The 276894-nt window shown below is 38.7% G+C and overlaps 4 protein-coding genes and 1 long non-coding RNA gene across 14 annotated transcripts; 3 read left to right on the top strand and 2 right to left on the bottom strand.

Annotated features, from left to right (window-relative positions):
- Window positions 1–30196: 30196 nt before the first annotated feature.
- On the bottom strand, window positions 30197–55171 carry BRD9 (bromodomain containing 9). 4 transcript variants are annotated; one of them, XM_005525228.2, is made up of 17 exons: window positions 55041–55171; window positions 53902–54122; window positions 52180–52312; window positions 50474–50534; window positions 49411–49555; window positions 47411–47521; window positions 46477–46652; window positions 43359–43491; window positions 41218–41293; window positions 39821–39916; window positions 38938–39070; window positions 38035–38146; window positions 36385–36423; window positions 35872–35943; window positions 34499–34601; window positions 32602–32769; window positions 30197–31841 (listed from the first exon to the last, which is right to left on the bottom strand). In XM_005525228.2, exons 1-17 carry the CDS (start codon window positions 55111–55113, stop codon window positions 31741–31743), a joined length of 1953 nt encoding a protein of 650 aa, XP_005525285.1. In that variant the 5' UTR covers window positions 55114–55171; the 3' UTR covers window positions 30197–31740. The 4 variants fall into 4 exon arrangements, with proteins under 4 accessions (XP_005525285.1, XP_087908529.1, XP_014110034.1 ...); XM_088052403.1 differs by having other exon boundaries at window positions 46477–46592; XM_014254559.2 differs by having other exon boundaries at window positions 46477–46589.
- A 31-nt stretch (window positions 55172–55202) lies between these two features.
- Window positions 55203–67551, top strand: TRIP13 (thyroid hormone receptor interactor 13). 3 transcript variants are annotated; one of them, XM_005525230.3, is made up of 14 exons: window positions 55203–55328; window positions 55592–55694; window positions 57242–57407; window positions 57735–57864; window positions 59080–59135; window positions 60832–60922; window positions 62178–62250; window positions 63196–63259; window positions 63508–63594; window positions 64364–64470; window positions 65114–65267; window positions 65450–65562; window positions 66707–66776; window positions 67343–67551. In XM_005525230.3, exons 2-14 carry the CDS (start codon window positions 55603–55605, stop codon window positions 67436–67438), a joined length of 1299 nt encoding a protein of 432 aa, XP_005525287.1. In that variant the 5' UTR covers window positions 55203–55328; window positions 55592–55602; the 3' UTR covers window positions 67439–67551. The 3 variants fall into 3 exon arrangements, with proteins under 3 accessions (XP_005525287.1, XP_087908553.1, XP_087908556.1); XM_088052427.1 differs by having other exon boundaries at window positions 55207–55244; XM_088052430.1 differs by lacking the exon at window positions 55203–55328 and adding an exon at window positions 55351–55486.
- Window positions 67552–92963: 25412 nt separating this feature from the next.
- COL15A1 (collagen type XV alpha 1 chain) lies at window positions 92964–208266 on the top strand. 4 transcript variants are annotated; one of them, XM_014254533.2, is made up of 43 exons: window positions 92964–93221; window positions 93345–93427; window positions 130533–131080; window positions 133935–134009; window positions 134422–134514; window positions 136642–136768; window positions 138034–138152; window positions 140911–141039; window positions 141633–141659; window positions 144021–144083; window positions 147631–147708; window positions 149034–149102; window positions 151185–151310; window positions 155049–155111; window positions 157116–157151; window positions 158374–158526; window positions 162357–162425; window positions 164771–164815; window positions 167101–167136; window positions 169770–169832; window positions 170730–170765; window positions 170859–170942; window positions 177031–177096; window positions 178421–178456; window positions 180990–181052; window positions 183041–183118; window positions 183239–183274; window positions 185522–185575; window positions 185656–185715; window positions 187580–187648; window positions 188003–188044; window positions 190399–190444; window positions 191323–191412; window positions 194321–194370; window positions 196131–196241; window positions 197624–197768; window positions 201210–201274; window positions 202243–202371; window positions 202532–202591; window positions 203770–203829; window positions 204742–204927; window positions 205932–206047; window positions 206387–208266. In XM_014254533.2, the coding sequence occupies exons 1-43, from the start codon at window positions 93211–93213 to the stop codon at window positions 206601–206603; spliced, it is 3912 nt and encodes a 1303-aa protein (XP_014110008.2). In that variant the 5' UTR covers window positions 92964–93210; the 3' UTR covers window positions 206604–208266. The 4 variants fall into 4 exon arrangements, with proteins under 4 accessions (XP_014110008.2, XP_014110009.2, XP_005525288.3 ...); XM_014254534.2 differs by lacking the exon at window positions 141633–141659; XM_088062277.1 differs by lacking the exons at window positions 92964–93221; window positions 93345–93427 and adding an exon at window positions 124228–124344.
- Window positions 206661–209091, bottom strand: LOC106628295 (uncharacterized). The gene is made up of 2 exons (XR_001331618.2): window positions 208260–209091; window positions 206661–208012 (listed from the first exon to the last, which is right to left on the bottom strand). It is a non-coding gene; the product is annotated as an uncharacterized LOC106628295 (long non-coding RNA).
- A 14341-nt stretch (window positions 209092–223432) lies between these two features.
- On the top strand, window positions 223433–257539 carry TGFBR1 (transforming growth factor beta receptor 1). Of its 2 annotated transcripts, none has more exons than XM_014254536.2 (9): window positions 223433–223544; window positions 230669–230920; window positions 231309–231530; window positions 237472–237702; window positions 243385–243552; window positions 244064–244220; window positions 250895–251019; window positions 251690–251820; window positions 253186–257539. In XM_014254536.2, exons 1-9 carry the CDS (start codon window positions 223457–223459, stop codon window positions 253309–253311), a joined length of 1500 nt encoding a protein of 499 aa, XP_014110011.2. In that variant the 5' UTR covers window positions 223433–223456; the 3' UTR covers window positions 253312–257539. The 2 variants fall into 2 exon arrangements, with proteins under 2 accessions (XP_014110011.2, XP_014110010.2); XM_014254535.2 differs by having other exon boundaries at window positions 231288–231530.
- The last annotated feature ends 19355 nt before the right edge of the window (window positions 257540–276894 follow it).

The following is a 276894-nucleotide window of genomic DNA, read 5'->3' as shown; positions in this document are numbered from 1 at the left end:
CTAAAATACTTGCTGAAACCTTATTAATTCTCTGATTTCTTTCTTCCTCAGTTAATAATTGAAAAACATTTTGTTGTCCCTTTTTGGTAGTTTATTCAATGAATCATGTATAGTCCCCATTTCACTCCATCTTTGTTAGCACAGAGCTTTGAATTTCAGAGCCCTAAAATACTTTTAGGCGGAGATATAAATCACACTTCTCTTTTTGACAGGAGGGGAAATGGCCAGGAGGTGGACATCAGAACTGCAGAGAGGATAAGCTTCAGTGAAGCCTAATACCTAAGATTCAGCATCGCATTTAAGACGGTAAAAAAGCTTGATGGAAATGGCCATGCCATGCTATTACCTTAGCACAAGGCTTTTTCAGCACTGCTTTGCCTTAGGTGACCCACATTCTCAAATGCTTCAGGGAGAGCTGGGAAAGTCAAAATGAAAGAGGAAACCTTTAGTAAGACTGACCACAGAACAGAAGCTTGCTGAAGAGGTACTTGAAGCAGTTAGCTGCTGGACTCGGAGATGCTGGGTATTTTTTTGTTGCATTTAGCTTTAATCACTTTGTGTCAGCAAATAACAAAATATATTAAACATTGCTCAAAGTCACCTATTTGTTCATCTCAAATGTTGCTGACTCCCCCTGGCACTAGATTTCACAAGTATTTTCTTTGTGTGAAAGTAAGAATTCTTTTACTGTGACATTTTTTAACAGACATCTGTTAACAAGTGTTCATTGATTGGGAAATGAATTGATAAGAGACGTAGATTTGTGTTAAAACTAAGTGATTGTTATCCAGGCAGCTACCACATGTCATCTTATTTCTTGTCTAGAGAAAATAACATGAGCCTATCCAACAGACTTAGTTGCTATACTTTTTTTTTTCTACTGGTGTTAAGACAAACAGATCTTTGTCAGAGCTCATCTGATCAGTGTGAATATGTACTGGCACCATACATGGATTTATTAAGTTTCAACCTAAAATCAACATGTGAAGTTCTAGCCCCGCTAAATTTAAGACCTTCATCATCAGCATAAAAAGAGGTAGCGTTTGATTTGCAATCCCCTTACTTTTTCAGTTACTATTATTAAAAAAAAGAAAAATAGAAAACTCAGATTAAAGCCCGAATAAATGAAACCAAACCAAAGCACATCAAAATATAATCTGTTTAGTACTGCTTAGGACTGTGGTTCAACATGAAGCAAAGGGTCAAATATAAAAAGGGTTCTCAAATTCTGAGCTGCTTTTGATTTAGGTCTAATGTCATATTTGGGCACCTGGTGTTTATACCTTAGAAGTGTGTGAATAGCTGAGTCCCACTCTTAGTTTAGTTCTTCAGCTATTGCAAATAAAAGCCAAGCAACTAGAAAACATGAAGTAAACAGTCAACTAGAGTAAAATCAGAATATTTTCTGGTCAATAATTAGAATTAATACAACAAGGTTTTCTATTAATCAATGGAGTTGGAGACTGTTCTTTCCATACTAAAAAACACAGGCACATGCTCTTTTAAATTTTGCTGAAGCTGATCAAGTTATCCTCATATTCAGGTGTTTAGATTAGACTTCTTCCACTTCTATCACCACTGTAACAGGATGTCCGAGTAGGGTATTTGTCCACATGTCAAATGTGTCAAATCTACCTGCTACAGGTAGATTATTTTGTGTCAGGATATGAATGTAAATCCCTGAGGATAGGAAAATGCTATTTCTGCTCTAGGAATGTAAAACTCTTGCAGTGAACAAGAGCAAGTTAGTGTAAGGAGGAAAAGAACTTGGGCATTAAAATGGGGTTAAATCAGGCATGCATTGCTAGAGGACATTCAAAGTCTCAAATGCTGAGGTCCTTGGTGGTTTTTTTTGGTGGGGGGCAGGGGGAGGCTGCTTTGCTTTTGTTTGTATTTTGTGTGTGTGTGCACATGGAGCAGCCATACAAGTCATGTCAGACAAAAAACAAAGATAAACTGGAGATCAGGCTTCTCTTAGAATAGTCTCAGACCACATTTAAATGCTCATGGTTGAATAATCACTAAAATGATGTCAGTTGAGTTACTCAGAGCAAACATGATGTATTTTGTCAGCTTTGTACTTTTATATTGGATGTGTATCCTATTTAGGAGAACAGTAACTAGTTCTCTGACTGCATCACAGACGTGCAGAAGGAAAATACTTGATGTGCCACAAGGGTAAAAAAACTCACAAACATCAACAGAAACCCAACCATCAGTACATTATCAAACAAAAAACCTTTCAATGTTGGAATTTCATTCAATATGCTCCTACACTCTTTTGTTACAGCAAAAGAACTTCTAATATGAGCCAGAAGAATTAATTTGTCTCATACAGCAAAGAGATGTGAAAATAACTGGAATCAAAGGGGCTACTTCTTCAGGTTTCTAAGGACATCAAAGACCCTAAGGCAGTTGACAACCATGTATTCAAAGCTGCAGTTTAGCAGCTATCCTCTCAACTGAGCTCTATAACTCAGTTTCCAAAGCTCTGGTTCTGTGAATTGTTACATTCCCCTGTAAGCTAATGATTCATAAATACTTGGCTTAAAATAATACTGATTTGTTTTATTAAGTAAAAATGGAAAATACTTTTTCAAAGCATTATTGGTCTACCAGTTTGGTAAAACAAAATAGTGCTGAGCAAAAAACCAAAATTAAATGTAAGGGTTAAAAACAAAGCATCATGCACAATAGAGAGAAATCTCTGAAAATTATTTGGCAAAATTTTACAGTATGTAACATGGTCTACCTTTTTTCCCAACAAAAGAAATCTGCAATAAAGCCACTAAATTTTGCCCTGCCATTCTTCATATATTGAACTACACCCAGAAGAGACTAAAAAAATCTCAAGTTACATAATGACTGTCTCAGAACACCTCTGTCAGTTCATGTCCAGAGTAGTATTTTGTAAAATAAATCAGAGTACTGTGTTTCATGTCCACCAGTCTGATAACCCAGTCTTGTGCTTCCTCTGATAGCAAAAAGGAAAGATGAGAATGCTGATTGATACAGCTTCTTATTTTGGATACTAGTGATTTTTAATTTAATGTAGAACTAGTTTCACAAATAGGTATTTTTTAAAGTAAAGCACTTCAGCAGCTAAACTCATGATCTTTTACCTTTTTTTGAGTCGAAGGGGGAAAAAAACAGTGAGTGAAAGAGACAGAATTTTCTACTGTACTTCTGGGAGCAACATACAAAAGTAGCATTGCAGAGAAACAGAAACATTGGGACTAGTATGAATCAAGTATGAATGCAAATATGTGAGTGAATGCAGAGGGAAAAACAAACAAGTGCTGGTAACACCTAGATCCGTGGACATGTTTATCCTGCCTGGGAAACCACTTGCTTTAGGTAGAGGAGCTGGTGATGCACATTGCAGCCTGCATGAGCAGGCACAGAGCTGCACTGTGCTGTGCTGCACGCCCACCAAGGCCTGCAGGCTGTGCAGTGCTGTGCCCACAGACAGCTCCTGCTCCACCTGCACATCCTTGCCCATGTCCAGCCCTGCCAAAGGAAGTTCTCACTTCAATAACCTTCAGAGGCAGAGTTGCTTACTTGTAAGAACATTATTAAGTATCTTGAAGGACCAAAGAGGAGGAACTTCTGCCCACAGATCTCCATAATATACTGTGCCAAAGTCCACCCAGGGTCCACCTGATGCTGCCTGCATGTGTGCTTCTCAGTGTCTGAAAGGAGAAAAAGTTTACTCCCTACCTATATTCCTGTTTTTATTCTGTCTTATTTTTTCTCTCTTCTTAAAGCAGCTAATTTATTAAGCCATTTGTTGTCAGGTCTTTCATACTGAGCTGCAGAAAGTGCCCTGCACCTCCTTTCTCACTTCACCCACACTCCAGACCTTGGTGCAGAACAGCAGGTCATCACAGTCTCAGCACACAAACATGCATTTTATCGAGATATCTAATTAGGCAAAAAAAGAACACACTATTGTTAAAAAAGGAGGATAAAGGATAATTAATAAAATAGTAATGCTAGTAACACTCAGATGTAGGACTTGATGAAAAAAATGGAAGATAACAATCACTGTGAACTTAGAAATGTACCAAAAGCATATTCAGGAGAACCAGGATATAGTTACTGATAATGAATAACCCACGACATGTACCAAGGACTTAGTACAAGCAGCCCCTTGTTCTGCTACCTCATGGTTTAACCCCAGCTGGCAACTGAGCATCAAGCAGCCAATCACTCACTCCTCCTCCCCTTGCCCCCACACCATGATGGGGAGGAGAATTAAAAAAAGATAAAACCCATATGGTATGAACAGTTTAATAATCAAAATAAATTTAAGTGTAACAGTAATCTATAATAATAATGAAAAGCAAGATAGCAAAAAGAGAGAGAAGAAAATCCAAGAGAAACATGTGATGCACAGTACCATTCCTCTCCATCCTGATGTCCAGCCCACCTTCCAGGAGTGACCAGCCCCTCCCAGCCAACTTCCCCCAGTTTAGAAACTGCACATGATGTTTTATAATCTGGAATATCCCTTTGGCCTGTTTGGGTCAGCTGTCCTGGCAACACTCCGTCCCAGGTCCTTGTGCAGCTCCTCACTGGCAGAGCACAGGAAGCTGGAAAGCCCCTGGCTCAGGATAAGCACTGCTGAGCAATGACTGAGCCATCGGTGTGTTATCAACATCAGTCTCATACTGAATTCAAAACACAGTCCTGTACCAGATACTAGGAAAAGAATTAACCATATCCCAGCACAAACCAGGACATGTTGCCAGAAGTAATCCTAGCCACACCACTTGAATATACACACCTTGGTTCTTCTGACAGAATGAGTGAAATGTAAGTGGGTGAGCTAAATGACATGAGCTTAAAAATAAAAGTCTCCATCCCATTCTGTATGGTTGTACACAGAGTTTTCTTACATTATATGCCACATTAATTGGTCCTCCACTGAAATTTGCCAGTTTAGACATAACAGGATATAACAAAAAAACTAGCACATATCTCCAGCCATGGAGACAGGAAAGGAGAACAGATCTAATTGTACTATGCATGAGGGAGTGTCACAATTAAAAAAACCCAAAACCACCAGTTTAAAGTCATGGACCAAAACTCAGCAATAACGGTTACACCATCCTCTGCGGGCCAGGAGTGTGTCTGGCCATTCTAGTGAACAGGAATAGATTGGAAATCCCAGGCAATTATTGCATGATACCAGCCACAGTGCCTTCACAGATCTGCTTGAACAAGAAATATAAATATCTCAAGCCATTTCAGATTTACTTCTTTTTTAAATACATAGAAAACCCTTGATAGCACAAGGGAAAGCTGCATTTACAAGAGGCTAGATGCTGCCTGGTATGTATTCCCAAATTAATTTTCTCATTTAACTTACTATTGAATTTCATTCCTAGTGTACTGGTCAGCTTCCCAATAACCTCCAAGAAGTTCCCTCCTTTGGATCAAATGGGAATACATTAGGGTACAAAGGAGTATCAGATCTCTAAATTGAATTTCGGAGGGAAGGCAAAGCTGCAGTCAGCAAACCAAGGCAATAGAGGACCAGAAATCCTGTCTTGAAATGAGAATGAAAAATGGCATGGAAATTAGCACTTTTACAAGAGCTTTTTAGCTTCATGTGAGGACACAGAATGACTAAAAGCTCTGTTCTGGAAAACACTGCCTCCCAGTGCCATATTATCTGCCATTGGAAAAATCTATGCTACTTTCTCCTATGAAACTATATCAGAGGTTATGCTGAGTTGAAAGATACACACAAGGATCATGGAGTTCAACTCCTGGTTGGTATATTTAGCTGATTATACTAATTATTTAACATAATTGTTCTAATAAAAAATTATTATATACAGTCAAAGCTTAGCAATAAAGTCAAAAGCTGTTTTACAGAAGAATTTGCAAAATGCAAAGCACCACCTCATCATTTCTTAGAGGAGCTTGATTTCCACAAGTCTTTCACTTTAAAAATCACAAGAAATTAATTTATAGACATTGTGTTAATAGTTGCTACATTATTTACAGAGGAATTATGTAATGTCTAGTAGAGTTTCTCAGGTGCTCTCCCGCACTAGAATTATTCACAAGACTAAGCTTAAAAATAAAGTAAAGTGAAGTTTTAGGTGAGAACAGACAGGGTTATGGAGCCTGTTCTAGAACCACTGCCAAAGTGCTCTTTAAATTGGAAGTGGAATCCCCTCTTCAAATGTTTTTGTACTACTGGAAAGAAAAAGCCACAGTCCCACTTATATCTAGGTCAGAGCCCCGCAGCAACCTGACAGCAGGCAAATCCTCTCTTTGTGGTCAATTCTGTGGGCTTTTTTTTCCTTTGACCCAACTCAGAAGTGATTCGAAAGCACATTATGTCATACTCTAAAGCTGCTGTTACAACAAACTGTTTGGCTGCCAGTCTGTGACAGTCTGAGTCCTTCCCAAAGGCAACAAAGCAGAGAATATCATCTGCTTCATCATGCCCTCAGCATACTAATGTTCAGTAATAAAATAAACATACAAACCCATGCTTATTGCTTCCCCACAGAACTCATGAAAAAACACCCACTAAACCCACTAAACAAAGACAGCGCTGACTGCAAAGAGAAGGCAACATTTTTCTCTCACATGTTGACTTGAAGGGGGTTGACAGAGCTCAGCAAAGTTTTTCTGTCATTTCTAAGAACAAAGAACTTGCAGCATAACACAAATCATAATAATTTTGTCAAAGGTAGTGTGAACAAGAATTTTCAGTAAAAAGTGGAGTTGGGAAGTGAAGAAGTATCTCACATGGAAAAAAATAGAATGTGCTTTACCACAACACTATCTCTTCAGTTAGACCCACTTGAGGCTTCAGACTCTTGTACATGATTTATACAGTTCTTTCTAGAATAACCCTTTATCAGTGGACATTGTTGTAATAATGTTCTTACAGAAGTCTGCATAATCTTTCCAACCAGTCCTAGAAGGATGCCTATGAATGTGTCTGAAAAATCCTGGAAAAAAAGGCAGCAGGTGTGGAGGGTAGGAGAAAAGAAAGTAAATTACCATTTTCAGGATTGCTGGATTTTCACCACAAGAAACTAGAAAAAATAATGTGATATATTCACTTTTCAACCTGGTACAAGTTCCTTCCTGGTTTAGCTGGATAAATGTTGGTGTGAAATAAGACCAATTTCTTCCCCTTTAAAATATGGATAGCTAAAGTTTTAGACTTCATTTGAAGAAAGATGTCTTGCTTTTTTAGAACTGTGAGCTTGTTCCAAGATGAAGTACACAGGTCCTGCTTTATAATTTTTGTGCTGGATGTCAGAACAAGCTTGCCATAGGAGGGGTTGCATAGCCAGATTGCCAGAGATATGTGATATCTCTAGCCCTGAAAGTTTTCAAGACTCAGCTAGGCAAAGCTGCAGCCAACCAAGGTGGTAAATATTCTGGATCATCCAGACATCTAGTATATTTATAACCTTTTGAAAACAGAACATTACAAGCAGCAGTTAAAAAAGGAAGAAAATTATGGTGCAGGCATGGGAAGAGAAAATCCCACAAACCAGGGAATTTCACAGAACTGCTGTGTTGGTGCTATGAGCATACAGGAACATCTATGAATACTCTCACATCTAGGGTGTAGTTTGACAAACAATTCCTGATAAGACTAAGAACTGGTAATGTCAGCTAATTTTAGCCACATTTGTACAGACAGGAGCTCTTTTGGAATTGAATTTGGTAATTTAACCCCTCTGTTGCCGTATGATTTGCCACAGAACTGGTTGCAAGCAATTAGACCATTTTAAAGTTAAGAATTTTAAGGAAATTATAGGAACTTAAAACTTCAGTCGCCTTCTGACAGAACTGCTTAGTTTTTGATGGTGGTTCTTTCAACTCTGTTTTTTCAGATGATTATTTTTTAAAAGACCATGAATACTGGAACTTTAAGAGTGGTTAGAACATCCTTCTGGTAGAATAGTCAATTTGGTGTTCCTTGATACTCTTCATGTAATTTCTGTCAAGCCAGAGAATGATCCTCCTGGACAAATATTCTGCCTCCTCAAAACTGGTCACTTAAATTTTAAATTTACCTTTGTATTGCACACATAGAACTAAGAGAATGTGTGAAGCTCATTTACAGGCATTTTATGTTTATCTAAAACAGGAGATTGATAAGTTACTGATAGTGGTGGAAGTTGGACCCTGTACTAATCCATTAAAGGGTTTTTCTTTCAAGTCCCCACTAAAACAGGGACCATGCTGTTTGGTCATTCATACGTAGGTCGCATTATGACTGTAGCCTGTTATTCATCTATTCAAATAGGTTTTAGTTGCCCAAACAAATGGAAAACCAAGATGTGCTTTGTATGGCAGATGCACAACTACAAACTTAATAACAAGTCTGATATTTTCTGTTCTTTATAGGAGAGTGATCATTTGGAGGCAAGAAACCATCTTAATTCAAGCGAAGAAAGTCACTTCTTGTAAAGAGACTAGCAGATGACAAGCTGCCCCTCAGTTTTTCATTCCTGCCCCCATGCTTGGACACAAGCAGAAAGAAGAAGGACAGCCAAAGAGGCATAACAAACAAATCATTCTTAACAGCCATTTCTACAACACTTACTACTCATGTAAAAACAGAAAAATAACCCTGAGGTTGTCTTATCACAAATGATGAATTTGGGGCCAGTATGCTCCCAGAACAGAGGAGCCATGGCAAGGTACCTGTATATTATTCAAAATCGCCTTTTAAGATAGTATCTTTCAAAGAATTATAATTTACTGATGGAAATGCTTTATGGCAAGGCATCAATGCAATGAAAACTTGAGAAACTCACTAAAGCATTTTTAATCAAAGTATCCTCTCCTAAAAAGGCTGACTGCATGTGTGTTTCTCAACTTTATAACAGCCTCAGTCTTGGCACTTCAAAGTTTCAAGTACTGTGCATGTCACTGCACTGAGGGATTATATAACAAGCCAGGGGATTTACAGCCCAGACTAACAGCAGTCGGATTTCTCTGGGAGTTTAAAGCCCTGTGAGCTGTTCTGGTCCTGACTGGTGGAAGGAAAAGAAAGAATAGCATGTCAGATGCAACTATATATGTAGCAACATAGCTTAGAGTACAGACAACAGCTGGACTAATGAGGTCAGGGAAGGATTGATTCAGCTTATGAATGGTAAACAAGGCTTACCATTGAAGACAATGGGACATAATTACCAATTAGAGAAATCTAGAAGCCCAAAGGGGTATTTTGGTAACTTGTGAAAAAACTCAAAATATTTTCTCAGACCTCTGGGTTTTTTTTCCTCCAGAAACAGGTGTTAATATGTTACTTTCTTCCTTTTTGTTGTTTTATTTTTTTAGAGCACAAAGCATTGGATTTTTGCAAGAAAAACGCTTGCTTGCTTTCTGCAGTTCCTACAACACATTTTGACACTGGTTAATCAGTATCAAGATGTTTGAGTGAACTGAGAAGGAGCAATCTTCTACAACCTACTAGCATAGGTAAGGGCAATGAGATGTATGATCCAGTTGTCCAGTGGCTACATGGTTAAATGGTCAAAGATGCAAGCAGCCAGCCTCGTTCTAAAGAGCAAAAGCTTCCCTTTTCTGCAAAGACATTGTTCTTACAGCAGGAGGTTATCACACTGAAGGACATGTTTCCCCTAATTAAAGTCAATAAAATGAATGCAAGCAAGGCAGGTTTTCATGTCCACCTCTCCAATGAGTCATTCACAGGTTTAGCAGTTCATTAATGAAATCCAACATCCTGATGATTACATGAGCTTCATAACATATTTTTCTCTTAGCATTAATTTTCTGAGCTGGTTTTAATCAGATAAGTAATGAGGGTATAGTCTTTAACCTTGTTGTCAAGAAAAGCAAAGATAGGCAGACCGTAACCATGGGACAGGGTTATACCCTGTGATATCAAGCACCCTAGCAACAGCAATCTACAAACAGCAGCTGGAAAACACATTTTCCTTGCTATTTCACTGAATTATTGCGGGGTTTTATACTGAGACCACTGCATTCATTTAGAAGGATTTTTCTCCTCCCCTCCCCCATGTAAACAAGCCTCATTACAAAGCTCAAAAAACAAATATTTCAGATATAGATGAACAATTTGCACTTGGACAGCTGCCCTGTAACGATGCAACAGGACACAAGGCCTTATCTCTCTTGGATAGGGAGTGATGTCAACAGTAGCTATGTTAACAAAGAGGTCAATAATGACTAGTAAACATAACCCAAACAATTGAGTAAGTGAAGGGTAACCCGTCAGGGGCTGGTGCAGAAGAGAGGCTAGTGCTTTTACAAGGCCTTTTAAAAATTCCTCTTTTATTTGTAACAGGAACACACAAAGCAGGGGCAGACAGTTTGCTGGACCCTTTTTATTAATTATCATAGAGAAAATTTCATTATCTTTGCATGCATTCCACAGCAATCCAGTTCCAGACACTGCTCAGTAGAAAACCCCAACCATTCAGTAGAAAAGATTGTCAAACTGGTCTCTTGGAAGAATAATATATCCAGAAGCATTTTGTGAGAGACAGTATGTGCATACACAAGAGAAAATTAGCATTTCTACTGAACCAGTAAAGGGCAGCTATGTAGAAACATACTACGAGCTAAATAGGTCACAATACAACGCACCAATAAACAGTTCATTAAAAAATCCAACAGAGCTGCAAGCAATTATCTGTTTGTTTTGAGGTCTCCCTTGAAAAAATTTGTGAAAAAATTTGTTGGCTCACAAATTTTACTTCATGCTTTTGATAAATAATTCTTCTTTCTATGGACATTGAAACTACGTATGTTCCCAGAGGTTACGGGGCAAGGGCTACTTTTAAGAAAAATGCTAAGAAAAATGTCAAGGCTCCTCATTGTTGCTCTGATTACAGACTGCACCTGAAGCCTATGAGAACCATTCATAACAAACAACTTGACGAGTCTCTATTTAAACAAGTATCAACACACGTCACAACTGAAAATAACACATCTTCATTTTCAGATTTATCTCTGTCCTCTTTAACACTTTGTCAATTAAATTGTCAATTGTCAGTTGCACTTGCCAGGTGCCTTTACTTATAAAGAAGAAACAACTTCTAACAGTTGCCACACAAAGATGTTTCAACATCCATATGATACATAGCTTCAAATTGCTGAGCACACCTTAATTCAGCTTTTTGTTGGGTGGGTGTGGTTTAAACTCCTTCTGGAATGATAAAATCTACACTTCAGTGCCTCCATGTTTTTTTACAAGCCATTCTGCTTTTATCTAGTTTTTAGGCAATACTTTCAAAGTACAAGTAAGTATACTATGACAAGAATCCTGTGAACTAGCTGAAACAAAAAAAAACCAGCTTTTAAAACCAGTACCTACTCCGTCTCAGGATTCTTTAACAAAATTCTTTAAAGGTGCTCATTCACTTCTTGGGTTGTAGAAAACATGAGTTCTATTAGTTGAACAACAAACAGATGATTCCATGATGTATTTACTTGAGATACTGCCAGAAATCCATACCTTGCACTAACAGATCCAACTCACACAGTACATAGGGGAAAAAAATCAAATAAGAAAAATGAATGCATGAAAAAAATTATTGAATAAAATTTCATTCTAGATGTTGAAAACAAAGACATTAGTAATTTCTAGAAAAGTAATGAAAAGGGAAAGACATTAGAAAATGAAGTTACGCAGGTTTGTTTGTTGTCTTTGTTGTTAATTTTTTTTAAAAAGTTCTTTCCAGCGTAAACTGTGTCTTTAATCTTAGCAGATCCTGCATGAAGTGCTACAGTTAACCAATCATCACAGGTGCTTACAGCAAATACTTGCATATGTAAACAAACATCGACAGGAATTTTCAGTTCAGTGAATATTCCAGCCACTTAGAGCTTGGCAGAAAGCCCTGTCAAAGCAGATACAAAGGCTACAAAAAGCAGGGCAACACAGAAAGTACAATTTTTGCTTACGCTCTTATGGTTGTTACAAGACATGAGTTGTGTAGTAATGGTGTAAATATATAAATAGATATCAAAATGGTGACGAAATTAATTAAACTCCAGACCCTTATCCAATCAAAATGGCTTGAACTGAGAATAGTCAAAGCAGTCTGTAACCTACTGACAAATTCTGTGCACATTGCAGCACAAAATGTGCAAGTGACTTCTGCACTGTTTGTTCCTCAAAATAGCATTTAACGGGGCCTAATCAGGACTTGCAGATCTTATAGGTTTTGGAAAGCCATCAACATCAAGAATTAAAGAACATCAAGGAATTAAATGTAAAGACCCTGCAAAGCAACCTCTTACTACCTTATTATTAGTTTGATACCTCCAGATCTTTCTCACTGAAATATCCACTCGCTTCACCCCGTTCCACTCAGCCAGCAGTTCTTGCCCATGTATGTGGCAAAAGTGACTGATGACAGGTAAAGTGTTGCAAAACCCACTAAAACTTTTAATGCTACAAGGTAATTTCAGTCAACAGTTGGATTTGTTCAAAGGAGGACAATTGTTAAGGAGAATTCCCTGTCTGACCATCCAGGAACCACTCTGGTATTGCCTAAGCTGGAGCTAAGACCGTTCTGCAATTGCATCCCCCATATTCCCAGTCAGATCAGGTTTCCTTATGGGCTCAAGCCCAGGTTTCCCTTAGCAGAGTCTCTGATTTCTAGATCTTTAAAATAGTTAAATCTTGATGCAGTAACAAATAACAGTTCAAGATGAGTGCCTCCAAGGAGGAACCCTGAACAAAGGAACCCCTGGGCTTTTATGCCCTCCAACTCTAAGCATGGGAAAGTCAGAAGTCATCCTGAAGTGTCTCTGAATGTCCAGTCACCTGGCTGGGCCACAGGTCCCTGGGCAGATCATGGCCTCTTGCCTGGATCTTGGGCTTCCACAAAGCTCTAAATGCACTCCTCACTGCTATGAGCATGCATGAGCACTAAATGTACTCCTGACCGATAACAACTCCCCATCTTTTAGGCATACTCAACAAAGCAAACTCTGCTACCCATTTGGTGGTGGTCTGGCTGCAGATAACAGCCTTTAACGTGAGACACAGATGTACAAATCCATTCTTTCATTCCCACAGCAGTTACTTCCCCAGTTAAAGATCCTGGAACAAATCCCACATGAGTCCCCATTAAGAACAAGCAAACACAAATATCCACTTCTGGTCCCACCAATTTTTCATCATGGAAAGAGCATCACTTATTAAGGTAACAAAGCTTATATAGCTATGTGATTATCCCCTCTGTTTTACATGAGGTTTTAATGAGACTCAGGAGAGGCTGAAATGGCTCTTCTGGTACTTGAAGTTAAGCAGAGAAACCCAGTATGTATCTTCATAACACAGAAAATTGTTCTCCTTAGTTCCATCACCATAAATAGGACCAGTTGCTCCCTGGCCATCCTTTCTACTATTCAAGCTGTCAATTAATTAAGTGCTCTAATTTAAAGGTGCATTTGTACCTGCTCAAAGTTCTTAGTTATTAGTAATATCAATCATCAAAGTGCACTTTCATTTCAATGTGGGCTAAAACACGTTTAGTTTAGGTAAGTGTGCACAAACCCACAGTGTATCCCAACACCCTCCAGGCAAAACTGGAGACAGCAAAGACAATTCTTATCTTTTACAGCAACCCAGGTTATAAGAAACAAGTTTGGCCACTTCTTTACACAAACTTTTCTGATCTCTTGGGGGAACAATGCCCCACTCCCCACAAGCCACATGGAATTTATATGTGAACAAAACAACACTGAACCAGATTGCAGACTACAAAAGGAATTTTTTCCTCTCAGAATTCTGTTTTCACTACAGAAAAATACCTATGCAAGGACTTGCTGCAACTTCAAAGTTAAAATAGCATGGTCTAGATTGAAAGGACATTTACAAAACTTTATGTGTGGGGTCTCCAGAATGAAGACCATTTCCCGCATTAAGATTTTAATCTTGAATCAAAGATCTGGAAAGAAGAAAGTTTACTTGCTGCTTTGTAGGAAGAATATGCAGAACCTGTTATAGTTCCACTTTAAATATGTATTTTTAAATACTATCAGGAAAGCAGAGAGCTCAGGTACTCATATGCCAGTGTTTTGATACCTTTACGCAAAAAAACTTCTTTGTGGCTGTTTACTTCTCATTTTAAAACAATTGTTCAATTCTGTATGTCTTGGACTAGGCAAAGTAGGAAAAAATTGACATAAGATACAATTTCTCTTTCTGAAAAAAAGTAAAAATTGTGAAACATTCCTTCAATTTAACAAAGGAAATTTCAAACATTTGCCAATAACCAGGAGCAAAATAAAGAACTAACAAATAAAGATGGTCTTCTGAGATTAGAAAGATTTTGTTTTGTTGGAATACCTTTGTCATGAAACAGTCACAATAGATCTAAGAACAGTGTTTTGGAAAATACTCCTGTAGTTAAATTGCTTGCCAAAGCTTATCAATGCCTTTCATTTTCTGTGGTATAGCATGATTTCTTTAGGCTGAGAGGCCCACAGAAATCTCTTGCATAGGCTAAAAAGTGTTTCCAGCCTGTGCTGTACTCAAGTATTGTCTAAATCTTTTCTGCAACACCAAAAAATACACCTGTTACTTTCCCTGCAGTGCTGCTACTGTTCTTTCTAGCAAGAATAACACGAAACCGAATCTAAATTTTGAACACACTTTCTGAATTTTATTCCCATTCTCTTTTACCAGGGTGCAAGAATGCTTTCACATTTTGCCTTCTTCCTCCTGCACTGCAGTTATTGGGACAAGCATCTTTCTAAGCACTGCTACCCACAAGGCCAGTGTTCGGCTTCAAGGCAGCCAAGAACAAGATTTACTCCTGTGTCAAATCATCTTGGTACTGTAGGTACAAGGGGAAAAAACAGACTTAAGCCACTTAATTTTGTGACTGATATGTTTAGCTTCAAGTTCTTTGAAGATGGATTTAACACCCTTCTAACACTTCTCTTGATACCCAGGTGATTTTCCATGCTTCTCTTACCCTTTACAGAGGGTATTTAATTGAAGATATGAGTATAGTTCAACAGTTTCAAAACCAGTTTTTTAACACAGAAAATGACTAGACTGCAGGTTTCCTTTTTAGCTGTAGACTTCTAGAAATTATTTCTCAGACAACACCTAAGCTTTTGAAAAGTAAATCTGTTCTTTTCACCAAAATATGGGCATGTCTCTCATAAAAATAAAGTAATTCTCAGTTTGCCAGAGAACCAGTAACATAAAAACTGCCTATCCATGATGTCAATTCTATTACTGCATCCTCATTAAATTGCCTCCAAACTGGCTTGAGGTTTCTTAATGGCCCAGGCAAAGCTGAAGGCAGCTGTTCTAAGGATGAGCAGAATGGGTCTAAATTGCTCCCACAAACAGCAAAAGGAGATGGTGTAATATGAGGCAAACATGTGGCTAAGACCTGGGGTGCTTGGTTTAGTTTTCCTGCTGCTGTTTGGGGGACAAGGATATGAGGACAGGTGGCAACAACTTGCTTTTTCCTTACCCTTTCCTTGCCATGTTGTATTCCTGTGCCACTCATCTCTGCTGTTCTCTCAGCAGCAGGCAAAAGGACAAAGATCAGGAGAGACAAGGAATGCAAAAAAGGTCAGTAATGTTCATTACAAAAAGATATTCAGAGACTGCATTTTTCTTTAAGTTATTGAAGAGGAGTGTAATTGTCTCATGCCTTTTTAACATACAGGAAAAACGGTTGCCCACTAAATATCTTGCCAAATTAGAATTTTCAGTGGAAGACCTGGACACTTTCCCTCCAGAATACACTTACCTGGTCTCTCCTCACTAGACAAGAAGCTGCAGCATTCTAGGACTAGAACTAGGAAAGTTAATTTACTAAGACATGTATGCTGAGTGATAACAATCCAGGACATCACGTCCAGTCTGTAGGAGGCTTTTGTTCTGATTTTTGGATTGCTTCCATGGCAGGAAGTTGCTTCAGTTGTTGCATTGGAGTTTTGTCAGAATCACTATAGCAACAGAAATAAAATCTTAAAGCAATTAAGGTTTCTGGTCTTATTAAAAATTTTCATTGCGTTATTGTTTTGTGCAATGATCACAAAGTTATAATGAGGTCATGCACATGTTTCCTACTAGTTTCATTTCAAAATGCTGCATCATTTTAAGGAAAGAAAATACAGATTGGTTATTTCTCTATGCTACGTAAGGTTTTCCTGTAGCACATATCTGAGAGCAAAAGATAAAGCTAAGCTTCATAACTTTTGTCATAACTTTCATAACTTTTTGTGTTGAAAATAGTTATTTTCTTCCTCAAGCCTAATGTAAACCATATTTACAAAAACAGAGTGCTAGACTCTCGAAATTAAAAAAAATGACAACTTTCAAAAAAATTCTACCATCCCTATCAGGAAAAGAAGTATTTTACCCACTCTGCCTTCAGGTTTTAACAAAGTTAAACCTTTGGAAAACTGGAATTTGAAAGGGATGTAAGGGAGTAGATTTAAGAGTGAAATTTCATTCATTCTGTTTAATGGAAAATAGAGTACCAGGTCAATTCATAGAATTGGAATTTTGCTTTATATTTACATTTCTATTTAAATATCAACATCAAACCTTGATGTTGTTTATATCAAATAACATAGCAACGTAAACTTACAGTTAATTGAAGATCTTGCTTTTTCCTTTTTCCATAAAAAATAAAAACTAAAAAATAAAAATAAAAATAAAAACTCCCTAAACCCCATTCTTTTTCAGTTTGAAATTTCAAAATTTCTCCTTCTTCTAATTAATGAAGATTAATGAAACACTAACAGATAAAAAGAAAAAAAAAGATATTGCCATATATATAACTTTTCATTAAAAGTTTTATTTTAAAACATACATTTATATGCTGTCTTAGACACATATTTGTATGGAATTCTTAGCTTGCATCTTGAATTTTCCTACCAAGTTTGAGTGTTGAGTTTTATTGTTTTGCCATACTGCAGCTGAAGATTTTCCTGAAAATTTGTCTTACCAGCCCCAGATTCAGGTAGCAGTTCAGCAAAGAAGCCTTAAAGAGCCTCTGATGCTGCTGTACTTCAAAATAAACAAAATTAGGATGTGCTGATGATCTCCATCAGCTTTCAAGAGCTCTAAAACTCTGATTTCTAGAAGGAAATGCAAAATGACAGGGTATTTTTAAAATTATTGCTTAATGACAAAAAAATCTTGAATTGATGACATGAAAACTTCACAACACAGTGAAAGTCACAACAATTAGGTTTAAAAAGATCATTTAATAGTAATAAGTTAAACTTGGAAAACAAATTCTTATAATTAAAAAGTAATGCCTTTATGGTTTCACGGTTTATTTTTTTCATGTCCTCAACTGAACATTTTACTGCAAAAAGTTCTTTTTAGTTCTGATTTGGTCTAGAAATGCAAAAAACAAAATCTTGCTTTCTGCTGAGTTTTCATGTAAGTGTGTGGGACATATATAAATCTCATGTTAAATAACTTAATTTTTATCTTCTTCTTCTTACTCTCTTGCCACAGCCTACATCCCACTACCACCCCACTTCCTTTAAAAAATAAGCATTGTCTGAAATGAAACTTCTTTCTTCATGTTCATAGATCAGGAATTGAACAAATACAATTATTTTGATTATGTTTGCTATAAAACAGAAATTTATACCAATTTATGTAATCTAATAGACAGCCAGTGATTCTGTCCATTTGGGGAAAATATTAGCAGTGCTTAGTTTTAAACGTCAAACGTCCCCATATCCCATGTCTAAAATACATTTGTTGCATATTTTCAAATAGAATATTTTTCCCAATTTTGAGTATACAAGACCATAAAAATTCAGAGCTCATTAAGACAAATTAGAAGTTCATAAATTAGGATAAAATTTTAAAATAAAGTACTGAGGAGAGTAAATTGCTCAGAACATGGCAAAAGAATCTGGTAGTAAAGCAGCAAAGTGACACAGGAGGTGTGACATTCTGCAGCTGCAGCTTTCAAGATACATATCTGCAGGATGAAATATTTTACTCCACCTGAATCTTAATGAAAATTAGCTTATCTATCTTCAAGACCTAACATTTTACTCAGTGCCCAACTATTCTTCCTTGCTGTTTAGTTTCTCTGATCTTCAACCACTGTAACTGACCCAAACCCTTGGGCAACAGAAGAAAGATCAGAGGAGATGACCAAAAGAATAGTTATCTCAGGGAGTATATAAGAAATGTCCACCAATTATTGTAAAATATAAAAAAGCTTATCTCGACACGAAGGGCACTGAGGGACATTCTTAGTGTGAACACATGAGTGGGTCACTGTGTTGTATGTCCTGAGGTGATTAGTGGAGAGAAAAGCCTTCCGTGGCAGCCAGACCAGCACCAGGGAAGCGAGTACATGGTTCAGTCCAACAGGGAGTATGAAACCTGAGCGAGTGATAAAACATGTCTTAATTTGTGCCCATTTTCTCTGGTCCTGTCAGTAGGGTGAGAAGAATTTGGCTCCCTCTTCTTAACTCCCTCCTGTCAGATGTTTACACACATTGATGAGACTTCTCCAGGCCAAAGAATCCCATGTCTCCCAACCTCTGCTTATATGAGAGGTGCTCCTATCCCCTCACCATCCTTGTCAGCCTGTGCTAGAACTGCTCCTGGAAGCCCCTATCTCACTTGTTCTAGGGGAGACCAGAACTGGACATGGTGTTCCAGATGTGTTTCACCAGTGCTGACAAAGATGTTTTATGCAGCCTGGAACACGGATGGCTGCTTTAGACATGAGGATGTTTCACTGGCTTGTGGGCAACTTGTAGGCTGCCCAGGATGCCAGTGTCCCTCTCTGCAGAGCAGCTTTCCATCCAGTGGGCTTCCAGCATGGGGTCATTCCTCCCCAGGCTGCAGGACTTTGCTTTTCCCCTTGTTGAACCTCATTAAGCTCCCCTCTACCCAGTTCTCCTGGCTGCCAAGTTCCCTCTGAACTGCAGCATATCTGTCTGGTACATAACCCACTCCTCAGAGCTTTGTATCATCTGCAACATTACTGAGCTTCTCACTCTGCCCCATCATCCAGACCTCTAATGGAGATATTTTGCAGGACTGCTTCCAGATGGACTTTGTGCCACTGACCACAAGCCTGTCCAGCCCTTCAGAACCTTGCTGTCCACTTCCTTTCTCCGCACCTCGTCAGTTTGTCTACAAGGATATCACGTGATACGAGTTGAAAGAGAAGGTGAGCAAAGGTATCCTGAATTATTGCAGAAAATTGGCAATTTTAATTGAAAGCCAAAAATTTACTTGTAGAGCAGGCTTGTTCTTAGCTTAATAAAGCTCAGAGCTGAAGAACGTCAGTTTCATCTCATGAGAAATTTTTAATAAAATACAGCAGCTTGGCATATAAATATTACTTGAGTGAATTTCTTGAGAACTTGGAGAGAAACTGGTAAAGCAAGCAATGACTTTTCTGAAGTTTTGGTACAGCTGACACTTGATCTTTAATTTGGAACTGGCTCAATCATTGAACATTAAAAACTTTCAAGAAACATCACATTTCAGCCTCATTTCATACAACACCCCTAATGGCACATTGGTTTCCCTTAGCTTTCTGCTTAAGGCTATAAGATTGCATTTCTAGATGGAAAATATTTTTACATAGAAAGCACCATAGCAGTATTAGTTTTTAAGTGAGGAGTGGTCCCAGTATAATAATAAATACACTATTTGCACAGGCAATTAATTTATGCCATGTCGCAGCCCAAGAGTGAGTAAATGCCTTTGAAGGATACAACAGCCTTTCTTGATTTTTTAATGATGATCTCAGGGGCTCTGGTCTGCAGGTAGAAGACTGAACATTTATCTGTTTGCTTTACTGCAACTACCATGACCTGCACTGTAGAGGTCATACTCTTAAGAGACACTAATCAACAAAATTTTTAGGGCCAGAAAACATTAAATATGGCAACAAGAGAAAAAAACCCAACTGTTACATTTACCAGAGCATTGATAGAGTTCCTAAATTGGAGCTGCAAAACATAAACTGAAATCTAGTTCAGAACCTGCACTAGCCTTGTTTATTTTCAGATAGTCAGAGTACCAGCCAAGGGCAGTCACATGAGGCTGCTTGGCAAAGCAAATTTGCCATTTGCAAATTGCAATTTGCAAAGCCCAGAGTAGTTGGGCCTCTAGAAATACCTGAAGTAAACAGACAATAATTACATACTATGAAGTGTAAATAGGTCCAGCATTAGGAAGCTTGTGTTGTTACTATTCCCATCTTTTCCTTTACTTTGTCACTGGATAGAGCAGTCAACTTAATCAGTGCTACGTTCTTGCCACAGAAGTGCCAACCCACTTCTGGAGAGGAATAAAGAAAAAGGCTTTCCTTCAAGAGCAGTATTAATCAAACTCTACCTTTTACTGTTCTGCAAGCACACTGTTGTGCTGGCTTCCTCTGAGAATTATCCTAGGAAATCTTTAGCAGCAAACTACAAACCATCATATTCAGAAAAAAAGAAGTGTCACAAATTATCCTTCAAAACTGGATATTGCAAATGAAATAAATCCCCAGCTAACCACAATCATGTGTTTTTTCACAACTGCTATAATTGTTGTAGGTTTTTCTAGTGCACTAGATATTGCTTGATTGTGTAACGGTGCAAAATTATTTTAAATTAGTGCACTACACTCTACAAAACACAACTCAAGTTTACCAAGATACTGATACCTACCTCCTAGGCATAGGGGTAAAAAAAAATAAAATAAATCTTGTGAGCTTTTAATTAGAAAACAGAATGTGTTTCTCTGATTAATCTGTATAAAAGATAAAAAGAAAGTATGCCTATATTTTTCCATCAACTAAAAAAGCATTAGTGGAATACACTCCTCTCACGAGACACCATCTTGTGCACTACATCCAGCTCCGGTGTCCCCAGCAGAGGAAGGCCATGGAGCTGTTGGGGTGAATCCAGAGGAGACCACCAAGATGACTAGAAGGATGGAGCACCTCTCCTGTGAGGAAAGGCTGAGTTGGGATTGTCTGAGAGAGAAGGCTCCAGGGATACCTAATTCAGGCTTTTCAGCACCTAAAGGGAGCCTGCAAGAAAGATGGAGGAACTTTTTGCAAGGCCAGGTAGTTATGGGAAAGGGGGAATGGCTTCAAAGTGGAAGAAAGTAGGATTGGATTCTTTGCTGTGAGGGAGGTGAAGCATAGATTGCTCAGAGAAGCTGTGGATGCTACATCCCTGGCAGTGTTCAAGGCCAGGATGGATGGAGCTCTGAGCAACCTGGTCTAAAGGACGGTGTCTCTGCCCCTGGCAGGGGGTTTGGAACTAGATTATTTTTAAACTCTCTTCCAACACAAGTCTTTCTAGCAATCAATGATTCTATGAAATTATAGACATATCTAGTTTCTTTAAAAAAAAACCAACAAAAAAACAACCAAACAAAACCCCCAATACACAAAACACAAGAGTAGCAAAAGAAGCACTTTAAAATGGAGAATCATTTGCATCATTCTTTGCCTGAAGTACCCACATGTACTTACATATACTGACATAAGACACATGTGTACATTGCAGGGTTTCATTTAAAGCATGAAGATCCACTAACTCAGACTGCCAGAAAATTATGTCTGCAGCTTTATGGTTTAGTGCAAAGATCAATGAGCCTTTCTATGCCCATCACACCCACAGTGTTGTAACTTCATCAGTTAGTTTCATTCTTAAGTTACAAGGATGTCTGAATCACAACAGGAATACTACTGCACAGCATCACAAGTCACTGCAAGCCAGTTGGTTTAGTAGTAAACTTCAAAAATGTTGTAGTCCCAGTGCACCATTGGCTGCAAGATGATTTTTTCTGAAGCCTTTCATAGCATTTCTGGCAGCAGAATAGTGTGGTAAGAACAGAATGCTAGAGATAACCTCCTCTGTTATCTCAGTTGCTAAGCTATTGCTTGAGTCAGTTAACAATTCAAAGGCAAGTATAAATATTTATATTTTATTAACATTGGCCAAGCCCTTAGACAAAGGAAGCACCTTAAAACAGAGGACCTAGAGATGCAAATAGTTTGAAACAGAAGCTCCACATTACTGCTTAAGAAAGCTTGTGCACACGTGAACTGTTCATTCATTCATTGTCATCACCCAGAGGATTTTGACTTTGTTTTAAAGGCAGAAGGGAAATGTTAGCCCTTCAAAAGTTATTCAGTAATTTCATCAATCAAGAACGGTGTTACAAGTTTGCTGTATGTCTTATGTCAGAAGCAGTTTAACCCGTATTGTGTGAGCTCAGTGGGACAGGTTTCACACTGTAGTTTAATGACCAGGAGATAAGAGAACAAAACCCTCAGAACTTCGGCTCTGAGGCAGCAGTAGAAGAACAAGAAAATGGAAAACAACCCAAAAATCTTCAAAATGTTAAAATCTTCTTATTGATTGTGCTCAAACCACAGAATAGCCTTTTTTAGGGCTTCATTTAGTATATAATGGAATGGAAAAGTATTTGGAAGATCTGCCACTACTTTCAAAATGTAGAACTTCTTTGTGCCTGATAAACAGAGTGCAGTGGTTTTTGTTCAGAGATTTCAAAATGTAACTGTACATATTCCCATTTGCACACAATTAAGGGTGCAAATGTTTAACTTTGGGGCTATTTACCTGGATAAACCAAAGTGACGAACAGGTGACCTAGAACCAGCTTTCTCTACCCTCAGTGGTGCCCACTCAGCTGGGCTAAATGTATATATGCAGCAAAAGGCACACACCCAAAGGGTAGAGGCCCAAACGTGTCCAAGGAAATATACAAATCCACATGATCTCAAACAAATTTGAAGAGCTATCATTTGACTTCCAGGTGTCACAATGCAAATTCCAATAAAATAAATTTGGCTCTGCCTTTGCAAGGCATGGCAGAAAAGGGTGACTGTTCACTGTTATTTTACCAAAATACTTACTTTTTTTTCTCTTCTCTCTCCCTTGTTCCTACGTTTTTTTATAACAGCATAAATTGCTTTCCACAGTTTTACTCTTTGTTTAGTTTTTCAAACATCGATCCTTTAAATAATGGCCAACCTATAGATTTTTAGTATTTTGGCCACTGCTACTCTACTTAGATGGAGGATGGGCAGCAAGAGAGAAACACCATCTGGTTGTTCACAAGAAAAATGACTCAGACTCTTCTGAAGAGAAGACCAAGCCATATCCTGACCTGATTTCCATATTGGAGGTTCCTAGTACAGCATCTTTCCCCCCTCTCTCTTGTAAATATTTTCAAATTCTTCTGACCAGTACCTTCATACTTTTCATAGTTTGGTGATAGGTAGAACAGAAAAGAGCATTCTAGATACCTGCAGCAAATTTTGCCTCCACTTAAGTCAAATCATCTTCACTGTGATCAAGATTTTGGCCACCATGTTGTTACAGAAAAAAGATCAAACGAAGTACAGAATACATAAGATACCATTTTCAACTGTTTTGCTGTTCAAACAAATCTTGCCTGTGGACATTTAACAGAATATTATACTTTTTCTGTATTAGATTAGCATCCTTCAGTTAAGTGGAAAAAAAGACAAACATGTCTTCAAAAAATATTTGCATAAGATATACAACAGATATTTCAATCAAATTAATATTTTAAAGAATGAGCCCTGTAAGCAGAATTTTTTAGATCCAAAAATCATGCATACTATCAGTATGGAATACAGAAAATTTTCCGGTTTTCTCTGTATAAACCAAATAAATGCATGGAGTTACAGGCAGCCAGTTTTAGCTTTGTTGCATTACATCCATTCAAAACTCAACTCACCTAACCTTAGAAATTCAAATGATTCTTCTGCAACTGTGCTAAAGGCAGGATTGAAAGGCATGTAAAAATTTATACTTGAAGATGGCTCAAGGACTGCTATTTTTATTACTATTATTATTTAAAAAAATACTTCCGTATGTGTTGAAGAAAATGAGACAGAACAAGTATTGTATAGTGCAAGAAAAATTCTGAGTGGGTGAAGGAGGTACATCCCAACATGTGCCTAGTCAGTGCATTTCATACCATTGTGATTAAAGCACACTCTTCAGAGCTGGGCTGGGGTGACTGTCACCTCCTGGAGCACAAACCCAGTGGCTTGTGCTAGTCCATGTGTTTTCACAAGGTACTGAGCTCTCCTTAGCAGGGTAAGTGTCAACCCATGCTAGATAGAAATACAAAACCTAATCCTACTTGCAGGACTAGGAGGACCAGGGAAAAGACAAGGTTTTGAATTAAATATTTACCTAAGAGAACCAATTCCATCAGATCACTTTTCTTGTGCTTTCAAGCCAGTTCTGTAGTCCCTGCTTTTCAGAACAATTAACTCCAAATCCTAGTGATGAGTTAACATTATTCTAAAACAAATCAAAGCTATTGGTACCTAACTTAAAGATATTTATAGAGAGACTAGAAACAAACTGGAATCACAGTAAGAGCTGGAAATTCCTGAAGTTTATGAAGAAGGGAAGCAAAAATTTCAAAGCTGATTTCTTTATAAACTGCTGAAAAAAGCCGCTTGTGAATTTGGCCCTAGTTTAACAAGAATGATAAAAACATGACTAAATTTGAGTCAGTTTCAAGGCAGCTACTGATACTGCAATGGCCTAATTCTACACATAAGAGAGTGAGACAGACTTCTAAAAAAAAAAATTGTAGAGCTCCATAAAATAGATAGAAGCAGCACTTTAATCAATTTTATATCTTGAAACAACATTATTTTTAGAAAAGAAACTTCTAACCATTTAAGAGCAGAATATTTTCTCTCTGCTTGTGAGTATACAAGTTGTAGTAAAAGGTTGCTTCAATAGAAGGTATGGGATTTTACATATATAATGACAGTACATGTATGAACAATTAGAATGATTTATAAAGTTTCATTAATATGAAAAAAAATAATAAAAATCAGAATATCCCTAAAATCTGGAACTTGTTTCCTTAATCTAATAATTTATACATCATCTTTGCAGAGATAAGTGTTGATTCTTGATGATATGTTCATGTTTATTTCTGTCAAAGCCTGGAGCAGAATCATTCAAGTTTTTCTTAGCACATCTTTCCCTGCTTGGTCAATTGTAGCAGCAACAGGGTAAGAAAATAAGGTGATGACTATATGTTTTAATATGTTAAAACAAGTTAAGAAGGCATCAAGTGTATTAATGACAAAATTGCTCAATGAAGAACAAACTGTGACCAAGTATGTGCCCCTTTTAAAAGTTTTGTACCAAATGACTTAAAATGTCTTTTTTATTGCTAAGAGCTTCAGTATAGTAAGAGAAAATTAAAAAAATTATCCAGCATAGCCTATCTTCCTCTTGTGCAAGTTAGACCTATGTTCATTTTGCACCTTTCCCTCTCATTGCAACAACATATTTTCAATATTAAGAAGGGAGAATATATTTTTTTCAGATTTTCTTATGCATACTGATTGAAAGATGAATATCACTCTACACCCTTTCTCAAATTTTAGGTAGCCTGTGACATGCCACAGAACCACATGGGTTGAAAATCAAATTATTAGGATCAGGAATTAATTAATCCTCCATTACAATCTTCTTTCTTCCACATTTTTGAATCCTCCTTCCTGGAATCAAACCCAAATACAGCAAGCTCAGCATGCATTCTTCAAAAGAGAAAGTAAATCTACACTCTAAAAGCACCCTCAAGCTCCATTTTCTTCCCCAACTCAGTAGAATTACATCCTAAGACAATAATTTAGTATTAAATGCTCCCAAATATTCAGAAGTAGATTAAATGCCTTCCTCAGGGTTGGACATTTCTGGTGCTCTTTACAATTCTTACAAGTCATTAGCTGGTGCAAAGAAGGAAGAGAAAAAGAAGAAAATATGCATGAAACACTTTACATTTTTGCAATAAATTGTTACTGCAAAAGCCCAAAATGAAAGCTGTTCACTCTTGGTTCATAATTCACCTCCATTCCTCCAAAAGTGTTTCCTCCCCACCAGTTTATCTCATCCTCCTTCCCGCTGTTTTCTTGGCTGTTTTGCTACAGCCATCTGAGAAACCTTTTTTCCCTAGAAGTTGCAACATGACCACAGCTTCCTGTGAAGCTCCTGTGGTCATTTTTGCTCGGTTTGTCTTGTGCTTAAGAACACAGGGGCTGGTATTGCCAGAACCACAAGAATTCCAGTGCCAACCCCATCTGAGCTGCAGAGGTGTTCACCAGTACTGTAAATAGCTGCCAGGAATAAGCTGATCACTTTGCAGTGGTTGTCCTGTAATTCCTTCCTACCTCTAAGCCTTCTGCCCATCTGCCTGAAAAAACCCGACATAGCAAAACAAAACAAAACACTATAAACCCCCACATACACCTGGACTATTGTTCAGAAAAAAATTATCCGTGCCAGGCTTAAACTAGAGGACACCTCTTGTCCTGGTTAAAAACTGAAGTGTTTCACAGCCAGGAGAGATAACACGTGCAAAGCTGAAAATAGTTGCCACACCATGTTTTTGTTTTGTTACCATGACAGCAATTACCAATATTTTGAAGAGAATGACTGCTCACTGACACAACACAAGGACAATGGGAAGGTGTGTTTTCTTCACCAGTCCAGGAAGTCTCATTGTGTGCCCAAATGCAATTATTTCCTATGATGTCTAGGCAAAGTTATTCATCAGAAACAGAACTGCAGATAAGCTGGAGAAAAAAAAAATCTGATTCAGAAAGGACCAGTGCAGAGATACAGAAGTTTTAGGATTTTGCCTCCTCAAATATTTCTTACAAGAGGCAGAAATGTAAAGGAAGAAAAGCCTCGGTATTTCTCGTATTTAAATTCTCTGTCAGCTAGAACATAGAAACACTTTGGCAAATAGGTGAGAAATGCCTGTTTTTGCTGCCTTTTATACCTATGTCAGTGTCAGAATCAAAACCTCTTACTACACTCTACATAAGGTATAGACCAATTATATTTTGAAAAAAAGCATCAAAATGAAGCTCCACAGCAGTTGGTAGAATTCTTCATATCTTCCTAGCTTAGACCTATCTCCTACTCCAGAGAAAGAGATTATGGGAAGACCTCTGAATGGGATAACCTCATTTGTCATCTCTTCCAAGAACTGCCAAGCAAGAAATGCAGCATGCTGCTGGATTTAGAGGTCTCTGTCTTCCTTTCCTGGATGTCTCCAGCACTGTAAATGGTTATGGGACACAAGACAGCTGACACACAACTCCTCAGCTGATAATACAGAGAATGCAAATGACAGAAAACACACAACTGCAGGCACATCAGAGTTTCAGCAAGGCTGTTACTCATCTATAAAGGCATGATAATCATCAGCAACCTCGTTTTTCCAGGGTATGCTCAAAAGAAGCAAAAGCAGGGACACAATTAAGATTGTTTTCTTAAACACATTGCAAAAGACCTTAGGCATTAGATCTACAGCTGTGCTGACTGCTCAACCTCTGTTTCAACAAGAATTACAGTGCTGTCATAAGAGTGCTCCATTGACACTGTACCATTTCCTAGCAACAATCTATGTTTTGTACATAAAAAGTGAATGAACTACTGCCTATCAGTGTTTTCTTTCTCATTATGCTGTTAAACCTTTCTCCCTCTCCCATGTTAAATGAAAAGAGTCTTATTTGGACATTATGCAGAACTGTGCTCTGCAATGTAATGAACTTCCAAAGAAGAAAACCTAACATAAAACAAGGTATTTACTGTTATCCAATTTGACCCCTCTGAAAATAAAGTTGGTGCTAGTTCATAATTCCATGACAGATTCACAAAGTTTTAATTCTGCAACGATGGACTCAATGCCCCATAAGCAAATGGAGAGCTGTGCTCTCACAGGGCTGTTTCTGAGGGGTCTTTCCTTGCAGAAACAACATCCAATCTTACTTTCTGAGATTTATAGTAATTTCTGAATCAGTCTGGGAAAAATCATTCAACTGCAAAGCATTGCCCCCTGGCTTTCAAACATTTGTGGCTCTTCTCGCTCTCCCATCCCCTGCCCCTTTACTTGCAGCCACCATTTAAAGGATCTTTAAACACATAATTGACACTTCCAGTTACATACACACATACCCTCCTGCAACACAAACCTGACTCAGCCACATAAACTGAGTTCTGCAATAGGCAAGTGAGAGTTTAAACACACTAGCAATAAATGCCATCCCTTGGAGACGCCCTAGCCATCCTTATGAGGTGGATTGGCTTCTTATCCCCTCCCCATATCAGCACACAGATCAGCATTTATAATAACACGTATTCCAAGAAGGATGGTAGAAGGGTAGGAAAAACCAAACCAGAAAAAGCAGTGTGCTTCCATCCATACGGATGTAATGGTGTGCAGACTCCAAATCCTACTGTGGCCAGGTAGATAAACAACAGCAAAGCAACAAAGACAAAAATGAGTGGCATGGTAAGAGCCAGCCCTTCACTCTGGAATGTAGGGGTAGAGAAATCTGGTTATTTCTGATGGTCAGCTGTTCAGGTCTCATCTGCATAAATCTCTCATGAGAGCAATGCATCTGCCAGAAAGCAAAAGAACTACATGGCTTAAAAAATGTCTTTGTGCTTTTTCTTTTTTCTTTTAATAAAGAGCAAGGGAGGAACATTAGAAAGATTTTTTTATTTTTCACCTAATATTTTCAGGTAAATTCTGTCCCTGTACTTGTGTATCTCAGAATGTGGACTAAAATTGCTCCATGCTGAATCCTTGTTTACAAAGATGCTTGCTCTGTGTACAATACATTCTCAACATTCCCTTTGCTGCCACTGAAGATGACTGTGCTAAAACATGAGACTGATGACAGGCATACAAAAGAGAAAGGAATAACCACAGTTATTTAGACCATTTTAAATTTTCATTGATGTATTTCTACCCTGTGGAAGAACAGATCTAGGATTTCTCTTAACATTGCTTACATCCTTAGTGCAATACACTTTTTGATACAGCAGTTATTAGAGGAAAAAATAGAAAAAAATGCATTTTATTTTCTCAATTTTTTATAGAAACCCTGGGTTGATTTTACAAAACATCCCTATTTCAGTGATAGCATTTTCCAACTGATGGGAACTCACATAAAGTTTATTGACATATGGTGCCACCTAGCTAGATGTTACATGTTACACACAGATTTGAACGGGGTGCCATGGACGCAGAGTTGTCTCCCAAATAAGCTGAACAGGAAATGTCTACCAACACAACAAAGGAAAGGTGCTCATCTCAGATTAAATAAATAATGATATATGTTAAATGAACTCACAGAACTAAATCAAGTTTTTCAAATTCTTAGTATTTAAATAAGACCATAAGATTAGAGGCCTTTACTGGTTAGTTCAAAGCTTTTCTGTGTATATGAACCTAAAACCTGCAGACACAAGAGCAAATAAGGTTTGGCTTACGGAATTTTTACCCTTCAAATAAGGAAAGGACCAGCAAATTTCTTCTTAAGGCTTTTTTTCAAATAAACCAGAATAATTTGGAAAATGCAACAGTCTGCATACATCTGGTACAACCATAGGCACATACACCAACAAGGAAGAGGAGCAAGAGATTCTCTTTCAGCTCGAGAATCAGTAAAAATACATTGTGACAAACAAGTGACTTAAAGACATTACTTCAACCACTTACTTTAAAATTTTAGCATTTTTTTACCAGAGGCTGCAAACTCAAGAGTCCAATCTTTCCATAAAATTTAGGAGAATGAGATTTCTCAAAGAAAAATGAAAGCTTTTCTTGTGGCATTTAGCGAGCCCCATCACGTGTCTCAGTACATTCAGCACACAGGTTACAAGTCAATGTCTGCCACTTACGAAAAGGCACCACAGCAAAAACATTTCTATTTGCTTCTGAGAAGAAGTTTTGCCCTAGAAACATTTTTTCCCCTGGGAAATGCAGGCAGTAGGCCTAGTGAAGGGATTGTCCAGCACCCATAGAACAGCAGTCAGAGATTGCTGTGCATAACTGATATTGCTTAGGGGCCAGAGAGGCTGAATAAATAAGCAAACCTTCCTCAGGCACAAAGTGCTCTCTGGTACACTAATGATGCAAACAACATCCAGCCTTTTATACAACCCAGCTCACAGAGCCCATAAGGGCTGATGTGCAGAATTTCACAGAGTTTGAATGCATTCTGCCTGAAATCCAAGGTGAAGGTATCAAATAAGATACTGCATATTATTTCAGTTTTCAGTAGTAAACACTGCTTAGTTCAAACAAAAACCAAAACAAACCAGCACATTCCTCTAGAGGGGTATTTTAAACATTCTCCTGTGGAATTTTATTCAAGAGCTAAGGCAGGCAATTCAACAGCAAGTGTTCCAATAAAGATTTCCTCACCAACTGCAACTATAATTTAGAGTCTATAACACCAATCAATTTATATCTACTGTATGAGAAATCATACTTTACTAGAGATCAAAAGCACATTAGTTTTAAAGACACTTTTCAAATGAAATTGTTTTGGGAAGCTGCAGGCCGACACAAGGCTGTGGGTCCATGCCAACAACTCTGTCACAGTGCAGCAGATCATCCATGTCACTTCCAAGAAGTCACAGTCATCATGAGTCAGAATGCAGGAGCAGCAGTGGAGCCCAAGCACACTGCGACACACATTTCTAACAACTCCCAGACAGAAAAACCTCACCATGTGCTTTCTTCAGGACTCCTGCTTGGAATGAAACAATCTTCCTACTTAGACTTTATCAAGACTTTACTAGCAGTTATCTGACTTCCCTGATGGCTCCTAAAAACAGACAGATGTTTTTGTTTACAGCTTCATGCAGCATGATGAAATTCATCTTTTGAAGCAGCACATGAATTCAACCCAAAAGTATTTCAGACTTAGTATAAGGAAGCAAACTTTTCTGTGGCAAGAACAACAGATTTGCTATACATCAAAACTGCTTTTCTACTTTTATTAATATTTACAAAATAACGTAAATTCATAACTGTCTGCTTGCACATAGCAATAGTACAAAACCCCTCAGTTTCAGTACTGATGTATTATAAAAGTTTTATTTTGAAATTATTGAAAAGCACACCTTATCCAGGTTTTCCATCCTATGAGATATACACATCATATTAAAAAATACAAGTATTATCTTTGCTTTCTGTTTCAAGATACAAGGGATCACAAAAACATTCATCTTTTTTAAATCCAGGGTAGAAGTTTTGTAAATGAGCACTTTACTGGAACCACCAAGCACTGTTACTCTCAAATTAGGTGCTCTCTACAGTGATTAAAAAAAGATTTAAGAATATGGGGAAATGTTTAAAAACCATTTCTATAGATTATTAGCATTAGGAGATGGAAAATATAACTATGATCCAAATTCATGCAGTTCTTTTTTCCTCTTTGGAGATACTCTTGTCTTAACCTGAACAGTAGATAACAGAACAATTATCTACACAACTAGTTGATAATTGTACTGCAAGCATTTAATGAGTGCTGCCATGATTCTGGGAAAATTATCACTTTTCAGTGTCTGTAAAATACAGATTTTTCTAACACATTTGCAGTTTTTCAGTCAAGATTCACACACCAGTTGATAACACTCTCCCTTAACAAACAAAATGAAAGCAGCTCTCGATACAATGCTAATGACATTACGCACTAATTAGTTTGGGGATCGGGTTTTTTTATATGTTTGCTTGTTTAATCCTGTATACATGATATTATACAGCAATCCTCATAGAAAAGAGGACAAAAATGCAGTTTCTGTCATAGACAAAAACTTTATAAAAACATAATACAATTAAAATACAAAATAAATATAGTACATGTCAGATTAGTTACTAGTAGCATTTGAGGTTTCTGGAGACTGAAGAAATTCATAGGGATCATGAACCATGTCTTGCTGTTCTCCAACACTCAGATGAGAGGGGCTTCCTGTGGAACATTGGAAAAAAAAAATCAAAACTTTAGAAGTACAGAATAAAAATTAACAATATTTATACATATAAACAGCACGGTTATTTCACATGTTCCTTTTAGACTTTTAAAATAAGACATCCAAATGATATTTAAACAGGAGATTATGAAAAAGAAATCACAAGACTCTTAGTAATTTAGATAATTTTTGGAAAAGTAATTATTATGCTATTACTCTGAGTTGAATAATTATACAAAATGCAACTAAGTATCATCCATCCAACATCTTCTGCCTTCTCAGAAATGGCACCAAGTTCTTAAGCAGTATGTTATACTATCATCCCATCTTACCACTGAATTTTACAGTTGACAATGAAAAGCTCTAGTAGAATCCCACTTGTTACTTGCTGCACACAACTATACTGAAGTAAAATAATCATTATATACTCTTTAATGTAACTAAGGGCATCAAATGCAAAGTGCTTATGGGAATTTTACAGTGAGTTGTCAATTTACTCCGCCAATACTTCAATTACTTCAATCACATCTAATCAAAAAATAGGAAATTACAACTAGTGGTCTTAGTTCTGGAGGTCAAAAGTATGTCTTGTTAGTTACCCCTGCCAGGAGGCACATTTAAAAATTAAAACATGATCAGTCAGCACACTGCTTTATCAGAGTAGTTTCCCACAAAGATTTATGTAAATTACAATGTAAGTTTAAACCAATTTCAAATAGAGCACAAGTACTGCAACTTCTGTGACACAGCTAACTTTACCAAGATGATGTTGGTCTCTTTCAGAGGTATTGGAAAGGGAGCTCAAATTGGATGATGGCCGGGATCCCACTCTGTCAGCCTGAGCTTCATGAAGGTCCTGAAGCAGTTTAGTTGTTTCATCCAGATGTAGATGGTTATCATCATGATCAAGCTCCTTCTTCACTTTTCCTAAGAGCCAACAACCAAAACCCATAATTAGCACATGTACACTGACCCATGAATTACCAAGTCACTATAAAAAAAGTTCTAAACTTAGTTAACACAAGCATTGTCTACACACAAATTACCTCAATCTTGCATTTTCCCTTGCACTTCTGAAAAGCAACAACTGCAGACCTGGGCAGTATTGGAAGATGAAGGAAATGCCACATGGAAATGGCTGAAACTGAACTGACTCCCAGTATTTGAACAGCTGTAAGAGCTTAATTTGTCTCCCCTAGCTGTTAAATGCCAGACATGGACAGACTGGCCTGGATTGGAAGGGACCTTAAAGGCCATCTTGTTCCAACTCCCCTGCCATGGGCAGAGATAGCTTTCACCAGTCCAGGTTGCTCAAAGCCCAATCCAACCTGATCTTGAGCACAGGGATGGGGAACCCACAACATCCCTGGACAACCTGTGCCAGTGCCTCACCATCCTCCCGGTAAATAACACATTTAGTTTGTGGTAAAAGAGAGCCAGCAAGATCACTTAGATATCTAACTCAAAATACAATTAAAACAGAACATTAAATGTATGGAGGCAAAGATATCCCCATCACAGAAAGTTCCAAGAACAGTATCTTCTCCAGCTACACTGATTTTGCAGTAAGCCAAATTAAACTGTGAAACTGCAAAGAACTGGACATATGTGCCGTTGGACACATATGCCAAAATATGGTACTATTTCATACAAAGACCTAAAAAAAAATTCCCTCAACTTTAAACAAGAAGATAAACTCCTTCCCTTCTCTTTCTGAGATGTTAATTTTGCAAGAATTATGAAAAGAAGTAATGTCATAAGCTCTCTCTTGAAGCCAACTAATCTAGCAGTATGATTATTTACAGAAAGGCCAAAGAAGAAAATGTAAGTAGCTTTCATTGGGGCATGAAATTCAAAGTAAGACTGATATGTCTAAACATTATCTATAAAATGGATATTTATTAATTTTTTATTGAATTGCAATAAAATTAGAGTGAGACAACATAAACTGCACCCATGTGAGAAATTTGTAGAAATCTTTTTTTCCTTTAAGCCTTTGATTAGTTTGGTTGTGTTTTATAATTGATAGCTTGACCTCTTTCACATTCAGAATTAAAAGTACTTTAAAACATAAGCAAGTTGTTTGCTTGGATAACATTTCTGAAGACATTTGTCCAGCTCAGCTGCCTGCAGAAATGGCAGCAGTAATTCTTGTGGTATTAAAAGGATAACTATCAAAGGCATGTATTTGAAACAGCATCCAAATTCTTTTACACCACTGAAGATACCAGCACCAAAAGTTTCTTCCAATTTCTGCTCTGGGATATTTCGAGCGGCACAATGATCAGGATTCACATACTTAGGTACCTAATTCCCAAGTTATTTTAAAAGACATCATATTTCTGAGTGAAAGCTTCACACTGATTCTTAAAATCTATGTTACTGTGAACACAATAAATACAAGCAAAGCTATCAAAATAGTGAGGTGCAAATACTGTTTTCTTCAGTTAACAGGAAAAGTTAGCTTGGATAACACATGCATATCTCGAAGGAAAACCAGCAAGGTTTCATTTATAAGCCCTAGACTTTTACCTCTGTCAGATGTACACTTACTACTAGTTTTCAAACACTTTTTATTCTTAGAAAATCCAGCTCTTGTTTAGTCTAAATGGTACAACTAAGCCATAACTGATGTCTTGTATATTTAGTTACTTACCTAATGAACTTAACATAGAAATATCGAGAGATACATCTGAATATGGCTTCATAGAGAGGAAGTCCAAGTCAGAAGTGTTACTGTCTCCAGCAGATTCTCCAACCTATTAAAATACAACAAACAGAAAGATTAGCAAGAGTAACAAGCTGTCATGTTAACTTTACAAAGTTTAAGGCACAGACCCATTCTCTCAGAAGCCTTAATTTAACACCTGAAACTAGAGCATCCCTGACCATCTTGGCTAACCTAAAATTGAGAGACAGCTCAAAATGGTTCCTGGACAGACCAGTCACATGAATGGCCAAGGCTTTTATCTCACAATTCAGGACTGCTGAAACTCAATTACACATTCAACTCATCCGTGTCTCATGGCAGAACCCCAGCAGCTGGAAGTATTACCAGCATCCCTCATCTTCTCCATATGTGAACATTGGATTTACTGAAATTTTTTGTACAGTTGGCCACCTTCTCCACAGTATCAGCTGGAACTGGCCTTTCTAGTATTTTTCCTATACATTTGGAAAATGAAATACAGCCTGCAGTCTCCAATTCTCTTTTCTTTCCACACCCATTGCAATATTGCTAGTGTAATAGCAGAAAGGAAGAAATCAGAGTCACTAAGCTTCAAAACCCATTCTAAGGGAAATCTCTAAGGATGCCTGATCCAGCAGGAGAAATGAGACACTCAGGTAAACACACAACCAGATATTATCTTTTAGAAATATGAAAATGAAACCTAGCACTTAAATGAAATAACTTAACCAGTCACATTCTACAGAAATCTACACCTTTCCACGAAACATAAGGAATATTTATAAAATTATGATTTATCTTTTTTTCAGTTGATATAATGTGATCCATATAATTTTTATGTGAATTGCCATGGAATGCAGTGTACATCTTCTGTTGTCACAAATAACTTGCAAGATAAAGCCAGTACCACTTAAAAGAAAGATTTGATTTGTAGCTGTAAAAACATAAGATATGCATTATTTACCCATACTTTGTAATAGACATTTTCAATGGATGTGGTAAAACTGATTAATATTAATGAGGTTCTTCCAATTTTACAGCAGGCCAAACCTCAAATATCAATCTTCAGATCAAGTATCTTTTTCAGATTCCTATGGGATCTTTCTGCCACTGAGACTTAGCTATGCATGCTGAAATAAGCTGAAGAACAATAAAGCCACAAACAAAAACAGACTGAATATCAGAGTATTCATCTTCAGTACTGCAACCTTATTCTAGAAAATGTAATTTTCATATTCTACCTCAGATTGTGGACTGAAACAAAGTAATGTCTCAATACTATGTTTTTGTTTATGTTATTTTTCCTGCTGTTTTCCTCCCCTATCCCCCAACCATCTTACCATAATCTGTTTGGAAGAATCCAGACAGGTATTACGCAACTTGTGTTCTTCTTTTATAAGAACTGGCAGAACCTAAAGAACAAAGAAATACTTTAGATCTTAGCATTTCATAGAATATACTTAGTAAGAAGGTTCCCTGAGAATGTTTGTGCAATTTAGTGGTTTTCCACAGTGAGGTCCTGGGCCATCACAGAAACCTGCCACATTCTGTGATGTTTGAGTAGAACCTTCTCAAAAAGATGCTCTTCTCTAGGGCAATCATGGACAGTTATGCCAACAATTCGGAACTAACCAGGACAGCCTCTCTAGGAATAACCTAAAGCTTCTCCTTTCTCATATACTCCACTTACCAATCTTTTCTGTATTACTATACAGAACAGAGGGATATTAAATAAAATAAAAAAAATTGAATGTTGCAAGCTCAGAGAACCTAACTTTCTCTACTTTAAATGCCAAAACACTTTCCCCATTAAAAATCCCCAAATAAACAGACTGAATATTAGCATAACTTACTTTAACTTCTTCCAGTGGTTTTACTGAGATGTTTCGCCTCTGGAAAGAAAGAATACCAGTAACTGCTTACATTCAACACATGAGAAAGATGTCTTTCTTACACCATTTCAAGTATATTCAAACAACACACAAAAGGAGGCAAAAGACAGCCAACTTTTTCACACATCTGTAATGCAAATAGAATGCAACAGTTGTTGTTAAATATTTTAGTATTATGCATTTTAACTAATCTTTGAGTCCCCTTACACTATTTCCTCTGCTCACAAACTTTATATTCAAATGCAGTATCTTTGTCATTACTTCAGTAACTTCTCACAAATCATTCAAGGTTGTACCTTCAGAGATACTAATTCTTACTCAAACGCAGCAGTACAAAATGCTCAAGCATTAAAACACCATGTATATAATCACTGAAACACACTTAATTGTGTAAAATCAATGTATATCCATGTATGTCACAACTGAACAGCATTTTCAAATAGTAAATAGCCATTGACCATTTGAGAGGTCTTCAGAAATTCTCACCTGGAACGACATTCATAGAAAAACGTGGTAAAAGGCAAAGCCACATTTTATTTTAAAGCTAAGTTGACTATGTTACATACACATATTTATATATGTGGAAGAGTATTCAAAATATTGGGTTTTTCTTGAACTAATCCTTTACATTTGTTCCTGTTACATGCACCATCTTTTCCCCTAGGGAAAAAACACCCAGAAAATTCTAAAGGACCATTGGTGTTTTCCATTCTATTGTCTCCTTATATCCAACCACCACCCACCCTTATTTCATAAACATCACCTTACGCTTCTAAGTCTGCAAAGATGTAGCATAATCTCATTTCCACCACATCAGGAAGCCTAAGTACTTCCCATCTTCCCACCCTGCCTCCCTTTCTTTATTCTTCATTTTTTCAGTGTCAGCATTTTAAACAGCAATTATTGCAAACTAAGAGTGGTTTTCAAAGTGAAGATAACATGAAATTTATCTTCAGAGATTTTGCGATTTTTTTAGCTTATTCTGTCTTGGGAATGCAAGCTTTCTCACTAGAATCATACTCATTTCTGAGAAAACTCTCTTCTCCAATATTAGTATGAATCTCATCAGGAAAGTGCTTTTGTAAATAAGTTAAAACCTTTCCCTGTAGATGCACTACATGAATGTAGAAGGTAGCACTGGGGGCTAACAGACACGTGGTACAGTGATAATTAATCTGTTTTTAAACTTTACTTCCATGTTCCAAATAATTAATCCTTCCATGCGAAACACATTTTTTCAATTAAGAAAAAACTCAAAACCTGAACAAAAGCATTGCAATAAACTCAGAAGTCTGTATGTAAGTCATGACATTGAGTGATGAGGCTGCCCAACCTCCATCCAGTTGGTTGGTCCCTGCTATGCTGCATCTCCTGCCTCCTCCTTTCTTGCAGTCACATAATGAGCCACACTGGAGAACTGACCAAGCCAGAGAAAAGGATTCCTCCTTTCTTGATTAATTCAGTCTCTAATTTGGTTTATAGTTGCTTGAACTAAGCTTGCACTACTTAAACTGACAGTGGAAAACAAAGCATCTCACACAGTATAAAAAAGCCAGTATGTTCATTCTTATTCTGATGAATTTATGACACTTCAGTGCACCCAGGACACACCTGCTTTAGCTGATAAATGGTTTTGGAATGGTCACCACTAGTGATCTGGTCCAGAAGATCATCAACTATTTTCTTGCTGTAACTTCCAGCATCCTTCACGAATTCTTGTAAGCTAGCAGGAATGGAGATAAGCATTACAGAAAACATTTACTTTTGTAAAAACTACTTAAACTTAAAATATGTTTTCCCAAATACACTGCACTACACCTACATTTTCTTTTTTCTTTAACTCTTTTATGCTTCTTCAGAAAAGCAATTAAGGCTGTCAGGACATAGGGATTTTTCTTTTATTTTTAATAGTAACGTAGATTTGCAACTTGTCTTTCACAAGGTCCAACTACCATTGATGGCATGTTAGTGGGGTAAAAAACAAAACACAAGCAATAAAAAGCTTGATATTATTTCTTTCCCTCCAAGATCAACAATTTAATGATAAGTGGTATTTTTCTTTTCAAGTAGCTTTAACTCTTCTGAAACCTCTTGAAAAACATCATTGTTTTAAAGCCACTGAAATATATTACTTGCCTTTTAAAATTATTTACAGCTGGGTTTAAAGCAAAACACCAAATCCATGGCAATCTATAACATGCTGTGGTTGAAGACCCTAATAACAAGATCTATATAACAACCTTGCAATAAAATAGAATAGCTTAAAAGGACAAATGGAAAAGCCCCCCCAAAACTTTCACCACCGCCAAAAATCCAAAAGCAAGCAAACAAAAACTAAACAAACAAAATAAAAACCAAGTATGAAAGTTAACTTCAAATTTTATAGTGATGTTTTAAAAAAATAAGTCCTAGAAAAAAAATCAGGATTTGGAGGCTCTTAGTTGAGCTCTAGTTTAAATTACTTTGCAAAAAATTGTTATGAGAAGTTAGCCTTCCTAATAAGGAAGCCCTTACCTTAAGGCACACTGGATCCCAGTTTCATCACCATATGCTGAGTATAGGAGCTCCATCTCATCTGGTTTCAAATCATGAAATATAGAGTTGTTTTGCAAGGAAGGTGCTGTATTGGCACTGGTAAGAAAGGTTACTGCACAGGTAAAAGACACAACAAATGATTAGCACAAGTGTCAAAGATCACTTGGGGGAAAAAAGAGATTGTGTTTTCTAAAACAGACACAGAAAGTGCCATGTATTTTCTCCTCCAACTGGAAGCAAGACCAGTATCTCAAGGACACTTCCCAATTCTAGAATCAGCACAACTATTTTAACATATAAACAAACATACTACTGAAAAATCAAGAACTAAGTTATCCACCCCACGCCAAGAAGAAAAAGGTTCATGGCCACATTCCCTTTTATATTTCTACATTTTGTGTCCATCTATTTTATTGTTGGTTGCCAGTCAGTTTCTGGACAGCAGAGTAGAAACTATTAAAAACTGTCAATAATACCAGGAAAAAAAATCCAGTCTGCAAAATCTTGGTCATATGTTGCAAAAATGCAAATTACTGGAAGCTGTTTTTCAACTAAGTGCAATTACTATGGCAAAACTATTTCCCCCAGAAGAAATGGACAACCATTATTTGAAATCTTCTAGTGTGGCTATAATACCAAGGTAAAATATTAATCCATAAAGTGCTACTTAAATTATGTTTAATAAGAAAAAAATTCAATTTAATAAAAACTGCATTCTGCTACTAACGGAATCATTATATGTTATAAACATAACCAAGCAATCTTTCATATGGAGACAGGTATAAATTGGTATTATTTAATATCAAGTAATTGCCTGAACATTTAATAAACACAAAGTTAAAACATGGTCTTTGGTATTTACCTTTATTTCTTCGCTCATCTTTGAAGCCCAGTGTAGTAAAGCCAGGTAATAATTTGCTTGACAGTGAACTCAGATCCACTGGGTGAGTTTCTTCCTCTAATAATTTGATTTAAAAGAAGGATTAGAAAAGCATTTCATGCTTACAATTTGTGACAAATAATTAGAATTTGCTATTTTAGAGCTGTAATTAACATAAAGACTAAATGTCTTTTAAAATATACATTAATGGTAGGTACTGTAATTCAGGTGCTCCCTTTAAATTTCAAGCCATAAATATGCTTCCATGCCATATTCACAAGATCTATGGCTTATTTAAGTTATTTCACTTTTAAAGTATACAGCAGCACCTGTAATTATTTTAGCAGCTGATTCACAAACTTTCAAGATCCAGGTATCACTGAAATGATAAAAGCAGTCTCTTATGTTGACTAAATGGTTGCTTGTTCATAGAAATCCATTACCATCACTCTGTAAATTTTCAGTGGCATAGTTTTAGAGGCATTAAATCATTTCTATTTTTTTTTTTCTCAGAAATAGTTAATAGGCATAGTAGCAGCCAAAATGCTCAATTTCATTTCAGAAAAATTCACTTCCAAATGACAAATAATTTAGCAGGCTTGCATCTCTCAATGTGATTAGTCAAAAGCATTCATATATTCATCAGTGAAACAAGAGGAAAGCTGTGAAAAAATTCTAATCTCAAAATGTGCTAGAGAAGGAAGTGCTAAATCAACATGACACCCAGCACCAAAACATTACGGCATTTCATTCATTAGAAATTTTCAATACATGTGCATCTTGAGCTTGAAATTAAAGCAAAGGAAAAACATAAAACAGTATAAATAGCATAACAGCAACAGAACAAAAAAACACCAGAAGATTAAGAAACTAAAAAAATTGAGTAAAACCCCATAAATTTAAAACAGAAATTTAGCTAATGATTTAAATTAGGTAAAAAAGAGGTAAAAGATCATTCTCAATTTGCATCCATGCACTGCACATTTACATAGGATTGCAGGATTTTCATTCACCTTTTTTCATTAGATATTAACACTACAGTGTACATGCAGTAAAAGCTTGTCTTCCAAGCTCATTATAAAGCTGTAGCAATGTTTAAGTGCTTATAAGGACATATTATTTTATCTTCTCACTGTTAGCATCAGCAAAATAAAGCATCTGAAAGAGTGAAAAAAAGGAAGGCAAACAGAAACACCTCTGTGGTGTTTGAGGAAATGGTTTGGGAAATAATTAATGAAAATAATAAAAAATGTTTAAAAATTAAAAACAATTTTAAAACTTATCTATATTACACAGGATCTGTATCTACAATTAATACTTCCAAATGTGTTAGAACATGCAAGACTAGAAATGTTTGCTTTAAAGAGTACGGCTTTTACCTTCTGCTTCTGGATCAGATGAATTTACTACACTAAATAATAAAGTTCCATCTCCATTTTTTTTCAGATAACCAATCTGTGAATAGAACCAGAAAGATACAGAAGGAATCATTCAAAACTGTTCACACTCAAAGAAGGAGTTGCCCATTTACAGGAAACTTTAAAAAGCAGTTTTAGCTGTATTGAGATACTGCACTTTGGTATTCCCTTTTTCATACAGAGAACCTTGGGTCACAACTATTTAACACCACTTAGCAAGTGTTTCAGAACAGAAGACTTAGAAGCAGAAGTTCATAAATCATATATACAACACCTTATTCATCTTTCTAAATCAGATCTAAAGTTCTCACCCAAGACAAACACAATTCCATTATCATTAGCATGGAGCCAGCCTTTCTGACTGCGAAGTCTAGAACATATGTTCCTTTTAAAAGCAGAACTGTAAGTCCTATTCACAAAGTCACTGTTTATTTTCAAATGTAGATTGAACTGCTTGTTCTCATGTCGCACCCACAACTTTCTCTACTTAGAATTACTTTTATGAACACACTGCTGATTTCTTCAAGAGGAAGAAGTGCTGTGACAGACCTATTGAGGCAGACAAGCACAATGCTAAAGGCAGATGTGAAAGTCAACAAAGCACACCAGGATCTGTACAGTCCGAGCCAGATCTGATGCAACAAGCAAAGCTAATGTCAGACAGAAACCTAAACTGAGGTGCCCCCCACCCAGGGAGGCAAAGCCCGTCTTGTTGGAGTCCCATGTCCCACTGGCAACTGTAGCTTCCCTGGACATGATCCTGCAGTCCCAGAAGGCAACAACCGACTATACATCAATTGAGAAAAAAAAAACCACTGTAACCTCTCAGTATAAAGAGAAAATGAAAACTGTTCTCTTCCTACAAAAATATTAGTAAGTACTTCCAAGGAAATCAATAACAAATCTCTGCTATTTTGTTTTTTATCCCTCTCCATCTGAAAAAGTTTAAAACTCTCTCCATACAGGAGGCCAAATCTAATATTGGCATACAGTAAAAACAGAGGTCAGAGATGCTTGAAAGAAATACATTGCAGCTTCACCCACTATTCTTCGCAGTTTTACTTAATAATTCAGTTGAGCCTAAACTGACACCATGATCAGGACCACTGCCCAAGAAATGGACATTTAGCTTGAAAACATAACACCACGTCTGCTTCTAAGTAAAGTTTCTTTTGCAATAGTTTTTAAAGAGGTGGAAAATTCAGGATGTGGACACATCCTGATTCTTTTCTCAACTGCAGTGGCCACTAGAGTGACAGATGAGAAATGGGAGCAAAGGTGGGAATAATTGTCCATAAAAGGCAAGGGAAAGAAAGTAAACGTGTCTCAGTACAGATGTGGAGCGAATGCCTGGAGCATTCACTCCAATCCTAGCAAAAGGAAATGAAAGAATCCATCACCATCATCACAGAGCTAAAAAGCCCAGTTAAAAAACTGATCTTTAAGAGAAAACTGCACCAACAGCACCACCAAGCTTCTAACCCTTCTAACCCTTGGAAGAGCACAAAACCCAAATACATGGAACATCAGAATCGCATTCAGGACTGTCAAACTTGCTATCTAAACCTAATCAATAAAAGATCCTTGTATTTGATATTCATGCTACAGCTGACAGCTACTACTTGTAAATACAAAACTACAAGAGTTTACAGACTCTCCTTACTAAAAACAGTAATTTAACACTACAGATATGTTAATTACTGGGGGGGGGTAAGAGAGGGAAATTCTAATAGCCCTTCAACCTATGCCATAGTTTGCTTTTTCTGAGGTTGTAACAGTATTTGTGTGTGTAATGTTATTTTAATCACTTTCAATGCTAAGGGCTGAAATTCAAGATTGAGTAACATTTTACGGTTTCCTGCAAGTGAATTTCCACAGATGTTCAATAGAAGCTGAGATCCACTTAGGATCCTCCTACAGTGGCTTTCAGTAGAAACTAAATGATAGACAACAGCAGTATCTGTTCTGTGGTATTCGACAAACACACATCCCACATGTTCCAGTCTCAGAAAGCCTAACAGTAAAGCCTGTTTCCTCAGGTGAAACAAAGCATTCAGCAGACAGGCACAAACTGGAACTGCAAACTGCCACGTGCAGTAGACCTTGCTGTTGGGTAGATATCGATTGATCCTATCCCGAGCTTCATCTGCTGCATGTTCCACTAGTGCCAGGACATGTTCTTCAGCAGTGCTGTCTGTCAGGCTGCATGCATTCCCCTCAGGCTCAAAAATGCAGCTAAAAAAGAGAAGAAGAGGAGCTGTAGAAATTAAAAGCTAAAACTAAACAAAGGGCTGAATTCTGGCTTTGCTTAATAGAACAATCAGTCCCACTGTTCTCCCAGTGTCAGTCTACTTCAGCATTTAAGTGGAATTATCATCACATTATGAAGTTTTGCAGCAGAAGCTGCAAACTACCAAACTACTTAACTTCAAAAATTTAATTGTTTCTGTACCTTGATGAAGATGAAGTATAAAATGAAGTACAAAACAGAGATTGGGAGTAAAACTGGCATTAATACAAGGTGAATGCTGTATGCATCCTTAGTCTCACACATGCATGAATATGCTATTTTCAAAAATTCCCAAAAGGAAGATGCAGGAAAAGAATTATGTAATGAGGGATAGAAACTGTTGCTTATCAGAGAAAAAAACCCAACAGGCTGCATTTATGATGATTAAATCATACAGCTGCTTACAGAAGTAGGCTACAAGTCCCAGTCTAACACGGAGTCCTTTAATTCCTATGTTTTTTAGTATTGGCAATTAGCATTCCTAATCTGAATCACACAATTGCTTGTAATTGAAACTACAGAATTTAACATTTATCTTTCAGTAGGTCCCTTTTCATTAAAGTTCTAAACCAATAAAATCATAGAAAATAAGCATACCCAAGGATGGAACAGGAACATGGCTATCACATAAAATCAGAAAAAGGTAGTATCATAACGAGAAGTGTGAAGATATCATAGAATATGGCAGTCTTCATTATATTTTATATATATAAAATAAATGTTGTACATCAAAGTATTTCAGGGCATTATATGGACATTAGACACTAGGGCCAAACACCTTAGGTACTGGGTAGAGCATCTCCTCACACCAAATCCATTTCTCTCTCCTGGGTTATCTTCTTCCATTTGCTTAGCTAAGAATTTCTCTCTGTATAGAGTTTCAGATCCGATACACAAGTAAGTTTTGCTATTAAAGACAATAAAAAGATCACAGGATCATACTATTATGAGACAAATGTGTTATACTACTTTGTGTCATTGAAACTTTCAGAAAGGGTGTACACAGCAGTAAACTCCTCAACAACTGGCACTTTTTCTATCACACACGACAGAATAATTAAAGGACAAGAATTTTGAGAGAATGTTCAGAAGATTGCAACATCCTAAACAAAGTTTTCAAAAACTATTTAAACATTAGGATGTCCAAGTGATCAAGTCACTTCTTCCTCCATATAGAGGTCTAAGCTGCTTTAACACTTTGCAAACATTCAACTCCTTCTCTGTCTGTAGCCATGAAATATGAAGGCAAAAATATCTGCTATTAGGTTTTGTTTTCCCCTCTAAAGGTCTTACTGTTCACCAAAAAACACAGTATCAATCCTACAAATGCAAAAATACAAGTATTTAAAAATCCACATTAATTAGAAAAAAAAAATTCATTCCAACTACTAAAGTTATATAAATATTGAGAAGAGCAGAAAAGTAGATTTGTACCACAACTGATTGCTGAGAAACTGGTACTAGGATAAAATTAAAGGTAATTTTTAACTATCTGAACTGTATGATAAGGTAGATATTAAAGACAGAGCCACACTGTATAGTTTGGCAGTCTCAATTTCTTGCTCTGTGACAAAGAACGAAGTTACTCCTGTGGTAGAGTTTATGCAAGAATTAATGCTGGACACCACACAAATTATGGTGTCTTCTAAAAAAAATACAACCAAAAACCAAAGCACCTTCTCCTGAAGACTTCTTTACAAAGAGGTGCTTTCAGTTGATTTCTATCCACAGTCCATTAAACAAAGAACAAATTATACTTTCTTAATTCTCTGATACAGCAACAGGTTAGTTTCTATATGTTATCATTAGAATAGCTTCCACCACAGATAATTACTGTTTAAAAATTATTTTTAAAGATACATGTTGCAGTCTTCTATTTCAAAAAACCCTAAGTTAGAATACTACTTCTTCTGTCAGCATTAAGGATTACAAAAATGCTGAAAGTGCAAAAAATGAAAAGTGGCTGATGAGAATTCTAAAGTTCACTTTTTAAAAACATGTAACAAGGTATATTTCACTTTTTTAACTTTGAAGATTTAAAAAAAAACACACAAACTGCAGAACATATCTACATGATCAGATTATTTACAACACGACTAGTGATGCTCTGTTGCAGTATTTTTTCCAGAAAATTCCACTTGATACAATGCTCTATAATTTAAATTCACAGTCTACCTTTGGATGCCTATGCAAGAACACTGAACAACCTAAGTTGCTTGTGTGTCATGGTTTCTGCTAAAATCTCATAAAATAAATTGACTAAAATCAGACTCAAAAAAAAAAAATTACTAGCATTAGATTTTAGCTATAAAAATATGAATTTGGGACATGGGGGTACCTATTAGCTAGAGGATTACAACTGCACTAGCAATGTAATACCCATGTATTTTACCAAGGAGCTTAATAAGATTTCACTGGAGAGATGCTATCATATGCTCCAGAAATAATGTCCTGTACCTTCATAACCTGCCAGACACGGTTTAAGTTAAATAAAATCACTCACTGATCTGGGGCCACTTTGACCTCCTGGAAAGAACCTCTTACATTTAGATGAGACTACTTTAGGAAAGGAAAAAAAGGGACAAAATGCAAAAGCTATTTGTAGCTATATCCAATATAAAATAACATTCTAAACCATTATGGGAAGAAACCATTCATTATTTAATACAGACATAAAGAAGAATGAAAATATCTCAATAGATATTAATTTCAATTGTTTGAAAGAATATGCAGTGACCTTTTGAATTGTTTGCCTCAAGTTAGGAATCACTAGGTTATTAAACAAGTTCTGTAAGAAAAATACAATAAAACTGTCCATTTATCCTATGGACCTCAAAGAAAATGCTGAGTTTTTTTCCTCAGCTTTTTGCTGCTATGTAATACTACAAAAGCTGCACCAAGCCAGTAAGCATGCCCATTAAGACCTTTACCTAATAACTTCTTTATTTTGCTTTTTGGATTTCTTGGTAGTCTCTGCTTGTACAGGAACAACTTCAGGAACAGGTTCTTCAACTGCTGTATCTTCATCACCCAAAAGAGCTGCCTGCTGAGAAAAATCCATGTCCTGCATAAACGACATGCTGCGCTTCAAAGCTAACAGCCGTTCCTAGAATCAGAAAGGACAGAGCGGCAGGGACTTAACCTTTCCCTCATAGCCAAGATGCTATGATAATGGGATGGGATGGGATGGGAATGGCCATGGCCTTATTTTGTTCTTAATGTCTCGTTTCCAATGGCGATGCAACATGATTTGGTCATGGTAGCATGGCATCAGAATTTCTGCAGCCCAACTATCAAGAGAGAAACAAACAAACAAACAAACTGCATATGCAAAAACAACTATTTTACACAAAACTTACCATCATGGTAACACATGCACACACACACACACACACACACAGACACACACAGCAGCTCGCAAATAAACCTTCATTTGACAAGCCAACAACTGTATTTGAGTAAAAATATTTGTGACACCTCTGCAAACTCCTCTACATCCAGCACCTTTAAAAAAGTAGTGCTTTCTGGTTTATGCAGAAATAAAACTTAAATGACATCTTGTTTTCGAAGTGTCTGCCAGAAGTAAGATTTTACAGTAGAGTTTGATATATGTAGATCTTAACTGCTTCCACTAAAAGAAGCTCTTACAGACTTCAGTGGTACAAATAAGGTTAAGAAATAAGTAAAAATTACTGGTTTATAACAAGAATGCCATCAAACCCTGAAATATAGCAGCACTAACTGGCACTGCTATAATTCATCACAGATTGATGAAACATTTACCATTGTTACTTTGTTCCTTTTAAGTATGGTAACATAAAAACCCCCAAAGTTTCCGCTTTTTGTTTTTAATAGGTCTCTTACTTTGCTCATCATCTTAAAGCCTGTGTGCAGTATCTTCTTGGCTAGCTTGTAGTAAACAGTATCTGGTCTGTTGTAAGTCATTGCATTATCACACATCAGTTTAAAATCTGCCTGTAAAATATAAAACAAAAGAACTGTAAACATTTCAAGTCCTTTGTTAAATGACTGGAAGATACCACTCCATCTTGGCAGCTCTCTGAAGAACACAGTAATATTCTAGCAGCAGGCTCATGAATGCAAGCCGAAAGCAGAATTGCAAAGGTTTGAGCCTCTTCTCCTCACCTTCTACATTCTGCTCAATTTCTTTTGGAACTGGCTTTTGGTTATAAAAAACACACTCTTTCCTAAATGCCAGAAATAACATCGTCTCCTTAACCAAAAGGACCAAAAATTGGACCAAGCACCAAGGTAACTTTTTACAGCATTTAATACCTCTGCCTCCAATTATCAAGACTTTCACAAAGACAGAAATTAAGAAGATGACATAGAGGAGGCAAACTGGGCAGACAAAGAAGTGCATGTAAACTACACTTCTAGTGATAGCCCTTTAAGTGCTGCAGAAAAAGCCAGTCTTTTGCTTGCCCACTTTGAAGTAGACCCTTTTCTTCTGAAGTGAAATGAATGAGTTTGCTGCAGCAATTGCTCCTCTTCTAAACGCAGGAGAGAGTTCTTGCAGACTCTACTCTTAGATTATTTATTGTCTTGTGACTAGCCTCAGCTAGTTATATTAGACAGGTACCTTTTAAGCAGACCTTGTTTCAGAGGTTAAAAATCTGCAAAATTCATTTCTGTATTAAGTTTATGGCTTTGTAGTTCTGTGTAACCTCATGTATCTAGAAAGGGAGTCCAATTCCTTTTTCACTATAACATGGGCAGACTTTTGGCAAACTTTTATTACTCCTCCAACTACCAGTAGAAACTAAGTCCTTGGAAAAAAAAAAAAAGTCAGTCTAAAATATACTGCAATTTTCTTTTTTTTTTTAGGTTTCTATCCACCTGTTTCAATACTGCAACCTTGCCTGTAACTTAACAGTCACAGAGCTCCCACCCAAAATTCCCTTTTAAGCTGTTGAATAACACAATCCAGCATGACAGAATTTGGAGACCTGAAGGCACTCCTGATGGCAATGCTATCATGAATCCTTTTTCACTATTTCCTATACATCTCTATAGCATATTTAACAAAACAGAATAATAATCTTTGGCAAAGCATCTGTAAGAAATGTAAACCATTCTTTGCTCACCTTGTTGGACCTTTCAAAAAAAGAGATTAACCCTGAGAAACAAGCCAATGTTGTCTTGCCATGGCTACCGTCATATCAACATCAGTCTAGGAAAAAGCAATTCCAAAGGCTGCTAATAATTCATGACCTTCATGAATCATTTAAGGAAAACTCCTCTCCTTTAGGAGCTAGTAATACTGTGAAAACATTTTTTACTGCACTGTCTGTAAAACCATGATGGAGCTAATAAATTATTACAGCAATAACAATACACATAATACCAAAGTTAAGTTGCAAATAAACTTGCCATTTAAGTTTCTGACAGAAGACAATTTCAAATGAAGTTCTATGGAAAACAGGATAACTAAAGATAAAAAATAAGTAGTTGTTATTGACTCATATACAAAATGCTTCAGTATATCCACAGGTTTCTTGCAGACAGGTCCAAATTACGTTTAAATCAATCTAACAAAGTCTAGAATAAAAAAAGAAAAAGGACCAAAAAAAGAGCTCAATGGCTTAAGTCTTTGTGATAGTCTTACTCCTATTGAAGTTTAGCAGCATAAATTCCACAGAACTTTGGATGTTCTTGCTTTCCATAGTAATTTATAGAAGACTGTAGTAGACTCTGACAGATTATTTGTAAAACACTTAATATACAAAAGTGCTTAGTTCTGAAAAAAATGAGCATTAATTAATGAAAGAAAGGCTTCTACAGTTAAAAACAATCTTCAGTTTCTTACTAGTTGTGAAATATCTAAACCTTTATTAATTCACCTTGAATTCAGTGACTGATTTGTATTCATTGGCTGCAATTTTTTCCTTCATCGTACCAAAATCCATAGGGTGTTTTATTATCATGGAATATCCAGGAGCAATGGCATCCGTGACTGGAAAAGCAAAAAACCCATGAGGATCTTTCCTAAAAATAAAAACAATACATTTAGATTTACAGAAGCAAACAAAATGATCCTTGCTTTTGTATCACATTAATGACAACAGTACTACTTAAAAAAACAAAAAAACACTAGAAACATTCTCATAGAACAGATGCATGTTTGAAAAATTTCCTGATAAAGGAGAGCATTTTGATTTCACATATGTACTTCTATTCAAAAAGCAATTATTGAAATTTTCCATTAAAAATATCTTTCAATTCAATTCAATGAGCAAATGATCAATTCAAGCTAGTCCTTGTATTTCTTAATTAATGCTTGTATGCTTCCTATGTCTCTACAGTCCAACTCAGTCTTTTGGCTCCATTGAGGTAAAAAATGCCTCTGTTCATAAGGTCCTCAAAAATAAATACAATGTTTAATTTTTTAAAATTAGTTCCAAATTTAGCTTATTGCTACAAAATAAAAAAGGAATGTTTTTTTATGAACATGAGGTGCAGGTTTAAGAAAACAATAAAATAAAAAGTCTCTCCAAATTCAGAAGATTATCAAGTAACCAGGTCTAAATTTGCTTTGTATCTGATATTGGACACTGAATAAAACAAAATTTAACTAAAACAGTTATATTTTAAAATATTGTAGAGTTATAACTGGCTTTTAATACCTAAACTAAGTCATTAATATTTAATATATTTATAATAGCAATGTATCCTCTGCTCAAAACACTTATTTCCCTGCCCAATGCTAGAATTGCAAAGTTGGTAATAATTTTCCTCAACTTATCTTTAAAAACTACCAGGTCTGACATGGTTGCAAAAGTTAACAAATAGATTGCAGTCAGTTTCTAGGCACTACTTTCAAACAGAAAACCAGGGTAAGATGTTGCCAAGTAACAAATATAAATATGCATCAGACATGGCCAACACAGCAATAACGTTTACTACCTTTGAAGCTGGCGAAGGAAGTGTTCCAGTAATTGCTGGATCGGTGTGCTCTCATTTTCAGCTGCATTTTGAGATGAAAACACAGATAAGTGCAATGAAACAGCATATGTGTATATTTGTTTATTTAAAAATATAAGTACCAGAGAGAAAAATCTTACTACAAGTACAGTTTGTACTGATCTGAAGCTGAATGTGTCATGAATTTCAAAGCAGAAGTACATCAGATTTCCAACCACACAGTACCTATTTCTTCTTTTTTTATTTCCTGAGCTTTTTTATCATATCAAAACCTTGTACCCATTAAGTCAGATGTAGTGCTAAGTTTAGTAGCTCTAAGAATATATATTAATAAGATTAAAATAATTACGTTATACATTTTTGCAGAAAAAGTGAAACCTGGTTGCTCAAATACTGCAGTTGGGAAATCCACATTCTTACAAGAAGTTTGCTGTGCAATTTTAATGGTTTCTTCATCATAAAACCCATGCAATTCTCTAAACCTTTCAATCACAGAGTGACAAACAGATGCAGATTTGCTGGCAAGAAAAATAATAATTACAATTTCACTTCCTGTACAGATCACACAAGAGACACTACGTGTTTACTACCTGTTGCTTCAGAAAGACTGGCTTTAGTGAAGTTTGAAACATCCAAGAAGCATCAAGGATTGAAAATCCAACTCTCCATCACAACAGAGGAAACATATTTCCTTTCTTAACCAGAATGGGTCAGGTAATTTATATGCTCTCCAATACCATTTTACAACCAGATGAAAAGAGAGTAATACAGGAATAGTTTTTATCTTGTCAGTTTTTAAGGCTCCTGACTACCTAGAGACATAAAACTCTGACCTGAAAATTTCAGTTACTTTGACACCTATGGCCACCATTCCTCAATTTAATGTGTGGTCACAGTTATAAAATTCCTTGGGATTACTTGACCAGTCAAAAGACAGTATTCCAAAGACAAGACTCACAAAATTCCTAAAGATACCATCCATTTTCAGGCTTATGTGTAACTAAGATCTTGATGTAATTGAACATTCTCTAAAGTAAAGGTTTCCACTGAGTAATGCTGAGTTTTAATTAACAAGCAACAGCTACAGGTAGAAAAAGACTGCCAAAATCTGAAAGGATTAAACATGCAGAAGTTGCCACACACAACTGACAAATATTTTGGCTGCTGATAAGAATTAAAGAATTGTAAATTAAAAACGAGTGGTGTGTGGTGTTTACAGTTGTGATATACATCACAACTTCCTTTCCATGAGAACAGAGATACTAAAACTCCATATAGATTAGAAAACAAAGAAAAAGATCAAAACAACACCTAAGAAGTCTCCACAAGAGTTTTTGCCCTTGAACTAAGTGAAACTTAATTTCAGACATTCTGATGACTGTTGTGTAAATACTAAGGAGAGGGAATTAGAGGAGCTTTTATAATGAAGTTTATTCTGCCAAGGAACAGAAGCCAGAGACAGATGGCAACATCAGTCACCTGAAAACAAACCTACTAAAACATGGAAGCACCAAGAGGAATATTGACTTTTCAGATAGCAGAAAGTTCTGAATGTTGGAAAAAGTAAAGTCCTTGCATTTCAGTAAATCTTCATGAAAATTTTACGTTTTGGTACCTTCAAAAAAAAAAGCTTTGTTTTGTGTGCTTTTAAAAAGAACCAAAATCATTTAAACTTTCACACTGCTCACCTGGCTGAGTTCTGCATGCTCTGATAGGACGATCTGGAGGAGGCTCAACCTCCACCTTTTTCCCAGGATCAAAGTCATCAGCTTCTCCTTCAGTGTCACACTGCTCCTTCTCCCTTTTCCTCTTCTTCTCTTCCTAGGACAGCACAGAGAAGTATTTTAGAGGGACGTACTTGGAATGTGCAATCCCACACATCAAAATATAAGAAACAGTGATGCTTTTAATTTGGAATATTCATTCAATGCCCAAGTCATAATATAGTTTAAACATTACTGCATATATTTTCACTTTTACTTTTTCAATTTTCTTCTCCAATTAAAACTGAACTGTTCATCATTTGCTACCTTCTATTTAATACAGTATTGTTCTATCGTTCCTGCATGTTTATTGAAAAGACAAATTCTGAAGCTGTTTATATGTAAAACTTCATGATAATAAGCTACACCAGAGAGCAAAGAAAGTTCATTTACTATTGAGTAATGATCAATCTGTGGCTCCGCTCTCATCAATGTATTTTTGTTGTTTGTCACATTAAACAGAAATGAGCAAAACACGTGACAACTCAGCCAATAAAAGAATCATAAGAAACAGTGATGCCAATTAATGATCTCTTTCTGGATTTCAAAGCGAAGGCACACCTAAGCCACTCTTGAAATCCTGCAATTATTAATCCACATTTGCATAGAAAAGCATGCTTTCATCAACCTTCCTTAGACTATGGTTTTGTTATTTAGCTATCCGTTTGCTTATTTTGAATGTATTAATAATGAAGTTCTGGGAAAAAATATCCAAACAACCCCCACCCCACAACTCAGTAAAGGCAACTGATACTGCAAAATCTTGTATGCAGGACAGCTAGTTTTGCTACATTTCGAGTCGCAGCCTGAAACATCTGTACTAAGAAAATTGTGCACTATCTGTGCTGTATTCAAGAACTTCTGAATGATCCTATGAGATCTGTCACTTCCAGTTAATTTTTTGTTAGGCTTGTATTGCTTGGAATTGATAGCTGCTAGCCAAAAACACAGGCAAAGTAGCACCAAAAAAACTGTCACATAAGAATAGTAAAACTACATGACAGGAAAGAATTAAAAAAGCAGAAAGGTCAGAGAACCATTACTACACAAAAGAAATACTATTAAAATTAAATTGTATAAGTAACTGTGCTGTCAATGTCTTACTGCTGCTTTTGATTAAACTCCCCAGCGTTCAACACAACAAGTAAGGTGACTACCTGCTCCTAACAAAGCCACAAAGCCTAGCACACAAGTTATTCCAAGAGCCAACCAAGTAACACAGTACTCAACAGTAACAACTTCAGTGTCCAGTAACTTGGCACACCTCAAAAAGATAAACGCAGCCTGAATTTATTTGAAAAGCTGGAAACGCTCCATAAAATGGTAGCAAAACATGTCTGTGACCCGGCTAAAAAACAAAACATCCTACTGAAAAACAGAAGCATTCATTCAAGACAAATAAATAAGGAAAATAAAGAGTTATAAGAAGGAAGCTTTTACTATGTTCACAGAATCATCAGTTTTAGATGACTTTAAATGGCAGTACACCAACTGACGCACAAGGGTTTTCCACACATCTGAAGTGCTATCTCCAAAACAATAAACTTCTTGCAAGTGATTTAAACAAACAAAGTTCTGCACCAGATTTTAGACCTCACAAGCAAGCATGAAGGCTGGTGTGTCTGAATTCTAAATAACACAGCTTACCTTCCTCTTTCTTCTTTCCTCATCATCTAGATGCTTTTCTTTATCCTTCTCTGACTTTTTCTTCTTTTTTTTCTTCTTTTCTTTATGCCGTTCTCGCTCATGATCTGATCTATCATCATAGTAACTAGAATCATGCCCTGACCCAGAAAGTTCAGTGACTTCACTGCCTCCAACCTTAAGAACCAGCTTTAAGGGTTTTTCCAGAGGCTTGTCCACATAATCTAAATTAAAAGAAAAAATAAAAATAAAAATAAATCCACAGGGAGCTAATAGCACAGAGCAATTACAGAATCAGTCTTAACTAGGTCAGAAAAGACCGCTGAGATCGAGTCCAATCTGTGACCAAACACTACCATGTCAACTAGACAATGGCACTAAGTGCCACATTCAGTCTTTTCCTAAGCACCTCCAGGGACAGTAACTCCACCACCGCCCTGGGCAGCTCATTCTAATACATAATCATCCTTTTTGTAAATAAATTCTTTCCCAATATCCAACCCGAAGTTCCCCTAGTGCAGCTTGAGGCCATGTCCTCTCGTCCTGTCACTGGTGGCCTGGGAGAAGAGACAGATCCCCACCTGGCTACACCCTCCTTTCAGGCAGCTGCAGAGCAGTAAGTTCTCCCCTGAGCCTCCCTTTCTCCAGGCTAAACAACCCCAGCTACAAAGCTTCTCCTAGAACTATTATTTATAAGAATTCGCTGCACATCAAAAATATACACAATACGTTCGGAAAGAAAAACAATAGCTAAGACTAACAAATCCAAGCTAACATACAGTGGTGCTGCACGTCTTACGCTGTGATGTCCCACAAACCTCCCAAAACATAAGAAACCGGCTCCTGGGCCCCCCCTGAAAACATCGCAAGGTCCTTGCAGAGCAAGGTGAAATTAAGCATCACTCAAGCACCGCAGTGACCGGATCCCCTCAGGAGCAGCCGTGGGAAGCAGGGAGACGCTCGGGCTCACACCCCACGGCCCGCCCCGCGTTCCTCGGGCCGCCCCCACCGCCGGCAGCTCCGGCGCTCGGAGCAGGGTCTCTGCCCAGGCCCCCAGCCCGCGCAGGGACGCCGGGCCCCGCCGGCAGCCGGGGGAAGGGGCGGACGCATCCCGGCTACAAAAGGGCCCCCCGTGCCCTTACCGCTGTAGGAGGTGGCGGAGGTCGAGCGCCATTCTGCCTTCTCGGCTTTGTGCTTCTTGTGCTTCTTGCCCATGGCGGAGCCGCAGCCGGCCCCGCCGGAAGCGCTGGGGAGGGCGGACCCTCCCGCCCGCTGCGGAGGAAGATCCGGGTGAGGGGCCGGCCCTGCCTCGCCCAGCGCGCCCTTTACAAACAGCGGCTGCCGCGGTGGGTGCCCTGTGCCTCAGGCTCGCCCGCGCTCGCGATTCCCGTCGCTCCGGCGCGTCGCTCCCGCGGCCGTGCCTGCCTGAGGTGATTCCCTGTCCCCAGCGCTGCGGCGGGAGCGGCGCGCCCGCCCGTCCGTACGCGAGACTGCGCTCGCGGCGTGTCCCGAGGCTGCCGTCGCCATCTCCTGAGGGAGGGAAGTGCCGGTCCCGATCCTGGTCCCGATCACGGACCCGGCTTTTGCGGTGGGCGGCGTGCACCTGGACGGGGCACCGGGAAAGGGCCGTCCGTGCCGTGCGTGCGTAGCAGCTGCTGGAAGTCGCTTCTCTTTGGTATCGCTTTTCCCCTAGGAGCGAGAGAGATGGATGACGCCGCTGGAGATTTGAAGCAAGCGCTCCCAAACGTGTGTGACAGCGTTCAGATCCACGTGGAAGTTGTCCAGAAGTCGAGCAGGTCTCTGATCAGAGCATTGCTTGCTGCCACTTGCGCCTGTTTTGGCCTCGTTCTATGCGCCTGCAAGAGCCCGCAGGACCCAGCTCTGCTTTCTCTGTGCTCTCCCGGGAGCTTCCTCACCTGTGTCTTCCTAAGATTGAACAAATACACTTCTCTCGGTTTCACCTTGTGGGTCATGTCATCCAGTCTCATAATCGAGTTGTTGGCCGCGTTTTGGGTTTGCCCCAGTTTATCCTTGTCTCTTTTGTGTCGGTGCTCACAACTGCCACAGTATTACAGATGCGGTCTTACAAAGTCAGAGGATGGAAACAGCTGCTTTCCCTAACATCTGCAGTCTTGGTAGCACAGCCTCAAATAAGGTTGTCCTCATTTGTAACAGAGGACACACTGCTGACCTATTGCCAACTTGTCTACCAGTACCTGTGGGCCCTTTTCTGCAAAACTGCGTGTCATCCAGTTGGCCTCTGATTTGTTTTCTTGTCTGGGTAGTGGATGGGGAGCTAAGATTTCATGTTTACCTTTACTGAATGTCAAAAAGCTTCCAGTCAAACCATATTGCCAATCTGCAGAGGTCTCTCTGAACAGCAGCCCTGCCCTCCAGAATACTGACAGTTCTCCCTGCTTTGGTGTTATCCATAAACTTGATGCAGTTATGTTCCGTCTCATTGTCAAGGATGCAAAAACGGTGCTTGTCTCAATGCTAACAGCACCACACTGCCTTTCCCCTCCCAAGTTACTGCCAACTCTGCTTAATCTTTGTACTAATCACAGCCCTCTGAGCTGGACAGTCCAACCCTCCTTGTCCATTTATCTGGTTCTTATCTTACCACTTTGGATATCTGGAGGATATGGGAGAGCATGATTGAGGTGTAAAATATCCACTGTGGTATTTTTGCTTGGCTTAACAGAGATCTGAGAATTTGCACTGGTTAGAGATTATTTAAATTGCAAAATTAAGTTAAATCTTCAAATGCTATTCTTTTTCCTGTAGTTTTTGTCTTTTCTGGAATTCTTTTTATGTCCCCATCCTGACATTTCAGCTGTTCTGAAAGTATAATGAAGCTTCTAAGCTAAGCTTACCAAATTCAGTCTGTAGCTTGGCTCTGAGTCTTTCTGGGTTTCCTGCTAAACCACAGATTACATAACTGCTTTCCATTCTTGAAGTCTTCTAGTTGTCTCATTCAGTATCCCCTGACAGGATCTCAAACAGAGCCAGTTATGATGTCTTTTAATGCACAAATTAAAAGCAACTATCAAGCTTGTTGCTTTTGCAGACAGACTGAATCTGACAGGTTCTTTTTTCCTGTAGAATCTGACAGGTTCTTTTTTCCATCTGTTGCAGGAGGGTTGAGTGGGTTTGGGGGTTTTTTGTGTTGGTTGTTATTTTAGGATTGAGGTTTTTTTTGCTGGTTGGGTTTTTTGGTGTGTGTGAGATGGAAGCTGTTTTCCATGAAGGCCTCACGTATGAAATAACGCATTCCAACACTTAATTCAGATTTCCTTATGAATGTCAATGCCATAAAGTAATGGTGTTTCTTTCTTGTTAGTGTGGCCAAGAAAGAAGATATTAGGATGAGTGTCTTAAAGCTGTTGAACAGACACAACATCGTGTTTGGTGATTACAAGTGGACAGAGTTTGACGACGCTTTCCTTAACAACAACGTGCAGTCTGTGTCGATTGTGGATACGGAGCTGAAACTGAAGGACAGACAGGTATTCCTGAGGACAGACAGGTATTCCTGGTCAAGAATGTCCAGTTCTGTTTATGTTCAGCCCCTGAACTAGTTGTAGGTAGACTGCTGGTACCCTAAGGACATAAGCAAGACAAGGTCTACGGGATGATGTAGTATCTCTTCTTAGGCTGATTAGTATAACTAGGAGAAAGTGGTAAATTTTTTTTTTTTTACTGCTCAGTAAGGTCTGAAACAGAGGTACTAGGCTTCAGAGATACATGCCAGCTGAGAACTGTAACTTTCTTTTGTTCAACTTGCTTTGAGTGAGAAATATGACACATAAGAAATCTTTTTATGTTCATTCTAGCCTATTGACCTGAGCATGAGCAGTCTTTGTCTTCATATTTTTCATCTGAATGAAGAAGGACCAACCTCTGAAAACCTGGAGGAAGAGAATGAGGATATCACTGCAGCTCACCACTGGGTGCTGCCAGCAGGTACCTGCATGACATTTCTGGAAGCTCTAGAGCAATAAGGAAAATGCTGCAAAGGTTAAAAGTGTTTATAGTTACCTGTTAAAGGTATTATTTGTATTTATTGTTTGTCTATAGAGAAAAACATATTTGGGCTTTTTCCTTTGTAGTTTTGACTGAACTACTGCAGGTGATTCCAAAATACATCATATATTTCTGTAATACTTGTGGATGTGTGGTCTTGTGGTCTAAAATATATAGTCATAATCAGAAGCATGCAATTTTTTAACACTGGTGGTTGCATTCCAAGTTTTATTTAACTTGAAGACCCACAAGAAACTCAGCACTTTAAATATTCATTTTCTGGAGCCCACTGCTGGCTTCCAGCCCCCAAGACAGTACTGCTCTTATACAGGAAACAGACAAAGTAAAGAGATGTAGCCCTTGTCTTCTGGAGAGGAAAAATAAGGCTTGATATAGCCAGACCTGCCTGTTACTGTCTTGTGCTCGGGGAGGTTGGATTCTCTGCCTAGAAGGAGACCACAGGTGTGAGCTTTAGCTCAGAGAGACAATAATTTTGAAACATTTCCTACTCTTTCCATGTTGTGAAGTGCCTAACTATCCATTACATTATTTTTCAGGAAGAGTTAAATCTGATACATTGACATTATTGCCACGATTCTGTGGTCTATAGCTGTTCGGTCTTTTTTGCTTTTCTTTGCTGAAAGTTAGAAGCCAACAGCTAGGAATGACTGATACTCAGATGGCAGCTTTAGTTTTTTACACATTTTTCAGCTACATGTTTTTTTTGATCCTCTACATCTTGATGTTGAAAAAAAAAATGGCTAACTTGAATGATAAAATTTGCCTTAGAACCCTCCTCCTACCACAAGTTTTCATTGCTCCCTTGGTGAAATGTAAGTTCATCCTCTACTAAGGATGGAAGGAATGATATTTTTCATTTTGTGTTAAGAAATTAACATTAATTTCTCATCACAATTATTGAGGGAAATAGAAGCTGGGAAACTGCTCTACTTGTCTGTTAGAAAGTGGTGTTTGAATTTCGAGAAAAATAACTTTTTTTTTTCCCCACAGATGCTTTGCTTGCTTTCATATATCTATTCTTAATTCTTCATTTTAGTTGAGCATAATTTGAAAACTGTTTTATGCTGCAATGATGAGTTACAAGTTTCCAGATTGATTTATCCTAAACAGGTATATAATATATTGCTTTTGCAGCTGAATTCCATGGCCTTTGGGAAAGTCTTATCTATGACACTGAAGTAAAATCAAACGTAAGTTGGAAATGTGTAGCAATTAAGATTACTTGAGGAGAAGTAAGATCTGAAATTAAGCCTGTTTGAAGTTAGCTGCATCCTGTGGAGATATGGGTGTAGGCTGGGCAGAAGGGAATGTGAGTCTAACTTTGTTTCTGGCAGCAGCTAAACAGTTAATGGGCTTGGCAGTAATGTCAGCCAGCACTGTTACTGTTCATCCAAATACGTATTCAATTATTTGACCAGGGTTGAGTGCCCTGCCACTTGAATGCTGGCAAGACATTGGAAAGAAGCAAAACATTTCCATGGGGTCATTTTCTAGCTTGAAGATCCTTTGCTTTCATCAGAGGTTGTTTATAACTGCCAGAGCTTGTGGAACAGTAATACTGTAATCTGAAATTTAGTAATTGTGATGCAAATAAAACCCACAAATAGTTCTATTCAGCTTCTAAATGAAGTTCTTGGACACAAATAATTAATTCATTAGGTTATTTATAATACTATAGATACAGTATTCTCTCTTAAGTCTTTATAATCAAATACAGAAAAGCAAAAAATTCCAGTGATTGTACTTCTTAATTTATAAGGTAAATATCAATTAATATATCCACATTTGTCTAATTTATGGAACAGCTTTCAAAGTCATCTGTGAAATGACAAAACTATTTAATTAGATTTGCTGGTGTACTAAATAACAGCAAGCTGATCACTGTTGAGTGTAAGTGTATATGGGCAGAAAGACATGGTTGCTTTTAATGGCTAAAACTAGAACTTCTGCTGTAAAATTGTGATAAATCTTCATTCTTTAAACCATGGAAATGCCTGAGCTTGGTTAGGTTCTATGGGCTCTGAAATGGTTGCTGTGAATTTTCAAAGTAGCACAGTGTTGATAGAATTTTGAAAAATATGTGGATTAAGTTCAGTTGTTTTTGCTGTTGTGTGATTACTCCATCTCCAGCATGAGATATGCAGGAGCACCATTGTATTGTCCCATCAGTACATAGGGATCAAAAGCTTGTTACAGGTAAGAGCAACAGAAGATAATTTGGTATCAGGTGTTATTATAGGTAAAAGTCATTATAGATTCACACCTGAAGTTCATATTAATTTTACTGAAAGAGTTTTCTACTTCCTAATTCTAGATAATTCTAAAATGAAACCTCAGCATTTTTTAAAGCAAGCATTCCAGAAAGTACAACTTTCCCTTATTTGTAAGACTAAATTAATCTATAAATTCCTTGCAGCAGCTGATATAAATGCTTAAGTAAAAGAAAAGTAAATGTGACAGGAAATGCTTTGTTTGGTGGGCTGACTACAACAAACTAAACAAATGTGTAGCTGTACAACATCTAAATAGGACCCAGAGTTTAAGTCTTTGACTCTGTGCTCAGGCAGCTTGTGTTTTATAGATACACAATATGTGGGACAATGAAAAATGAAATCAATTTCCCTTCCTTAAAGTATTTAATTTATTCATTTAAGAGTTCTGGAACTCCATTTGTGCCAACTACATGCTATTCTTATTCTTGAAGGCAGGACAGAAAGTAATTCCCATCCTTTACAGAAATAAAATTGCCTAGACTAGAAGACATGAGCTCTTTTTTATTGTTATTATTATGAGTACGCAATAGAGGCGTCATTAGAGATTGATTCTATTTGTAGTTGTATTTGTTGTTATGTTTCTAATTTCTGTCTATTTGTCCTCTTCATTTAGTTACTCGATTATGTGACGACAACGTTATTATTTTCTGACAAAAATGTTGACAGCAACCTGATATCATGGAACAGAGTTGTTTTGCTGCATGGTAAAAATGATCTGTTTTAAACCAAGTAGATTCATTGGCCGTCTGTTTATACTTTCCTTCTGGAAAGACTTGTATTGCAGTCCTGTGTAGTGAAATGAGGTGATACAAAAGCAGCACCTCAACAGTACAAATTTGGATGAGTTGTAATGTCAGAGTCAAATCAATGTTCACATGTACTGTGTTTTGCATGAATTTAAATTCTAAAATTTACAGTGCAGAGACAACTACAGATTTCTTAATTTTAACTTTTAAGTGATATTGTTGCATTTTTACATAATGATCAAAGATAATGCAGATATTGAAGATGTTAGGAAGCATATATTAAACTTCTACTGCAGTACTAAATATTTTATTAGTTATAGCTTTATAAAATCTTCTGGGAAACTGGGAAAACAATCTGTGTTGTGCTGTTGACACTGTATTCTGTTGCCAACTCTTGCTAGTTCAGTTACTATTATTTCAGTGAAGCTGAAATCTTCAGTCTGTCTTATCATACTGTGGAGGTTATACCACAAATATTATTTTATATTGAGATTAGCATCAACTGAATCTGTTTCCTTATAAAACACGTATTGTATTGATTTTGTCATCAAGGCTGGTGTTCAAAAATAAATGGTCATAGTGGAAATATTTGTTGATTGTACTTAAGGTACAACAGTCAATTTAGAAGCTTCAGGATGTTTTTGTTTGAAAGACTATTTCAGACTCATACTCTGGTAACTGTGCTTGTACTTGCCTCTTTGGAGTCTTTGTGGCTCTTCCATGGGGTATTAAGCCAGATCCAAGAAGTTTGTCCCAGAGTATAGTTCCCAAGATGATTTGGGTTGCCCCAAGGAAGAAATTTCTGGGAAAGTGGATAGCTGACCAAACTGATCATGATATGTTTCTGTTTTCTATGTTATAAGAGTGTATTTCAGGAAGATGCAAAGTGGAGAATGCTGATGAGCATTAGCCCTGCAGGGGTGATACACTTTGCTTCTGTGGCTGTTGAGTGTTTTAACTTTACAGTGTCTACATACAAAATGTTACACTAATTATACTAATAATTGAAAAGCATATAAAATCAAACATTAGCTCCAGGATTGTAGTCAAGTAAGCAATTTCCTCAAAATACTCTGGTGTGCACAATCATTATCTGCTGTGTTTTTACTGTACAATTAGTGCTGTAATGAAATAGAGTAGTTAAAAATCTATTAGATGTCATTAACAGTCTAATGCAGACTATGTGTAATGTGTGCATCTGATTTCAAACCAGGCCCTCCTGGAACTGGGAAAACTTCTCTCTGTAAAGCATTGGCTCAGAAGCTGACAATTCGACTGTCATACAGGTGATATTTTTTTTTAATTTTCCACTTTAGCTTATTATAATTAGTTGTTCTTTTTCACTAGCCCACATATATTTCATATTTGATTTTAAGTAACTTGTACCTAGTGTTAATGTATCTTCTTTTTTTGTAGTGCACCAAGCTAGCAATAAAATTGATCTGCTAGACTGATTAGGATATTTTAAGGCCTTGTAAAATGTGTAATTATTTGTGCCCAGGTCTGTAAAAGACATTCCAGTGGCAGTACAGTGATTTTTGCTCACTTTGTATGTCAGTGAATATTAAAGAACAAAGGATCGAGGAATATTTTGGGTTTTGTATCTTCATGTTTGATAGAGCCTGGTTTTAATAGGTAGTGATTTTTTTAAACTGATTTCTTTTGTACTTGGGTTGTCTGAATGCCACAATCTGCAGAGATCAGACAGGTAATAAGATAAAGCCTAAAAGTTCATATAACTTAAAAAATTTATATAACTTAACAAATTTATATTAAAAAATGGATGTTACATAAAACACAAGGTTTAGCATAAGTAATGTGTAATTATTGGCATGATCTGACTCTAACCCAAACTGAATGTATGAAAATCACAGGCTGTATAATGTGTGGTTGAGATACTTTGTCAGTTCTTGCTATACTGAAGAAAATCTTACATGAAGAGAGGAATGAAGCAATTATCATGGTAAGAGTTCCTTACCCTCCTCTAATGAAGAAATTCTAATAGCAATTTAATATACGGAATTCTAGTGACATTTTCAGCAACATGAAAAGTTCCAGCAACAAAAGTAACCCATAAAATATATATTCTATTTTGAAAGGTAAGTAATTTAAAGTGTTAATTCACAGTATTCCAGGGTCAAAATGTCAGGAATGAAACTTACAGAAGTTAATGATATCACTGATTTTTATTTAGAATGGAGCTGATACTTCTTTTTATTTTCATATTTTAGGTATAGATATGGACAGTTAATTGAGATAAACAGCCATAGCCTTTTCTCTAAATGGTTTTCTGAGGTATGTATTGATATACCTAATAAAATAACTTCAGATTTTAGAAATTACACTAATTATTCTGTTGAGCCTGTTTCTTAAGTATGCTCACCAGAGACTGCTCAGAATAATTAATGTGTTTGAGAATGCTTAAAGAGAAGTTTTATTAGAAAGTTGTTCTAAAACCCAGGCATTTACATCTTTAAATATGATAAGCCTTAGAAAATTTTATGGTAAGGAAATAGTCAACATATGCATATGTGTCTTTCTAGAGTGGCAAGCTTGTAACCAAGATGTTCCAGAAGATCCAAGAGTTAGTTGATGACAGAGATGCTCTTGTATTTGTACTGATTGATGAGGTATGATTCCAATAGCATTGTTGTACATAAAATACAGCAGAAAGGAAATTGATGGGAAGGAGCTATAATAGTGCTCATTCATAAAGAAGAATAAAAGCACATTTATGCTATTTTTTAAGCTAGATGAGTGAACTTTAGTCTTGACTGATGCAGATTTGAGAAGATTGGAAGGAACTCACTATGACTTAGCAGGCAAAATCCAGCTGAAAATTATTTGAAACCTTTCTTGGTGGAATTTCCCTTGCTGCTGTATGTTTACAAGTGGAATATTGTTTTGAACTTCAAAGTAGCCCAGATCTGTATTATTTGCATTAAAGCTCTAAAAATTTTAAAAACGGTTCAGTTCATTGTCATAAGATTTTCTTCAAACTTGCATACAAAAGCAACTTAGTAAGTATGTATCTTATTAGCTTGTCATATTGGAGTTCTTGTAGGGAAGCTCAACCTAAATTCATCCTATTCATTATTCTGGTGGTATGTCCCATTCCTCCATCTCCAAAATTTAAAATGAAAATCAGCCTCTCTTCTGCTGTCTAAACAGGAATTTCCCTCACTTCACTTTGCTTCCTTGACGTGCCTTTCTTTCTCCCTGGAAATTCCTACCTAAAAAATATTTTGGAGAAGTTTTAGGTAGTAGGCACAGGAATCTGAAGGTGCATTGCATGGGTTACCTGTTTGCTGCCAGGACTCCAAAAGTGCTATCTTTTTGGGTTTTTTTGTGTTTGGTGATTTTGTTGTTGTTTTGGTTGATTGGTTTGGGTTTTTGTAGGTGGAAAGCCTCACAGCAGCCCGCAGTGCCTTCAAGGCAGGCACAGAGCCTTCAGACGCTATTCGTGTGGTCAATGCTGTACTGACACAAATAGATCAGATTAAAAGGTATTGTTTGCATATTATTGCAACAGCAAAAGGTAATTGACAGTTTCAGTATATCTATTCCTGCTAAATTTCAATTCCTACTTGGAATACTAAACCAGATTAGTTAGTGAACTATTCTTTGTTAATGATGCTAATTTTGAAAAGAAATAAGAGTAATCCAGCAGAATATTTTACATGTACCTGGGTGGACAATCAAATCTATGGACAGTATGCTTCCCTTAAAGACCAGGAGAGAAAAAGGACAGATCATCATGATGTCTGCTTGGAGAACAGACATCAAAATTGAAAAGGAAAACCTGTTGATTAAAGGTTCAAATTTAAAATTCTTTTCATAATCTTTTTTGGTGTATGTCAGAAGCCATGCCAGTAGGTTCTAGATTATTAATATTTATCACTTCTGAAATAGAACTAGAGGAACTACAGAAACTTGAGAAGCAGCTGAAGGAAAGAGACTATTGAAATAGCCTGGTGACACCTGGCCAAGAGCTTCAGATCATTTAGTGTAATTCCTGATTGACAAGAACGAAGTGACAGCTTATTGCATAAAATTTTTTGGATCATAGGAAGGAAGGTCTCAACTTGCCAGTCACAAAAGGAGATACATTTTTTACATGTGACCTAAAAATCTGTTTCTGTCTTGAAGGTATCCCAATGTAGTTATCCTGACTACTTCAAATATTACGGAGAAAATTGACATGGCTTTTGTAGACAGGGCTGACATAAAACAATACATTGGACCTCCATCTATAGCAGCAATATTTAGAATATATCTTTCTTGCCTGGAAGAACTGATGAAGGTAATACTTGAAAGCAAAACTGTAAAATGTCATATTTTAGTAGATTTTTACATTTTAATCATACTTCCTAAGTAACAAAAATACATAAATTTCATTCCTTTTCTGTATTTCCACTCTTACTGTAGAATTTAATTTTGAATGCGTTTATTTTTCATACAACAGTGTGTAACTCTCGTTTCTAGTGTCAAATAATATATCCTCGACAGCAGCTTCTGACACTCAGAGAGCTTGAGATGATTGGCTTTGTAGAAAATAATGTGTCAAGGTTAAGTCTTGTACTAAAAGAAATCTCAAGGTAAGATTCTGAAATTCTACTTTTTTGATACATATATACTGAGTTATGGAATGGTGTGTAAAAGTAACCATTTTTTTTCTGGTTGGGGTGGTGCAAAAACCTTCAGGGGACAAAAAGTGGAATCAATTGCAATTTGCTAACATTTCTTAGTCTCAGATCTGGCTTGGCCTAGTACTGCTTCTGGTTTGTGCTTCAAATATTTGAAGTCCTCTTGACAAGTTGCTGGCTGGACTAGCCTTAGGTTTCAGTGGATGTTGAGAATTGTAATGCACTTTAGCAGAAATAGCATGAGCCTTAGGTCCTGCTAAGAAAGTGTCTTGAAATGCCTTGTCATCTGCTAGATAAGTATTTAGCATGGAGATATAAGTGGACAGAAACAAGGGGGAAAGGAGTAAAGTGTAAATGGACAGTGTTGAGGTTTGCTGAGTATCCTGGTAGAGCAAATGGTCTTTCACTGCAGCTTAACAGTTCTTGAAACAATAAAAACTATATTCACAATATCAAACAATGTTTTTTTCCAAAGTGCTGATCCCTATGGAACAAAACAATATTCATAAAAAAGTGTGGAAAGTGTATTTTCTTTCTGTTTCTGAAGTATGCAGTCTTAACCAGTGAGGAGTGAAGTAAAAGCAAGTAAGTTTTTCCAGACACAGAGGTTTGTATTTTACATACACAAAGTAGCACTTGGAGAAGATGCAAGCATCCACCAAGTGGGTGAGGTGAAGGAAACTCTGTGTAAATGGTGGTTAGAAGGAGACAGGCAGTACCCATAATGTCCAGAATTCAAACCAGTTTTTTTCCTAGTCTTTCCAAAAGTGGTTGTGTCTGTACCACGCTGTACAGTGGTGGTAGACATCCCCCCAAATTCATGAGATCAGCGAAACAATGTGAAGGGCCTGATGTAAGCACTGGCAGGCAGCGGCTGTACCTGTGCTGTTGCTGTGTGCTGTGCTGTGTAGCCTCCCATAAGCAGGATTTGTCTGTTCACTCCCTGCTCCTGCTAAAAGAGCTGCAAGTGGCCTGTTGAATTGTCATCTGAGGTTCTTTTAGAGCAATTTAATGGAGAAACATGGAAAAAGGAGAGGCTCTCTTTTAAGAGTAGATATTTAGCATTTAAGCAGCACTTGTCTCTGTTTTACCATAGAAAAAGTGAAGGTCTTGGTGGCCGGGTCCTGAGAAAGCTTCCTTTCCTAGCACATGCACTTTATATTCAAGTAAGTTTATTATGTTCAAGTGAGTTTATTCTGGTCATTATATTTTGGGTTGGTTTTGAGACAGGCAGGAAGATAATCTGAACGCTTCCTGAAGTGAAAGATTGGTCCAAAACTTCCTTTTAATCTAAATTGCACTTGTTTCTGCAGCTTTGTAGACTGAAACGATTATGTGCTGCTCATAATTTAGAATGGGATTGAAGAAGACAGATGGGATCGACTTGCCCAAGAACACTGTACTTTTAATTAAATTAATGAACATTAATATTGGTGCTCTTATAATTTCTTGCTGAAAAAACCCCAAATCTCTACCACTTTATAAATAATAATGTGTTAAAAACCTTTTTCTAAGCGAATATGCAGTATTGTGACCGAAGACTTTGCACAGGTTTACTTTGACTTGCTGTGCTAGCTGATTTTAAATAAACTTGAAGTTTGGTTTATAACATTTTGCAATTTTTGTCACATAAAATTCAATTATTTCTCTTTTAAATACTGTGATTTGTATGTAAAATACTATGTCTGCCTGTTGCTGTGGTGTGTCTAACAAAATGTTCTCTTATTTTCAGTCCCCCAGTGTTACAATGTCAACTTTTCTTCAGGCCCTTTCCCTTGCAGTAGACAAACAATTTGAAGAAAAAAAGAATCTTGCAGACTTCGTGTGATTGTCTACTGTTTTGTACTTGACTGTATTGTTACATTTTTTATACAAGTTGTGCTACTTTTATGCATTTGTAAAATAAAATGTCAGCATCTTAAAAAACTTGGAATGCCTCATTTGGATTTTCAAAATATTCATTAATAAACAACTACGGAAACCTTTATTTCAAATGTAAATAAAAGGATTGTAAAATGTTTTTGTTTTAAGTCAGTTCCCATCTTTTGCCATTACTAAAATTGGGCAGGCTTCTGTTCCCTGTTTCTTAATCACTAATTTTCAGGTGCACTATCCATGCATCTGAAATAATAGGCATGAAACTGGGAAGAATTCAAACTGCTCAGTGACAGACCAGATCTTTCATGCTGATATCTCTTCATCTTGAAATTTAATATCAATTGTTATGGGTTTTAATTACATCAGATTCAAAAATTTAGAAACAGGAGATTGTGTAATTGTGTTTTGTAAAATTGGGGGGGGTTTATGTTTTTGAAAGGATGTGAACCAGTGTGGATCATGTTTTCTCAATGAAGTATAACTACACTTTTATCTTTAAATGCAAAGTAGGTTTTGTTTTGTAAAAAAAGAGGGACAGGGACTTTTTACAGGAGTGTGTAGTGATAGGACAAGGGAGAGCAATTTTAAACTGAAAGAGGGTTTAGATTAGGTATTTGAAAGGAATTTTTTGCTGTAAGGGTGGTGAGGCACTGGCACAGCTGCCCAGAGAAACGGTGGGTTCTCGATCCCTGGAAGTGTTTAAGGCCAGGATGGATGGGGCTCTAAAGAAGCTGTACTAGTGGGAAGGGCCCTGCCCTTTGGAGTGGTGGAAGTTGGAACTAGATGAGCTTTAAGGTTCCCAACCCATTCTATGTTTCTGAATGTTAAGGGAGTTCCATCATAATATTTTTAAGAGAAAATGGAAAGATTCAAGTCAATGATATCCAGTTCAGAGATGCCTCCTAGCTGCTGGTGTTGAAATACTTCAGTGCATTTTATTGCTTCTTTATTTGTATCTTTTAAATCAATGTTATATTATACATTCATAATATGAAATATTTTTACCCTGAGTTACTGTTATTAATGAGCACTACATACCATGGGTTAAAAAATTGCATGGAACTTGTGAAGTTCTATTAATTTTTTATTATGGCATCTATTTGTATGTAAAAAGAGCCTCTCCTTTAAGCCTCTCTGTTCATTATACTATCTTTTGGAAATAACTTGTTAAATATTATTCCTTATCCACCCCCCAAAGTAGATGGGAGGTGGGCAGCAGAAGAGAGTTCTGCTTGGGTTGTCTTATGAATTTGCAGGACTGCTATAAGACACATTGGATATGAGGAGTCTTCTGAGTAACCTCCCTCAGTCAGTGCAACCCCATCCCACACTCCAATGCAGTAACCTCAGCTGTTCTTTTCACAGAGTCTCAGTGGTCACACGTTAATCCTGTTTTCTTTCGGTGTTCATTTAATGGCTTGGTGGAGGGAAGAGTCCTCTTTTCCAGGTATAAACATTTTTTTCAAATATAACCATAAATTAAAGCTGCCATCTTTTATCACAAACAGTTTTAAAATTTGTCATTAGCAAATTTCTTTTAATTCTGCTCAAAGCCACTAGATGGCAAAAATGAATCCTTGAGATTAGCAAGTCATGTGAGAATGGGAATGCTGACTGAAAGTTTTAGAAGCCCTAATGACCAAGGCTTTGCTGCAGTGAAAATCCCTCTTCAAGATGTAATGTCAACTGTAATGTAATGTAACACCATAGAATTTCTCTGCTTGGCCTTACAGAAAAAAATCTGCAATTTAAAATGTTTTGCCTAATGAAAGGAAACTTGCAGAATTTGATCCAAAGACAAAAAGCAGTGAGTTCTCTGTGCTGCAGCAAAAGTTATTTTGTAGTGTACTTTTACCATCTCATCCACTGGCTGGTGTGTTTAGAAAAATATCTGGGATCTAGATCACTATAAGCATAGATGATGAAATATTGAGCCCGTTGAATGCAAAGACTTTCAGCATAAGTACATTTAAGTATGGAGTTTTAGAAGAGTTAAATAATCCTGAAATAGAAAAGTAAATTCTTTTTTCATTTTCTTGGAAAAAGCAAATATAGACTGAGCAAATAAGCTGAGCACAGCTTATTTTTATGAGATGTTTCCATGACTAATGTTTTTCCAAGCAGTGAAAATTGTTCATTTCTGATCCAGATCCTATGACATGATTTAAAAAATTGGGGTAGAGGAGGTTGAAGACGAAAGGATTTTATTACCCAATTTATTCACTGGAAAAGATGCAAAGACAGTGATTTTCTACAATTTATTTTAAAGGTTAAATAACTCTCTGAAACTTTGGACCTGCAAAATACTCATTTCTAATGATCCTACTTCCATGGCTCTCTACCATTGCAGTGTTGCACCTTTTAATTCTCAGTTCAGCAAAGGTTGAGAGCCCAGGGTAGGAGAGGCAAGGCCAGACACTGACAACAATATGATCATTTTAAAGCAAACTTTTGGAAATCAACAGAGGCTTGGTATTGCACTCAGCAATATGCAGCAAGCTAGACTGGGGAGATGCTGGTTTCCAATAAACTTTTCTTTCTCTCAGATTTCTTTTGTTATGGCACAGAAATAAGTTGTAATCATTAGAACCATATGAATATTTGTAATTTGCTCTGCTGTTCCAGCCCTGGGGAAGAAGTGAAGAGCTGTCATGGAAACATCTTGAAGGATTTTTGCTGTTAGAGAGAACAATCTTCAAATTAATCCATCTGAAGTAGTAATTAAACATTAAATAGGGCAGTTTCCTTACTCCAATTGATAATTTTCTAGGAATAATTCTAGGCTGGTGCTCAGCCTTCTAAGAAATCCAGATATGAAGCAAAAATCACTCTGCTCCCAGGGAAGCCCCTCATCCTAAAACTACACAGCTGTGCTTCCATTGAAAAGGGAGAATCATGCTCCTGGATGTCACCCTGGCTTAAGATCATCACAGCAAATGCTGCTTGAGGGACTGTGGGCTGGCACTTTCTCATTCTAACAGAGCTTATCATCTTAAACACCCCTGCAAATATGTGGTCCTGGTGTCAAGCCAGGATTTGGGCCCCACAGCCTGGAGAGGACCAAGAGCAATGCAAAGCAAACCACCAGCCGAGGCCACTGTTACAAGGACTGGTTTTGACCATCTGCTATCAACAAAACTGCAGAACCCCATTTTTTCAAACATCTTGACATCACATAGAGAAAGGAATTTTCTATATTTCCATGTAAAACTGGGCTTATCATTACAGATAGATGCAAATAAACTAATTACAGTAGCTCTGATTTTTATGTGTCTTTCAGATTATTAAAGGCTTACTTACAAAAACTATTAATCAATTTCCCTGCATACTTCAAAGATTAGGATACTCTTTTAAAATAGAGCATTGATGGTGATAAGTGCCAATCAATGTTGTCACTGCTCATTGAGGAAGTTGGGCTGGATGACCTTTGCAGGCCCCTTCCAACCCAAATTGTCTGTGATTCTCCAGTCTGATTGGCAAACTCTGAATACCGCTGTGAGACTTTGGTCCTTCTTTTGATTTCATAAAGCTTTGTGGTAGGGGTGGTCCAGGGAAAGGATTTATGAGCCAGAGGTTGTTTGAAGCTTCCCTGCACCTGTCCACTTCAGTTTCTCAGTCACAGTAACTTGGAAAGGAGAATCCCAGGAAGGAAAGAATATCCATTCAGAGCTCCTTTATGCTGAACAGCACTTGGCTTCTCTCAACAGGGCTTCCAAAAGTGGACGTGCTTAGGTGTTACTCAGTTTTGCTGGAAGAGCTCCTGAATAGGTTGTTCATTGCAGCCTCTTGTGCTGGCAATTTCTAGAGCTGTCCAGTAAGAGATTTTGCTTCCAAAACGTTTGAATTTTTTGCTGATTTTTATTTTTTTATTTGCTTGGGGTTTTTTTGTTTGTTTTTTTTTCCTCCAGAGTCAAGACTAACCCTGGAAGAATAGCCTTTCTTTAGAGGACTGGGAAGTCATCAAAATATTATGTTAAACATTTTGATTAAACTTATTCTAATACATACTAACTGCACAAATACTATTGCTGGGACCTGTCATAAATAGAAGTGCACCCAAAAGGGAACAATGTCCCAGCTGATATTTCTCACGAGAAAAAAAGTGTCTGGGGGACAAAGTTTGTCTTTGCTGTAAGATTATCCTGAATGAAATGTAGAACAGACTTTGAAACTAACTCAAATACTTAGCTGTTTAGTAAGATGTGTTATTGCTAAACCTTTTTGCAACTGTTTCCAGTTCTAGAAACTATTTTCATAAATATATTTTATTGGTATAAAGCTGAGGGGTTGGTTGGGTTTTTGGGGGGTAATGGTGTTAAAATAATATCGCCTTTAAACTCTGTCTAGTCTGTAACTAACCTGCACTAGTAAAGATACTAGACACATACCCAGTGTACTGGTTTATCTTTCAGCTGAAGGACTTAGATAGAATCTGAATTCTATTCAGATAGAGCCTGTGGACTCATGTTTGTCAGATTGCAAGCTGCCTATAGGGTGCTGTTAGAGGCAACCAAGTCTGGTGAAAAATTATCTATGGATTAGAGACTTTTGGTAAATAGCTTCAAAGTAATAAAAGGTTGGTGATGGAAACACCCCAAAAACTTTGACAGGTTCCAGTTCTGAAAAGCATTTGTTTGAAGTACTTCAGTGTTTTGCCTAAGCCACTCAGGGATACAGGAGACTATTTCTCTGCTCAATATTAGGTGCCAAAGTTAGGGTTTTTAAAGGACATTGGTCCAAAGACTGCAGCTGTCTAAAAGAGTTTTCTTGCAGCAAATTTTGTTTAAGCAGCTATTTCATCTATTTAACACATCTTCTTCAAAGCATCTCATCTGAGCTGCTCTGCATGCTTCTCTTGAACTTTAGTTTGAAAGCTGAGTTTCTAGGTTTGAGTTTCTAATGGAACCTAACTAAATGACAAGAAAATTGTCATGCATGCACAGAGAAGCTAAGGTTCCTTTCCAGCTATTAACTTATTTGTGTTGCTTTTTTTGCTTTGTGTTTCTTCAATCACTTCAGTGTATCTCCTGACAATGACATAAAACAAATAAGTTGTATGGGCTTATTTCAGTATTTAAAGATCTGTGGTACCACCATTTGGGTGTCAAATTAAAAATTAATTTCTGTGAATATCAAGGACTGCAGTATTGAAAACATATTTACAAATAAAATATGATAACTTTTCCTCTTTCCAAAGGCTGAAAATGACATGGCTGAATTGAAATCTCAAAAAAAAAAAAATTCAAAAAAATTCTTGAGCATTCTAGGAAGGTTCTTGTTGAGCCCAAGGAATTATGGAAAGCACAGTCAGCTAAGTGGATAAGAAAAATGATATGGCAGTACATCAGAAGCTGTACAACATCATTGGAAAGTGCAGAGGAAAATATTTGCACAAGTGAATAATTCTTTGAAGCAATAAATACTGAGATCATTTTTATGAATAATTACTGACATTGCTGATACAAACCAGTAATTTTCCCATGAAGGTGATAATTAGGCAAAAAATGCATTTACACAAGTATATATATATATATATATATATGAGAGACTTTCTCATTGTAGTAATCATACCATACAAATTAAATTAACGACTCTACAAGGTTTTCCAAAGAGAATTTGAGGCTTAACTATTTTAGTAAAAACTCACCAACTTCAACTTTGCATAATTATAATTATTATCCTTTCTCAATAAAAGAATTTGGAAACTTGACAGAAAAAGCAATTTGACAGCAAGGCTGGAGCCTTAGGGGGAATTATAATATTACTTTGAGAATTTTGTGTGGGAGGTTTAACATTTGTTCTGCTTTCCTCTTTCTCTCAGGAGTATAAAACAAATATTGGGAATGGTGCCATGGGAACTAAAACAGCATTTACTTTTCTGAAAGCCCTCTTTTTTGTATTAAACTGCTGCCAATTATTACTCTAATTTTCAATTATTTGTAGATTGAATATTAAATACAATAAAGACTGACGCTTCTAAAATGTAAGTTATGTCAAGTTTTCATATAACTAAATCACTGAACCTTTGAGGAGTGTAAACTAGCTCTCAATGGAACAGACAATTCATGTTGACTAATGCTCCTTTGACGAGGAAACCAAGAGTCAGATGCAGTTATTCTAAAGTTTTTATACCCTAAATCTGAATTTCATTATCTACATCAGGGCTTAGTCCTTTCTTAAGACACTAACTATGAACAGGTTTCTCATAGGAAAAAAAAAAGTGAATAATTAGAAACAGAATTGGTGAATTTTTCTTGAAGCATTAACTTTTTGCTAATGCTTTGATCAAAGAAATGAGAAGACAAGGGCAACAATCTTTGGCTTGAGAGAGAAAAAAACAACACACAGAAAACAAAACCAGAAAAAAACCAACAAACAAAAAACCCACCATGAATGCAGACACCAATTTTCCTTTTATTTTTCTGGGTAGTACACTAGAAGGTAGACAAATCTTTGCTCTCCTTTTGGGGGAAATCCTGCTGTCCCAACCTGTCAGATGCAAACCTCCCACAGCTGCACATCCCCACATCCAGCCAGTAGCAAGACTGAACCCCCACCCTGGACAGGGGGTGAGGCCCCACATCTGGGGGCTCTGTGCCATTAAGGTGACCCTAGAGCACTCAGAGCCCTGACTCCTGCCTGGTGGCATCAGCCCCTTACAGCTAAATAGGGTAAATGCCACCTCAGATGTCCTTGATAGTGTGGCGTCTACATTTTGAAAAAAATTAGATCTCCAATGAACAAAGGTTTGCCTGCAAACCCGCTCTATAACTGTTGCAACAGTTTAAATACTTGGACCCTCGTCTGATGCAGAATCTTCTCCACATCTTTGGCTGGGTTTGGAACCTTCTGAAGGCAATTAGTCAGATTTATAAACGGGATGTGATCCAGGTTTCATCCCTGAAGGTGCCTGTGGGGTTTAGCCTGTCAAATAAATACAACTTTTTTTTCTTCCCTTTGTTGGCTTTGTCCTCCTTCTACCACTTCAGTCACCGTTCTTTAGTTTGCATTCAGTACTTGTAATAGCATAGTATGATGTGTATAGATTGTCTTTTGCTGTTCCTTTTTTTAATCATCCACATCTGTTAACTGGGAAGCTGGAGTGCTCAGCAAGCATTTATTGAAGAGCTTAACTAAGTTGCATTTTATAGTATTTGAAATATTTTTTATTGATTTACTAAAATAAAACTCTATGTTTACTGTGAATATTTGCACATGGCTTATTATTTTACAGTATTACATTATTGTTCTTCCAGCTTTATTGAACAGAATACTCAGTATTTTTATAAAAAGAAAATCAGAAAATGTGATCAATAAGCTTGAGCCGAATCATTCCAAGTTTTATAATTGCCGATGCCTGGCCTTGTTACTGGCTGTTAAACAGTTTTGAGCAATTTATTTAATCTTTGTCTAAAGCGTGCTGCAGCAGCATTCATGTGAATGCCCCTTCTCACGTCTGCTGATGCCTGTTACAGTCCAGCCTTGGTTTCTGTGTGATAATCTCATTCCAAACATGCAAAGTATACTTCCCAGAAAAGACCCATTTCTCTGTGGCTGTGGGATGGGCCTTGCAAGGACAGTTTCTTGGTCCAAATGCCATCTTCTGAAGGACATGTAAAAGGCAGACTTGGTGTTGGTCTCCTGTTGAGATGTGGTCTCTGCTCATGGACATCAGGACTGCATGTTTGCAATGTGGTGAACAGGTCCTTACAGTCTTCTGCGCCTCCAAAAACCCCAGTGGAATCACTGGCCCTTCCAAGAACTCATACTGTAAAAGATTTCTGGATGTCAACTGGCCCAATCCTTTGCCCAAGGTAGGACCAATTTAGGTCTGATTTCTTATGGAGTATCTCCAAAGGAAGAATTTTTGAAGCAATTAGCCCCAGTACCTGCTGCATTTGCTCACTCACACATACAGAAGAGCAATCCTGGACAAGGTTCTTGTTTTATTCTGAAATACACAGATCCTTCCCAAGCTGAGACTGCTGAGATTTCACACAGTCAACACACAGGAATGGAATCTGAGGCTTCACCACCTTCAGAGTTTGTACCCATGAAGGAGGCAAGTTGTATACAATTCTCATCTCCCTGAAGGAAAAACAGGGAGCTTTATTTCACTCTTCCTTACCACTTTGTATCTGTTCTACCTGAGCTGCAAACTGCTAGGCACAATCTGACTACTGTGTCCTTTTCTGACCTCACTTCCTCGTGAAAAGTCCTTATCTCATATCTATGTTCTGAATGTACACTCTCGTGATTTTATAGAAATTAATTTTCTTATTCAAGGAAAAAGAACACTTTTTCTCCTGGGTAAGCCTGGACTGAAGAAGAAGAAGGAACATGTAATGTCTTCTAATGCTCTTTAAAATGCCATCTCTGTCCCTGTGCAAAGAAAACCCATAATGGACTACTACTTATTCCACTACTTATTTCAAGATGAAGTTCAACTCTTACCATTTAGTTTGGTTTTTTTTTTTCTTATATTAAATCTTTGTCTTTGTCTTAAATAATTAAAAATTAATTCTTATATTAAATCTGACTGGAGTATGACAAAAGAAAGGTACAGGGACATTGTTAACGGTTTAATCAACATATTTATTGATAATAATGAGTATATTCAACAACATCAATCTCTTTGAAAGATTTTTTTAATTATTACAAAAAATTACAAGATTTGTATTCATATATAAAGAATACAAAGATTGCTACTGAACTAAGAAACATTTTTTTTTTCTTTTCCTATTGAGGTTTGTTCTGGAAATTCAGAAAGTCTAGATCCTGAAAGTATATCAAGCCACTGAGAAGGGACAGAATAAACGAATGTTGTGATAACTACAGCGATAGGATATTGCTTCTGTAGATGCCCAGGAAGACCTAGTCTGTAAGAATCACCTTTTTTTATCTCAAGCACATAGACTATACGACTATTGTAATAAATTATGCATGGAGTTGTACATAGGGGTAGTGACTGTGTGCATTTTATACATGGTTAACACATTGTATTGAGCAAACATATAAAACTGCTCTACTCTGTGCACTGCTGACATATTTAGTACAGCTGCACATGTGGTGTTTATTCAGATGAGCCAGTAAATTCTTGTATCCTTAATATTCATATCAAGAAAATGTGAGGCATTAGCTGTAGTGAAAGAAACCTTCTGTTTATCTGCAGGCAAGCAACTCTCACGCACTGCTTTGCTCCTGTGCCTCAAAGTGATCATGGGGAGAACAGATTGTAATAGGAGTGTGTCCATCTGCTGTAACCTGTTTGATTTTTCAGAGATCTTTCCTTTTTCTATCATAGACTGCACACTGCCACAGAGACCTGGCAAGGTGGGACCATCACACTTTTCAAAAAATTTTTTTCCAACTATTTACAGATTTACTGGAAATTAAGAAAATATCCGCAGTTCTTTACACATTTTACTGTGCTTATTCAATTGGTAAATATGCAGTGCAAGATGAAGTACTAGCTTGGAAGAATCTGCTTAAATTGGAATAATTTTTGTGTTGTTTTCTTCATTTTGTCTCATATGTGGGCAGAGTTTTGGGCATGATGGGCTTCTTGTGGTGTTCAAACCTGGTCAGAATAAAGAAAGAAAATAGTCTTTCTGTCCTCCTCCTGCTGCCCTTGTCTGTACATCCATGCAAATTCTTCTTCCTGACCCTGGTTCTTAACTTTCATGCTGTAAGTCAAATATTCTTGCCCAGCAGAAATGAACAGAATAACTCTGCCAGTTTAGTAAGCTCACAGAAGAGTCATGGGCATGAGAATTGATGAAAGACCATGGACTGATTTGTACTGATGGAAAACTTCATTTCTAGACTCTGTCTTTCACGTAGGCTTTGGCTTCAGAGCAATTGAAAACCAAACTTAGGGTTGATTGTCATAGTCTTGCCTATCTACTGCCCCTGGCTGTGAATTACTGTCCTTACCTTCCACCTGACTCTTCAGCTGAAGACTCTGAGTCTTCAGTTGCCTAAGTCTTTGAGAAATGACACACACTGAAATTTTCCTGCTGGCCTGTTCCTAAATCTCAGTGGGGCAACTAATAAATGGAGTGGTAGTGGAAAGGAAATTTTCGGAGACAATAGGCAGAAACTGTGTGCCAGCTTGGTTTTTCCCAGGACACTGGCCCTGTGTGTGCTCATTAAACTTTATGAAATTTTTTGCTATTACCTTCCTTAATCAAAAACACAAAAGTTAGCTAAAAGCCCACAATCACTTTTTTTTCCAGTGGAAAGCACATGAATCCCCTGCAAGTGATTCTTCTGCCAGCACAGAATTTATTTAGAAAGTTTTGTAAAGTTAATTTAACTTCTCCTCTTATTTTAATGAAATAAGCATCTACCAGGGTTCTGAATTCCTCCTTCTGAGGCATGAACCAGATGTCTTGTACATGTCTGTGTACTATTTCTGTGAACAGGTGAAGAAACAGGGTGTCACTGAGCCATGGTCTCTTCCACAGCCACCCTGTGCACAAGAGAAGTCACTGGGGCTGCCTGTACCTCTCACTGATGAGGGTCAGCAGGGGCCCTAGTCCTGACCCAGCATCATCCTTTTGCTTTCATGGTGCTCTCACATGGAGAGATCATAACAAGGCAACTCTGTGTCAAGATCTTACTTTATCTAGAAAATTTTTGCTCACAGTTTATTTTTGGTACAGTTAGAGCTGCCACAAAATTCTGTATTGTGAATATATTTTGGGGAATACTCTTCTGCTGACAGGAAATTAGACTGAAGAGTACTCCTACTTTGATTGATTCTTTAGGCATCAGATACAAGTGTAAAATAAACCCCAAACTGACCTGGATTTATCACTTTGGAACTCCCCCAGGTAAGAAAGAATATAGATTTTCATTCCAGCAATTAATTACTGGTACATTTTCTATGTTATGATTAAAGTGACTAATTTGTTTGCAGGTTTAGTCTTTGGAATGTGCCAGGGGATTTTGGGTAGAGCAGATTCTCTAAGTTTTTTGTATCACCCTTTGCTTTTCAGATCTGAAACAGTAAATTTTCAAGATTAGACAAGAATGGGTTTCTAACTGTTGCAGCACAGCAGTTTCATGAGAGGTAAGGAATTGTTTAGAAATCTGAATTCTTCTTAATAGCAACAACAAAACTATAAAACTACCCAACCCTCCCCCTCCAAAAAAGCCCAAACCAAACCAGAAACAAAAGAAAAAAACCAACAACCCAACCAACCAACCAAAACCACACACACACACACACACACACACCCCTCAAAAAAAATACTGAAGTACTGATTTCTATATCATGGAGAGCACATTCCATCCCTCTCAGGAAGTCCCCTTAGTGTTGAGGGCCCAAGAATGTAGGAACATATAAATATTGGAGTGACAAATGAGTCTTACTCTAGACAAGCGTTCTCATTAGTTCCACACAAGAAGTTTGTTAAAATTATTTTTCCTAAAATGCTAAACAACTTTATGTAGGCGCTCCTAGACCCGTTTAAGTCTGGTTTATATTCGACAGTGTAATGAACTTGCCACTGAGACAGTCACAGCCACACTTTTGAAACATTTTAGTTTGAGTGACTGCAGGCACTGCTTATGCTACATTCAAACTACGTGTCAGTGCAGGAATCCTGGACCAGACATCGTCTACAAAGGAAGCTGCATTTCTGGCACAGCCGTGTAATGCTACCACCAGCCCCCATCTCATACTTCTAGCCTTTGGCTCCTGTCAACCATTCCTTATGAAATGTGCTTTAAGCTGGAGTGGAGGAAGTCACTGCCCAGCAGTGGGACTCATTATTGGGATTGATAAAGGGAAGAACTAAAAGTGGAGGTAGGTGGGGCAGTCACAACAGTTTGGGGAGGAACAATCATGGAAAAATAGCTGCATAAGGGATTAAAAAAGGGACTGGTCATGTTAATAGGTATCTGGTCCATCTGTTTTCCTGGCCATGTATTTCTCCTGGTTAGTGGAGTCAATCTGTGTGGATGAGAGTGTCTGGAGGTTTAGGTGGCAGGAAATGGACTGGAGACTGTTAAGTCTGAGCTGGATGCTGGAGAGACCAGAGGGTGTGTGAGTTGGCTCCTGGAGTGAGCAGAAGGTGGGGCTGGGGATTGGCTGTTGGCAGGGCCACAGGGCTGGACCAGCTGTTGGAGAGAATTGTTTGCATGTGTGTGTCCCTATGTGAGAGGCAGCTGAAAGACCGGAGGATGAAGGGGACAGCAGCTGGACTGGCTGCATGTTAGGGTGGGCTTCCATCCTAATCAGTCACAGGAAGGAACAGGATGGTGCTCTTTGGGAGTGCTTTGTGTTCTGTCTGTGTTGGTCTGTGTGGCCAGCCAGGTGTACTCTGACACTGTGTATGTTTGTCTGCCTCTGGGGAGCACTTGCTCAGCCTCACCACAGGCAGGACCTGGGGAAAAGGCTCTTCTGCCTCTCTTGGACTACTTGATTTGGCAACCCCTGACAGACATTCATTATATTAAACCCCCAGAACGGTCACAGTGTGAAGGGATATTTTTCTCAGTCACTTTTAAAGGAATAGATAGGAGTGTGGGATGCAGGACTCCAGTTATTATTTTCAAGAAAAAAAATGGTAATATAAGGATTGCTTTATGTAAAATGCTTTCCTTTTAGAGTTTCATAAAATCAGGGCTTGGTTAAACTATTTTTAACACAAGGAGAATTAGTAGTTCCTAACTGTGTTTTTCTCCAACTGAATTTCCCCAAAGCAGGCATTTCCCTAAAGTATCCTAACATACACATTTTTTAAATTCTTTGACACTTTTTCAGCTAGTGCTAATGGAGATAGAATTGTGATAAAATAGCACAGGTTTTTTGGAGTCAAGGTAGAAACAGGGACAGGAGCACAGACAGCTACATCTGCAAGACAGCCCAGAGACTGAAACCCCCTGATCTTTGATAGAGCTCCTGGTACAGTGAGAACAAAGGTCCCTAATGAGGCTCTTAGAACAATTAATGCCTATTGGTTCACTCAAGGCTTTGACCATCTGTAACGTTTTTGCAGAATAGCGAAGGGAAAGTTTTCAATTAAAAGGACAACTTGAATGCTAAAGAACTTGGCCATACTGCCTTCTCCTCCATAATCATATTATCATAAGCTACGTACTCATGTTGTGAGTAAAAATAATATATTTGAGAACCTAATGCTTTAAAGAATTGAAAAAAAATCTGAGAAAGCACATTTATATACATTTGTTGTTAAGTGAAAACCTTGTCCATGTCATTTGGTTTATTTCTACTGCTCCATCTCTCTAATTTTCTTATGTAATTATTTGGTTTATTTTTATTTAATAAATGACTTATTACCATTATCATGTCCACTATCAGAAATGATAAAACAAAAGCAGAGATTATTGATTGCACTTAAATCACTTAAATATTGCATTTACTTTTACATAATGTTACTATTTCTTGTAGTTCTTTCATGTGTTTAGCTTGATTTGTCACCATTTTGGGTTTTCACTGTCACATGAAAGGAATGAGCAATTTAAGGGCAGACTAACAAAGGGACAATAAATCCCTGAGAAAATGTTACTGAGGAGAGGAAGTTCATCTAACACAGCTGCCAAGAATGAGGCAAATGAACATCTGCATTGGATTATACTGCTTCAGGAAAGCTAAAACGAGTCTGTGCTAAAAGAACCTTCTGTTAATCTTACTTGTTTTTTCCATTTCTCCTTTGTTTATGCTTTCTTGGAGCCAAGGAAACACAAGTTTCTATATCATCACAAACAAGTGCTTGTAAAATCCCTTTTTATTATATGGTAACATCATGACCAGTTACAAAAATGAAACAATGCAAATCTTCAGGTGTTTTTTGACAAGTCACCTCTGTAAACACAAACTTTGCTTGAAAGATCCCTGTGCTCTCCAGCAGCCGCTGCTCTAGCCAGGAATCAACTGACTCAGTGCTCTCTCTCTTGCTGTTTGTAGCACTTCTAAAGGAAAGAAAGAAAATTCCTCAGCAACAGAGCAGAAGCTCTGGAACCAAAAAAAAGCCTTGATCAGAGTAAGGACTTCATAAACCTGCATAGACTATCAATTTCATATTGGTCACACCTTACTAAATGCACTCAGTTTTAAATTAGAAATTTAGCTTTTCCTGCTACTTGCAGGTTCACCTATGTGCCAAAAATCGAATCAAGATTTTTTTCTTTACTGGTTTATTACCAGGTATCAAAATTTTCTCAAAGTAAATTCTTAACTACTCTTGTCAGTTCCCACTTGTAGTCTGGCCATTTCCCACACTGCTATCATTGCCTTTGCAGGTGTAGCTGGTTGATACATACTGCTCCATTTTTTTGGGCCATACTCAAGAAAACATAAAAGTTGGGCATGGAGGACAGAAGAATGCAAGTCTGGAAAACTAGCAGTTTGTGGTTGTTAAGTAAGTCTTCTGCTTTTGTTGTTTGTCTCGTTTTGTTCTCTTCCAAGAAGCAGAATTACAAATAACTGCCATGCTTCATTTTTGGAAAATACAAAATCTAAGAGCCTCTTCTCCCTGTTTCTCTTACAACTATTATTCAGAAAATTATCTTCAGCTCTTTTTTAAAAAAAAATGTATCTTCTTGGTTTTGTTTGATCAATTGTTACATATGTCACTTTAAACTGCTCTGTATTTTTAAAAAGGTTGAAATTACCTTCAGTCTTGGAAGAGAAAAAAGAAATTTCTCTCTCTATTGCTGCACAGTACAGCATCTCATGCATGATCCTGAGTGATGTAAAAGTAATGTGTGCAAAAATATTTTTTTCCCTCTTTGACTTCCTCTTTGCAAAGCACACAATCAAAAGGCTTTTCATTTGCTTACTTGGTGTTTTTGTGCAACCAGCACACCAAAGAAGTGGGTTTTACGTAGTCATTGAGGAAGATGGGGGATTTGTGGCTGCTCCAGCTGGGCAAAGCAGTTAGAAGAAAACCCTGAAACCCACATAGAAGGTCTGTACATACCCTTCAGGGATGGTAAAGATAGAAGTGTTACCAGCTATTTTGACTAGGCAACAATATGAACAGGTTAGATTATCCTTATAGGCAAGGAACTAATGCTTGACTTCTTGAGGAGTGACTGACACCACTGATACACAAACACCCAATTTACACCAGAGCAGGAGGTATCACAGCGTGGCAGCAGGACCACATTGCCAGGTGTACCTCAGGTGTACCTCAGGCCTGTTTCAGGTGTTCTGTTAATTTTGTCCACATAAACACAAGCAAAAACTTGAAGCATGTTAACTTAAAACTGATGAAAAGAAAACAGTGAAAGGGAATAATAATGATAATGATGTTTTCCCCCCATTTGAGAGCTGACTAGACTTCTAGAAGGGCTTGAGGGATGTGCTATGTGTGTGCTGCAGAGAAGTGCATGTTGGTGCATTCAGCATTCACAATACTGGCTCATGTCCTTAAATTACTTATATTTGTTCAGCTCTGTTTAATTAGCTACTACTATTTCCTACCCAGGTTGTCCTCCCTATGTTCTGTTATACAGAAAGCTAAAATAATTCCACAAGGTCTGATAAGAAAAGGGGTTGTAAGGAATGAATTGGGATAGAAACTGGGCTTACAGCTTGTGAGAACATGGAAAGACAGGCAGGGACTGGGAGCTGAAAGAAAAACATGCTTATAATTAGGTGATACAGTGATGGAATGGGAAAGGCAGGTGAGACTCAGGACTGTGGAGATTAGTACATGCCTGTCTTCACTGCTCAGCTGCTTTCTGAAGCAATGAGGTGCGAACATAGGCGATTCAGAATGGAGTTACTGTTCACGTAATTCATGTTCAGGTATTACAAGAGTCTCTGTTAGCTAGGGATAAAATACAGGGTGAGTGAGTTAGCACATCCTAATTTGTGTGTTAATCAAGGAAAAAAGTAATGATAAAGTATTTTGTAGATAAAAGCCATCATCAATAGAACCAAACAGCCAGAGAATATTGGCACGACACTAATTAATTTACTATTGCTAAGCAATTTTTTAGAGTTTATTATTTAGGAGGCAAACAATGCATCTGGCAAAAAGAATTTGTATCATCAATATGCAAACTAAGCTTTTACAGTTGTTTGTTTTTAACCCATGAATGAAGTGAAGCTCGTTGCATCTCAGCAGCAAAGGGAGAAAAAAGAAAATTAACTTCTAAGCTGATTCATTAACAACAACCACAACAATTAGCAGAAGTAGGAATCTTGATGCACAGGCAAAACAATTTAAATCTCTTTGCCTAACGTCACCCAAAATTAATAAAGTCAAGCTGTCGAAGACAGAAATTTCCTATCCCTGTAGTTGTTCTCATGTCTTATGTGGGAATGAGAGCCTCCATCCCACTAGGCTAGTGCTCCTGCTGTTATGAATGCAGAACTGCACTTGTGTCTCTTCTGAACATAGGTAGGTCCATCAGTGCACCACCACTGCTCAGAGAGCTGCTGCAGCACAGCAGGCCAGGCAGGTGTGCAGGGAAGCAGCATGTGCAGGATGTGAGTTGGTCAGTTAGAGGATATATGATGCAAATCTCCAGGAAATCAGGAGGTTTCATACTCTGCATTTCTCTGAGGACAGTAAGGTAGGAAGCTGTACCCTTATTTGTCCAAATATGTATTTGGGACTACATCATTTACCTGGCTAATGCACAGAACTACTTTGTCACTGGTAATTTCTTCTTCTTAATCTGTGCTTAAACCTTTGGACAGTGACATTTTTTTTCAAGAGGTAGTAGGTGAAAATAACCTTTTAATTTTAAGTTTGGTGGTGATAGCTTAGAGTCTGTGCTGGCAAAGACCCTTAGGAATGATGAACACATCATTATATGAAGCACAGCACATGGATATAGCCAGGCTTCTCTGCTCCCTGGTCTCTTCCTGCTACCTTTCCCAGCCCTGTAGTTACCAGTGCATTGCTGATAGTTGTTCATAAGGACCACCTCTAGTCGTAAACCTTGTCTGTGTGAATACTTCTGGCAGTGCTGGACAATCCTTGCTGCTGTGTCAGAAGTCATATGTTTAACTTGTGGGAGAGGGTCTCTTTTTACTTTTGAGTAGTTTTGTGTAAAGCATCATTGGGTGTGCCTGTGTGCCAATCACCTTTTCCTAAAACAGAAACAATGAAAAAAACCCTCAGATTTACAACATGATGCAAGTCATGTTGTTGCTCAAAGCTTATTTTGCCCACATCCTATTTTTTAAGATCTATAAATAACTGCATTTTAAATTTTGGTAAAAGAGTCAAGCACATGAGTGTTTATTTCTGTCTCTTAAGTGTGGGTGGTAGCTATCCTGTAACAGTCACACACGGCATAAACACACTCTCTGTCCTGCTGGCATTGTTTGCTTCCTTTCTGTGATACTTAAATGCCCAGCTTTTCTCTCCCCTGCTCCCTTAACGAGCAATCTCACTACCTGTGGGCAAGTTTCAGTTTTAACCTCTGCTGCCTTCTCTTGAGCAGGCATTCCAGAGGTCTCAAATAGAAAGTGATCAGAAGGAAAATCTCGATTGGTAACAGCAGGATTGGCAATACGGAAGGCAGAATTAACTTTATTTTGAGAAGAGAGGGAGAACAGTTCACAAAATGACATTAAAATAATCTGCCACTTGGAATGCATTTTCCAAAAACACATGGATGAAGCAGAAACAGACATACTTGGATAAAAGAATGAATTTATCTGTAAAATGGTCATATACTGTCCTTAAAAGTTTTTTGGTAGATGGATATCTCAAATAACACTATTCTTGTAGAAAAACAATTCCATTCTCTAAACTGAAAAGTGAAACTTAAGACATAAAAATTGGTATTTTTATTTAAATTGTGTTTTGCTTTGAACATTTTTTAATGGACCTTTAGTCTTAAGAATGAATAGTATGGACTTTCTAAGCATTTTTTAAAAGTCATTTACCAACAGAATGATTTAAAGATTATTTGAAAATGTTTTGGTATTTTCTGCTTTTGATAATTAGTTCTCCTAATCCTTAAATTTTTTTTCCAATTTTAAGATAATTGGATACCTTAATTTTCTCTATGTAATATAATGGTATCTGAGCTATTGGATAAAGGATATTTGAAGAGGGAAGAGAAATGTCTTTCAAAGATCTTAGTGACATTGTTATGTTGTGTTGGAAAATAAAGCTACCTCCCTGTAACAACGAGCCTTGTCACTTTGAAAGTGAATTTTTGTGTTCATCAGAAATATATTTTCTAGACACAAATATGAATAGATCATCCTGCCAGGAATTGTAGCCATCATATTGAGAGCACCAGCAGCCTTGACTGGCATATTTCCACTGACAGCTGGTGAGATCTGCACCTGTTAAACTTCATGGGATCAGGAACTTCTGTTCTGCCACCTCTATTATTTGGACATTTCATCTCAATATGTGGTGGGATTTTTTCTGAATAGATCTTAGTTTTAATTTATAACTTAGTTACACATAATATCTTATTTTCATCTTTTATGAAAAAAAATAGCTTATTTATGACCTGGATTTTGCTTATAATTTCTAAAATGTCCTAAATTCAAAGCAAATGTATATTAGGTTAGAGGAAGAAGAAGCAATCAGCACAAATATAATATTCCCTCCAGTAAAGGACTCCAGATGTTGAGAACTTGCTCTAAGACCTTGTCCCCATGGCAAACACCAGAATGAAACCACTAAGACTAGGTCCCAGAAGGACAGTGAAAGGATAAGCATAACATCAGAAAAGGGTTAGAAATTGAGAAAATTGTGTGTGTTCAATTTTTAATGGTATCATTGCAATCACTGCATCTTTTCTTGTCTATTAGTACTCTAGCTACTTTATTTTGCATTCCTTTTCTGCAATAATTAGATAAAGACTAATGGTGATCCTTCAATTAGACTGTTTAAGATTCCATTATATTAACAGCCCCAAAAGCACACATGGTTGAGGGGGGAAGGGATCTGGGAAGGAATTGCTTCCTTCAGTCCCTTCACCCTCTTTTTTGCTCTTCGTTAGACTTTCTCAGTGATGGTCACTTTTGCATTGGGGAGCCCAGAACTGGACATGGGACTCCATGTGTGACCTCACCAGAGCAGAGCAGAGGGGAAAGACAACCTCTGCCAACTTGCTGGAAGCAGGAATGGCCTGTAGGCCATCCCAAAATGTCTCCATGATTGCAACAAGATTGTAGCTCTGAAGGTGCACACAGGTCTCTAATTAATCCTGTTAATTCCCTGTGCTGTGTGCATGCACTTCAGAGAGGCATCCTAGAACCCTCAGAAACCCAGCGGCCTGGATTTTTCCAGCAATGTTGCTTTGGTTACAGGGAAATTCTGGAGGTACCCCTATTTAAGGGGCACCTTAATAATAAAGGGGTGCCCCTTGTATTCTGCTTTTGTGACATCACCCCATGCCTTTTGCTAATCAGCCCTATCCACCCCACTCTCACATCAGGACTGCTGGAGATGTCCCACCATTGTCATTCCTAGATTGAATCCTTGAGAGTGCACTCAATCCCACTGTCCATGTCTCTGACCTAGATGTTGAACAGCTCCAGTCCCAACACTGACCCCTGAGGAGTGCTCCTGGTCTCCACCTGGAGACTGAACCACTGACCACAGCTCTTCAAGTGTGACCACCCAGGTAATTCTTCATCCACTGATTTGTCAAATCCATGTCTCTCCGGTTTAGAGACATGGACATCACGCAGGACAAGGTCAGATGCTTTGCACAAGTACAACTAGATGACATCAGCTGCTCTTCACTTAGCCTGTCCATGTTTTTGTGATGATTTGCAAAGCAGAAATTTCAGAAGATAATCTAACATAATTAAAGATTTGACATTTGCATCACCTTGCCATTGGTTTAAAGGTAGGATTTTACTTTTTGGAAAACCCTACTTCACATAAACCAGTGGGAAAAGTTTGCCTCTGCATAGAAGAGCAGGTTTTTTACAGATTTCTCTCAAGGCAGTGTAAAATGTAATCACTAAGGTCACTCATTGGGTCAAACTCTGTAAGTATTTTTATAAGGAAAATATTTGAGTCAAGTTAGTTTGCACAGAAGGGGAGAGGGATTCTGGTGAAGGATTTATTTTCTGTGCCCTGTGACAGGCCATGTGCGCATGTGTGTGGAGAAGAAAATGTTTCTTCAGCTCAGCTGCACATGGAGACAGACAGCAAAAGTGCTGCATATAATTCTTTCTGGGTTTATTCATATAAAAGGAATGTGTGACATTTAGTCTGAATGGAGCCTTTCAGTGCAATGCATGTACTTAATACGGTTAAGACTTATTTTTTTAAATATGCTTTAAAACTATGTACCCTTCTGCTCATGATAAATTAATTTAGTATACTAATAGGATCACTGTTGCCATGTACATAAGTTTAAATTACAAGCAGAACAACTATTTATGCTTGGTTTTACAGTTGTCCCTCATGCTCTATTGAATAATTTCAATTGCTTGTACAGTTTCTAAACACTGACTTAGTGTCTCATGCCAATACCATAAACTTCACCAGAAGCAGTTCTAACATTACAAGTTCCACCAGAAGAACTGAAATATCCTTTTTCACAGCATAAATTGCTTGAAATACTAGTGTATTGCACAAGTCATGCTTTGCCTGTAGGTTTCTTGGATGCTTGCTTATAACAGAAGAATCTCAGAGGTTTTCCTCTTCTTGTCATGCTGCCTGGCAAAAAACTGAGTCAGAGTTTGTAGAGGAGAAATATATATGCCTAAACATTTGTTCTTGGTGTATTTGCTACCTAGTGTCAGGTAACATACCAGCACTTCCCTTTCCTTCTGTTTCCTAACTGGCTTCCATTCACCTTAGCTTTGTCTTCACCTCTTCCCAATTTGTTATTGCAGGTTTTCACTCAGTCTTACTCTCCCTTTTTTTCTGTATTATTCATCCACTTTCTTACCCACCTGCGTGCCAAACAAACACTCTTCTCTTTCAAAAATCAATGATTTAAAAAATCATCTCCCAGTATAAGTATTGATGGGAGATTCCTTCCTTTCTAGGACTTCCATCGCAAGCTTCAGCTCCCTGATTCCTCTTTGCCTTCTTTTCCAATCAGCCCCAGCTATATGAAAGATTTAACATTTTTTTCCAATGACTTTTATAATACTGTGAGGGAGGGATAGAGTGGGCAGAAAATCAAATTAGTTGAAATTAAGTACTAAAGAGCCAGAAAATGCCAGAATTCTTTTGCTGTGTGACCTTTGATTTGTACCCATTTGTAGGGTTTACTGCAGCCCTGTCTTCAGGTACATAAATGTACACTCTTATTCCTTCATAATTATATATTAAAATAAGCATTTATAGATTTTTTTTTTCCTAAGGTGCTTTGTTTAAAGGAGAAAAATGGAGAAAAACAGATACTGAGTCATCTGTTATGCTTCTGAAAGTGTATTACCAAACCACTGTGAAAGTATGCATTTAGCAGCTGATCATATTCAAAGCCAAAATGTCATTCAGAGTTTCTGGGTAAATTTATAGACCCTGCTGTAATCCATCACCTAAATGGATTAGGTGAAGTCCTCAGAAGGACTGGCTTTTCAGGAAGGCAAGGCACAAGAAATGAGTCTGTGAGTGAACTGGTTAAAAGAGAGGACAAAATGTCAGGAATATACAGGTAGCCCTTGTGGTAGAGATTTGTCATCACTGAAATTCTACAGATATTGTACTGCCTGGCTTATCATAGAATCACAGAGTGGTTTGGGTTGGAAAGGACCTTAAAGACCATCTCATTCCACCCCCCTGCCATGGGCAGGGACAACTCTTAGAGCTTCATCCAGCCTGGCCTCAAACACTTCCAGGGATGGGGCATCCACAGCTTCTCTGGCTAACTGTTCCAGTGCCTCACCACCCTCACAGTAAAGAATTTATAATATCTAAATGTACTCTCTGTCGGTGTGGAGCCATTTCTCCTTGCTCTATCATTGAATGCACTTGTAGCATTCTCTCCATCTTTCTTGTGGGATTAAGTGAGGGCAGCCAGTTACATGAGAGCTGTGCAGGGAACTTTGCTGATGAGGGTTTTTTTAAGAAGGATGGGACTGACTGCAAAGAATCTTCTGAGAGGGAATAACCGGGGAATTAAATGGTAGATTACATTAATTTCTACCATTTGTTATCAATTTATTCAGAGGGAAGAGAAATCCTAATTGCACATAAAAATACCTCTTAGGCGTGAATTATTGAGCTTACGAGAGTTCCACAAAGATGTCATCTTGGCTGCAGTCAAGAAAGCACATCAGTTTTCTTCCTCACCAGAAAGAGGACAGAGCACACTTGAGAAAGCTTGTGATTACCTGCATCCTGTGCAGTTATGATCCTCCTGGCTCCACCAGAGACCAAAAATTATGTCCTAGAACACAGAAACTGTGAGAAAGACTAAAAAGATAACTAGAGGTGTGGAATGCAGTACAAGAAACATCCAAGTTGACACTTAGTACAGAAAGAAGATAAGTGGAAAGAATATATAAAAGTGTCTTCCTAAGTCACAAAGGGCATGGAGAAAAAAGAGTGAGCACTGATTTGGTGAACCCTATTCAGTGCAAGAACTCAGAGACATCAAAGAACATCAGCAGGGCCTAATTTGAAAGCAAAGAAGTAGAGACTTCTTTGTGAAATGCATACCTGAGCTGTGGACCTCCTTGCCAGACAATACACTAAATGCCAGCTATTAGTACATGCTCAGGAGAAGTCTAAGCAAAAGATAAATCTTTTGTTCTTTTCTAGTGCAGTTCTTAACTCACTCAGGCCTTGGTCCAGCCTGCTTCTCTAACACTAACTTTGCACAAGAATATTCCTATGAGTCTTACATCCTGCAGTTCTAGAGGATAGAAATGTGCAGCTAAGAAATTGGTGTTGCAGTCAGCAGGAAAGAAAAAAATCCCCTCTGATGAGAAATATAACAGCCAGCCAGACTAACTCAGTGAATGGACAAAAACTGCAACAGCAGAATTGTGGCCTGCCATTTGGAGTCTTAAGGAGTGTAATCAGTTGACAGAACTAGGGGAAGTAAGCAAAACTTCTGCCTGGAAAATGGAGATTTTTAACAAGAAGGGAAACTCTTGTTTAGTTGAAGACAACTGGACACAGCACTGAAGGAAAGCACAGATGTCCTAATTCAAAGGAGTCCTGCTGTGTTTGAAAAAGATGAGACAAACAACAAGGTTAAAATTGAGTGGATGTGTACAAATGTCACTGCCCTTGTGGGGAGCAAGACATGCATGGATAGATGAATATAGCAGACATAGAGAGCCTGCACTTCAGTAATTCTTGGGCCTACAAATGAGCACTAGAAACTCAATAAATCCCAATGACCTACAGGAGTGAGGGTAATAAACTGTTTGTTTTTAGGGATTCCTCCACAATTCCATTCAAAATTTAAGGACTGCAGAGGTCAAGAACATGCTCTGTCTTGTTTTCCTTTATCCAGTATTGGATAAAAATGTTGAGCATTGGCCAGATATCCATGTTAAAATGTCCAGCAGAAGTTAAAGGCACTCTCAGCAGCATTTCATGTAGATCATCTGTATGAATAGTGCATTACTTCCTTCATTCCCATGGGTTTTCTAAACTCAGAGGTGAAATCCATCCAATAATAAAGTCTCTGCTGTGTATTCTGTAAAAATTTGTTACAAGTTTTATAAATCTGGAGGCTGCTTCTATATTTGTCTCTTAAAGATGTTAGTCTACTGTAAGATACGAAAGCACACACATGTTTTGGTCATATATAATGGATGAAAACTCTATTGCAACAGGAAGGATTATACAGATAAGCCGCTGAGATTTTGTGGATAATGAGACAGAAAATTCCTCTTTTCCTATCAAAGGAAGGAACTCAGTTAAAAAATAGTTTAATAGGACTAATAATAGCTCTTGGTAGTCATTGCTAAATATTAATCCTGAAAAAAAAAAATGGAAAAGTGAGCCAGGTTGTATATAAATACGTTTTCCATGAATGCTTAAAAACTCAGTATTTTCTCTTAGGATAATATATATATAGTGTGCAAGATAAAGGCATAAAATATGATAACCAAGTGTTACAAACACTGTTCCTGTAAGCAGTGCAGTTGCTGGTAGCAATTGAGAAATTTCATGGAGAGAGAAAGCAAAGAGATGACAGCCTCAAGTAGAAAAGGTGAAGGATGGGACTTTTTTTCAGCCCTAATATAGTACTATAGAACTGGAAAAAAGGGGTTCTTGGTTCTCTGAAGAAGATAAAACTCTGTGTGTTTATAAAGACACTTGATTAAAAGGAAATTTGATCTCTTTGTTCCTTGTCATTATGGAGAAGGTGGATAGCAAATAATACTTGGTCTGTGGCTGAGTTAAAATATCCCTGGAGAGACCTGACCTGTTGTGGTTTCTAACCAAAAAAGCAGAGTCTGGAGTAGAACCAAGATTCTAGATTTTAAAGCCCTAATCTCTGTATTTCCAAATGTAATAAAATGAAAATAAATAAACCAGCAATCAAAAAACCCAAGAACAGCAACAACAAAAAGCCACTAAAATAACCCAGTAACAAACCTCCCCCAAAACAGCTAACTAAACACCACTACTACCCCCAAACCCAAGCATTTTATTCAGAGTAAAATAATTTTTTTCCTTATTTTGTTTATTGGTTGGGATTGTTCTTTCATTACTGCAAAAAAACTACTCCTGTCTGTCTTCCACTTTCCATCCTAGGTAAATTCATTTTTAGTTTTGACTCTCCTAAGGTGATCTTCAGCGCTTTTCAGCCTAGATCTACCAAAAGCCCACTGGTCTCTTTCCATATGCAGCACTTTCCAAGCTCTCTGCTGCCCCAGTGAAAAAGTAACAATTGCAGCCTTTGTTAAACATCTCACGACTTGAAAATTGTCTCATTACTTTCAAGCATATCCTTGCAGAATTTCTTCCTTGGGCAAGTAATAGCTTTGAAGAGCAACAAGTGGAAAAAAATGCTTTTCATTGAGTTAGGAGGGAAGGGTGAATTAACACTTTTAGTGGAAACTATTAGAAATGCTACAGGATCTCTATAGCAGACACATATATGTACAGCTGCTGAGGTAGAGACACACTCTCAAACTACATGCAGGGTGTAAATCTCTGTAAATATGAGTATTAAACTTGGCTTGTCACAGAGATGGGTGTTATCTCAAAATGTCTCTCTAGCTGACAGAAAATCTGTAAGAGAATGCAGGTGTGAATCCCAGGCATTTGTTGCCATTTAACTGCTCCTCTGTCCTGCTCATATCTTCAAACTTGCTTCTGAAAGAGTTTGGCTAAAATGGCAGGGGAAATGTCCATTCCATCTAAGAATGTGTACCACTGCCTGTGTAACGCTGGATGGAAGGATGTTGGAGGTCACATTTTATTGGATGAGTGGAGGTTGTGAGCAGGAGGGAGAGGCAGGAGGGGAAGCTGGAGAAGCTGTGCTGCCTGTCAGGGTACAGAGCAGTTGAAGACAGGGCTGGATAATGACAGAGCTGGGACGGTGTACAGCAGTCAGGGGTGTCCATCCATAAATACAGTGGGAAGTTTTCGGCAGTGGTCTGACAGGAAAGTCTACACGGAGTCAGATTTCAGAGCTGGAGCAGTGAATTGCAGTGAGTCACACAGAGAGACTGAGTGCTGCCTTTGTTCCACTTGTGTCTGAACGTTGGAGGAGAAAGAGCAGGCTCCAGTTTTTATTAACTTCTTATTTTCATAAGCACAAAACTCATGTGCACTGCACCTTTTCCTCACTTAAGTTCTTTCAACTGACTTTCAGAAAATGCTCTCATGGTAAGAACTCTTGCTTCTAAATTTTACTTTTCTTTTTTTTCCCCGTGTGTTTCTGTTTTACACTCTTTGGTCTCATTCTTCCCCCACCCCCATCCCCTTTTTTTTTTGGCACACCTGCTCCAGGCATGCCTGGTGGACCTGGGAGTTGTTGCTACTGCTCTTTGGCTTGTCAATCCATGCTGGTGCAGCAGCTCAGATCATAGAAGGTAAGGCTTCTCCAAATCATGTTTATAAATTGAGAGTAAGTGTGAATTTTAAGATTTGCTTTCCTAATATGGAAAGAGACTCTACCATTTCAGATCTTCATTTCTCTGCTGCTACTGTTCATCATTTCATATGGGAAAGCTGCTGTGAGTTAGGAGTTTAAATTCCCATTCATTCTGGGTGAGGGTAAATAAATACTGCATTGGTTCTCCAGCTCTAAGGCAGCCTATCATAACTGCTTTCTCAATATATCTTCAGAATGTAATAGTTAACAGAAAGTACTTTAAATAAATTCAGAATATGGAATGTTTTAACAATTAGGATAGATATGTGCGTCACTGTGGGCATGGCAGGAATGTGCCAGGCATGGTGTGAGTGCAAAGACAGATGTGATGCTTGTTCCAGTGCATAGAGATTTCTCCTGGTAAGAGTCTGAACAAACTGAGATTTTCTAATCTCTTGAGTTAAATGTTTAGTTTTACAGTCCAGTCTTCGTGGACATTCAGTGAAAAGTCTTTTTGTAATTTCAGATCATACGTTCTTGTAACAGAGCCAAATTCCTCAGCATCTCTGGAAGGCATAGCCTCACATTTAACTAGTGAGAGAGAACACTGACTTGAAAGTTTACATGTCATTTTAAGAAAAGTGAAAAAGCTTCACATATTACTTTGCTGTTAGAAACAATGACATTTACACCAAAAAACTTTTTTAACTCTCTTATTACAGAGTTAGAATTTGTTATGTAAATGACCTCTAGATAACTGTGTGATAGGAGCATTGGAAAGCATTGATGGGAAGTAGATACCACACATGAAGACTTTCATGTTATTCTGATTGGTTTTTGCCTTTTTAATGGACACTGTCGTAGATCACTGACACTTTGGCATCCAAAAGCCAAAGCCCCAGGCAGTTATTTCAGTAGGAGAAAAAGGCACAGATTAGTTATCACTAAAAAATGCTATAGGTACAGATGAGAAATATGTAATGCTGTATATTACATGTAATTAATTAAGGAAACAAACTGAAACCAGCTCTTAGAATTAAGAAATGTATATCTGAATGGTGACTGATGTATAACATATTATCTACCGATTGGAGGCAGATCTATTGCATCAGGTGAAAATGTTTGTCTTGAGCTGATGAATGACAGTGCATGAGAGAGGTCTGGACAGGAGAGAGACAAATTTTGGGACACACAAGTTAATAAGCAGAAAATCATTAGAACTGCAAGTAAAATGACAAAAGCTGCAAATATTTATTTGACACACAACTTCTTTTTTGGATGTTTTTGGCTTGTTTCTATTACCTGACCACCTGGTTTTTTTTAAATATCCTACCTGTGAAAGTCAGATCAGATGTCAGAAGAAGGAAAGATGATCCCTATTGTTTCTGACAGTTTCTTCCAGCGCAGAATTTTACTGTTGCTGGAAGAGGTCCTAACCTTACCATGAATGAAGATCAAGTGGAGTTAGGGAAGTGTCCTAAAATCACTGGAGACTTGGAGGCTGCGCTGGGAATATGTTCCTTCATGATTGTCTTGGCCTAATATTCCCTACTCATCTGTCTGTTCCCAAATGTTTACTAAATTTTTTCACATCTGATTTTTAAGTGCTTGACATAATGGGGGGGTCTCGTGCTTTGCTTTCCATTACAAAACATATTTTCCTGATGCTTGGTTTAAATTATTTCATCTTCTGAAATCAGGTGTTGAGTGCCAGAGACAGAAATAATATTCCTTTCCTTCTGGTGCTGCAAACACCTGACTAATATAAATTCTACCTGTAACTGGAGAGTAGAGTCTCATACTTTAAATCTTTCAGTCTAACTGTTGGAGAAATAACCTAATTTTCCTTTCTCACAGTTCCTTTTTAGCAGTAGAGTGCACAGAAATAAACTGTGTATTTAAGATGAAAATGTTTGGAGACACAGAGTGATGAATTGGCTCTCTTGCATTCAGGCCTTTTGCTGCTAAACGTATACTACATCCAGTGTCCTTTTTGTCACTGTCTCCTTCTAGGTTACTGCTTTCCAGGATTCTCCTGCCCTGTGAATAGTGCTGAACTGCTTTTCTGAGCCTAGCTCTACTCTATCTACCCATAGCACAGATTTGTATCTCTAAATTCCTTTAAATGAAAGAGAAATTGTGAATGAGTGAATGTGGTTTTGGAGGAACAGCGCAGGTGCCTTCTGCTGAACCATTGTACTGGCCACATGCAAAAGGGAAAAAATACCTTGAGATGTTCTTGAGTTGGTTAAATAATGGCAGGAAAATTGTTCAGGGATTGAACTATTCACTGAGGGATGGGGAAGGTGTAACTTATTTTTTACAAACCTGAAAACAAAGCAGTGACCCTCAGAGTCTAGAAAAATTTGCCATCTTTGCCTTCACCATCTTTGTTTTCTTGTTTTCCCCAGGGAGCATTGAATTGCAGAGCAGGGTTGAGAGTGCTGAATAAAAGAAAAATCTCAGCAGACATCCAGCAGAGGTCTTGATCTCTTCCATGACTTTATGAGAGATACTAGAAGGACAAGTTAGAATATTTTAATCTGTTTCCTATCAGGAACAACGTTTTGAATAAGTCTTGTTTCTCTTGAGGAAATTATCTAGTTATGATTATTTCCTACACAGAAATAGAGGGGGAAAGAAAGAAAGAATGATGGAATGTTGCAGGGGAAAATTCAGATGACAGTCTTTGAAATTGTTTGAGAACTTCTGTGCCCTAGTTTAACTTTTTAGTAAACTTATGAGATGTTGGGTCTTTTATTTTAGTACAAGTGTTGCTTTCATTTCCAAGTCCTAGAATGTCTGGCTACTGCTCTTGTGGTAAAATAAAACAGAAAATTTAAAAAAAGGAAGTACATAAAAAGTTATATTTAAAATCATGAACTACCCATTTTAAAACAAATATTTAAGATTTTGAAATATTTAGTTCAGAACTTTAAAATTCAGTTCCATGGTCTGCAAATTGATGGGATTTGGCCATTATTTCAACAAAACTTTTAAGAAATAATGTGATCTTGCTTCAGAGTGAAACTCAACAGGAGTTCTGAAATCTCAGCAGTTTCTGTGAAGTTAGAATGATGAATTTTCCTATGTCTGTTGAAAAGTTTTAGTCCAGTTCACTGCAGGTAGCATTGCAAATGTGCAAATAGGTAAGGAATAAAATACTTTCCTCCTCTTCACCTAAATGTAGTGTCATTTGAACCATGGACAGCTTTTGCGGTTTTTCTCTTATGTTCACAAAAATTATGCAAATACAGTACCCTACTCTGTTGGGTTTGTGCTGGAGGACTGAAGACATGTTGGTGTCTTAATGAATCACTTCATCACTTCTCTTTTCTTCACTTGACAATTAAGCATGCATCTATCTGTTCATAAAAGCATGCTTTGTCTTATCTGGCACTGCCTTTCAATGCATGTACTCGGCCCTAAATTATGCCTTAAAATGTATCTCAGCTTACACTGATTACCCTGGCTGATTTTAACATGTTTTGCTTCTTCAACAACAAATTAAGTTAGTGAATAGAAGGTGCTCAGAGCACAGCCCTGAACATGCTGGCTCCCAAACTGTGAACAGACCTAAAGTTAGAAAGTCTCAATGCCAACCCTGCTGAGGTTTGAGTGACAGACCCCTCCAAATCACTTGCTCCAGCTTCTTGCAGAAGTGACATTTATTCTTCTAGGCTATTTAGGCAGTTATCGGTGTTTCTCAGTTCATTACAGTCAAATCAGTGCCTGCATTTAAAAAAAATATAGAAAAAAATATTTAAATGTGTGTGGTTCTGCAAGTTTATGTTATGTTTATGACCGCTAAAAGAAGCTTTACAAATTTCTCATTGACATCTGGGTTTTATTATTAGCCAAGCTGAACAGCTCTTTCTTGGCCTAAGTAACATGCTTAGCAGTAGTTTACATAAAGTAAATATTTGTCTCTTTCATTGGCCCTCTGTACACAGAAAGGCTGTCATTAGGCTGTTGACATAAACTTTGCACTCCTGACCTGCTGAATTTAATGGAGGAATCCTGAATTATTGACTTTCATTGGCTGATGATCAACTGGTGTGATTCTTAGAAGCAGCGATCCGGAACTTCTCTTCACAGCGAACTGACATAGCGAGTGTAAACAAACTTGTCTATACATCTAAAATCTTGTTTCCACCAAGTAATTACGGTACATGCTCTAAGTGTCAGATGTGTGCAATCACACGTGCCATGGGGATGGCTCAGCCTGTTCTTTCCAAAGACAGGACACAATTACAGTGATAATAAAGCACAGTCCTCCTTAAAGAGAACTCAGATGGCATTGCAATTCTCTTGTACCAGACTGAGCATTTGGACATCATCAAACTGCAATTGAGTCTAAATTGAATGAGCCCCTGTGATCCTTCAGGCACGTCTTCAAGCTGTTACCAGCTGTTGAGCATGTTTTTAATGTGGAGCCGTGCCTGATTTCATAGTTGATAAAAGGCCTTTCCATGCAAAACATAGTAATTTACAATAGAAAATCAGTTGGTTTCAGATGGGGTCATCTCTTTCAGTAGCTGAAGAGATGGATAACACCAGTAGAACAAACCTGACTTAGAAAATTTGTTCCATTTTGTCACTTTTCTAAATGAATTCTTTTTCTCTGTAACACTCTCTGCATGTTAATTCTCTAGGACAATAAACTACATGCTCTCTAAGCAGCTTCACCAGGCAACAGAAGACGTTTCTTAGCTTTTTTTTTTTTGAGGCTTCAGAAGAGGAAACCAGCTGGGGTGGATATAGTGTTATAATAACTGTCTTCATTTCCTCTCTGGAGGCGTCCTTGGGCACACTGGAAGTCTGGAGTAAGCAGTTGTTTCCATGATCTTGAATAGAACTCAAAATCACATTTGTGCTTGCATTTGCCACTTGCATTTAGAGTTGAAGGATCATTTCAGTAAAGGAGCATCAGGAGGAAAGATTTGACTGCATTACTTATGTTTGGTGTATTCAAAGGGTTCCAAAGAACATATTTCTTCTTCTAACATGTTAATTATGAGATCAAATGCTTGTTTTGGAGGCTGCCTGTCACTTTGGCTGTGATTTCTTCCTCTTTCCTTTGCTGTGTTAGCCATGGATCAGTTTGGTTTTTCTTGTAGTGGTAACTCACATTTGATCAAATTTATGCAGTAGCTTTGCCAATTTATGCAAGTGTGCCTTGGCAAGAAAGACAGTAAATTTTACAGTTTAGTGAAATCTGATTGCTTCATTTTGGCTGTCATTAATAGTAACTATTTAAGAGAATATGTCTTAAATACAGAGAGAGAGAGAGATCTATTTATCATCATTAATTTTAAATCCTCAAACAATCTTTTCCCATTTGGCCAACCCACACAATTACAGCAGGTTCACAAAACAACAAAATCAACCAGCAATTTAGACAGGGGTTGATTCTCTTCATGAATCCTTCCCATCTCTAGCAGCTCCTGCTCCCAAATCTAATAATTCACAGATGTTGCAGAGAGTCAAATGCAGGTAGAATTCTCCCAAAGAATGAGTAAAATGAGAAAACCTCAGTTTTAATGTATTTGCATATGAGCAGCATGAAATGACAGATGTGTAATTCAGGATACTTTCTGGTCAGAAAGCCTTGGAAAAAGCAACTGTCAGAATATGAATACGTCCTGAAAAAGAATTGCAGTATTTTAAATCATTTGTGGCTGACTTGCAGCCCAGACTGAGAAGAACTCAGGTCTGTACCAAGTTTTCCCAAAGGGTTCTGAGAAGAACCAGGGTTTTCTGGAGGCACTCAAATGTGTTTTGTTCCAAACATTCAATTGCCAGAAGCCTAAATCTGATATCAGTGATTCAGCAATGAAATTTGAATATGAACTGTCGCATCTCATGGGTCTTTTGCTTCATCTTTAGTACAGAAGAAAAAATATTAACAAGTAAGGACTTCAGCCAGTTCATTCTATACTTGGGAACCTCTTGGGTCTTATGACTTTGGGTCTACCTCCTCTGCTGCCACTGAATCCACTTGTTGCTGTGAAAAGTTACTGCAATATTTTATAACTGCTTAGGTAGGATTAACTTCCAGCCCTATTTGTGACATGTGTTCCTCTGAACTGTGAAATCAGAGTTCCATACATAGTCATGCTGTCTGGCCCTGATTCTTTGGAAAGCTGAATATAGCTTTTGATTTTCTCTGTATTTTTTTTTGGTGGTTGGTGACTAAGAGGGCATGATAGCATCTGTCATTACTCACTGCGTTTTATAACCACTGCCCTTCTTACAAGTGATGCACATAACCTAACTCAAGGAGAACAGAACCCACCTAGAAATAATTTTAATTTTGTGCTGTCTGCTAAAGAATAAGTTGATGACTCTTGAGAGAAAAGAATAGTGCTCCAAGACATGCTTCAAAATTTCCTATAAGCTGTGGATATTTTGAATAGCCTTTAACTGGGGTTTGCTGAAAAACAGTTTCAGAACATAAACCTGTGTGACATCCAAGCTCTAGTTCATCTCTGGTGATATTTCATATAAGTAAATTCAAACAGTAAAATGAAACATAAGAGAGTTGGAAACAGGGTCAGGTAGCATAGCAAAAATATAGACACTCTGCCTGAGAGTATGGGGATGAGCTCAGGAAAGTCAAAACCCATTTGGAATTAAATTTATCAAGGGAAGAGAAGAGCAACAAGAAAGCCTTTTACAGGTATACCAGCAGCAAAAAGAAGATTAGAGAAAATGTGGATCTGCTGCAAAATGAAATGGGTCAACAAATCTGGTGATGGAGCATGGAAACAGCCCAGGTACTCAATGCCTTCTTTGCCTCACTTTTTACTGGTAAGATTTCCCTCCAGGAAAGTGGAGCCCCTGAGCCCACTGGGAAAGTCTGAAAGCGTGAATAGTCTTGAGGCAGACTGAGGGAAGGGATATTGAAATCAGTTGGATATTTGCAAGTTCACAGGACCTCATGAGACACATCCATGAGGGCTCATCAAACTGGATGATATCATTGAGACAGAACTTTGGAAAACAATCTTTGAAAGATTGTGGTGATCAGAATATGATCCTATGGGTGGGAAGAAATCCAGCATCACTCCTATTTTCAAGAAGAGCAAGGAGCAGGACCTGGGGATCTGCAGGCTGAGCAGCTGACCTCAGCTCCTGGGAAGGTGTGGGAGCACACAGTTGTGGAAGCCATTCTAGTCAGAACGAAGCAATCAGGAGAAGTGAGCACATAATTGGGAAGGGGAAAGTCTTGCCCTAGGAGTCTCATAGCCTTCAGCAATGACATAACCAGCTCAGTGTGTGAGAAAAGGGCTGATATTGGTGGTCTTGTGCAAGACTTTCAGCACTGTCTCCTGTAACATCCACACAGATAAACTCTTGAAGTAAGGCCGAGATGAGTGGGCAGTGATGTGCATTGGCAGCAGCCTGACCTACACGTGCTTGAAGGGGTGCAATCAGTGGTGTGGAGTGCAGATACTGGGGTAATACACTCCATTAGTGTGCTACCCTGTGGTGCATGCTGACACCAACACTCCTGAACGTCTTCATTCACAACATGGGTGATGTGATAGACTGAACCCTGAACATCTCAGGTTCCCATAATCAGGAGCAGTCCCATCAAAAATTTTACAGCTTGAGCTGTGAGCCATGCTCATAGGAAAAACAGGCAGCTAGAAAGAGCAGATCTGTTTGGGGTAGGAGAAGAAATGTGTAGCTTTTCTAAATGTATTCTCTTCTCTTCTCTGACCCTACCAAAGAACCAGGTGACAGTATGAATCAAGCACTTTCTTCCCCATCATAATGCATATACACTGTATCATAGTATGTTTGATGTCTTAATTTGATAACAGCTGTCAAGCACACACTGCAGGTACAACATTTCTTGAAATATATTAAATTAAGGGTTGTTGCTGCTTGTCCCTGTATTTCTTTCTGTCACACAAAAAAACTTGTGGCTCAGCACTGTCGTGTTGCATGAGAAGGTAAATCTTCAGGTGTAAAAGAGTTGTTTAGATAATTGAAACAAATGTGCTGGCAGCTTGAGTAATTATTAGGCATTAATGTGCACATGGTGGTCTACAAAGCAAACTGAGGGGAAAATTATGCAAAACCTAAGGCTTTTCTAGGAATCCTCTCATATTTGGAATTCCTAGCACCAAAATATCCATTGATCAGGAATCCTTCTCGGCAGTGCATTGGCTGCCTCACAGAGGGAGGTGTGAGGGAGCAGCATCTCCCCACAGTAAGGATTTTTACTTCCACCATCCCGCTTTGGTTAACTATGGACTAATTTAATACACTGCGTCACTTTAGAGAATGTGATGCTTTTTTATTCTCAGAGGGCCAAAGTCTCAGCTTTTCTTAGTCCTCAACTTTCCAAAGGCTGTTCCAGCTCCATCTGTTACAACACTCTGTGCCAAACCAGCTCAGCTCCTGACTTGGTAAGGCAGAACCACTGGTCTGTAGTGAATGCTCCTCAGTAGTGCTGCCACTTTGCGGTGCTTGTGGGTATGGGGATACATGACTCGAACCCTTTCATGCTTCTCACAGTAAAAAACAAGCAAACATTTCATCCTGTTCAGGCTAGCCATGAATGTGGTTTAACACACATGGTTTGATTTTCTTTTTTTTTTTTTTTTATTTTCTGTCTTTGGTTTCTTTCACATGCGATTACAGGAAAGGTATAAAACACATACAAGTTTTGAAAGTTTCCTCAGCTGAAAAAATATGGCTCCTGATCAAAATAGCCTGTTAGTTATTGTAGTGAAATGGTATTAATGTAAAAACACTTATCTGAAAGAGTTTTAGTTTTTAGTGTTCTATAGAGGATGTCATCTTAGTGTATAGCTCCATTTGTTTTTACGAAACAATACTTGACTGAACTCAAAGTGTAAGTAAGATGGCCTTATATTATAATTAAGGCTTTGAATCTCCATGTGTATATCTTGTTGGTTTTTTGTATGTTGGGTTTTCAGGGGAGTTTTGGGGGTGTAGGGTTTGTTTTTTTTCTGATGGATTTATAGTGAAATTTATCTCTATCATGAGATGCAAATCTGCCAAATGAGTACCACATGGCAACTTCCTGGTCCAGAGATATGATGAATGGGGGAGTGGGGGTGGTGTTCAGTGCAAGTGCAAACATTCATAAAATTTCAAGGACACTTTCTCAGTGGCAAAATAAACAAACCACTGGTGACCTGAAGTATTGTAGCTCCTTTTTTAAACTCTTATAGAATTTCAAAAGACAGAATGGAATTGTGACAACTCTGTTACTTCTTTGCCCTCATGAGCTTTGACTTGTTCAACAAAGAAGTTTTCATTAAAAATAGAAGTGGGGATAAAACTGCTTCTCCAACTAGGAGTTAATGCAGACACTCCCAAGTATTTACAGTACAAGTGTTAAATGAATACTTGTTTGTGAGCTCTCTGATACACTGGAGCTACTCATATCTTAAGTTCCTATTCCAAGACATATTGTTTCCAGACACACTGCAGAATTTCCATAAAGAGCATTCAAAAGAAGCTACTGTCTCATTTGTCTGCTATACAGTCAGCAGAACAAAACTTCATAGTAAATACATGATTTGGTACAAATGCCTGAAATAACTATGGGGAAAGCAAGACTATCTGCATGAACACCTTGTGCTGTCCTCTGTTCTGTGTGCAATTACAATACCATAGCCATACATTGAAGAATTTTGGAAATATTAACTATCCCTGTGTGATATGTTTATCTGATATGAACAAAAGGTTTTCCTGTGTCTGGAAACTTAGCTGTGTTGTGTTTTCTTCCTGGATAAATCTCTAAACTTAGATCAGTGCAACACAAACAATGCAGACTGAAACCATGAAGGAAAATTCATGTGGAACAGTCTATTAGAATTTCACCATCATCAAAGTAGTTGACAGGTAGTGTTTATTTCCTTCCTGAGGAAGCTGTGGCAACTGCACCTCCAGCTTCCTCTAGCCTTTCCATTTTTGATTCACAGTATGTAGAAGGAGCAAACTTTTCATTTTGAAACCAAAAGAGACAGTGAGATACTCTGCACTTGTCTCCACATTCTCTAGCATCTGCACAAGGATCAGAGAGGAACTTGGTCATAATGCCTGTATCTGTCCTGAAGTGCAAGTGGATCAGTTTGACAGGCTTTAGATGGTTCTCCACCTCTGTAATGGTCATGAAACAAAGAGTTCTCAGCTGCCACTTTACTTAAAATAAATCCTATATCTTGTAAGGGAAACCTAAAGATTGAGCGTCACATTCACCTATCTGGATTTCCCAAAATGTACCTGCCTTGCTGCAGTTAAAAAATTAAGGCATTCTTCATCTGAAGATGAAACTTTTGTTAAGCAGCTAGAATAGCCTGCAGTGTAAAGCACTTATTTTTGATATCCTCTCTCTCACTCTCTCGTTACTGGTATATCCACATTTTGTCAGCTGTTCCTGTACAATATTCTATTATTGTTGACTTGTAGATCCTAGGTGTCTCTCTTAACAACTTCAGCCACCCTGTACCTCAGGAAGTTTCCACTCCTGGGTAAGGTGATGATGTGGTCCTCGTCATCACTATTTGAATGGTGGTAGAGACAACAGAAGCAGACTCTTCTTGGATAATAAAACAGAGCAAAATAATAAGTCAGTCAGAATAAGTAGTCAAAAGGTGCAACAAAGAAAATTTTGATTGAACTCATGGAAAAAAAATCTTAACTATGGCAGCAGTTAAATTCTGGAAGAAGTTGGTGAGAGGGTTTGTGGAATCTCCATTCTTACAAGTATTCTAAACTTTTCTAGGTAAGGCTCTTGGCAATATTATTCCTCAGGACAGGAGCTAGCCCTGCATTGAGCAGGAGATTGGATTAGATTACTTTTGCAGTGCTCTTGTAAACTATTTTTCCCTGTAATTTTTAAAAAGGGAAATTAAAATTGGGCTTTGCATAATTAATTTGATTCTGAGCCTCATTCTCAGAGATGTGATCACAGAAAAAGGCAGTCAAAGATGAGGAAAGTGAATACAGTACTAAAGACATGGATTGTGCTTGGCTGTCTTAATCCCTTGCCGTTCGTGAGCCATGTTAAAATAATGAGAGGCTGTTAATACTAATACCTAATATCCATATGGAATGAAATTATCCTTTTCCACTTTATAGGCTTGTCTAAAGATGGGTCAAAAGACATGCCCTTTTCATTTTCCATTTTTCTCTTTCTCATTTTTCTCTTTTTCCCCTCTTCTCATTTCCCTTTCCTTTTTCCCTTTCTCCGTTTCTATTCTCCATTTCCCTCATTCTCCTCCCTTTCTGTTTCCATTTCTGTTTCTCATTTTGTTTTGTTTTGAAGTTCTGGAGAATGCTTTTGGGAAAATAACCTTGGAACAGAACACAGGAATATGTTACTGTAACCTTATGATTTTCTCATCTCTCCTCATGGTCCTGCTGATCATGAGGCTCTTTAAACAATGCTCTTGTCCTCCCTTTCCAAGCGAGTAGAGGTGAAAGGTTTTTGAAATTTAGGTGCCTTCTTGCTCTCTGACCTTTCAGGGGCTCATGGTCAGGCAGGCTACACTGGCCACAAACTCTGTGGTCCGTCCTTCTCTGCAGCTGTTTGCACCCAGCCTCAGAAGGACCCTGTCACAGTGACTATAGTCACAACCTTCAGCTGTTTGTAACAGAGACTGTACCTCTGCATTAATACAAGCAAACTTCTTATTGTTGTGGCTGTGATGGCATTTGCTCCTGAATTATTGTCCTTCCACTAATGAACAAGGTAAACTCTCAATATAAAAAGGGAAGTCTCTGATTTCAAGAAGTACTTCTCAAAACAAGGAGTATGCTGGAAGATCAAGAAAGCAAACACTTATTTCTTCCCTTAGAGGCCAAAAATTCATAAAATGCAGTAAAACACACAATTGTACAATCATTGTCGATACTGCTTTCTCTTAATTTTAGCTCAGAAACAAATATATGTGTTCTTCCCTAATGGGAAATCAGTCTGCTGAAAGAGACTTGGGCCTGGGTTAGTTGTGATAGAAACCACTAATAAATTCTTATGTGTATTTCTCACTATATAAAGTTTTATAGATGTAACCTTACAAAGAATTAGTTGGCAGAATTCGGTCTTTGAAGACTGCAAATTACTGCACTTAAAAAATTCTTTGTTTCTTCTTCTTAATCTGATTATACATCATATGTTTCTCTAGATACAAGAAAATTTTGACACTATTACATGAATATATATATATATTTATTCATAGTTTTTCTTTTATTTTAAAGCCATGTCATGAATATATGTATGCTCTAAATATAAACTAGGGAAGATGTTACTGTAGCTTTCATTTTCTTGGTAGCAGGTGTAGGCTGTCAGAGAGCACCAAAGGCAGGCTGCTCTGCAGCGGTCAGGGAGCAGGAAGCCAAACATCTGAGTAAGTGACCTCACCAGCAAGGACACAGTTCCACAGAAAGAAAGCAAAATGATCAGAGTAGGTTTGTTGATGGCAGCCAAGTTCAGCCAAGAGTCTGTATCATTGCACAAGTGCAAGCGATGAGGAGGCCAGAAAGCCAAGCCAGAAATCAGGGTTTTGGGTAAAGCTCTGGGTCTGACTCAGCAGGACCCATGGCTGGACATGGACTAGCCAGCTGCAACATAGCACAGGCACGGACCAAAGGCAAGATCCTCAGTTTAAAGGCAACTGCCAAAAGAAGAAGTGAGGGAAAGCCCTGCTTCTTAGAATTGCTTTTTTACAGGAAATATCAAATGCATGAGACCTGCACTGTCACAGAGCGAAGAAGATTCTGTCCCTGCTCTGGAACCTCTCTGTTACTGAGTTGTCTTCAGAGTTTAATATATAGTAGAGAGCACTGTCTTGGTTTCCTGTCTGGACACAGAATAAAAAAAGGACTTCCTGGCTTTTACTGCAGCTGAAATGATTGCGTACTGGATGGTGTCTAAAATTGTCTTGAAGAGAATGGTAGTTACACTGCATGACCTTTTGATCCAGACTTTCAGTTCAGGGTGTTGCCTTATTATCAATCTGTGCAATTATCATAATGATAATTATTATCATTATGTGCCTTTGTTGCAGGGAAGCAATGGTGCCAGCAGCAATTCCTGGCAGATAGAAATGGCAGAATGGTGTGAATCCAACCCATAAGAGATGGTCCTGTGAGATATCCCTGACGCATTTTGAACTTTGTACTGTTGGAACTTTGTCTCACCCGGGGTGTGGAGGAAGGTTTGAGAGGGTTTGTGGTGCAGGGCAGAGCCCCAGAGGCATTGTGTGATTTGGAGATTGAAAAGCTTAGAGATGTCACTATGCAAAATTCCCTCTTTTTCACAGCCAGAAGTTACTCTGTCACAGATGATGATGATGATGATGTTATGAAATCTTTCTGGGTCTTGGGATTCCCTGCTCCATCATACAGGTCTATTTATGCTTACAAACTGAGAAAAAATATGCCTGTTTGCCAAAGCAGAGAACCAGATATTTTTCCGAATTTTCAATGCCATTTTAACTATTGAAATTAATAATTAATGTGGTAACCAATATAATAACTTCCAACAAGAAGACCTAGAGAGACCTGTGTACAGCCCATAATGATTTTGTGGTACCATAACTTACCCTTAGATCCATGATATTTTGTCCAGAGAAAACCACATTGCCTTCTTATTAACAATAATTTGGTTTTAGTTTTGCTGCCTCGTGTCTGCTATTTTAATATGGCAAACAGTAGAAATTTGAGAGATGCAGTGGCATGTGCTCCTTGAGAGCCTCCTTCCTTGGCAGACAAGAAAAGAAAGATGGTTTGAAGTCTTCTTTACTCTGTCTGACAAAACCCAGTGGCCTTGTAACTGCAAAACCTGATGTATTTCAGAGATAAGTTTTGACTGTGCTCATGGTGTCTTTTTTTCATGCCAAGAGTACTGACCAAATCTATTTTAACTGTCATTTTTTAAACTGTACATTAAGAATAGCATATGGGAATGGCCATATTGTTCAGAGAGAAATTGCTATTTATAACTGCTTCCAGCCTTCTCTTTCTCTACATTAAAGCATTTTATGCTACAGCCAACAGTTCAAACATACAGTTCTGTGTACACAGAGCACTGACACTTTGAAGTCTGGATCATTTCAAAAGAAACTGCCCTCTGCTTTCTGAACTCAGTATTGTTGCTGGCTTCTTTTTTGCCTGATTATTTTGAATTTCAGCCAAGTGAAGGCAGTTTTGCAGTAGTTGAATGTAGCTCTTCTCCAGAAAGTCGATTGCAATGTATTGAGTAGAGAAAGTAATTTTGTTTTCTTAAGCATTTCTGTAACAGCTCTGACCCCTGGCCATAAACCAGCACATTTGTGAGGGGAGGTGCTCCATGCACCCAGAGTGAAAATACACAAGCCTGACACAGAGGGCAACCATTGATCCAAAGAGATTAATGAGAGAAAACTGCCTTTGGATATCTGTCAACTTCTAATATTTTTTGGTTGCAGCAGGTGGTCTCCAACTGCTACTAAAGGAAATGAACATTAATTTGGATGAACTAGATGCTAAAACTCATGCAAGGACATGACTTCTTTTTAAAGGATGTTTTTTTAGAACAAGGACTCTTTTATTAAAGCATGGAAGGAATACAGCTCTTGTTCCTCCAGGAACAAGCTGACCAGTAAAAGGTGCAAGGATTTTGCAAGATTTAAAGGATTAATTTTCCCAGTGGGCAGTCTATTCCATAATTACTCATTTTCTTGTACTCTGACTTGGGAACCAGCCTCCACTGAAGACAGAAACAAGCAGATGTCCTGTGAGATAGCAAGAGGGTGCTTTCTTTGTTGCTGACAGACTGTGACTTACGGTGTGCAGAAAAACAGCTGGCACCTGCTGAGGCTGTGCTAAGGATTCTATTTACCTCTTTTGCTTCCACTGTAGACCAAATTTGGTCCAATTGCTGCTGGATATATCCTTGCATTTGAAGCTATGCCAAGGCCAAGGGAAGCCTGTTGTGCTTAAACATAATAAGGGTTTTTAACTTGCACCTTTGCCTTCCTTAAAAAGGTTTATGCTTTCCCCACTTAAAAGTTTCACTACAGAAAGACTGCAGAAATGAGACTGAACTGCAGAATCTGCTTTCTATAGATTTAGCTCTAGATAAAGTCAGCATTTGGTTTTCTTAGGCATTTCTGACACTCTTAAAAATGACAGTAGCAATAATAATTTGTTTCTTTTAATGTGATGTGAAAGTTTGACATTTTCTCAACAAATTTCCCCCACTTACTCACTAAGATATGGAATGTTACTAACCCTTGGAAACATGTTCCAGCATCTCCCAGTTCATTTGTGGTTCCAGAAAGTCCAACTCCTAACACTCAGTCAGTCACAAAATGGGGATTTCTGTATTATGGAACTGTCCTGAAGCCTTGAACTTGAGATATTGAAAAAAACAGTTACAATTTTACACTTGGCATCTGATTTTACATGGTATGCCAGACTCATCAAAAGCAGCATGATTGTATTTTGGCAGTAGTTCATTGGCACTAACATGTTTTCTGAAAATCTTTAATCAGTAAGCTTTTTAAAAAACTCACTTCATTATGAAAATCCTCCTCAGATCAATTAGGAAAAAAAAAAAATCAGTTATGGACCCGAACGACAGAGAGTAGTCTATGTGGTATTTACTGCTGGAGATGAAAATTCAGGATGCTGAAATGAATACAAAAGCAATGGAAAACTGGAACCAAAGGGGTTGAAATCTTTGCTGTTTTCTGCAAGCTTGGATCCTAAACCAGCACATGGTATGATAAAGCCAAAGTAGCATCATGAAGACCCAGCACTGCTCTGAAAACAGAAACTGCACTGAGGAAAGCGTAAGGGCAGATGGAATTTACTGAATGCTGCCAGTTTTATTTCCAAGTTTGCTGATTAGTGACTGGCATATGACCAAACTGTTACAATATATGACTAATGAGTGTTCAGTCATTCTGTGTTTGAGCTGGAAATGTCCAGTAGACACTGGAATAGTGTTGACAAAATTTGTGTCAAGGCACTTTGGAAGATGGCTTCATTGCACGGCAATTAGTGGTTGTCCAACAGAACTCTGAGTGCTTTATAAAAATTGCTATTAATTCCATTGATTAATATGGATTTCCTGCTGTATTGAACACATACAAATTTTTGAACACTTTTCAAAAAAGGCAACTTTTTTTTTAAATTACTGGGAACCTTATGAAAACTGTTGAGATCAAAAGGACTTTCGTAAAAGTTCTAAATCAGAGAAAATATTTTCAACCATCTATATGGAGAGACTGGGAATTTGTTGCAAAATTTTGTTTCCAGAAGTTCTGATAAGAGTTTGAGCCTTGAGGAAGAAAGGAGAAAAAAATTGCTTTAAATGAAAGATTTTATAAATATCAGAGAGGAATTTTATTTGTCTGAATTTTTCTATTTCTATAATCTGCAATGAAAATATTTGTGTTTTATTAATAATAAGCATAAAGATAACCAAAAGTCTGTAAGATGTCATTATCTGTCTCCCTTAGCTGACTTATATGGGAAGTGTGAAATAACTGGAAGAATTAAGAGCTGATTTTTCTTTCTACACTATGTAAAAAGTTGCACAAACAATTTTAATTGCGTTCAAATTAGATAAATCTGCCATGGACTGCAAATTCCTTATCTTTTTCTTCTTTAACACTATAATGGCCACAGAGCTTGATTCAGAAACCCTGGGCAGGATGTTTGAATATTGTTATTGCTGTCTTTGTTAAAAGAAGTTATATAACAAGCAGGTGATCAAAGGGGAAATATTCCTATGATGACTAAAATAAGATAAAAAATACACAGACCAAAGGCATGACGCTCTCAGTGTTTCAGTCATTTCATCACAGTCTATAATCAATCAGAATACTCAAAAGTAGAAAATGGAGCATGAGAAAGACATAGAGCCTCTTGGGTGTGTCCTGAAGTGGGCCATGAGGGTGATCAGAAAGATGGAGCGCTGCTCCTGTGAGGACTGACTGAGAAAATTTGGGCTGTCCAGCCTGGAGAAGAGAGAAGATTTTATGGCACCTTCCAGTACCTTGAGGGGGCTTATAAGAGAGCTGAAGAGTGACTTTTTACAAATGCATTTAGTTTTAGGACATGGGAAAATGGCTTTAAGCTAAAAGAGGGTAAGTTTAGATTACATATTAGGAAGAAATTCTTCTCTGTGGGGGTGGTGAAACACTGGCAGAGGCTGCCCAGAGGAGCTGTGGATGCCCCATCCCTGGAAATGTTTAAGCCCAGGCTGGACAGAGCTTTGAGCAGCCTGGTCTAGTGGAAGGTGTCCTTGCCCATGGCAGGAGATTTGGAGCTAGATGATCTTTAAGGTTCCTTCCAGACCAAACCATTCTATGACTCTATGATATTCTGCCTCTGACCTGTATAAAAATAAATTTTAAAAAATCATACCACAGTCAGACATTGAGACACCTCACAGAGCCCCAGTCTCTCCCTTGCAATGTGCTAAGTTCCATAGTAAATCCTAGTAGCTCAGGGGTGGGTGCTGACATGCAGTCTGGTTTACCTCAAGAAGGTAAATTCTTGCCAAGTAGTTTTGCTATACATTTGCTAGGCTCACTGCTGGCTTTTTAAAAACTACAATATATGCTTAAAATGCAAAAGTAGTCAGAGTATTGTAATATCCAGGCTTGATTGGAATAATACTTTGCAATGTTTTCAGTAAGATTCTTCAGGATTTCTGTGAGTTGTTAGTTTAAGAGCATGTATTTATTTCTGTAATATTTGCCTCATTTGTTTAATTTTCTTCCTCCACATTCTCCATGTGCTTTCTTTAATCCTGTTTTAAGGATTAAAACATCCATAGTTCTTTTAAAAAGTATTTTCTTGGTCACCTGCTCATTTTTATTTTATCTGTTACAGGTGACAGAAGGTGTCTATTCTGGGGCTTTTGAGATCATAGTTCTCCAAGATTATTTCTCATATACCAGCAAAAATCCCCGATCATTTAGTAAATTTAACATTGATGAGTTGGTTTATAGACACATCACTGTTAACAAGACAACAGAAAAAAATTACTCCACAGTCCTTCTAAAATAATAATATTTGTGAAAGAAAAGTTAACATAAATGCTATTAAAGTCTGTCATGATTTGTTTCTGCAAAATGTTCTGGATTGTATCGCTTAGACTGCTGTTAGTATATACAGCCATATCAAGCATGTTAATTATAAAAACACCCTCCCTGCTGCATGGAAAATATTTTCCATTATAAGATCCATTCCACAGTGTGTATGATGAGTGATGAAATGAAAGTCTGACTTCCTACTGGTTGCTGTCACATTAAAGAATTACACAAGGATAAATCAGTTCTGTAAGAAGCACAGTGACAGCTAGGTCTGCTACTACCCAGTATCACAGAGCTGGACAACCTGTCTGTGTCTAAGAAATATCTGTTTAAGTAACTTCTCACACAAAGGTGCTTTTTCTTCCCATTTTATACAAAAAATCCTTTAAAGCCATTAGCTTTATTTTTAAGGGAGTTACTACTGCCTATCAGTAGGACATCTGTTAAGTTTTCACAGTAATTATCTTGCATAGGATGTTTTTGCTCTAGCTCTGAGAACCTTCAGGGGGATGTGAATTTAACATAAATTTAGCCAGAAAATACAAAATTCTTTCCAGGACCAGTGAGAATATCACCGGGTAACAGAGGAAAACATCTTTTTAAAAGCACCAGGATGCTCAGCCTTTTAAATACACCCTTAGTTTTGATTGCCAGAGATTTGTTTTGGAAATTTCACATTACTTTTCTAATAATGAGATGGTCATGAATATAAGAAGACAGCACAGCTACAGCTCAGGAGAGTATTTGAGTATGTCCCTGCTTTTAGAAACATGAGTACTCACATCTGTGGGGTGATGTCCCAAAAGGCACATCCCTAAGTGTCATTCTGATCCAGTCTAAAAAACACCATCCTGCAGCCTACTGAAACTTTGAGAAAAGGCTTGAAAATGTCCAGTATCTTATGAAACTGACAGAAGCAGAACTTGGGAAGCTACACTTTCCGGGATTGTGTTCATATAAATTATTAGGAGGGAAAATACTTGGCAAGCAGAGCCGTATGAATGTTTAGGTATTTGTAGCCTTGGCGTTTACCATGCCTGGATTTTCACAGCACTCCAGGACACTGTGACATCTTCCAGGTTTCAATTTTACTGCAATTCCTATCCACCCCATTTCCTAGCATTTGTTGCTTACAGCTCCCTCTCACCACCACATTTCTCTAGGTTGCTCTATAAAGCTTTTTCTTAAGGTTTCTTCAAAAGAAATGCTGTCTACCACTCTTCTGCTCCACCAGGATTTTTCTGAAGTCTTGTTACTCCCTTAGCAAATCAGTAGAGCAGGTTCAATATGGAGCAATATGATCTCAGCATTCTCATAGTGGAGTTGTTGCCTCCTAGTCCTCTCTAAAATCCCAGTGATATTCACAGTGACCTATTAGTGAGTAATGGCAGTTACAGAAGATTCTTTTCTACCTGTAAAACAAAATAATGGAAATACAGATTGGAAGGAAAGGAACTCTCAAGACCATCTATTCCAATTTTCCATTCAAATTATGATCATTATTAGATCAAACCAGCTTTGGCTTAGCCTGGTTAGCCTTGAACTTCCTAGATGTGATAGAACTGCTTAGAGATAAGTATTTCAACCTTCCTAATGGGTTTATACACATGGCATTCCCTATAACCTGGCACCTGAAAGCAAAACATCATGTTTCTTGGGAAGGTGATCCTGCAAAGCAGCACTGGCAATGTCATCATCCCCTGTGTATGCTGTTACTCCATTCCTCCCTGATATAACACTGGACTCCAGTCTGTGTTAGGAGGGTTTATGCTCAGTGGCCAAGGAGTATCTGGTTTTATTATCTTCAGCAGTTCTGGTATCAGCATTGAAAAGACAAGAATGAAAAACAAACTTACATTTTAGGTACCTGAATGATGTAATTATTTAAAGAGGTTACTTTAATTATTTAATCAAATATTTCTACATTATCTACTCATTTCACTGGCATTAGCAAACAATTTGTTGTAAAATGTGTGCATGGAGAGTATATTAAATAAGCACAGAATTCTGAGTGCTTCTAAATATGATTTGCAACATCTGTGCTTAAAAATCTGAGTTATTAAATGTGATTCTAAAATAAATAGTTTTGCTCCTCACAGCCTCTTACAACCATTAATTAGCATGCTGGGGGCAAATGAAGTGGAGCTTCACAAAAAAATATTTAAAACATTGCAGTGGCTCTTTTTTTTAACAGATCTGCACCTAGAAAAACATCTTTCACAAACTGTGAATCAAGTCTGCTGTAAATTAAACAGTAACTCCATTGATCAATTTAAGGAATGGAAGAAATTCCTATGGAATGTAGGAAACTCTAGAAAGAGAAAGGTAGCTACTGGAGCACTTTGTATAAAGAAAACAGTCAAGCAGTGTGTGCTTTGAAAAGAAATTCTATTTTTATGCAATCTCATTTTAGATGATCTGGTGTGCACTGAGGCATTTAACATTTAGATAATATGTTTAGCAGATGATACTTTGCTGGGCTTCATTTTTTGAGCTAAAACACATTTTGTCATAAGTGAATCTGATTCACAAACTAAATAATAAATTTTCATTCATTTTTATCATCAAAATGAAAACTGAGGAATGAATTTTAAAACTGGTTGTCAAGAGCATGACTATCATAAATCTGTATGATTAAATTACAAAGGCATGAAGAAAAAAGTGAAGCAGGATTATGTTTCAGTGTCCAGTTAACCTGTTTTCTCTTTCAGCTTGGGATCCTCTTGGAAACTAAATAGAAAATTGTGACAAGTATTCAAAAGTAATTTCAATTTACCTTTCCCTGGCTCTAAATTGTTAAAAATTGAAGCTACATGTGTTCTGTAAAACACTGTTTGTTTTTTTTCTGTAGTGAAGAATGTTTAGTTTACTGAAGAGAATGAATTCTGGGAAGTAGAAATAGTGGAGTAATACATGCACTGTACAAATCTCCTGTGGACTTGGCTATATTTCACAGTTTCCAACAGAAAAGAAATTGAAAGAAAAGACTGAAAATCTGTCAGCCAAGTAGAATAATTTTAGCAGTCAAGACCAAATCCTCTGAAAGAGCTGTAGGATTTATAATTTTACCTAGAAGTAGGCCACAGTATTGGGCAACCCAGGACTACACAAATTTCAACATTAAGTTGAAACACATTTGAACATTAAGCTCATTAACTGAGCTCGAGGCTCAATCCCATCATATTGGGTTTACACTACCAACAAGAGACAAACAATTCCTGGAAAATCGTAAAGGCAGACTCTACACAGCTAAACTGGAAATTTCTACCTTAATATTAGGTGACAATGATATTTTTATACAATTGCAGAAACTTTGGAATCTAAATTTATTGTATTGTTAAACTATGCCAGAATTATAATCCAAAGACATTTGGCATGGCTTCATATTTCTTTTTACAATGAGATAATGTATATCAATGCACCTCTTAAAATAATTATCTTTGTATCATAAGAATTGTGTTGTGCTGGTTTCATCAATTAAAAAAGGTTAATTAAAAAAGAAGTTGTAAAACAAACACAAAATGGGTACATGAAAAAAATTACAGTTCACAAAGAATTTCCAATCCCTCTTGAGGGATTTTCTTTGGCCTGAAAAAAGTCTCCTTTTCACTCAAAAAATGGCACAGCCAGGTAATTTCATTGGTGACTACAGTAAGCAAATGCTGCAGTCGTCAGCTGTTAATGACCCAACAGTAAAATCAGTTTTCAAAGGGAAGCATGGTTTTTTTTCTCAGTTCCTGTGCAGGATATGTGCTTTGTTTTTAACTTTTCAGCATATTATTTCTCTGCCTTGTGTCCACTATTTGTGGTTGGGTTGGGGTGTTTTTCAGGAGAGAAAACCACAACCATTCCCACTTGAAGAGCTCTACATCTTCATTCTTGTTGCATTTGGGTGCAGGAAACATGCCAGAGAATTAGGCTTCTGTTTTTATTCTCTTCCACTACTGGACTAAGTACAAACACAAGGGCCCATTTCAGACTTCTCTCAGTGGAAACGAATGAGAAATAAATATCTGATCTTTAGTCTGGAATATCTATAGCTGCCACATAGGCAAAACTGGATCAAGCAGCATAAGGCCCTGCTGTTAGCAAATGCTTCACCAACTGCTTCAAAGCTAGACTGAGCAGCTCTTGTTCCAAAAAAAAAAAAAAATCTGCTACCACATACTGTTTTAATGTTTATGGGAATTCCAGAGTGGTTGCATAATTTGAATTAATTTGTCACACTTCCTTGTTTTGGTTCATGAAGTCTCAGAAAGAAATTTTTTATCATTATATAGTGACAACTGGAGAAGATGATTTTTTAAAAAGTATATTTTTAGGCACAAACTTATCTATACACACATGTACCTCAGCAGCTTTGATCAAGAGGAGAGTTCAGGCTCGTAGGCTTTTGGCACATCACCTGCTATCATGACTAACTACCTGCATAGTCTGGCAGTTTGTGCAGCAAGGAAGATTTATGCAGTCTTTGATTTTTAGAAAATTTCTCCTTAGTGACACATCATGTTGAAAATAAAGAGGGCCCTCCAAGTGGGAAGTCAATCAGTGGCTCTTTTCACTATGAAAAGCATTGAAAGTAAAGGACAAAAAAATTGGGGAAAATAAATACTTTAGAGTCTATTCATTTATAGGTTGAAAGGGATTTCTGGAAGTCATCTGGTCTGGTCTCCCTGCTCACCTGTTGCCCAGGATCATGTCCAGACCATTTTCTAATATCTTCCAAGGGTGAAGATTCCACAAACTCCCTTTGTAACCTGTGCCAGTGCTTAGTCATCCTCAGAATGAGAGAGGGTTCCCTCATGCTCAGAGGGTTTCCCATGGTTCAGTTTGTGCCCATCACCTCTCTTCCAGTCCATGGGCACCACCAAAAAGAGTTTGGCTCCATACTCTTTCCACCCTCCCTTCATGTTTTTATATAAATTAGTAAGAACATAATAATAAGGTCCTGTGTGTCAGATACTGCGAGAAAGTTGCCTCTAATAGCTACAAATATAAGAGACTTCAAAAGATGCAAGGTCTCTTTTCTCCAGCCACATTTCCTCTGGAAAACACGAGTGAGTGTGTGTAAAAATATGTATGTATATATACAGAGAAGCTCTGTCAGGTTCTTTATAGCTTATTCTTCCTTTGCTTACAAGGAATTCTTTGCCACAACATGAAGTCTTTGACACTGCAATCAAACCAATGGATGAGGGTACCACTTTCTCCAAAGTTCTTTATGAAGACAAGGATAAGTCATAAAAGGAAGGACAATGGTGAAAACATCCATTCTTTTATATCTGTATAGATTATGTTGCCATTCAAATACAGCATTACTTCATAAATGGATTGTTTTTTACTAGCAGATCTGCCATTAACTGTGTTTCTAAGTAGATATTACTTCCTGTAATTAATAGCAGTTACTATTAACCACCAAAAATTGCCAAGTAAGACTGATGAAATAAAGATACTGGCAGTATTTCTGCTGGTATTTCTTGCAAACACTATTTCTTCTGCTGATCAGAATGTGTATCTTTCTGTTTGTTTCCTTTCAGTCTGGCATAGAACCTTTACTGCGACACAGTTCTAGATATCTACTAAGTGTTTTTTAAAACCTGTCTTTATTTTCTGGCCTACCAGAATTCACTGGGTTGCTTCAGGTCACTGCAGATGTTCAGATTCCAGATGTGAGAATGTAGCCAAGTACATTAATATCTGTGTGACTTTAGCTATGTGGTCATGTAACAGAACCACAAAATTTCAGCTGCAGAAAGAGACATCCTGTCAGATCCAAGATAAACCTCTTTCCCTGTTGAGTCTGAGGTACTGTAGCTGCATTCTATAAGACAAAATAATTTTGTGATTCTTTTCCTTTCTTTAAAATAACAGAAAAGCCCCTACATATGACCTCACAGGCTGTATCAGCTAGTTCCTTGGTGTTACTCCAAAGCAAGCAGCGCAGCTGCCAGACAAGACCACTGGGAACAGACCTGGCTCACAAGGAAGCTAATCCATATGGAAAAGTTCTTGGGGATGGATACTTTCGATCTCTGTATTGCAAATTTCAATGTTCTGTTTACACCCTCTGCATTCAGCTGCCATGATCACATCAAATTGTAATTTATGTTTCTATGGAACATATTTACATTTAAACAAGAGGGTGATGATTAAATAAGAAAGTGATGAAATAGCTGATGCATACAAGTCTGGGTTTGCCATCAACCATATGTTTCCACACTTGCAGTCTCAGTTTGGGTATTGAGAGTAGCTGCTGTATTATATAAAATTGTCATTGCTGTACTAAAAGCAACAGAACAACCATGATTCACCCCATGTGAAAATTACTTACGCTTCTTTGGTTTTTTTGACTGTGTGTACACAGGCCCTGAGAATCAAAAGAACTATTTAACAGCAATGTCTTCTCTATTTTCATAGCTGTTTCAGGTTTAACCTGCCACAGCATGATTCTGCTGCTCCTTGAATACTATATATTACTGCTGCATTTTGTACTTAGAGTAGCATGTACAGAGAAGGTCAAAGCTCACTGAATGTTGTTGTGGTGAGGCTGCAACAATCCTTAAAACTTTAGGGTCCCCAACACCGGGGCAACCGAGGTACAAATAAAAGGAGAGGGTACAATGGAGTGCCTGAAAAAGAAACACTTTAATAAGGAAAATAAAGTAGGGATGAGGGCCATAAACTGTGTGCAGTGTAGGGACCAGCACCAAAGACCAGGACTAGGGGAGGACGCAGCCTGTATATATATGCACCCGATATAGATACCCAAAAAATTGGGTAGGTCTGAGGGAGGAGTCTGGGGGCATGGGACTGATCACAAACTGGGGTTAGAAATACACAAAATATTGCAATGAATAATGACCAATCAGGGGAGAGAGCTGGGAACATTCTAGAAACACAGCCTTATATGAGGTGACCTGACTAACATATTAGCTGCCATAAACCCTTAAACAAGTGCTTCCCAAGGCTTGAACTTAAAGCCAGGTGCTCCAGGGGTGAAGTCTTTCTGACCCTGTGTCCCAGCAGGGCTGACTCCCACCAATGTAAACTGAAGTCCTAACATTCAGCTTCCAGGGAATGAAGCTGAACATATTGAGGTTTTTTGTCGGCAGGATTTGTGACCTATGCATGCCAGAGGAAAAGATTATGATTCCAGAGCAGTCATGTTAATTGCCACATGCCCAGGAAAGTGTTCATTGGTATTACTATTCAATGACTAGATTAGTTTGCAGGAAAAAAAAAACCAAGAAAATAAAACCAAATGAGATTAATATTCTTTTCAGAAACTGATAAGAGGGGTGATAGTTAGATCCCATTCACCTTAAATTTTCTTGGTAGGCCTGCAAATATAAGTATGGAATGGGAGACAGAGAAGGGAGGTTTGGAGGGTTACTGTGACATTTTTGTTGACAAGAATGCTGACACACTCAGAAGAGACTGAAGACCTTGGTGCCTGTTAGCTTGTACAAGCTCATTACTGCTCACAGGTCTGGAAGTATGTGCAGCACATGCCAGAGAACAAGATTAAGCTGTGATACGTTCTGAGGGAAAAGGGCTACAGCACTGCCTATAAGATTTATCATAAAGCCTGCAGCTTGAAAAATGCCTTCTGCAGCTCAGCACATTGGATGGCATGTCTTTGTCCAGCGGTTCTGGCAAGAAGCTGCTAAACAAAGAACAAAGATGAGGTGGAATTTGACTATATACAGAATGTTGGAGGTGATTCCAGCTGATGGTGGAAGAAAAAGGAGGTGAGAGCAGACAGCTGAAAAGTCTGGAGGACTCACTGCTCGGAACATGGAAGACACGACTTTTAGGCTGCCTGATGCTATCATTTCCACTACCTGGAGACTTCTTTTGGAGTCTGCTTTAATTCAGACCTAATTAAAATTTTATGCAACATAGTTGTCCTATTACTAACACACAGCTGTGCTTATCATGAGTGAAATTGGTGAAACCAGTGTCTTAAAATACAAATAAGGGCTCAGACAGTGAAAATAAAGAGCAAAGCATATAATCAAAGCCAAAAAATGCCGCAAATGCAAAAAATAGCATTGTGGTTTGTTGCCTATTATATGAGTTTCTTTTTCTGACTTTCTGAAACTTCAGTGCAAACAGGCATTAAGAAAAACACATTAAATTTTAAGGACATCACACATTCTCAACAACACTAATGGCCTTGAGAATGTAACCTTTGAAATTTAAGCCAAAAGAACAATATTTTGTGTCAACCAACTTTTTAAAAGCAGAAGACCAATATGCCAACACATTTTAAATGGATTTATAAATATTGGATGCAGATGTAAATCGGCTATATTCTCCAAGTGAGGGACAGCATGTAGTTGAGACTTCTCTGGGAAAGACTTTCAACTGTATATCAAGTATCAAGACCTAAAAATTACTTCTGTATGGTACTTTTATCTTTTTATCTATTTTCAGCTCTTGTCTCAACTAACATTTGAGTGAACTAAAAATATAGTATTTAGCAAAAATAAGAATTCATCTATTCTCTACATACTTGGGAGGAAATTAAATTATCTTTGGCCATGCATATGTAAAAAAATTATAATATATTCTCTGTGTGTTTTAAAAAACCACATTTTTCCCCCTTTGGTCATACAGCTTTAAATCCTGAATAAAATGTAACAGATGTTTCAGTTATTCTAGACAGAAGCTATTGATTAATTCACATTGTATACAAGCAGTGGAGAACTACTCATGAGGGCAATAAGCTGCACAGACATCAGAAGTAGTTCAAAAATTCTAGATGATAGTAGTAGAACTGATAAAATTAATGTGCACCAAGCTGGAAAATGTATTATCTTCACTTCAAGTCAGTGTTCTTATGGTTAATTATGATCTACCTGGCAATCTGGTCTCTCTGATTTCGTCATCAGGCAGTGATCAACGATGTCACAGCTAGATAACTCAAGCTCTGGTACACATGTGTGTACATAGAACATCTTATTTACATGCTGGAGGCTGATTAAAACAGTGAACTGCATTGCTGAAAGGTCTGATCCGTGGGGTTGTTCCAGTGCTGCCACACTGCTCCTGCCATATTTCCTTGGAAATAGCACAGGAGAGATGCAGCTTTGAATCAAGGGTGAAAGGTTGTTTCATTTCTTCCAAGTTTCTCAAGCCTCTGGCTGAGGCTGCATTTTGGGTCACATGATGATAGGTAGACAAGGATGGAGTGAAAAGGAGGAATACATGCCTGAAAATGCAGCTACACTATGAGGAAAGACTTCTGGTCATCAACTATGTAAAATAAAGAATTTCATAGCATGGTCACATTCTGCATGATGCCTTTTTGGAAAAAAATCAGCAGTTTATTGGTGTTCCATGGTAGTAGGTCAGTGAAAATAAAAAAAAAAATAAAATAAAAAATGTAAATCTTGTTTGTAGAACTGATTGAAGCTTTTTAACTATCTGACAGAGACAGCAGTGAGTAGGTCTATATCTGAGGATTTTTTCTGAACTTCTAGCATTTCTGGTTGTGAAGAAAGTCCCAAAAATATGAATAATGTAATGTATGAGTCTGTGTGCTCTTGAAGCCAGGTGAGTAAAGTCACTGTGCTGCATTCTCCATCTGTATGAATGGAGTGAAATACCTATATCCAGCATCTAATTTTTGCTTAAGTTGTCTTCTAAAGAAAACTTCTATATTCTTCTTAATGAAGATAGCAATTCCTCTAGCAGATCCTTAGCAAAATATTTGTTTATGAAATGAGGTAGCTGAAACCAGATTTGCTTAGTTTACTGTTGCACAGGACCATGTGTGAGGTCCCTAGAGGGAAATCTGTGGTTTGTAAGTAGTAAAAGTAGTTACTCCACTGAGCTGAAAAAAAGAGCCCATTATATTGGTGTTTAAGAGGATATTTGTAGGCAGGTATTCCAGTGATGTTTTGGGTTTAACTTGGTTTCACTAGGAAAAAATGCATGTATTATTGCAGCATATGTCTGTGCTATGATTTCTGAGTCAGCTTTGAGTCTGAACTTCTATGTACCAAATTTGACAAAGACACAGAGGCCTGATGGCCATTAAATCCCTACAAACCTCATGGATCAGGAACAGAATAAGGGTGGGAAATGTACTTGTGTCTCCACTTTGAGAGGAACTGTTTGGAGAAACAACATATTTGCATAACATGTCTTAGATGCTGGAAAAGCTTTAGTGAGTGCTTACTCTTTCCTGGCAACAGAATCCAATCATAACACAAAATTCTAGGAATTCATATCAAGTAATCAATTTTAAACCAGAAGGTCTTTCACTTAGGATTTTAGCCAGGATTTTAACCTAGAGCTTTTTGACTAGAGATGACATTTTTATGATATCTTGTTTAAAAACAATTAACTTTTTTTAAAATTCAGTGCATTCACTGGGGAAAGGCAAAAAACCAGGAGCATAATAAAAGCATATGTGATTTATACCAAGATATAAAAGTACTGTAACACAGCTCCTGGGAAATAACATTCTTGGGAAAAAGGAAGATGGAAAAAGAAGGACTATGTTGGCTGGATTTTATTTCTACATTTTTACTGGTGCATTCATGCTATAAAAGCATTTAGCTGTCAGAAATGTTAATGTTCAACACAAGACATACTTTTAGTATTTACTGTTCCCATATCATCTACCTCAATCTTTTTTTCAACTCCTCTGAATCCTGGCCATTTATAAATCAAATCTATTAGCTACTAAATCCAATAGTGTAGAGAATATATGAGAATACACTTAGAAAGATAAAAAGTCATGATAAATATCAGGTGCATAAATTTAAGGACCTTTATGGAAGGGATGCTCCTGGCAGGCAATAGTAGTCCTCCTAAGGACTCGAAAATTAAACATTAGTAACAAAGTATCAGATTCTGTTGCTTAACATGAAAATATGGGTAGCTTAATCATCTGAGAGAGGCACACTGTCCACCAGGTCTCAAAGTGCTGTGGAAGAGTCAAGGATGCATAAAAAATCCTCTATTTTTTGTTACCTTACTGGGTTTATAAACCTTAACTTTTAAAAATAAAAAACAACAATAACAAAGCCCTAAAACAACAAAGACCAAAACAAGAAGTCCAAAACATAACCTCAGTTATTGCAATATTTACATTTTTCTGTTCTCATCTACTCTGAACTGGAATGAAGTGATTTTCTTACTCTCAGCTTAGCTGTGTGAGAAATATCTTACAATGCTTTGCCTAAGGCTCTGGTGATGTGCTATAAATGTATCAACCTCCATCACACAGAGACCAGGACAGACTGTAGAAGCTGCAAAAATATCTATCAGCACTTTGTTCCTTTCATGTTCCACTCAAAAACTCCCTGCAGGCATCCTTTCCAGCCATATTGGAGATAATACTTGTCCTTGGGTGTCCCTGGGTACGGTCTGCTTGCAAGATCCAACTGCACACAGCATGCAAAGTTGGCCTGAAGCTCACTGAACATACAGACTTTCATGTCTGCTGTGATGAAACAGATGTCTTGAAAGCAGTGTGAGCAGGGAGCACGACATCTGTCTTCTTACACAGGCACCGACTATGCACATCACTGTCAGGAGCAGGATTTCCTGACAGGAGAGAGTTTTCTGGGTCATTCACAGTGTCAGAGGAAAAGCAGGAAGGCATGATACTCATGGGAAACACATGGGAGAAGGCAGTGCTCAGGTCATTCAGGTGTGAGGAGCAAAGGAGCATTTCTGGATGAAGGTTGCCAGTTTCCATCGAGCAAATTGTAACTCAGAAATCCCACCTGCCTACATCCTTCTTATGCCCCTGTTCTATGACAGAACCTTGTAGTGGAGACAGGGTCTGGCAAAGACAGCAGAGGCAACTGCAGGAGCTGCTGATTAAGTGCTCTCTACCCTTGATTCCCATTCAACCTCTTTATATGGGATGAGAATTTCTATTCGGGTCAGTGTGCCAGACTATGTCAGTATCTGTTATTCCACATTTGGGCAGAGACACTCTGCTGGCATGTGCAACTGTTAAATCTAGGAGTGTCGGCTGCCTCTGCCAGTATTTTAAAAGTGAGATGGCTTTATTACCCTAGAAACACTTTTTTTTTTTTTTGCAATGAATGTGTTGAGCCTTTTATCCCTTAAAATTCAAGGTAAAAAAAAAGAGAGAAGGACAGAGAGAGAAAACAAGAACAGCAATATTCCCCCCCACCAAGAAAATACACAGAAGACAATGTACTTTGTCTGATTTTCAAGGTCATTGTGAAAGAAGAAGGGTCGCGTGATAATTCACATCTGCTTTGTTGTAGATGGAATGGAAATTAAAACATCCTACCTCAGATGTTATAAAAGAGCTTGCACAGCAGACAGTGACATGTGAATTGGTGATTTACAAGCCATGTTCTCTCCCCACCACAGCTCCCATCTGATTTATGAAGTGCTGTGTTGCTTCCTAGTGGTGAAATGCAAAAGCTCCTGCTCTCCTGCAGTCATTAAAGGCTGCTTGTGTCTCCAGCTGGCAATCAGGCTGCCCATATCACAGCTCCACACGTGCAGCACACACAGACCTGATTTCATAAAGTCAGTGTCCAGCCTGGTCACAGGTGCCTGCTATTGAACAGCTGCAATGTTCAGTGCAGACTCTGTAATTCTTACACAGGTTGGCTTTGTAGGGTTATCTTTAGGAGGATGGATGTCCTAGCAAGCCTGGAAATTTTTTTTTTCCATAAAGGGCATCTGTGCTATTTGCCTTTGTGTTTTCCACTGATGCATCTGGAATATATGGAATATATGCAATTGTAAAGAAAAAAGGTCTGGAACTTGATGGGCCTTGTACATCCCCAAAGGATCAACAGGAAAAAAAGGATCCCTTTCACAGGTAATTAAATGGCTCTAAAGGCCTCATAAGCAGAGTGTGAAGCTGGCATGGCAGGAGTAGAGCAAGTCCTGAGACCTGTCAGGGGGCTGCAGATCCAGAAAGAGAAACGAGACTCTTGAATTTCCAGATAGTGGTTTCAGTCTCTTGACCTGGTTAGCAGCTCAGTTAGCTTTGCCTCACTACTGGAGTTGAGTTGCTAAATATTTCCAACTTTCTCCTCCCATCTGTTTATAAAGAAAGAAAGAAAATTAATATTTAGTGTCTATGCTGTATTTTATATTATCTGCTGCTATGGCTCAAAGAAACCAGTGAGTTTGAAACATAGATTTTTGTCATTAAAGGAGAACATTTCATTGAGTACACATTAAAAAGCTTTGGGTTTATGTATAAAAAAAAAGTTCCCAAAATACATGGGAGATCTTCTAGTAGAACAACTGACAAAACAATAATAAAACAGTACAGTACTGGATCAGGGGGGGAAAAAAAGGAAAAACAGAAAAAAATATTTTATGGAAGACACCATTCTGGTGGTGGTGGTGGTTACTTTGAAAGCATTGTAATGAAATATAGTTTCTCAAACAATATATAACGGGGTGGGGGGTACCCTCGAACAGTATTATATGCAAAATAGATGTCAATTTTATTAACTATATTTAAGCACTTTCGCCCAGTAGAGGGCAGAATGACAATGACATAAAATCAGGAGCTGGCATAAAGCGTTGGGAAGTGATTTCCTCAGAGGAATTCTGGCCCTGCTCCGGCGTGTCAGTGAGTACCCCAACTCCTGCTGGCTGCAGCCTGACTTCCAGGTGTGCAACACCACTAGAAAGCACCTCTGAGGTTTTCAGAGGTATCTGGAAGGAGATGCTGCAGCCTTTAATACCAATATATTCTATCCATGTTTTCCAACAGTGTATTAATGGCAGCTAAAAATGTGTTCAAGCAGAGCCAACGCTGCAGCAATGACGCTGGCCTCTTCCATTTCATGCAACACATCTGGGACTGTGTTACAATATTCCCCTTCTTTTTCTCTCTGCTGTACTTGATTAAATTTTATTTGGTAGATGTGGAAATCCTTCTCTGCTTAGTGGTATTGCTATAAATATTCCTTGTTAATTCAAAATAAAAGCACTTTGGCAGCAGGGAAGAAGTAAGTTTCATACTGTACCTCGTAGCTGCACTCAGTATAAAATAATGTTCTATTGCAGTTACAGCATCTCTTTGAATGCAGAGTAGAGACAGCAGAGGCACTGCACCACTGAGACAGAGATGGTTTATTTATGCTGCTAGAAAGGGAGCTTGCAACCCAGGGTTAAGATTATTTGGACTGGAAGAGGACAGGGAAGCAAGGTCAGCTTGGCCCAAGGTTGCAGAGAAGTGCTTGATCTTCACTGCTCTGAGCCTGGTTTGGCTATGAAAGCCTTCGTAGAATATTGCTTTTATCTCATTTCCTTAAAGAAGATGAAAAGGAGCTGCCAGCAAGGCTCATGCAGCAGTGGGCAGCAGTGAAATGAGGTGTTCTTGCACACAATGAGTGTCAACGACCATGGAGTGAATGGACTTTTACTGGCATGAGCCAGGAGCAGCTCCAATGAAAGTGTCTGAAGAGGGGGAAACACTAGGTGAAGTTAGGCTAAAAATAAAGGGGAAATAATAATTTCATTCAAAAGCCAGCACACATCCCACTCCCACCACTGTGGAGCCAAGCAAGCCCCCCCTTGAGTGAGTTAAAACCAGCTGTCAGTCTTGGCAACAGGGTGGTTGACTTCTATTTAGCAAATAGCAACCACTTGAGCATGTTATTCTGACCCTTATGTACCCATCACAGTTCATTAACCTGGAGCAGAATTGGGCTAAATGCAGCACCTGATTTACCTGAATAATTGTTAACAGGCATTTCTAGCTAAAAACATAATCAAAAACATAAATTGGACAATCCTTAAAATATCAGCTGAATATTCATGCTAAAGTGTAAGTGGTTGGGGTCAAATACAACAAACATTTGTAACTTCAGTCTTTGCATTCATATAGTTGAGATAGGCCAGCTCAAGCATCTTCTCACAGCAATGAGGACAAAAGCAGTGTGTTTATCCTGCAGTACTGCAACTTGGGTTGGTCATCATACCACTGTTGTGGTATGTTCATCATGTTCTTTTGCTCAAAGGACTTGTCAATACTTCTTTTTTTTTTTTTTTTTTTCTCAGACTTGGAACATTGGAACTGTGTATTTTAAAATAAGGCTGAGATGGGTAATTCTATGTCAGAGGTGAGGGCCTTGCCTTTGCACTCTGCTTCTGTTATATTTTCTAGTGGTGAAACCATGGATAAAAGTAGACTGATAAACAATGTCCTTATCTGTAACCCTGTAGCCTTTGACTCTGTTGTAGTAGTTTCCCAAAGCCTGTGTGATAGTATGCTTTTTTTTTTTTGAAGTCAGGTTGCTTCAAAGTGTGGTGTATCAGCTAGGAACAGGGACTGTGGGTATCCCAAGTTTCATATCAGCTCTTGTATACAACAGGAAATACAAATACCCTACTCCCAGTGAATAATCTTGTGTTTTAAATTACAATTTGTAAGAAAATTCTGGATTCTAGTCATATTCCTAATGTATCTTTTATTATAACATCCTGATAGCATCTTGTCTGGAGAAGAGAAAGCTTTCAGGAGAGTTTATAGCAAGTTCCATAAAGGGTCCTGCAAGACAGCTGAAGAGGAACTTTTCCCAAAGGCATGTAGTGGTGGTGGGGCACTGACACAGGTTTCCCAGAGAAGCTGTGGATGCCCCATCCCTGGAAGTGTTCAGGGTCAGGTTGGCTCTGAACAACCTGGTCCAGTGAAAAGTGTCCCTGCCCATGGCAGAGGGGCTGGAACTACTGGTCTTTGAAGGTCCCTTCCAACCTAAAGAATTCTGTGATTTTATTGTGCACCTTGATTATCCAAGGGTTTTGGATCAGGCCTAGCATTGGGACTACTCTGCTCCATGAGGGAAAACATGAGGAGGAGGCAACCAGGATGAGGTAACACATGTGCACAGTACAGAGACAGTGAGTGCTGCAGGTACCAGGAACTGCACCCAAAAGGAGGCTCCTAACCAAAAAGTCATAGTGTAATAACTTATATTAATGTGGACCTTTCTCTGCCTCCATTCCCTTTAATAACATATTAATACTGTGTTTGTGCCTTAATATCTAAAACAAATGTTGTAGGCCTCCAAGCAGGTAGGGGTTTTTTTCTTTCCTCTGTACTACATCCCTTGTAAGCAGTGAAAAAGTATTTTGGATCCCACAGATTTGAAATTCCACTCTGCCTTAGTAATTACATAAAAAAATTGGAAAAAAAAAAAACCCACAAAAATAAAACAACCTAATCCCTACTATTTTCATCTGTGGTCTTGAAACTCTCCATATACTGACTTACAGGATGATTTTTACAACACACTGGTGCTTGTCAAATGGTCCCTGAAGTTACTCAGTGGGAATAGCCAGCTATCAGCAAATTGTACAAAAATTCCGACTCTAACATACAGTAACAAATGCAAAATACAGCACAGCTCATGGCTCTAGGTTATAAAAATGCCATCCCAATTTATGAAGTTATCCTTGTTGAGATAAAATATAGCTAGTATTAAAGCTGCTTCTGTACTACAACTTCCAGTGTCCCAGGTCTAGGAAACATGGATATAAATGGTATGAATTCTGGATGCTCCCCAATATCCAGTGTTTAATAAATGGTAATAATAATAATAATTAGTGTTTGAAACAAAGCTATTATGATGCAACATAGTTCTCTGCTTACAGGTACTTAAAATAGCATAGCATTTACCTATTTATGTTAGGGAATAAGAGAGTATTTTTATTCTGACATAACTGCATTAGGGAGACATTAATTTTGTCAGAGATAATTGAAAACCTGTGGCTGTAGGTCTGTATTCTGCTTTTAACTGGGTCTCTAGGTCCTCATAAATCCATTAAGAGCTGGGTATGAGCTGTAAGTACAGAATTTGGCTAGACACTTCTTGTTTCATTCTGATTTTCTGCAGCGGATAGGTGCAAGCTCCTACCCCAGCCTCACTGAAGTTCAGGCTCTTCCTGGGCCTTCTGACTTATTTTACCCAAATGAAAATCCTGACTCTTTGCTGTCTTTTGCTGCCACCTTTTGCAAGCACGTTTTTTTTTGTCTCAGAGGCCAAATGACCTCATGTCTGGGGCTCTGTGTGTTGCTGTTGGGTGACTGGGAAACTGCAACTAGACTGCAGCTCCACACATTGTATGGGGAGAATGAATGGGCTCTTTTCCAGTCTCCAAATCTTCCCTTGAGAATGGGAAATGTGAAACTACACCTGTATTTATTAATTTCACTCCTGCTGTCCAAGCCTGATTGCTGAACGTCTTAGATGTTGACCATCTCCTTTCTTGGTCACTTTACCATGACTCTTTGTATGTAGCTTTGGTATCTGTGTACAGTTCCTATATTATCCTTCAAGATCACTACTTTCCTTACCTGCTTACCTTTGTGTAATGGCTTATGTACTTTGTTTGTAGTTCAGGATCCTTTACATGTATGTATGTGTGAATAGAAAACATGGCCCAATATTAGACTCCCAATCAAAATATTTTTAGCTGTATTTGGTCCACTTTTAATGGGAAAGAGAAAAAAAAAAACCTATCTGGCAAAGCATTTAAAAGTGCCAAAGGGATTTGATTTTTGGTTGAGGAGCTAGTTTTTCTAAACAAAACATCTATACTTTCAAAAATATTTCAGGGCAATTGTTTTTTGTATGAAGCACATCAGCCTTTCTTTTCAGTTAGTGAGTTCAAATGGTGTGTGGATGTGGCAGCTGGGGTCACAATTTAGTGGTGAGCACCGTGGGGCTGGGTTAACATTTGGACTCAATGATCTTGGGGTTTTTTCCAACTTTTATGATTCTACTATTATAAAGTACAGAGAAGAAGATAGTTTAGGATTTATTTCAACTGTACTACAACATCTTTGGCACAGGAAGAACACTTTACAATTTCTTTGCAAAGCCCCTAGTACAATGGGAGACACTTTGCCACGCGTATTCCAGGCTGGTACTGCATATGAGCAATGAATAACAGAAGTACATTGCAGCTGGATAAGCTCTCTAGCTCTTCATCAGAACCAGCTTGCCAGTTGACAGAGCAAAGAGTAAGATTATTTTATTTTGTCTGATTTTAATCAGGTATTTTAAGCGAAGTATTTCAGTTCATTTTGCTTGTGGTATTCAGATGGACTGTCATACATTTTCCATTACTATTCCATTTGGATTTATTCAGCCTATATAGCCATTACAGTCACAGGTGACTGAATAAGTTTAAAAATTGAAAGAGGATTTCTGTAGAGATTCAGATCTAAATCTGTCATTATGATTAAGAATGTTATTTTTTCTTGCTTGCTTTTACTTCCTAGAAGAAGAAAATTGGTGGTTGTGTTTTTGGTATGCTGCTGGAGTGTGCCTCCCCAAGGTTCTAGTTAAAATTGGGTGCAGATACTTAGCTGCTGTCATTGCTTCTTCATTACCTGGTAGGAGTTGTCTCTCTGGGCATGTTTGGCAGAGATACATCATTCTGCCTGTTTGCCAAAGAGTAAATACTCTCCTTTCAAAACGGAGTTTTGATTGCTGAACAGTATTTGTTATGTACACAGTGCAATTAAGGAAATAAGTGTGGAAATAGGGCATAAATAAAATCTAACCTCTGTTGTAGGCATAGATAACTGCAAAGGCTAAAGCAAACCCACTGTAAATTTTATCCTGTTTTGTGAAACTGTGCCATGCTGTTTGTAGAGAGCTATTGCTGTCTGTGAGAAAAAAGGATCTCAATATATTTAAGATGTTGCTTGTTTTCCACTGAATTCACTGTGCTAGCGCATCTGGCATTTTTGCAGTTTATGGACAGCTGAAGTAAATATATGTTGCAGGAAACACTTGTTGCCATTCAATTTCACCAAATGTTTACATGTGCCTTCCTTTAGCATAGGAGTAACCTTCCTTAGTCAAAGAATGAAGTGTGAACGGAGCTAGATGTGTGTAAGCACAGCCGGGACTGAAGCATCAGAAGTATGTTCCTGCACACTGCATTTCAGTTTTTCAGGCCTTTCTCAAACCATGTAAATCAAACGGGATCTGTACCTCAAGGATAAATAACAGGTTTTCTTCTCTTGCACAGAACGAGGCTCAAAAGGACACCTTGACCTTACGGAGTTAATAGGAGTCCCCCTCCCTCCTTCCATCTACTTTGTCACGGGCTATGGAGGGTTCCCAGCTTACAGCTTTGGCCCAGACTCCAACATCGGCCGGCTGACCAGTGCCATAATTCCGTCGCCCTTCTACAGAGATTTCGCTATCGTGGTCACCGTGAAACCGAACAGTGACCGTGGAGGAGTGCTCTTCGCAATAACAGATGCCTTCCAGAAAACAATCTACCTGGGACTGAGGATTTCACCAGTTGATGACAGCACCCAGAGAATAATCATGTACTACACAGAGCCTGGATCCCACATCTCCCGAGAGGCTGCTTCCTTTAAAGTGCCAGTGATGACTAACAGGTGGAATAAATTTACAGTGACTGTTGAGGGAAATGATATTGCTTTGTTCATGGACTGTGAAGAATATCAGAGGCTTCAGTTTCAAAGGTCTGCTAGAACCTTGGTATTTGAATCTGGCTCTGGGATATTTGTTGGTAATGCAGGAGCCACAGGACTGGAAAAGTTCACAGTAAGTGCTGACTGATAAATTCAGATGCCTCAGTGTTTAATGCATGTACTCTCTACCCAAGAAACCTTGCTTACAGAGGTTATATCCCAAGTGAGGGTCAAATCATATAGCTTGTATTTTCCCTACCTAGCTGGGGTTTGGACAGTGAAGTTATATAACCTCTGGTTTAATATACAAACATTCTGAAAGCCTCACAGTTTTAGTAATAGTCCAGACATTAAGCCTAATCTTCAGTTTGAATATTAGAAATTTCAAAGTTAATATGTCACATAATTTTTTATAGCCTTTCTAAGAAGGGCAGATTTCAGAGAATTCGTTTTCATAATTTCTGAGAATGCCATACTATTAAGCCAGTGTTTAAAATGCTTATTAGTTAGATATTCATATTCAACATCAGAAGAAGAATGATGTAACCAAAGGTAAAGAGAGTTGGAAGATAAGGGTGCATTTTTACAATTTATAAGTTATTTGAAGCTTATCAGGTGCTTTAAGAAATAGAATGCACCAAAACCACAACTAAGAAGGATCTCAAGCCTTCTTAGCTTGAGTGCAAGCACCCTTCCTGCTGCACCCTGACTCCAATTCTCAGCCACTGAGAGCAGCCAGTATGTGTGAGATCAACTCATTGTCAAATGGAAAGGAAAATGTCACACTATATCTGTCCTATTTTTGTATTTCCTCTACTTCAGAACTTGTACTGTGTTTTGTGAGATTAATGTCTCCTCTAAATTAGTCGAGCAGCGGCACAAAACAGAAGGGATCCTTTTCTTTAGGGAATAAAGATGTTCTTTCCAAAGTTCAGGCATACTGGCAGGCTGTGAGCTCCACCTGGTAAGCAGCAAGTCTAAAGTACTTTTATCATTTGTCTGACTATTCTAAGCACCTAGAATCACAGAACTACATGAATTAGCAGGAAATAAAGGGTGGGAAGTCACATGCAGGAAAACTGCGTGTTGGTGTTTCCCTTCTTAGGCAAATAGGAGGACTGGAGTATTGTGAACGCCTGATGCCTAAGTAGGATAGAGAAGAACTCAAGAGAAGGAAAACACTTTGGAAAACACCTGGATAATACATGTGATATCACTTGCTGAGATTATCACCAATGAATCTGTAAATACAATGACAGAAATGCAAGGTGTATGACACTGTAATGCATTTCCATTGAAACAGGCTGCTCTCTATGCTGTATTGAGTACATAAATTTCATCTTCATTAGCACCAATTATGATTTGTACTCTAGGTTCCTGTGCCTTTATTTCTTCATGCATCATATGTCACAATTGCTTTTGAGTAGAAAAACAAAATGCTTGAACCTCGCTCAAACTCTCTTTGTATGCCGAGAACGGTTTACATTAATTGCCCAAAACAGAAACAAATAATAGTAGATTGTGGAAATGAATAGATGTCAGATGCTGGTTTGCTCTGGCTTATGGGAATTCATGTGTCTAAGACTCTGGTTGTCAGACACAAAAGGACACAACCACCATCAGATTTATTGAAATCAAAGGAAAATCTAGTCCTGATGCTTGTAAAGAAAAGTAGAAACCAGAAAGCAACCAAGTATAGCTGAATCAGTCATGGTGCCAGATACTGCAAACTAGCTTTTCCAGGGAAGGTAGCAGCAGCTAAGACCCAGGGAAGGAGTTAAATTACCATCCCTATCACACAGACTGGTCCATGACTTTCCTAGTTGGAGGCATTGGCCTGCAGTAACACTTGGGAAACATCAGAGCTCTCCATTTTGCTTTCTTCACCATCCAGGGCCACAGCTTAGCGCAAGAGGAGAAAAATGTGCTCTCCAAATGTGATTCACTTGTACTGTGAAAACAAAGATCACTTCCAGGGGACTGCTTAAATGGTTGTGCCTCCTTCCATGTATGATTTTTCAGTGAGCTGTTCAGTCAGTCTGACATCATTCAATGTCTGATTTGCCCATTAAGTTTTGAGAGAAATAGGATGTTGAGATTACTGAGCTGTTGCCTCAGAAGACCAGCAAACCCAGGGGGCACCAAGTGCACAAGTTTCACAGTCTTCAGAGGTAGATAAATTAGAGGATTTTTGAGGATAGAATCACAAATTTTATTCCTTTCAAAAATATTCTACTTTGTGTGTTATATGTAAACAGGTTCTTGACTTGAATATCTATCTTTGTGCCCTGTTGTGCATCATGTCTAATTGTGAGACTTGTAATAAGGAAACATCCCCCACATTTTTTAAAGTACTTTGAGTCGTTGCAGAAACAATAGTTCAATGTTTTAAATGAAATTGTTACAGCTCCTTCAGCATGTCAGACTGAGAAGTACAGCTTGTGACTCTGAAAAAAGAAACATTTGTTATCAGAAAATCCATCTCCTGTATTTCCTCTCTGGAAAGTTTTATACTGGTTTCTTCCTGACTCACTTCATCACTTATTAATATTCCCATCCTTTGTCTCCATTTTTAGGGTTTTCACATGCCACTTCTGGAGCTGCAATGCTTAACTAAAAAGAGCAGACAGACAGTGTTTTACAGAGTGCATGACATAATCCAGGACTAGATCTTTCATCTGGGGCACTAACAAATCTAACAATGCAATGTGGTGCTCAAGGTGTCCTTGTGACATGACAGTCATTATAGTAGGGCAGCTTCCATTTGCTCTACATTTTGCATTAGTAAAATTTGTGAGCATATTTATATTTCTGAGTTTTGATTATTATCATGAAATTTTATACTTCAGAACATTTTCCAAGTAAATCAGAACACAGTTTGGGGTATTTTGTTGCTTTGTTTAATTCTCACCCCTCCACCCTCACTCCCCTTTATGAATGCTATTTAAAATATTACTTCCTTGAAATGTTTTTGATGTTCCATGTAGGGCTCGATTCAACATCTGACAATCAAATCTGACCCAAGGGCTACAGAAGATCATTGTGAAGATGATGACCCTTATGTAAGTATTCTTATAAACACTTCCTCAATGCCTCAGAGATTTCAAAGTAAATTTCCATTTGACATCTTTCATAACACTAAATGTAGTATTTTTTTTCTTGGAAACATTGTGTCATACTTAAAACTATCCGTGGGGCAGTTTTTTGTTCTCCTGTACAACCCCCTATTTTTTCAAAAAGTATAATTTTATTTTGTCTAAAACACCTTTCAGGAAATAAACTGTGGCTTTTATTTTTCTAAAGGGTCATTTTCATGGAATTCTGTAAATACTGAAATCAGTTAACATCATAATGACACTGAAGCTTCGCCAGCCAAAAAAAGGGACATTTTTCTGCATTTTAACAGACAATTCCTTGGAAATAATGTTTTTTTCCCTGACTTTTATGAACGTCCAATAATTGGGTTTTGCACAGGCTTCAGGGGACAGCAGTGGCAATGGCAGCACTGAAGAACATGATGTTTCTGAGGCACAAGAAGCCCTTGCACCTTCTCATCTTCCTATAAGGGTAAATTTATTTGATTTATTTACTTTAAAATTCTGATTTGATATTATTTTTAAAGGGTAGGATCTGGATTTGATTTGATTTCATATTTTGGTTGGATTTCATATTTGGCAATTTCCAAAGGCTCCCATGAGAACAACGTGTACCCATCCATGAGAATGATGGCACAGTTCCAGATAAAAAAATCTGGCATGTTCGACAAAAATCAGTAACCAGATCTTGGGGAGAGTATAATAAAAGATTGGGAAAATATGACACTTCCTGGGAACACTCTTTCACTCTGCATCAATTTTTGTCTCAGGAAATGATTGAGCCAAGAGTATATGTGGTTAAGTAGAACTCAGCTGAGTTATCCATCCTTGAATTTCTTGCTTTGTTGTTTGGGATTTTTTTAACACATGAGAATTTTACCACCCTCTGATTCCTGCTGCAGAATTCCTTCATTAACTTAATGACACGTTTTGTGAAGGACGTGCACCTTTTTCTTCCTCTTCTGAACATGCTGACTGTGGCTCTCATGTGATGGTTAATTGGCTGGATGACAGAGTAAACATCTGTTTCTTACCATATTTAGAGCTTTCTAAAACATCATGTCCTCCTCACTTTTTGTACCAGGCTTAAATATTCCAGTCCATTCCTCACAATGAAGCTTTCCATGCTGCTTGTGTTGTACATTCTTTTTTTAATTCAAGTTCTCATTGGTTCCTTTAAAGAAAATCAGTAGGTTTCTGGGAAATGGCTTCACAGAAACCATGTTCACATTTGTCTGATATTGTACATACTTCACCTATTTCACTCTTGAATCTTACAGAACCCATGGACAAGTACTTTTTGGTTGTGATGTCATGTCATTCACTTACTTTGTTTCCTATCTTTTTCATACAAAGACTTCCGTTTCAGTCATACCTACTGCAGAGTTTCCCAAGAATATTCTTCTGCAGGAATTTTAACTCTTCCAGGGTCAACATGAATGGAAGAAAACCTTATTTTTTACTATTATAAACTTCAAATTCTCTGATCACTCTTTTTATAACTTTATTAAGTATTGACCCAGCCTCCTGCTCCTGATGTGTTTGCACAATTTTTTAATTTTTTTTTTTTTGCCTTTTACATCTGTCTCATTAAACTCATTTTGGCCTGACTTGTGCTTTGCACAGAATCACAGACTAGTTAAGTTTGAAAGTGACCTTTGAAAATTGCCCCATCCAATTCCCTTTCCAAAGCAGAGCCAAATACAGCAGGTTGCTCAGTGAGCAGGTTGTTCAGTGCCGGTTGGTTTTGGATTTCCTCAAGAATGGAAACTCCGCAGCCTCTCTGTTCCAATGCAGGTTTTTCCTGACATAGAGCCTGAATTTCTTGTATGTTAATGTGTGTCCACTGTCCCTGGACATGGTACATTTCTGCAGCCAGGTAGGGTTTCTCCAAATGGCAGCAAAATCACCTAGTGTTTGATGACCCCTCTGCATTTTGCCACAAAATTTAATCCATGAAATCTTACTGTGCCCTGACTTTTCCTCATTTGGATAAAACTGCAGCTAGTTCAGGAAAGATGTCTAGCTTCTCTATCCAGAAGAATATAAAGTCTTTTAGCTCTTGTTTTTAACATCTGTTTAATAATCTTTGTAATTACTGCACTGTTCAAAATTACACACAGCAGTAGTAGAATTCTTGGCTTTTATTCCTCCTTCTGAAAGATGTGATTTAATCCCAGCTGGCCACCAAGCACCACACAGCCGCTCCCTCATTGCCCCAAGAGCGGGATGGGCAGAGAACTGGAAGAGAAATCAAAAAACTCATGAGTTGAGATAAAGACACTTTAATAGGTAAAGCAATGCTGAGCTGGAATGAAACAAGCCAAAGGTCCTACTTGGAAATGCAGTCTCTGACAAGTATAGGCTGCTTGTGGTTTCTTCCCTCTCTGTCGGTTTGTCAAGTGTACTTCCCTTGCTTTGGAGGAATGGAGTCCAAAGGTATTTATTACACTAGTTTTTCTCAGAGTTCTGGGTTGCTTCATAGATGTGGTTGTTCTGATTACTGTGCTTTGAGGAAGGTAATCCAGTGATTCTTCCCTCAAAACATTTGATAAGGCTTTACTCTAAACCATTCTTTGGGATTTTTTTCTTTTTTTAGCCTGAAGATACGTTGGCTGAGCCAGTGGAAGCCCCCCCAACCATATTGTCTTATTTGGAAGAGAATAATTTCTCTGGAAATCACAGATCAGAAGAAACCTCAGAAGCATCTAAATTTAAAGAACAAGGCACTGCCTCGGGTTTTTGGGGTTTTTGGGGGGTGGGATCATTTACATTCTCTGGTTTTGAGTCTGTCATTTCCTTGTGTATGGAAAGCCACTGCCATATTTTGGGTGCAGCCAGGAAAGGAAAATCCTATGGTTTTGGATTTCCTGTGTGCTAGAAAAGAATTGGCACATCAAACATTTGGTTTTTGAAAATGCAGTCTGTTAAACTGCAATTTATTAATAGCAGCAAAGGTAAGTGGTAGCAACTACAGCCACTGTTCAACACATCTCTCACTTCTCCCTCCATATAGGGGCTTATCTCAGTGTCATTGTTGTTAAACATGCTGAGAATGGATTTACCCTTCTATAGTGTGGAAGTTTCTGTTAGAGAATTGTAGTTTGTATTTTACATTTTAAAAAAAAATAAGGTGCTTGGATGAAACTAAGAAACTGACCTGAGGAGCTGCTGCTGTGACAACCTACCACACTCCAGTAAAAGTACAAGTGTTAGGCAAAGGGAATGAAAGGAGAAAAGTCCTCTTCATTCTGCTCAGGTCAGTGAGAAGCATGGCACCCCTTGAGTCATACCTCTGCAAGTAGTCCTGCAGGCTCTAAAGCCACATGGAACCTTTAAAAGGCACTTAAGAAGGATATTTGTTTGATGACCTGGTACAGTAAAGCACAGCCTTTCGTGTAAGACTGAATCCTGCCACGGAATAAACAACTATGTACTACTTCTATTGCCTCCAAAGGCTGTGAATGTGCCTAGTGCACCAGTGGGGAGTTTTGGGTGCAAGTGTAGGCAGCAGAGCAAAGACAGCAAGTCATAATGCGGTGAGGAATCCAGTTCTCCACTGCTAGGACAGCTTCAGGGCACTCCTAGAAAACAAAGAGATAGATATATTAATAAGGCCAACGACAATGTTGCTATTTTAACTCCACACATACTTCAGATAATACCTGTTGGAATGAACTCTTACTTTTTTTGTTACATGGATGAGAAATAGGCAACCATTAGGTAGAGGTTGAGGAAAACAAGATGATGCTATACAGTCCTTGACCTTATAAAAGACATATTTTGTAATTTTACTCTCACTTTTCCCTTTTTTTTCTTTTCTTTTAAAATTTTCAGAGTTGTAAAATGACTAATATTAATCTTTGGAATGCATTTTAGTCATAATTTGAATAATTCATTCTTTCATACAACTTGCAGCATCTGTCTCTGATAAATACCTCTAGGCAGTTTTTGTTTTGCTCTCCCATTAATAGGCAATTATTTTATTTAGATTTAGCTGTTGTGGAAACTGAACAAGACAACAGTGAGCCTACCCCTGTCACACAGAAAATGTTAAGAGAAGAAGGTGGCTCTGGTGCTGGTGTTTTGCCAGGAGTAAGCAGAGAGGAGGTCTGTATAATGGGTTTATCACATGTCTAATTGTTTCATCTCAAGAGCAGGAAAATCTAGACTTTAAAACATATTGCATTTGTAAGGTAGTGTGTAACCTGAATTCTGCGTGATTCTACAAATTGGAATTACATAGGTTACCCATTTGGAATCCTGTGAGCTACTGGAATACTTGCCCTACTTGTTGGTATATTTCAAAATAATCATCTGGCAGTACATTTTTTATTGATTAACATTCCTATTCCAACAGCCACCACAGATTCTTCTAAGCAAAAAATAAATAATGGCCTTTCCTTCCTCTTCCCTTGAGACTCCTACACCAAAAATTCCTTCCTTTTATTGCTTGAAACTACAGTCAGCTATGACAGCTTCTTTTTGCCAGAAAACACGCTGTGTCGTGAATGACAGAAATTTAGAATAAAATTTCCACATTGTGTGTGTTTAGTTCAAGTGTTTAAGGTTGTTCCTTGCAGGGTCTTCTTGCATTCCTGTGTTTCCTGTGGTAAAATATAGCAAATAATGAAACATTAAGTTAAGGATCATCCACTGAAGCTGACATACAAGAATTTTTAGTATTTGTTGGAGAACTTCCAAATACGATTCCTCTAACATTTTCATGCCTTCATTCACATATTTTTAAAGCAGCAATTCTAATATAAGTTTATATAAATAAATAGAAAAACTAAATAGCAGATAAACTATTACTGGTTTGGGGTTTTTTTAATTTAATTTTTGTGCCATTTTTCTTAAATAAATTTTGGTCTTGATTTAGGAAGTGTGACACATTAAGCTTAAATCTATTGTAGTTTTGCTTCTTACTTATCTTTACAAGTTTTCCTTAACTTTGTTTCAATTTCTACATATTTTTCACTACTCAAATACCCAAGATGATTATCTATTATAATAATGACCAATCATTTAGAAAATTATAATTTGAAAGGGTTGTTTCTTCCACTTCTCTCTAAGTTTTTGCTTACACCTGGTGTAACTCGTGCCTAGGTGCAGAAGTAACTTGTGCAGTTGTTCTTGTCTAGTTTCATGCTATTAATCACTGATAAATGCTCCAATCTACCCAGATCCCAATCTACCCAAGCCCCCTGTCCTTCAGGAGAGTCAGCTGCACCTCTCAGTTTGGAATCATCAGCAAACTTGCTAATGGTGCATTCAAGCCTGCATCCAGATCACTGAGAGATAGATTGAACAGAACTGGCCCTAGAATGGAGCCCTGAGGAGCACCTCTGGTCACCAGTCACCAGCCAGATGTGGCCCTGCTCACTGCAGCCCTTGAGCTCTGCCCTTTGGCCAGATCTTCACCCAGCACACCACAAACCCACTCATCTCACAGCTGGAAAATTTGCTTCAAATGATGCTGTGATGGACAGCATCAAAAACCTTACAAAAACCTAGGGAAATTACATCCACCTCTGTCTCTTCATCCTTCGTGTGGGTGACCTCACCACAGAAAGATGCCAAATCAGTTAAACAGAACTTTTGTTTTGTGAACCCAGGCTGAGTGTTCTTGCCAAGTGCAGTGTTCTTTAAATGCTTTTCAGTGGTGCTCAGTGTGATCTTCCCCTTGATTTTCCAGGAACTGAGGTTAGGCTAACAGACCTGTAGCTCTGCATCTTCCCTTCCACCCTTTTTGTAGACTGGAATAACACTGATTATCTTCCAGTCAGCAGGAACCTGCCCAGACTCCCAAGATCTTTGGCAGATGATTGAGCAGGATCCTGCCATAGCATCTGCTCTCTCCTTCAGTACTCTAACACTGGATCAACAATCCTATTGTCTCGTTCAGGCTATGATCTCTAAACAGATCTCTTTTAACACTTTTTCAGATAGGAAAAATTTCTGTAATGAGTCCAGAATTTTTTTATTTTTTTTTTTTAATTGCTGGTCTTTGGGACCTTCCCTTTTGGCAAAACCCAGAAAGGTCTTTTAAAAAATCATCTTACAGTTCCTTTGCTGAAAGCTGTCATCCTGTTAACTTTAAAATGCTCTGAGACTTGTTATATTTCGTCCCTCCTAGTTTCATTAGCTGCTAGTGGAACTCAAAATATTTCATTGGTGCTTTAAAATGTGAGTAAATTCTAGTGCCTATTTCAAAATACAATACTGACTTACATGTTCTGTTCTGTATATTGGTTTTTAATTTAAATATGTATTAATGTCCAAGCTTCATTCCTGGAAGATCTTGTTTTGTTCCTGGAATATTTAAATTATTCCTTTTGTTATTATTACTTTCTCCTGATCAAATACTAATGTTTAGCAATATTTTAGTCTTGCTGTTGTCCACTTTACTTTTTGTTATCATTGTTTCATCTTTTGCCACTTTTTAACCAACATGTAACCTTCCTTTGTTAGCGTTGTGGCTCTTGGGGAAGTTGTCTAAAACACTCCTAAGCAGGTCTGTCTTAACTCTCACAATTTTTTCCCTGACAGACTATGTAAAAATTTTATTTTTTCAAACCTACACTATTGACTTAGACTGTGCAGGTTTATGTGGCTATGAAGTAAGACCAAGGTCATTTGCATCTAGGTAACCAGCTCAGAGAGCAACTTGTTTGTAGGTGCATGAATGATCTTTAATATGGATTGTCTTTGCTGAACAGAATGTCCCGTTTGTATGGTGCCTATCAGGTTCTGACTGCCTGGAACAAGGCCAGGGTTGTAGGAGAAAGGGAAGGGGAGGGGGAAGAGAGAAAAATGGGAAAAGTAATACAACACATTTTTCATATTTCATATTTTAATTACTCAGGGCCAGAAAGGTCAGGAAGTAGAGGATGGGTCCACAGAATCTCTGGGAGGGTCAGGAATAGAAGATGTGGAAAATAAAGATCAAGGATCTCCTGGATCTCCAGGGAAACTTGGGCAACTTGGTCAGCCTGTGAGTATTTTCTTTCTGTTGAAAGCAAACTTGTATCTTAGAAAGGGTAATAGCAATCCATCACACATGCATGGAGAGCTGGAAATGCACAGCCTTGCACACTGTCACCAGTTACATTTCTGTGAGATGGGTTTTAGCCCAGCAGCTCAGGAGGATCCTGCCTGCACTGCACACCTCTCAGGGGCAGAGGCCTGGTGAGTGACAACCACCAGAAAGCAAAGGCAAAGAGCTGCTGTGCCGACACACCAATGTTCTCAGAGCAGCAATTCCACCATCTCCTTGGGCAGTACTGCAGCACCCTCCCAGCTGTCAGGCTGGAATGTGTACAGAGGTGCAGAACTCACAGGCCTCCTTCAGTGACTTGCTATATCCAGGATGTTTCACACTTCAAATCCTTGTGAGCCATCAGCAGAGCATGCGTGAGATTGAAGAGAGGTGCAAAACATCCCACTGTGCCATAGTGTTTGATATAGTTCTGGCTTGTCATTTTGTCACTGCATGGCACATCACAATTTATTTAATTGCTTTTCTCTTTTGTTACTTCTATGTTACAGTGTTTTGTTTATCTTTCTGACAAAGATGTTCTATTTTAGGGCATTCCTGGTAAAAAGGGGTTACCTGTAAGTACTCTTTTATGCATATTTTGGTTAACTGAATTAAGAAAGACACAACAGTTTTTATGAGGCTCTGCTACATTGAGGCTTAAGCAGAAAAGTGTTTTCTTCATCTCCTCTTTTTAGAAGACAGTTCTGGTGCTGTAGTTGACATCCTCAGGTTGTCAAGAGAGCAAAATCCAGGTTTATAAGATAAATTTATGATTTATAATTATGAAAGTAAGAGGCATGGCATGGCATAAGCAGCTGTACCAGTAATTCAGCTCTGGTGAGGCTGGCTTTTTTGAAGAGGGGAATTTCAAAAAGGGGACATACTCAGATTCCTTCTATAGGAGTGCTTCTTTGACCCTCCTTACACACATGCTTCCATGTTGCCTGCTCCTAACCACAGCTGCAATTAACTTTGTAGTTAATTGAGAGTACTTTTGAGTTAATTGAATTTTACCTCTTACCCCTTTACTCTTTTGCAGTAATTCAACTGCATCTTCTGTTTCATCGTTCCTGCTTTCCTTTCTCTGAGTTCCTCTTCTTTACCCTTCTCTGTCACATTTGCTGTCCTCTTCCTGGGGTGCTCCTTCCCAGCTTCTCCAGATAACCCTCACCCCTGGGTCAGTCCACCACAAGCTGCACATGCATCCTCTGTGTGAGGTATGGCCCAAAAACCCACCACAACAAACCTGTACCTGTCATATTCCACACACATCTCAGCTGCTGTTCTCCATCTGTCCTCTGCTGAGGTTCTTCTGCCTGGCTTCATTGTTTCCTTTCTCATTTGTTTGTCACTGCCACTTTGTGCATCTTTCCCCTCTCCAGGACCTTACCACCCAGAGGCTGTCACCATTCCCATGCCTGCTCCTCTTTTCCTATACTAACATGTGCAGCAGCTGGCAGCTTCCTGCCCCCTGCAACTGAACCTCAAATGAAACTGGTATGTTTTGAGATATTAGAAAAATAATTCAGTGGTCATTCATGGGGTGCATTATCAAGCTCCTTTCTGAATGCTGCCTTCAGACACTGGTGTCTTCAAAGAAACGTAGCTAGGTTTGCAAATATTTAGCCAAAACTCAGGTTATGTGTCATTAAGGTGTTTTTGGACAATAAGTTTATATTTTACGTATTAACAGAAGCCTGACTACCTTCATCCATCATATCTTCCAAGAAAATTCTATGAAACTGATATGTCTAAGAGAAAATTCTTCAAATGTAATTCAAATTCTTCAAAACCAATTGTCTTGTCCTTATGAAAGCAACCCTATTTTCTATCATAAGCTTCTTGTGACAGTGTCTTGTACTTTTTGTAGTTACTCTTTTCTCCATGTGCATCTGGGTTCCAATCTTATGTATATCCATGCAACTTTACTATTGATTTGATGGGGCTTCATTCAGCAATGAAATGAGTATGTTCTATATTTATGTTGGTCATGTGTTTGCTACTCTTCTATGAACCTGCTAGCAGTAACTATACAGGAAAATCATCATAGGAAAAAGCACCCTTCAGTCTTAGAGCTATGTTTTTCTCCCTTATATTACCCATCTTTGAAATTAGGGCAGTCCTAAAACTTGTCCAGTAGAGTCTATAACCACAGCTGTCCAGATTCCCAAAATGCTGGTGGGATAGTAATATCTATTATTATTTATTTGCCTTCTGAATACTTTCTTGAGTCTCCTGAGGTCATAAGCAGCCCCATTTTATAATAGCACTGACTTTAAAGCTGGAGGGAGTTCTTTCTAGCCAATGACCAAGACTCTATAGGAAAACCATGCGCATACTGCATGTAGGTAATATGAAGATGTAAAGAAGGATAATTTGGGATTCATTTGGCTGGTGAAGTTTAGAATGGTAAATGGGGTGAAATGCTATCTAGTATCCCACATTGCCTGCCAGAGGTATGTCCTCAGGAAGGATCCTAGTTGGCAGAAACTGAATTGATTCAGGTTGGTTAAGATTAAAAAAAAAAAGTTTAGTAGGTGGTGGGAGCATGCTTAAGTTAATGGTGTGATTTTGTGCACTCAGAGCAGCAGCTGGCAGTAGTGTGTTACAAATATTGCAGTTTTAGAAATCCTTACCATCAGTGCTGTGGCAGTCCTGTTGGCACTGTGCCAAATCCAAATGCAGCCTGCGGGTGTTTCCATCTGTATCCCCCAAACAGGCTTCTCTGCCACTTTGTTGTGGGAAGAGTAGATGTGCTGAGAGGCACATTTTGGGCACTGCCAGGGGAATTCTATGCCAAGTCCCATACTTCCTCCCACTGTAAAAACCAAGAGTTAGAATCTAGCACCCTTACATCCAGCCTCTGCTGCTAAGTGTAAAGCCTCTTCAACCTACATGAAAGAGAATGTCTAATTAAGAAAGTTATTTCCTTTCAGGGTAAAAATGGACTTCAGGGGCTGCCAGGACTGAAAGGGAAAGCAGGCCCAAAAGGTGAAAAGGTATGTGTCCTGTTAATACCTAACAATCAACCAGATACTATTTATCCTTGGACATGTATTAATTTGGTACTCTCTGAGAGAGGCATAAAAACAGGGAATCGCAGGAAGGATTTAAACATCCTACTGTTTGTCCATGAATGGCTGGATGGCACCATATCAGAATCGTAATTATTTTTCAAGACCATGAATAACCTTCAGCAGTAGAAAAAGATGGGCTTTCACAGAAGAGCTAAGGAAGATATATTGAACACTTTATAAAGAAAAGTCAATTGTTGTATATAACTGCTCTGGGCAACTTACTCTACTGGCTAAGTGATTTAACAGAGATAGTATAATCATATTACATAATTAATTAATTAATTACATTAGGAAATGAACATAATTGAAATAAGAGTTAAACCATCTGAATTGACAGCTTGTATCTCTTCTGAGATGAAGCGAGATCTAATGGAATAATCTATTAAAGTACATGTTGTATACAAAATTGACATACAGATAGTAACTCTAAGTGTCAAATTAATAATCCCTTTCATCTGTTTAACAAAACAATACAGACTCCATAAATTAACAAACATGACCCATATATATCTCATCTATTGAGATTCATTTGAAATGATCCAGAATCATTGCAATGGTAAAATTAGTCTCCAGTACCAGAATCAGGTCTGATTGCATGGCAACACCCCATCTTTCTGCCCTGCTGTAATGGAAAGACATGTTGAGCAGAGGGTTCTCACAGACTGTAGAGAAGTGAAGGTACATCTCAGGTACATCATGGTGGGAACACTCTTGCTCTCCTCTGGGACCTGTCTTAGGTACTTGTTCACAAAACCAGGCAGTATGGGAGACAAGCAGGAGGATTTACAAGTCCATACAACCCTATCAGTTGTCAACAGGCATTACAAGAGTAAATGTCCTTTGACAATTAGCTTTTTAGGTTTCTTGCAAATCTGCTTTGGTCCTTCTTGCAACCAGAGTTGTTTCTAGGGTACTTGGTACTGAGGTAAATAATTCATGTGTAGGAAACCATAAAACCAGTCAGGATTCTTTTAATGAAAACAGAGCAAATGGAAAAGATTATGATCATTGCCATTTCTTCTGTTTATAAGCAAAGTGCAAATTAGCAAGCTCATTTTATTCTGCATCTGCTACAGCCACAGGTCCTGTTAGGTGACCATTCCAATCTTCAGCAACAAGTGCTACGCCTACACTGCCAAAGGGAACAGGCCCAGGAGCTGACTGATTTGCTGATGATTCAGACTTGCAGACATGGTCCCTGACAGTGTTTTGGGCTGTATCAAAGAGACTTCACTCAGACAATGCCTCCTGGGTAGCATCAGTTGTTAACCGCTCCCAGTGTGCTGCAAGATGAGACTGAGCCAAAGCTGGCTCTGTGCTCCTCCAGTGCCATCCCAGTAAGCTTTTTACTTTCAAATACTCATGCTGATGGATTTCAGTATATGTTTAAAGTAATTTCATGCAAAATCCACCCAAAAAAAACCCCAAAATAGTACTCAAAATACTAGCTTTGAACATGCAGGGCTAAAAGGAGTCCCAGAGTCAAGTACCTAAGGACTGTGGGCCCAGCCAGTCTGTTCTCACTGACCTCACAGCCAAAGGCCATCCAGCCTTGGTTTATTGATCAGAATTGCCTTCAGAAGGACATTCTAGCAGCAGGAGAAGCAGCTTAGCTGTAGAGAGCAAAAGTTATCTTGGAAAAGGAAATACTCCAGCAGTCCATTCCTGATTGCTTTTATGCCTAATTTAGTAAAAACATCTTCAGCTTAGTATTTCATTTAAAAATTGGATTAATATTTTCAAGGGACACTTCAAAGAGAAACTGTGAAGTTAGTAAAAGAGTGCTAAAAATTTTAACAATAGGTTCAAAAGCACTGAGGAAAGCTGACAGCTTCATATACAGAGCTTTGTCTTGGCAATACTTTAAACAGACAATTCCGGCAGTAAAAACAGGACAAACAAGAAGACACTGCTCTGATCCTCTTTTATACATGTGAATTATTTTTAAAAAAACAGGTGTCCAGCAAATTGTTTCAATATCTTAATCAGTGTGATTTCCTAGACCTGGCTGTGTTGGTAGGGTGACTAAAGCTTAAAGAATATACACAAAAATTCAAAACTGTTATGCTGTCTAAAGACAGTCAGCACCTTTTCCAGTATAACAATATCTAAATTTCAGGAACAGTAATAGGATCTTCCTCTTTCTGGTTCTTCTAATTGAAAATGGAAAGCCAGGAATGAATGGGGCACTACATAGCAGTGGAGAATGGGGAGCTGGCTGTCACTTTTCCACCTTGCTCCATGTTCCCTGCAGAGATACAGCTATGAGATGCTCTTTGGGAATGGATACAGTCAGGCTTCCTAAAAATGACCCAAATGTGAGATCTGGGGTTTTTGTCCTCCTCTCAGTGCACACAAAGTGGAAGAAATTGCATGAAAACAAGCACCAAACACTGCCAGGAACTAATGTAATAGTCATTGGAAAAAAGCGAGGATGTGTTAAAATGAATGAAGAGCATCTGTAAATGACCAATCTGGCAGACAGTGAAAATAGCCCCAAATTAATTAAACACATTCTCTGTGGGTATGACTGAAGTATCACTATAGGAACCATTTGACAAAGCCACAGGGAACAAAGAACTGAATGAATACATTTATCTAATGAATTCTCAAGCATAAAGAGCAAGTGACCAGGAGGTGGTTAAAAGTCAGTGTTTCCTGCTATGTAACTGAATATGTGAATTTATAGAGCACAATTAAAATGCTCATAAGCCCAGATAGCAAATTGGCAGGTTAGAGGGTAAAGCACAGATCAGTGGAGGCAGAACCTCAGCTCTTGACTCAAGTGAAAAATACTGGACTTTAGCAGAAAAATTATTAAAAGTCACAAACATCTTCAGCTGAAGCAGTTCAAACTAACCTCAGCAAAATGTCAGAGGCGATGTAAGAAAGAAAAATTATAAGAAATTGTAGTAATTATGAGAGAAAATGACACATATTTGAACAGGGTCTTTTATTGTGTTGGCAGTAGATAAAGGTCAATGCACTGAAGAAAAATCCTGTTGTGGTGGTATTGAAAAAAGCATTACAGAGGGTAGCAATGAAATCAAGACATTTACAAATTGAGTACCATGGTGTGACCACACTGACTACTCTTTTTTTGGCTTGGGTTGGTTTGGTTCAGTTGGTTTGGTTTGGGTTTTTTGGGGGGGTGGAGTGAGGATTCATATCTAATATGCCCTAAAAATGCAAGATCCACAGTTGAAACTTATTCTGGAAAGACGTGCTGCCTAATGCTGTTAATGCTGCTTGTACATTTGCAAATTCATTGCAGAAGTTAGAAGAGTTCTTTCTTCCATTGCCAATGCAAAGATCATGTTCCTTGGGAGCTTGTCTTAGAAATGAACAAAGTCCAATCCTGCTCAAAATATCTAAGCAGCCACTCTTGTGACTGGAAATCCACACAGCTTGTAGCTTATAGTCTTTCTGTGGTTAAATCCTTGCTGATTTATCTTAATTGCCATTTCAGGGTGATCCTGGTGAGGGATTGCCAGGACCCCCTGGACTACCAGGACCCACAGGACCATCTGCTCCTTCCAGAGGATTAGTGAGTATTTGGGGATCTCTGTCAGTGAGCTCAGCTTGCCACAGAGGAATCCAGAACTAAATAGGAGGTTTTCTCTGGGAAAGTAGCCTGACTGCCACAGAGATAATCATGTTTTCTAAAACATTCATGCAGAAATGCAAATAAATGTCTGACTGAAGTGTGTGAATACTGTAACCTACGTTAACAGCCAGTATTCACATTTTAAAATGTCAGTGGTCATGTGTGCTCCCTTGTGCAAAAAGCAGCAAATATATGGGAGAACATAAAACAAAAATTTCCACAGAGGCATTTTAAACCTGAATTATTAATTTCTTCCTGCTGTTGAACAAAGAAATGGTTTGACAGTCAGTTATGTTTGCTGTCATTAAATACTAGAATACATACCAGCATGATGACAATGTTTGTAATTTGAATGCTCAGTGCTCAGGAAACGTTAAAGAATGAGTTTCAGATCCATCATACTGCTGTACTTGGACTTTTCCCACTGTATCCTTGAGGATACATGTGCACACAGCTAAAGAAGGAATCTGGCCTGAATTTTCAGTTCATGGTGTGAGAGCTGATTTTACACTTTGACATAGTTCACCACTGACACCAGTGGAAATCCTGGGGTGGACTTTTAAACAAAACCATCTGTCACACTGGGTATCGTGAGTATTTAACAAGATAGTTTGGAACATATTCCACTGGCCAAAATGGATTGCATGCTCCCCTGATTCTGGGTCTGCTAAATTATGCCAATATATTTCTGGAGCATAAAAACAGATTAACAGTGTTCCACTGCACTGCTGAGCCTGCACTGATGCTGACTTCAAGAGACCAGCAAGGCAGCTCCAGATCCCTAGGACAAGGTGCTCCAGGCCAACAGAATGTTTTAGAAATGTTTCAGAAAAGGCTTCAGTATATTGATTTCTCTCTATAAAAGTAATCTATTTTATTCCAGTTGTAGGAATCTCAGAATTTGGCTTTTTAAATGAGAGGCACATTGTAGGAAACTGGGGTTATCTACGACATCTGAATTTTAGGATATTCTCAATGTTGGCAGGTACCTCTCAAGTTAAATTTTGTCTGAGATATTACTTTAGTTCACTTAAACAGTCACAAGGCATGTGTGTCCTACAGGATAGTTATCACTGTGCTCAGTGACTACAAAGGAAGATGGTATGAAACACCAGAAATATAAGTGTAAGGTTTTTGTTGTATTATAATTTATTTTACTGGTGATTTTTTACTGGAAATAGCTTTATTTCCATTAAATGTCAAGAGATATTTGCATTTCTCATCTTTAGAACCAATAATATAAAATAGAATTCTCCTATTTTCAGAATAGACTGGAACCTGAAGAATCAGGTTCTGGAGATACTGAGGGTACCAGAGACACTGGGATTTTAAGAGTAAGTATATATCGATATTTCTCATAATAAAGAGCTTTATTTTACTCAAGCAGGTTGTAGAAGGTCAATTTCATAATGCAAGTTTTTTACATGCTTAATTTACAGCATCCAGAAAGAATTTGTATGGTTTCATTTCAAGGTCAGAAAAGGCTTAAGTGCTTGTGAGTGGGGAAGAAGCACAAGACAGGAGGCAGCCAAAAAAGAAAAAATGGCAAGAGGACTTTGTAAAATGAGAAAATGCTTTTAATCTGACTATGACAAGACAGTAAAGAGGAGAGAAATGGGAATCATAGATTCATAGAATCATAAAAAGACCTTAAATATCATCTTGTTCCAGCCTCCCTGCCATGGGCAGGGCCACCTTCCAACTAGCCCAGGTTGCTCAGAGCCCCATCCAACCTGGCCTTGAGCATTGCCAAGAATGGGGAATCCACAGCTTTTCCGGGCAGCCTCTTCCAGTGCCTCACCACTCTCATAGTAAAGAATTTCTTCCTAATATCTATTTTAAACCTACTCTCCGTCAGATTGAAGCCATTGCACTTATCCTGTTACTACATACCCTTGTAAAATACCCCTCTCCTTCTCTCTTAAAAGCCCCTTTTAGTCAGTGGAAGGTGTTGTATAACCCTGGTCTTTGATTTTTGCAATTTGGAGTACCTGTTCTAAAAAAATATGTGGGTCTGTATGAAATGCTTTATGGTGCAGCTTTCTGGTGAACTGAACCTCAGTAACACCGCAGCTTTCTGAATTCATTTTGGTTCCTATGAACTCCAGAATGCTACAGCGCACTGGAGTCCTCTGTTTTGCAACACAGCTAGTGATATTTTTCATTCTCTCAGACTGGTTTCTGCCTCAAGACTCCTCTTCTGTTTCTTTCTTTTTCCTCAAAAATGCTTAATACCTTATTCTCAAGGAATTGACTCAAGGAGTCAATTGCCACACATTGAAAGTTAGCTATCTTGCCTAATTTAGGAGCCTCTTCAGATGCCCTTTGTAGGTAACAAGACAGGTGAGTGTCACTAAAGGACACAAAATGGTTCACACAAACACCTTTCAGAGTTAGAACAGGAAAGAAGTAACCTTTATTCTCTGACTCCAGTATTTATAGATTCTTGACAATGGCCGGGGACTGGATAATTAAGTTACCACCTCCCCAAGCACACTCGTCATGCGAAACATCCATCAAAAGACATTTCTTATAAGGAATGTGATAGATAACTTATGTTTATGGAACTTTCATGGGAAAGTAACTAAAACTATGAAAATATTATCAGAAGGTTTTGGTTTTCAGGGCCACAGGTGAGAGCTCTGCAGAGGGCTCTGTTTACTGTACTGAAAATCCAAGATGACCCTCTTCCGGATGGAATCCTGTAGAAGTCAGAATTAAAGGTTTCCTGACTTATAGTGCCATGGCCCAAAACTTCAAGCTCTCCACCTCCTCATGCTAATGCAACCAGTAACACAGACATGGGAGGGAATATTTGAAATGCACTGCTTCTCCTAAGATAACATTTCACTCACTTCATTCAAATCATTCAATTGAAATACTTCTGCTCATGTCTATGCAGGATAGATCTTTAGAGCAGAGGCCAGTTTTACAGCATTAAACAGGTCTTGACCATGAGTAGAGGTTCTCAGTGCTCCAGCAATAACATGAAGAAACACTATGAAATGGTAGAGGAGAAAAAACCAGCCACTTCCCTCTGTACAATGATCCTTTGGCCTCCTTTTGCTCAGGTCTCCTATCATTAGGTCGATCCTTGGGATATGTCTGAGGTCTCTACTGGGTTACAGAAGCTGACACAAGATTTTTTGGTTTTCAATGTCCTGCTTGCTGATGCACGGTGTGAGGTGGCACATTTCAGAGTGCACGGGAGAGGGAGGTCAGTGTGACCCAATGTAAGGGTGTATCTGTGAAACTAGAATTGGTTCTCAGTGAAGCAGAAGTGGTGTGGAAACCCCAGCTGAGTTTTATGAGCCTGAATTATCCATTTGAGCAGTTTTATGAGCTTTTTCCTGTTCCATGTATATAGAAATGAACCTGGCTAGGATAATTTCTAACAGTCCTGCTGATTTATCCAGGGTCTTCCAGGGCCACCAGGCCCTCCAGGACTGCCTGGTCTTCCAGGAAAGCCAGCACCTGATTCAGGTGTAGGACCTCCTGGGTCACCAGGAGAAGATGGAGCTTCTGGGGAACCAGGCCCTGAAGTGAGTACCCTTTTGTGCACAAACTTTGATGTTGCTTCTGTCCTGCAACACTAAGACTTACAGTCTGTATAATTCTTTTAAAAATTGCAGAATATTCTTAATTTAAGAGCTTGAATCTTATGCAAATTTATTTTAAAAAAAAAGTCTTGTTAATCAAAGCACATTACTGCACAGGGTAATGTACGTTTGACAGACAGATACTGGTGAATTGGGACCAGAATAAATAACAATTGTGCTTTTGCCAACACTGAATAAGACTAAGTATCAGTTTTTCTGTGGTGGTGCTTTCAGGAAAATGAAGTTGGCTAAATCATTTATATAAGCTTCAGGAAATTTGTAGAATAAACTGAATTTGCCACTTCCATTATTTTCTTCAGCTAGGTAAAAACACTTATTCCTCTGGACATGTGAAATGTAATTTACCATAAAAAATGTTGCTAAAGTTCAGCTTGCAAATAAATCCTCAGTAAAGTGTTTTTGTCAGTGAAGAACATCAATTTTTTTATCATTGAACAGCTCTGGAACTATGAGATTAGCCCAGTCGATTGGAGCATGGTGCTAATAAAGCCAAGGTTGTGGGTCTGATCTCTGTGTGGGCCATTCATCTAAGAGCTGCACTCATTGATCCTTTCCAATTCAGAATAACCTCTGATTCCATATATTTACCAATAAGGGTCCCTTATTCCCTATCAACAGTCTGCCAGCAGCAGTTGTTCTCAGCACAAGATTTGTCCTGTACATCCCACGACCCTCAAAAGTGAGTCACCATTTCTGTACCTGACAAGGTGTCATTAGCATATATCAAGAAAGTGTCATGGTGACAGGTGTTGGAAAGGAGATCTCACTATATCTGAGCTGTCTTGGAGGGAGGTTTTTTGAGAATAACCAAGATGGGAGTTGATACAAAGTCTAAAATGTGTTTGGCCATCCAGGTGGAAAGCAGCATCTTTTGTGCAGAAAGAAATTAGGCACCTGAAAGACTTTAATATGGGATTCAAGAGCCAAGTGCATGGAAGACAAGGAAATCCATTGTTCTCTGCATCTACTGATGGTAATATGGATGTCAGCATAAAATATAAAAGTCTGAAATTCTGACCAGATTTCATGTAACTGCTAAACAGTAATCCCAACAGTACCTGTTTTCTTTTCTGAATCCAAGACAGATCAAATTGTATTGAGCATTAAAAATGTAATTTTAAGAAAATTCTTTGCAAGTCTTATAAAAAGAGCAGTTACCCTAATGTTTTATTTGCTGCATTTGATAAAGTGTAGTAGAGTTAGATTAAGAGGTTCTCTATAACACCGTTTTCACAATACAAAATATATCTTCAACTTTCCTGAATGTGGCTGTTTCTATATCTTCAGAATATAAAGTAATTCAAACGATCTAGGATATAGTACTACAATTTTCCATGAAAGAATAATGTAAAAAGGAATGTTTTAAAAGATGGAGAAATAAGTATTGATTCATCTTTTATTTTTGAAGATGAGTGTATTCCCTCTTGCTTAATTTGGGATTTCACAGGCAATAACATGAGCTACTTGTAGACAGTTTTCCAATGCAACAGAAATCATTGTTTCAGGATAGTTCCTGGGAAACATATTAGTTTAAAAAGTAGAAGTTAAATGTCAATAAGACTACTAAAGAACATTTTCAGAAGAATTAGTCCAGGACAAACCTGCAGCTGCTGAAGGAAAATTTCAGCTATTAAGAATACAGACCCATGCAGTCCCACAATTTCAGATGACCTGAGAAGCTGTCATCCTGCTTTTCAAAGATTTGCACACATTTTCACACTCTGGATAAATGAAGTGAGATCAATTCCTAGCAGAATTTTTGTGGTTGGGAACCCTCGTTAAGTACCACATTAACACATTTTTGTTATTCAGGGTTTTCAGCTGTGAATTCTAATTCCAGAAGACCAGCCAATCACTTGAAGCTGGGGACAGACTTAAGTCCTTGCTAAATCAGGAACTTTGTGATGTAGCACTTCTTCTCCCAACAAACATGTCTTGGAAATATTTGAGTAAAGGCTGCATTTAGTAATAGGAAACAGCCCAGCACAAACTGCTTCACAGTGCATCTCATACTGATATGATATTGATCTGACTAAATACACATTTCCTAAAAACTACATGAAGCTAAATTGACTCACAGCATTGCATAAGGATATTTTCTATCATATTTTTTTTGTTTGAGGTAGCTCACAAATGCATTAATATACCATGATGAGAGTAACAAATGTCCCAGTGTTGCCTGCTAGCTACATAAGAGAGACTATTCCAAAGCTCTAAAGGAAATCAGCAATTTTAGCACAATGAAGCCTAACATTGATAAGCAGTACAGTGGAAGTTCTTAGTAAACTTTACAACAGTTATTGTTCTTAGCTCAACCTCCTTTCTTATTCTCTTCTGTCTATGTAATCGTGCCAAAACACAATATGAAAATGTTTGAAACATACCGAAAATATTTCTGATTATTCTCAATGTTAAAAATAATTCGTTAGTTACTCTATGACTTGCAGTGCATTCAAAGAGCAAAACCAGGGGTGACAGGGAGGGAGAGAGACAGAAAAATGAGGCTTTGTGATAATTCTGAAAACATCAGGGGGAAACAATGGTTTCTATCTCCTCCGCTAGCCTTTTATATCCCTCCTCAAAAAAGATGAATAAATATTAAAGATCTCCAGAGGCCACAATACACCCCTGTAAGTGCAGTTAAAGGCTTTCAGAGCCCAATTTTAAAAATATAGGCTGTGCAATATGCCTGTTACCTTTCATGCATGTCTAGTTACTGTGGGCTGCACTTCAATACCTGTACTGATTTATTGGTTGACCCTACAAAGCCAGAGTTTCCCAGTCTGCCTGCTCACTCAAATGCATGCAGGATACAAGTCATGGATACAACACCAGAAACTGGGTGGAGAACTTAATATACACTTTTTGAGGCAAAATTAAAGTAAGACGTCATGAACAATATGAGCACCATCAACCAAAGCAAAGTGGCAGTGCCTTTTCTTCTGCAGAAGGACTTTTTAGGGGTACTGCTCTTGAAAGTGTAGGAATGTTCCTTCAGGCTCAGCTGCCCAGGGACATCTGGCAAAGTGAGTCTGAATAAGTCAAGTGCTGCCCCACATGAGGAGCAGAGACCCAGCCTCATTGTTCCCGTGTGAGGATATCACTGGAGTTTTATGAATCAAGACCTCTGGCTTTTCTGTTTTCAGTGACAACACAGAAGACTCCTGTTTCACACCAATCCCTCCCTACCACATGCTTTTAGTGAACCTACCACCCAGGAAACCTGGCCATTGATTTTGTCAATATTAAGGTTTCCTCAGCTGGGTCTCATCTAGCACTGACATTGTCAAAAGTGTGGATAACTGAGGTGTCTGGGGATTTAAACCCCATGGTGTCTTTTACAGTGTTGTCAAAACCTGCTTTGATAGCACCATAATCTCTCATGTTAAGGTTCTATTTACAATATGCTGGTTTTTTTATTTTTGCTTATTTTATGACTGTTGTATATAGTTTTCTATTAAAATATATTTAAATACTGGTTGGATACAAGGCCAAACTCTCAGAAGACAAGAAATAAAAGTGTTAAAACTTAGTGGTGGGAGGTGCTGCACATTAGTCTTTCATAATGCTGTATCCTCAGCTGGTTCCTAATACTTAAACACATGTTCTAGAAATTGAGCTCTCAAGTGGCACCTGCTTTAGATTTACTGTCATCTACAGGGTCCTCAAGGTCCTCCTGGCCGTGATGGAGTGGCTGGCCCACCAGGATGGAAGGGAGAAAAGGTCAGTTAAATGTCTGTCTTGCTCCTGCTTCAGTGGAAAATCTTTGTCAATTCTAGGCTGTAAAAATCATAAACAGTTGTCCCTGCAACACAATAGCATCTGGCTTCAGTAATTTTTAATGGAATCCAGATACTAATGGCTTACTAGAACACATCTCAAAAGGCATATTCAGAAATCCAGAATTTCCTATTGGATGCTGTCTCATTTTCTGCAGCATGCAGTATTCGATATGCAGGATGAACTACTCTGTTGTGATTTGCCACTCAAAAGCCAGTCGTGACTGGCTTAGACAGGTGAGTCTGGAGGGGGAAAGAGAGAACTCCAGTTAGCCCAGCCTGGCACAGCGTGACAGCACATTATATGACAGGGGAGATGAGTCTGAAGGAGCACAAACCATTTAAATTGACAAACAAGAGACAAAGTAATGGCCTATGCTGGCTGGACACCAGGTGCCTGCCAGTGAAAAGCTGATGGGTCAAGATAAGGACAGAAAGATCACTCAGCAATTACTGTCACAGGCAAAACAGACTCAGCTTGGGGAAATGAACCCATTGCTAATCAAAACATCATTTAAGCACCACTTTTTTTACACCCCACTTCAAGAAGGATGTGAAGAAAGCAGAGGCAAAGACTACAAGGCAATGTCACTCTCCAGTGAGCTTCAACAGCACACCTTACACACAAGAACTTGGAAGTAAATTCCCAAGTGTACACTGCAAGATCACACACTGTAAGGGAAATGAAAAGGCAAGTCTTAAATGGCCATGATACTGATTTATTTTTATCTCTGGAGGCTGAGGGTCCTGAGCTGTGGTATCAAAAGCCTGAGGCTGGTAAAAGTGCAGCACTCATGGGAACCAGCAGCCATCCAGGAGGTGCAGTATGTGTGTTACAAAGCAGGCACCTGAAACACGCCTCCACTGCAATCAGCAGTGTGTGTTTTACATGAGGGAGCCTAGGAACAGAAAGAAGTCTAGTAAACCAAACATGAATCAAATGCTATAGGAGTAGATTGATGGGGAAAGAGAAGCAATTAAAGAAAAATTAAAATTTTTTTAAATCTTAATCCTCAAAAAAAAAGAAAAAAAGGACTACAATATTTTGCCTCACTGAGTCTGTTTGCAGCATTGTGTATATAAGTTCAATTAGAATTGAAGCACTGTGTATCTGCACCTGTTCAATACAAGTATTTTTCAATTTTTACTATTTTTTTCTGAAAACCTTGATTTAATTTATATTGCAATATCTGTTTTGTACATTATTTCAAATTAATCCAGAGAAGATAACAGGAAGAAACAACAGGATGCATTGAAAGTAAATTCAGTTTGTTCATTTGTTCATTCCATTTGACATGGAGTTTAGCCATAGCTTTTTGAATATAGCATCATCATTTTACTCCTGGTGCTTACTCGTTTTTTTCAGACTTTATTCAAGAAATATTTCTGCTGAGTGAGTAATGATAGGAGCTTGCTAACATAAAAATTATTCCAGTTGATTCAGAGAAATTTGGAAAATAATTATTTGTGTGCATTCTTATTGTCTGTCTATTCCATGAAATGGAAAAAAACAGTATGCAAGTAAAGTGTATAAAGGCAAATATTGATAAAATCTTGTTTCTTGCAGAGGAACCTTTAAATCTTCCTAGTCATCACAACCTGTGTTTAGAAGGGTGCCCTAGACAACTTGAGTGGGACCAGTTTCCAGTTCTGTTATATCCCATAAGAATTTTGACATTTATACTCAGAAGCATGAGGATGTGGTCTGCAGTGTTCAATTCTGTGTGCTCCAAACCCTTAAAGTCTGCAGCAATAATTGAAATACAAGATTGAGTCCGGTCAGCATACCAGACCAGAGCTATTAATGTGTTACCGTAACTCCTGAATTACAGGTTGCTTTCTTTTTAACTGCGAAGTCTGATGCTTCAGATGAAGAAAAATACTATAAATGTGTTTTTGTTGCCTAATAGTCTTACTCTAAGTACTCAGAATTTATTTTCTTTTACAGGGCGATCAAGGTCTACCTGGCTCTGCTGGTGCAAAGGTAACAAAAAAGACTGTGTCTTTATAGAATGGCAGTATCACTGTGATACAACACATTACTGAAAAGGGCCGAGAAATCCTCAAGATTATTGTTGTGTAACCTAATGAAGATGACAGACCTGGTTTCTCAGATGGCCACCATGCTTCTCCGTGAAGTGTGGTGCAGTCGAGTCACCTTGGCTGGACAAAGCTCCATCACTCCCCTTCCAAGCAGGACTGGGGAAAGAGATGACAAGTTGGAAAACAACATGTAGGTTGAGATAAGACAGTGGTTACTAAAGCAAAAAGAAGGTGAAAGTTTGCATGCATATAAACAAAGAGAAAAAAATTTAATCTCTACTTCTCATCAGTGAGTAATGTTCACTTCCCAGGAAACAGTTGCTCCAGAATACTAGAATACTATAAAATAAATACTATAGTGCTATAAAATAATACTATGTGTATATATATACACTATAAATACCATAATTCTATACTATAAAATATTATATACTAAATACTGTATAGTATATGTACTATAAATACTATAAAATACTATAAAATAACAAATGCCCCCCTGTTCCTCCTCCCTGCCTTAGCTTTTATATCTGAGCTGGCATCATATGGTATGGAATACCCTTTTGGTTAATTTGGGTCAGCCATTTCAGCCTAGTTGTGTCCTCTCCCAGGATATTGCCCACTCCCATCCCACTTGACAGGAGGAGGGGATGAGAGAATTGTTCAAGAGACAGCACCAGTGCTGTGCCAGTGCTGCTCAGCAGCAGACCAAACACTGGTGTGTTACCAACTCCTTTCCAGCTACCAGTGCAAAGCACAGCACTGGGAAGGCTGCTAAGGGAAAATTAACTCCAGCTCAGCCAGACCCAATACACATGACCAGCAGGTTGAAAGAGGTGATGCTCCCTCTCTACTCTGCCCCCATGAGAGCCCACCTGTGCCCAGCTCTGGAACCCCCAGCACAAGAAAGGCATGCACCTGCTGGAACAAGTCCAGGAGAGGGCCATGAACAGGATGGGAGGATGACCTCCTCCTGGAAATGTGCAAGGCCTGATTGGATGTGGTTTTGAGATACCTGGTCTAGTGGAAGGTATCCCTGCCCATGGCAGAGGGATTGAAACTTTGATGAGCTGTCCAACCCAAACCATTCTGTGATCCTATAAATATACTTTCTTACCTCTACTTAGGTATATTCAGTATATCAATAGACTGAATTTTTATTTTAGGGTGATACTGGAGTCACTGGATCAATAGGCCCCAAAGGAGAAATTGGCCCTATTGGGTCTCCTGGAAAACCTGGACCACCAGGACCTCCTGGGCCTCCGGGGCCCCCTGGACCTCCTGGACCACCAGGACTAAGCTATGGCTTGGGATTTGAGGTATTTTGAAGTTTGTTGTAACTATAAATATATTTCCTTCAGAGGAAAGACAATGTGATCACCTGTATATTTCATAGGTATTTAAGTCTGAATTGATGACAGAGTAATTTGTTCTAGACTGAAATTTGCCAAGGAGTGTAAGTACAGACACACGTTGCTCATTTCTGACCTCATGGGCTCTTCTGCTTGGAAGAAAAATGTTCCATTAAAAATAAAAAATTGCAGAAGTTACTTTTTCTACTTCTGAGAATAGTACCTTCATCACTTAGGAAATGAGATTGGGCACGCTCAAGAGAAGTTTTACATATCATTTGAGAACTGCTCATTTGGGTAATGTTGTTGGAACAGAAAGTGGCTTTGCAATAAAGAAAGGCAAGGGAAGAACACCCAGGTTCAAGAATTAAAGCTGCTGCTTTAACATCTTTGTGAAGAGAGATCAAGAAAGTGTCAATATCAATATTCATATTTGTATCTTCCCTTTTATGTTTCCTTTTTTTTTCCATGTACTTTTCCATTCTAATTTAGTTGTTTGGTTCAAGAAAGTATTTCCAAAGTTTTTTGTGTCATAATAAAGTTTGCACAGTAACTCAGGGCAGTCTCATCAGAGAAGTGAGAATGTTTGACCAAAACCACTGTCCGTCTCTAGAAGGGCTGCAGTAAAGTGGTGGTGTTTAAAGATACCAGTTTCCCTACACATATCTCTTAGTATCTACCCCAACTCTTTTGTATTTTTCTTTTCTTTACTCTACAGACACTTCGAGGTGTCACAGACATGACCATTAATGACAGCTTGTTTAGAGACCTAATTTGCTTTCTGATGTCTGACTAAAGAAAGTTGTATTTTATACACTACTGGTTAATAATCTCCCTGATGTCAGTGAATTTCAATGGGCAAAAATCTCTCTAGCAGTTGCTAGCACAGAAATTGTTAACAAGGAACAGCTTGAAGCCTAAGCATACAAACAGTCCTTTGCCTTGTCCTAGGCACACTGCACTGGTACACAGTGAATCAATATCTGCTTGTCTCACAATGAGTTAAGGACCACTGGCAAGTCACATCTTCATCCCATGCCTGGCCTGAGTTTTAGCCCAGAATGATGGCTTCTCTGACTTACAGTCATCTTCTGTGACCTGTGAGGACCCATTCTTTAAGAGATTCTTCACTTTTCCCCATTAGCACTATTTGAGTAGAAGGCAACATGCCCCTATTCAGAACTCACCAAGGAGTTCTGAAATTAGGTGCTTAGGATCAAACTCTGTCACTTTTGATATCTAAGTCTCAGAGAAGCAAACTTAGCAGATGAGCAGGAATTGGGAGTCCCTATTTTATGGATGCAAATTTGCAGAAGGATAAATCTAACTGCAGTAACAGTATCCTGACTGGCTTCATCTTGAACTTTATCTACTCCAAATAAAATTGGCATGATTGTCATTTCCCTGAGAGAAATACTACTTTTAACAGACTTGCTGGCTGTAGCTGATCTTTTGGATGCCCACCCCTGCCATCTGTTGAGGCAACACCGTGGTCTGCCAGTTTGTTAGGGTGACACTACCTTTTGGTTGGCAGCCTGTTTATTGCTGTAAGGCTGTTTCTGCAAAACACTCCTGTTAGCACTTGTTAGCATCTGTGATCAGCTATGTGCAAAAACCAAATGGCATGGTGTTTGCTGGCACTTATGCTTGCCAAAAGAACAGTTTGAGCTGCAGAAGGTACCTGGTAAACCCATTAAAAACATGCAGATGTCAAAAGAGATGATGTGTTGTATCAAGCAGGCATCAAGCACTCTCTTAAAGGGAAAAACAGATTGGCACAGTGCAGTCAAGGGAAAGGGCCCAAAAACACAGTGTGGTTTACCCTAAGCAGTGAGAGTTTGATCCAACAGGCAGAAGAGAATGTGAGAGGACTTTCTGTTGGTATTTGAGACACTGATAGCTGATGGAGGAGCAGAATGGAAAGTCTGAATAACATTAAATCAACCTCAGGTGAAGTCGCACAAAAGGTCTCTCACCTTGGTCCCCCAAAAAGAAGGACCTGATTCCAGCTGTGCTTTCCTTCTGCTTCTCTTACTCTTGTGGAGCTGGCAGAAAAGGTCAGAAGAAGATGTCTCTTTTTCAGTGGAGTCAGGTCAGATGATGTTCTCCATACCTTTGGTGTTAAGCTGTCAAGATGTCATTCAATAGTAGCTGAGGGTCATCTGATTGGCATCTGATCCTTTCCCTTGCACCATCTCCCAAGAGCATCACAGCTGTGCTAAGCTGGGCCATTTCAAGTCACTAACAGGCAGAAAGCTAAGTATGCCACGAGTGTGGGTCTTCTAAACCTGGTAAGCTGACACAAGGGCTCATTGTCACTAGGAGGTGGAGATTCTGCATTGCTCCTGTTCCTTTTCTCCCATCTGCAGATATTCCTAGCACGTGCCTGCCTTTCACATGCACTAACATTCAGTATTCCATCTCTTCTTCCACAAGCAAATTTAATTTGCTAAAATTTTAGAGAACATTCATGCCCCAAAAGTAACATATTTTCTGCCATTTTAGTTATCTAAAGGAAAGTGAGGGGATTCAACACATGATGCTGATGTTGCAAATGAAGGCTGTGTGACTGGGAGCAGGGAAGTGAGACAAAGAAAGATTAAGATTTTCCCTTTTCAGAAACAGGAAACAATTAAGCCAGCACAGCTGCAACTAAGACTGCAGCTAAAAGCAAGTGAACAGTTCCCTGCTGGCATGGTTTCCAGATGTTTTGAAGCACAGTCTGACAAGTTTAGACTAGGCACAAGCCAAGGGATAGGAACGTGACAGGTGCTGGCCCTGGAACAAGTAATTATGGCAGCCTGCAATTTTATTTCTTCACTGCTTTGGAACTGGCAGCTCCTGCCTCTACTATGGATCTGGAATGTCACAGAACAATGAAAGCTGGAGGGAAGTTGCTGCTTTCTGTGTAGTTTCCTTTAAAACTACTAAAAAATCTCCAAAGGCAATAGATAGTCTGCTCTCAAGGACTCCCACTACACAGAGACTTGTTTCTGTAGTTAGCAGAGACCAATGGAAGTGGACAGTGGAGCAGATAACCTATAGTGAAAGTCTCGGTGAACTAAGCTTGCTTAGTCTGGAGAACACTTAACCTTCACCTCTGGAAGGTTCTAAGGCCTGAGTTTCCAGTGACCTAAACAACCTGATTGGAAATCAGTGTTGATGCTGCTTTTGACAGGAAATTGAGCCAGGCAGCCTCTGAGATAATTAATTCTACAATTTGCTGGTGGTACTTTTTTTTCTACTCAATTTCAGAAAGTATTTTAGGCAGGAGTTCAATATTCGACTGTGATAACTAGGAAGAACCTTTATTGGTGAAAAGTGATTGCTGCCCTTAACAAACTGTCTGCAAGTTCTCCCTGCCATAAATCAGTTCTAGTAACCCTTACTAGTCATTAGTGTTTCTGTAGCTGGGTCGTAGGTAAATGCTACGCAGAAAAATACTGCTTAAAAGTGTGCTTAAACACAGTAGATGGTGTCTCACTTCTGCTTGATGCTCTCCTGCCTGGAGTGCCGGAGCAACGGTGTCAAGTTGGCAAAGCAATAAAGACCAGAGTTTCTGTAAGGAAGAACAACATGTTTTTATCACATTTAAGCAAAGCCTATCTCCAGAACATCATCCATTTGTCTCAGAAAAAAAGTTAATGACAAAAGATTAAATTATTTGTGTTCAGTATGTTTCCAGTTTTCACAGAACTTCAGAAAACTGAGCAGTTGAAAAAAAAACCCCAACAAACCAGAAAAAAAACCCAAAAGATAAATTCTTAAATTCTGTAGCATTTTGTCTCTTCCATTAGGATATGGAAGGATCAGGTAGCATCGACCTGTTAAGTGAATCAAGAATTCCCGGATCAAGGGGGCCAAAGGTGAGTGGGTGTTTTGGGGAAGGGGAGAATAATTTGTTTTTGGGTTGTTTGGCTTGTTTTGGGTTTTTTTTTTTCCAAACAGAAGTTTCCTCCACTCTGCTTTTTGGAAACATATAGCCCCGGTCAGCTATAGATTGAGAATCACTGCACTGAAATGTATTCACTTGCCCTAAATGTCATTAAAATAATTGTACCCTCCAAAGAATCTGAATGGTATTTCTCTGATACTTCATTAGCTAATGATTTTTTTTTGATTCTGCTCTGATATATTTTTTGAGATACTAAAAGGTGAAATAAGGGTTTTCATTTTATCTAGCTCTCTATTTCTTCTTTCACCCTAATAGGTTCCTTTCTCGCATATGAAGGTGAATCACACATATGGAGATGAAACTGAAAAGTTATAGTTTGACAATGAAATGTGTGTAATATGGCATGCCACTTTTAAAGGAAAAAAAATGTTCCCAGTAGTGTGGGAGCAATGTCACAGACAAAGGCATGCTTTTTTCTCCACCACTGTGTCTCAGGAGATTTTTTGCTAGTGTGGGCCACTTAAATAATCAAGTAGGGAATAAGGGAATATAATGTATCAGTACCAACCAGACCGTTTGGATTTATTGCCATTCTTAACAATAGAAGGAGCTCCAGTGGTTTAGTCTGGCAACAAAAGGAGACAAAGACATGATCCAGTAGCTACTTAGGAGTCTCTGAGGGGCAACTGCAAGTGTGATGGAGCCCAACTGTTCCTTGTAGTGCCAGATGGTGCAGCAAGGGACAGTGGTCACAATTTGCAGATTATGATGCTCAGGCTAAACTTTAGGAGAAGGCTGTTTCCCTAGAAATTTGGTGCAGGACTGGGGCAATTCACCCAGGGAGGTGGCAGAAGGTCTGGTTTTGGAGTTACCAAGACTTTGCATGACTGACCTGGTCTGAAGCTGGTGATGGTTCTGCTTCAAGGGGGTGATTGGATTAGATGGCCTCCACAGGCCTGTACAACCCTGTGCCTGTGATTCCATGAACCATCAGACACCAACTGAACACTGGAGGCAGGAGTGACCTTGAGCTGTGCTGGTTTAAAGCACTAGTACTTGTGAGTCACTGTAGTTGTAGCTGATAGCTTAGAGAACTTTTCCCCCTCTTATGTCTTTTCCTAGGTACAAACATAGCACAGAAATACAGTTACAAAAATAAGTATTGAATCTGTTAGCTGAAGCAAGGAGGTGTCCACAACCAGGGCCAAAATTGTGCATTCTGACCTGCCTTAGTCACAGCCTTATTCTCACATTTGGTTTTGTAATAGGCCTTGTTTCCAAGTCACTCAGCTATAAATATTCAAAAAATGTCTTGTTGCAGTTGAACAAAATTTTCCTGTTACTGCTTAATTACTCTGCAAAGTTTGAGTCAGTACAGAAGGCAGATGAGAAAAAGAAAATAAGAAAAATAAGAATCTTGCTGTAATTATGAAAATGCTTTTACTAGTACTGCATTATGAGCCATTTACACCTTATCACAACTCCAGAGTACCAAGTGGTATTTAGGTGAAAAGAGAGAATCTGCTTCTAAGGGGGCAGCAACTCAAAACAGCTGCCAGAAAATAAATTACATTTATTGGTGCTGTCTTTGTATCTGTTGAGATTTCTATTAATCTTTTATCAGAAATTAGTGGTTATATTTGAAGTAGAAATATAAAATTAATTTTTCTGACAGCTCAGCTCTCATTTCCAGGGTTTCTATTTCTATCTTCCACAGATCAGTGTAAAGTTTCATTGGTGTTTTCTCATTATTTAGCATTACCATTTATTAGTGTTTTCATATTCCAGATAAAGAAAATTCAATCACTTTGTTGAATTCCTTACTCTTCTGTTCAGCTTTCTACAGTGACCAATAATGAACTGCTGTCCATTTTACCATCAAAGAGCCAGAATTGTTCTTTACAACCCTTGTCACCATATAGAGATGAGAGGAATTTGAATTTCAAAATGTTTTTCCAAACAAACTTTTTGGGAAATTGCTTTTAAACCTAGCAAGACAATGTTACCTCTAAACTGGTAGCAATATCTTAATTTCAGCCAAGAATGCAAATTCAAAAAATTGTAAGCAGTTGAAAGCAATCCATCACAACAAATGCACGTGGATAAATTTATTACTAATATTTTCTAAAAATCTATACAGTGGCAGCACTAGTTGTATTTGTAAGAAAGAGTACATTTTATTGCTCTCTGTTAATACTAGAGGTCCCCAGCACGGTTTTTGTAACATTTGTGGTTGTGAGTCAAATTTCTTTGTGAAAAAAATTTTGTTTTCAAGTGCCATGTGTATTTACCAGTAAATTCAGTATATTTTTATAGGGTTCTGCAGGAAGACCTGGACAGCGTGGACCATTAGGACCAAAGGTAAAAACACTTGAAAGATAACCTATATTGCTTTGGTGTATATTTTTTTATATTTTTTTATTTCTATATTTCCAGAATTTGCCTGAATATAACAGCTTTCATTTCTGATTCATATACTGATTAAGTTGGGACAAATTTTGTTCCCATTTACACGGGATATCTACCAGAATCTGCATTATTAGAATTTTTTCATGTCCAACAGGGACAGTGAGTAAATACTAACTGGGCTATTACATTGCATGGCATCTTTATGAAAAATTTTTTTTGACATTTGGCAATTTCTCTTTGTTGCTCATTTATATGTTACTCTGGTCTCTGAGAGGTTACATGTATGCTGTTGAAAGAGGAATCTGCATGAGGAGGCCTTCTAATCCCAGAAAGTGATAGGAAAGCATTCAGGAAGATGTTGGGGGGAAGAAGGGAAGAGCAATGTCTACATTGCCTTGGTTTTATTTGAGCTTAGAAGTGACTGAATTTTTCCATTTTGATGCTGCTACTGGTTGTGTAACCCATGGGGAAAGAAATGGAGGCATGAAAAATCACAGAAGAAAAGGGCAGATTTGTAGAATGGGTCCTTAGACAGGAAGAATTTTTTCCTATTCCTACATAAAGCTCGAGTACCACTCAGGTTAATAGTACAGCCTGACAACACCTGAAATATGAAGTTAAAGAAATCTTCATTGCCCTGGGAAATAACAGTAGCCTTGAAAGAGCAGGAAATGGAAGATGAGAAGTGGCAGTGCTCATCCTCTCCCCATGAAAGTTTCAGCTGAACTTACACCCAGAACTAATAATCACTGACTGCCATTTGCTGGCAATAACTTCATGGACCTAATTCCTAGCACAACAGCCACCAAAGGTCTGGCCAGCCCCCTCTGTCTGGAGTCTGTAAAGCTCAGCTTCTGGGGCTGAAAAAAGTCCTTCCATTGGGTACTACTCCTGTTACTGCTGGAGCACGTTCCTTAAGAGTGAAAAAATCCCAATTTGCACAGCACGTGTTGGTGAGTGATGCTGCAGTGGACTGGCAAGAATAGATGTGCTCTCACATGATGCTGCTCTGTGCACATGAGTAGGTGCCGAGTCTCCACACTGAAAATGCACTTTTTTTTAAGAACTTATTCTCTGTCCTTAGCTAGAAATTTTGTTTCTAAGAAATGCTGCTTCACAAAGATTTCAGAAATTGAGGTAGCATGATTCTTAGGATTTAGGAAATGGGCTGGAGCAATAGAGATAGTCATAAACCTATGCTGTTGCCTGACATCTTACAAAAACAGGTACACTATGGCAAAATTAATATAAAGTGGTTATAATACCCTATCATTCTCATGGGGATGAATTTTACACCCACTTTTCATGATTATAAATGACTTCACTAGGCAACAGTGGCAAAATACAACAGCCACCCACTTCCCAAAACCAAGAGCTAATGTATCACGAGGAGTTGAAGGTATAGTTCTGTTTCGTGCATCCTTCATCCTTCAAATATCCCAGACGAATACAGCTGTCAGAGAAGACCAGCTATGATCAATTTTCTCTCTTTCCTAGCAAGTAAGCACAGATCCCAATTCTGCTTTCACTTTTATTATTTTGAAAAGCTGCTTTCATAAAAAAACAGCCTACAGTATTCACACACTCTTGAATGTAAGAACTCCCAACAAGCAGTAAGCATAAACATAACATTAGAGGCAGTGTCTGATTTATTCCAGTTTATATTCTCTATCTCCAAAGAAATAAACTAAATTGGATGCTCTCTGTCTGTTACAAAATTGAGTAACCTGTCTACTTAGAGCTGAAGTCCTGCAGAATCAGTCCCAAAGGTGGAACAGTGCAGTGTTCATTATTTCACTCGTGGTTTGACGCAGTGTCTGGGTAGGTGGAGAGAGCAGCAGTGTGGGGACTGCATTAGCTGTTTTGGAGGAAGATGGTGAGTCCTTTGTGGAGGCACGAGGTCATGGCTGCAGTGGTAGATCTGGGCAATGTTACCATGAGCTGATTTCAGACATCAGAATGAGGGTTCAGGCATGTGGCTTGGTCAATGCTCAGCAAAAACAATGAGTTGTGACCACAAGCTCTTCAGATGTGGGTGGCAACTGTGTGGTTAAAATCCCAAAACCAAATCCCAAATGTATGCCCAGCATCACTCTACCAAAAATATGCCATATTTTTACTAATCCTTTTACTCCATTTGATTCCTTTGTTTTTTTTAGGAAAGTAGTGTACATGTTTAAAACCCTTGCAATTACTGCTCACTTTAATACTTAAGCTCTACTGTGTCTCTGTTTCAGGGAGAAAGAGGCAACATAGGTCCACCAGGTTCAAAGGTAGGAAGCTTATTTATTTCATTTATTCAACCTGATCTAAATCCTCAGTTGTTTCTTTCCTCTGTTTCCTTTCATCTCTTAATGCACTTCAAGGATAATGAACATTTCTTGCTCTATCAGCATATTAAAGCCCAGGATGGCTTCACAAACCCCTTTCTCTGGAGAACTGTGAGTATCAGGAGCCAGTATAACCTGGTGCTTAAGACTTCTGCTTAAAATGTGGTTAAAATCGCATCTAAAAGGTGCATGCCTTAGAAGGCACCTTGCGAGGCTCTTTACATTTGCACCAGAAAAAAAGATGAAAATCAGCAAAGCTTAGACAGAAACCTAAGTTCCACATGGCCCCTGTTCCTTCACAGGGTGGGGCGCAGCTATCACCCCACACCAGAGTGCCCCCACCCATGACACAGGTCTGTGCTACAGCGGTGGGCTCATGTCTGTGCTTATCCCTGCCTGTTCTGCTTTGGAACCCACCCCAAAATTCCTGTCTGGGACTCTGCTGCTCCTTGCTGGTCCCTGTCTGACCTGTGCGTCTCTTGCAGGCACAAGCCAGCAGAGAGCGCTGATGCGACCCATAGAATATTAAAAATAAAATAAAATAAAATAAAATAAAATAAAATAAAATAAAATAAAATAAAATAAAATAAAATAAAATAAAATAAAATAAAATAAAATAAAATAAAATAAAATAAAATAAAATAGCCTTCTCCTGTATTTAGGACAGCCCTGAAATCAAAATTTGCTCTAGGAAACAAGATAAATGCAGTTACGCTTGCTGAGTATTTACAAGAGTATTATCACAGTCTTCTAGCAGCATCTGCTTGTTTATTTTAAAAAAATACCAACAGTGTAACAGGACTCTTCCTGCCATAAATTCCATCTGCTGTACATATTTTGAGTGTTGTCATTTCACACAGATATTTGTCAGCATGATAATTAAAGCTGATGCACTGACACACAGGACAGTAGTTTAACTCTTCTTAATCAGTTTGAGACTATAGAATATTTTTTTAATATTATGCCTACAAATCCTTTCTTCTGAGGTCCTTTTTCTAGTAATTATTATTGTTTTATGTGATAGATGCATTTGAAATATATGTATATTTTAAGTAGAGTGACTACAGGGTTATTTAAAAAATAAACCATTTATCTTTTTAACCCTCAAACTAGAAAATATCTTTGTCCTCTTATACCTGAGCAATGAGCTGCATTCTTAAAATGTGGAGTTAGAAATAAGGATGTCTCTGGATACATTAGCTGCAATAAAACATCTTATCTATCCTGGATCTTTTCTCCCCATTTAAATTTTGCTAGGAAAACTAATGGGAGAAATTATTCAGTGTTTGTGATGGTAGGAAGCTGTCCTGCAACTACCAACATGCCTGAAATGACAACATTCTGTTGCAGAAATGCTGTTGGTCCAAGGTTATTTCCTCTGCCCATTTACCTTTGCTGCAGATAGATACTTATGATTTTCCATATGCAATTGAGAGACATCCCAAGTACCATTTTTACTGCTCATGCAGATACCAAAACCTCAGTAGTTGCTTTGATGCCTAAATTCCATTAGCATTCAGACACTCTTTATCCTGTCTATAAAATTGTTCATAAAATGAAGAATAGAGTACTTCAGTAATCATACTTTATTCCTGACCCACACACTTCACTGATCGCTGAAAAAAACAGAAATAGCAGTGAGAATTTTCTTTCTTAATGAAATAGGCACATTAAATCTCTTGTGGTGGTACTATCTACTGTTAAAACCCAAAAATATTTTCTTCAAGCAGAGCAAGAAGTTGGAAACAAAACAGTATTTTCCAAAAATGAAACCAAAACAAAAAAACCCCAAACAAATAAAAAAAAAACCTCAAAGAAAAAATAAAAATAAAAAGCAAAATAAAACCAAAACAAAAAACCAAACCGCATACAAAATAAAGCAAATACCCAAAAAACCCCACCAAAAACCAAGCTAACAGGAGTAATTGGTCTCTTGGATGAATCATTAGGCTGCTCTGTGTCATTTCCTTTGCTCTTTCATATGATGCAGAATAAAACCGATGCAAAACATGTAGCTCGCTGTTTATCTGGTCCTTTAAGAATTTAGGACCTTCTTTTATCCATTTTTCTCAGGGCAAACTGCATTGTCATTACTGCTTCTGTTTTTCCCGTGGAACAGAGCAGCTGTCAGATTCCAGCAGTCATATACAGGCCTGTGTTAGAATACAGCAGGGGGTGTTTTTTGCCCCACTTACTGACTCCTGTCTGCACCCAATGCCAATGTCTACATCCCTTCTCTTCCTCCAGCTTGAGAGTCACTCAACTGAAGGGTGGAAATAACTCATCAGATGTATTTTGGGGGAAAGCAATGAAATTCACCCTTTTGCTAAGCAGGGGTGGAGGCAGAGAAAAACGATTGAAGCTGCAGGGGGGAACAAAAGTCATAAGCCTGCTCTGGAGAAGGGGAAAGAGCAGAAGGAGTGGGGAGAGCAGATGACTAATGAGATAATGAGCCTCCCCCAGACCTGCCCACCAGCCCGTTCAGAACCGTATCGTGTCCCTCCCCAGTGGCAGCCTCCTGCTTGTGTGAAACTGGATGCAGTTTAGAGAGAATAATACTATGGTTTTTGTGGCAGGGGATGCCGGGCACAGATGGAAAATCAGGCTTTCCTGGCATTGCTGGGCATCCCGGAGAAGTGGTGAGTAGGGTTATCATAATCTGTGGCCACCTAACACACACACTGGATCCCAAACCTACCTCTTAAGGATCAGTAGAATCAGCGCTTGCTAGCAGAGTGCAGAGCTGGGGCTGTGTTTGTCCTGCTTAACCTGGAACAGTTACCTCTGACAAAAAACACAGGAGCAGTGTACCTTACCTGTGCCTCCCTCATCAGCCAGAAGAGATACAGGCATCTCTAGAGGCTAATTCTGATTCCTCAATACTCCTTCTGCTTTTAATTATTCAGAAATCAGCTCTGCCTTTAGTCAGAGGAAAGCCAGCAGGCTCATAGGTGAAACGTATTTCTCACACTTAAGACCCCCGAGGATTACAGCGTGCTTTGCTTGGGAAGTCCCACGGCTCATCTTCTTGCACCTTCCTCTCACTTGTGCCAGACAAAGTGTCTGCATTTCCAGCACAGGGAGTTTCTACAGAGGGGCTGATCAAGCTTAGAAATAAGCTGCCTGAAGGATAACAGTTTAGCTCCCCTGTCTTCTCCTATCTGGTCCCCTGGGAAGTCCACAGCTGATGTGGTTGATGCTGGAAAAGGACAGCACAGTCAGGGATGGCTGATTTCAGTGCAGTGAAAGAAAGGTTCACTGGATTAATTCCCAGCTAGTGAAACGTTTTGTGCCCATTTGCTCCTAGTCGTCTGTGAACTCTGTCAAAAGTTCTGGGAAATACTTTTAAATACTTTTAAACATCAAACCCTCAGAAGATCTGAGTTGAAACTAGTTGGCCCCAAGTGTGTTTTGAGAGATTGATCCTTTTGTACATGCAATTCACTGCTGTGCTTTTTATGAAGCAAGGGAGAGCACATTTCATAATTCCCCCTTTTAAATCACTCTAGGCTCATTTTTTCTTTATATCACTGCAGGGTCCAAAAGGAGAGAAGGGTGATCCAGGACCTCGGGTGAGATTGTGTGGATTTTGTTCTTTTTGAAAAACCTATGTGAAATGTGGCACCTAGTATATGGGTTTTCCACATGTAATGCTTTTGAAATAGGGTGAACCAGGACAGGATGGGAACAGTATAGTGGGACCACCTGGACCACCAGGACCACCAGGACCAGTCATAGCAATTCCTGAGGTAAGTGTGTATGTCAAGCACTGAGGTCTGTAACTCCCCTTACAGAGAAGAGGACAGAAGTGGTTAACACACTGGCCCTTCTGCTGCTCACTTTCAGGTCATGAGTCTATTCCTCAAAACAAAAGAATCTCAATATGTCTCTGTATCAAATGGATTTGTTTTGAGAAGATTAGTTTGGAAGAAAGTGGGTAAAGAGCTTACCTACAAGAATTGTGAGGTTATATTGAGTATTTCAGACAAACCCTCTAGGTGATCCTGCGGGGTTGTGAGCATCAAATAAAACTCAACAGAGAAATACAAAACTAGGGATGTTTAACAAAGCAAAGCACCTGGGGCACAGCAGTATGTGGGAGGGAGTCCTGACAGTTTCCTGACAGTTGTCCACTATACAAACCAGAGCATTGACTCTGGAAGCTACAAGGGGTAAAACAGTAGAAGACCATAAAAACTCTCCAGTATGCTTCAGATGCAGGTATATTTTCAGTTAGTTTTGCAGTGTGTACATCAGCCCTTGCAAAAACAGTAGTGTTAGCAGTAATGAAGGCTAGAGATGAGGATGAGTCCCACTTGGAGGTGACAACAAAAATCTTAGTAACCAGCTTGGTATTACATTAAGATCTGGAGGAACTGTGAGTGACTTCAGGAAACTTCACCTCTGAGAGGTGGAGGTGCCTGAAACAGACACGTCCATAGGAATGCATATAAGGGCACTAAGAAGTGCTATATAATTACAAGAGAAAATGCCCAGCTGAGAAATCTGTGTTAAAGGGAGCTTGGTGCCACTTAGGCTTCTGCTAGCAATAGCAAATATAGCATTAATTTGCATCCCATAAGGCACATCACCTGTCCCGGCAGAAGTGGTTTTTCTCTTTACTGAATTTCCTGGGAATCCATGCAGAATACTAGGATCTTGGGTCCTGAGTCTTGGATGAGCAGAATTATAGATTCACAGAAATGTTGGCTGTGTGAAGATCTTGTTCAAAGTCCTGCTCATAGTGGGACTGTCAGCAGCTCTACACTTTATCACAATTCTGTTGGAGTTTCTGGGGAACTGCTCAATAGCTGTGATAGAAATGCTGATGTAAAATTCATGTTCTTTCTCACAGCCCTGCCACAGTGCCACTGTGGGACCTTAACTCTTATCAGTGACTAAACAGCTCTGTTTGCAGTTGAAACAAACCTCAATGTGTTGCTCCATAGCTCATTAATACTTGAAAAAAACACCGTAAGAGCATTAGAGGGAGGACAGTACATACAAAGAACTTAAAAAGATTATTTAAGCTGACATAAACTAATGACACTTGTTTGCTGGAGGCTGCATGGCTCCCTATATGCACTAGTCACAGTCCACACATCTGTCAAACATGTACCTATGTCTGAAGAAACCTAAAGTGAATCCTCTCAATCCTCCAGACCCCCTACATGAACTACTTTTACCATGTACTACAGAAACGTATAGAGCCTGGTACAATCTGTATTGCATTAGGCGTATTACAAATCCATACAGAAACCCATTTCCTTCTCTAAGTACTTTTGGATTTTAGAAGCAAGCTCTTTTTAAAAGTTGGGAGCATTTATGGCTTTTACATACATACATTTTTTTTACATACATTTGTACTACATTTGTAGTATGGGTGTTCTGGGGAGGTACAGCAAGAGCCGTCACATCCTCTGTGTTGTTAATCAGAAGATTTCTCAGAGGAGTTGGTGTACTGGATTTTAATACAGTTAATTAAACATGTGTGGAAGTATTTGTATATATTTGTATGTATGACATTGAATTCTTCCTATCTCACAAGCGTTTGTGTAAGAACGGGACATTTGTTTGCAGTAAGTTTGCTGAGATAGACATTAAATTATCCAAGTGCGTTTTGTTGACTCAGTCTCCCATCTTTCATAGTAAGCTTCAAATACGGAAAAGAACTATTGCAAGCAGACCTATCAATTCAGCTGGAATTGCAGAACTAAAATAAATAGCACTGCCAGCTGTTGTAATGTGGATATTGGCTTGATGTTGGTAGAGATCGGTGATCTGAGTGAACCACAGGGCACTTGGAGAGATTACTCTCCAGGTCAGGGTCATTAATTTAACCATTGTGTAGCCAAAAGAAGTACTTCTTGGGCTACAGAAATCCAATGGACTGATCCATCAGATTTGGAAGGAAGTTTTCCCAAGAAGGGCTGCATGACTACAACTAAGCTGGCTTTATGGTGTTTGACAAAAATAAAAGCAAATAAAGAGTCATTGCAGTTTCAGCACTGTTGAAATATTTAGAGCTGACATGGACAGCTGTGATAGCATATTGATTGAGCAGCACTGAAAAGTGGATTTTGGTGTCCTTCTCATTTCACCTGGTCCCTGCGTGAATGGAGGGGATTTGGTTCCTTCGAGAACCACTTCTCATACCATGAAAATACATGTTAGGGTAAAACTGAGGTCTGCAGTTGAACCTATCCATTTCCAGGCTTCTGCAGTTCCCCCCAACAGTGTGGGTCTCAGAGGCTTCCTGTCCTTTCTGCCTCCTCTGTTGCCTCCTGTGATTGATCAGGAAGCCTGCTCTGACCCATCATGTTTTGAAAAAAACAGTGTCCCTCTGTTTGCTGCTGTTTGGTATTCCAAAACACTAAAATCAATATTTCTCATCCTATATTGGCTACTTCACTCTTTCGGAGCGCAGTCGCTGATACTCAGTGCATTTTCATGAATGGAATCATGACAATCAGGAAACCATATTTGTTGCTTTAATTTTATCACACAAATTTATCTTGGTATTGTACAGAAGTAATTTTGAATAGAGAAATGTTATTTGATTTAAATTTCAAACTTTTAAACCTTTATCTTTGGCTGCCACTACTCACCCATAGTTCAGGTACAAGAAACAAAAGTCACAAAGAAAGATTAATGCTGAGGGTGAAAAGCGGATATCAAGATTTTGTTCACTCAGTTCTTTCTATAATTCTAACAAGGCCATATTCATGCCTTTTGGATTCAAAGCTGAAGGGTTACTTAGAAACCAACCCTTAAAATCATCCTAAAACATAACAGTGAAGAAAATATGGAAAACAATGTTGTCCTCACTATTGAAGTCAGCACTTTCTGAACTAGTTCAATGAGTCAATTGTTTTTATTTAAGCTGTTTGCACACCCAAACCCCAAGATAAACTATATACCTGGAGAAGGTTGTGAAGAAAGCTATCTTTTCCTCTAATCATCACTCTTCTACCTTTTGTTTTCAAATCTTCTTCAGCATTATGTACAGTTTTCTGACTTCCAACCACAATTTCCATTTGCAGATCAACTGTATGCGTAAAATATACAATGTGCCTGATCTCAAACTCAGCAAAGCCTTTGGGATTCTTTTCACAGACTTCAATATAGTTTGGATTGAGCCCAAAAACCATGAATACTGAGTAATTCCACAATGAAAAGACCATGTAAACCCAGAGCTCCTGGATTTCTGCCACCAGATAAAGCAGAACAATTGCAACAGCAGGACTCCTTTATTATTGTCATTAAAGTAGCAGCCCATGTCCTGTTCCTTTTCTGGGCTGTGTAGAACTGGAAATAGAGTGGAACCAAGGGCATCATACTACCCCTGAAGAGTGCAGCAGAGTTCATGCAGCCTGGGAGATGGAGTGCTGCCTGTAGGATCTGAACTCTATTTTTACTTGACGATTTTTTCAGTGGTTTTTGTAGAACATGAGGACAGGGAGCAGAAAGAAGCACCCAGTAAAAGCAGCAAGCTTCAGCTGTATGAATTATTCAACATGACATCAAAGTACAGAAAGGTGACCATATGATATGACATATCATGTCATATCAGATGACAGGACAGGACAGGACAGGACAGGACAGGATAGGATAGGATAGGATAGGATAGGATAGGATAGGATAGGATAGGATAGGATAGGATAGGATAGGATAGGATAGGATAGGATAGGATAGGATAGGATAGGATAGGATAGGATAGGATAGGATAGGATAGGATAGGATAGGATAGGATAGGATAGGATAGGATAGGATAGGATAGGATAGGATAGGATAGGATAGGATAGGATAGGATAGGATAGGATAGGATAGGATAGGAAGTGATCTCTGGAGGGCATATGGTCAAATCTCCTATTCAAAGTAGAGTAGTTTCAAACTCAGTTCCTGGGTACTGTATTCATAACAAACGTTGGAAAATATTGTGATCTGGTAGTGTTGATCTGCACGTGGTTGCAGGTAGAAAAAGAGGCATTCAAATCTCACAAAACCTCAGTGAAAATGTGTTTATTCATGTGCTAAGTAGATTCCTGTCACCTGAAGGCACACCCTGTCCTGGCCTTGTGAAATTCAGATTTTCGTTACATCGAATGGGAATATGATGCTTCACACCAAGCCTTATACTGAAATGGAGGCATGGCTTGCCTGCTAAACAAACAGACCATTTCAAGCTTCCAAGGAGAATCAGGATGTACTTCTGAATCCAAAACAAGGCTAAAGTGTGAAATGGGACAATTGGAATGAAAGAAATGAAACAAAAACTGACTAAGGATATATTCTCACCTGAAATGTTCACATGGAGCAAGCATTACATATTGTCTGTCTTGAGCTGTCCTGTAAGACCATGTGATACAATATTGGGAGCACCTATTTAAGCCAGAAAGTTAGCTACCTGAAACCAAAATGAAAGCCTAATTGTAACATCAGGATAAGAATCTGATGGGGAGCAGCCAACATGGATTTACTAATGGCAGTTTGTTCCTGATCAAAATCACTGCTTCTCTGTGGACAAGGGATGCACACTGAATTTGTAGACCCTGACTTTAGCAAAGCTTCTGATTCAGTCTTCCATAGCCTTGCTGTCACCAAACTGATGAGCTATGAAGTGCATAAGAAAATGAGAAAATAGGTGTAAAATCAGCTCTTCTGATAGACTCAGGGGGTTGTGATTGGCATTCACAAGACTGCTTCTGGAGTACTTTGTCCAGCTGTGAGATCCCCAGGACAAGAAAGATATTAACATAATGGATTGAGCGGCATCCAGGGCTGCCAAGATGTTCAGGGGGCCAGAGCACTGAGAGAACTGGGTCTGATCAGCCTGGCAAAAAGCAGGCTAAGGAGAGTCTTTGTTTCTGTCTACAACTATATAACAAGAGGATACAGAGAACATGGGAGCAGTCTCTTCCTGCAGGTGCATGGAAAAATTATAAGATGCAACAGGCCCAAGTTGGAAAAAGGGAAATTCCAATTAAATATAAGTAATTTTTTTTTTACTCTGACAATGATCAAATACTCTAACTGATTACCCAAAACAATAATGGCATCTCCATCCTTAGAGGTGTTCAAGAACTACCTGGACAAGTGCCTGAGTGATCTGATCCATTCAGACCTGCACTGAGGAGCTCCAAAGGTCCCTGTCCACCTCCATTATTATGACTCTGTAATCAAATTATGCAGAAATGCCTGGGCTAATGGGGAGCTCACCAATTCCAGGACAGGAAGCAGTGTAACAGCAGTGCAGTTACACTGTGCCCTTCAGGTATCTTGAGACCCAGAGCTGGGTAGCACAGGAGGTGCTCCACATCACTGTTCCAAGCAAGTTTCAGGCACAGCAGCATGATCAGTCCTAGTCTTGACTTAGGAATCGCAGTGTGGCTCTGCATGGTGTGATGCAGACATGTCCAGAATAGAATTAAAACTTCAGCTCTGCAACAGAGGATGAGTGTGCTCAGACTGATTCACCATCTTAGAATGCCAATGACATACTGGAGCATAAAACCTCCATTTGATCTTTATCTTGACGATGAGAAATGGCTTCAGGCTGCAAAATTTTGTGTCATACCTTTCAAATTAAAAATGTGAGTCAGTTAATTAAATTTCTGAAAGCATTCTGAGATCTTTACAGAATAAATGTAAAAGAAATTCTAGGTTTTGTTATTCCAGATGTATAAAGAAAATTAGAAGTAGAGAGCCTTTTCTGTGACCTTATTTATGTTGGGGGGGGTTTTCATAGTTATAAGGAGATAAATTTACATTTCTAAAAATATGTGTGTGCCTTAGATAAACTATTTGAAATAACCTGTTTCTAAATCCCTTTTTTAGTTACTTCTCAATGACACAGATGGAATTTTTAATTTTACCGAAATTAAAGGACTGCTTGGGCCTCCAGTGAGTATATGCTGCTTTATTAAATCTTCAGATTTGCTCTATTTTCAACTTCTCCTTTTGAGTACCAGCTAGAGATGAGTTTCCAAGCTATGGAGTCTATTCAAACTTCCCCAAAAGTTTACAACATGTTGCAATTTGCAAAATCTTAACCACCACAAACTAAGCAACTTACTTTACAGTTAGTTTCATTTGTGAATTCTTGTTTGTGTATTTCATTTTATCCCTTTTCTTTTTGGTGAGCACAGTGATCTCCCTCGCATTCAATTCCTGATGAAACAAGGAAAGTCAGAATGTTCATAGCCAATAGCAGAATTTCACTCTACATAGCTTAAGTTTGCAAAAACTTTGTATCTTATTATTACAGCTGTCCCAAAACAAATATTTACTGAATCTGTCATTGAACTGGGAAGGAGGGCATTAGCTCCAGCAGCAGCTTGTAACCTTTTTCTGCTAGTCTAGCATGGCTCTTTCCCACTTGTTACACCATAGGACAATTTCATGTTATTGTGGCTGCATCCAGCCATGCTTGTGGTAAAACAGTTTTCTCGGAAGAGTACTTTCATGTATTTCCCAAAGACCTGCTTCTCCTAATCCCTGGACATAATAGAATGCCCAGATAGAATGTGTCCCCTTGTGTGAGCTCTGCCACAGGTAATTCAAACTTTTGTTTTGTGATAAATGTTAGAGTCACATTCCCACAAAAGAAAAGCAGGTCCTGTAGCTTGAGGAGCAGTTGCAGTGAGAAAGATTTGAACCTCAGCCACAAAGCTCTAACCCTAGTCAGGAAAGAGGTGCAGTCTCATAGTGGGTAGGGAAATAGACATCCTGCTGATCTAAACCAGAATTAAAGTGTCTCTCTGGAGTTACAACATCAGGCCAATCTTAAATGTGTCCAGTACAAATCCCAACCTGTGATTCTATTCACAGCCTATTACATTTGTAATAGGCCTATTATGTCTGTTTTCTATACAAAGACATCCAGGACTAGAATGGGAAAGGTAAGCGGCTACTGTGGCTACTGTGGTATCTGGAAAAGATTCAGAGGAGGCTGAATAATGGTTACATGCCTTTGATATGTTGAAAATGTCACCCTTTTTCAGTCTTTTCTGGATCTCTGTCTCACCAGTTTTTGAAAGTAAATGATAAATTAGAAGCATAGGGCATTGTGGAGGCTTCACACCTTTACCATCAACTGAATGAAGTTCTTAATTCAGCAGCAGATGAGCTGACGTTCACAAATCACACAATACATGAAAAATGCATACTGTGTTTCGGGAGTCTGTAATATGTGTTTGTAAGGGTGTGAGTTTTTTTAATTTTGCAGGGGCCAGATGGCAAGCCAGGTCTACCAGGATTTCCTGTAAGTATTAATTGCCTAGGATTTAAAAGTACTTCCTAGGATTTTTAAATATTTTTCAATATAGTTTAATATTTATTAATATGTATATTGTACACAATTTGAATAAAGTCTAATAAATTTTCATATAGGACACTGCAAGTTTTAGGAAGTTACCAACCAAGTTAGAAATTTATTCTGTCGGAAGCAAAGTATACTCTGTTTATCTCAGTCTCAGTTCTGTAGTTTAAATCGGGGTGTAAGTAATGGAAAATTGCTACCTAAGGAAAGACCAATGCCATATAGGAGAAATAAATTAAACAAATGGACTTCTAAAAGTTATCTGCATGTGTGTATATGTGTGATGGTTTGGTTAACTGTGTTATTCCTCAGGCTTTTTTTCACCACTACAGAATACAAGAAAGCCCTATAAGATGTACCCTTTTTATTTTATCCTTTAGGAAATATTTATGATCTGTTTATAATAACATGCCAAGGCTACCATGTAAGCATTTCACAACCATATCAATAGGTGCCTTTTGCTATGTTACCTACTTGTTGTGCTCAGACTGCCATATAAACATATATAAACAACTTCATTAACAACTTAGACACAGGACTTGGAGGGATACCGAGTTTGCAGATGATACAAAATTGGGAGGAGCTGTTAACTCCCTCCAAGGCAGAAAGAGTCTGCAGATATCGACATAAATCAGAGGGCTGAAGGATGACGTTCAACAAGGGAAAGTGCCAGATTCTGCACCTGGAATGGAGCCACCCTGGTTGTGCTTGTAGAACAAGGAATGAGATGCTGGAGAGCAGTGCCAGGGAAAGAGACCTGGAGGTGCTGGTTGGTGGCAAGTTGCATATGAGTCAGCAGTACCCTGGCAGCCAGGAAGGCCAGGTGTGTCCTGTGGGGCATCAGGTACAGCACTGCCAGCTGGACATGGATGGGGATTGTCCTTCTCTGCTCTGCACTGGGTCAGCTTCACCTCAAGTCCTGTGTGCAGCTTTGGTGACTGCAACATAAGAAAGATGAAACTTTTAGAGAGTGTCCAAAGGAGGGCTGTGAGGATGGTGAAGGCCTTTGAGGGGAAGGCCTGTGTGAGGAGCTGCTGAGGTCACTTGGGCTGTTCAGTCTGGAGGAGACTGAGGGGAGACCTCATTGCAGTCACAGCTTCCTTGTGAGGGGAAGAGGAGGGGCAGGCACTGATCTTCTCTGTTGTTCTCCGTGACAGCACTTGAGGGAATGGCCTGAAGTTGTTTCAGGGGAAGTTTAAGTTTGATATTAGGAAAAGTTCCTTCACCCACAGGTTTGCTGGACATTGGAAGAGGCTCCCCAGGGAAGGGGTCACAGCACCAGCATGACAGAGTTCAAGGAATGTTTGGACAATGCTCTCAGGCACATAGTGTGACTCTTGGGGTGTCCTGGGCAGAGCCAAGAGCTGGACTTTGATGATCCTTGTAGGTCTCTTCTAACTCAGAATATTCTGTGATTCTGTGATTATTTGGCTTATGACTTCAGAAAGTATTGTTCTAATTATTGTATTCATATTCAGTGTAATGTGATGGAATTACTTTCTCTTGTTATAGTTGTTCTACAGTTCAGAACATGCATATGGTCTCAGGATCCTTTGTCTATTGCCTGAGAACAATTAAGGAGAAAGCTGGGAAGGCTCACAAAAGATGTTAACAGAATGCTGGCAAATTACCCAAAATTGTGCAGAAAGTTGCTTGCTAAGCCTTGGGTTCTGTGGACTGCATAGAAAACCAAGGAAAGGGGGGAAAAACACTCCTTAAAAATACATTTCATTTGAAAAAGAGCTGATAACATTTAGAAAATTATACCATGAATTCTTGGTCTCTGTCCTTTATAGAATTTCTACAGACATGAAAATACCATTCTTGTTCCCACCTCATGTCTTTTATTTATCTCTTGACTAATGCAGAAATTATGTAGACCTGAGTTTGGATCTTGCATTCAGAAGCAAAAAAAATTGCTTCCGAATGCTCTTGGAAGTTTGTAAAGTATAATTTAATCTGAGGGGAATGATTTTCCCACAAAACAGATAAAATATCATCTAGTTTTAAAATAGATAAACTCTATTTCATACACTACTTTTATTCTTATTTTTATTTTATTTTTTTACATGCTGTTAAATATATACCTTCAGAAATTCTGTTGAAAATCAGTCTGGCTGAATGATCATGGAGAGAGAGAGGATCAAGTACAGAAGGAATAGAGAATTTTTGGTTGAATTTCCACTTTTATTAATGTTTGCATATTTCCCGTTGTAAATGTGTGTATCATCTACACTGTGATAAACATCAGGGATTTTTTAATTTTGGTCTTTCTAAAAGATTTTTCTTATGTGATATGTGGTTTAGGGAATAACTTGATTGAAAGAACAGTTTAATCTTGTAAGAATTCTTAGATTGCAACCAAAGTGATTTAAGTTCAAGTTTGGCAGTAATTTTAAATTACATTTAGTAAAATGGACTAGATCTATATTCTTCACAAATATCACTATGGATTTATGTACTTGTTTTTGCCTAGGGCCCTCGGGGTCCAAAGGGTGACACTGGTTTGTCTGGATCACAAGGACCCAAAGGACAACAGGTACGAGAAAATGCATAGGGGAGAGTATATGCTGAGAAATGTGTTAGATGACAAGAACTTAGTGATATTAAAAGTTTAATGATTCTAATTTTGTTAGGAATTGTGATCTTAATAAGTTCATGTGAAAAATGTATAGGTGGAACGTGAAAATTCTAAATGACATCCCTTGATATAATGCCACCAAGAACTAATCTTTCTGTCCCGCTCTTGAAATTCATCACTGCAATATGCACTCATCAGGTTAAGTCTCTTTAAACATTAAACATGAAGTGACCTCTCCTTGCCAGCTGATTGCTGTGCTGACACCCTGGGATCCTATCCAAAAGCCCAAATAAAAAAAACCAAAACAATCTTTTCCTCTTCCTGTGCCAGAGAAGACTTTGCCTGCAGAATGAAAACTGCAATTTTGAATTCCGAAAGTATAAGACTTGAGGAACTCTCTTCTTAGGATTCTTTCTCTTGTTTCTTCACAAAAAGTGTGTATTTTATAGCACTGCTGAGAGGTTACTAAAGACTGACTCTGCTCTTTTGTAAATACTGCAGCTCTTCCAGTTTTTTTCCCCTTCTTATCCACCTTCAGGAAGCAGGGGAGAGGAACATCTAATATCTTGGGGATACCAAACAAGAAAAACAAAAACACTTTCTGCTTATTCTTTCTAAGCAGCTGAGCTCACTTTCTCACAAGTAATAGGAAGATTTGGAAATGGTTAATTATGGTTTAAATGGGGTAGCAGATGAACAGCATTGTCATTGCTCAGAAGGAAACCTCTCAGGTCATAAATACCAGTCCCTGTTTCCTGCTCTTTCACAGAATGCATTAAATCAAGCTCAACCTGAAAATCAGTTGGGTGATTTTTGGTTTAGGTTGTGGAGGTTTTTACTTTTGCTTTTTTGGTTGGTGCTTTTTTATCTTGCTTCTGGTGTCCACACTGGCAAGAACTCAAAGCTTTGAAAGCATTTAATTTTGGACCCACCAAAAACATAGTGATGTATCTGATGGTACTTCTGCACTGTGAACACCAGGCTATGCTCAAGAGTGATGAAGATTTGGAACCACAGTGAAGCTGTACAGACACCTAGGAGCATCTTACTTAAAGAATCATGAAATTCAGCCTCAGGTCCATAAATTCTCACAAAAGATAAAGTCAGTGAAGCCAATCAAGCCCCTTAGGGAGGCTCCAAAGTATCTACAGGGAGACTTCAAAGACTCACAAGGGTTTAAGAACCTGTGAGAAGAATTGAGTTACAGCACTTAGAGCTCAATGGAAGGTCTATAACTTGGACTGTCATTTTAATCAGCAGTGCAATTGCTAGCTTCAAGCCAGATTTCTTCCTTGAAGATCTTAGGAAAGATGTTGTAGCAAGCTGCCTGAGGTAGGAAGTGGAAAGTTACAGCTGAAAGATCCAGAGTGGAAACCATGAGCTTAGAACTGAGAAGTGATAATTCGTGGTGGTGGTGGAATAGGAATGCAGAGGGTCACAGTTTGAATGCTGGGACTTGGCCTTCATTAAAGTTAATGAGGTTGCATCATGCCAGGCACACAGAGAGAATGACTCACACTTTCCTGATAGTAAAATCTGAACATTTGCTGCTCTGTCAAGATGGTGCATTTCAAGAATTTGCTAATCATCAAGCTGATGGTACACAAGAAGATACCAATATGCTTCCTACCTTTGGTAGAGACCTTTTGTAAGCACAGCATGTTTCACACAGTTACTCCATGGAGAGCAATTTAAGTATTTTTTTAAAAAAATAAGAACTTACTCATCTCAGGGAGATATTTTTAGTGTACTTTATCATGTTTTAAGAAACATCATCTCTTTTCTTCCCCAGAATCAAGATTCACCCTACTCATACTGATATCGCTTTATGTTTGATATCATAGCATGACTAATCTGTCATGCTTCAAACAAAAGTAATGCTGCTTTGACTTCTTCTGATTCACTGGGAATTACTTTGTAAACAGTAATTACTCTGATAATTGCAGGGTGAAAAGGGAGAACCAGGAGCTATCATTTCTGCTGATGGATCTTTAGCTGAATTATTAGGAAGAAAAGGGGAGAAGGTGAGCTAATACCGTGTTGTGTTCCTTCAGAATCATTTGGTGGCCATGTTACCAGCCACCTCTGCTAGACATTGCAGGAATTCTCTTTGTGATTGCTCTCTCTGTGTCGGTCCTCAACAGGGTGAAGCTGGAATGGTGGGACCAGCAGGACCGATGGTAAGATGATTCCAAAGATGAGTGTTTTCTTGTTTTTCAATTTTGCTTTGGCCTCATAGATATTAGTAAATGTAATGGTAGTTCGGTTTAGCTTTTTGTTCCTTCTGATTAGGGATGATAAGGAGTATTCATGCTTCAGGGTGATCAGTGTCCTTCAGAAAAGAGTGCATTTGTTACATATGAGGTACTGTGAACTACTGACTTGATGCAGAGTTTAAATTCTGGTAGAACAAATGCATCTGTTCCTATCCTAAACCGACAGTGAAATATCATCAGAGCTAGCAACTCACATGACTTATGACTCAGTGAACTGGGTTTGTTTAGCCCTGGAGATAAAAGACTGAGAAGAGCTTTAATTGCTCTCTGCTGCGGCCTGGAAGGGAATCATAAAAAAAGTCAAGTCCTTCTCAGAGGTGCACAGGAAAAAGACAAGTAACAAAGTTCCAGCAAGGGAAATTTCACTTATATATAAAGACAAAAAATCATGTTACAAGTGATTAAGCACAGAAATAGGTGCCTAGAGATATGGTGGATTCTGAAACAAGGTGTTGAGTGGCATGACCTAACCTACAAGTCCAATTTACAAGTTTGTCTTGCAAGCAAGAGGTTGTGCAAGAGGATCTCTCTCTTTCCACCTAAATTATTCTGTTTATATGATTTACATAAAAACAACTACTAACTGCATCAGCTCAATTTCTGTCAATGTCAGTAAATTGCAACTAGGTTGAATTCTGAGAAAGATGAGGACCAGGCAGTAGAGAAAGACCATATACCAAAATCAATCTTTAAAGGCTCAGGTACCAGAGACTGAAATAGGAAAATGTTTCACAACATTTTGGATTGCTCTTTTTTTTTTTAACCTCATTATTTTTAACCTCTTTTTTTTTTTTAACCTCATTATTGGATGTGGTATCATGAAAAGGTGGGTTGAATTTTGAAATATTGAGGCACAATATTGAAATTCACATCTGCCAGTTCACCAGCAATCTCTTGCCTGATTGAGACACATTAACTTTCATCTCATGAGCAGAAATTACCTTCAAACAGGAAATAAAATAGAAGATTAATAAAAGTCTTACCACCTTCAAGCAATTTCAGGTTGTCATCTGAACTTACTGAGCTTTAAATTCTGATTACAATGTTGACATTATAAACTAATATGTTCATATGGTAACTGCTTATGAATTTCAGGTCTAATCCAGTCTTCAGTAGGATAAAAATTACAACAATTATTCCATGAATTTCAGCAAGATGCTAAGAGAAATTATCTTCTTCATCAGATAAATTTTTCATGAATGTACATATCACTTTTCGCTGAAATGATATCATGTGAAGGGCTAAACACACCCACTGTCCCATGTAAGCGGTATCCGTGTGAGATCTACAGACAGATTATTTAACAAGTAATGCAAGAAGGAGTAGCTCAGCATTTCAGCAGACTGAAAAAAAGAAATGAAACCAGAAAGGATGACACATATGTAAAGAGGTTGTCTAGACCCTTGTGGTTTCCATGAGTTTCAGGAAGCTGACAGCAGTTGAAAGTTTGTAGATCCTCAAATTTGCTGCTTTTTGTTGATCATTTGCAGGCTGCCTAGAAGCTGCATGCTTGCAAATGCCCTGTCATAGGTCATCCATAGTCCTGGAGCCCCTTTCCCAGGCAACCTGCTTGTCATCTCTTTTAGCTGTGGCTTGTATTACTTTGTGGAGCCTGGTGAGTCAGTCAAACTTGTGTAAAGAAGGAATGATCCTGTTTCAACTATCAGCCCCATGAATCACAAACCAAGGCTGGTGAAAGGCAAGTAGAAGCCTGGCACTGCATGAATTCTTAGGCTGATCCACAGACATTTCCTCACAGAGCCTGATTTAAAAAAAATAGAAAAAAAAAAAGAAAAATTAAAAAAAAAAAATGATCAAAGTATACATCTCTAACTTCCTTTCCTTTTCCTGACTGATGCATTTCATTTTTCTTCAATACATAGTGAGTCAGTTTTGAATTGCACACCCTACAATGGGCTGGGAATTCAGACTTCATTTCAGATAGGTGGTCTTATCCAAACCGGAGCTGACTGTTACATGCAGTCCTCAGCTTCTGAGATCACTCAGTAGAGTAAACAGAGTGTTCTGTGCAGCCTCTACAGGCAGTCACAAACTTACTTTTAATGTAGATATAAAACTATGTCTCTTATTCTAAACAATCAAGTATAGGTCAACAAAATGGGCCATAATCGCATTTTCTTTTTTGTTCAGGGACCAATAGGACCCACTGGACCCAAAGGAGAACTTGGTTTCCCAGGACGCCCAGTATGTATTATGCTCTCAAGTAAGATAAAGATAGAAAAGCTTGCTTCTGATCCATACTAAATTATTTCTACTTATTTCAGGGCCGCCCAGGACTGAATGGACTCAGAGGTGTGAAAGGTGATCGAGGTGAAGCATTTAATGTAAGTTTTTTGTATTTCAATTTGTTGAAAATTAAAATAAGTTAAAATACAAAGTCTGATTTATATTGATTCCTCTCAAATGATGATGGGACTAAAACCCTGAAATGTTCTAGAAATAATTGTGTTTCTGCTACTTTTCCTGTCTAGCAGCAGTCATTGAAAAGTCAGCTTCTAGGTCCATTTGGGCAGTTCTTGCAGATACACATGGTTGTGTCAGCTCCCAGTTGTAACAGCTATGTGTGTCATTCACTGCCACCACAGCAGCTTCAAACAGCAAAGGGTTTGGAGTTCCAATTCTTTTATATATATCAGGAACTTCCTGATCTGGGCCACCAGTGTGACCTCTCATGATGTGAAGATGCTCCCACAGGCCCTGAGCTTTCTGGCCCAGGTACAAAGAACACTTGAGCATATCAGAGGGAAGTGGTATCTACTTTACTAACAAGGAGATGCTCACTAATACCTGCTACCTGCTACATTTGCTGTGCACATGTATCCAAAATAATAACCTCTGCACAGATGAGAGCATATCCATGCTCACCTACAACCTGTAATTGTGGAATGGCAAGTGATGAACCAAGCTCCTGGTGCTACAAGTCTGTTCTCATGAAAAGATTTCAGACAAGTTGTCTCATGACAAACATTGAGACTGGACCACACAACAACTAGCACAACTAGCTGAACATAAACAATAAGCTGCAGAATAGCAGAGTAATTTGTGTGGTTGTTCTGATATCATGGGACAATCTGTGCTAGAAAAATTGGTACCCATGCCACAACAGCAGCTAACGCTATTTCATCTGATGATGATGTGAGGCAACAATGCATCAAAAATAATGCTGAAAAAAAAAGCACAAGGATATATTACTGTGTTAGCATAAAGTCAGTATCACTGTATTTCAGTAGAGCAATTTTTGTAAGTGGATTCTGTTGTAGGAAGCCTCTGGTTCTACTTTGTTCAAAATAAAAAAAAAATACGGCACAGAAACTGCAAGGCACGAGTGCCTTGTCTATCTAGACAATAAATATAAGTGAGATGATATTGCTTTATTTGAGTAGCAGGGAGACTGAGAAATGGTAGGTATCTTTGCAGAATTTGTGAGTATTTAAGTATCTCCACAGTCAAAAAAGACCAAGTACTGAATGTGGCTTACACTTCTAGAGGAAGGTATAAATAGAAATATAGTTCCTGGAAAGTGAAAACAGACAAATTAGACAAATCGTAATTGGAAGAAAATGACAGAAAAATTACTACCCACTGACAGAAAATATGAGTAGATTTTCCTTTCCTCCATATCTTCAAACAATATTCAAGTTCATTTTCTGGGTTGTCTGCCTTAACCACACAAAAGCTATTGTAGCAAGTATAACTAGATGAAGTACATCAGGCTGACAGGCTAAAGCAAACAAGCAAACAAAAGAGGCTACCTGTTCTAGTAGTCCTTCCTGGAGTGCTCAGGGAAGATAAAATCTAATGGATCTCTAATTATTGATAAGGTGACATGTGTCACCATACAGAAAGTTGCATTGATGTGGACTGAAAGGTGAACACAGCCTTGAGCCAAGTTTTCAAATTGCACAGTAAAGAGCTGACAAAGATTTTTTGTAAAAGGCAGTCACCCCTCCAGTCTAGCAGGGTTCCTCAGGTTGCTAATTAGCATGCACATATCGGCCTGACACTTGAAAATGTATGAATTTTAGTAGACTTGAGAGATCCAGATCAGTGCAGAATACCTAACTTTCCTTCCATGAGAGATACACTGTCTTTATTTTAATTTCAATATGCAGTGCTTGAGGTGTTGCAGTTTGCAGTTGGGGTTTATTTTTTGCCTAATATCTTCCTTCTTTCACTTTCTCTTACCAGGGCCTGCCTGGCTTGCCTGGGCCCCCAGGTCCCCCTGGACCTCCAGGACGCATACTTTATATCAAAGGAGTAAGTACAGCTGGGGATCAGCAACTGGTTTGTAGCAGAATTGTGCTGCTCTAGTAGTGGATTGCAAAAGGATACATCAAAACTGGTTTCAGCCAGCACAGTTCACTGTGGGTGACCTTGGTTGTGTGCAAAGAAAAAAAATCATCATAACCAAGGCCACTGTCATGGAAGAGTTTTGTCCCCATGGCCTCACAGAGAGGGACATGATGACAGACCTGGCAGGCAGCTGGGCATTCTTCTAGGGAGGTGGTGGTTTTGTGTCCAGCCTCATCACAGCTGTTAGATCTATATGGTGAGTTACATGCTGTATCATACCTTTGCTCATTAAAATAATTTCCCTCCTGTTTTCAATAGACAGTTTTCCCAGTCCCTCCCAGGCCTCATTGCAAAATGCCAGTAAGTCACACATGCAGAATCTGCTCTTAGCAGGATGCATGGCCATGACAGAACATAACCAAAGCAGCTGTACACCTAAACACCATAACCTTGCAGCTTTTCTCCCCCTGCCTTCTGCTTTGCACCAGGGATGTGTTTTACTTGTTCATCAGGATAGCAGATTTTCAAGTGTTTAGCCATAGATGAAAACTTAGCCATGTATAAAATATATAACAGAACTAGAAACACTAGACTCTTGCTTAAAGCATTTTGATTACTTGTTTTTTCTAATACTTTTAATGCCTTTCAAAGCTTGTGTTTCCATAGTTTAGGAGTTGCTCTGCGGACCTGAATGTGTATGCATACAGGTACACATATTTTTTAGATGTATAAATACAGTCCCCATGTTGTTATGTCTTCAGCTGTTTTTAATTTCTCTGTCCAAAATAAGATTTGTTATGTATTTCATTGTGGCATGAAAAATGCATCAGAAAAGAAAGATCATGTTATTTATTTGACCCTCAAATGCAATCTTTTCACATAAGGATGGCAGCAGGTGAAGACCTGCCCCTGTTTTTCAAAGAGTATGACAAAGCCTTCATTACCCTCAAAGGACCTGCAGTTTCACACATAGTATGAAAAGAAAGGAGATGGATTTCATATTTTCAGAACAACCTAGTGCAATTTTTGTTTACTGAGTTACAGAAATTGCATTCTAGAATGAATGATGAACATAGTTCAGTCCTGGAAGTTTTCCCTAGGGCAATATGCTACTGTTAATCTGTGGGGTATGTACCTGGAAAGGACTCTGTCTTTGGGAGCTGCAGTCCACCTCTGAATAGTGTAGGGTTCAAGCTGGTGGTTCTACTCTCCTGTTAAACAGTATAATTTTGAATAATACTGTGCCCTCTCCTCCAATTTGCATTCCAGTTCCTTTTCACTTATTTTAGAGAAACAGCCCTTGACTCCCTCTATGCTAGATGCATTGATACTCATCATCACCCTAATCTCGCTGCTGAAGAAAGTTGTATCCCAGCTTGTGATCTTTTTGGGAATTAATGATAGTCATTTCTCTATGGTAATCTGCCATTTCTACAGTTTTGGCCTACCACCTCCACACATCATTTTTTTACCTCTTTGAAATTCTCCTTTAAATCTTCTCACTCCCAATGTTGTATAACATTGTTGTACATTGATAATGTATGCCCACAACCACATATTTATTTGTCAGCCTCATCTCTGGAACCTGACTGGACAAGGCCTAAAACAACCTGCTCTAGCTGATCTTCCTTCAAGCTAGACAGCCTCCAGAGATGCCTCCTTCCAGCCTCAGCTCTCCTCTGATTCTCTGTGGAATGATTCAAACAAAACAAGCCTATTTTCTCTGAATTTCAGATAATAATAGCCACTTTTCAGGAAGGTTACAATGTGTGAAAAATAGCACTAACTTCTACACACACAAGAAATAGAAACATGTACTTGTAAACCTCTCTCCATGCACCTGAGTGTGCTAGATAGATTTGTCCTACATTTGTGAGTAATCTCCTAAACCTATCCAAGTTTATAGATAAGAAGTCTGCTGTTCATGCCTACATAAATGAGTGTCGATAAAGAACTACAGACTGAACCCCACCAGTTTTCTTCATGGGGAGTGAACTTCTGAAGGTAATGGAGCTATCCATGTGAGTAAGACTTCTGCAGGCTAATACTATAGGATTAGCCAGCTGCAGCAGCTTCCATTTTTTCATACACTTGCTTGTAGTTTCCTACAAATAGTACTAGAAGGTACCAAGATTTCCAAGTATTGTGCCACATTTCAGTGCCTGCATTGTCCCTATTTTGAAGACAGGCACAGAGGTAGGCAGCACGCCCACTGTTACAGGTAGCTGGTGTCAGAAGAGGATAGACTAGAATAGCTTCTGTCTCCCCATTGTGGTCTCAAAGCATCTGGAGCACAGGTTAACCTCAGACATAACACAGCCCTGGTCTGATGAAAAGAATTATAAACACAAGCTGTTATTTCACAGTCAAAAATCAAATCCTGCTCCCAAACACAGTGTTGTAAATTCAGAATTGTTCTTGGAGAATGAGTTTTCTGATGCTTCACTGGCACAACTGAGAGTAGGATTTGCTGATGCCTCCAAAATGCATGATGTTACTCTTTTGCTGAAAGCATGTTGCATGTCAAAGAGAGCATAATCCTCTTAAAAACTTGATCAGCTAATGCTCAGACCCTGTCAAACTGGAGATAATCCCAGAGTGTTGTTATAATATTTACTAGCATGCAAACTTGCCAGGCTTTTCAGTCACACTAAGTAATGCATTTCCATTGTTTAATATTATGGATAATTTTAAATTGATTTCTTTGTCTAAAGGTGAACACTCCCTATCCTGGAAATCAAGAAGTTCTTAATGACCATGGTGGGTAATTCTTCTCTTGCACCTTGGCTTAAATCAGTTCTTTTTTTGGTTGAGTTTTCCAGTCTTAAGAGCTTTTTTGCTTTTTCTTGGCTATTGTATAACTGGGGGAAGGGAAGGGAAGGGAAGGGAAGGGAAGGGAAGGGAAGGGAAGGGAAGGGAAGGGAAGGGAAGGGAAGGGAAGGGAAGGGAAGGGAAGGGAAGGGAAGGGAAGGGAAGGGAAGGGAAGGGAAGGGAAGGGAAGGGAAGGGAAGGGAAGGGAAGGGAAGGGAAGGGAAGGGAAGGGAAGGGAAGGGAAGGGAAGAAGGGAAGGGAAGGGAAGGGAAGGGAAGGGAAGGGAAGGGAAGGGAAGGGAAGGGAAGGGAAGGGAAGGGAAGGGAAGGGAAGGGAAGGGAAGGAAGGGAAGGGAAGGGAAGGGAAGGGAAGGGAAGGGAAGGGAAGGGAAGGGAAGGGAAGGGAAGGGAAGGGAAGGGAAGGGAAGGGAAGGGAAGGGAAGGGAATCTGGAGGTAGTAGAAGATGTGGTATGCCACAGTCATATTCAAGAACTGTTTCTGCATCTGCTCCAGTGATATTCACAAATGGAAAAATAGAACTGGGTTTGTTCAGAGGGTCCTAGGCTGGGTGGTTAGGGAAAGTGGAGTAAAAGATTGAGTGGAGTGAAAGATTGAGTGAGAGAGAGATTGTCTTGCACATGTTGGGGTTGATAAGAGAGGACAGTCAGGCAGCCATTCAGTGATCATGAGTGAGACAGGCAGAGGGACAGGAGCCATGTGCCCCACATATATGGAAATATCTGCTCTCTCTTTCAATGGTTTGGTTGTGACTGCTACAGTCTCTCCTGTTTTCAAATTATCATGAGTTTCTGATGCTTTTATGGCAGGTGCTAAAGTAAACAGAGATTCCTGGGGACTGCACAGCTCAGCGCACTTAAAAGGAGAAAAGGGAGACAGAGGTGCTCCAGGACCACCAGGTATACTAAATCTAATATGTGATTTACATCCTGTGGAGAAATATATGTTTAACTTGAAAACAATTCAGCAAGATACTTGGATACTTATCTCTGTATCCTTACCTGCCTAGAGATTTCCACCAGTGTCCAATGATGAACTGACACACAGAACAGCAAAGTTCAGAATGTTACTCCAAATGTCTTCAGAAAAGATAGATTGTACATTTGTGAGCATTAGGAATGTGTTGAGCACAAGAATAGATATCAAAATGTAAGTGGCTGGTTGGAGATTTTTTGGCATTTTAGAAGGACATCATGGGCACTTCTTGAGATATCATTTTGTTGTCAGTCTTTCTGAGCCAATTGTGCTGAAATCCAGTGCTTCACATTTCAGGGTAGTACACCTGTGCATTCTGAGTTCAAGACAGGTAGTTGTTGGTGACAATCCCACTTCTCACTGGAGGTGGAAATAGATAATTTCCATTTTGACAAATTTTTTAATATTTTCTGATTTATTTGTGAAAATCATGAAGAGTCTGTGTGCACTGGAAATACCAATTCACTAACAATAGGAGCATCATAAGAATTATTCCTCACCTAAGTATTTGCTTTCTGCATCAAGAAGTTGATACACATTGCTAATTCTTACAAATTCAAAAAGAGTTACAGAAATATGCATCTGTTTGAAAATATTGTATTTACAAACCCTTCATTTTCTGCACATATTTTGAAATCTCATATACTGAGATAAGGCTTTGATTGGTGCAAGAAATAATTTGAAATAGAAAATGCAGTATATTGAATTAATGTCGCTACACCATACTTATAGTAATTTTTCTCTAATGCGTTGAAAATAACTATATTCTCTCCATGTGATAACTATATTAACCCCCCACTATATCTATATGGATATTTCTCTCTTTGTTCCAAAGACATAATTCTGATGACTGAAGATGATGTTTTGGTTATTTTGAAGACAACACCTGATTGTTGTAATTAAATCAATTTTCCTGTCTTGCCCTCATTAATTTTTATTCTGATCCAATATCTTAAAATAAGTGGTTAGCAATTTGCATCCATCAATAAACTTGTCAAAAGAAGAAGCAAGAAACTTTCCTTTTTCAATAAAATAAGAACATTTTCTCATCTGTGCTGGCTTATCCACTAAAAATACATCTGTTCCTTTTCAGGTTAGGTATTGAATGCAAATTAATGTCTTAGGAGTATTTTCTTGCCTATATCTAATGGTTTCAGGTGCTTCATAAGGAGAAGATTAGAGAGGATTGTGCTTATGATTTTGCTGTAAAACTGCAGCTAGTAAAGGATGGCGAAAATAACACAAGAACTCTGGTTAAAATGAAAACTAAATTCAGTTTTCTCCTAAAATAATAGATATTCATTCATCTTATCCAATAGATCAACTGGCTCCAATATTTTGTTCAACAAGAAGTTGAAGCATGCTAACTAAGACAAATTCTGTTGCTGCTTTAAAAAATATTCCTGTTTGGTTTTTGCTTAATGATGTAGCTGCTAAAATATTCATTCATACAAAGCAGTTCTCTAGTTCTCACAGGTGTCCACATAACCACTGACAGGGAAAATTTACAAGCTGATCATTGCATGATTAAAGCACAGGACTTTTTCAAAAAAACTTTTTCTGAGGAGAAGGTGGCTGAAACTCTTCCCACTACATTTGTTGAGTTCCAGGAACCGGAAAAGATTTTTGAACTGTGGTATTTGCCCATGTAGTGGATTTATTTTTGCTTCTCACAAAATGTCACCTCTCCAACCTTAAAAAAAGGGTCTATTAATTGATAACATGCAAAAATATGAAGCCAACACAAAAAGTGTGAGAGAAAACTCAACAGACATGGGCTTCATGTACCTTATTCAGACCTAGACTCATCCTAGAAAGACCTCAGATAATGCTCAGTGTAGAAATTAATACTAAGAAGCATCTGAGAAGGATACCTGCCATTCTATTCGACCTGTCTCTTCCCTTCCCCTCACAAGTATCAAGCAGATCAATTACAGCTGCCAGCTGTAATTGGCAAGGTTGGAAAAAAATCCAAACAGCTGCCATAACAAGAATACATTTCTGCCCCACAATACCTGCTTGACTTAATTTTATCTGAGGTGGCACTCTGGGAAATGAACCCTATGGCTGGCAGAGGGTTGGGCCCAAAGATCTCAAAAATTAATCAAAGCACATTTGAAGGAAAGGCGTTGAACTGTTATGGGAAGCTGCAAAATAGAGATGGGGGGAGGGTCCAAATGTATACCAAGCAGATAATATCTGAAGGCTTTTTGAACCTTTTGTGCTGGCTTGACAGCTTTGGCTGACCAACATTGGCAGACAACATAGGTGGTATAACCATTGAATCTGATATTGGTTTTCATTGCAGAAAAATGCCAAGGAAGAGTTATTACACAATTGGCAGCGCGGCAGCAACACTATCTCTTGTTAGCTCTGGTACTGTCTTTGCAGGAAAGATCACACATTTACTGATGGGTCACCCCACTACCAGCAAAACATATGAAAAGCTTCTCTTTTACCTTGGCTTCTATCAAAGGGGTTAACTTGGATGCTTCTCTTTCACTCCTCTTCCCAGCTGCTATATTTTCAGAAAACTGGGAATTTTTCATATTTGAGCCTTCTTTTCTTCTAATTTTTCTGAAATCCCAGTCAGATTCAGAAGTTATTAAGGTGGAAGAGTGACTGACAAGATAGGGCACAGACAAGATAGGCTGTATAAGTCTTGCACTGTTAGGAAACCAAACTAAAAATATCTGGTTGATATAAAGGTTAATGCCATTATTGTAATTAGTTTTCCTTTAAACTCCTAAACCAGTAATACCAAAAGCAGTGCTTTTAAAAGGAAAATTACAGATAATTATTGTCCTTTATTGTATTTTCTTCATTTTTCAGGTCCACCTCTGCCTCCATCATATTTCAGCCATTTTATTAATAGCATAAAGGTAATTATATCCCATTTGTGTTTGAGTTCTGTTAAGCTTTTTTTAAAGTGTACTTTACTATAAATTAAGCTCAAAGCAATGCAACATGGTGAAATACAGAAATATAAGGGCAACAGCAATTACAAATTATATTCATTTCTTAAACTCAAGCTACATAGGCAAGTTTATTGTAAGTATAGAGATAGCAGTTGTCAGAGGTCTATAAAGATTACTTTTGAAAGAAACTTTATTACTCAGGATTTTTGCCTTCCCAATGGTATTAAAGTGAGTCATAATTCACTGTTACCTAACATATCTGCCTTAAATAAATGCTTTTGTTTCCATGCCAGCTCAGGTGAAATACATCCATTACCTAAAAGGCATCTAGGACACTGAGTGAGGAGAAAGGGGGGGGAAAATCACTTCCATGTCATGTAATTTATCTTTTAAGCACACAGAATAAAATAAAATTATGGAAACTACTTTTCCTGGAAGCTCTTACAGCAAAGTATGCCCATACTTTGGGTCATTTGTTTGGTCTCTCTCTCTGTTCCATTATTCTCTTGACTGCTTCAAGTGACAAAAGTTAATAAAAATATTATATTATTTTAAATGTTTTCAGGTGAATAAGACTCTTTATCAGTAGGAGACTGAAAAAAATTTGAATCAAATTTTCATTTAATGATGCTACCAAAAGTGTTGTGCTGACAGTCTCCTGGAAGGACTCTTACTGCTTCCGGGTTTTAGGATTTTATTTCTGCTTGGCTGAGTACACCCAATTTATTCCTATGGCATAAAGTGTCCCATGTATGTGGCAAAGCTGATAGGGTTTCTTTGACCTTATAGAGTAATGTCTGTAGCTTTACAGATTTAGCTGCCAAGAACCCATTTTTCATCTAGTCCTTCAACTCCCCAGAATGGCCTGGAATAAAGAAACCTTTTGAGTTGTGTTTACTGGGAATCTACAGAGACTAAAAGTCAGAGGAGGAGCCATGTCCTCTAGCTGTCTGCAGATACCTGCCGTTCTTGCTTTGCCCTTTGCCTCTTCTATTCACCGGTTTATTCCTCAGAAACATGAAAAAAGTAGACAAAAAAAATTGAAGGAAAAGAAAGCAGACAAACAGAAAAAAATAATATGAGGGGAAATGTAAAAATGCTGCGGCTCATCTTGCACAGAGACATAAAAATGTAGTACTTAAATGATTCTTCTTACCTATTGATTTGTTTCCCAAACTAACTGACAATCAGCCATGCAGAACAGAAGACAAGCGTCTGTACTTTTTCAAGTGTCACTTTTCAAGTGTCTGCAATTTTGTGTGATGTCTCTGGTACACACCCCCACCCTGCTCTGCTCACTTCATCACATTCTTTCAAATAGCTGTCCGTTCGATGTCAATCTTGCTTTGCTTTTTCCTTGGTGATGGAGGAAAGCACAAAGACAGGCTTTTATGCTTCCTCCAACTCTCTCTTTGCCTCCAGCTACAGCACTGAGCAAGGTTTTGCTGGGCAGAATAGCAGGAAACAGCAACACAGGCATTTTCTCTGCCTCCACCTAACACCCACCTTGGCCTTGCCCTTGCCCTGAGTGAGCCTTTTTGCAGCCTCAACAGAGAAAGAACTCCTTTTCATTCCATATCACAGAAGAAGTGATAAAAAAAACATCAATTAAAGCCAGTGCTTTCCTTTACCAAACTCAGAGATTTCATGTGAATTTAAAAGTTCAGCACATTGTGTTCTGGTCTCACTTCAACTCAATATTTTAAAATACATTTTCTTCAAAGGGTGAAAAAGGAGACAATGGAGTCACTGGTGTAAAAGGAGAAAAAGGAGAACCAAATGGAGGGTTTTTTCTGACAGGACCTCCTGGACCACCTGGAAGACCAGGATTAATTGTAAGTCATGCAAGTTGTAGAATAGGAATATTTGTGACTACCCATTTAGAATTAGTTTAGAAGGCACTAAAAAGAGACAAACACCAGGATTGCTAGGAACTATATAAAAACTTATATGTTAAGCATTAGTTGAATAGGAGAAAATTACATTAAGTGAAAATTGCATTAAGTGTAAACAGAGACACTTAACTGTTGTACATAGAATTACGTTGCTATGAAATACTGACATAATGTTGTGCTCAGCTGCCTCATATAGCTACACCAGTATGTAGATCATGTTATTAACAGCATTACAAATCAAAGCAGCATGTATAATTTGTGATGCTACTACTTACACCCCATAAATATCAAAATAGGCCATATAAAGTTAGTCAGAGGCTGACTTGAAAATTATTTGCCATCTAAATAATTAATCCTATTTTCCTAGCAATCCAAAAACATGACCAAAAAGATGAGTGTGTAGCCATCTGGACCATTTCTATAAAATTCAGCCACTGTCTACCTTTTCATTTTATCTTCTGGCAATTAGCACCACAGCTGCTTTGAATAAAATGAGCCAATCATTTGGAAACTAGTTTATCCCTGGGATCTGCCATCAAATATGTGCATTGCATTCCTCTATTGCCATGTCTGTGTCAAGAACCACAAATGAGAGCCACAGCTGAGGATGAAGTGTTAGGTTAGCAAGCCCACCCTCAAAAATCTCCCAGGTTCTACTCCACATTACTGAGAATCATCTACCTGTTCAGAACCTGTTCTACTGGCTGGAAGGAGCTGAATGGCACAGCTGAGCTCTCCTTGTCCAGGGTCCAGGGTGTTCCATGTCTGCAGGATGGTGTGAGCACTGGGAGCACAAGGCCTCCTCAGTCAGGCTGAGGACACACTGCTAAACTGGAAATGAAGGGAGTTGAAGCCTTTTATTCTGCAAGTCTGGCAGCTGGAGAGGTTAAGGGCTAACATTTGATCACAGGAGAAAGAAGACAGCACTCATCATGAGGAGTACACCCTGCACAGACAAACTTATACATTAAAGTTTTCCATAAACTCTCTGAGCCCATCAAAGCAAGCAGTCTCAGTGTGAACAAAGTAGAGATCCAGGACTTTGAGAACACTGTTGAGAGTTTTGCAGGTATCACCTGCTCAGGGATAGGTATGAGAATTTTCAGAAAGCTTTCTGAAATTTAAATACTTGACTTTATTTCAGTATGTAGTTAAAACTTTTGTTTTCCACTATATCCATGCCTCCTTGGAGAAAATTACATACAGACTCATGTCTAAATGGTGGTGTAGTGGCAGGCATCTGGTAAATGCTGCCACCAGAGATGATGGCCCTGCAGCACCGAAACCAATAGGTTCAAGAAAATACTTTTTGTCACTGACAGGGGCCAAAAGGGGACTCAATTGTTGGACCTAGAGGACCTCCAGGGTTACCTGGCCTGCCTGGCTTACCAGGCTATGGAAAAATTGGACCTCCTGGCCCACCTGGACCACCTGGACCACCAGGCCCTCCTGCAATATATGGCTCAGGTGAGCTTTTCAGTGTATATGGGAGTGTCCACAAGCCACACATGCCCGATTCTTTCACACCTGGCAGGTTGTCCCATTCACCCACCCTCTCTGCATACTTGAATCAGATTGCTCCCCGCTCTCCTCCTGCCCTTCACCAATTTCTCCTGTGGGGGGGAGTTGGAACTGAGGTCAAAAAAGGGACAATTTCTCTGCAGATAGTTTTCACTGACTAGTGCTATGGGAGTGCTACTGTGTGAAGGATCTTGCTGTGGCTGTGGCTGGGAGGAAATCTGCATAGCAGAGATAGGTTACCTTGGCAGCTTTGCAAAATCCATCAAATTGAGCAGCTGGCTAAATCTGGGACAAAACTCTATTTTTGTGGGGAATGGAATTAAATCCAGCTAGTGGCCATCACAATGGGTATTTCCCAGGGCTCAGTATTGAGTCCAGACCTATCCAATGGCAATTATCTGGGCTAGGGGATCAAATGCACATTTTAATGAGTTTTCCCCCAAGCTGGGTGGGAAGGTTGATCTGCTGAAACATTCTACAGAGGGGTCTGGACAGACTGAACCAATGGGCAAAGGCCAATTGTATGAGAGTCAGTCAGGCCAAGTGCCAGGTCCTGCATTTGCATCACAACAGCCCCAGGCATCCCCACAGGCTGGGGACAGAGTGTCTGGAAAGCTGCCCAGCAGAAAAAGACCTGGGGGTGCTGACTGGCAGCTGTTGAACATGAGCCAGCAGTGCCCAGGTGGCCAAGAAGGCAAATGGCCCTGGCCTGCATCAGCAATGGTGTGGCCAGTGGGACCAGGGCAGTGATCGGCCCTGTACCTGCACTGGTGGGGCCATAGCTCAAGTCCTGCGTCCACTTTAGAGCCCCTCACTACAAGAACAACACTGAGGCGCTGGAGCGTGTCCAGAGAGTGGGAACAAAGCTGGGGAAGGGCTGGGAGCACAAGTCCTATGAGGAGTAGTGGAGGGAGCTGGGGGTGTTTGGCCTGGAGGAAAGAAGGCTCAGAGGGGACCTTATCACTGTCTATGACAGCCTGAAAGGAGGCTGTAGCCAGGTAGGGCAGTCTCTTCTCCCAGGTTACAAGCAATAGGACAAGAAGAAATGGACCCCAGTTGTACCAGGGGAGGTTTAAATTGGGTATTAGGAATTTTTTTTCACCTAAAGGATTTCCACTGGAGTAGGTTGCCCATGGAAGTTGAGTCACCACCTCTGGAAGCGTAACCTTGGCACTTAGGTACATGTTTTAGCAGTAGACTTTGCAGTTCTGGGTACCACCGGTGGAGGTGATGATCTTAAGGGTCTTTTCCAATTCAAGTGATTCTTTGATTTTCTGTTGGAAAGGCAGTACCCACAGTAGAGATTAGGTCTAGAACGAGACTGCTGGAGAACTGCTTCTGAAAACTAGTTGCTATGCAAATGCTGAATAGAAATGAAACTTCAGGTTGCTTACTCTGCCTTTAATGGTTTTCAACTTACTGAGCTAGAAAAGGAGCAAAAGGTGCCACAAATAGTCACATCAAGAGAGGAATTTTGCAAACAAGGTGACATCAAAGGGAGTATGTGGTTAGAAATCAAGTGTCACAGTTCAAGCCATTTGTGCTTAAGACTCCTTTTGGATCACAGGTTTCCTAGTGACAAGCCTCATACTGTTAATGTGCAGCCTTGGGTTCTGGTGGATGGGGTCCTGGGCTCCTCTGACATTACTTGACAGGTATGCCTGAGAAAATGACTGATTCCTCCCTCTAGGATCTTTGACCAGCATGGGAATCCAGCCAGATAGTGCTCCAGCAGAGCTTTTCTTATCTCAGCTGAAGAGGGTGTACTAGTAGAAAGGGAGACTTTAACTAAATAGAGATGTTGTAACAGAGATCTGTTCTTCCTAAAGTTTTGACAGATCTACCAAATACAGGTCTCAATTCCTGATAACTAACAATTAGCCTGTTTTCCCACAAGACTTGTGCTTCCAGTATGCTAGTTTGGGGAGAGGACATATCTCCTTCAATTTGTTCTCTGCAGATATTTCTTGAACATGGTCAGCCTCATTTATACAGCAGGTGAGACTTCCAATCTGTCATTCAGTCAATATGATTAATTTAGTGTCTATCAGAATTATTCATCCTCTGAATAATATTTGAGAAAGAAAAAATCCTTAATATGTTCAACATTGGAACATAGGCTTTATTTGAATCAGCCCCTGATCATCACAATACAGACTGATCCGCAGCATCCCTGAAGCACATAAGGGTCTTCAGGCCTTTTCCTGTGTAATTTAGATTAAGCACTTCTGGATATTAGCTAAGAGATCCAGTCAGACAAAACAAATTATTATTAGTATTCCATCCCTCTACTTTCATTTATGCTCTCTGCCATTAGTCTTCATCATCCTCCTACACATTTTCCTCTTTGCTTTGTAAAAAGGTTCTTTAGGCAGCACACATTTTACTAAATGTTCGGAACAGATGTATATTTATTCCCTATTTTGAGATTCAGTTATCTCTTTTAAAGCTATTACTATTTGTAATTATGGAGTTCACATACTGTAGTATGGAGTTCACATATTGTAATATGGGGAAAGAGGAATAGCTTATCTGCAGGTAAATAGCTCTAAACACTTATGAGAGCTGACCTCCTTCCCCTGCCATTGGCATGAAGGACCCGCTCTGGAGTATCCTTGCAAATGCCTCAATGCACAGCTTCCTCTTGTAGAAGGCGATTTCGACTCTCCTCTGGGTTTCACAAAGCCAAACAAATAAGGTCATTGTGTTTACAAACAGCTTTGAAATTCCATTATCATTATTTGCACAAAATGCATGCTTTAAGTTTCCCATATCTTTGAATCTTTTCTGTCTTAAAAGAAAGAAGTTTTTACTCCAAAAAACAGCTCAAGGTGAATAAATTCACTTTTGGAACAGAGACAGATACTAGGTACCAGCTGGTGTGGACTGCAGTCTTAGAAGTCCAAGTTCATATCCCTGAAGAATTCTGTTTTGCTTTGTAACACAAGCTGAGCTTACACACATGAATTTTTCATCTAAGGAAATTTTTGTTTGCCTTTAGAGCAAAAGATGTAATGAGTCCCTCAAAGCTTATAGGCCAGGAGCAAAAAGTTCTTCCTCTCTTCCTCTTTCACGTGCACTAGCTAACAGAACAGCATTCTGGTCAATTCAAGTGGGTTTTATTCCTCGTTTGCAGTTTCTACAACAGATTGCAATCTGTTGGCCTTAACCTCCCAAAAAACAGAGAAAAGACTGTTTCATCATTGCTTCTAAAAAAACCCTAAGAGTGTATTTTCTGTAGTTGACTTGAGCTATTCAGGACACGACTACGGCTATTTAAAAGTTCCACTGCACCTGGACACCATCACTAAGTCCTTTATTTGTGTCACTCAATTTTCTCTCAAAAATATGACCTTCAGCATGTATTGTATCCTTATTTTATTTTAGCAGCAGCAATGCCTGGGCCACCAGGTCCTCCTGGAGAGCCAGGGTCACCTGCCACCAGGAATCTGGTAAGAGACCAAAATAAGGAAGTTTGCTATAGAAAATGTTCTTCAAAACTTTTGGTGGTCACTGATAGCACTGAAAGAGGAGTGACAGTTCCATCTTGTGTTTTTATTTAGTAGAATGTTATATAAACCACATAATTTTAAGATGCAAACTATAGATATCCCTGGCAAATCTAAAAATTGTTGTGCCAGAGAATACATACAAATTTGTTTCCTTTTCTTTTGAAATGAATGAAAATTGAATCCAAGATATCCATGGGGGGGAAAAAAATCTAAGGTAGAAGTCTCAGTAATTTCTAAATTAAGAATTCATAGTTTCTGTAAAAAAAAAAAAAAAGAAAAAGAAAAAGGAAAAAAAGCTAGATAAAACCACCCCCAAAAGCCCTATTCAAGCTGGCAGAGAGCATTCATTGCGATTCTCAGGGGAGAAACAAATGTTCAAAGACTGGTGCCCCAAGACAGAAGACTGTAGTTGCAGACTGGGAACTACTGTCTCAGACAGAAAGTCTGAGCTTACTTATGTCAAAACTAAGACTAAAAATATACATACAAATCTATAGTACAGGGTCCACATTATTTATAAAACATTCATATGCCTTCTGACAATGAAAAAATGAGGAAAAAATGTGAAAGAAATTGCACTTTCCTGAAATTTTTCACAGTTTTAAACTACTGCAGTTCTATTTTGAACTCTGCCATTTTGACTCAAATTGTAGGAGTGCAACAATCTTCACTCCGTACAAAATTTGTACAAAATTGCTGTCTTTCTACCACAATCCACAGAATGATGATGCTGGTATGCCAAAGTAGCAAGATATTCGTATTACTTTATGGATTAAATTACGTAAGATTCACTTTATGAGAATTTCCTGCAGAGGAAGCCTTGATATTCATGTGTCCAAATGAGACTATTTAACTTGCAAAATGTTTTGTGTGTCTGATGAATTATGTCTCATTTTCCTATTTGACAGGTTACAACATTCCAAAACATTGAGGCTATGTTGGAAAAAGTTCATTATGTAGCAGAAGGCACACTAATCTATCTGAGGGAAACCAGTGAGGTTTTTATCCGTGTTCGAAAAGGATGGAGAAAACTGCAGGTACTATTGCACTACACCCTAATCTTTTCCAACTCCCTTCTTCACAATGAAGGTGAGGGAGATATTTTTACAGAGGGAGAGAAGTGTGGGTGCAAAGACCCCTTTTTTTGAATTCAGAAGCTCCTGGTAATATGTTTTTGTTCTACTCTCCTTCTTTCAGCTTGGTGAGCTAATTCCTATCCCTGCTGACAGCCTTCCTCCTCCAGCCATATCAAGCCATGTAAGTACAAAATACTGAACAGTGAAATACTGCGTCTAGATGTGCGATACACTTGGCAGAAGTTGTATGCAGATCTCTGCACAACGTGATTTTCCACCGAGATTTGTCAGTTCAAAATGAGCATCCTACCACTACATAAACTTGCAGATTGATTTGCTTGCACAGTCATGTTTCCAGTATCTTCTGAGATTCTAAACACTACAGAGATGAAGCAACATTTGCAAAAAGCAGAATAAAGTAAGCTGCCCACAAAAAAATCCGTAAAACCAAAAACAGACAAAAAAACACAAAACAAAACAAAAGAGACCAAAAAAACAAACGAAAAAATAACCAAACAAAAACCCACAAACCCACAGAATTCTGTGTCACAAGCCTGGAATCAGTCATATCAAGCCCTGATCCCCTTCAAGGAAAGTCAGAAAAGGGTTTCTGAAAAGCAGGTTTTCTTTCAAAGGTTATAGTCCTGTAATCAGTTTACCTTAATCACCACCTGAATGTAGCTTCCCCCACAGTGTGTGTACACAGCAGAGGGTGTACTCTAAAGCCTCAATTTTTAGTTTGGACCTGACCCCATTCTGCAAGTTATTGTACCAACCTGCATGTGAACATGCTGTCTGTCCCTAAAAGATTGTGGGAGGATGAAAACCAAGAAATGACAAAGGGAATAGAGAAGGGTTTTTTGATGACAGGTTAATTGGTCTGCTGAGAAAATGAAAGAGCAAGAGAGTGCCAGGAAGGAGCAGTGAGAAGGAAGATGGCCAGAAACAAATGAAAAGGGTTAGAGTAGGTCAGAGAGAAGTTCACCTAGCATGCTGGGAAAATGTCTAGACCTAAAGATATAAGAAATTTTCTGCAGCCTCCACTTGACACCAACTGAATTTCCCATCTGCTACAGCCAGTGGCTTGTTACTCATACTTGCCATAACTAGAGAAGAAAACTTAGCTGTTCCTGAAACAATTAACTTGGTTGAGAAGTGTTCCTACCCATTACATTTTCTGTTTTCACATCCTCCTTACCCTTTTAGTTTTGATTTTCCTCAACTGCTCTTCTGCTTCTATTAAGAGCAGGCTGCTTTCATGCAGAACTCCAGGTGTGATTAAATTTTTATTTAAAAAATTACTGAGCATCTAAAAATCTGATATTTAACATATTTTTTTTGCTTGTGTTCAAATAACAGGGATTTCAGTCTATTCCAGCATTGAGACCAATATCAAATATGAACAATGGAAAACCATCAGTAAGTATAAGATCTGTATTACAGCTGCTGAACTGTGCTTTTTAATGTGAGAATTTGCATCTTAAGGGACAGTCATGATATTTGCTCTTCAAACTCAGAGCTTTTACCTCAGAAATTTACAAATACACTTCTTTAACTTGTTCAAACATCTCAGACACAATTTTAAATTCTTCCCTCCAGGTCTGTTTTCATCATCCCAGCCCCTTTTCCATCTCAAAGGAGAAAAAACAAATCCTGGCTCTGAATTAGGAGTACCCCTTCATTGAGTGATTGTACCTGCAATACAGAGTAACTCCTAAACTAACGATAGTACAACAATTGAATAATTAAAATATTCATTACAATATTTTCAATCTTAATGGTGCTGCTTAGCTTAGATAGACACTTTAGAACTTCAGCCTTTATTTAAAAGGTTTTAAAATATTTAGACAAAGAAAGCAAGGGAACTGACATATCTAAAAAATGAAACCAGAAAGAAAACAAAAAAGCAAGAATGTGGATTAGTTCTTGCATCTGTGCTGCTTGACTTAAGCATTATACTTCTTGTATTTTTAACTGGTACCTAGTCACTCCTTACTACTTTTTTTCCATGTTTGTAGGATTTGGGATTTTGTTCATGTGAGAACTCCCAAGATTTCGACTGAAAATATTAACTGCTTCTAAAAGATTTTTATTTTTAGGAGTATATAATCCTCATGGTTTCCTTAATGTTGAAAGATAAGCTGATATTTCTGCTAAGGGTCTCATGGCTCTGAGAAATGTAATGTTATAGCAACAAATAACTCTCATACCTGCTATGAAGGGTACGTGTTCTGTCTTGGCGGGAGGAGGGGGCACTGTTTTGTTTCCAACATATTCCTTGTGTCATAAACTTTTTTTTTTAAATGGTGCCATTTTTCTTTTTTCTTCCAGTTGCATCTGGTAGCTTTGAACTTCCCATTACCCGGTGACATGCGAGCAGATTTTCAGTGTTTTCGGCAGGCCCAGCTTGCCGGTTTGACATCTACATATAGAGCCTTCCTCTCATCACACTTGCAAGATCTGGCCACAGTTGTCAGAAAAATAGACAGACACCATTTGCCAATAGTCAATCTCCAGGTAAAAATGGGTACTTAGTGCTTGTTTCTTTAGGATAGGCTGTAGGTCCCCCAAAAATCTTGGAAAAGAGCAGAAGCACTGAGTTTCAGCCCAAACTGCATTTTATAAAGAAACAGCTTTGCTTCATATTTCACAGCCAGGTTCAAGAAACAAAAAAAAAAAGTAGTGATGAAGTAGAAAACCACTGAATTATTATGTTCTTCCTATTAGTGTAATAGTAGGATAAAATGCCTATTTTTCTCATTTCTAAGAAAAATGCAAATTCTGTGCTTAGGAATGATGTTGGATATACCCCAATGAAATGGAGAGGAGAATCTAGAGCATGAGTCATTTTGTGGTCTCACATAAACAGACACACTCTAAAACTGAGGAAAACAAACCATGTCTTTGTAGCATTGGCTGGCTCCCAGGACAAGCGGCCAAAGAAACCTACAGGAATAACACATGATGCTTGGAACATGTTGAACGGATGCTGCTCTGAAGTGCATGCAAACACAGAGCCTTGAGAGAAATTTGTGAAGACAATATTGTTTCAACTTTGACTGGAGAAACTCAAAAGCAGTTTGAGAGGAAGCCAAATGCAAAGGTTTTGCTCTGACTGTTTGCAACACTTTCCACAAAACTGTGACCTTAACGGAAGTCGCAATACAAGTTGTGTCTATATTTTCTCTACAGCTACAGTAGTTATAAGCAATTTTTCAAACAATGCCTTAGGAGGAAAAGGACAGGGGATGATCAAGCTGAAATTTTGGAGTGACAACAGAACAGAGAGACAACTTTGAGGCAAAGGCATGGACCAGACCAGCTGTTTGCATAGAGATGACAGATGAGACAAGTTTGTTCAGGAGCATTATGCAAAAACTGATGTGAAAGATGAAATCACAAGTGTCCTTAAATGCAGACAAAATTTTCAATTTACAGATAAGTCTATAAAGGTAGACTTAGGATTTGATGTAGATTTGGGATTTGTTTTGTTTGTAAAAGTGGCTTTGAAATTTTAACAGGGAGAAACCCTTTTCAGTAGCTGGGAATCTATATTTGATGGAAATGGTGGACAATTCAACATTCATGTCCCAATATACTCATTTGATGGGAGGAATGTCATGACTGATTCATCTTGGTGAGTTGACATTACCATTTATGTTTTATATGTTACATGCAAGGGGGGTTGTTTTTTCTACTTCTACCAGATAGTAATAGAAATAGCAGCAGTATCCTGGAGTACTAGACATGTGATAAAAATTTCTCACTTTCTTTATGCCATTTTTCTTTGCCTTTTCTGATAGTCTAGAAATGGGTTATCAGGTTGTCTTCTCCTTTTTTCCTCTCCTTTCTGTCTTCATCTTTACCTAAGCACTCAGCTTCAAGCACAAGGAATGCAAATCACCACACACTGTGTGCAGTTGAATAAAGCAAAAGAGACTTTTCCAGTAAATAACTTCTTAATGTTACCTTTCAGGCCTCAAAAAATAATATGGCATGGTTCAACTGCAAATGGGATCCGACTGGTTAGCAACTACTGTGAAGCCTGGCACACAGCTGATATGGGAGCTATGGGACAAGCATCACCTCTGAACACAGGGAAACTTCTTGACCAGAAAGTATATAGCTGTAATAATTTGTTTATTGTTCTCTGTATTGAAAACAGTTTTGTGCCTGATCCCCAAGGAAAATAATTCACCTGCTGCACATATGAATATTCCATTTGATGACAGAAAAAGCTGACACTGAAATTTCATTTGTAATGATGTAAATATTTTAATTTTTGTAATTGCACGTTTCAGGAAAAATAATTGACAAAGAAAACATACCTCAAAACAAACCACATTCCAGTTAGGTGGAACATCCAGTGCACACATGACTGGCATAAAGCCCTTCCTTCCACTTGAACCCCATGCGGTTCAAAGCCTGCCAGCAGTTAACTCATGTTCTTCTGCCTGAGCTGGAGGTCACCTAAGGGCACAAGCCAAGTGTGGTCTGTGAGGAAGATCCAGTAGCCTGCCTCGTAAGCAGTGTGGCTCAGCAGGGCTGCTGCTGCTTCACAGCTGAGAAGCTGCATGCTCCGTGCTCTCCTTTTCACTTGCATAGATTTTGGATGCCCAAGGCACCGTTCATATATACTCATATATACATCGAATACCGGGAGGCCTTACAGAGCTTGCATTTGCAAAACAAAGCTTTAAGAACAAAGGTACTCTCCTCCTCTGAGTTTTGGTGGAAGCCGAGTACCTGACTCCTCTAAGTTTGTACAGATCTCAGCCTGGTGCTTACACAGAAATATAGCAGCTCCCACACCTTATCTCAGCTTTTCTCTTTGCAGATTCTAGGCATAGGACTTTATGCAGGAGGAGTGAATTTCACATTGACAAAATCTGGTCTTTATTTTGGTGCTATTGTTACCAGGAAACCTGAAAGCAATGTTAATAGAAAACATCCTGTTTAACTGGTAGAACTGAACAAAGCAAATGCAGACAAATGAACCATCTGACCTTTATTTATTTCATTGCATATTAGAGGAAGTCATTTCCTTTTGTGTCAGACTGACGAATGAAATATGTCTGTCATGGTTTCTTTAAAATAGGTTCTACACATTGTTATCACACTAAGTTATATGTAAAGTGATTTTCCTTTTTGTGAATTTACCCTTCTGGCATTCACATAATTAAAGAACTGTTCATATAAAATAACTGCAACAATTATAGGAATGATTGGGAAATTGTAATATTCTTCACTACCAGTAACACCATAACATCTGAAGTCTTTTGCTGATATATTTGTCTACTACATACTTTAAACAACATATTTACTTACGTTTTATCAGGCAGTGACTATGGAGGTCAAGCTCCACATTATCATTTTTTTTAAGATTTAAACGAGAATCCCTATTGGAAATACATGTTCACTTGCTGACAAATAGAGTATTAAATAACCAGACAGCTTTTGTTAACAGACAAAAGCAAATTACACTTACAATACTGAAATGATGTAATTATGTAACTAAATATTTTGAAATCCAGCTTTATTTTTCCAATTGATTATAAAAGCTTATTTCCCAGGGTCAGCTGAATGATATCTTCATTTTTTTCTGAAAAGCAAAAAATGTAAATGACTCCATTATTACAACATGGCAATAAGGCAAAAGCCATTTGTATTATGTTTAAAGTGTATGCATAACAATTCACTGCACTCATTTATAGTCGACTTTCCTAAAATACTGAGCCACTTTTGTGCCAAATTCCTCCAGTTCACAGAGCTGGAAGACTTATTTATGTACAGCAGGGTTTCGCTCTGAGTCACAGAAGGATCAAGGGGGGAAAATAAAGTGCTTTTACCTGCTTCAAGCAGGAACCATCTACTTTCAATCCTTTACGGGCCAGTGGGGTCTCTGCTTGCAGCCACTCATCCACATCAGTCCCTGCTCTGCCTCTCCTGAACTCCAGCAGCACTCAGGGAGCTGGCTGTCCCTTTGCCTGGAATTGCAGTGACGAGAGGTGTCAGGGTCATGGAATCACACATAAGAGCTCTGTGAAGGGGGATGAGAGAAGACTAATAAAAACATGCAGGTTTTAGGAGATACTGAACTAGAGTTTAAGTTGGGTCCAGCAAAATGCATCCAGAGATCTTTGTGCCAGTCCTTTCACAGAGCTAACCCATCTCTGTATCCTGAACAGAGCATAGCAGGGAACTGAAATGGCTAAGCACCATCAATAAGCTGCTAAAAAACTCTCCATGTTTGCTTCCCACCTCTAACATTAATCTGCAGGCTGCAGCAATTTATTGTACACCCTTTAACTGAATAGAGAGCACGAGCTGTGCGCCACCTGGGCTGCTGTGGTGCTGAGTTCGCAGGCTTGCTCACACACCAAGGGAGACAGCTTTACCAGAGAATGGCATGAGACCTGTTAGAAAGGTGATGTTTCCCTTGGGGAAAACAACAACAACAACAACAACAACAACACATGCTTTTTTCCAAAGCCACTGATGTTCTTTAGATTCCCTAATATAATTGAAAAGAAAAAATAATATTCATCAAGGATAACAGAGAAAACAAATTAACCCAGTACTTAAGAATAAATTAGCTTTTTATATCAAAGGAGAGTATTTTTTTCAGCACTGTTACAACACGAAGTTTCAGCTGCACTTGAGGAAGAGCCTCTGCTAATTCAGGTAAGAAACTATGTTATAAGGCAAAGCAATCACCAAGAGAACATTAGAGCAAGATGGAGAACAGTAGCTGCACAAGAAATCAATGTAGCAGTCTGAATTCTACTGAATTGTGAACACCCCAAAATCCTGATCTGGACCACTGGTTTTGTTAGGGGTAGGTAATCAGCAGGCAGGTCTTTTGTCCTTCTCAGTTCAGGGATCTTTTCTCTGGGCAATGACAAACCACATCATGTTACCATCTAGCATCAGTAGCGTGCTGCTCTGCCCAGAAGAACTGCAGTGAGAAGAGCAGTTTCTCCTCCCTTTCCTGCTATAATCAAGCCAAACCTGTGAGTTTCTGCAGCGCAGCATATACATCTCAAAGGACTGACAATTAACAAAACTCATTTTGGTGTAACCAAAGACTGCCAGCCTTGCTTCTGAGCTGTGAAGTGAAAGAAGAAAGAATGACTTGCAGTATGTCCTGCCTGGAAGATTCCACAGTTCCTCTTCTTTGGCACTGAGATTTAGATATTACTTCTGCTTTATTACTTGCAAGTCTTGTTTTCACTCCAATACTGTCCTGGAGAAGAGTGCCTGTCTTCTAGCTTTTTAAAAAATTAGATGCTAGAATTGCAATTTCATTTTGGCGTTCAAGTACTGGGATTAATGCCACGCATGCATCTTAAAAAACCATCTGATTGGGGTTTGGCTTTTATTTGCTGGTCTGATACATAGTTTGAGCCTGCAGTCTAACAGTTCCCCCCTGCTGTCTCTCCTTTATGCTTCAACAGTAGCTGCCCAGAGACAGAAATATTTCTAGATGAACATCTACTTAACTACTTTGATACTTTAACCTGAACCTGGCCTCCCTCTTTTAATCAGTCAGAGGGCGGCTATTTGCTGCATCTTAAAAGGCCTATTCTGCACCTTGGTGCAATTCCCACTGTTACCAGTTGATCTAAAATATTTCCTACCATTTTCCCTTCTCCTGTATCCACATGAAAAAAATAAAATGAAACACCATAAGGCCACCCTGTTCTACTCCTAAAGTTCCTAATTAATGGCTCTATGCACACACAGCCTAACCTGGAGATGCACCCAGAGTGGATGTCTCAGCTCCAGAAATACTAGATTTCACATAGGAGAGAGGGAACACAAAGTTGAAACATCACTTCATCCTGTGTGGGCTAGAGAGAGAGAGTAGTGGAATTACAGACAGCACAGCCTGTGGGAATTTCGACACTGTGCCAGTTTGCCTGGGGTAGAGTTCGTTTTCTTCACAGTAGCTGGTATGGGGCTGTGTTTTTGCTGTGTGCTGACAACGGTGTTGTTAACACAGAGATGTTTTTGTTCTTGCTGATCAGGGCTTACATAGAGCCAAGGCCTTTTCTGCCTCTCACCAGCGAGGCAGCGGGGAGTGCACAAGAAGTTGAGAGTGGACGCAGCTGGGACAGCTCACCACAGGGATATCCCATATCATATAGCATTGTGCTCAGCATATAAAATGGGAGGAAGAAATAGGAAAGGGGAATAATGCCAGTGATGGCATTTTTAACCCCAGTCACCATTCCATTCCAGCCCTGATCTCCTGGGTATGGCTTAACAGAGCCCAAAAAAATGGGAGAAGCAGTGAATTAATTCCTTGTTTTGCTTTGCTTTTGTGTGTGTTTTTTGTTTTACCTATCAAACCCAACCCATGAATTTTCTCACCTTTACTCTTCCAGTTCTCTCCCCCATGCCACCCTGAGGGAAGTAAGCAAGCAGCTGTGTGGGTCTGAGTTGTCAGTCTGGATTAAGCCACAGTATACTATGAAATAATTTCAGCATCACACCCTGGTGTTGGTCAGAAGTAACTTACAACCTTCCCTCAGCCTGTCTCAGGGATACTAGTAATGCTACAACAGAAAAGGGGGAGACAATATTGTTGGACCTTATAAGAAGTACCTAAGATCACATTCAAATTCAAGCCAGAACGATGATGACATTGCCTCTGCAGGAAAGATACATTTTGAATTGTGCATTTTGAGTGTGTTCACATGAATAGCAATATAATAACTGTTTTCCACAGGTCAGTACCAATACCACCTCACAGGTGTTTTGTTTGACCTTTCTTGGTTCCAGACATACTCATTGAGGTCCTAGCCATAATGATGGCTTGTAATTGAAAAACATTATCTCCCCACTGAGTTAAATGGATTGGTTTTAACACCCAAAACAATTATTTGCCAGTATTTAGCTTTGCTCTACAGTTAAATATTTGCACATTTCAAGCCTCAAGGTTTCAACTGAGGCTAGTCTCATCCCCAAGGCTACCACTGCACTAGAAAATTATCATAGTCAAGGTAGAGCTATTAGCAGAAATACCACATCTGACTGATGGCTGAACTGTTCCCTGACACAGATCTGGTCAGTGCCATTTGTAACCCTTCCAACCACTTCTTTAGGGGATGATTTGCAGGGACAGCATGTGCCAAGAACTACTCTTGTGGATAGTTTGAAAGAGCCACCCTATTTTGGAACAGAAAGATTTAATTGTACTCACAGGTGCTTAAGCACTGTGCCTAGTCTCAGGCCTAACTGGAGCCCTCAACCCACTGAAAGCCTGTAAAGGGAGAGCAGGACAGGCATGTCTGATGCCCACAGAAAACACATCAATGGTTCTTTATGTCTTTTTACCAAACTTAATTATATACATTTCTCTTGCAAACATTCTCCATTCATGTAAACCCCAAGTCCAGACTGTGTTCATTCAGGGCACCCCCTAAAGCCATCATTGTCCTACACAAACGCCCTCAAGCTCTATTTAGATATATTGTGCCATTCCATTTTCCTCACCTCTTTCAACACTGATGAGCACATTGGTTAGAGCGTGGATTGACTGTTCACAGAGCCGGGATGTTTCAAACACCTGAGAATTAAAGGCTACTTGTACAGCCATCCTGTACAACTGATAGCTACCACCATGATGCTTTCATTGGCAAACAGGACAACACAAGACATTTGTTTTCCTGCTTTACCCCAGCTGGTGGATCAGCCTCCATGTTTGTGTGTGCAGCCTGCTTGTTAGGAGGACTGAACAGCTTCTGATTCCAGCATCCTCTCAGTGACTTTTCAGAGTCTAGAGGTGTGCTTAGGTTCACCTGAGACACCAAACATGAATTCCTAGAATCATCCCACCACCCTTTCAGCCAGCCTACGAGAAGCCTCCTTGATACTTTGAAATGTGAGACTGCATCCCTTGATCCTACACTATATTAGGGTAGCGGTGTGTTTGAACTCCTGTGCTAAATTCTTATTGTGATGTTGACCAAAACCAAGCCCAAAGTCAAATTACATTTCCCTTTTTCAGCTGAGTGAATTGGAAATTGTTCATCAGCTTCATCAAAGCAATTTCCAGTTTGTTGATCCCATTATTTTGAAGACCATGTTTCCTTCCAAGAAGGTATAACCCAGTGGGCTCTGAATCTTCACAAGTCCCTGGGTTTGGGAAGTCCCTAGGTGTCCCTAGGTGTCCTGGGTACATCTGTGAAGAAGTTATTTCAGGAGTATTCACTACTGTATTTCTTTGCCATTGGTTCTACCTACAGAGTAAGAAACTGACTTGATCTCAGCAGCTTTTTCCCACCCTACTACTTGGCAAAGTTTCTCTATCATTATAGCAAAGCTGTTCTTAAACCACAAATTTATCTTGGGCATTTTCTGTTCTTGATCTCAAACATCCAGGATTTGGAAGTAGTCTATATCAGGAAGACACATGAATTTTGACATCATACACTCACAAGCCAAGGTCTTTTAAACAGATCCTGAGACTGTTTGCCTCTTTTGCTGAGATATTCAGAGCCAAAACCAATGTACAGAAGCTAGCTGGCTCAAGAGTTTGGAGGAGCATGCTAAAATTTGCTATGGCAGAGATGATCTGAGTAATTAAAGCATATACCACTGACACAGTTTAGACTTTGAGGGGTGTTATTTAAAAAGGTTTTCATCATGTAGAACTCCCATCTCGATCTCCATTTTCATCCAAATAAAGCTTACAGAAATTCAAAAGAGCAGACGTAGAACTGCCATTTTTGCAAAGACTTAAAATCCAGACAAAACTGATGCTATGTATTAATCCACCTGAATCAGAAATGGACATAGAGACAGCTATTCAAAAGTTTAAAAAAAAACACAACTTATTAAAAGCCAGAATTCATCAAGACTCACAGTTAAATGTTTATTCACTATCTCTCTCCTCACTTTACTGTAGCTTGATATGTCTTAGAACAGTAGAATAATTTGGATTGGAAACAGTTTCAGAAGGTCATCTAATCCAACTCCCTGCTCAAAGTACAGCTAAGCTAACTTCAAAGCTCGATCTTCTCAAATTGCAGGCAACCAAACTGAAGGTGCAGCAGTGTGCTCAGATATCTACACCTCCAATTTAAGAAGGCAAGAAGTCGGTATGATGTGCCATGATTCTTTTCTGTTAGGTCAGGAAAGTGTCCAGCTGATGGATAGAGGTAATTGGCACCAAAGTCAGAATAAATCTGTGGCCTGGGCCCCACAAAATTTATCTCCTGATTGAAGATCTTTGTTCTGACAAAGAAAAGGCTGGGGGAGAGAAGCAAGATAAGTTAGCAGCATCTAACTCAGTCACCTCCTCATGTGAATGTTTGTGTTTTTTTTAAAGAAAGTCAACTCTCCCAGCCTAGCTATTGATGATATATCAGAGGACACTGCAAGCCTTGGGAACACATGAGCAAAGTCCTATTCTCAACTGAGTGCTATACAATGGCAGGTAATAAAGTACTCATTCTGTCAAAGTTACTGAATCACAGTATCCTTCTCACAAAACCCCAATTGCTCATCACCAGGATAAAAGCTCAGGAAAACTGATGAATTATCTAGATGATACATCTAGTAACTGATGAATTATCTAGAGGAGGGATCAAGATAGTCACAGCTGTGTCCTGTTGTACTGGTACAGTGAGTAAAACATGAGGTGACAAGGGAGCAGGATAGGATAAGTCAAAAGGACTGGGAAGGAGGTATAATAATGTTCTGAAGTTGTGGTGAACTCTATGAATAAGAAGCTAGAAGGAGATATAGAATTATCTGCTCTGTATAGGTTCTATTAAAGCAAATCTGAAGGCGGTAAACAATATTGGCTACAGTCAGAGCTATAAAAGGGAGAGTGAACTAGGAGGAGATGGTTGTGAAGGGAATCCCAGTTGAATCTGATAGATGTCAAACACAGTGATGAGAAGGATTTATGTATCCATGTCCAAGATTTATGGTCCTCTAATTTCTCCTTGGCCACAGGTAAGACATCCATGGGAAACTGCTGCCATTGACACTTTAGGCTATTAAAGAGCAAGAATCTTTCTGTAGTTCATGAGCAGGAATCCAGAGCTGTTGAAGTAGCTCCAGTAGGAAAGAGCCTGAGTAGCACTCCAAATACCCTTAGTCTTGCAAATAAGGTCTTTGAGCACAAATCACTTGGGCATTAAGCCTGTATTTTCAACCAGAAAAATGTGCTAAAATGTAACAGCTCCCAGGAATACTTTTGCAGGAATACCCTGATTCTAGATTGAATCTATTAACCATGTGGAGAGATTGAAGTTTAGGCAACCTTGCTTCAAAATGTTCTCTTAATTTTTAAGTATCTCTCTATACATTGTGCAGAGAACTTAAGCACTCAACTGTAAAAAAGCTACAGTGACAAGACTTTAACTGCTTACATCTAAATCAAGTTACTTCCAACTACTGAAACCTACTTTAATCAAAGGCTGGTCAAGATAAGAAGTAGAGCAGTGATTTTTGTCTTATAAAATTAGAGCCTGCTGCAAACTTAGTCCTGGTTCATAAGCAAGAGAAGAATGAGATCACAGCCCACCTATTCCACTACTTCTGGGAAAACATGTCAGTGTCTTTCATTATTATCAGTAAAGTCCAGTGGCAGCTGTGACTGTCCCTTTCAAGCCAACTTGGAAGCATACAGAGAAGGTAACTACAGGACAAAGTTAGAACAGTACAGAACAGGACAGGAACCTGATGAGACCAAATTATTCCTTTAAAGTTTTTCATAGCAATGTTCAAATACACACTGCATTTCAGGCTCAAGTGGTTTATGCCAGTTTCCCTTTCACAGGGTTTCTTCATCATTTTGCTCACAGGAAATCAATATCCAGAGAACCAGGATTACTCATCAAGGCATGACTAAGGCATGGTGTGGCCCAAAAGAAAGGATGATCTCATGTTTGTGGCAATAGACAGTGCCCAAAGGAATGCAATTCTGTCCTTGATTCACTCATGGAGGAAAAGCTCCACATAAATAGGTCCATTTTAGAGTAGGTGACAGATAGTGTGGAATAGATCAACATGCAGTACCAGGCTAAAATAGACGAAAGACAGTTCAACCAGACACAAACACCTTTGTGTTCCATGTCCCGCATTCTTCCTTATGCCCACCATGAATCATGAAAATCATGAAACCCCACAGAGAGCACAGTACATCAAAAACACCCTGCAAACTAAAAGATACTTGTTCCATTCTGATTTTACTCTTTGATTTGGTTCCTGTGGATAAGATATGGACAAGTATCAGCAGAAGGGAGGGCACAATCCCATAGCCTCTCAGGCTTGGAGAACAGTTGCCCTACAAATACTAGGAAACATCTCTTCTTATCCAGGCTGTAAGAACAAACTAATTCTGGTTTGTTTGTGGGCCAAACCATTTCTGAGAGTTGATTCAAGTGGAAACTAAAACTGTATTTTAAAAAAGAGACCCAGATAGTCTCCAAAATGTAATATTTACACACCCCTTTGACCTTCAGCAAAGTTCTGAAAAAAATCCTGGAAAAAGACAAAGCATTCAGCTTCTCAAGAAAATCTGGACTTCTCATGGTTTCAACTACAGTTACAAAAGAAGTAACCTCCCCTATAAAACTAAACAGCAACAGAATGATACACAGATATACTCTAGTCTTTTGCCCTACTGAATTTTGAACATTATTTGGCTTTTCATTTTATGTCTTGTAATACAATCATTAATTTTGGAAAATTAGTCTCATGACCAGTTAGTTGAACAAAAATTATCTCCTTGCCAAAGAGGGCTTTTTCTTTCCCATCTTTTACTCTTCTTTTGATCAAATAAATATATATACCTACTACCATCATCTCCTATATTTTGTTGGCAGAATAATCCAGTGTTGTGATGGACATGTTCCTGATCTTAATTTAAAATGCACTCTCATTTGGGTTTTTTTCTCCTTAATAATATCCTGTCTTTAAATTAGGAATGCATTTCTCTTGTTTATTTGGAAATGATTGCCTTTAAATACCACTTGCAACAGGCAGTTGTGTTGTGCAGGTGTGATGAAAGTATTTTTGCCACTGCTATTGCAGAAGTTCTAGGATATTTATCTAGAACCTTAATTTAATATGCTTAAATTCTCAAGAGAGACAGCTTCTTCAGCAATCTAGTATCCAGACTAAGATTTCTTGGGTAAAAGTCAGCCTTTGGAATTACACTCAAGGGATATGGCTGATGGAAAATGACTGCTGTAATAGAGAAACAGAATTCTGAGAAACAGAATGAAGTAATTGTTATTTGCAACCAGAAAAATGTTGTTCAGGAGAATTCCCATGCTAATTCAGACCTGAAAGCAGCATAAATTATTATTTTTATATAGGTCCAGTGTCAAAAGTCTTCCCTCTTAATAATGTCACTTAGAAATGTAGAAATAACCAAAGACTTACACAATCTCTAAACTGCATATTCTTGGAAAAAAGTTAGAAACTTAATAGCTCAAGAACTGATAAAGAATGAAGTTCTACAAATTATTTTCACCATCTTTCTCCTCAATGCATAATTTGCCATTTTATTCAAATAGATCTTTAGCCTATTATTTTATTCTTCAGTTTTTAATCCTGAGCAGGTACAAACTCCATTACCTGATTTAAAGGAAAAAGCACCTTTTTAGAACACATTACAAAAAATCTGCACACAATTTTCTTGGGACTGTTCAAGGTACAGCACCTTTAGAATGAACTCTAGCTATTGATTGCAAATGAAAGTAAGTGAAAACTTACAGAAAATATTGCTTAGAGAGACTACAACAACAGGATTTTCAAACAACATTGTATAATCTGAACTGTGATAGAAAGTTTAATGCTATTACCTCAACCAACCTACAGCCACATGCACTGAAGAATGAGAGTGGATGGGGAATACATATTAAGTCTAGAAAAGCTGCAGCAAAACAAGAAGTTCCTATAGCATGTGATAGAAGAACCTCTCTCTTCTCTCATTTGCTGTTTGCAGGGTTAGTAAATCAGTGTCAGGAACTAAATATTATTTTATGAATTTTAATTAATTAATTAAATGTTATTTTCTTATCTCTTTTTATTTTATTTTTATTGTGAGTTTAAACTCTACTGAACAAAATGTTGTTTTAGCAACAAAGTGGAAGTTTTATTAAAAACCTTGATTTTAAAAATTTTTTTAAGGAGAACTGATGTTTGATCCAAGTTGTGATCTAGATCCCCAGATCTAATTTTGAGGTCTGAGCTATTTATCATCACAATTCCCACTTCCTACTCTAAGAAATTTCTTGTCTGCTACGAGCCTTTATTCCATGGAAGAAGAAATCAAGCTTGTCAAGCCCAGAGGATGCCTGCCTGCTAATGGGTACACAGAGAATTAAGATGGGAAAACCTCATGATCTGTGCATTGCCAGAAAAACATTAACTTTTGGTTGGTTACACATGCTGCTCCTTCCCCGCTCTGGGCAACACTGAGTCCAGGCTCTGGAGGAAAATTACTTTCCTTGATAAGCAGAATGATAGAAATTATTGCTTGCACCATCAAACTGGAACGAGTAGGGTCCAAGGAGGTAAAAACTGTACCTCCCCAGAAAAAGAAATGTCCATTCTTAATTAGAGGCAAGCTACTTTAACTCCTATATCCTTTGCTGTAGCTGTAGGTGAGAGGCTCCTGCCATTTCAGAATTACCAGAGTTACAGAGTTACTTCAGTCATGTAAGGCCTTCAAACAGATAATGACAAACAGTTGAAAGTAATTTCCAGACATGGTTGATGTCAGCCTTTTTGCTTCTGGCAACCACTCCCTAAGCTACCCAGTCTTCCTAGTCACTGCTGGGTAGCACTTCTTCCCTACTTTCAGCAAAAATAAGACCTCTCTGATTTTGAAGACTGAAGGGAGACTTGCAGTCAGCACTGCCCTCTTTGAATAGTTCATACCTGATTTCAAGCAAAGTTGGATCAGGACACATGTGGTAAACAAGCATGGCAACTGATGGATTCTACCAGCTAGAACAAAACACCAAGTTTAAAGGATTTAATTGTCGTCACTGAGATCTGCCTAAAGAACTTAGAACACTATGACATGTCCACAAATGCATTATCTGTGAAATAAGGTGGGTGTTAGCTGCAGGGATCAAGCAGCTGCGTGCTGATGTGGTGCATTGCTGGGCTGCCCAGCTCATAACTCTGGGATATAAAGTGTTCCACTAAAAGCAAAAAGGGCTTCATATGCCTTAAGCTTTAACTGGCCTTCAGTTAAAGGAGATGATTAACTGGGTGTTCAATAACTAAGATCTCACAGTATTTCGTTTTGGAAACATTGATGAGTCAAATCAGGCAATGTTTATAAGGGTTATAAAATGAGTAATTCTGTGTTTTTTGTAAAGCAGTGACTTCAAAAAAAGGGATTCCTTTTGCTTGTCTCTGATTTAGAAAGATCACAGATCTTTGTGAAACTTTCTGGTTTATGTACTCACAGAAACTGTACACTAACAAGCACTTTGATATTTTCTGTCCCAGTTTGAGTAAAACTGCTTGGAAAAACCAAAGACTAGGTGGGGAGAGCAATGCTGGGGTTTTTCAACAATTTATTCTGTTTTGGTAAATTTACATATTCAGTACTTTTCCTCTTGCTGAGTTCCTTGGTGAAAATAATTTGTAAATATCATGATGCACTTAATAGTTCTTACAAACAAACAAACAAACATAACTTTCACCTACTTACCACGGACAGAACACTGTAAAAATTGAAGTTTTGCAACACCTTTATTTTTTATTGCTTTAGCACTAATTGTGCATACACTGTTGGTGAAAGACTATTACTCTGATGCAGTTCCTCTTACACTGAAAGACTAGTAAAAGTTTTAGTCATCATCATTAATACTGTTTCTGATCACACCACTCACATATATTTTTACTTTAAAACCTAAAGAAAAAAGTACTTATTTGTGCCCATTTTTGGAACTAAATCAGCTTACAGTGCAAGAACATTCATATCCTAGCTCTTTCTCAAAGACTAACCTATAGAACAAATTGGTTTGTATAATTGCCTATCTCACCACTTGTCCTTTTCCAAAATATCTTTTATTTCAATGCCCTATGTACTTTCTTATTTTGTGCATGTTTTGCAGTACAGAGTTCCATTTAAAGCTTTCATGCAGTTGCAATTCTTTTGTTTTCCGTCTTCCAGAAAAGATGAGCATAAGTAGTGTTCATGCACTGACAATAATTCTTGCATAAAATAAAAGTAGCACTAGGTAAAGATTAATTATTTCTTCCTCTCTCCCTGTGGGTGCTGCATATGTGTATGACTGCCACATTCTAGTACAGAAGAAAGAAATTAATCAGTGTTTAAATTGCAGATATTCCCTATACAATAACCTGATTTACTCAGTCTAAAAAGCAAGGATTTTTCAAATCTGTCCAATCAATTTGATGCTTTAAACAAAACTCATAAATCCAGATCATTTGGGTTTTCTGTGTCATCTTGCTTTGTGTTCTACCTTGCATTAAAAATAACGATGACTTCTGTTGCATAGTTCTATAATTGGAATATAATTATGTCATAGATTCATTATTTTATTAGAAAAATGAGGCTAGGCAAAATGGGGGGTTTGCCTGTTCCTCTAAATTTATGTCCACTGATGACATTATTTCCATTCTCAATAAGCACTGAGGATTGAAGTAGACAAGGAGTGTTTTTAAGGATTCCTTTACAGTAAATACTGAAAAATTATATTTAATTCATCCAGTTAAAATGTCATAACCATGCATTGTCATGCATTGTTTTCTATTGAACTTGGCAAATTTGTACAGTGAAACTGTTTTTTCATGCAATTTTGGCAGGCAAAGGCCAAGCAATTATTGTAATTTTGAAGAATCTGTGATCACAGAATAGTTATTTTATTCTTAAACTAAATGTCCCTTTACAGAAAGGCATATCTTGGAAACTGTTTTACTGACTGCGTCATTGTCTGACTTAGCCTCGCTTGACTAATTAGCATGTTTAAGGATGAAGATAACTAGATGCAGGCATCAATATCTCTTTTTTTTTTTTTCTTGATTGGCATTCAATTTGTTTGCAGACACAGGGAGGAACCAATGATTTAAATCTTTTCAAGCCATCATTTTTATTTTGTAATTTTTATTTAACTGCTCCATTTTGTATAGCAAAAACAAAGGCAGATTTCATTATTACCAAACAGGACATGAAACATGAATTACTTTGCATCTCAACCAGTGACTCTAAGCACCTCTCCCACAGCCCTCCTAAAGATACCAGGTACTGCCCAGGTGAGCAAACCCCCTGCTGCACCAAAAGCAGTTAAAATCTCATAAGAAGGAAGGGGAAGACCTAAATGTTGGAAAGGGGGAATTGTCGGCAGAAGTAAAAGTGGAAGAAAGATGATGGAAAAACCCCAGGATGAATCTTACAGTGATAAGGGGGAAGCTAATGGGGGAAGGTGCCAACAAGAACAAGACACAAATGTCTACCAGAGCCCATTGAATATCAAGAGTCTGTACCATAATTAGAAGTTCTTAGACCCCACCTTAATCAAGACCAGAAGCTGCAGCCCTAAGAATCTGGACACGTAGAATCATAGCAAGAAAAGGGGAGATTCTGGACATGTAGAACCCATTTCAGTAGCTTTGCTTCTGGCCCATGTTTACTCTGGCTTTTAAATCTAGCGTACACAAGATCAGAGAGAGGTACCCAGTGATCAGGACAGGGGATGACATAATTTTAGGTATTTCTTCTGTAGTGGTCTTTACCTCATGCATGATACAAAAGAAGAGTGAGGCCTGGTAAAAAAAATATTTCCTTTGTAGTGGCACTACTTGGAAGTGACCTGAATCCATCTTAGCTGGTGAGTTGCTACCTGTAAGTTATTGGTTTGTTTTAATTTTTCTGTGTCTGTCAGCCAAATGTCATTCAGGATGTTAATTCAAAATGTTCCCCATAGGGCTGAACTTGGAGCCCTGTAAAAAAATCCTTCACCATGCTCTGCTTACTGCTCCTTGCCTTCCTTCAGAGCTATAGTTTGTGACCCATCCTTCACTGAATCACTAGGCTGGAAGAGACCTTTAAGATCATTGAGCCCATCCCTAAACTCAGGAAATCTGTGATGGGGAAATGAATAGTGGAATTTTTTTCCTCCTGAGCATATAACTTTCTTAATTTATAGTTTCAATACTCTATATGAATTTAAAAGGTGTCTCAGGATTTGAGCAATTTAACTGAGTGCTTCAGTGTTTCTTTCTAATGCTAATATATTTATTTGAGGGTTAGCCCTCTAAGTATTTCTATGTATGGATAAGTAAGAACATGTTTGCCTGGTGTTGTCAGCTTCAGTAGTTCATTACAGCATGAATCTATATCAAATCCAGACATTTGGTTCAACATCTGTCATGAAGTGCATGTCATTAAAATGTTATTTTGTGAGAGAAAATATAACTAGGATGTGTTTATGTATGACACTGATCGCTGTTCAGAGAGAAAGGGAAAGAGAACGAATTCATAAATATTTACCTCACTTTGATCTATTATATTATCAAGATTCTTATCCAGGTGAAGTGTACTGTAGGAGAAACAAGATTTTTTTTATAGAAGCAGCGTTGGCTGAACAAGTGCTAGTAAAAGAAGGCAGGAGATCAGAGTGCCCTGGCAGTGCATGTGGTGCTGGGGAGGGTGGAGGGTGCTGTCCTGGACACTGTCAGCTGGCTGGGGAGGCACCATCTGGCAGAGACAGTGCAAGGGGCTCGCAAGAGCGACTGCAAGTAACGTGGAAAAACACCTGTGATTTCGTGACTTGGCCTATGATGGGAGGGTCACACAGAAGGCAAAACAAGCAGCAAAGGGAGTATATAAGAGCATGTGCTGAGAGACTCTGAGCTGATTCAGGATCTGGACACAACAGTCAGATATTGGAGCTGGGGGTGGGTGGATTCCCGGAGCAAGCAGGTAACTGCTGGGAGAGTGGATACCTGATCCCAAGAGGGAAGAGGAGAGCCTCTCCTCCTGCTCTGCCACCCATGCAAAGCTAATAAAGCTGTGGATAGAAACAATAACCTCAGTCACGGTCATTTTCTTCGCGAGGTGCATCCTAGTTGCCCCAGGTTTTAAGATTCAAGGCGTACCTCAGACGCGTTTCTGGACTGAGCGAGTTCCGATTCAAACGAGTCCGATTCCCAGTCAGCCCCGAGGTTACATGCAGACTGTGCAATAAGCTGGCAGCTACACCTGGCGCCAGGCACCGCTCTTCCCTAGCACGGGGACAAAGCCTGTGTGCTCAGCGCTGCGGGCTCCCGCTGCTGCGGAAGGGCAAGCCCTCCGCTGCGGGATGGCGGAGCGGCCGCAGCGCTGGCCGCGGGAATGCCGGCCTGTCCCGTGCCCCCGGCAGCCGGCATGTGCGCGGGGAAGGAGCGGGAGCGCGGGCCAGGAGCTGCCGCTGCCCCGCGGGGACCGGCCCGGGGCTCCGCACGCTCCCCCTGCCCACCCGCAGCGCCTCCCGAGAGGAGCAATTCCTCAGCTACTGCTCTTTTCCTCCTCTCCCGAGGCAACGCGAGCGCTGCCCACATGCACCCGCACCTGCCCTCCAGCGGCGCCGGTGTCCCCGGGGCTCCGCACCGCAGTGCTGCCTGTCCCTCCCTGCCGCTGGCAGCGCCTCAGCCGCTCGCCCGAGCGCTCTCGCAGCGCCCGGACGTAGGGAAGCTCCAAGCCCACCACCCGAGGCCCCTCGGGCCCCGCGCCGAAGGGAAGAAGCGGCCGCTCTCCCGCCGGGCCAGCGGGTCCCGCCCCGCCGGGAGGGGGCGCCGCCGCCCCGCCCCGCGGCCGCGCGGGGCGCGCCCCGCTCCCGCCGCCTGTTGTTGTCGGGGCTCCCGCGGCCGCCGGGGGGCGGGGCCGGGGCGCGGCGACCAATCAGGCGGCGCCGCCGCCGTCGCGTCGGTGGCATTCGCGGCCAGAGCGGGCCGGGAGGGCGCACGCACCGCGAGCGCCGCGCCGGTCCCCGGGCGGGCGGAGCGGGCGCGCGCCGCGAGGCGGATCCCGGCTCCGGGGAGTTGGGGCCGGGACATGGCGGCGCCCGCTCGGCGGCCGCGGCGAAGTCCCTGGGCGCTCCTGTGCCTGGCTGCGGCCGCTCTGCTTTGCCCCGCGGCGGGCGGTGAGTGTGCGCGGGTCCGGGGGCCGCGGGAGCGGAGGGAGGCAGCGGGCGCGGCGCCGGCGCCCGGGCTGGGGGTGTGGGGGTGGGTGAGGAGAGCGGCGGGGGGCGGGGGGTCCCCGCCGGTTCCTTTCAACAACGTGGCGGAGGGGCCGGCTGGGGCGGAGTCACCTCCCCCCCACCCCCGGTGTCCGAGCCCGGCGGGGACCGCTCGGCCCTTTGTTGGCCGAGAGCGGCGGCGGCTCTCTCCGCAGAAGGGGCGCCGGCGAGGGCTCCCCTCGGCCCCGCCGTTAATTCCTCGCCCCCGCCGAGCAGCGCTTCGGGCGGTGTCTGCCCGGGCTAACTTTGTCCGCCCGGGTGGGTGCGTGTGGCCGTGGCCCGAGAAGGCTACTTAGCTGCCGCTGGCGGAGCTCCCCCGTCCATCCGTCCGCCACTCCCGGGAGCCCCTGAGAGCCCCGCGGCTCCCGGGCGGGGTGCGCCGGCAGCGGCAGCCCCCGGGCCGCCGCAGGGCGCCCGTAGCGGTGCCCGGGAGGAGCGGCCCGTGCGGAGACGTGTTGAATGTCCCACGTCGCGGAGGTGGCGAGGGGCTGCCCCCGCTCTGCTGCACGCCGCTGCACCGTCTGCCCCTGTCGCGGTGGTGCGGGGACAGGTGAACTTTCGGTCCAACGCGCCTTCCCTTGCGTGCTCGGCGAGGACTGAGATGTGTGGAAATTAAATATTTAGGTGAATGTTGTACAGCGAAATGGTTTTGTTCCTCCAGCCTTCTGTAACTGTGCTTTCTTGCGAGAGAGATTTGATATCGGAGCTGTGCTGTTACAGAGCTAATGCATGGAACAGGAGTGCTTAACAGCATTCATAAACGCAAGATTTGGGTAGTTTTCTTTTTTCCTTTTTTTTTTTATTATTATATATACATATTGTCCTGTGGTTAGCAGTTTGGGACGTATGGCCTAATGGGATATACTGGTATTACCCTACCCGAACTGATGAGGGCTTCAGTTTCATCTATGCTAAGTTATATGGTGAAATCTGCATTTTATAATTAGTTCCCTTCTTAAGCTCTCTTGTAGTTATATTGTGAATTGCTTTGGGTTTTAAAGAGGAAGTGGAGAAGCACCATAACTTCTTCAGTTACAGCTTTGAGACATCTTTCAGTCTGGAGCTATACCATGCTGTTCATAATTCAATCTAAAATGGTACTTGTGCTAAAAAAAAAAAAAAAGTTGCTTAAGGCACAACTTGCTATACTAAAATGTAGTGTTAATCACCCATAATCTTACTGAAGTCAATGCAAGATCTCTGATGTTGAAACAGTGAAATAAGCTACCCATGGATTGTTCTTGTGTTCTCAAAAAGGTGTGCAGCAGGCTTTAATAATTTAAAGCTTTATTACGTAATGCATTCAATTTAGATGTTGAAGGAAATTTTAGCTCAATTTGAGCTTTGAACTTTTTCCCTTTTAATGCCTCCCATCAATCAACAGTTTTCCCTCAATCTATGACATTAAATTAAGGTTTAAAAGCTTTGTGTGAAAGCAAGGCAACAGACTTCCCTACAAAACCTTATGGGAGAAAGTGGTGGCATGCTACCTTTTGTTTAAAAAAAGATAAATCCTCTCAGTTCAGTGGAATGGGGAGGAATCTAGGGTTCCTGATCCATAACTCATCCAGAGGGCCTGGTACAGGTGAGGCAGTTAATTTGCCTTAACACTGTGGTCTAAGTTGATTAAGTAGTTGAAGGTGTGATTTGGCTAGTGGTACTTGGAGTTCTTATTGTGGGTTGACAGAAGTTGGACATTTTCATTTTCAGGATTGCCTCTGCTGGGGCTGTTCTGCAGTATGCTGATGTTACTGTGTGGGTGAGTTGTCTTGCAATGTAGTTTATACAGAGGTCAGGCATGTAATGAATACCAGCAGCTAGCTGAACAGTCAAACAGCCTTAATTTTTAAGACAGAATCTGAAAATAAGCTTTCTGGTTTTCGATGTGTAGGCCCATAGTCTTTAGTCTTCCAAAGTTCTGGGAAGTCATCACTTGGAAACTCTTGTATTCAGACAATTGCTTCTAACTACAAATAAAGATAGCATGGTAGAATGAATTTAGAAGTACAAGTAAAGATCTTTGTTTTCATAATGCTTGTAAAATTATTATATGGGCTTTTAATTTTAGCTTTCTTCAGTTAGTTTGGGTTTGTTTTTTTAAAAATCATATTCTTCTACCAAAGATAGCAGAAGTAAATTGTTACTGTATCATGCTCTAAGAGGCATGAACATATCTCTGAGTAGTGTTTTGGATAGAGGGCAAAAAACTACGAGTGCCATTTGGCATCTACATTGCAGAAAATATAACAGCACTTTTTTGAAGTTGGGATTTTACACAAGGTTTTATCACTACTTGCAAGTTGCGGGCTGGGCCATAATAAAGTAGTTTCTCTGTTTTCTTGAGTGCATTACTTTGTTTGACAAGATCTGTTTGCAGTGGAAGTTTTGCTTAATGAAGATGGATGAAATATATATGAAAGTTTTCCTGAAAACTTGATACCCAATACTGTTAATTTACAATAGCAAAACTTAATTAGTGCCTGAGTGAGAAGAATGTGTTAGTAAAGGTCACGAACTATTGTGGTTTTGAAAACTGTACCTCTGTCCCAGATATTTTAAGACCTGAACCTTTATGTACCTTGAGCTAAAAGAGCTCAGAGATGAGTCAGGTGTATTGTTTGAGGTGTTCATCTGAATTACAGACTCAGAAGTTGACGTTTGCACTGTTATGTATTATACTTTTTTCCCCTTTGGCAAGTTTTATAGAACAGGGAAAAAAAAACTACCAGTGAGAGTTACAGTCCTCTTGCACACATCCCTAAAAATCTGTTACTGTCTCTTGCACATCATTGCCTTGCTCTTTCATCCCTTGGACCTCTGAACTAAGAATTGTGATTGCTCTTCTGATGAAGTTCTACTTTCTGGTGAAATTTTTGTTTCAAAATTTGTATTTTCACTGGAGGAGGAGTTAAAATACCACAAAAGAAGTGATTTCTTCAGCAAAATGCTTTTGGAAGGCTGAGACTATTTGTCTTGTTTTAAATTTGTAAAGCAAAGGTATATTATTAAATAAAGTATTAATAATGTGAAATTGTTAATTGCTTGTAATAAGATGTGAGTTTGAGGTTTTTTTAGACCACCTCACTGGTTTTATCTTCTGTACTGCTGCTTGTTACCATCCTTTGGAAGACAGTGTCTCAACTTACAATTTACAGCTTAAAATTCTTTGGCCGAAGGTGGTGTTCTGTACTTAACTGTCTGGTTGAAGTAGTGATGCAGGATGTAAACAAATGTTCCATAGTGATTCATAGGGTTTAATGTAACTAAAAACCCAGTCTTTCTGCCATTTTCTTTCTTTAGAAAGACAGCAGATACAAAAAAGACTATTTCAGAAGGTAACAGTCTGGTTTTGATACAGTCTTGTAAAAGATAAGTAGCTAGAGTGTACTTAATTTTCTGTTCACATTTTGCATATTGTATTAATATCTAAGCTCCTGGGAGCCAGCTAATTTTGAGTCTTGTCAAGCTGCAATAATTTCAGGGTTTCATTTGTGCTGCCAGCTTGCTTTACTCTCACAGGGAACTTTCCAGGCTGCAACATTCATGCAAGAGAGACTTGGTAAAGGAAAGGCAGAACTGTCAAACTCAGAGTCTGAGCAATTACACAAGTAATGATATTCAACATAAGAAGTTAATCTTGTGGTATGAGATATGAGAGATCCGCTGTTGGTAACTTGTATGATATGATAATGTCATAATGCACACACTCCCACTTTCACAACAGCGTTGTCTCACTGTTTCTTTTGTGGTAGGCAGTCACAAAAAGCAGGAATGACTGTGTAGAATGATAATGGTGCAGTGACAAAATGCAATGCACATGGGACTACACTGCTGTGTTGACCCAATTTCTGCTCTTGGCTATGTCCCTGATTGTCTGTATGACTTTCAGTGCATTTGTTTAGCTGTTTGTCCTGTCATTTCCCCAGTCTTGTATCACTTAAAACAGACATGAATTTTCTTTAGTTGATGGTGGAGCTTCATGGTAGTGGTTCCATCCAAAAACTTCTGTAATAATTTTTTTTAAAAAAAATAATTCTGTCGTGGACAGATTTGACTGAAAGTTAGGGTTTTTTCTGTTCTTCAGCAGGCTTGAAAGTGCTTTTTGTGGTAGTAGATTTAAACAGTGTTCACCAAGTGCATTGAAATGCATTTTACCTGAAAGGTTACTGGCCCTGGAGGATCAGCTTAGATCAGAGTTGTCAATTTCTGTTATCAATCCATAGTAGGAATGTATGTATTCATTAAAGTGAGCTTGGAGATCTGCTTGGTTTATGTCTGAGTTTTTAAAATTACTGTAACACTTCTTTGAGAGGAACTGAGACTACTTGGACAAAAAGCAAAAAATTCCACCTCCAAGAGGACAACAGTATGGGGGATTTTTTTAATTATTTTTTTTTTATATCAGTTATAAGTGAAAACACTTCCTTGTAGGAATGAAGTGATACAACTACAGTTGTTCAATGGCATCTTCTCATGCTGATGTTAAATCTCATCTATGATGTGTTAATGTAGTTGTAGTTTATGCTCTTTATGCACAGAGAGAATGAGACGTGGTTAAGGAAATTCTGAGTCCATATTGTCACCTCCTGGTTTGGATTGTTGCTGAAGATGCTGAATTAGTTTTCCGGTTTGTAAAACATGGAAATTCTACTGTTACCTGCTCAGGTTGGGAGGCATGAAGAACTGTTAAGCGGCCAGAGTAGGAAGGGGGCTGAAGCATTTTTAACGAGGTTTTTTGAAGTGTATCCACTAGAGAGCAGCAAAAACCTGTATTCCTAGAGGCTTTGCCATTCAGCTGGTTAGACATTGTTTTCCCGTCTTATGGGAGGGTGAGAGCAGCTTCAGAAGGAAGCGGTGATTTATTTGCACCGAAGAAATCATTCCGTTGTGTGTGACAGTGAGTTGTATCTTGGCAGGAGACAAGAAAATAGTGGCATCAAGCCAGAACGAAAGTGTAAATTTTATCAAATTGCACTAAGTGGAAATTCTGTAGCAAAAGAGAGGTGGGAACGAAGTGAAACAAAATGCTTCATTTAATCATGGGTGGAACAGTGTGTCTCTACAGCTTCACAAGACCAGGAAGATGAATAAGAGTAACAAGTGCAACCCAAATGTAATTTTTCACTTCAGGTAACTTGGCCTCTGCACAGTGACTCAATGTAAATATATCTCGCGGAATATGTCTCTTGCTGTAGGCATTCAGATTCAGATATGTAGTTGTGATGAGCCACAATTACTGTTTAAATAGAAAAAAGTCATGGATGAAGCAAGTGAGATAAAGGCGTGCTCACTTTAAAAGTTGAAAGAAATAGTGTGTGTAAATATTTTAGGAAGTTAATGGTTTGGATAGATTAAAAAATAATTTATTCAGGCATAAATTACCAGAGGGACAGCAACATGAAAATCAATGTTAAATTTTGTTGTAGTTAAACTTTGAATAAGATTTTTCTTACTTCCCTTATGAGACAGGAAAAGATGTGCAAAAATCTTTCAAGACTTACCTTCCTGAGTGCCAGTTTTCATTTCATCTACCTTCTAATTATTTTTTTCAATAATCTTCATAGTAAAAAACAATTTTGTAATCCCATTTGTAGACTTTTCTTTGTCCCTTTTTCTGACTGGTGTGTGTGCTGGTGAATCTCTCTGAAAAAGGGTTATCTTTCTATAACGGGCCCTAAGAATTTGATAAAATCTCTCCAGTAACAGTAGAAGATAATTGGCAATGACTTGGTTTGATTCAAAATTGTGGGGAAAGGGAGTGTTTTAAGATAATGTTTCTCAGGATTCAAACTTTGAGATGACATACGTATATATTTGACATCAGATTGCCATTTATTTAAATCCATGATATCCAGTGACAGAGAGGGGTGTAAAATCCAAGGCAATCCATATTAAACTCTTGATTTTAAGTGAAACACCAGATTTCAGATTTTGGGAACCATTTGATTGTGAGCTGATAGTTTTCATCCTTTTGGTGTGAGCTTTTGTATGTAGCCTTGAAAAAGACTTTTTATGGCTCAGGACATTTTTTAGTGCTTTGATCATAAATGTTTAAGTCATCTGGTTTTTTGTGAGTGTGTTTGTTTGGTTTTGGTGTTTGTTTTTTTTAAATTTGACTTAAGATTCTATATTTTAATGTTTCTGTGTGCATGTACAAAAGTTCTAGGCCAGCTTTTGCTCTCTGCAGTTTAACATGTGGACTCAAGATGTATTGATACTTCTATTGTTGCTCCTGCACCATTTTCTGCATGGTTTTCGTGCCGCAAATATTGGAAGGAGTGCAGAAAGAAAGTAGTAGTCTTCCTTCTCAAAGGACTTCTGCAATGGAAAGAATGAAACCTGATCACCTTGGGGTGATTAGCCTGTCATTCCTGCTTCCCTCCCCATGCCCTCTCCTTTTCTATTGCAGTTGATAGCTTTAGTAAATCACCACCCTGAGTAATGCAAGATAGCATTTTCCTGTGGCTTCATAAATAACAAGTTTAAACCATATTCTTCTTCTGTGAAGGGATCATGCAGGGTTTGGTTTTTAATGAGGATTAAGCTGATATTTGCCCTTTTGGCACAAAATGGAAACCATCAAGTAATGCATAACATATTAATCTTGGGTAACCAACAGCATCCGATTTGTCACTTACTCAAGTAATACATGTGGTTATTTTTGGAAAAAATGGCATTATTTGTATTTGGTTTGAAAATAGCGGACTTGCATGCAGTGTCTAGATCTTTTGTAGGAAATGCTGTAGTGGTGCTTCTTTAGCTGGAAGAACAGCTAGGATTTTAGCCTTTTTAATACTTTATTGTGTAAGAAGAGATTACTTCAGATCTAAGTTTGTTCTGCTCATCTCCTAATTTTTTTGTCCCCCTAAAAAGCCTTGTAGTGTTATTTTTTCACGTATCTGTTCTGTGTTTATGTAACCAAAAGGGCATCCTAGTGTTTTGAATTTATATTTCTTTAGTCATTCAAATTGTTTCTCAGCTCAGAACATGTACCCATACTAACATTAATGTTTTTTTTCTCAATACAGAATTAGAGTGCTACTGCCAGCTATGTACAAAAGACAACTTTACGTGTGTGACAGATGGAGTATGTTTTGCCTCAGTAACACGAACTGCAGACAAAATAATGCGCAATAGTATGTGTATAGCAGAAATTGATCTGATTCCCCAAGACAGACCATTTATTTGCTCCCCCTCCACCAGAGATGGAGTCCATACTGTGTCTTATTGCTGTAACACACCTCTCTGCAATAAAATAGAACTTCCAATTCCAACACCAGGTAAGGGGGTTGGGATTTTTGCTCTTTTGTTTGTTTGATTATTTTTTTAATTTTTTAAAACAAAATTCAGTGAGAGTGGAAGTTGTAGATAAATTTGAAGGCCTAAAGTACACCTTAGATTCTGGTAAGACAAGAGTTATAATCTTCTGGATAGGGATGTTGGGGCAGTTTTGAAGACTTAAATGAAAAATGTAAATAAGCACATTTCTTTTGTCCTTTGTAGTACTTACTTTGATACTCAAAATGTTACTATGTGAAAGTTTTAACAAATGCTTTAAAATAATTTGAATATTACTGTGGTATACCGCAAGTTTAGTAGAATAAAAGGAAATTAGGTTTTACCATTTTTTTATATTTTAACTCTCAGTCCCTACTCCTGGAAAACCAGCTTCTAACCTAGGACCTGTGGAACTGGCTGCTGTCATTGCTGGACCTGTCTGCTTTGTCTGCATTTCACTGATGTTGATTCTGTACCTTTGTCATAATCGTACTGTAATTCATCATCGTGTGCCAAGCGAAGAAGACCCTTCATTGGATCGTCCCTTTATATCAGAAGGAACCACTTTAAAGGATTTAATTTATGATATGACAACTTCAGGTTCTGGGTCAGGTAATGTGGCATTTCTGGTAGTAATTACTGTGTGCTTAAGAGCCTTGTAAGACATCTATTTTTTATTTTTTTTTTAATATTGTCACATCTGTTTAAACTTAAATTAACTGGATAAAATACTAGAAAAACAACTTCTGTGTACATTCAGTCAACATCAGTGAAGATACAGTGTAAGAAAATAAGTGAAATAAAAGAAACACTGAATTGTTGCTGCTGTTCCTTACCATTCTCAAAGTAGCCTGATTTATATAAATTATATAATGCAGGGAATATCACAGTCATCTATTGTAAATATTTTGTGTTCTGTAAGGCTGTCATTTACCTTTTTGTTCTGTACAGCCTATCTAAACAACCATCTATGTTTTTTAGATAATTTTGTGAAAGGAATTTTTTAGCTTTAAATTGAAATTTAATTCTGAGTTAATATTTTGGCCAGTTCTTTTCTTATAGGAGATATTTTTCAGTTGCAAACAGCCATTTCTGTATATAGAATGGATGCAGTATGCAAACCATGTCTGAGGAATGTCTGTCCCTTGACTTTGTATTTTTTTGTTTTAATTCTGACTTGAAGAGGTGTTGCTCTAAGAAGATGAGGCATTAGTCTGTTCACTGCATATAGTCTCTATTGTAACTCTGACCCGTAATTGCTTATAGGATTATGGTGGTGTGTCATAGAAATGTGGCTTAATAGGTGTTGTTAGGGAATGATGTGCCAGGTAAATCACTGTATAAATTAATTGATATTTGGTCTGTGTTAAGGAGGGAGACATCAAATTCTGTACCACAACCTTTTACCAACCTTCTACTGTATAAAATGTAAATAATTTAATACTGAAAATTATTCCTACTACTTGCAAACATTTGTGTTGAAACATCCATGCCCTTTCATAGCACTTTCTACAAAGAAATACTGGTGTTTGATTCTCAACTGCAGTATCTTTTATTTTCCCAGAACTGGAAAAAGTCAAAACAACAAAACCCAAGCATCTAGGTTGTATTTCTTTTCCAAGGGCAGTAACTGGTAAAACTTTTATAGTCCATTGCTTTGTCAAATAAAATTATTGTAACATGTTGAACATGTTTAAAATCTAGATCAAAAATTCATTTTAGTCATATCCTCCCTAAAGAAGGTGAGCTTGCACTAGTTGTGTAGGTCATTATGTTTCAGCTGAGAAAGCTTTTGTGTGTCCAGTAAGATTTGATCCTGATAAGTTGTTCTCTGGTTAGAACTGGGGTTTAGTAATTTGTGTTTCTATCAATTTTCTCATTTACTAACAAGAGTAACTAAGTCAGATAATGAAAGTGATTAATAGAGCTTCCAATATATTGGGATAGAGCTTGATAAATGCAAATGCTGGAGTTAGGCCTCCAGTTATGTTTGTTCTAGGAGGGGTATGCAGTACTCAGGGATACAGATAATATGGAGGAGTTAGAGATTTACATATCTTGGAATGCAGAAAGATTAGATATATATAGTTACTACACTATTAGAAGTGTAAAACTCTTCACTTAATGTCTGCAGATCTAGACTTTTCCTAAGGAAGGCTGAAAAAAATTTCTAATTAATATTCAAACTTAGTTGTCAATTGATTTTTCATTCCTTATCAGGAATATTCCTTCATTTTTCTTCTGGCCTTCTTACCTGTGTTGATTCTGAAACCTCTCTTTTTTGTTTGAAAACTCTGGAAGTACTCCTTCAAAATAAGTTCTTGAAAAGCAGAAAATCCAAGTTAGAAGAAACTTGCGTTAGAAGAAACTTTGCAGCACATGAGTAGAAACTCCTGCCTCTTCCCTTTCCTATTTGCAAATTAGACTTTAAGTAAAAGGAGCATGCTAAGGAATTACTAAGCTTTCACAGCTGAATTCAGGGCGCTCAGGCTGGTCTAGACTCCCAGAGCGCCTGACCTACTATGGTATCTGAGCATTGGCTACTGGTGAATGCATCCAAGGAACAAAACCAACAAATGTGGTTAAATTTGACTTATCCCTAAGGAAGCCTCTTCACTAATTTGCTTTTATGCTTGAAAGGCTGTAAAACAAGGCTGAATGTTTCCTTAAAAGGGATCTTATGACTTCAGCTGCAGTGAGTTCCATGTTGTTGAGCTGTTCGTAAGACAAGTATTAGCCTTATTTAGTGTTCTCTACTTCACTTTGATTATGACAGTGGAACAGGAGATGCTTCAGGTACTTACTTTCTGTACTGTTGGCAGTGTGTGTATTTACAATGACTTGTATCACTTGGTCTCAAAATCAGTCAATCAATGACTACACAAATTCACAGTGCCCTAGCACTTGAATTGATAACTTTTGTGTGTCCTGAAGTATGCCTGCAGCATTTGCATCTCACTGAAATGTGTATTTTAATCCAGGTTTGGGTACAGCACATTTAAAGTTGAGAGGACTGTACCTTTATGGAATAAATTGGGGGTAGAGAAAAGGGTCTCCAAAGGGAGAAAAGTTAGAGCTGCTAGTTAAAACCTAGTGCTTTACCCTGTCAGAAACTGAACTGTCTGAAAGGAGTGGTGTTGAGACAAGATGTTGCCAAGACACAATGGAAATGTACAGAAAAGGCAAAATAATCCAGACCCAAGAGGCATAACTAAGGAATTGTTTAGTTTGGTAACCCAAAAGCCATGTTCTGCTCTTACATTCATGCTGAGAGACCAGAAGAGCTCATAGCAAAATAAAAAGGACTCTACCAATTTTCTTAATTCAGTATCTCTGATAAGTGTCCAAAACAGAGAAACAATCAGAACTCTAAAAATTAGCTTCCTATTCAGACCAAAAGGGAATAGGATTCATTTGCTGTAATGGTGAATAGTAAGCTGCTATTAATTATTCAGTCTTGACTTACGTTAGTATTGCCATGTTGTTCCATGACGAAAAAGACCTGAAAAAAGGATTTACTCCATGAAAGGAATTAATGGAACAGCTAAAATAGATCCTTCTGATGAAGCTACAGCTTCTAAGAGAAGGATTTCAAAGACTCTTGGAGCTGAGAACGATTTTCAGATCATGATGCAGATCTCTAAATATCAACTACATATTGTATAGACAGATGGGGACGCCCATCTGTTACTGTCTTAACTCACAAATGACGAAGTCACTTAGTTACAAGGGAGTAGGAAGAATTGCCTACAACAGGGGAGAAGCTTTGGATAGTATTGGTAGGCGACTTCCAGCAGGAACTTAAGCTGTTTAGAAATCTAAAGGGTCACAGAAATCAATGCAAAGTTGAGTCAGTTGAAGTGAATGTAATGTTCCTTAAAAACTATTTTGCAGTTCATAGAAGCTTGAAGGGAAGATGATTTTTCACAGTATATAGAATGTTTTGGGGTTTTTTTATTACTCAGCAGAGGAAATCTTCTGGGCAGAGACTTATGAACAAGAACAAAATTCTAGTATCTGCTTTGGTTGACTACCTGTAGTGCCCTAGAACTTAATTCCTGAAATACCCACTTCAGTTACAAACTCCTTATGCATTGGAAAGTCACTAAATTAATCACAGTACACTTAAGATATCTTTTCTTTTTTTGTTAGACTTTCAGAAGGCTTGAGGATACTTTATGATATAAGAAAACAGTGATGGTTTCAGAAATAAATTGGATGACCATGGCTAAATACAAGGTGTCAAACATGGAGCTGTTGTTGAATTTAATATGGGCTCAAATTTTCTTATTCTCCTATTTGGCAAACTGGCTATCATCTTTAACTGAAGGTGTACCCAAAAGCTTGGTGTACAGTTATGTGTGCAAGGCACGTGTGTATGCGAAAGGCTGAGGCTGTAGCTGTCTCCTGTGAGATGCTTTTCAGGCAGTCTGCTTTACAGCACAGCAGTTGCTCAAGTTCCTGGTGATACAGAGCTATGTTTCTTCTATAGCAAAATGAGGAAACTGCTCAGTTTCAACTGAAAATCTGTAATGAATTGCTGTGAATGCAAGATAAATAAGGATTCCAGTCTCCTGGAAGCAGCAGTAGTAAGAGAAAGATTAGTTTCAGACAAACGGAAACAAGTTGAATCTTGTAAATATTGTAGAAATAAATATAGAAGTAAGTGGATAGACCACAGTAGGGTTTTTATCCTACAGTGACGTTAATGTGATGAATGGGAGTTTGTAATGTGAAACTGAAATGCTTTCTGTCTAGAAGGTTTAGAGGCTAGTTATGTTTAGCAGATAGCTGATATCCTTGGACATATACATTTTAAACAAGGAGAGATGTCTATAAAAGGTGCAGCAAGTTGAGAGCAGTGCATCTGAAAGTGGGAATATATGAACAGTTTACTGATATAACTGTATGGCCTATCACCCATTTCAGGTACTTCAAATCATCTTGTATTTGACATTTGCTTGTAGATTTTGCTGTAGTGCATAAATTCTAAGGAAGAAACTTTCTCTGACCAATGAAGTTAAATTTTTCATTTTCAGGGTTGAGTTTGGTCCTGTGGTCGTTCTAATCTGGCCTTTTTGGCATATCAAATGTCTGTCCATAAAGAATGAAGGTTAGGCTTCACAGAAGAGCCTCTACAGTTTGGGCATGCAGCACAATTCACCTGAGGAGTATTAAAGTATAAGCTTTAACTTTCTCAGTAGAAATTACTACAGCACCTGACAATGATTAAATTGCTGGTATGGTGTACATTTTTTTCCTTCCTGTTTTCATGTAGGTATGTTGTCAGCACCAATCATGCAGAAAATTCCTGTAGGTCTAGAATTTTTGAGGAGTTCTTGTGAACACTGCAGTGTTTTAATTTGCTCTTCTCAGACTGAGACACAAGCATGGCAATGCTGCCAACCAGATAGATGTCCTTCTGGTGCTGCTGTTAGCAAAGAATGTCCAGAGGTGGACAAGAATTAATTATCTGAGCTATTAGTTGGGATTTATTTTCTATAACATAAGGAAATGCAGATGTTCTGTCAGCTATTGGAGGAGTGATTACAGAATAATAGATTACTTTGTAAAGTGTTTGGTTTAAGTGAAATAATCCTATACCAAAAGAGCTTATCGTAAGCAGATAACCTGGCTGATGCTTTCATCCTGCAGTGTAGTATCAGTGTGGTGTCCATTGACAAGCCCTGCAGTTACAGCAGGAAAGATTTAAAATAAGCAAAAAACCCAGCCTGGTTGCAGGATGCCAGTGCAGCTTATTGTAAGTAATAAAAATTACTGAAGCGTACTGAAGAGGTGCTCTGTGTTGAAAACATGTAAATGTTCCAAAGCTATAAAACGTTCATGAACTACATTTTTCTCAATTATAATTACAGTGAGATGCACAAGAATGGCCTGTAAAGCAGGAAGTTTGCATTACAAGGATGTTTTCCTATTTTACAGTGACTCAAGATTACTACTAAGAGGCTATTGGCACACTTGGGCATGAGTGTGGATTTTCAGCAGTCAGTGATGCTGATAAGTGTGGTTTAACTAAGTTAGAAATGGACTATCTAGTGATAAGCCAAGTAAGTTAGTTAGTAGCAAAAGTGCTCTTAGACTGCTTTGCCAGGAAAGTCATGGGCAGATCCTTTTTCCAAAAATAAAGGAAAAACTCACATTCATCACTAACAAGCAACCAAAAAAATCCCTAAACCTGGTCCTGACTGCCTCATTATTACTGCTTCTTTTTTTTCATTTAAATGAAACTTTATGGATCAGCAAGTGGCAACATTCCTAACTGAAAGGAAGTTTGTGTTGTGCTTTTAACAGCCATAGAAGTAGTTTGTAGCATAATCTCCTTGAGTACTTGTTAAGTTGGCATTTTAAGGGTGAAGGCAGAATCTTGCCTATGTGCTTGCTAGCAGTTCTCAACAAGCACTTAAAAATCCTAGGGAGCATGTGCATTATAAGAGAAATACCCTAACAGAAATGGTATCTCATATTCAGTATGTGGAATAAGTGCTAATTCTGTAGAGTGATATTTAAGGTTAATGTAAAATCTTCTTTTTAGGTTTACCTTTACTTGTGCAAAGAACAATTGCAAGAACTATAGTACTTCAAGAGAGCATTGGTAAGGGTCGCTTTGGAGAAGTCTGGCGGGGGAAGTGGAGAGGAGAAGAAGTTGCTGTGAAGATCTTCTCTTCAAGAGAGGAACGGTCATGGTTTCGAGAAGCAGAAATCTATCAGACGGTTATGCTACGCCATGAAAACATTCTTGGATTTATAGCTGCAGACAACAAAGGTTGGTGACACTACGAATTCATTTTGCTGATTTGCACCTGGTCAGAATAGATAGTACATGAAGGGGAAAAAAAAGTTGTGAGGATCCACTTAAGAGTAGCAAAAAATAGTTTTGTTACTGAAGCAGTTCAGGGTTTGGCATGCTTTTCATAGGTTTAATTAAAAAGTACATTGTCTTTTTCTTTTTCTGAAGAATTGTATTGCTTAAATTTGTTTAAAATGCTTTGGTATCAAAAAGGAGATGCTTTATCCTGTGAGCCCACACATCTGCTGAATACTTGTACCTGTCATTACCTCATAGCCTAATAATATAGACGTGTGGGCCTGAAAGAGATCATGTCTAATCCTGTTGTCCTGATATAAAGTAGGAGGTAGCGGATTTGTTCTTAAGGCTGAGTTATGAGATGTTATTCTTTTAGAAGTCTGGTTAGAAAATATAGTGCAAAAATTGAATTAATGATTTGTTTCCAGTGGTAAGCTCTCCTGATAAGCCTTTAATCATCCAGTAAGAGGAACCTTTGATTTGTTGTGATTTTGGTCAGATTAAAGTTTCTTGGATTTTCCTGCAATTCCAGTAAAGATGCAAGAATCTGAAAAAAAAAAGTTTTTAATTTCTTTCATTAAGGGGAGCTCAAGTATTAAGATGCTGTTCCATTCAGTTATTTTTCATCTGAAATTGCATCTTTCACCACAAATGGCATTTGACTTTTGTGAAGAAGGCATTAACAGAAAATTGTCAAATTAGGGAGGAGTCAATAATTTATACACATGCTGAATTTTTAAAAGGCTCTCAGTTTTGTGGGAAATTCCTAAATGGTTTTAGGAGTTTAGGTTTAGTGAGGGTCAAGTTGTGTAAAATTCTTTTTAATTACCATTAGATGAATTTCAAGTTCCTATATAAATCTGTAGAATTGGGATAGAATCCAAGAGATTGTGCGGAACACCCCTCCAGAAATGGGTTGTCTAAGTTAACTTGCTCCTAACAGATGTTTGTGCAACTTCTTATCATCCAAGAGCTTGCAGATCAACACCATACCAGGCAACTTTTTCCAGCAGCTTCATATGCCTATCCTTAGAAACTGTCTTATTTTCATGCCTAGAACTGTATTTGATATTACCAGCACCTGTGAGAGCTGGAGTTTGCTCTGGTTGGCCATGGGGAGTATCTGGAGCCTAGGTTTAAAATTAGATCCAGCTGCATTAAAGCCATAAATGAAGAGCCAGCTCTGCAGAAGCTTTAGCTTCTATTTAAGAGCATAAAGGATATATTGCAAGGATATATTAGTTGTAACTTTCACAAAATCCATCTGTGGTTAAGTATACTGGTGTCTCATTTTGCTTGAAGCTTCCAGGTAGTTTGTCCCAAAAATACATTTGACTGCTGTGAAGAGGAGGTATGAGACAGGTTTCCTAAATGGGTGGGTTTTAAAAATTTCTTGCTTGCTGATTTGTGTTCCAGATGCTATAGCATTTGACTTGGTCATCTTTAGTTTCCTTGTAATATAATATAATGTGGTATGAAATTGTTCTTTCTGTTTTTCTGTTAATATGCTTTACATACAAAGAATAAATCCTTAACTGATAGGTCATGGCATTATTTGAGGTTTTAAGCCTTCAGGGTAAGGCTCTTCTACTTTGAGAACTAGTTGGTGTCTGGTTTTTGAAAAATGGATAATGTGTTTTGAAAATGCCACTATTCATGACTGTGTCTGAGCAGATGTAGAAATCTGTGTTACTTTTAAACCATCAGTGCAGACTTAATTCCTAGTATAACCTTTTTTATTCTCTTCAGTGAGGAAGTATGCACACACTGTTCACTCCCTGGGCTAAGAATTCAGTCCTGAATATTGAAGAGGGTTAATACTTGAGTTCTTGTTTAGAATACTTCAGGCCACCTGTATCCCATTAAACAGGAGATCATAAAGGAACCATTATGGAGATAGTCATCCCAGTTTAGCAGGTGCAGTATCATGGTGCTCTGAAAGGAGGTGGTGTATCACAACATGGCATTAGAGACCAATGGCTTAAGAACACCTAAGTGTTCCAGTGGCTTAAGGAACAGTCCTTCATTGTAGATGCTGGTGCTAACTCATAAATGTTTATGTAGTGCCAGGTGCAAAATTACGTATTTGCTCACGACAGTAATATCTGTGGAGGGTTTGCATCCATTTCTCTGTAGAGAATACTACATATAGAACAATACTCTTGAATGTATTTAGGAGTTAACACCACCTAGCTGGAATGCACAAATCATTAGACTGCAAGAATCTGTGTGTCTGAGGTACTGCAGAGATACAGGAGTGGTAGTAATTTTAAAATTAATGAAGGACTAGTAAAAGAGCTGTAGAACCAATGCCTTCTGCTGCTGCTGCTGAAGGCATTAATAATGTCTTTCCTCTTACCACAAATGCAGTTTTTCACAACTGCTGAGGAACATCTTCCTGGCTATTTACTGTAAAATTGGAAGGGATTATTTTGGGTAGGAGGGTGTGTGTTTAGATTAGAGCTTGTGACTGAACCGCTTTTCTACTACACTGTTCAGAAGCCCATGTGCCTTAATGGCACATTCTATCCTTCTGCTTCCCCAGACCTGTATCATGTTCAGAAGGCTACAGGAGCTGGTCCAACCTGTCTGCTTCCCATCCTATAATCTACTGGGAAATAGGTGCTGCATTTAAGGCAGCTTGAGGTCTGAGAAGCAATGAATGATTTTAAACTGCAGTTGTGGTCTGCCTGACAAGCACTTTTGTGTTCTGGGTGGCTCTTTGCATAGCAAGTATGTGCTAACTTGCAAATACAGCTAGGTCAGGGAAGTTACTTTCAGGGCCATGTGTTGTCTTGTTTTAAACCATCTAAACACAGTTTGTTTTGTGCATGTTTTGTTACCAGTTACTTCAAGGTAAACTGTATCAGAGACTACTTATCTGTACTATTCTAGTAACAAAAGAGTAGTGTCAGCAACTGCAGTTTACAGTACTAAAGGTTTCTCTGCAGTAGCTGGCTGTAATCATAGCTGTCTGTAGGCAAATTAAAATAAGGTGAGGTCTTGCACTGCACACTTACAGATAACTTTATGCACTAAAATACCTTGGCTTCTCCATTCCTTCCCCTTAACTGAAAGCTGCACTTCACTATATGATAGTTTGGTTCAGTCAGAGTACCTTTCATGGTAATTAGATCCCCAAAAGTGATGTTAAACAATATGCTGCAAAGAAATGAGCAGAATTCCTGCCTCTTGAGAAGTAATATTTCAGCCATTTATCCTTTTTTAAGTTCTGGGTTTAGCCTAAGAAGAAGGAATCTGCACAGCTCAAGTGCTTTTCATTGTTTAGTCAAATGACTGTGTCAATGTGATAGAGTCAAGCTGTTATGCTAAGAAGACACCAGTCATGCCCTAGTCACTGACAAAAGTGCCGTCTCCCTGAATATCTCATTTCTAAGAGATTTCTAGTTGTAGATCCCATCTGAGTATTATATTTTCATTGCTTTTTCCTGGTTTTTTTTCCCTAATATTACACTATCTGTGTGCTGAAAAAGGCTAAATCTCTGCTTTGGAACACTTTGCGACATAACACCACACAAAAAAAATGGTGTTTTGTTGGTGTTGATGAGGAAAAAAAAAAAAAAAATTCACTTAAGTGATTCCAGTCAATTGAATTTTAATTGAAACTTCATTATATACTTGATATAGCAATTGTATAAATTCCTTTTTTCACGAGTCAGCTCTACTGAGATGGATTTTGCTTGAATATCAGTAATGTGTTTCCCAAACTGTAATCTGTCTGCTGATAACAAATCTGAAAGCTTCTTTTCTCATAATTTCAATATTTTTTGTAGTTAAAAAATAAAATCTTTTACTTCTGAATAATCTTGGTGGTATAAAATACTTTCAAGTCTCTTGAAATACCTGAAATAACAATAATTAATCTCTTAAATATATTTCCAATAACACATGTAATTTTTTTTTTTTAATATTCTGAAATCATTTGAGATTCTTGATCATTGTGTGTATGTAAACTAAATTAGATTACCTAATCATGGAAAGCTGGGCTACTGTATGTAATGGCTATTCAGTGTAGTTACTTTTTCCTGCCTGATGATGCAAATCCTGTGATGGAAAGTTTCATGGCAGATGCTGTTTACTGTGCAGCCAAAAATACTCAGGGTCAGGTTAATTATTACTTGGTAATAATCAACTACTGTCAACAGATTAAGAAGACTTACATTTATCCTAACGTTCTACTTGGAGTGCTGAACAAATGTATAGCTTGTCAAATATGGCAAGGCAAGGAAAACATAGTAGGTCTCTTCTGATAGCTGGACACTGGACCTATTGCTTCATTTCAGCTTGCCTGTAATTAATATTATTCATGTAGATTTGGATATAGCATTGTCTCTTCTTAAAATCTGGTTGAATGGGCACAAATATAGCATGTAATAGGGAAGAAGCATGGTTTCTCAGACTAGATGGTAAGCAAAGCTTATATTTCTTATTTGGAAGGAAGGTAGAGCTTGAATATTAAAACTTGCAGGTGATACACAAGGTAAAACTGAATAGAAGGGTTTGTAACCAGCAACATATTCCCCTCTTAGGAGGAAATGTAGTGTTAAAAAGGGAGAAGCTTTATGCAAAGGCACCGTAGTCTTGAATCAAAGCTGTGATAGTTCTTCAGAAACTGACATCTTTTATAGAGCTGTTAAAACACAATAGGTCTGGTAGACTAATTAAAATTAGTTTTATTTCCCTCCTTACAGGTGTCTAGTACAGATACCTGCTAAGGTATCCCACTCCTAAGAAACAGGAGAAGAAATTAAATACAGGACCAAGCAATGAGTGTGTATGATGTTAATGCCCAGGAGAGGATTATTTCAGGCAATGTGGGATCATAACTAATGAGCCAGTAGAGTAAAACTGAGTGAAGAAAATATTCTCATGTGATATGGTTAGTTTACTTGGAACTTGTGCAACTCTTTGGAGCTCTCTGGCTATGTGTATTTAAGAGCATCTTTTCTGTGCCTGTGAACTCATACCTGTTTCTAATGGTTCTCTAAGACTGGTTTAGTGAAGGCAATACTGTTGGATTGATTCTACAGAGACCATAATTCTCTTTGGAAAAAGTCACATTTATAATACAATGCGGAGTTCTAGGAATTTGTGCTTGGATATTGCCAAGTAGTAAGAGATGCAGCAGTTCTAACTAAAAAATAATTGAAGATTTTTTCAAAAAAATCTTTCCTTTCCTTATTCCTTAGGCATCCATTTAGTGGACATAAGACTCTTTCTGCAGCTGTAGTAGCATTTTACCAGTCTTGTACAGGTTGGAGTATGTGACTGATTTTTTTAATTTTTTTTGCATGTTTAAACAGCTTAATTGAGACTATTCTGTAAATGTAGCAAGCTACAGTTCTGTTTCCTTTGTGGAAACTGTTTGAACTGATATTAGTCTTTTTCCTACTCTGAAGTAATTGGAGGCCTTTTAATTTTGGTGGATTATTTTATTTTTTCTAAAAAGAGGCATTTAAGTGTTACAGGAAGAGTCTTAGAGTCTAATAGTAAGTCTAATTTACAGAGGTTACTTGCAGACTGTAATTTGTACTTCAAGTATTGTATAAAAGTGGAACATACTGTTCATTTGTTGTTTGTGTGTGTATGTGTGGTACTCATGCCAGTTTTATTTTGCAGACAATGGTACTTGGACTCAGCTGTGGCTAGTGTCAGACTATCATGAGCATGGATCACTCTTTGATTACCTGAACAGGTATACAGTAACAGTGGAAGGAATGATAAAGTTAGCTTTGTCCACTGCCAGCGGTCTTGCTCATCTGCACATGGAAATTGTTGGCACACAAGGTAATCTTTCAATTACTTTGCTTTTCATGTGGATAAAACTGGTTGGTTTTTTTGGGGTTTTTTTAATGACACATAAGTAGCTCATTCTACTCCGGGATGATTTCCAAGTTAATAGGACTTCTTAATTTGAAAGGCTTTTTGCCTTCCTTTCTCTGGTGTTGTGATGCAACAGTCCTTCCTACAAAAAACGATGTTAAAAGGCACCAAGTCATGGTGCATGTAGCATCTTCTTAACTTGGAGTTGATACAAAGTTTGAGGAGGATGTGTGTGCAATAAATACTTGCAGGAAGAGGGAAAGGAGCAAGAGTGGTGTAATACAGTAAACACCAAAGGCGCTTTCCTAGACAGCTGGACAACCTACAATGAATGATTTCAGGAGGTACCCTGGTGCACATAAAGTGTCAGAAATGGAAGGAATTCTGTACCTTCAAATAAAGTTTTGTACCAGGCTTAGAATGAAAGCAGGTTGGTTTGGGGTTTTTCTACAGCTTCTATTTTTTTCCCTTACAGGCAAACCAGCGATTGCCCACAGAGATTTAAAATCAAAAAACATATTGGTGAAAAAGAATGGAACGTGCTGCATTGCAGACCTGGGACTGGCGGTTAGGCACGATTCGGCTACAGACACAATTGACATTGCCCCAAATCACAGAGTGGGAACAAAAAGGTAAAATCATTTTTGCAATGTGTCAGGCAACTTTTGTAATAATATGCTTTGGTTTTTCATGTCCCATATAAATTTGTGTTGGTAGAAGTATAAGCAGCAGGAAAATGTAATGGTAGATAGAGTTCTTAGGCATTTCCTTGCCAGTTGGTATTTTAGCTAGATGGTAGGTGCTTAAAAAGCACGTTCAATGTTGGCATGTGTAAAATACTGCAAACTTGCTAAGTATTGTAGGGCACAAATATGGATTAGAACAAGAGACTTGATGACTGATGATTTTACAGACTTCAGTGCTCTTTCTTTCTTCTCCTTGCCCTGTGTTGCATGGAAATGTTACTTGCAGCCCAATCAGGAGTTATTGACAGGATTATTGACAGTGACAGTAAAAGCTGTGGTTTCACTGTGAAGCCTGTGTGGTAGAACATAAAAGATGCAGAGTCTTGGACACGGGCTGTCTTGGAATCACATTTTTGAGAGAAATGCAAGAAGTTAAAGCAGTCATCTTTGTCATCTAATGCATAAATAGAATCTTAAGTGGATGAGTCAATATAGTCTCTCTTAAAAGCTTTCTCTGAATTTGGAAATACAGGTTTTTCTTGCCCTCAGAAGAATTCAGAGCTGTTTAACTCAGCACAAGTGCAATAAAACTTACTGTCAGTAATTTATCATCAGTGAACCTTCAGGCAATAATAACTGGAAGCTATAAATAAATTTCCCTTAGTAATTCATGCAGCTATACAGCATACAGAGATAGCACTAATTGAACCACAGCAAGCATTCTGGATGTGGGCAACTTTTCTTTCTTATGCCGATAGGTTCAGTGCTATGTCAAACTGGAGTTTGGACACTGCTCATAGAGAGATGTGTGACAGCCAAGCCCATGTAGCTTAGCAGTGTTGGAGAAAATTGTGTTGTTGTCCGGTCTTCAGTTTATATGTCAAAAATACTTTAATATCATTTTAGTAAGCAATATTGTGGGGTGGGGGGTTGATTGGGGTTTTACAGTGAACTAGGATGCTCCTTGGGCTGTGTCTTTTCGGAAGGGAAAAAAAACCTTAAATATTATTTTAAGGCTCAATTAACTACAGCTTTCAGAATATGTACTGAAAATTTGTTTTACTGACACATACATTGCTGAAGTTATTTTGTGCTAAAGCTTTGCTGTACTAGTCCTTTGCCAATTTTAAAAATACCACACAAATGGTCAGATAAGAGTTATTTTCTGAACTACTCCACAATTATAAGGTACTGAGTATTATTTCTTCTCAAAGTCTCCAGTAAACAGGAGGCTTACTTAGAAATTTGTCTTTGCAAATTTAACTGTGTGCAGGGCACACATGCCATGTGTGATTTTGATTTTTCTACTACACCTACGTGCAAAGAAAAATGATGTACAAATCAGTTACTTTCTTTAGTCTAGTCATTGTAGAAAGCATCCTTTCAGCTGTGTTTGCAGATCCCACTTCCCAGATCTTTTCTTGCATAGGCATTATTAAATTGCTTGTTAATCTGCCTTAGACTTCTTCACAAGGATAAAGCTGTAGAAACCCTTGCTTGCTGCAGTGGGCAGCAGGAGGACTAAATCTGTTTCCCCTTGTAAAGACATCAGTTATTTCTATCTCTCTGAAAATTGTTCATTCTTGTAAGAGGCTTAGACCCTTCTTCTTCCTCTTGTTCATTCTTAGATAAGTAACTGCACCTCTGATTAATTTTTCATAGTACAGTTCAAGTCTTACCTGTTCAGTGACAGTTTTAACTCCCACTGATTGCCACTGCTGGTACCTCTTCTGCACATGGAAGCTCTGTGTACAAGTTCAGGGAGATTTGATGAACTCTGTGTTTTTCTAATGATTGATGTAAAAATGTATGTCTAGGGAGCAAGCAGACTTACTCCTGTGTGAGTGATCAAGGTGCTGAGTCAAACTGATGATCCCTCTTTCTGACTGAATTTTCTGACTTTATTTCTTTTCTGTTCAGAGGCTTAGCTTTACCAGAGGGGTGAACTTTGTGTGCTTTCACAGCTCAGCCTGCAACATAAAGCAGGGAACATGAGCTTTAAACTGAGAAGGAAATAGAATCCCTCTCTCACTCCCTGAGGCAAGTAAAAAAAATCCTCATTCTCCTTCTAGTTTTTTTTTGAGATGTGTGGCCCAGCTGTTACTTTCGATAGTTCAAGTAGTTGTACTTTAAAAGAAGTTTGGCAGCAAATTCTTACCATGGCTGAACTTCTCTGAAGTTTACCTAAACAAATTATGGGCAGAATTGTACCTTTGTCCTAGTTTAGGGCAAATGAGGAAGGAAAACTCCAAATGGGGATTTCCCCAGGGAAATGCCCCCTCCCCACCAACTGGTCTGGGAAAAGAAAAAAAAAATTCCTTGGAGGGAAGTGGAAAAAGCTGTTTATTTAACAGAAATTGAATAATATTAAATAACAAAACCTCTTGCTGTTCGATGGGATGGCAAATCTAGGAGGAAAAAAAGTCCTTTTCATGTGGTGTAGCTCGGCTCGCTCAGGTTCTTATCAGTCCCTCCGGCGCTGGAAAGTGCCGAGGCCCAGGCCCCAGTGGGCCACAGGCGTGAGCTCCCGGGGTTTGGCTGGGTGTTCAGTCCAGAGCAGGCTTACACAGATCCAAGAAAAAAAGGGAAAAAAGAAAAAAAACAAAGGTCCAGGGAACTCCTCTGCCTCAGCTAGCTAAAACTAACTAAAAGCCAGAGAGAGGCTCTGTCCCGCTGTCTGTCCATGCTGCAGACACCACAGTCCAGGAGCAGGATGTGTGGGAGTGATGTTTTTCCTTAACACAAACTGCGCGCTTCTTCTTCCCCCTCTCTTGCTCTCAAGGCCAGTCTTAAAGGTGCAGAACTTAATATATAACATAAACCAGACGACTGGGGATACCAGTATCATAAAGTCACCCCAGGACAACCTTATAGAGTATAGGCTTGATGAAGAGAAACGCCACACATGTGTAGAGGTCTGTTTGATGACATGAAGCTCCCTATAGGTTGTACAAGTAATTTAGACAACTAGTACTGAGCCTTTGGACTAAGATGGGAGAAAGAGATCAGCAGGCACCCAAAGTTTGGCAAGACCATGCTCAACATACTTTGTACCCTTCTTTGTAGACTTACCCCTTTGTTCTTGGATGATATTGAGCTGCAGACCTTGTTCAGAAGGTCAGAGTTGCTCTGTGTAATAGAGTTGCTCTCTCCAGAATCAAAGATACTGCTTCTGCCAAGCAACGCATTTCCAACACATAAGCTGACATGGAGATTCCTACTTCTGTCCCTTTTGTCTAACAGCCATGAAATGGCTGAGCTGCTGGCCTCACTATACGGCCTCCTTGCCTTTTGCCTCTCTTGTTCCAGCAAGAATCTCTCAGCAGTTATTCACCGTTTTGTGTCATGGAAGCCAAAGCCAATCTAAATGCATTGATGGAGGACCATGGTAAGAGGTCAATTTGGAAAACTACTAGTGGAACTCACATGGTGGGGGGGAGGATTTTTTTGCCACATTCAGGTCTCCTGTGGTCTTTCCAGTTTAAAAGCCTTGCTCTTTGGATGGTTCACAAAAGTCAGGACAATCTCATTTATGGCTTGTTTAGTGTTTTTTGTCAAAGCTGACGTCTTGCACCAAGGTTGGAGTTTCTAGTTCGTTGTCTTTTTTCCATCACTCTTTTCATCCTCATGTCAGTTTAAGATAGATCAAATATTCTTTCTGCTGGCCTCCAAGATAATCACTTACAGTGTCAAGCACGTGAAGTATCATAAGAGTATCTAGTAATGCAGAATCCTTGGAGAGCATTCACCACAATCTTACATTCTTGATTAAAATATTTTTTATATGGGTTGACTGGAACAATTTGAGAGCCTTGTCCATATCAAAGATTGCAACAGTGCTTAATATTCCACTTCAATAAATACGGTCAAAGTAAGCCTTGCATTCAACTTCACACAGTTGTCCAATGTTTGTGCTGTGTCTGTTACTTGTGAGGATTTTTGTACACCTTAGAGAACTCTCATCTCAGCAAACTTTGTTGAAGTTCTGCATAGTTCAGAACAAATGTAAGTCCTGGTTGCATGTTTTTTGCTTACCTTGATAGCCGTTGCTTCCTTGCATCCAGGTAATATCTGTAAGACACAGGAGTGCTGAGGGAGCTCTGAAAGGTGTGATAGTCCTGAAATTTGTTTTAAGTAGTAGGTCTTGTATTCTCCCTACCATCCCTGGTACTAGAAGAGAAAATCCTACTATGTTATTGATGAAAGGAAACAATGTCTAGGCTTATGTGGCTGTTCCAGAGGTAGAGCTATTGCCTGGCACTGCATTCCACACCAGTAATCTGCACATCTTGCTTTTTTACCAGGCAACACCTCTCTTCAAAGCCCAGGTGCCACTGTTGGCCTGCTTCATTGATATGTCAGCTTGAGACTGCTGGGGTGATGATGTGGAGAAACACACTGAACTTTGCTAAACAGCACACACTGGATTTAGGTATCAGAACCCTATCAGAATGAGAGAGCAGTGCTACTACCACTGATGCTGACTTGATGCAGCAAATAACATTCATTCTTTCCAGCAGTCAGTAGGGATACTGCTGTCAGTAACTCTTGTAGTAAAGTCCACACTGACATTTTGCTTGATGCTCCCACCTCAGACTTAGTTACCAAACAATGTAACCACCACTTGGATGCCATGACCAGCTTTCAGGTCTTGTTTCTGAGGGGAAAGTTACAGATTTTTCTCCTTGCAGGACATGTGGGATAAAGCAAATTCATAAGTGCAGTTGTTAATTTGTAACCCACATATGATATACTAATTTTAACAGAAGCATGATTTAGGGTGGGACTTGCAGACTATATGATGAAGCATCAGATACTAAATGATAGTAGGCCTTTGTTCTCAAGAAATTTTTAACAGCACTGGTTTCTTAACCAGCACTTCATGTCTATTCCTGCTTTATGCTTGTTAGGGGATGTTTTAAGTGGCTGCTATAATTTGTCAGGTTACAGGAGCTGGGGCTTCCTCTTGTCTGACCTCTGGAGCCCAGCTGCTGTGTTCCAAAGGGCTGGGGCTCTGTTCATCCGAGGCCTATGGATGTGGCTGCTGCTTTCTTCCTTGGAATCCGACCAGTCACGCACAGACGTATACAGTACTGACAGGGCTGATTATACAGATTGCTATGCACCGTGTGCTGCCTTCAACACCCACATAAAACACTGTCAGAACTTGTATAAAACACAGCTATAGACAGCCAAGTCTCCTTCCTTCTCTTCAGCTGATCAGGATTGAACTTCATTAGTGAAAGTATGTACTCCCTTCTGTAGCCTTACAACTCCATGCACGTTTATGAGCCCCTCAACCATCCATCCAAGGCTTGCTGTGTTTAATGCCCTTTCCTGTGCTCCATGGATCTCATACTCCTCAGCTGGGTTAATGCACAGCAGTAAACAGCTAATGTATTCATATGCATGCCTCTGTGTATGGATTCCCTCAAATATCAGTATGGGCCCTTCCCCTGGCAAATCTCCCTGCCTGGGTGCTGGCTAGACCACCTTGAACGTTGTTAGTGAATTACAGCCCTGCACACCAGCTGTGCAGGGTTGGGGGAAATGCAAACCTTCTGGCCCATCCCAGCAGCTGGCACCCAGGCACACAGACCTTACACCCTGTGACTCCACTCCAGCTGCTGGTGCTGAGAGACCCTTACTCTGTTGTTCTCATCCCCTTTCTCCTCTGTAGTTGGTACACGTAAGCTGTGATGTTGAGGCCTGTGATCCATGGTCTTATTTCAGTAGCTGAAACAGACCTACTCATTTACTCCAGTTGCTGGCACCAGGGTTTCCTTCTCCTTCTGTCAGACTACAGCTGCTGGGCCAGAATTCATTCAAGAATGACCGCTGTGTAGTCTCCCACAGTAACTCCAGATACCTGCTCTTGCCACTGCAGATGTGCTTCTAGGACCTGGAGTTGAGCCCCTTCTTCTCTCTAGTTTCAGCTTCATCCCTGGTGCTGCTCCACTTGCTAGACCTGAACAGACTCATGCCTGCCTCCTGATGCTGACACGTTCTTAGAGAGCACATGCATGTGGGCTTGAGAGTGAGATTGCACAGAATAGTTAGGATTTAATAAAATAGGATGCACTGGTGGTGAGCATGTGCAGACTGGCAACCTCTTAGGCAACTAGCCCCTTTGCTACCCTTTTCTATCTGTTGCCTCACTTCTTTTCCCTTTCTCCTGAACATTCCTTGATAAGCATTGCATAGTTGCACAGGCCTTCCTTCAATATCCTCAGTCCTAGTGTTCTTGTTTCCCACTTATTCGCAGTCACAAAGTCCAGACTGCATGCACCTCTATAAAGTTATGCCTGGAGTTTCTTAATAGCCTTTCAGTGAGGAACTAGAGACTTTTGGTCTTTGTCACCATCTCAGTTTTGCCTTGTCTATCAGGTTTATGGCTCTACTTGTTTATTGTTTCACATTTTACTTATTCCCCTATTTCTCTGCTTATTTCTCTCAGTTTTACTTAGCCCTTTACATTGAATTGTCTCTGACAGGATGACCTTAATGAAGCAGATTTTTCTTTTTCTCCTTTTCCACAAAAATACATTATTTTGTATTTGAGCTGATCAGTAGTGCTGAACTTTCTTTAAGTGTTCATGAATTTATTTTTTTTCATACAGGTACATGGCTCCTGAAGTTCTAGATGATTCCATAAATATGAAACATTTTGAGTCATTCAAACGGGCAGACATCTATGCAATGGGATTAGTATTTTGGGAAATAGCTCGGCGGTGTTCAATTGGTGGTACGTGGCAATCTTTACAAAATGGGACATATTAAGGAATTATAAGTAATTTAAACTTACAGAGGTTCTGAAAACGGTTTGCTCAAAAAGCAATGAGAAGTAATAGCCAGTCTGTCTCAGACTTTCTAATTAATGCTTGTTAACTAATTAATCTAGTTAATCCTGTAAATGATAACTGGTCTATTCAACCTCTTTCTAGATTGACAAACCATACTTGTTGAAGAAAATAGGAAATATTATTGTCTATTTTAATTTTTCTTTCTAAATATTTACATAGAGGGGAGAAAAGGGTAAAACTTGTACTCTTGAGCAAGGGGCAAACACAACAAGGCCTAGCTATAATGTGTTCAGATCAATCTATACCTTATTTAAAACGAAGCATGCTGTTAAAAATCATGTGCTCTGAAGAAGCATGTTTTAAGTACAGCATATGAAAGTTTTGATGTAGTTTATATCTCTTCTAATTTTAAAAATTTTAGATCCTTCAAGGGTAATGTAAACACTCCTAAGGTGTGGTTAAGTATTTTTGTTTATTTGTCAGTCATTTTGATGTAATTTTTTAAAAATGAAAAACCAAGAACTGGTAGGGTACTGATAAGGAACACAGTAAAAAGTGAAGAATATGTAATCCAGTGTTAGCTAAAATAAATCTATTTTCAACCTGTTACAGGAATCCACGAAGATTACCAGTTGCCATACTATGACCTCGTTCCTTCAGACCCTTCTGTTGAAGAAATGAGGAAAGTTGTGTGTGAACAGAAGTTAAGGCCCAATATTCCAAACAGATGGCAGAGCTGTGAGGTATTAACTAACCTTGCTAAAGCTGCTTTAATGGACACTAGAGCTTTTAGTGATTTCAGAGGCTTAAAAACCATGTCTATTGCTGAAGGGAGAAGAGCTGCTTTTAGGAGAACTTAATTAATTTCCTTCTAATCATTATGGTTTTATTAAAAGCATTGTTCCTTGATTATACATAAGTATTTAAATGTAATTTCATAGAAGTTAATAGCTAACTCTGCATGGGGGATTCCAGGATCCTTTCCTGTGAAGCATAGATGATGCTAGTATAAATTAGAGCTAGTCTGAATTACATTACGTAGGAAGCATCATTGCAAATAAATTGTGCTGTGTCTGGCTGGGATTGAGTCAACATCCTTCATAGTGAGCTCCACAATGTTGTGACCAAAACAGTCTGATAGCATGCTGATGGCTTAGCTGTTGCTGATCAGTGCTTGCACAGCTTCAAGGCATTCTCCATTTCTCAAGTAGTTTGGGGGTGGACAAGAGTGTGAGAGGGAGCAGAGCAGGGACAGCTGACCCAAATTGGGCAGAGGGAACACTCCACAGCATTGCTCTGGGAGCCCAGCAAGGGCTACAGCCAGTGTGCTCTGACTCACAGCTTGAGGGAAACAGCTGCAGTGGGCTGCAGGAGCAGTGAGGCACTGATAAGGATGAGGTGCTTTGGAAACAGGAGGGGGAACCTGGGTTGTGGCATGTGGGGAATGAATGCATGGCTGAGATAAGAGTTGGGCAAGAGTGCACAGGAAGGAGAGAAAGGTGATGAAAAGTGCACCAACAAACTGTGAGACAGGAAGTTATTGAGATTGAAATGACTAATGTAATACAGCTTTTGTGGTATTTTGGAAAGTAGAGCTGTTACTTTATTTCATCTGCCATTTTTGTTATTTGCTTTGTTACAAATAACACACAGAAGCACTCAGATTTCAAAGAATAGCTGTTTGAAGGATAAAAACACTTATCCTTGCAGAGCTTCAGTATGAGGAAGACAGCTCATGAACTTAATTGCTATGCATTGAAGTAACTCCTTAACTGCAAGTACAATTAAAAACTGTATTTTTGTCTGATGTGAAAATTCAGAAAACAGTTACAGACAAGCTACTACTTTTCATTTAAATATTTTTTTCATGGACCAAAAGTCTACTGAAAAATATCCATTTTGCTCTACAATGTTGAGAGCTTTACTTTTCTGTGAATAAAGTAAGATTTTTTTTTATTATTAATTTTTATTTTAACAGCACACTCTCCCATGCAACTGCAGTACTAGTAGTGGACTTCAGAAATGCCTGAAGAGGTGAAGGCAAAGCAGCAGTTACATGGGCTACACAGGAACAGCAGTGCATATAATGAGTTGTGTTTCCTTTGCAGGCATTACGAGTGATGGCAAAAATTATGCGGGAATGCTGGTATGCCAACGGAGCCGCTCGGCTGACAGCTTTGCGCATTAAGAAAACATTATCGCAACTTAGCCAACAGGAGGGGATCAAGATGTAATCCTGGATTTGCTATCGAAGAACACTGTAAAAATCCCTATCTGCACCAGAGTGGCGTGTTAAGAAGGTTAATTGTTCTACCTCACTGGGGGAACAGAAGGATATTGCTGCCTTTTAGTACTTCATAGGAACGTCACTTATTAGGATTTTTGTGGATGTGCTAAACAGTTGTGTTGGGTCTTTCTGTGCACTATGAACCTCTTTCCCAGGTTACTTACAAAACATCATGTACTCTAGTTTCATTAATCTGTAATTTTTTATTTGGGAAGCTGATAGCTGGTCTTTGCTAGTTAACTGTGCTTAAAAGTAGGAGGTCACTTCTAAAATGAAACTGGTTCACTATATTGTTCTACAGTGCATTGATGGTTCTTAAAGCAACTTTATTCCTGCCTGGTACATTGACTACTCTGAACCACTGTCTCAATTCCTTGATTCAGATTGTGAATGTACTACTGGAGTATACTTGCTAGCTATTAAGGCAGTGCATCTTTTGGACTCTTACCTTGACTTACAAATTGACCTCATTCAGTTGTGGGAATATAACTTATGCAACTATACTTTATACATGATTACTGGGTGTTTTTCCACTTTTTCAGAACATTACATTGCCTTCAAAATAGATTGTATTACACCAGTAAGTGCCACTTTTGAGTCTTTTAATGCAAAAATAGTAGGGATGTACAAAGCCTATGGTACTTTTGGTTTCAAAAATACAAATTAAAAGTTCTTCCTTTGCCTAGCTGAGATCTAAATCTCACTCCCTGCAACAGTGAGTACATAACTGATAGAATATCTTCAATTTTACTGAAATCTGACTCTTGAAACCACTGTAGGAGTTTTAAATAATGTAAGCTAGTAAATTTGCTGTCATATTTTGTAATTGTCAAGTTATGAGTCATAATTATGTAGATTTTTTTTTTATCAAGTGGTACTTCCAGAATGCTTGAAGTACCTATCTACTTCAGAAAAGTAGCAAGAAAGTAAAATGCTGAGATTTTGCTTCATCAAATAAGTATGAAAAGCATATTTTTGTGCAGTTCTGCTGAGTCTTAAGACTCAAAGAACAATATTTGCAATTACACAAGGATTAAATGCACCTGTCATTAGAGAAAAGTTATTTGGGCTTTTGTACTAGGCAGTTCAAAGCTGCTTATAAATTTTATGTGCATGTGTGTTGTGTGTGCCTCATACACAAAGTGGTGAGCTAGAGAAGGTGGTGACCTGCAGGTCTTTGGATACAAATATCAGGGGATTCCAGCAATCCTTTTCATTTTAGAAGAACAAAGCTTATGGTGACTTGTGTTGTCATAAGAACACAGAAGAATATGCATGGCTTTAGTCAAGATTTCCCTGAGTTTTTAAGAGTATCATAATATTTTGATAAATTTGTTTAGAAATCAAATTGCTTCCTGCCCAAGTGAACAGCAAAAACCTGCTGTTACCGTGATACTTTTTTCATTGCAATTTTAGGAAGAGTCTGGTTGACCTGTGGTTTTCATTGATGTCCAAAACAGTATTTCAGTATGTCAAAATACCTGGTAATTAATATGCTGCCTAACCTGCCACTATTCAGAACACATCAGTACCCATCCCATTACGCAACACTTTACCTTGGCTTCCTTTTCATCCCTCGGCATAGAGCCCACTTTTGTTACCAAGATGGTAGCAGTGGCAGGGTGGTTGCTGGCAGAGCACAATCAAGGTTCTGTGCCATGGTCTGTGATGTGTGGCAGCTAAAGCAGGAAGAGGAGTGAGGCCCAGGAAGAGGAGGCTACATAGGTGACACATGCCTTACCCAAGAAAAGCCTTAACACATAATTTTTGTTTATTTCCATATTTTTGCTTTTCCATATTTCCATAATTTCCATATTTCCATATGCTTGCTTGCAGATAAATGATGTCAGAATTACAGATCCTCTGAGGTCAAACTGCAAATAACTAAATGCTTTTGTCAACAACAAAATGGATGAGTTTATTCATACTGGAAGACAGTATCCAGGAGAAAAGGGAAAAATAAGAGAAGTTCTTAGAAAATAATTAGGCTTAAACATATGTACAGCTGTCATGCTTGTGTTTGTTTGGTGTTATCTGACAAGTCAGGTTTATGTCCTTCAGGCCTCTGTCAGTCAAAGCTGGATTAAAAATTACCTCATGTAGGTATTTTAAATAAACTCTGCCGTTGTGCACATGGACAGTTGTGCACCACAGTTTTTCAACTGACTGTTCAAAAAAATGTTTGACTATAATGTGACTCCCAAGCCTATCTACTTGGCAGCCTCTCTAGCAAGTTCAATGTATCCATACAGATACTTGAAGAAAACAGGTCATCATGAAAATAGGTCAGGCTCTCCATGCAAGTTTCAAAGACTTCCTAGTTTGCAGTTTAACAATTTTTATTTTGTAACTTTGTTACATTTCAATTTTTTAAGTGTCCTAGGGTCCTTACCATAGATACAAATGGTACAGCTCCTACTTCAGAAATACCAGGCCACTGGATTGCTTCAGGTATCTGTAGTAATTTTGGTGGTAGCAAGAGAGCTTGCAGTATAATTCATCAAATAATTTTTAGTGGCTTTTTTAGCACCCACAAAACCTTATCAGCAGAACATTTAATTTCCTAAGATATACCAAACAGCTCTGTTGCATTTTAAAGAGGATATACAGCAGCTGAACCGCATCATGGCACACAGATGATGCTTTGTTCTCCTGACTTGCTAGCAACTGTTCTTGCTTTGTTCAAAATATAGCTTTGTAGTAGAAGCTTGCAAAAACAAAGCACAGAAGGATGCTTGACACACTGTATGACATAAGGAACAGTATTTTAGAACAACTTCATCATTCCTGCTAGGCTGCAGAACAGGAAAATTCTGAATAGAGCTATATGTATCCTCAGTTCTGACACCATGACTTAAAGCTTTGTTCTTCTTTTCCATTATATGAACTGAACACCTTTTACAAAGGCTGTGTCTGTATATATTATGTAACTTTAAATGTTACCTGTGTAAGATCATATCTTATATATATGGACACAGGTACACATAAGTATTTTTTAAATTAAGATTGTAATATCACCAGATCTGCTCTTGGAAATCCAGGGGGACCAAAATATTTTAGCATTCAAAATATTAATTTTGTATCATTTCAAGTGTATACCAAAACAGTTTCTGATTATTACTGATGCAAATGTTTATTGTAAATATTACATACGTTATACATTCACTTAAGTTTTGTGGATTTAATCAACTTTATATTTTAGTAGCATTGAAGCCTCAGTTTGGTTTACAGACTTGTGATCGGATGGATATGGACATTGAGAACAAGGAGCATTGGAAATGGTCTGATGCTGAAAAGCCTGAAATGTTATTTTTGAAATGCTGGAATTCTTCAGGGACCTTCCAACCTTAAAAGCTGGAATTCTGGGATGTTTCTCAGGCAGACTCTCCAAGTATGACACACTGTCACCCTCCAATGGTTCTGCTTGTAATCCTAAGAAAGACTTTGTATATAAGTAAAGAAATTGGGATTGACTGTATGGGGACATGAAGGTGTTAAATGAAGTAAGAGGCTATTTTATTTTTTCAGTAATGGCTCTGAGTGTGATTGCCATGAAATTCACCTTTTAGTTAGTTCCTTGTTTATATTGTGCCATTGAAATGATTGCAAGGTGTTAATCATTTTCTGTTTAAAAAACAAGCAAACAAACAAAACAAAAAAAAAACCCTTCACCGTATCCATTGCTTTAAACTCAAATTACCTCTTAAAAGACCAAGGTACATTTACCTCATATGTATATAATGTTTAATATTTTTCAGAATGTTCTCAAGGTTTGCAGTTACATGTTTCTAGAAATATGGGTATTACTAAATTTACAACTTCAGTGGTACTAAGTGTATTATCTGGTGCCCCAAAACACTATTTTCTGTATTTTATTGTATTAGCAAGTTTGCTGCTTTGTCACTGTAGCACCTGCCCTTACATAGCTGTGTGGATACTGCCTTGTAAATTTTACTTTTTGGATGATTTGAGGATCCTGTACAGATGAGTGTCACTTTTTTAAACCTTACCAAATTGTGCATTTCCCTTACATTTCTGAAAATATGTATTGTTATTTGTAGAGTATACATTTCAATGGATTGTAAATAGGATAGTAGAAGAGTGGATGCTTATGTTAAGTGCTAACACTACAGTAGAGAGATTAAAGCAGTGAAAATAAATAACTTTTTTCAAAATGCATGAGTTGTCTTTTAGAACAAGAAGTTGCAGGTAGATATGGGTTTGTGTGTGGTGTTCCTACCTGCTACAATGTGGGTTTCCTGTGAATTCCTTTGCTCAGGAGTTTCTTCTAGTACAGAAATGCTAAAAGGATTTGCTACCGCCAAGGCAATCCACCTCATCTGTGCTGTGTACATAATGATAAAGTGCCTGCTCTTCCTTGCCTCCTACAGTAATGTTGGTATAAGAACATTGCTGCTGTCTCTCATCTCCTGGACAAAATTAGTAATGACAAATTGTTCCCTCTCTACATTTACATTTGTATAGAAATAACATTTAGTCTATTTTAGTCTGTTTAAGCAGCTCAACACTTCAGTGCATCCCAGAACTGAAAGTAAAATCAGCTTCTGTTGGAGTGGATTGTTTTTGTGAAAACCTCAGTTTCAGGCTGGTGTTACACTTCTGAAGGAAAGTGGAGATTTAGACAACAAAAATAGGACATCTTGCCCTCACATAAGTTTAGGTTTATCCTTCAGTTTTGGCTCAGACAGAATTACCAAAAATTACTTCTTCCAGCAAACTTTCTCCACAATGGGAAGCCATAAGGTGGCCAGAGAAAATGGTTATGTATGTCAAAACACTGCATTCCCTTCAAGTGCTTTTAGAGGAGGAGCTATGATGATTATGGATGAGAACATATCCCTCTCCCATGAGCAGCTAAAGGAAAGCCTTTGCTACCCCTGCAGGCAACCAAAACACAGTAAAATCCTGAATCTTTCTACTGCATTTACTAGTAGAGGAAATGTGTGGCCTGGAACTAGCATAGCACTGTTGCTGTCCACCAAACTTAAGTTTTCATGAAGTAGTTTTCTTTGTTTCATGCTTTGAGGGCCTGAGCCTAACAACTGAAAATTCATAAACTGCAACCACTCACCACAAGTAACTGAAATACGTGAGGATGTTTTAGGATCATTTTAGAGGAGACTGAATTTGGGACATGTGCATGCTGCTTTGGATTGCAAGTCAGCACAAAGAGTGGCAGACTTTCAGCTGGCTGTTTTGCCCAGCATAATTATTTTTTTAATTTTTAAAGTGTGCGGCTGTTGAAAGGGATTCATTTTAATACCCACTGCAGTCAAGTAATGAGTACTTTCTGTAGGTGCAGAATAACATAAGAGTGTATAAGCAAACCACTTCTGTGCAGTACCAAGTAAGTACTACAATTTTCCTTTTATCAATTGTTGTGACATTGGTAACTGATGTACAGTGATGTACCCAGTAACTGTAGTATAGCATAAGAAAATAGATTCCTTTTAAATAGGAAATTGTAAATTCCAAATCTCTCACTCAGTGCTCTTACTAGTGTTTTTCATCTGTCCAGTCAAGCCATAATGTTTTAACTGGAGCTAAAGTGTTCATTGTTTTGCTGATGAAGGGTTACTGGAACCTCACACTGCATACCCCCTTACCGACATCATGGGCTGCTGGGGTTCTGAGTCTCATAGTTCTACCTTGGTGTGGCTGGAGTTGTTCCCAAATCTTCTAAGCTGGAAAAAAGAAACCTTGGCACAGCATTTCCTTTGTCAGCTTGCCTGGACTGCAAATAAAATCCAGTGGTGCTCAAGAAACCCACCACCCTTAAGTCTTCCTCGGAGTTTCTTGGAAATAAGATTTAAATCCCCAGTCTATGAGATGAAATGGTACCTTAAATCATTACCTCTTTTGAGAAGAAAAAATAAAAAAGCCAGAGCAAACTCTACTGATAGGTTCCTATGCAAGATTGCAGTGTTTATTGGTATTAAATGAACTCTCAGTGGAGATGAAGAGTTGACATCTTCAAAATGTATTTCTAATTAGCTCAATTGGGAAGAGCTCTCCCACCTGCCAGTACCAGAAAGTCTGTGTAAGCAGTAAAAGAATCAGGCACATGATACTCAATTTTATATAATGTCAAATATATTTATGGATGTTTTTAAATGAGGGGTGAAGGACTTAGGAATATCCCTTTAAATCCAAGCAGGACTTAAGGGGCTGTATAGTGAAGGAAAAAAGGACAGCCAAAGGGAGAGGTTTAGGTGATCTCAAGAGGAGTGAACATGGAAAAATAGAGGACTAAGGAGATAAAAAGAGTGGGTCATATATAAATAGCAGACCAGTCAGTGTGCCAGATCTGTGTGTGCCCAGCACAGCCTCTTCCTTTACTTTTAAATCCCTTCCTACCTGAGGGACTTTGTTCCGGAGATGCAGGGATGCCTGAGCACAGCAGCTCAGGCCAGACCACAGTGGGGAGGTCTTGTGAGTCTGTGGTGAAGCAATGGGAAAGACCAGAGTGAGCAGACCCAAGTGTCAGCAGCTGGAGTGTGACCAAGGGTCATGGGTGTCCATAGTGCCGGAGCGTGGGTCCAGATGCTGGAGTGGGAACTCGGCTCCAGTACCAGCAGCTGGCCAGACTGGGATTGGGGCAGCTGCTCGCAGGGTGTGCACCTGTGTCTCTGAAAATGCAGTTGTCCTTATTGCTGGCTGTTCTGATCTATCCTTGTGTTCTGGTGGCTCTGTGTTACCTGCTAACGTGGACTTCTTTTCCTTGGGGATTTGTGGCCCAGTGCAGTTACTGAGATTGCTTGCCTGGCTCTTGTGGCTTGGGCAATAGAAGCTTCTACATCCAGAACTGGGTGTCACTCTTGATTCTTGACATTGGTCATCTACCCATAGGGACTAGAAAACATCCACATTATTGTGATATTAAATTAAATATCTAAAAACCTAGAAAGCAAAGGTAATAAGTAACAGTCTTAAGAAAAATATTGTAAGATGAGAGTTGGTGATAAATTCCAAGTTTACTCTGATGTCATAGCTTATCTATTGCTCTGGACATCTTCGGATGCTAATTTGCATTCATTCAATTTTCCTGTTCCCTTCTATTCTATGGGCATGGGAAATATGTGTGTGTAGTCCCACTGTTCAAACTCTTAATTAGTACAGGAATGGGGTAAAGAATGGCAAGAATTCTGTGATACCACAGTTGCTCTCTAATTCTTTTGTTTCCAAAGAGTGGAATCAAGCTGTGCTTTCTTTCATTATTGCCCTCCTGTGGCTTGGACTCTCTGACCTACATCTCCTTCCCTGAAGAGAGATTTTTGTTGCTGTTACCAGAAGGGTCAGCAAGATTCAGTTCCCTGAATCCAGTCAGTTCTGGACAATTCTTCATGAAAGCAAGCTACCTTTTCTATACTTTTGTTCAGCAAACTGCTTTGCCTATGCTTTTTTTTTCTTTTGCAAAGGTAACTCTTTCCCATGCTAGATGATAGAATGCTTTAAATTTTTACTTTGGGAGACCTGAGCCCTTACAGAGATCCTCATTTCCTTCTATCCAGGTATGAAAGGTGTGAAGGACTGTTGGTCTCTTCACTGCAGCAATATTGTTGAATTGTCAATTTCCATCTCTTGGTAAGGTTCCTTGTGCTGAGGCTCACGTCATCACGGGCATGCAGCCTCCTAAGCCCTGTGTCATTGCTGGTAGAGCAGGTAAGCAGGGCCCTTTCTCAAAACCCTCTGAACAGTTTTGAACTTCTCCCTCGCTGGAGACACACGAAACCCAGCTGGACACATTCCTGTGTAACCTGCTCAAGGTGACCCTGCCTTGGCAGGGGGGTTGGACTAGGAGATCTTCAGAGGTCCCTTTCAACCCTATTAATTCTGTGATTCTGTAAACTTCAAGAAGGAGAAGGGAATACTGCAAAGAAAAACATATTGCAACATTACTTTTTTAGCTCCTTCAGGCTGTGTTGTCAGTGCGGTATGCTCACCACCTCTCTCCTGAAGTCCAGCTCTTCTCGTTCTTCAATTAAGAAGATGCTTGAGAAGGAGAGATGGATGCTTTGCTACCTTTACTGTTGCTGCAGGTGGAAAAGGAAGGAAGGAGAAGACTAGAGATAATTCGGTGTTATCTGAGGTGAAAGGATCATTACCATGTTATCCCTATTTTAACTGTAAAAGGATAGAAAGCTGTTCTGGTTGGAATTCTTCAAATCTATGCTTTAAAGAATTCTTTGTTTACAATTGCCCTTAGGAAAACTAAAAAGATAGAGGTAAAAATATAACCAAATCAAAAGACCAGTGATGTAACTTGGAAGCTCGTTAGCTTCAATGTTTACCAACATGTTTCCTTCAGTGTCCATCTGTTAGACATGATTATTAAGGCAGCTACACCCTGGAATAAATATAAAACTTATGAGAAATTCTAATATTTATAGATCTGGATTGGTTTGAATTTCTCATTTAGAGGTTAATACAGTCATAGGTTACAGTACTTACACATGGTGACTGAGCTCCTGAAGATTCATATTTGAGGGCTTTAGTTGCAGCCACATGCCTTATCTAAGTGGTATTGGAAAAATCAGATGGTCTGCTCTAGGCAAAGACACACTTCTGAAGCAGCAGTGCTTCCAAGACTAGCTCTGTGTGACAGATTCCTGAGGCAGAACTGCTCAGGCAGGGGTCTGGTCACTGGGAGGGGCCGTGTGCTTTCATGCAGTTGTATTTTCTTAAAATCTTGAGCACAATTGGAGGTGATGTATATAGGCCAAAGTTCAGAAAGGTGTCATCTCTCCAGTGACCTGTTTACTGTGTCTAAGCTGGAGTGCAGGAACTTTATAAATTATTACAGATGTTTTACTTATGAGTGACTGATTAGGTTATGAATCAATCCCTCAAATATGGACCTGTGTGCTTTTTCTGGCTCCCTGTCAGCCTCTTTCAAACTGTCTTGCTAGATGAATCCTGACATTTGGGAAGAAGGAGCTACAAGTCCTTGCAGAGTATGTGACTGTGGGCCTGAAAAAAGTGATCAGGCTGAAGGGACATTGCTCATCTCAGTTTTCTCAAAGTTTTCTCAAACTTCGCAGGATTGAGGAAAGAAACCAAAGCTGATTCTTAAGCAAAGATTTTCATGTCAGGCCCTTCTCAAAGAAATACATTGGAAATTTTCCTAAAAGGCAAGGAAGGTTTATCTGAAGTCGGAGGTGATCACAGAGAAGATAGGAGGTGAGATAGTTTTCCATTACTTGGTGTTACTTAGTCACAATTTAGTGTGGATTGATGGCTTTTTATCTGGTCAAGTACCTCCACTTAAGTAGACAAATATCTATCTATTCACAGGTGAGACAGTGAAACACACACCATGAGAAAAGGACTCAACTATCTTCCTTAAGGAAGGCTTGGGAGTCATCTGACAAGATAAAAATAATTATAGAGAGAAAATCATCATAACAAGGAATCTAAGACAGGTATTTTTAAACGTCTAATAAAGAAATGGCTGTGCAAGTACACAAACACAATCTGATGCAATAAAAATTCAAAAGACATGGATATGACAAACCGAGGATGAAAATTCAAGGCTAAGAAAGTGAGAAAGAAAGAAACAAAGCTGTATCACTCCAGTTCTCATGCCATCTGTGCATACGAGGAGGTGCTAGACAGAATTTTGCTGACACATCCTATTTTGAAAGTGATGTGGAAGCTAACATAAATGGTGCATTGTCTGTACTGTAATTTTTCATCGTTCATACAGAAAATCAACCCAGAATCAGTTTGTTTTCATATGGGCTTCAAACTACAGCAACAAAACCACGCGAAAGCATGGCTGCTTGTTATCTAGACAGCTGGAACACCGAGATACAGAGAAAATACAGCTCTCAAGTACAGAAAAGAAGAGTGAAACCATAGCCACTGAAGAACATGCCTCTTATCTAGGAGGAAAGCCATGACTCTTTTTATATATCAGACATCTACAGCGAAAGGACATAGAATAAGCTGGAAGAGACTGATGTAGTAGACTGCATTTCTGCTGTGAATGTGGGGGAAAAGTTATCCCAGATGATTCCATTCTGTGGAAGGCATCTTGCTGATGGCTTATGGGAGCCAGAAAAATCAGCGAGCTTTGGTCTGTGACGAGGTTTCTTCCCTTGCTTTTCACAGCAAAACACAGATAACTTTATCTTGTAGTAAGTAATGCTGAGCAGCTTTAACCTTTCTGTCTGCAGACACAGTCTGTGTTTTAGCCTCCCACTGCATGCTCTGATTAGCCCTGCAGTTACTCAGGAAAGGACCATATTAATTAATGTGGGACAAATGCACAGTGGAAGCGTAGCCAAGTAACTGTATCAGGGAATGCGAGGACTCTCCCTGTAGGTAGGACAAAGATTTTCTGCAGTCAGGAAAATTCCAGCATTGCTAATGATTCCAGATGTCCCACTGCAACATTTGTGTGTTCCTGGCTGGAAAATATGGATTTCCATTCAGATGTGTTCTTGTACATGCATGGTCATACCATGGCTGCAATTAGCAAAGCTACACTTGAATCTCTTGGGAAGAGGAAGCTTGTTCTGCCTCTACTGGTGTTTTCCCAGGGTTTACAGCACAGTCCTCTCCTGTCTTGTTCCAGGAGCCCAGTGGAGAAATGATGTGCAGGACTGCATTCTCCTTAGGTTGTTGCATTTTGTTATGGCCACCTCCATAATCAGAAGAACAGTGAAAAGCCCTTGTTTTCAAGATACAGGTGTTTTAATTTCTATTCTTCTTGCTAATGTAATTAATAAACAGACTAATAAATATGAAACGACTTTCTGTTTGTTTGTGGTGTAATTACAAATCTGTCTGGATACAGCAAGCATTTTGGCATGGCTGCCATATGATTTACTGTCTTCATGCTCTTGAGGTTTTTCAGTATTTCAATTCTGGTTTTATTACAACTGACTATTTATATAACTGCTATTTAGATCTAAATGGGGTATTTCCTTGCCAAAAAATCCTCTTATCTACAAAGACACAGTACCATTCTGTGCAGGTGATAACAAGCATTCAATTCTTGTAAAATATTTTTATTAGTCTCAGCCTAGTTCTTTATTGCACTATACAAGCTTGAAGTTTGGCATCTCCCACACTTGGTTTTGTATGTGTCTTATTTACTGATAAATTAAAAGGTTTATAGAGAAGGAGGACTCACTGAACAGATCAAGAAATCAGGTTGTGGGTTGATTTCTTTCTTTTCTTTCTTTTCTTTCTTTTCTTTCTTTTCTTTCTTTCTTTCTTTCTTTCTTTCTTTCTTTCTTTCTTTCTTTCTTTCTTTCTTTCTTTCTTTCTTTCTTTCTTTCTTCCTTTCTTTCTTTCTTTCTTTCTTTCTTTCTTCTTCCTTCCTTCCGCCACTTCCTTCCTTCCTTCCTTCCTTCCTTCCTTCCTTCCTTCCTTCCTTCCTTCCTTCCTTCCTTCCTTCCTTCCTTCCTTCCTTCCTTCCTTCCTTCCTTCCTTCCTTCCTTCCTTCCTTCCTTCCTTCCTTCCTTCCTTCCTTCCTTCCTTCCGCCACTTCCTTCCTTCCTTCCTTCCGCCACTTCCTTCCTTCCTTCCTTCCGCCACTTCCTTCCTTCCGCCACTTCCTTCCTTCCGCCACTTCCTTCCTTCCTTCCTTCCTTCCTTCCTTCCTTCCTTCCTTCCTTCCTTCCTTCCTTCCTTCCGCCACTTCCTTCCGCCACTTCCTTCCGCCACTTCCTTCCGCCACTTCCTTCCGCCACTTCCTTCCTTCCTTCCTTCCTTCCTTCCTTCCTTCCTTCCTTCCTTCCTTCCTTCCTTCCTTCCTTCCTTCCTTCCTTCCTTCCTTCCTTCCTTCCTTCCTTCCTTCCTTCCTTCCTTCCTTCCGCCACTTCCTTCCTTCCGCCACTTCCTTCCTTCCGCCACTTCCTTCCTTCCGCCACTTCCTTCCTTCCGCCACTTCCTTCCTTCCGCCACTTCCTTCCTTCCTTCCGCCACTTCCTTCCTTCCTTCCTTCCTTCCGCCACTTCCTTCCTTCCGCCACTTCCTTCCTTCCGCCACTTCCGCCACTTCCGCCACTTCCGCCACTTCCGCCACTTCCGCCACTTCCGCCACTTCCTTCCTTCCGCCACTTCCTTCCTTCCTTCCTTCCTTCCTTCCTTCCTTCCTTCCTTCCTTCCTTCCTTCCTTCCTTCCTTCCTTCCTTCCTTCCTTCCTTCCTTCCTTCCTTCCTTCCTTCCTTCCTTCCTTCCTTCCTTCCTTCCTTCCCTTCCTTCCCTTCCTTCCCTTCCTTCCCTTCCTTCCCTTCCTTCCCTTCCTTCCCTTCCTTCCTTCCTTCCTTCCTTCCTTCCTTCCTTCCTTCCTTCCTTCCTTCCTTCCTTCCTTCCTTCCTTCCTTCCTTCCTTCCTTCCTTCCTTCCTTCCTTCCTTCCTTCCTTCCTTCCTTCCTTCCTTCCTTCCTTCCTTCCTCCCTTCCTTCCCTTCCTTCCCTTCCTTCCCTTCCTTCCCTTCCTTCCCTTCCTTCCCTTCCTTCCCTTCCTTCCCTTCCTTTCCTTCCTTTCCTTCCTTTCCTTCCTTTCCTTCCTTTCCTTCCTTTCCCTTTTATTCTCCTGGCTGCAATACCTGGAATTTTCTGTCAATGTACAAAGAAAATTGGCACAATTTACATATTTTTCTTTGACTGCCATGTTCAGGCAACGTTTATTCGTTGTCTCTGTCCTCATTTTTTCTGTTTCCTTAGTTTCAAAGTCATGAGCTTGACAGTCACATAAGTAGATTCTTCCAGGTACCTGGAAGAAACAAGACAGGCTGCGATAAATGATGTCTGTCTCCATTTTATGTGGCTGCTTCATGGTAAGCATGCAACCAGAGGCAACTAGTTTCTTTGCAGTAAATCCTCAAGCTTCTACAAACGTCAATACCTCTATGGACCTGGAGGAAATTTAAGTTAGGTGAAGTAAAAGCAGGTTTGGAAATGGACCATATGCTTCCTTTTATTTCTGTGTGTGATACAATACAATCCTCTACTGATACTTTTCATATTTGTCGTAAGCCTATTGTAGCACTGATAATTCTGTCATTTTTTACTGTCAAAGCCTGTCACAACATGGATCAATCTCAAATGCATCAATTATATGTACACATTAATGCTGAACATCTAAAATAAGGTATTTCTTTTCTAAATGTTGCATTTAATACTCACTGCAAAATCTAGCTGATTTTTGGAAAATAATATTTTCTTAATACTGGGATGGGAGGAGAGAGCAATTTTAAGAGCTGCCAGTCAAGAATTTTTAAAGGCTGCTCCTTATTTCAATGATTTTTTTGTTTTAACTGGGGGAGGAAATCTCCCCCCACGTTTAGGAATTGTAAGACTGTTTTTGCACCTCAGGAAGTGGCTCAGCACTGCTATTTTTACACCGAAACGCTAGTAGAGGTAGGTAGGTTGAGAGTTAATCATGTCCTACAGCAAAAATGTAAAAGCATTAAATCAAAACACTTTGTCAAAACCTACATTATAGTTCTGAAGCATTCACACCTGAATTTATAAGTTTTACAAATCTTGTTACGTGAGATCATTGTGCCTTTAGATACTTTGATACTTTGCTGAAAGGAAGATAGAATTTAATAGTTACTCAGCCGGTTTTAGTGATCTGCCTATGTATGGTACCAAAACAACCTTGCTGGTACAGACTTATATGCAATTGTAGTGAGAGTCAGAATGGCTTGGGTTGGAAGGAACCTTAAGGATCACCTTGTTCCAACCCCTGCCATGGGCACAAATACCTTGCACCGGGCCAGGTTTGCTCAGAGCCCCACCCAGCCTGGCCTTGAACACTTCCAGGGATGGAGCATCCTGGACAAGCTTCTCTGGACAGCCTTGGCCAGTGCCTCCCCACCCTCACAGAGAGTATTTTTTTCCCAATACCTGAACTAAACCTGTTCTTTTTCACTTTAAAGCCATCTCCCCCTTGTCTTGTCGCTAGATGCTCTTATAAAAAGTCCCTTGCCAGGGAGGAACTTTTTCTTGTAGGCTCCCTTCAGGTACTGTAAGGTCCCTTGTTTTCCATATTGCCTGGCCATAATTGTGTGATTGCATTATTGTACTTAATTCATGGATGTAGAAGGTGGCCCTAGTCTGAGTGATACTGTGCTTTACACACAGTATAAATGAAAAAGTTTTTCTGTTGGACTGTCAGGTTCTTCGCTTGCTTTTCTCAATAACAAATACCATATTTAATTTTTTCATTCTTATGAGTCAGTTTAGGGAACCACTCAACTCTTTGAGCTTCCCTTTCAGACCTATGAAAAGAATATTTCCTGCAACTTTAATTAATTATTCTGCTTCAATTGGATTAAATATTTTGGATAAGATCAGCGCTGTTGGAAGAGAGAATGAGAAAAAACAGTTGCCAGTTCTACTTTCCATGCTGAAGATCAAAGACACCAGATAGCAATAAATCTTTTAACTGAGAGTGGAACTATACTTCTTATGAGTCTTATTCTTCCCCAAAACGAAACATTTCTTTATGCATCAGAGAGACGTTGTTTCTTAAGAACTGAGCAGCGGTGTATTTGTTGACAAAAACCCATCGCAATTTTGCAGCCAGATGATCTACTGTCCAGGACACTCACTTCAAAATGCTGACAGTATCTCCTGCCTTTAATCTTGTTATAAATGCTAAAAAACTATAGACAATAATAACCAAAGTCCTTAATACACATCTATTTAAAATGTGCCCAGGCCTGAAAAGAAGTATAGATCATTATTAAACACTTTTTTTTCCCTTTTTTTTTTTCTTTTTTAAGAAGAAGCTGGAATGCAGAATCTGGGAAGCTCAGTGGCAAGTGAAGAATGTTGCTGTGAGATTCTTTTCTACAAGAGATTCAAAAATTCATAATTTAAAGAAGCTGGTATTTTTAGTGTCATACTACTTCAACATGATTGTATCCTGGTATCATTAGTTCCAAGTTAAAAGGGCTGATTTTTCAGATATTTATCTCTTAATGAGAAAATCTCAGTCATGTCCTTTTAAAGTTCTTTCTGGGGAGAAAGGGAGTTAAGTTGTACTTCATTTTTGTTCAGGTTTATAATTCACTTGGAACTTTTGAAGTATCTGAATTATATGGCTTTGAAACATTTTTTTTCTTACAAGCCTGTAACTTTTCAGATAGTTATCTCTGGTTTTCCTTGCTATTGCTTAATGAGAGGTTAGAAAAGAATATGTGATATGATACAGAGGCTTTTAATTTCCTTTTTTCAAATTAAAACAACAAACATTCAGATTACCTTATATGTTACGGAACTGGAAAAGAATGTCCATTACAAATCTATCTAGTATTATTTACATAGTTTATTCATTTACTTAAATCGTAATCAAACCCAGTTTCACCTAATAAATTGTTGTGCTTATTTTGGCTGGGATAGAGTTCATTTTCTTCACAGTGGCTGGTATGTGGTTGTGCTGAGCACAGGGTTGAAAATTTAGAGATATTTTTGTTATTGCTGAGCAGGACTTGCACAGAGCCAAGGCCCTTTCTGCTTTCCACATTGCCACGCTGGCAAGGAATGAGGGGGAGTGCTTGGGAGGAGACCCAGCCTGGACAAGTGACCCCAAATGACCAAGGGATATTCCAGACTACAAGACATCATGTCAAATAAAGTGGGGGGAGGAAGGAGGAACATTTGGAGTGATGGTGTTTGTCTTCCCAACTTGTTACGTGTGATGGGGCCCTTTGTCCTGGGGATGGCTGAACACCTGCCTGCCCATGGGAAGCAGTGAATCAATTCCTTGTTTTGCTTTGCTTGTGTGCATGGTTTTGTTTTTCCTATTAAACTGTCTTCATTTCAACCCATGAGTTTTCCAGCTTTTACCCTTTCAGTTCTGCTGGAGGGGGAGTGAGAAAGTGGCTGCGAAGGGCCTGGCTGCTGGCTGGGGCTAAACGAAGACGGCTGGTGAAACAGAAAAGTGCTCTCTACAGTAAGACCCAGAAGGAACTGATTTCAGAGAATACAGCTCTTACTGAACAGTGAGTTCATAGTCATTGGCACAAAAAGGATTATTTAACAAGGAACAAGGAATGTGTTTTCTTTTTTTTTTTCTTAAAACAAACACTGGAGTTAGTAGCTCTACTAATAGATTTACCGATACACACCTGCTATATCAAATTATTTTCAAGTGCAAGCATAATAACACAAATTAATGAGAAGAATTTCCTTTTTCTTTCATGTTTCATTGCATCAGAAATGACACCAAGAAATTGCAGTAGAAATTCAGCCTTACTATGAAAATGAACCACTGTTGAACTATATGCAGTTGATAATTTATAGCTCTTTAAATTTTTTACTTTTTGTTGCAAGTGGTCTTGTATATCTACATATTAAAATATTTGGATCAGAGGATAAGCCAGCAACAGGACATAGGCATTAAAAAAAAATCTTTGTTAGTTGTGCCACTGCATTGCTGACCTCAGTAAGGAATGTTCATTATTTGAAAAATAATCCCTTAAATGAAAAATTCTTGAATTAAAACTCTTGAACTAAAAATAACCTGTTCTTCTCAAAGTTAATAAATGTGCTGTGAGGAATACATAGCATTTATTGGACATCTCATGTTGCATACAAAACAATATATGGTGTTTAGTTTCAGGAATAACAGAGCAATCTCATCAGAAGTCCTACTACCTTAACTCTAATACCTCACAATTGATAAGACGTGGCTCATGATTCATTCACTTGTACATAGAAAAGGCTAAACAGGATAAAAAGACTGTGATGAAATCCTTAATATCTGTTCTATTGCATTGTACTTCCCAAATGAATGTAGGTTTTTTAATTACAGGTGCTGATGGCTGAGGTGATTATAACACCATGGTGCAGAAACAAGGCAGAAACTTAGCAAGGATAACTTCTCAGTAAATAATAAATATTACTAGAAAATATTCTTCATCTAAATGACTTTATTCATGCTTTTTTAAAACCTTCCTGATTTTCCCTTCTTGGAATTTAAAATTACATAATAAAATAATTGAACAATCATTTTAAGAATAATGTAAATTGTTCCAAAAGTATTTTAATAATTTAATTTAAACAATTTAACGGTTGTTTAAAATAAGTAATATAAGTTGTGAATGGAATATTATTTAATTTTGTAATATCCTACATTAAACCACATAAACTACTGCATAAGTGTGGAAAGCTAATTATATTATGTTTTTTGGGAGTGAGGTAATTTTATTTAGCGATATATTTTCCACACTGTGCTTTCCCAGACCTCTGTTATATGTTCTTCTGAAGAAAACAGTTCTGTAACTGTACTTTACTCAAAGCACAGATTTTGCCAAGACTTACTGCCATCAGTCATACACTCGAGTATCTGTAGTAGCAACAGATAAAGGAACAGATACATAACTAATTTTCTTGGAATTAATTCCTGTTATTTCTCACTTCTTTCAGAGTATCTGTAATTCTTCTGAGTCTGAGTACTAGAACAGACTGTTTTCATTAGCTCTTCTTGAGGAAAAACCCTTATGGAGCAGAGTGGTGCTGTCAGGAGGTTGCTGCAGTGGTTGTGGATACAGCACTGCAGCATATGGGGACCCTGCCCAAGGCAAGAGCAAACAGCAAAACCTCCTGCAAATATGTGGTAAGTGAAGTAAAAAACAAGCTCAATTTCTGTCTCCTTGGGAGTGTTTGAGGCCATAACACCTATGATATGTAATCCCAGTTTATTTCTACTATACCTTAAAATACAAGAAGCTGTCACACAGAAAATTGGATAGGCAATAAGGAGTTTGAAATTTGTGCTAGAAAGGATGAAAATTTGGAGGTTTTGAACATGGGAGATGAGTCTTGACATTTAGAAAATTCTCTCAAATGAAGACCATTTCTTAGAGACAAAACAGTTTTGTTTGTGCTGTCTTTTGAGGTGATCAGGTATTATTCTGAGACTGAAAATTAAACTTTCTGGTTTTAATCCCCAGAAAGGCTGAAAAATCTCAGCAGCTCCATTTGTTAGGTTTCTCTTCCAGCACACACTTACAGGTGGTCACTGGCAAAGGACCAGCCAGAAGAAGGGTGCTTCCAGCTGCTCCAGGTTTGTCCATGAGCACTTCAGATGCCCAAAAAAGCCCCTTACAGCAGCCTCTGCCCTGTCTGTGAAGGCTCCATATAAAGCCTGTAGGACTGTGTGGAGATTCAGGGGAAAAAAAAGGCTTGAAAAAGGTTCTGGAAATCATCAAAGCTTTCAGACTCCTCCCAAGGGAGATAAGCCATATCCATGTGCTTGGTGAATATTTGCATAGACTATTTCTGCAAGATTTGCCAGACTGTTTCTGGTGGATATTCTACAACTTCCCTAGGCAATACATTCCAGTACTTCACTAGCCTTATCTTTAGAAAGGTTTTTTATGTCCAACCCAAATTTTTCTTGCCTCTGTTCTTGTGAAGGAAAATAGCCTATGTTTTCCACAACCGGTTTGTGACAAAATACTTGTTGACTCTTGCTTGCTGTCATGGTGGTACTCAAAAATAATGTTGGATGACTCATTCAGGGTGGATTTTTTTCCCCCAAACAATCAAAATAAAATGATTGGTATAAAAATTCTTATTTCTTTCCTTTGCTCCTATTCAAAAGAATCACTGCCCACCATCCCAATCTTTCACTACATTCTGAATCCTTCACAAGATGCCAAAATAACACTGAGTCCCGACATTGCTTCAGCTGTTTTTTTTAATTCCTGTGATGAGCGACCCACCTTGAACTAATCTGAAGGCAATATCCTACTTGTCTCACCTTTTCTCACTGAGTGATACAGTCAGGTAGTTATCAGCTTCTGGAAGTTTGGAATTAATTACTTTCAACAGTTTGGAATTAATTACTTCTAGTAATTTGGGAGTTGGAGCTAGATAATCCTTATGGTCCTTTTCAACCCAAGCCATTCTGTGATAATGTCAAGGTTTAATTAACACAGATGAAATAATCTGCCATTTCCTGTGAGAGCATTTCTGCTTTGCTGTAGCATTTCAGCCTTTCTATGTTTCTGATTTGATATTAAATAGATAATACTGATCAATTGAATGTGATAATGCTATCAAATGTAATGTGATAATGTAATAATTCAAATGTAAATGAATTAAACTTCATTTTGAAGTACTCTTACCTTGATTTTAGGCCTTGCATTTACACATTCATGGACAAAGAACTGACCAGGAGTTGGAAACAGTCCTAGACTTGGCACAAAATGGTACATGGCAAAACTTCTGGACAACACAATTTTGGCTGATGGCTTTGATGCACATGAGCACATTGACATGTGAGCATTTGCTTTTATTCTAAGAGCAGTAACAAGAACATTTAGTAATGATGAGTCAAAAAGAAAAAAGAAAATTTTTCTAAATCTGTAAGTTGAACTAGGGATGCCTTGCCAATGAGTCAGTGCTCTAGTGACTAACTAGCAATACCAGAATTGCACTACTAATACAAAAACTGTTTTGTCACAATAATAAACAGGATAAAAATAACAAACATTAACTTCACCAGACAGAAAATCCAGTGTTCTGTTCCCTTACCTGCACTGCACCTGGAAGCATGCCCTAGGTGCCTTTTGGAAAGAATGAGTTTGCTTTGTTTGCCACTTTTGCATCTTTTTAGGAGCAAATGGAGTGTTTAGGCCTTTTGTGGAATTATTACCTTCAAAATCTCACACTGTTCTTTAAAACATCTTGTTTTGCTCATAGGTAAGATATTCAGAAGCTGCATATGCTTCACAGGAATATATGACTGTGAATATGCTCCTTAGAGAAAAATTCAGGGAATAGAAGAGGAAGGTTAAGGAATACAAAATCCCTGCAAGTGTACTAGCTCTAGACATTTGGTTTGCTTTCAGCTGGTTTTTTTCTGTTGGTTGAGGATCTTCTCAACTTGTTTTGCTTCCATTGTTGTGTATGTTCTTCAAGTTATATTCTGAACAGCTTTTAATAGGTATGATAAATTTTTTTTCCCCATTTTGGTTTCCTAGCATTACTATGAAATACTCCACATCCTTTACAAAGAGGAGGACCTCAGCCTGGTTACCACAAGGCTGGTGAACCAGAGACAGCTACCTGGTTATGTGTCCTGGTTTCCTTGGGCCTGCAGATCTGAGAGATCAAAGGGTGGATTATATTATTTGGTTCAATGTTGGCTGATGTGAGGAACAGCTCATCCCCACAAATACAAGAAGCACAGAGGCAGGATGGGGAATCCCTGCAGCCCAGTATGAGGAATGAAGCCCTTGTCCCAAAGCTGCCCTGGGAAAGCCACCAGCCTCGCTGTCCAGCAGTGAGTCCCTTCTGATGGTCCTGCTGCTGGAGAGGCTCTCTGCATCTGGCCTGTGGCTGGACTTGACACAGCACATTTAGGGGAGGAAACAAAGGTGTGGAAAGGGAGGAAGGGAAGAAACAAGCATAGGAAAAGATAGGGGAAAGGGGATAAAAGTGGCTGCTTGTGTGCGAACAAATGGCTGCCAGTACACGTAAGGTCATTATGCTTTGGCCATCGCATTAAGGCTGCACCCTCTGCTGCACTTGCACATTCTGTTCTGTTCTACTCCATTTCTAACTACTATAAATACACTTCCAGTTAAAAACATCTTTTTCTTTAGGAATCACAGAAGAATTCAAACTACCACTTAGGACTGTGCTTCATTATTTTTCCCATACCTTCAAATCTAGGAAGTACAAAACAGCAAAAAACACACCAGAGGGCTTTCAGACCCTGGAAGTTGTTTTAAAGATAAAATTTTGGTTCTGTTTTCTAATATGTTCTGGAACTTCTAAATGTACAAGGTGTAAGTCCAGCTTGATAAAGCACACTTAATAACATTCCCCCTTTCCCAGGTTTCATTTCATTAATGTGTCTTCCATATCTGCTGCCTACTGAATTAAAACAGAACAAATAGTGCATGTAAGGTATACAGGTATGCATAAAGGACATCACTTATTTAACATTTGGCATCAGTAAATTATTACTTGATTTTCCTTTTTGGCACTAGTAACATTTTTAAACCAAGCTACTCTTTAATTTTGTCCTTTTCAGATGCTATGTGATGGCCTTCATTATATTTTTGAGAGGCTGCTTGTTCTCAGGCTTTCCATGAGAAGAGCGTGGCCATGCAGAAGGGTGAGGAGCTCACAGCTCTTGTCTGGGATGTCGATAGCCACATCTGCCTCTGTTCCACTGGAGGAGCTGAGCTTTGGAGGACGGCAATCCACCAGCACAGCAAAGGATGTAGGAAGAAATGTCTGGTGAAGGAACTCATGCAGCTGAACGTGAGGTGTATGCAGTGCCTCCAAGCAGTCAATTTCAATTTTAATTTCATGTTTCTCTATACAGCTCATGCTTTCACTACACCACTGCCTTGTCCTCATCCACGACTCCCTCTCTGCACTCTCCTCAGACACATGTTGCTTCTCCTTCCCTAGCAAAGACATCAGAGTTCTCTAAATAACTTCCCTTGCTTTTAGTATGCAAATTATACATATCTATATATAATTTTATTACGAATAGCTACATAAGGTGGGATAAATAAGGCACCTCTCAACACTTTTATTAAACCATTTTGAGAAGTATTCAGGATTAATGCATACTACCAAAGTTCTACCCTAATTCACTCTAGTCACTCAAGCGTAGGTACAAATGGGAATAGGCACTGATCTGTAATTCATGTAATTATAATGTCATCTTGACAGAACTTGATAGCTAATTTATGGAGTAACAAGAATAAAACAATTTCATTGTAGCTAAACTGATTAGTTTTAGCAAGTTTCACTAAGACTGATTTAAATAGTATGACACAAACTGGTTGCAAAAAATGGAATTTTATGCCTTCCCCTTCCTTTTTTATTTAACCTGCCAGTCTACATTGATTTTTTTTTTCTGTTTGAAAGTAGAAGCAACTGCACAATTGTCAATTAGCAGCATAAATGATTTCATACCACCCACACCCCTTTCTGCAAAGCTTGCAGACTGTGTTCATACGGAAATAAATGTATAGCAGTGAATGAATTACATACAGTCCTTCAAAGATTACTAATTGAGAGAGAATTATAGCTGCTAAAACGTGGAAGGAAATGAATAAGGAGCTTTGGATTCTTTAAAATATCTCACTGTAGGTGCAGGTTATGATGTAATTTTGAACACAATTCCATAGTACAGAAAAACATAAAAATAACCTTTGGAAAACATTCCAGCAGCAATTTGGTCCTTAAACACCATATGGAGAAGTAACTAATCCTATACACAACTAGATGATTCAGTGGGATAATCCACAGAAGAATTTCCATATGGCATTCTCAGTGTTCTTCAACACATCCTTTTCTATCTCCAGCCCATGCTTATGAAATGCTGGCAGATGCACTGCTGCTACAGAAGCCTGAGTTGAAAAGCAAAATGAATATCCATTTTATCTGTATCCAAAGACACAGATGACACATGGATGTGTTATCACCAGCTAGATGCTGTTATTTGTCCTCTTGGATGGTGAGCCGAGGCCAGCAAGAAGATAGGATTTCAACTGGCATAAGCACAGCCCATCTCTGCTATGGTACAGGTGTGCCAGGCTTGAGTTTAGATTCAGATTTAGATCATTAGGATGGTTGAAGGATTGGACTGGGCTGAACATGGCTCTGTTTGAAATTCACTTTTCCCACAGTCTCAAACTCCAGGATCTGCCAGTGTAATTTCTCTCATTTAACTTCTTTTTTTCTTCTATCAATCCCTCAATATTATTTTATAAATAATTTTTAAATGATCTATCCAATTAGAGGGTCTTTTACATGAAGGTGCTCCAGACACTTTCTAGCAACCCTGGCCCTCATGCAGTGGTCTTGAAGGCAGCAAATTGATACAGATCCATTAATACATATTTCCATTATAAAGAGTACACAGCACAGTGACTGCAGAGCATACAAAGCCGCATAGAGAGGAAGAAGCATCTGGCCAAATAGCAGATATGTTATCTTAGTGATTTCTTTGGCATTATTTTTAAGCATCACCTTCTTTAGCATGGAAGGACATAGGAATTACACTTCACCAATGAAGTTCTTCTCTGACAAAGAGAATGAATGGTCTTGATACTCCATCAGTGCACAGCCTGGTTTTAAATTATCCATTTCATTAGTTCTGTTACCAAGAAGTGTATTTTACTTCACTCAGCATTCTCATTTGAAGAGAAGCAGACACGGCTGTAACCCTGTAACTGATTTCAGGAGCTTAAAATTTAGACTGACAGGTAACTTTAGCTTCAGGTGGTTTGCTCTGCTGAGAAAAGTCATGCAAAGTGAAGCAGAGCCAGATTTCTTATAGTACCTTTGTGAACATCAAAACTGTCTCTAAGCAAACATGAGATCCCTTTCAAATTCCTTTCCAAAACAATAGAATAGTTTCTTGAGTTCACTGATGATGACAGAATCTTATTTACTTCTTTATTACCTTCACAGCAAATTTTAATTAATTATATATTCTTCAATTATTTAATCACTTTCAGTTGGCTATCCTTCCAGACTTGATGTATGCAACATTAATTATTTG

The sequence above is a fragment of the Pseudopodoces humilis genome, chromosome 1 (genome assembly GCF_049639895.1).
Source record: "Pseudopodoces humilis isolate 2021_Gansu_Grassland_sample_001 chromosome 1, ASM4963989v1, whole genome shotgun sequence".
NCBI lineage: Eukaryota > Metazoa > Chordata > Aves > Passeriformes > Paridae > Pseudopodoces > Pseudopodoces humilis.
This window is presented reverse-complemented; position numbering and strand designations above follow the sequence as displayed.

What these genes read in the sequence shown, in the direction of transcription:
- COL15A1 (XM_014254533.2), top strand. An exon ending in CAGGCCCAAAAGGTGAAAAG is followed by an intron (nt 144,084 to 147,630) that starts GTATGTGTCCTG and finishes TTGCCATTTCAG; the next exon opens with GGTGATCCTGGTGAGGGATT. An exon ending in CTGGAAGACCAGGATTAATT is followed by an intron (nt 196,242 to 197,623) that starts GTAAGTCATGCA and finishes TGTCACTGACAG; the next exon opens with GGGCCAAAAGGGGACTCAAT.
- TGFBR1 (XM_014254535.2), top strand. Translation starts at nt 223,457, where the DNA reads ATGGCGGCGCCCGCTCGGCGGCCGCGGCGAAGTCCCTGGGCGCTCCTG. An exon ending in GGAAATTGTTGGCACACAAG is followed by an intron (nt 243,553 to 244,063) that starts GTAATCTTTCAA and finishes TTTCCCTTACAG; the next exon opens with GCAAACCAGCGATTGCCCAC. An exon ending in ACAGATGGCAGAGCTGTGAG is followed by an intron (nt 251,821 to 253,185) that starts GTATTAACTAAC and finishes TTTCCTTTGCAG; the next exon opens with GCATTACGAGTGATGGCAAA.
- TRIP13 (XM_005525230.3), top strand. Translation starts at nt 55,603, where the DNA reads ATGGATGACGCCGCTGGAGATTTGAAGCAAGCGCTCCCAAACGTGTGT. An exon ending in ACACTGAAGTAAAATCAAAC is followed by an intron (nt 59,136 to 60,831) that starts GTAAGTTGGAAA and finishes CTCTTCATTTAG; the next exon opens with TTACTCGATTATGTGACGAC. An exon ending in CACATGCACTTTATATTCAA is followed by an intron (nt 66,777 to 67,342) that starts GTAAGTTTATTA and finishes TCTTATTTTCAG; the next exon opens with TCCCCCAGTGTTACAATGTC.
- BRD9 (XM_005525228.2), bottom strand. Translation starts at nt 55,113, where the DNA reads ATGGGCAAGAAGCACAAGAAGCACAAAGCCGAGAAGGCAGAATGGCGC. An exon ending in AGCATGCAGAACTCAGCCAG is followed by an intron (nt 50,535 to 52,179) that starts GTGAGCAGTGTG and finishes CTCAAAATGCAG; the next exon opens with CTGAAAATGAGAGCACACCG. An exon ending in AGATGAGCGAAGAAATAAAG is followed by an intron (nt 39,071 to 39,820) that starts GTAAATACCAAA and finishes TTACCTGTGCAG; the next exon opens with TAACCTTTCTTACCAGTGCC.